The 288,358-nt window shown below is 35.5% G+C and overlaps 6 protein-coding genes and 1 long non-coding RNA gene across 21 annotated transcripts; 5 read left to right on the top strand and 2 right to left on the bottom strand.

Annotated features, from left to right (window-relative positions):
- Positions 1-71,577: 71,577 nt before the first annotated feature.
- Positions 71,578-148,481, top strand: LOC131802807 (ADAMTS-like protein 3). 2 transcript variants are annotated; one of them, XM_059123440.1, is made up of 17 exons: positions 71,578-71,680; positions 71,768-72,123; positions 75,566-75,731; positions 80,018-80,162; positions 88,351-88,480; positions 92,342-92,444; positions 93,100-93,195; positions 99,287-99,481; positions 99,664-99,899; positions 107,777-108,945; positions 109,011-109,080; positions 110,005-110,113; positions 116,120-116,245; positions 143,993-144,487; positions 144,619-145,038; positions 147,740-147,890; positions 148,030-148,481. In XM_059123440.1, exons 2-17 carry the CDS (start codon positions 71,918-71,920, stop codon positions 148,152-148,154), a joined length of 3,942 nt encoding a protein of 1,313 aa, XP_058979423.1. In that variant the 5' UTR covers positions 71,578-71,680; positions 71,768-71,917; the 3' UTR covers positions 148,155-148,481. The 2 variants fall into 2 exon arrangements, with proteins under 2 accessions (XP_058979423.1, XP_058979422.1); XM_059123439.1 differs by lacking the exons at positions 71,578-71,680; positions 116,120-116,245 and having other exon boundaries at positions 71,826-72,123.
- A 7,971-nt stretch (positions 148,482-156,452) lies between these two features.
- On the bottom strand, positions 156,453-209,426 carry LOC131802812 (uncharacterized). The gene is made up of 3 exons (XR_009342399.1): positions 208,856-209,426; positions 167,986-168,075; positions 156,453-156,633 (listed from the first exon to the last, which is right to left on the bottom strand). It is a non-coding gene; the product is annotated as an uncharacterized LOC131802812 (long non-coding RNA).
- LOC131802809 (sodium/potassium-transporting ATPase subunit beta-2) lies at positions 164,232-186,429 on the top strand. 4 transcript variants are annotated; one of them, XM_059123444.1, is made up of 7 exons: positions 171,198-171,383; positions 172,443-172,731; positions 182,826-182,966; positions 183,042-183,161; positions 183,760-184,052; positions 184,120-184,288; positions 186,157-186,429. In XM_059123444.1, the coding sequence occupies exons 2-7, from the start codon at positions 172,578-172,580 to the stop codon at positions 186,258-186,260; spliced, it is 981 nt and encodes a 326-aa protein (XP_058979427.1). In that variant the 5' UTR covers positions 171,198-171,383; positions 172,443-172,577; the 3' UTR covers positions 186,261-186,429. The 4 variants fall into 4 exon arrangements, with proteins under 4 accessions (XP_058979430.1, XP_058979427.1, XP_058979429.1 ...); XM_059123446.1 differs by lacking the exon at positions 171,198-171,383 and adding an exon at positions 172,061-172,319; XM_059123445.1 differs by lacking the exon at positions 171,198-171,383 and adding an exon at positions 172,061-172,356.
- A 138-nt stretch (positions 209,427-209,564) lies between the features above and the next one.
- LOC131802810 (sodium/potassium-transporting ATPase subunit beta-1-like) lies at positions 209,565-244,091 on the top strand. 10 transcript variants are annotated; one of them, XM_059123454.1, is made up of 5 exons: positions 209,565-209,705; positions 211,848-212,016; positions 240,126-240,383; positions 240,436-240,701; positions 242,416-244,091. In XM_059123454.1, exons 2-5 carry the CDS (start codon positions 211,878-211,880, stop codon positions 242,692-242,694), a joined length of 942 nt encoding a protein of 313 aa, XP_058979437.1. In that variant the 5' UTR covers positions 209,565-209,705; positions 211,848-211,877; the 3' UTR covers positions 242,695-244,091. The 10 variants fall into 10 exon arrangements, with proteins under 10 accessions (XP_058979437.1, XP_058979431.1, XP_058979434.1 ...); XM_059123448.1 differs by having other exon boundaries at positions 209,566-209,705; positions 211,481-212,016; XM_059123451.1 differs by having other exon boundaries at positions 209,567-209,705; positions 211,542-212,016.
- A 1,010-nt stretch (positions 244,092-245,101) lies between these two features.
- Positions 245,102-257,425, bottom strand: LOC131802808 (uncharacterized protein KIAA0513-like). The gene is made up of 6 exons (XM_059123441.1): positions 255,915-257,425; positions 252,329-252,395; positions 252,151-252,264; positions 251,157-252,086; positions 250,686-251,088; positions 245,102-250,618 (listed from the first exon to the last, which is right to left on the bottom strand). Exons 1-6 carry the CDS (start codon positions 256,083-256,085, stop codon positions 250,447-250,449), a joined length of 1,857 nt encoding a protein of 618 aa, XP_058979424.1. The 5' UTR covers positions 256,086-257,425; the 3' UTR covers positions 245,102-250,446.
- Positions 257,426-260,370: 2,945 nt separating this feature from the next.
- LOC101898452 (E3 ubiquitin-protein ligase lubel) lies at positions 260,371-269,593 on the top strand. Of its 2 annotated transcripts, XM_011296979.3 has the most exons (9): positions 260,371-260,720; positions 265,020-265,092; positions 265,157-265,370; positions 265,439-265,575; positions 266,397-266,528; positions 266,780-267,118; positions 267,473-267,760; positions 267,830-268,118; positions 268,184-269,593. In XM_011296979.3, exons 2-9 carry the CDS (start codon positions 265,027-265,029, stop codon positions 269,425-269,427), a joined length of 2,709 nt encoding a protein of 902 aa, XP_011295281.2. In that variant the 5' UTR covers positions 260,371-260,720; positions 265,020-265,026; the 3' UTR covers positions 269,428-269,593. The 2 variants fall into 2 exon arrangements, with proteins under 2 accessions (XP_011295281.2, XP_011295282.1); XM_011296980.3 differs by lacking the exons at positions 266,780-267,118; positions 267,473-267,760; positions 267,830-268,118; positions 268,184-269,593 and having other exon boundaries at positions 266,397-266,665.
- Positions 269,594-273,069: 3,476 nt separating this feature from the next.
- LOC131802806 (E3 ubiquitin-protein ligase lubel-like) lies at positions 273,070-282,538 on the top strand. The gene is made up of 7 exons (XM_059123438.1): positions 273,070-277,624; positions 277,701-277,967; positions 280,133-280,438; positions 280,508-280,659; positions 280,731-281,105; positions 282,038-282,206; positions 282,279-282,538. Exons 1-7 carry the CDS (start codon positions 273,221-273,223, stop codon positions 282,312-282,314), a joined length of 5,709 nt encoding a protein of 1,902 aa, XP_058979421.1. The 5' UTR covers positions 273,070-273,220; the 3' UTR covers positions 282,315-282,538.
- The last annotated feature ends 5,820 nt before the right edge of the window (positions 282,539-288,358 follow it).

Raw genomic sequence — 288,358 nt, 5'->3', positions numbered from 1 at the left:
TATTTTTGTTTTGTTACTAATTGAAATGTTGGTGTTGTTGACGTTGTTATTGTTTGATGGTAAAGTTTGAAATATATACATACATACATATGTAGTTGTATGCAAGTTCATAAATTTATGTTATGACATATGTATGCGGTTATGTGAAAGATTAAAGCTTTAATAATTTTTGATTGCAATTCTCAGAATTATATGTGTAACTGGATTCCGATAAGCTAATGAATCATGATCGAGCTTGGAAAACCAGTAAGGAAAGCCTAAAAGTCGGGCGAGCCGATTTTATGATACCCTTTGCATATTTAGTAGGTCTTCATATAACAAATAAAAAATATAACAAATCGGATGAACAATATATGTGGGAGTTATAGCTATATCTAAACCGATTTTCACAAAATTTGACATACTTATTTCTAAGCTCAATTTGGCCGTAAGTGCAAAATTCTGTCCCATTTGGGCTAATGGGAGCTAAATCCAAATCTGAACCGATCTCGATAAAATTTGGGAAATGAGCTTCTGTGCTGTATTAGATATATTTGCCCAAATATTGTTGTAACAGAGTGCATTTTACGGCTGTGGAGGACAAAAATATCAAATCGGATGAAAAATATATATGGGAGCAATAGCTATATCTGAACAAATTTCGATCAAATTTGGCATAAAATTCCATACTATTAGGGCTTATATTACACGTTTGGGGTACAATAAAAGGCAAATCGGACGAAGATATACAGGGTGAGATAAAAAAAAGTCAAACGCCATAATTTTTTTATTTTTTTTTAATTTTTTTGAATGAAAGCAAAATATGTCGGAAATAGTATCACATTTCAGAATAAGTTTAGATTTGTTGGAATTGGTCACCTTTGGCACGAATTATGGGATTCAAACGGCCAATGAAACCATCACAAACGCTGCTCAAATGTTGTTCTGCGGTATTTTGGTCCGTTCCAGGCGAAGCGCTTGCTTGAGGTGATCGACACTTTGGTATTTTTTAGTGCCAACCTAGCTTTTCAAAATACTCCAGACACAATAGTCCAACGGATTGGTATCGGGAAATTTTGGTGGCCATTGTGCGCTAGAAATGAAGCGAGGAACCTTATTGTGTAACCATTCTTGGATGGCGCGTGCTGAGTGCGATATTGTTGAGTCCTGTGGAATGTCCAATGTCTGCGGCCAAAATGTTTTGCGTGCCCAAGGCTTTAATACACCCTCCAGAATATTTTCGCGATAATATTCGGAATTTATTCTGAACGGTCGATTAATACGAGCGGAGAGCGACCATCGGCCGTTATGGCGGCCCACACCATCACCATGGCCGGCGCTTGAGTTAAGGTGGTCAACCGAAGGAACAAATTTTCAGCTGACCTCTTTGACAAATAAACACGATCATTTTGTTTGTTTACAAACTGCTGGACAACGGATGTTTTCTCATCGGAGAAAACAAAATTCGACAGTTCACCACTTTCGGCCAAGCGAAGCAACTTTATAGCTCTTTTGAGTCTAATTTCTTTCTGTTACGGTGTAAGTTCTTGCACTTTTTGGAATTTCAATGGTTTCACCCCGAGCTCATTTTTCAATATTTGCCAAATGGAATATTGCGATATGTTCATCTCACGAGCCATTTTTCGACCACTGCGACGCGGGTTTTGATCAAGTCGCTTCTTTACTTTTCGAACCAATTCTGTTGATGTTGCTGTTTTCCGCCGTCCACTTCCTTGACGTCGGGATGCGCTAGAAGTATCAAGGTAACGAGCGATGGTGCGAGACACAAAAGATTTATTCACATTTAAATGCTGGAGTGCTCTAACGATAGCCACTTTTGGTTTTCCAGCCAAATATAAAAAAATCGCACTATCATGCTTGAATTCCATCACGAATAACTTTTTTTTCTGGAAAATTCTCACCAAAATGCTTTTGTACGCTTGTAAACAATATAATGAGCTGTCACTGGAATAATTTTAACAGCTGTCGGACAAGTGGCTTAGAAATGACAATAGTCTGAAATTGGTTGCACTTTTTTCATCTCACTGTATAGATCTGGCAATAAATATGACCTGTACTTTTTTTTACAAAAATTTACAAAAGTACATGGACAGACGGACGGATGGACATGCATAAATCGACGTAGAATGTGATTCTAAGCAGATCATCAGAAGGAATTATGGGTCTATATCGTTTCCGTTTGCCTGTTACAAACAAGTGCACAAAGACATGATTCCCTGACCACCTTGTGGTGTAGGGTATAAAAATCGCAGTAGAAGGACTTGACTTTAAAGATGCCCTCGATGTATAATTTATGGAAATGGAATGGATCAACAGATCGACTAATAATTAAAGGCCTTAAAATATGTCCATATATTGGTAAAGTTACGTACAAAGAAATGATTTTCGAAACCATTTCAGAAGTCCCACCTAGGAAAATATTTACTTTATAATAAAATATGTACAAATAATGGCTAAAAATGGCAATTTCAGAGGTGGTCCAAGCCCCCAGGGAGCGTACGTACTGGTATGGGAAATATTAGGAAAATTATTTATGTCTGAAGCCTTAAAAAATCTTGAATACGTTTTGGGGAAAGGATCTTCTCTTATCCAGGTTATAATTTTTCGATTAACACGGGCATTAATGATAATAATTTTGCAAAAATCAATTTATCAGCTAGAGTCCATACTCAGAATTGTCCCAACTTTAAAGAGTACCTCATTGATATATGTCATGCCATCACTTATTTTAAGGTTATATATTCTGATGTTATCCCTTGGCCTTAATATAACCCCCATATTAATCTATAGACACAAATTTGCCCCTCTGATCTATTTATTAATCATCCTTTTTATTATCCTTCCAACGACCTCCTTTTTACGATGACTCCTAGTTAACTTGGTTTGCCAAGATTTATGTTAAACGTGATCTCAGACTATTTTCTTTCTTACCCTCCACAAATCAGTGAAAACAATAAGTTTGTGACCTTGTGAACCATTAATATACATATGTGTGCCTCTCCCACCCCCACACCACTCTCACACACACTTCTTTGTGCAACAAAGATTTGTGAACCTCTGCGGAGAAAAAAACAAAGTTCATTGATTTTATCTTTGAACCATTTTTTCTCAAAACATTTCAAATGTTAGAGTTGTCTGTGGCTTATGTCTTGTTATCAGGATGTAAAATAGCTAACATAGTGTTAATATGGATGCAGAAAGGGGGTAAAGTGGGGTGGACAACAACATCTACCACTAACCAAAAAACAAAGCTCCCCACAAAGAAAAAACTAACATTCAACGGTTCAACCTACGAGATTAAGTTCCCTGTTTTTTCTTCTTCCAAGAGAATGTTTTTTTTTGTTTTTTTTAGCTTCCATTTTTTGGATGTTTTCTATGTTCCTCATCTCCTGCTTCTGTTAGTCTTGTAATTCTTTGTAACCAACGAGAGAAAAAAATACAGCAATGGCAAATGGATAGGAAATCTGCCAACTTTTATCCATTGTCGGTAATCGTTTCAGTTCACAACTTTTACTTGAGTTAAAATGTTCAGATTTCATTCGAAGATTAAACAATTCTCAGGCAAACCACGAACACACACACACATACCCACTCACACATTGCTTTCTATTCCTCCTGCTTCGTAGTAGAAGAAGAATAGCAGACGACAAAACTAGAAAACAAACTTTGCCACTGAAGTAACCAAAAGCGTGAGAGACAGAAGAACGAAAATGCCAAAGAATAGCAGAAAATAATCATCCGATGGCTTTGTTTGGTAAAGTCCTTCTTTTCATTTGCTTTCTATGCTGAGATTTTCTTGTTCCACGTTTTTGTTGTTTTTGGTTTTGTCGCCTCCACTCTCTCTCTCTCATTTCTTTGTTGGCTTATAAAAATTTAATTTTTTCAATTTATTGCCGCCCTTGTGTCGCCAAGCTTAAGAAATGAAAAATGTATTTTTAGCGGGAAATTCAAACGGATGTACGTTTGACATTTTGCGGAAATTGTAGGAAATGAGAGCGAGAAAATGCTATTGTCGTGGTCGGTCGAGGTGAAACTTTTTGTACGCTATTCGTAGAAGAAAAAACGGCAGGCCTCTCAAGAAAAATTCCACAAGACTCGTGCCAGACATAGCATGCGGACTTTAAAGAAGTATTTTTAGAGGCTTTAAAAGAGAATTTTAAGAGGGTTTTAGGAGACCCCTTTGAACTTGCAACGAAGGATATCCGATCTGGACCTGTGAACAATATTTTTAATAGTAATTTGGGGACTAATGTCAGGACTTATATGTGGATTTTTGAGAATTTTGGGAGATTCATACCAGGCTGGAAACGTGTGAGGAATTTTGGGAGGGCCACGTCAGCATTGAATAGTTAGTTTTTGGAAGAATTTGGGGTACCCATCTTAGGATCGAAGTGTGGATTTTTAACAAAACTATGAGGAGCCCATTCCAGGTTTATAACATGAATTCTATAGAAGGAATTTTGAAAGATCCTTATATTGGAATCGTGGGAAATCCTTGACAGACTTGAAACGTAGATTTTAAAAGGAATTATAGGTGATATATGACAGGCTTGAGAAGTGGACTTTTAAACGAAATTTTTCGGTACTCTTGACTGGCTTGAAATGTAGACGTTTAAAATTAACTTTGGCTGATCTTGTGGCTTGAAATGTGGATTTTTAAAAGGATCTTAAGGTGATCCTTGCTCTGCAGGAACGTGGATTTTAAGAGGATATTTTGGTAGGTCCTTGTAAAGATAGAAACTTAGGTTTCAAAAGAAATTTTGGGAGGTCCTTGTAAAGATTGAAACTTAGGTTTTAAAAGATATTGTGGGAATACGGGCGTAATAGGCTTGAAACGACAATTTTTAGTAGTAATTTGAGGACATTCTTGCCAGACTTAAAACGTGAATTTTTGAAATGAATTTTAGCAGTTCCTTGCTAACCTTGAAACGGACTTTTAAAAGAAATTTTAGCAGATCCTTGTCAACCTTGAAATGTGGATCTTGAAAAGAAATTGTAGCAAATCCTTGTCAACCTTGAAATTTATATTTTTAAAAGATCCTTGCCAACCTAAAACGTGGATTTCTAAAAAAAATACCAGATCTTTGTCTAGCTTAAAACGTGGATTTCTAAAAAAAATTAGCAGATTCTTGTCAACCTTGAAATTAATATTTCTGAAAGAAATTTTATCAGATTCTTGCCAACCTTGAAACTTGTATTTCTGAAAGAAAGTTTAGCAGATCATTGAAGATTTGAACGAGGATCTTGAAACGAAATTTTAACAGCTCCTTGCCAACCTTAAAACGTGGATTTGTAAAAGAAATGTTAACAGATCCTTGCTAACCTTGAAACGTGGATTTCCAAAAGAAATTTTAGCAGATCCTTGCTAACCTTGAAAAGAGTGTTTCTAAAAGAAATTTTAGCAGATCATCGTCAACCTTAAAACGTGGATTTCTGAATGGAATTTTAGCAGATCCTTGCCATCCTTGAAACGTGGATTTATAAAAGAAATTTTAGCAGATCCTTGCCAACCTTTAAACTTGGATTTCTAAAAGAAATTTTAGCAGATCCTTACCAATCTTGAAACGTGGGCTTGTGAAAGAAATTTTAGCAGATCCTTGCCAACCTTGAAACGTGAATTTCGAAAAGAAATTTGAACAGTTTCTTGTAAGGCTCGGAATGTATTTTTTAAAATAAATTTTAGCAGATTCTTGTCAGGATTGGAACTTATTTTTAAGGAGCATTTTTGAAGATGCTTGTCAGGCTTGGAACGTATTTTAAAAAGGAAATTTCGGAGATCCTTTAAGGATTTGAACATGGATCTTGAAATCTTATTTTAGTAATTTCTCGTGAGGTTTGAAAGGAGTATTTTTAGAGGTCATTGTCAGGCTCGAAACGTGGATTTTTTAAAGGAAATTTTTGAGATCCTTCCCCAGATTAAAACGTGGATTTTCAAATAGAATTTGCAGATCCTTCCCCAGATTAAAACGTGGATTTTCAAATAGAATTTTGCAGATCCTTCTCCATATTGATTGGATTTTCAAGTGGAATTTTAGATGACCCTTGTCAGACTTGAAACGTGGATTTTCAAATGGAATTTTAGATGATCCTTAACAGACTTGAAACATGGATTTATAAAACTAATGAAATTTTAAGATACCGATTGGGACACCAATGCTTAAATTGTGGTTTATTCAATCAAATTCTAAGAATGTAAGGTTTGAAAAGTAAATTTTCATATCAAATTTCAGGCTTGTTTTTTTGGAGGAATTTTAGAAAGAGTTTTTAGGGAAATGCTTCTCAGGCTTTCATAGGAGGTTTCCAAAATGAACTTTCCACAGAAAAGAAGTTTCGATAGCCTAAAATTTCAAGAAAATGCATGTCTGTTCTGAAAAGCGGATGCCTAAAATGAAAGCTTGGAAAGAGGACTTCCTGAAAATTTTTAAAATATTTGTATCAAGTATGGAACTGGAATTGTGAAATACCAATACCAAGTTTAAAACATGGACTCCTAAAGAGTATTTAAGAGATTCATGGTTAGAAAGATAACTTTTAGAAGTGATTTTTGAGTAGTCGTGTCAGGCTGCAAACGTGGAATTTTAAAGAAGCTTTGGGACTCCAGTTTAAACTGATTTTTATGGGATTTAGACAATGATTTTTGGGGGGCTTATTAGGTGGTAGGTCTTTACTACAGATGTTTATATCACCAATATTCCATATTTAACAATCAATTTTACAAACCTTGCATTTCCATCATTCCTCGTTGTAGGGTATTCCTAGAAGGAAGTGTTGAAAGAAACTAAAATAACCGAGACAACATGCAATCTCGGGGAAAAAATGAAAAAAAGCTCATTTTCTATTAATAATTAAAATTTGAAAGACGCTTCTATTCTGTCCTAACAAAATAAAGCAAATGTCGAGGAATTTTTGCTTCCTTGAATTCCTTGGCTCTATTCACACGAGAAAATCCAAAAAAATCTAAAAAACGAATCCCGGCCAACAATGAAAACTGGCAAAAAGAAGATTGAGCCAAACACAAGCAATCTACACGCCAAGAACAACAAAAAAAATAGACAAAAACAAAATTGAAACCCACTAGAAAAGAGGACATGTTTCATACTTTGTTTACATTCAGACGCCATAAAAGAGAGTGAGAGAGAGAGGTACTCAAAGAAGGGACAAGAGGGGCCACACACAAGACATGACAGCATTGGCGGTTATTTTTATCCTCGCTGCTATTGTCGTTGTTTCTTTATTATTATCGCACTCGGCGCTACTGAAATGTAAACTTATTCAATCCAGAGTTACATGCAAGTCCTCCTTCTCCTCCTCCTCCCACACTCACAAACACACAATGGCCTACGATTGCCAGGACCAGGACCCTCAAAGGAATGCACCGTGGCAAGTGAATGCCACTTTGCTGCTCTTAAAATGTTGTTGCACACACTCGGGTGCGCTTTTCAAAACACTTAACACACATTTACTGGCTGCCAGACAGTTACAGTTACAGCCATCACCGCTTCTGTTCTCCGTCATCATTCAAACTTCATTCTATCATTCTCTGATGCACCCGTCCACCCACGCGTTTTAACACCAATGCTGCTGCTTTCTAAAAATAAACTTTTCTTTTGGATTATTTTACAGCTTTGCAGCTAACACGAAAAAAGGGCCGAGAGAAAGAAAGAAAGAAAAAAGAATAACTTCCTCGAGATATGTCTTCACAGCCCTAAAGGACATTATAAGGCGTTCAGTTTATGGGTTTTTAGCTTTGCATTGCTGCCTGAATCGATGCATAAATCGATTTTATTGCTGCTTCTTTTACAGATGTTAGGGGGAAGTTAAGACGTTGCATTTTCGCATTTCCAAGATTTATGCATTTTAAACGCCCGGATCAAATGCTAATCAATATATCAATGTAGTTGTGATGTTATCAACGGTTGTTGCCATTACTGTTTCTGTTTTTGTTCTTTTTTTTTGCTGGCAATGAGGAAGTAGGTGAATGGGAATGTGTTATAACAGAAGTTGCAATCGAAGGGACAAAAGTGAAAATCTAAAAAAAAAAGGAATAACTACATAAGTATAAGACTTTAAGCCAGAATTTTTAAAAGTAATTTTTAAAGGTAGGTTTTAACAAAATTAAGTCTCACTGTATGATTTGGCGATGGAATAAGAAGAAGCTCATACTATATTTAAATGTATGTTTGAAAAAAAATTTTGGAGGATAATTTTTAGACTTTAGTCGTGGATTTTTTTAAATAATTTTGTGGACTATTTAATTTTTTAAGAAAATTTAGAATAGAAAAAAAATTAGAAAGGAAGAAAATTGCCATTAAAATGAGAAATACAGAGAGAATTTGATGGGAAACTTGTCAAGCTTTAAAATTGGATTTTAGAATATACTCACATCAGGCATTAATGCATATTTTTCTGAAGGACTTTTGGGGGATTATATAAAAGAATTTCCTAAGCTACTTTTGAGACTAGATATCAGGGGACTTATACATTTGGAGATTCGTATAAAGTTTTATGCGAGGATTATAATTTTTAAATTAATTTTGGATAACTCGTTAAAGTTTTATAGGCAGTTTTTAAGCAGAGATTTTAGGAGATTCTTTTAAATAATTTTAAAAATAATTTTCGAGACTGATATTAGGATTTTAGTAGGAAATATGTATAAACATCGTTAGATGGCTCATATACAGGGTGAGATAAAAAATGCAACAAACGCCACGTTTTTTACATTTTTTTTTAAATTTTATTAAATGTCGGATATAGAATTTTAGAATAATTTTAGAATAAGTTTGCATTTGTTCGAATTGGTCACCTTTGGAACGAATTATGGCCTTCAAACGGCCAATGAAACCGTCACACACTACCCGAATGTTGCTCTGCTGTATTTTGGCCAATTCCCGACGAAGCGCTTGCTTGAGGTGATCGACACTTTGTTGTTGTTGTAGCAGTTTTACACGTTCTGTTGTTTTTTCCGACTAATCTGGTTCTTCCTCAATGTCCAGGTTTAGGAATTCTGCTACCTTTATGGGCTGTAGCCATAGATCCTCTGGACGGAGTTGGGTAGGTTTGGCAGGACAATTAAACAAGTGCAGCGTGTTGTGCGGGCCTGTATCGCACGCTTGGCAGGCGTTCCGCACATCCTCATCAATTCGTGCCCAATACGAATTGAGACGGCTGCACCATCCTTAACGTAGTTGGGCCAAAACTACCCTGGTTTGCCTAGGCAGCCGACGTTCTTCAGCTGCAATGGATGGGGGGTGGACTCCGAGTATGGCATTCATACTGTAATTATTAACTACCTCTGTGACTGCATCAGTATGAATGCTATTCAGACCCGCTTGATAGGCTTCATGATCTAGAGGCTCTCTCTTATATCGCTGGACCTCTCTCTCTAGATCGTGCAGGTCCTTCCTGACACGCCTGGGTGGAGGAGTTCTATCCACCATATGGTGGTTAGGGTGACTTCCGCGATAACACCCAAGCAGGTACTGCAACGAAAGCATATGATTATGCTGACGTAAGGGAAGAACCTTCGTCTCCTCATGTAAGTGGTCCACAGGTGTCATGAGGAGGCACCCTGTTGCAGTTCTCAGGGCGGCATTCTGGCAGGTCTGAATACATTTCCACTGCGTTGCACTTGTATTCGCCGACCACACTGGAGCCGCATAGCTAACCACAGACCGACCTATCGCTTTATAAGAGGTCAACAAGGTTTCCTTATCCGCACCCCAAGTGCTGCCGGCTAGCGCCTTGAGGACCTTGTTCCTACTTTTCATTTTATCGCAAATAGCTGTGGCTTGCGCGGAAGACTTGAACATGCTATCGAATGTGACCCCAAGGATTTTGGGGTAGTTGGTGGTCGGAATTATATGCCCCTCGACCTGCACATTCAGCTGTGTTCTCATCTCCGCAGTCCATGTGGTAAATAGTGTGGCCGTCGATTTAGTGGCGGATATTTTCATATTCCTCGCGTGGAAGAAGTCGGCAAGCTCCGCGAGATAGTTATTCACCCTGACACATATGTCATCAACTACAGGACCCGACGCCATGATCGTACAATCATCCGCATAAGTTACGATCTCGATGCCGTCTGGAGGGCGCGGAATTCTGGAAAGGTAGAGGTTAAACAGTTCCGGAGATATCACCCCACCTTGGGGAACTCCCTGTTTCACTCTACGAGGCTTGGACTTCTTATTCCGGAATTCCACGTACGACTGGCGTCCACACATATAGTTGACTATCCAACGTTTCAAACTTGGCCGGAGGGTAGTGTTCTCAACGTCCTCGAACAGCGTGGCATGGTTGACCGTATCAAAGGCCTTTGATAGGTCAAGAGCCACCACTACTGTTCTGTGGCACGGCCTGTTCTGGTTGAGTCCTCGACTGATATGTGTGGATATGGCGTGCAATGCTGTTGTAGTGCTATGTAGTGGACGGAAACCGTGTTGATGGTTAGCAACTGAATAGCTTCCTCTAATACTGGGGAGGAGTAAGGCCTCGAGAGTCTTTGCTACTGGCGACAAAAGCGAAATTGGCCTGTATGATTCGCCTTTGCTGGCATCCTTGCCAGGCTTCAGTAGCGGGACCACCCTGCCCATTTTCCAGGCTTCGGGAACTATGTGGGTGGCTAACGACAAGTTAAGGACTTTGGTTAAATACTCAACTCCCGGCGTATCCATTTGCTTCAACATTACCATTGATATTCCGTCCGGGCCCAACGCTTTAGATGACTTAGCGTTTCGGATGACATTCGCAACATCACCCATCGTAAACATCCTCGGCGGGAAGAGCTCTTATACGACGTAGTACTCTTCGCCTCGCCCTATCACTCTCGGGGTGCTCGACAAATTGGCGGTTAAAACAGCCAGCGCACCTCTTCGGATCAGTCACAGTTACGTCGTTAAATGTGACTGCTGTCCTATCATCCTTTCTTCCAGGGTTCGAGAGTGACTTTACCGTTACCCACAATTTACTCAAATCGGTTCCAATGTTGCAACACTTCAGATGGTCTAGCCACTTTTTCCGCTTATGCTCCTGTACCAACCGGTTGACTTCCACTGTCAGTTCACTGACTCTGGGATCAGTAGGGTTGGTACGTCGGAGCTCATCACGCTCATTCGCTAATCCCGCTGCCTCTGCTGGGAAATTTGGTCTTACTTCAGCTACCCGAACATCAGAAGGATTGGGCAGTTCTCTGAAGCGAAGGTTGGTGAACTCTCTGAACTCGGGCCAGTGGGCTTTCCCATGGTTAAGGAAAGTGCGGCGTTCAGAGGTTATGAAATCGGGCGATCTGCTGATGGAGACGATTATCGGGAGATGGTCTGAACCAAGAGAAATGACGGGTTGCCAAGTCACGTCATTTATCAGACCGGGTGACACGATGGTTAAATCTGGCGAACTGTGACACTCTCCTCTTATTCTCTTATTATCAGGAACGCTAATCCCCCACCTCCACTTCTGGTGCGATCTTTCCTCAATACGTTGTAACCATTGCAACGTTGTAAGCTACAATTTTCATTGAGCTTGGTTTCCTGCACCGCTGCGATCTTAATATTCCTCCGATTCATAAAATCCACTATCACGGCGATTAATACGAGCGAAGAGCGGCCATCGGCTGTTATGGCGGCCCACACCGTCACCATGGCCGGCGATTGAGATCTGGTGGCCAACCGATGGTGCACATTTTCAGCTGACCTCTTTGGCAAGTGAACACTATCATTTTGGTTGTTTACAAACTGCTGGATAACAAAGATTTTCTCATCGGAAAAAACCAAAATCGGTAGTTCACCACTTTCGGCCAAGCGAAGCAATTCTTTAACTCTTTTGAGTCGATTTTCTTTTTGTTGCGGTGTATGTTCTAGCACTTTTTGGAATTTCAATGGCTTTACCCCGAGCTTATTTTTTCAATATTTGCCGAATGGAATATTGCGATATGTTCAGCTCTTTTTTTCACCCACTGCCACGCGGATTCCGATCAAATCGCTTCTTTACTTTTCGAACCATTTCTGCTGATGTTGCTGTTCTGTTCTTCCGTCCACTTCCTCGACGTCGGGTTACGCTACCAGTGTCACGGTAACGAGCGATGGTACGAGACATAAAAGATTTATTCACATTTAAATGTTGGAGTGCTCTAACGATAGCCACTTGTGGTTTTCCAGCCAAATATAAAGAAATCACACTATCACGCTTGAATTCCATCACGAATAACTTTTTTTTCCGGAAAATTCTCACCAAAATGCTTTTGAACGCTTGTAAAAAATATAATGAGCTGTCACTGGAATAATTTTAACAGCTGTCGAACGTGTGGCTTAGAAATGCCAGCAGTCTGAAGTTGGATGCAGTTTTTCATCTCACCCTGTATAAGGCGCCTCTGTCTGTCTTTAATAGTTAATTTATATAAAGACTCCTACGAGAGTCCTATCAGACGCAGAATGAATCTTTGAGGACTGTAAACGTTAGTTTTAGCAGCAGTTCTAAAAGGCACATTTTATCCAAATGATAGGTTTCAGACTTCAAACATGATTTTTTTTATGTAATTATAAGGTACTCATTTCAGCCATTAACTGTAGATTTTTAGAAGGATTCCCAAGGGACACATTTCCGCTTTTAAACATGGGATTTTAAAAGAAATAATAAGCGACCTTTTGCAGCGTTGAAAATTAATTTTTTACAGGACTTCTAGGGGACTCCTAGCAGATGTGAAACGTGAGTTTCTGTAAGGAATTCTAGATGCTTATATTTGCCCTCAAAAGTAAACATCTAAAAGAATCCTATACGATATATGCCACAATAATTCCAGGGAGCTCCTTACATCCTGGGTAATGACTCTAGGAGACTCATATTATTATTAACATACTTCATTTATAGTCCCCGCAAATATGTTTCTCACTTTAAATTCTACAAATTTTGTAGTTTTTTCCTTCCTCCCATAAAAAATATGAAAAAATAACAGAACAAATGTAATATATTATCACCTCTTTAGAATAATAGAATAACTACTACTAAAAGATGTATGTGTATATTTAAAATTTCCTCCCCTCCATTGTAAAGCGATTTTATGCGACTAGGAAGTGGCAGGAAACTCATGGGAAACTCCTGCAGCAATAATAATAGAAAGTAATGCATTACAATTTTATTACAATCCTTGGCGTCTATATCATTGTTGAAATTGTGGTGGGTGGTGTTGGGGCTGAAACATAATGTTATATATATTCAATGCACATAACACTATATTCCTGTAATATTTGTCATGTGTGGCTGTGAGACAATTTTCCCGGAATCTTGAAAAGAATGCAATATATGTGCTTTTTGTGTGGTAATATAAATACATTTAATAAAATAGCATTTTAAAGGGTTAAGTTAAGAAAACCCATGGAATCGATGCGGCGAACGAGTATCCGAAAAAAATCTAAGTCCTCTATATTTTCCTTCACTTATTTGGTCAGTATTACCCATAACACGAATATGCTGCACTTGAAGCTCTATATAAATAGCTACATTTGTGTAGCTTTCCTAAGAGATAATAATTCCCAACACACTACTCCTTTTTGCGATACTTTTTGGAAATTAAATGTGCATTTGCAAATGTCAAGGCCATATCAATAAATTCATATTTGTGGGGCGTTCCTCTTTTAACACAATACTCTGAAAGACCAAAGCAAAATTTGTTGATAAAACCAAAAGTATTTCCAGAATATTTTCGCGATAATATGCGGCATTTATTCTGATGCCATTTATTCTAATTCGAGCGGAGAGCGACCATCGGCTGTTATGGCGACCTACACCATCACTATGGCCGGCGCTTGATTTCTGGTGGCCAACCAAAGAGGCATATTTTCAACTGACCTCTTTGACAAGTAAACACTATAATTTTGTTTATTTACAACTCCTGGACAACGAATGTTTTCTCATCGGAGAAAATCAAATTCGGTAGTTCACCATTTTCGGCCAAGCGAGTCTGTTTTCTTCCTGCTGCGGTGTAAGTTTTTGCACTTTTTGGAATATCAATGGCTTTACCCCGAGCTTATTTGCCGAATGGAGTATTGCGATATGTTCAACTCACAAGCAATTTTTCGACCACTGTGACGCGGTTTTCGATCAAGTCGTTTCTTTACTTTTTGAACCATTTCTGCTGATGTTGCTGTTTTTTTCGGCAACCTTCTTGCCGTCGGGCTTCGCTACCAGTATCACGGTAACGAGCGATGGTACGAGACACAAAAGATTTATTCACATTTAAATGCTGGATTGCTCTAACGGTAGCCACTTGTGGTTTTCCAGCCTATCACGCTTGAATTCCATCACGAATAATTCTTTTTCTGAAAAAATCTCACCAAAATGCTTTTTTACGCTGGTAAACAATATAATGAGCTGTCACTGGAATAATTGTGACAGCTTTCGGACGAGTGGCTTAGATATGGCAGCAGTCAGAAGTTGGTGACAGTTTTTTCATTTCACCCTGTATATTTTGAAGATTTTGAAATGGCATATTCGCTTTCAAAACATTCCATATAATTAGATTACAAAAAAGTAAAGTCTTGTTTACTCAATGAATTTGAGGGGCGTAGAAGCTTAAATTATTGATACTATCCATCCATTCTGATATCCCTTCCTCCCTGGAGTTTTCTCTATTATCTGTTTTTCATATTTTCATAATTAAGACCATATTTTTGAATTTGACTCCTTCCCATATATTTCAAAATCGTATTGACTTTTCCCACTTCCTGTATTCTATGACTTTGTGCCACATCGAAATCGAAACTGAAATCATATTTTCAATATTAAGATTGATGGATGGAGATACATGTAGAGCTCAGACATGTGTGTGTTCGATGTTGTAACTGCATATGCTAAGGTGCTTATTAACACATCATTAACAATGATTTGTCATGCCTGTGTTGTTGTCGTTGCTCTTGTTATGGGTGGAAGTATACTCTGCCCCAATGCATTGAATGTTTAGGGGACTCTGTTGCATGCCTCCATTGTTCATTTTGTTGTTGTATGTGTCTGTGATGTTGGATGTGCTTGGTCGTCTATTTTGCCTACCAACCACATGTATGTTTGTTTGTTTGTTTGTATGTAGGTGGTGGCATCATTATCTACTTTCTGGGGTCATATTTGTTGTCATCGCCGCTTGTTTATGTTTCTGTGTGGCAGTGGTACTCGCCTTCTGGATGTTGTTGTTGTTGTTGGGGCACACCTCTTTCATTATCTCGAACTCTGTGTGTGATCTTCTTGTTATTGTTTTGGATAGGCCCAACACTTTGTTTGGCCTTCAATGTTGTGTCCAAAAACAATTTCCATAATAAGGCTTAACCAGCCAGTGAGGCAGCCAGCCAGCCAGCAAACTAAGCTAACCATTTCTAATGATAATTAAACATTTGTAATTATTTGTCATGCCTTGTTGGCATTTGACATGTAAATGTTGTATAATTCTATCGAAAACAATGATCTGGGTGGGCCTCTGGTCATAAAAGCTACCGAAAATTTATTAATATTTGTGATTGAAATTGAAAAATAGTCAACATTTGCTGTGCTTCCGTGTGACGGGCGAAGTGATAAGGTGGGGAAAATTGTATGTGTGAAAACAAATTTAAAGATTTTTTGGAATCAAGGAAGTTATAGGCGGCGCTGAGTTGAAAAGAAAAAATATTTTTTACTTACATAAAATATTTTCGGAGACATGTAAACCGAATTTTTCGCATGATGAATGCGATTTCTTAAACGAAATAAGTAACCCAGACCCATTGATTCAAATTAAAAACAGCATCTTTTATGATTCCGTGTGGCGGCCGATGTCATAAGGCGTTGAAATTGTATGTGTGAAAAAAAATTTGAAGATTTTTGGCATCAACGAAGTCGCAGAGTTGAAAAGAAAAAATAATATTAAAAAAATATATATATTTCTAGGAATTAGAAAAATAAAGAAATAGGATTATTAGCCAGTGAGATCTGTAAACAGATTTTTTTCGCCTTATAGATGTGATATCTGAAAAGAAATAAGAAACCCGGGTTGTAAGGACCTCCATGGAGTTATTTTTATAACGCCACTTAAACACCCATACATGTCTTATAGGATTTTTTTAGCAATTCACTTTTGAGGGCAGACATGGACATCCAGAATTCCTTACAAAAACCTATGTTTTACATCTGCTAGGAGTCCTCTAGAATTCCTTTAAAATATGATTTTCAATGGCTGCAATAATTCGCTTATAATTTCTTTTTTTCCGTTAAAAGAATTAAAACGGGTTCCTTGGAAAAGTTTCTAAAAAGCAACATTTAATAGCTGATATACCTCATAAATCCATCAAAGAGTCCAAGTCTTACGGCTGAAACGTATCCTTTGGAAATCCAGCTAAAATCCAAGTTTAAGGTCAGAAAATAGTCTCTTTTGAGGCTGACAGGAGTCTCGTATAAATAGCTATTTAAAAGTATATTGAAAGACTGATAAGGGGGCTCTAACAGATCTTTTAAAAAGGTACGTATAAAAACTGATGTTAGTGATTAGTCCTTAAGAATTCCTTTCATTTAATAGCTGGTATGGGTGCCTTATAAATCCATCAAAAAATCTACATTTAAAGGCTGAAAGGTATTTTTTGGAACTCCTGCTGTAATCAACGTTTAAGGTTCGGAAAGAGTCAGCCTTGTGGTACATAGGAGTCTTTTAAACATATTTATGTTCATATATAATTTGATGAACCTTGCGCACCAGCCAGAAAGACAGACAGACGGACGGACTGACATCGCTAGATCGACTCCAAATGTCCTGAAACGGATTTCGTCCAAAAAGACTTAGGGTGCAAAACCATTATTTCGAAGAGACACATTTTGGCCGTATCAAATGATATATACCCTCTCTAGCCATATGGCTGAGGGGAATTTACTTCACATAGTCCATCGAAAAACAAACGGAGACTATGCCTCCGAAAGTACATAAAGAAAAAACCTCCAAAATCCTCGGAAAAATATCCTCAAAAATTCACAAATTGCTATTCTGGAAAAAATATTTTTTGAAACACCTCGATAGTCCTCGACAGCACTGATGGTCCTTAAAAAAATATTTAAAAAAATCCTGGATTTGGCTCTGACAGTCCTTTAAATAATTTGTGATAGTCCTTGGAAAACATATGTTTAAAGAAATTTAGGATTCTGCTCTAATGATATTGGAAGACATGGCTGAGAGTACATGAATTGTTTTAAAAATTCACTTTTGAAATCTGTTATTAGTCTCGATTTTTTTTTTAAATTCATTTATTGGGCTGGTGATAGAAATTCATGGTTTATAGGAGCCCCTGGGGTTCCCTGCATGCTGATATAAGTTCCCAAAACATTTACAATTATTTTTAAAAAACCCACGTTTAAAGGTTGTAGTCTTCAAAAAATAAATCAACATAAATATTTCAGAAATCCACGTTTAAAAATCGATTTAATACTTCTGAAGAATCCTCTTTAAATGAAATAATGTTGAGACTCCTTCAAAATTCCTTGTATAAATTCAAGTTTAGTGGTAAAAAAAAAATCAAAAAATGAACTTTTATAAGCTGATATTAGTTTCAAAAAATTCTGTTTAAAAATCCACGTTTAGGGGTTAGACGTTTTATTGGTCACCTTAAACTTATTTTCAAAAATCCAAGTTAAAAGACTATACTGGTCTCCAAAAATTGTTTCAAAAATTCGCTTTCAAGGGATGATATGAGTCCACTGGAATTTCTAAAAAGACCAAGTTCTGAATTTGATAGATGTCCCCAGGAATTTCTTCTAAAAAACTAACTGAAGAGGATAGTATGAGTCATTATAAATACTTTAAAGCCTAATATGATACTCCAATAATTATTTTTAAAAATCGATGTTTAGAGGCTTGTATAGGTCCTAAAAAATCTTTCGGAAAATTTATATTCGGAGATTGACAGGAGAGTTTTAATGAAGAAATAGGGGGAGGGGCATAAATTAGCTCTAAAACTTAGATTTTTAGAAGAAATTCCATCAGCCAAGGAAAGTGAATTTTTTGAAACAGTTATCTTAAATTTTTGAACCTAACTCAAATCAAACCTTTTATTTTTGGAATGAATTCAAACCCATTATCAAATTTATGATTTATTATATCGGCCTTTAAACTCAGTTTAAGGAAGGAATTACAGGGGACTCAAATCATCACTTAAACATGGGATTCATATTTGGTTTTATAGGTTGATTTTTTGCAAGGATTGTAGGGTACAAAATTGTAGGGTACAAATATAAGCCTTATATCGTGGATTATAAGAATATTTGTTATGAGTTTCATATCAGATTTCAAGTGTGTATTTTAGCAGCAATAATCAAATTTCTGATTAGTTTCCGGTTGACCTATGGTCTATTACAATTGTAGTTTTTTCTCGTCTGAAATCCATGCAAAATGAAAATTTTAAGTCTTTAAATACATATATTTTTTTTAAAATTCAATGCGATGGCAAACATAATTCAACATTAAAAAATATTTTAACTCCCACTGCATTTTCCTCCTCTCTCAAAAACTGAATCACAGCAGCAGTTTCCCGAGTTCCATTAACACCGTCATGCCACCTCAACAGCAAATAGTTTGTGTTTAATTAAATGCAATAACGTAAATTGTAACCAATCAATCTTAATTAAAAAAAGGACTGCAACTTTTCAGAAGCACTTTTTTCGGAAGCAACAAAACCTGCAAACAGGAACAAATTGAAATTTTCGGGTACACTTCAGTTTCAATAACTTTTAGTCCGAAATGTTGCGTTTTTTTATTTTCTGCTCCTAAGTAAGTTGTTTTTATTTTTTTCGGAAAGTTGAAGTTGTTTTTATTTTGTTTGGAAATGATATATGGAGAACAACGAGTGAGTGACTTGCTTTAAACATTCGTTTCCTTCAATACCCAATGGAAACGGCAAGTTGCAGGAGTTTCAAGTTTTGTTGCTTGCACCCCCCTCGGCACTTTTTGCAAATGAAAGGAGGGGGGGGGGGGGGGGGCACCAGAATCTCCTAAGAAGCCAAAGCAACAAAAATTTGGTAATCACTGGCCATGTACGAATTTGAAAACCAATTTCGATTTAAATGGCAATCGCCATGCCATTAAATGGGTGTATACATATGGAGTACGTATGTTGCGATTTTTGTTTGTGCTCTATTGTGTGGGACAAAAGCAATTTAATTTTCAAAAATTACCCTCCAAAAATCAATGACATTGTTAACTATTAGGGCAATCTCCAAACAGTACATTTTAAAGAAATTAAAGATTTTTTTTTTTTTTTTTTTTTGAGTAAAAGAAAATAAAAATGGGTAATGATTGGGATAATCTCTTCTCAAATACCAAAGTCATTTCAAGCCAATTTTAGGGATGTTAGAGGAATTTTAGCACGAATATATTACAAAAATGCCCTATAAGATCAGTAATAAGCAGAAAAGTCTTTAAGAAGAATTGGATTTAAATTCCTTGGGAGGGAAGTAGACTAATGGTATTCCTTTAAGGTGTAATACACTGTGCTACAAAATTCAATTTTTTATACCTTCAGCCAAAGGGCTAGAGACGGTATATACCATTTTATACAGCCAAAACGTGCCTCATCGAAATAACTGTTAGGTCTTATTATGCCAAATCCATTTCAGGACATTTGGAGTCGATCTAGCGATGTCCGTCCGACCGTCTGCCTGCCTGACCGGCTGTTACGCAGCATAACTCTCGAAGGGAGTATCCAATTTGTTCCAAACTTGTTACATCGTAATATTATTATCAAACTCCTTCCCTTCTCCACTCCTTCTGGCAACTCCCACACAAAAGGTCGACATTTATAAAACAAATATTTTACTGCACAGAAAGATAAAGGATAATCCTATTTTGCTCCAATTTTGCAAACCCTAATATTTGAATCAGTGCAAGGTTAGGTGCCAAAGTCCACTCCATTAAGTACCTTCTCCACAAATGGTCAAAATAAAAACGTGTAAAAATAAAATCAAATAAAATTAACCCAAGGTCTGGTGTGGAGATGGAATATATCGGTCCACTCCTTCTGGTGCCTCCCCCACAAAGGGTCAACATTTTGAATATCCATGAAACTTATAACACGCGAAATTAACATCAAACTCGATATTTCTATCAACACAAGATCTGTTATAAATATGGTAAAGATAGGACCATTCCTTCTGGTACCTCCCCCACAAAGGGCCAAAATTTTGAATAACCAAAACGATTATAAAATCCGAAATAAGCGTCCGTTTCCCTTCATATTTTCTACATTCCATTATTAATACTAACACAAGATCCGCTGTGAAGATGGGATGTATCGGTAAAAGCCTTTTGGTACCTCTCCCACAAAAAGTCGAAATTTTGAATCTCCAAGAAGCAATTAAAACGCGAAATTAACATCCGATTCAATTCAGACTTCGCAAATCTCAATATTTCCATCAACACCAGATCTGTTATAAAGATGGTAGAGATCGGACCATTTCTTCCGGTTTCTCCCACATTTGCTTCAAGATTTTGAAAATTAAAACGTTTAAAGAAAGCGAAATTAGCTTCCAACTCTCTTCTAATTTCACACATACAAACATTTTTATATCTGTTGAAATATAACTGGGAATACCTTCAGGGACAATATTCATCAAAATACTAAATGTAGGGAGCTATGTGGTGGATGCTATACGAAGAACTGGAGCTGCATATGCAATTATCTGTCGTAGTGCGTAGTACCCATTTTCCAATCGATTTGCCTGTGAAATAAGAAAATAGAATTAAACAAAGGGAAATGAAAGCAAAAAATGTCGGAAATAGCATCAAATTTTAGAATAAGTTAAGATATGTTCGAATCGGTCATCGGCACGAATTGTGGCTTTCAAACGGCCAATGAAACCGTCACACGCTGCCTGAATGTTGCTCTTCTGTATTTTGACCCATTCCCGGCGAAGCGTTTGCTTGAGGTGATCGCCACTTTGGTATTTTTTAGGGCCAACCTTGCTTTCCAAAATACTCCAGACACAATAGTCCAACGGATTGGTATCCGGAGATTTTGGTGGTCATTGAACGCAGGAAATGAGGCGAGAAACCTCATTTTGTAACCATTCTTGGATGGCGCGTGCTGAGTGCGATGGTGCTGAGTCCCGTTGGAGTGTCCAAGGTCTGCGGCCAAAATATTTGCGTGCCCAAGGCTTTAATACACCCTCCAGAATATTTTCGCGATAATATTCGGCATTTATTCTGATGCCACGGAGCGGAGACCGACCATCGACTGTTATGGCGACCACACCATAACCATGGCCGGCGCTTGAGCTCTGGTGGCCAACCGAAGGTTAACATTTTCAGCTGACCTCTGTGGCAAGTAAAACGATCATTTTATTTGTTTACACAAACTGCTGGACAACGAATGATTTCTCATCGGAGAAACCCAAATTCGGCAGTTTACCACTTTCGGCCAAGCGAAGCAACTCTTTAGCTCTTTTGAGTCTATTTCCTTTCTGTTGCGGTGTAAGTTTTTGCACATTTTGGAATTTCAATGGATTTATCCCTAGTTCATTTTTCAATATTTGCCGAAAGAAATATTGCGCTATGTTCAGCTCACGAGCCATTTTTCGACCACTGCGGTGCAGATTTTGATCATGTTACTTATTTTTTTCCGAACCATTTCTGCTGATATTGCTGTTTTCCTCCGTCCACTTCCTTGATGTCGGGCTACGCTACGAGTACTAGGGTAACGGGCGATGGTACGAGACACAAAAGATTTATTCACATTTAAATGCTGCAGTGCTCTAACGATAGCCACTTGTGGGTTTCCAACCAAATATAAAGAAATCACACTATCACGCTTGAATTCCATCACGAATAACTTTTTTTCTGAAAAATTCTCACCAAAATGCTTTTGTACGCTTGTAAACAATATAATGAGCTTTCACTGGAATAATTTTAACAGCTGTCGGACTAGTGACTTAGAAAAGACAGCAATCTGAAGTTGGTTGCAGTTTTTTTCATATCACCCTGTATGCTGTAAATTGGAGGGACTGCTTAAACTAAGGCGAAAGCCTGAGGAAATGTCTGTCCTCGTAAATTCACCATGATTAAACGAACTCGAAATAGAAATAAACCAATTAAAGCAAATCTGCAGGAAGGTCCAAATTTGGAAGCCTATAGCCGAAACGGATATTCTTAAGAAAATAGTTCAATTTCTGGCGCCTTCTATGTTTATTAATCGGATATTTATCTTTGTGGAATTTTTTATGTTTGTTTAACTAATTTTTTTATGTTTAATTTAACTAAATTTAAAAAAATCCACAAACTCCAAAAAAATCCGCAAAATTCAAATGCCACACACTAGCTGGCGCACCATTTTTGGTGTTCATTAAAACTAAACATGTCGTTGTTTTTGTTGACCCATATTAGCATTTTCCTTTTTTAGTTAATTTCTAAATGAAAAAGTTGTAAATGTTGTTGCTATTTTGTCGTGTCGCACATGTGTTTGTTTGTGTGCGTACGTGTGTTACAAACATCCAAAAAAACAAAAAAAAAACCAAAACGTATTTGCTCTCATTTCCTGGCTTCGTGTGTGTTCAGGGTTTGTTTTTGTTTTTTGAACATTTGGTCCAGTGTGTCATAAAATCACAACTTAATTAATTAATTAAGTGCCAGTCATGGCGTAACAGCAGCGGCAACAGTAATGGGTTATAATAAAACTATAACAATATGACTGCAAACAAACAAACACAAACACACACACGGATTCCCTTATGCAGATTTACACCCAACATAAATAGCAGAGGCTGGCAAGTGCACGTCTGGTTGTGTATGTGTGTGTGGAAATTAATTCCGCTTGTGTACATTTAATATGGGTATTGTTGTGTAACGAAAACATTGAGAGAGAGAGAGGAGGGCTCCAAGGAATCGGAATTCCAATACATATTCACCCAAAAGCATACACACACACATGCAAATGCTCACATTTACCATTCGACAACACCGGACAAAACAAACGCAGAATTTTTCAAAATAACCAGCCAAAAAAAAAAAAAAAAATAACCGCCAAACAAAATGAAGGCAACGGCGGCAAACAAGAAAACAAATAAAAAATAAAACAACGGCAGCAGCAACATTACGCCAAAACAGAAAACAAAAAGCAACAACAAACACAAAAAAAAAATAAACAAAATAACACAACAACCATGGAAATGTTGGCAGCATATGTGTGCTAAAAACAATTTCAAAGTTATACAAACATTGCCACCATACACACGAAATAACACATACTGCTTACATGTATGTGTGTACCAGTTCCAGTGTATGTGTGCGCTCATTTCGTGTGTTGTAACACTTGTGTTCCCAAAAAAAAAACTGGAATCTATCCTGCACAGTGATTCTCATAATGTAATCTAGGGTGCTCTTCCGTTCCTCTTCCTTTTTGTTGGAGGAGAATGTGGATGAAACGTGTTGTAAACAAAACATGATTATAATTTGTAATTGTGTGCGAGTGGTGTTGGTGAGCATGTGTGTGTGTGTGCTCTCAACTGAAACTAAAGCCTTGAACAAAATGTGTTATTAGTTATATTTAATGTTTCAAAGATAATAAGTTAAAAGTTTTCTTATTAAACCACTTTTAATTAAGTTTTGATCTTTGTTAGGTTTAGATTTATCCAACAAACCTTTTCAAGGAAATTTTTATTGAAAAATAATTTCCTGGGAAAATTTAATCAACTAAAGTATTTTTCAATTGTTTAGAACAGCATTCCCAATCCAATTATAATTATTCACATATCAAATGTTTTATGACCATATTAACCCTTCTGGGGAGTCAATCACTTCATTCCTACAGATAGAGGAAGAACGAAGTTTCTCCATCACCTCCGAAGCTCCTCCTTCAGCTCCTAAACCGTCAGTCAATCTGAAATCGTTGTCTGTTTGTTGATCCTCTATGGAAAAGGTTCTTAAGGAATGGACCAATATTGTCCATTTCGTATCGGACCTAGATAAATAGGTTATAAATATTGCAATGTGCCACGTTCGAACTATATCGACTACTACCTTCACTTTATATGATATTTGTGATAATTTTTAGGTACCCGATATAGTCGACCGAAGTATTCCATTTTAAATAAATATACAGATAAAAACATTGGTATGGGCAAAATTATAAGAAAATTGAAAATATATATTCTGGTTGAGAGAAATATTTTGACATAGGAAGTTGTAATGAATCGCTTACTTGTTTCGCAAGTTATGACAGATAAAAGTATTGACAATTGTGACCCATCTTTTTAACAGATCTTGTATTAATATATATATATTGAGATGTACCAAGTCACAATAGAATCGGATGTCAAATTTGCGCTTTATGAGCTACATGGATATTCCAAATTTTTAACCTTTGTGGGGAAGGTATCAGAAGGAGTGGACCGATATATCCCATCTTCACAGCAGATCTTTTCTTAGTAGAAATAATGAGATGTGTGAAATATTGAGAGAACTAGATACTTGTTTCGAACTTTATAATCGTTTTGGTTTATTCAAAACTTCTGTTGATGGAAAGATCTTCTGTTGATGGAAATATTGAAATGTACCAAGTCACAGTATAATCGGATGTCAAATTCGCGCTTTATAAGCTTCATAAATATTCAAAATGTTTAACCTTTGTCGGGAGGTATCAGAAGGAGTGGACCGATATATCCCATCTTCACAGCAGATATTTTGTTATCTGGGATGTGTGAAATATTGAGAGAACTAGATGTTTGATTCGAATTTTATAATCGTTTTGGTATACTTTGACCCTTTTGAATAACTTTAACCCTTTATAGCAGATTTTCTGTTGATGGAAATATTAAGATGTACCAAGTCTGAATAGAATCGGATGTTAAATTCAAAATTTTGGCCTTTTGTGGGTGAGATACCAGAAAGAGTGGACTTATACTTTGTTAGTGGAAGTAATGGGATGTGTGAAATAAGAGGAGAAACAGATGTTTATTTCAGTTTTTATGAACGTTTGGTAAGAGGGACATTGTTAGATCTACTCCAAATGTCGTGAAACGGATTTGTTTCAGAGAGATCTGGGGTCTAAAACCGTTCTTTCGATGAAGGTTTTTGGCCGTATCAAACACCAAATATACCCTCTCTAGCCATTTGGCTATGGATAAAACACTATTTTATTTCTGTTGAGTTGTGTGTGCGCTTGTGTGTACCGATATTCATGTCGCTGTGAACTGTGAGAGAGAGAGGGGACGTGTACAAAATCAAACAAGAAAATAACCGTGGAAGCAAGGATAGAATCTACTGGTGCTAGAACTAGTTTTGCTTTCATTCTAAAACGAGCAAAACATGCTGGCCTTTATTTGAGCGGAACCGTAAAAAAAGTTTAGTCGTTTCGTTATTCCTACCTCTATGAGTACTCCAGCTCAACTTCGCGCGAGTTTTACTCTTTACTCAAATCAAGCGAGTCTTGTAATCAGTGTGTACGTTCTGTTGTCTGTAACGGTAGATTTAATTCTCAACTGAATTTGTGTCAGTGTCGGAAGCATTTTTAAGTTTTCGATCATTTTTTCAGCAAATTATATGGAATTGTAGAAGATATCTTAAAAAAGAATTGCATTGTATTTTTTTCAGCTTGTCTTTACGTAAGGGCAACACTTAAATTTTGTCTGGAAAAAATGTCTTGCTCAGCCTTTTATTATTATTTATCATTATTGAAGGAAATATAAGTTAAATTTCTATTGGCAACGTTGCACAACCATTTTAGTTATTTCTCTCTGATTGGATTAAAATAGGCTGTTTCGGCCCAAGATTAGGTACAGCCCTATCTCCCTGCTTTCGGTATTTTTCTGTATATTTCATTGTTTCAGCTATATCCAACGAGTTGAAAATATTTTCCTCCCAATTTAAAGTATTTTAAAGTTACTGCGTTTTGGGTTATCTCCCTCCCTGCAGAGCATTTTCAATATAGGTCCTGTTTTTTGTATAATACGTCATAATATTCGGATTTCGAAGGTGTCAACCCCTTTTCCCAGCCGAATTCGTATTTGTAATTAGATTTCTCATTCACGAATTTAAGTTAGAGTTTGGTATTGTTTATACCTCCCGATTAAAGGTGTTTTGTAGGAACTGCTCGGTTTTTCTTTGAAGTATGAATGGTTAGAACTCATACTGCCCAAAATGGTCCACTTTTTTTGAATAGACCCACAGATTTTTTGTAATTTTTATATTTTTAAAGTGGTACCCCGATTTTCAAACTAGATGAACTATAATTGGCATTTGGTTTCGAAACGTGTAAAATACTATTTAATGAATATTATCAATATTTCAGAGTTTTTTTATGTTTTTGAGATCACAGCTTCTATTTCTGACACCTCCTTCCCACGAAAGGCATAATATTTTGAATGTTTCACCCAGATCCACTAAACTTCACATATTTTATTATTACACGCAGTATAATGTATCTAAAGGCTTTAAATCGCATGATTTAGGCGGCCATTTAACCGGTCCCGAACGTGAAATAAAATATCCAACAAACTCGCCTCTCAATCCGTCCATTGTGACCGTACTGTGTGTGGCACCTTCATGTTGAAACCACATGTCTGCAATTCAGACTCATTTGAGTAAAAAAAATGATATTAAGATTCACAGCATTTTTGAAAAAGAACAGTGCGATGATCTCTCCATTCCATAAACTGCATCAAACTGTGACTTCTTCTGGATTCATTGGTAGCTCAACAATGCTTCCGGTCAATCTTCATTCCAAGATCTACAATTGAGCCGATTAACTTTTTTTAACAGAGCACGTATTTTGATAATAACATTTAATAATTTGCAAGCGTTGCTCGAAACTTATAAACCAAAATGAAGAAGGTTGACCATAAAATTTTTCCAAAAAGATAATAGCTAAAACCCAGCCTTTATTATATCTCCAAATAGTGTAATTATGTCAAATTTCCTTCAAATTCCACACATTGCAATATTTTTGTTCATATTTATATTGTATAAAAATAGGAGAACTCTTTGTACTTCTTCCGGCACCGGTCTCACAAAAGTTTCAAATGTTTAAAATTATATTTTACTTTTATGAAATGCGAAGTGAATATATGATGTGGTACAAACCTCATATGTAGTGTTAATTATTCCAAAAAATCAAAATTTTAAATAATAAATTCAAAAATATGATATTACTTTAATAATTAATTAATTTATTAAAAAATCCTTCAAAAGGTCAACATTGATCTACATCAATATATATCTTTCGGTAAACCGACTTCATCTTTCTAACTTGTTCTACAAACATTTTGATTAGAAAATTTAAGAAGGGGTTGGTGTACCTGGCCTTTTTAACCTTATTTGCGTTCTTTGCGAATACACTGAAACACGGGACATCCCTAATTTTGGTAAATATAGTACATCGGGTTCTTCTTCGAATTCTGTTACCTCTTTCTTCTGTCCTCCTCCTTTTGATACCTCCTGCTACAATTTCCAGCCACATAAACGAAAACTTGATTGAGCATATTCTTAATTATACTAACTTTTTGAAAAGAAACTGAAATTATAACTTAGAGATTCTTTGAATGTTTTGTCTTCCATTGTGTTAACAGTAGTTGAGTCTATGACACTAACAATGTGTCACTGTTTTGGGTAATTACTCCACTGACCCACTTCTGTGCCTCTAATTTTGATTTCTTTGAAAACTAATATATTCAAATTTAGCTTTTTTGTCTAATCCAATTGACATATATTGAGATTTTCAAACCGTCCACATTTCCCCCCAAATTCCCAGAAATCTCCCCTCAATTTGCTCTCCCGCTAAATACTGTGTGTGAAAACCTATCTCCATATGTTTGCTGTTTGTTACAGACAATTTAATTAAATGATAATTTAGTGTGGCCCTTCCTCCCCCACCTCGACTCTGAAATGAGAAATAATTAAAGAATCACCAAAGCCGGTGGTTGGAGGTAAGCCGACCTGCATTACAAAAATAACCTTGGCTAATGTTTACACTTCCTGTAAACAGCCAAAAGAGAAGATTCCCGGCATTGTTTTTTTCGGTTTTTTTTTTTCTGTTTGATTTTATTTACTTTCGTTCATTAACAAAAATCCCAGAATATATTTTAGTGACTGTTGACACACACATGCATACACTCACATACTAAATTGGCATGTGGTAAGGTCTGTACTTTTGATTATTTGTTTTTGCTTCCACATAGCTCTGACCAGCACCACAAATCCATTGTCATTATTTACCGTTGTTTTCTGTTACATTCATTGTTGTGTCTTGTAATTGGCTTTGTTCTCATTTGGGTCCATTCTATCCATCCATCCCCCACCTCCTCCCTCCCCTTGTTTTCATTTTTTTTGCTCTGTTGTCAGATTAAATGCATCGCATTTATATGTATATTCTCTCATCAAGTGGGATTGTCAACTTAATAAATCACTTAATACCTTTATTTTCATCGAAAAATAAAAAAAAAAAAAAAAAAACGAAACAAAAACACTCAATAAATAAAGGAGGCTTTAGGCGCTCTGGGGGTTTTTGCATCTGTTTGAGCTTTTGCGGAATTGAATTGGTCTGATTGTATCAATTAATGTATGGTCCACCGTTATGATGATGGCAGTGGTCTTACACCATCCGTCCATCCAACCATAGAGCCCTGCCATCCAACTCATGGCGAGTGGTATTATTATGGCTTTTGTCGGAATTTTCAATGGCTTGATTAACATTCCACACATTTCGAATTTACAAAGCGGCATTTCCATAATAAATAGAAATACGATTTGATTGGATTATAGTTAAATGAACTTGTCACAGGTCAAATTGCTTTAGAAATGCCACAAATGAAATGGAAAATATGTAAATATATAGCAATTAGGGGAGTGGGGAGGTGTATGCATTGCAGAGTAGAGGCATGTAGTACCTTACAAAGTCGTGGGGATTATTGTTAGGTAATCGGTATCGCAAATTATCACTAACAGCTAAATCGTTTGGAAAATCTGTATTCAAATTCGGGATAACTAAAATGGGATAGTTAAAATGTTAGCCGACATTTCCCGGCACTAAGAACTCATTCTATTTAGGACCGTAATTTGCACCAAAACTTGGTCCACACATAAAGGGCGTCCCAACTAGAAGGCACTTTTTAAATTTTACGCCATTCGAGGTGTCATTGTTTGACATTTGAACAATTGTTATTATTTGCGAGCAAAAGTTACGAATTAGTAAAAATAGAGCATGAACAGCGAAGGGAGATCGTTAATTGGGTATTTGGGAGACAACATAAAAATGCTGATTTTGCCAATAAAATAATCTTCAGTGACCAGGCCCATATCCACCTGGCCTGTCATTTCTAAGCCACTCGTCCGACAGCTGTTAAAATTATTCCAGGGACACCTCATTACATGGTTTACAAGCGTACAAAAGCATTTTGGTGAGAATTTTCCAGAAAAAAAGTTATTCGTGATGTTGAATTCCATCGCGTGATGGTGTGATTTCCTTATATTTGGCTGGAAAACCACAAGTGGCTATCGTTAGAGCACTCCAGCATTTACATGTGAACAAATCTTTTGTGTTTCGTACCATCGCTCGTTACTGTGATAGTGGTTGCGTAGCCCGACTTCAAGGAAGTGGACAGAAGAAAACAGCAACATCAGCAGAAATGGTTCGAAAAGTAAAGAAGCGACTTCATCGAAACCCGCGTCGCAGTGGCCGAAAAATGGCTCGTGAGCTGAACATATCGCAATATTCCATTCGGCAAATATTGAAAAAAAAAATGAGATCGGGATAAAGCCATTGAAATGCAAAAAGTGCAAGAACTTACACCGCAACAGATAGAAAATAGACTCAAAAGAGCTATAGAGTTGCTTCGCTTGGCCGAAAGTGGTGAACAGCCGAATTTGCTTCTCCCCGATGGGAAGACATTCGTTGTCCAGCAGTTTGTAAACGAACAAAATGATCGAGTTTACTTGTCTAAGAGGTCAACTGAAAATGTGCACCTCCTGCACCTTCGGTTGGCCACCAAAACTCAAGCGCCGGCCATGGTGATGGTGTGAGCCGCCATAACAAGCGATGGTCGCTCTCCGCTCGTATTAATCCACCGTGGTATCAGAATAAATTGCGAATATTACCGCAAAAATATTCTGGAGGGTGTATTAAAGCCTTGGAGACCATCGCACTCAGCACGCTTCTCCCATCGCTCTCCGCTCGTATTAATCGACCGTGGTATCAGAATAAATTCCGAATATTATCGCAAAATTTCTGGAGGGTGTATTAAAGCCTTGGGCACCATTCTTGGGTGGCGCGTGCTGAGTGCGATGGTGTTGAGTCCTGCTGGAATGTCCCAGGTGTCTCCCCGATGGGAGAAGCGTGCTGATTGGTTACAAAATGAGGTTCCTCGCTTCATTTCAAGCGCTCAATGGCCACCAAAATCTCCGGATACCATTCCGTTGGACTATCGTGTCTGGAGTATTTTGGAAAGCAAAGTTGGCACTGAAAAATACCAAAGTGTCGAACACCTCAAGCAAGCGCTTAGCCGGGAATGGGCCAAAATACCGCAGAGCAATATTCGGAAGTGCGTGGTTTCATTGGCCGTTTGAAAGCAATAATTCGTGCCAAAGGTGACCAATTCGAAAAAATCTAAACCTATTCTAAAATTTGATGCTATTTCCGATATTTTATGCTTTCATTCAATCAGATTTTAAAAAATGTAAAAATTATGGCAGCTGAATTTGTTACAGTTTTTTATCTAACCCTGAATATCTGAAAAAGTCAAAAATGGAAAATGAGGATAAATAAATTTTGAAAAATTTGATTTCCTCTCATTTGGCCTTTTTGAGAAATTGTTATACTTTCACAAAAAAAAAAAAACAAGCCTTTATCCAATTCATTGTGGAACAACCCATATACCGTTATCAACAGAAGATATTTTCATATAATTTCAGCGCCAAACCAATTTAATCTCACTATTAATATAAATAAAGTATCAGCTTTACTTAAATTTATATCGTATTCATATTGAAGTCCATTAATTCATATTTTGGGGGTGAAATTCAATATGAATTTGAAATTTTATATTAATTAAAAGATGGAGGTGAAGCATGAGGAAACATGAATTCATAGTTTGGCAGACATACAACTCAGAGAAATACGCAATCTTCTAACGATAGGTAGAACTATTAATCAGCCTTTAAATTAGGTGGAGCGGTATTTTTAAAACCTGCACCATGTGAAAATTTAGATTATGACAAAGTCAGTTTTACAAAAAATTCTAAAATTGGGAATTCGGTGATACATCACAATTTAAACAAATCTCAATTATAGTCCAAATAGAGAACAATTGAAAAAAAGGTAGTAAGTGCCTTCAAATATATCCAAAAGTTGGAGGCTGCCATATTTAAATTACAGTCTCTTTGGATGGCCACTGTAATTGGAACTTAACTTAACCAACCTAGAACCAACCAGTATTCCAATATCAACTTCAAAATGTGGATCTTTTTTTAAAACATTTTAGTAAGGTAAATTTTTACCTAATAAGAACTACAAGAACCACAGCCATTTCCTTTGGAAATTGTGGAGTAAATCTTTAAACTACTGCAAATCAGGAGGTATCGTAAATGTCGCCTTTACCAAATTGTGGGAGCCATAGTAAGGTGATGTGGTGTTTTCAAAAATTTCAAATAGATGAAAAAAATAAAATTTGAAACTGAAAACTTTCATATACCATTGAAAACTTTCATATAACTTTTGAAATCAGGAGTTATCATTATATGTACAGAGATCTATGCCATATAGTACAACTATATTGACCTATTTTTCCAAAAACAATGTTAACCACTTAGAACCCCTAATGATTGAGTTTTTACACAGTTTAGTATGCTTTACTGGCAATTCTTTCGTATTTAAAATATTATAGACTACTTAATAAAAACTTAGGTCAGTTTTTATCCGCTATTTGAGCCATAGAACGCTACCTATAAATTTATGATTATACCCTACACCACAAGGTGGTCATTATACCCTACACCACAAGGTGGTCAGGGTATTATGTCTTTGTGCATTTGTTTGTAACAAACAAAAGGAAACGAGATAGACCCATAGTTCCTTTTGATGATCTGCATAGAATCACATTCTGAGTCGATTTATGCATGTCAGTCCGTCTGTCCGTCCGTCCGTCCATGTATTTTGTGAACAAAATGCAGGTCGCATTTATTATCTGATTGAGATGAAATTTGAACATTTGTTTGGCCCAAGGACGAACCCTATTGAAATTGGAGATAATCGGTAAAAATTTAGATATAGCTCCCATATATATCTTCGTCCGATTTGCCTTTTATTGTGCACCAACCGTGTAATATCAGCCCGAATAGTATGGAATTTTGCACATGCAACCAAATTAGGCCTAAAATAAGCATGGAAATCGGTTCAGATATAGCTATAGCTCCCATATATATTGTTCATCCGATTTGTTATTTTTGTCCTCTGCAGCCGTAATATGCACTCTGTAACAACAATATTTGGGGAAATATATCAATGCAGCTCAGAAATACCTTTGCTAAATTTTATCGAGATCGGTTCAGATTTGGATATAGCTCCCATATATAACTTCGTCCGATTTACCTTTTATTGTGCACCAAACGTCTTATATTTGCCCAAATGGGATGGAATTTGGCACATACGACCGAATTGAGTCTAGAAGGTAGTATGCAAAATTTGGTGAAGATCGGTTCAGATATATCTATAGCTCCCATATATATTGTTCATCCGATTTGTTGTATTTGTTACCCACAGCCGTAATATGCACTCCGTAACAACGATATTCAGGGAAATATATCAAATACAGCTCAGAAATATCTTGGCCAAATTTTATCAAGATCGGTTCAGATTTGGATATAGCTCCCATATATATCTTTATCTGATTTAGAATTAATTTTGCACCAAATGGGCAATACAAGTCCGAATTTAAAAGATACAAATGCTTCGGCGTATTTAGTCTTTTAAATTTTAAATTATAGTTATAATCATAGGGTGTATGATTGAATTCTCCCATAAAAACTTTTACTTGTTATGTGGAGCTCAACTAAATTAGCAAAGTGGTGTAGGGTATCATAAAATCGGCCCCGCCCGACTTTAGGACTTTCTTTACTGGTTTTTTTATTGCATTTTGCAGTAAATTTTATGTTTTTAGCTGCCGTGTCAGAATGAAACATATATATTTTCGGTGTACTGTGAGTTACCTCAGGAGGATATATTTTTTCTTTTTTATACCCTCCACCATAGTATGGAGGGTATATTAACCATGTCATTCCGTTTGCAACACCTCGAAATATACATTTCAGACCCCACTGTGTATATTTATTCTTGATCAGCATAAAATTCTATGTCGATTTATCGATGTACGTCTGTCTATTCGTCTGTCCGTCTGCCCGTCTGTCGAAATCACTCTAGCTTCCAGCCATAATGAAGTAGGTTGATAAAATTATACTCAAATGTATATTATGTCGGCAGGACTTTTGGTATTGAAAATGGGATTCCTAATGGGTACTACAGTCTATGACAGAAAAGTTCCCTATGCAGATCCAGGTCTTTGTATGGTCCCCATATAACGGTACCTCCCGATATTCGGTATTTTGAAGATTTTAGTTATATTTGTTTACGGATTTGTCAAAAAATTAGCATTTGTAGTTCGTAATGGGTTCTAACTCCGGTGGCAGAACATTGTATGTCTATTCAAGAGAATCCTAGAAGTATACATTTTTTTATAGAGTTTCATATACGAAAAACTTTCAGTGGTGGGAGCACCGTCTGTGGGTCTTCTATCTATGTACTTTCTTTGGACCTTCTTTTGCTTGGTGACTTATAACACTATTTCCAAGCTCCTACAATATTTAGAACATTTTATGTTCGAACTTTTTATGTAGCTACGTTTCAGGGACGTACGACATTGAAGATGAATTATTTAAGCAATTTTCTAACCCCAAAATCAATGCAAAATCAATTTCTCAGTTGTGCCTCACACCTTCTGAATGTTTCAATCTTTTGGATTGAAATAAATTTACACAAAAAGTCCTACACAAACATTCTGCGGAAAATCTTTAATTCATTAATTTTCAATAAATCAATAAAATGTGTTCAGTGTTTGATAAATCTCCCATTATTTATACAATCTTTATGGACATTTTCAAATCGAATTTTTATAATCCTTATTTAAACATCATCATCTTCTTCATATTTATGAATACGTATTTAAAATGTTTCAAATTATTATGCATGAATTTCGTTCGCCTAGTAAATAATGTGCCAGTTTTGAAAACAGTAACATGTTATGGCCCATAATTCGGAAAGAACGAAAAACCAAAAAAAAAAAAAAAAAAAAATAATGCCGACAAACATAACTGAAATTTAAATCTTAAGTGATAAAAGGTCCCACAGCCGGATGGTTTGAGTATCTCCCAATGGAAGCAGGCCACACGAGAAAAACGTTTTGCAGCTATGCCCCTGAGCGCCTAGACTTGGAACGTTTTAGAATAATTTTCCACGAAAATGAGGGGGGTTTGCTGGGGTTTTGTCTTTTTTCCGCCTTTGCTCTCTTATTTCATTTCTATGGCGGCGGCAGCATAATCCGCTTGTTATTATTTCCTTTGGCGGAGGGGAGGCAAAAGATGAATACATTTTCTCCGTTCATTTTCTTCGAACTATGCACACGTTTTCTTGACTTGTCAGTTGATAAATTATTTCTTGTTGTAGATTTTTCTAAATTATGTTTTCATAAAATTTAAATGAAAAACTTTCCAAGGGTTGTGAGTTCATTTCGGGGTTTTTGTTTGGCAGGACACGTTCCAAAGCAATTCATTTGTGAAAGTTAATTGTTAAGAATATAAGTTGAGAATTATGGGAATTTTCGGTTAACAAACTAATGAAGTTGTTAATGAAAACATGGGACTTAAATTATAAATTCTTTATAGACTTTTGGAATCAAAAGTGGAAACCTATTGTTTCATGGACTGTTATATGCGACGCCGGCATTTTTTGAGGATGTATTTTGAGGCATATTCTAGACCAAAGACGTAGATTGGTGTATCCTAAGTCCAAGGACTAAATTGAAGCAGCCAAATCTCAACGAAAAAGTTATTTTCACCACCATGTCTCTTTGGTTGAATTCCGCTGCAGGGCATTTAGAATCAATGCTGATGTTCACAATAACTTTCAAAGGGAGTATCTGATTTAATCGAAACGAAATCTGTTTTTACAATATACAATACCTGTCCACACTATTTTATACCCTCCACCATACTATGGAGGGTATACTGACTTTGTCATTCCGTTTGTAACTCCTCGAAATACTCATGTCAGACCCAACAAAGTATATATATTCTTGATCAGTGTAAAATTCTAAGTCGATTTAGCGATACCCATCCGTCTGTCTGTTCGTCTGTCTGTTGTAATCACGCTATCTTTCGAACGAATTGAGATAGAAGGCTAACATTTTGCACACATGTTTATTTTGCCAGTAGGCAGATTAAGTTCGTAAAAGGACCATGTAGGTCCACGTTTCATATAGCCCCCACGTTTCATATATCCACCGAAAATGTTTCAAATTTCGTATTTGAAGTTCAAAATGGATACTACAGCCTAAGATCGAAAATTGTCTGCGCAGGTCCACGTCTTCGTATAGCCCCCACATAACGGTTCCTCCCTATATTCGGTATATTGATGATTTTAGCGACATTATCCACTGAAATTGTCTCAAAATTGGAGTTTGAAGTTCGTAATGGATACTACAGCCTATGACAGAAATTTGTCTGTGCAGGTCCACGCCTTCATATAGCCCCCATATAACGGTACCTCCGGATATTCGGTATTTTGATGATTTTAGTGTCATTATTCACCAGAATAGTTTAAAATTAGGTATTTAGAGTTCGTAATGGGAACTACAGTCTGTGACAGAAAATTGTGTTTGTGCAGGTCCAGGTGTTCGCATAGGCCCCATATATCAATACCTATCTATATTCAGTATTTTTACGATTTTGGGTACAATACTCACCGAAATTGTTTGAGATGTCTTATTTGAAGTTCGTAATGGATGCTACAGCCTGTGACGGTAAATTGTCTATGCAGGTCCAGGTCTTTGTATAGCCGCCCTATAACGGTACCTACCAATATTCCGTATTTTGATGATTTTAGCTACATTATTCACCGTTTATTTCAAGTTTCGAATTTGAATATGGTAATGGCTTATGACAAACAAAGCCTATGTAGGTTCACGTCGTAGAGACCCCAATACAACGGCTATATTCGGTATTTTTAAGATTTTAACACAATTTTTAACGACTTCTATTTTTTGAAAATTTCAAAAATCCGTTCCAAATGGTAGAGGCCAGGCCGAACTTACTGTTTTTTTAAATTGTTTTGTATTGTCTCAACATTTTATTTTCAATTACTAGGCAAAGTCTATTAATTGTAATTTTTTTCTAAAGAACATCTATTGCTATGTGGATTTTCACAAAGCCAACCAACCTCCTTTATGTGCAGGATTTTATTACAAACTCATTTTAACTAAATTACAAATCCCAAAATTGCACGAGTTGTGTTTTATTTTATCGCCAATTTAAAATTTATGCAAATTACATCACTAACAATGTATTTGTTGCAAAAAACAGAAAACAGCAATGGCCAAATAATATAATCCACTAAGTACAACAAATACAAAAAATAAAAACAATAAAAATAAACACCATATAAATAATATGTTATCTAAATCAATTATGTATTTCATTATGAAATTAAACACATCATTTGAGCGGAAAACGAGGGATTATCCATGGCAAGGATGTTGTTCAAAGGGCCACAGAAATTATGTGAATCTAGCAAATTTTAATATTCATAAATTAATAAAAAAATGTAATCTCAATATTTTTAAAGAACAGAAGATCGAACAGATTTTCGTGAGTTCAAAATGCAACAATAATTAAAAAAAAAACATTTTTGATAGAAGAAATTTTAAAAATAATATTTAATTTAATAATTTATTATTTTTCATAAAAAGGCCCCCTTTAATCCCTGTATGACCTCTTTCTCCCACAAAATTGCAAATACAAATACCACACTACCGGACAATGTAAATAGATTTCGAGTTATTATCACATCTTTCAGCCTGTTGTTAACAATTGCCACAGCCAGTTTTGCATAATTTAGCCTATATTCATAAACAGATGAGTTTTTTCTTCTTTCAAAAATGTAACCTAATCTGCCAGCAGGATATAATTAGGTTATATAAAAACATTGTACGGATAGGACACAATGCCGCTTTAATGTAAAACAATTTATGTGAACATTATGTGGTGGCTTTTGTGTTTTACAATATTCATTAACTACCGAAAATTTGTGTAATTAAACCACAATTGAAATAGTTTAAATACAGGGTGAAATGACAAAACTGCAACCAACTGCTGTAATTTCTAAGCCATTCATTCGATAGCTGTTAAAATTATTCCAGTGAAAGCTTATTACATTGTTTACAAGTGTAAAAAAGCTTTTTGGTGGAAATTTTCCAGAAAAAAAGTTATTCGTGATGGAATTCAAGCGTGATAGTGTGATTTCTTGATATTTGGCTGGAAAACCACTAGTGGCTATTGTTAAGGCACTCCAGCATTTAAATGTGAATAAATCTTTTGTGTCTGTTACTATCGCTCGTTACCGTGATACTGGTAGCGTAGCCCGACGTCAAGGAAGTGGATGGAAGAAAACAGCAACATCAGCAGAAATGTATCGAAATGTAAAGAAGCGACTTGATCGAAACCCGCGTAGCAGTGGCCAAAAAGTGGCTTGTGAGCTGAACATATCGCAATATTCCATTCGGCAAATATTGAAAAATTAGCTCGGGGTAAAGGCTTTGAAATTTCAAAAAGTGCAAGAACTTACACCGCAACAGAAAAAAATAGACTCAAAAGAGCTTAAGAGTTGCTTCGCTTGGCCAAATTGCCGAATTTGGTTTTCTTCGATGAGAAAACAGTCGTTGCCCAGCTGTTTGTAAACAAACAAAATTATCGTGTTTACTTTCTAAAGAGGTCAGCGGAAAATGTGCACCTTCGGTTGGCCATCAGAACTCAAGCGCCGGCCATGGTGATGGTGTGTGGGCCGCCATAACAGCCGATGGTCGCTCTTCGCTCGTATTAATCGACCGTGGCATCAGAATAAATGGCGAATATTATCGCGAAAATATTCTGGAGGGTGTATTAAAGCCTTGTGCTCCCAAACATTTTGACCGCAGGTCTTGGACATTCCAACTGAGAATGGTTACAATATGAGGTTCCTCGGTTACAAGAGTGGTTACAATATGAGGTTCCTCGCTTCATTTCCAGCGCACAATGGCCACCAAAATCTCCGGATACCAATCCGTTGGACTATTGTATTTGGAGTATTTTGGGAAGCAAGGTTGGCACTAAAAAATACCAAAGTATCGATCACCCCAAGCAAGCACTTCGCCGGGAATGGGCCAAAATACCGCAGAGCAACATTCGGGCAGCGTGTGATGGTTTTATTGGCCGTTTGAAGGCCATAATTCGTGCCAAAGGTGATCAATTCGAAAAAAAATCTAAATTTATTCTAAAATTTGATGCTATTTCCGACAATTTTGCTTTCATTCAATAAAATTTAAAAAAAAAATGTAAAAATTATGGCGTTTGACTTTGTTGCAGTTTTTGATCTCACACTGTAGTTTCCTCTGAATTCAAACTATAACTGCTCTAAAGCCAAAGGTTGATAGGTGGTATGATCTACTTAAATTATTTTTTTTTTGTGTTACGGGAGCTCTACTAACCGCACGACTTTTTACTGTTCCTTACTTGTTTGTTATTGTATTTAGGGATAACCATTTTCATTGTAAAAAGCTGTTTTAGTAATTTGTAGGTGCAATTATTTAAAACAAGTAAATTTACTCTTTATGAACAAGTTGAAAATGCTGACGGTTTGTGTCTTTGCTACGACAACTTAAAATTTAAATTCACGGGCGATTAAATTATCTGCAGGCGAAACTAATATATATAGTACCTAATTTTCGATACTTAATAAATACCAGATGGAACAGCTGTCTCCAGCACCATTACTTTCTCTCTCTCTTTCCCTCTCTCTCTCTCTCCCTCTCTCTCTATTCATTCCCCCACAAATTCAAATAATATTATTAAAAATTAAATTCCCTATTTTGCCACTTTCAATTTATACAAATGCAACGCATAAACTAGTTTATATTTAAGCTAAAAAACGCCAGACATTTACCCCATCCCCTCCCCCCACCACCAATCAGATGCGGGACATTTAAAATGAAATACAACCTCATTACTATTATTAAAGCTATCCAATAACAAAGGAAATAAAAAAAGGGGAAATAATAAAGAATTATATAAAAAAGAAACTGTTGAATTATCTTTCGCAAGGTTTTACATCAACCCCACCCACCCTATCAGCTCTTTATCCCATTTTAAAAGGATAACGTTCCTGCACTTCTCTTGCTGATCTCTCTCTCTTTTCTCAGCATGAAATGACATCTTGTCTGATGTCTAACAACAAAAGGAATCATTTTGTAGAGTAAAGTTTCTAAAATGGCGACAAAGAAAGGAGAGTTAAAAAAAAAAGAAATTTAATAAAATAAACAATAAATTCCTGAAAGCTGTCAAACCAAAAGACGAACTGAAAAGAACACAGGGAGAGGGAGATGTGGCAAAAACAATGCCTTCGTTTGTAATTCCATCACATTTTGAAAATATGTCTGCCTACGGGGCAATAAACAAAAGCAGAAACTACCAATAAATAAAGGATCCTTAAAATCGTCCTTAAACAAAAGAAGCAGAGACTCAAGTTCAACAAATTATAAAAATAAAAATGGCAAACAAAAACCTTTGACGGCCTTTTTGTTATTTTAGTGAATAATAAGTCTAACAATAATCAATTAGTACAAAATTTGTGAACAAAGAAGAGCAAGACTTGATGTTTTTTTAAGTTGTGTAAATATTCCAAAAGGACAAGCAAGTGGGTTCGAATGGAAATGTAAAGATAGGATTTTTGGGATTAAATTTTTATGAGAAAAAAAAAATTGGTCAGGAAAGATTTTTTAAGATATTCAGATATTCTCATCAACCATGTCAGGTATTTCAAATAGCAAATTCTCAGAAAGCAGCATGTAACGACTTTCTAAAATATGCATAAAAAACACAATTACTCCCAACAATTTTTTAAGTTTTAAGCCCTGAGTGGGTCTTAGAAAATATCCACGAATATAAATCTGAATGATTTTTCGGCTTAGACAGCCTTGTGATCTTTAGGCAATGTTTCGTCTCCCCTAAAATTGGCAAATCTATGTGCTGGTTCCTGCATAAAGAGGACCCCCTAACGCCGGGGTGTTATGCGACCACGTGTAAGTGTTCTAATTTTGAAGTCAGGGTACTGACTGTATTCTAACGGATCTTTGTTGATACCTGGATGCCTCAACGAATATTAGGTTTAGTTACCGTGTCCTTATCATGGTACGGAGTCTCTTCGCAAGACAATGACTTATGGAAGTCGAAATTGTAAACCACCCCACATACCACCCCCCAAATACAACCAATCCTACTTGGACTGGTGATTGTGGACGGCAGCCTCAGTCTACTAGTTTACAATTGTGAAGCTTAGCTCTACCTCAAAAAAGAAAAAGACCTTAAGATCGGACTCGGACAGCAATTCAGAATTGTCTGCTACCACTAGCAGGACATAGCGTACGGAAAGCTTGGAATGAAACAATGATATGAAGTCGTTAAGCCTAATTCAGAACAGTACCCCTGTAGACTTTAGAGAAAGTTTACTGTCTGTCAAGGACTTGTATACCACGATAAATCAGCCAGCGGTTGACTCCTAAGAAAGTCGAGCTAAATAGTCCTAGCGGCCCAATATCAATCTGTGACAAACCTTTGAGCTCTCCCGAAAACAAATCCAAAGAGATGAGGCATAAAAAGGCCTATCGGCGAACAACAAACTCGATGGGGATACATCAAAGCTTACAAATAAAGAGCTACAGCTTATCAGGACGAACTTGACCAATACCAATCCGTTGCTAAATACCGTCAATCCCTAGTGGCCCAATATCAATATGTGGGTAAATAAATATCGTAAAACCCACACTCTCAAGGCAGGAAGCAATCGAATAGAAGGAGAAAAAAGGGAAGAACCGCTGAGTTTTCCCGACACCATGAGTGCTAAATCATGGTAGATGAGGGATAAAAAGGCATATCGACGAGCAGTAAACTACCGAAGTCAATATGTCGAGGAGGATTAATCAAAACTTACATATAAGCAGCTGCAGGTTACCAGGATGAAGTTAAGTTGAGTTTAGAGAACATATTCTTATGCACCACTAAGGAAACTAGTCGGGGCCTCAAAAACGGACGACGACTGCGATAAACCCCCTGCTGATCTGGAAAGGTGGTGAGGAAGCGGACTCGAGTAATGAATCCTTCAAAAAAGTCCTCTGAGGTGTCAGAGAGAGCGTCTAGGGAGCCGCAGGCCTCAAAAAAATCCCCGACGAAGAATAAATCGAAGCTTGTATACACCCTCCAGTTCATCAGTTTGATCAGATTTATCAACAAAAACCGCTATAACGGAGAACGTAGTGTAACAATAATTGGACAGAGCATAGACGACTACAACGACGGCAATAGCGAGCAGACATAAAGGTGTATAGTCATCTAAGTTGATATTTTAGCCCTCAATGTACTCCAAAATTGTGCCAAAACTTGAGGACTCCGTAAAAACTATTATTTAAAAATCCACGTTTTCAACTATATTCGTCCCACACAAATATTAAAAAAAAATTACCAATTTTAGCTTTCAATGTCTTTCAAAAAAAAAAAAAAAAAAATCGAAAAATATAAGAATATGAGCATTGAATTTCCCACATAGTATCCTTGAAAATCATCCATACCACCATGATTGCCCTCTACAAATATTTTTTAACAAAATTGCAATTGCTCATCCAACAGAAATATTCAACAAAAATATTCTCATTTTTGATGAATTATCCTCAAAATATATTTAAAAAAAAAACTAACACCATTTTCATTTCCATATTTTAGAATTGAATGTCCCTTAAAATCCTTCATTAAGGATCCATATCATTAAATCCTGTATTGGCTATTTTCTATGCTACCACTTTCCCAGTAAAAAACCAGTAAAGAAAGTCTTAAAGTCGGGCGGGGCCGACTTTATGATGCCCTACACCACTTTGCTAATTTAGTAGAGCTCCACATAACAATTAAAAGTTTTTATGGGAGAGTTCAATCAAACACGCTACGATTATAATTATAATTTAAAGTTCAAAAGACTCAATGTGCCGAAGCATTTTTATCTCTTAAATTCGGACTTGTATTGCCCATTTGGTGCACAATTAATTTGAAATCGGATAGAGATATATATGAGAGCTATATCCAAATCCGAACCGATCTCGATAAAATTTGGCTATATATATTTCTGAGCAGTATTTGATATATTTCCCTGAATATCGTTATATTACGGCTAACAAATATAACAAATCGGATGAACATTATATATTTGAGTTATAGCTATATCTGAACCGATCTTCACCAAATTTGGCATACTAGCTTCTAGTCTCAATTCGGTCGTAAGTGCCGAATTCCATCCCATTTGGACAAATATTAGACGTTTGGTGCACAAAAAAGGGTAAATCGGACGAAGTTATATATGGGAGCTATATCCAAATCTGAACCGATCCCGATAAAATTTAACAAAGGTATTTCTGAGCTGCATTTGATATATCGGAATGAACAATATATATGGGAGCTATAGCTATATCTGAACCGATTTCGTTTAAATTTGGCATACTTAATTTCAGGCCTAATTTGGTTGTATGTGCAAAATTCCATACTATTTGGGCAAATATTTGACGTTTGGAGCACAAAAAAGGGCAAATCTCCAATTTCAATGGGGTTCGTCCTTTGGCCAAACAAATGATGTGTGCAAAATTTCATCTGGATAGGGCGGAGACAGAAGCCATGCCACGAGCTATAGGACTTTCAAGCTAGACTTTCTCCATTTAACCTTGCAAGTAGAAATAAAAATATTCTAGGCCCGCTATTATATTCGATAAATTATTTCTCCATAAAATGTTAATTTTCGGTCTATTTTTGCAAAACAGAATAGAAAATACAGCATTTTCTATTTCAAAATTTTATAATTTTGAAATCTTTTTTAATTTCTGTCATATTTAAACTTGCAACATCACCAATATTCCCCTTTCTAATTTCGTATTAAATTCAAAAATAAATATTTCTTTAAAATTCTCCTACCCAAAATTATATTCAAAATTTTTTAAATATTATATTTTTAATTCCCTTTTGACATCGCCTAGTCATATAAGGCCCAAAGTACATACAGTGGCAGCAATAAAAATTCCACTTCGTCTCTTGCAAGTTAATTTGCATTTGACGTTATTCAGTCCCTTTTCAAAGGGACTTCGACTCTCCATTCTGCATCTCCAGCACTTCGTTGTGTCAATCAACATGGAATGCATACCTCCTTGCCACGCGAGGAACACACGAGCGACACACTTCATTTAGTGTCACATAAAAACGAGAAACATAGATTCTTGTTTTATTGGCCATAAATTGACAAGGTCTTGCAGCCGAAAAGAATGTTGCAGACTCCAATGACCCATATTTTTGTTGTTGTTTGCCACTACTTTACAGCACCCTCCATCCCTCGATTCTCACCCAAATACACGCATACACACAGTTTTCTTGAGGGAGTTGTTAAAGGGCTAATATATGATGATTGTGTCACATTAGTGGCTTTTTTTGTTGGCTGACTGGCTGGCGGCACAGCGTTCTATTGCCTGACATTTGGTTTGGAGCGTGTGTGTGTTTTTGTTTATTTACATGTTGCTGCTACTTGCTTCAGTTTTTCCTCTCTTTTATTCCTTTGTTTTCCATTTAGCCCTTTTTATGATTTGATAATGTTTCTTTCGGTTTTATCTTTGAATTTTGAAAGGGGAGAATCACAGCAGTATTGGAAAAAAACAAAACTCAACACACATCCATTATCTCAAATTACTCGATATTCAAATTGAAATGTATTTTTCCAAATAACAATGAAATTCAAATGCCTTGATGGGGTTCAATTGAAGTGCGTGTGTGTGAGTGTGCATTACTAACAAAGCTGGGATGGCGCCCTGTGTAGATGGAAAGAAAAATGTTGTTGAAAATGATGTTAATAAGGTCAGTTATGTTTTGGGTTTTTTTTTTTCTTTCTTTTTTGGTATTAAGAATTCTGAGAAAAATATGGAGCCATTCAATATTCTTTTTTTTTATTTTTAGTTATTAAATATAAAAAATTTCTAGGAAACCCCTGTTATTAAATATTTACATGTGCAATGGGATTTATTTTAATTGAAATATAATATTTAATGAATTTATGGAAAATATTAAATAATTGATTGACGTAATTTTGTAACATATATTTGAATGATTTACAACGATTGGTATTTTAAGGAAGAATATTTTTAATGAAATGATTTTACTATTGCAAATTCACTCCCTACAGTGCAGGGTGAGATAAAAAACTGCAACAAAGTCAAACGCCATAATTTTTACATATTTTTTTAATTTTATTGAATGACAGCCAAAAATGTCGGAAATAGCATCAAATTTTAGAATAAATTTAGATTTATTCGAATTGGTCACCTTTGCCGCGAATTATGGCCTTCAAACGGCCAATGATACCGTCACGTGCTGCCCAAATGTTGCTCTGCGGTATTTTGGCTCATTCCCGGCGAAGCACTTGGATAAGGTGATCGATACTTAGGTATTTTTAGTGCCAACCTTGCTTTCCCAAATACTCCAGACACAATAACCCAACGGATTGATATCCGGAGATTCTGGTAGCCATTGTGCGCTGAAAATGAAGCGAGGAGCCTCATTTTGTAACCATTCTTTGGTGGCGCGTGATGAGTGCGATGGTGCTGAGTCCTGTTGGAATGTCCAAGGTCTGCGGCCAAAATTTTGCGTGCCCAGAGCTTTAATTCACCCTCCAAAATATTTTCGCGATAATTTTCGGCATTTATTCTGATGCCACGGTCGATTAATACGAGCGGAGAGCGACCATCGGCCGTTATGGCGGCCGACCAACCATCACCATGACCGGCACTTAAGTTCTGGTGGCCAACCGAAGGTGCCCATTTTCAGCTGACCTCTTTGACAAGTAAACACGATCATTTTGTCTGTTTACAAACTGCTGGTCAACGAATATTTTCTCATCGGAGGAAACCAAACCAAATTCGGCAGTTCACCATTTTCTGCCAAGCGAAGCAACTCTTTAGCTCTTTTGAATCTATTTTCTTTCTGTTGCGGTTTAAGTTCTTGCACTTTTTGGAAGGCTTTACCCCGAGCTAATTTTTCAATATTTGCCGAATGGAATATTGCGATATGTTCAGCTCACGAGCCATTTATCGGTCACTCCGACGCGGATTTCGATCAAGTCGCTTCTTTACTGTTTGAACCATTTCTGCTGATGTTGCTGTTTTCTTTCGTCCACTTCCTTGAAGTCGGGCTACGCTATCGCGGTAACGAGCGATGGTACGAGACACAAAAGATTTATTCACATTTAAGTGCTGGAGAGCTCTAACGATAACAATTTGTGGTTTTCCAGCCAAATATAAAGAAATCACACTATCACGCTTGAATTCCATCACGAATAACTTTTTCTGGAAAATTTTCATCAAAATGCTTTAGTACGCTTGTAAACAATATAATGAGCTGTCACTGGAATAATTTTAACAGATGTTGGACGAGTGGCTTAGAAATTACAGCAGTCTGAAGTTGGTTGCAGTTTTTTCATCTCACCCTATTGACTTCACTTCGTGTTAGAAGTTATCATTCTCCCCCAATTTAGCCTTGGATTTTCTCATCTTTCTCCCTTTCCTCCTTATCACCCAAATTTCTCCGATGGTGTCATTAAACCATAAACTACATAAATAAAACTTACAATATAACAATTACAACATTTTATTACTCAGTCGTTAGTTTGGTGTCTTGGTTTATTTTTTCAAAGAACGTTATGTCAACCAACAACCTTCAGATTAAATATTTAACAGTCACGAGACATGGAGGAGGATATTTTATTGGCTTTTGGCATCCAATGCCGTCTGTTACCTAAAATAAACATAGTTTCTTATTTCAATTGGCCGATAGATGACATTGAACTTGGCTCGGAGAAGGGCCACGAATGTTCTCACAAATAAACTGACAAACATATGTATATATGGATGTACATTTATGTCATACATAGCTTCCATTCATGACGTTATAAAATCGTGAATTCCATTTACTACGTGACACATGATTATTGACGCAAACACACTCAAACTCACGCGCGCACTCACACACACGCACACTTTTATCACTAATTACATTCATTAACACTAGGCACCAGACAAGGACTATCAATACAGACACACACACATATCCTTATGAGAAGGTAAAGAACCCAGAAGTCATTCAGTCAGTCAGTCAGACATTAAAAGTCTCATTGAGAAGAAACAACTTTTATGACGACGATAACTTTGTTGTAATGACATGTCTTCGACACGATTCGTATTGGAAATAAGTTAAACTTTAAATGTGTGAAATTGCTACAAGTAAGAGATTGAGTGCCAAATATTGTCTGCGGATACATTGGGGGTACTAGGAAGATTTTGATTTAAGTTACATTAAATATTTAGTAATTTCGACTCTTTCTTCATATTTCTTTGATACTAATTTTAAGCCTAAGTATTTTAAGATAACATAATATATAATATTCTTTTTTTCCTTCCAGTTCAAGACATGTTACCAGGACAACAATGCTGCAAACAAATATGGCCCCAAAACATCAAATACCAGCCAGTTTTAATCACAGCTCAATGTCAGCGACAAAAATAAAACGTTTCAATATTTTCATTGGATTAATAGAATCAATCGCGTTTCAACAGCTTCCTTATGGACGATAGTTCTAGTGGTAAGTACAAAAAAAAAAATATCTTTTAACGTGGATGTTTTCCATGGACGGTCAAAACAATAATTTTATCTTCTGTAAGAGGCCATTAGAGACATAGTCGTGAATTAATAAAAGTATTTTTAAAAAAACTATTAAGGCAACAATCGCGGATATCTTAGAATATTTCTGGATACATTTCAAAGCAAAATTACTTAATTATTTTTAAGGATAGCTTTTGCCATATTTGTGGATTTTTTATAATATTTTTTCGAGGATTTTGGACGATTTTTCTTTATTTATACTCGGAATCATAGTCTTCGTTTGTTTTTCAAAGGACTATGTAGAGTGAATTCCACATTCCACAAAAGATTTTTTTTTGTTTTTCAAAGACTATTTTTACACCCTCAGCCATATGGCTAGAGAGGGTATATATCATTTTATAGGGCCAAAACGTGTCTCATCGAAATAATGGTTTTAGATCCTAGGTCTCTTTAAACCAAATCCATGCGATGTCCGTCCGTATGTCTGGCTGGCTGGTACGCACGATAACTTTCGAAGGGAATATCCAATTTGGTCCAAACTAGGTACATCGTAATATTATTATCAAGCTGATATGGTATTTATAATCGAGTTCGGAGATGGGCAATATCGGTCCACTACATTAAGTACCTCCCCCACGGAAGGTCGAAATTTTCAAAAAATATATTTTCTGCAGAGAAAGAGGAACGGTAATCCGATTTTTCTCCAACTTGACAAATCCTAATATTTACGTCAGTTATACGTCAGGTGCAAAAATGAATAATATCGATCGGCTTCAACAAGTACCTCCCCCACAAATGGTCAAAATGAATGAATAAATGAAATGAATAATTACAACTCTCATAAAATGAGGTGTAAGAGTACGATTGTCTTCAAATTTCGCACATCCCAATATTTCTATTAACCATAGGTCTGGTGTTAAGATGGAATATATCGGTCCACTCCTTATGGTACCTCCCCACAAACGGCTCAACATTTTCAATATCCATTAAGCTCATAAAACGCGAAATTAACATCAAATTCCATTCTGGCTTGGCACGTCTCAACATTTCTATCACTACAAGATCTGCTATGAAGATGGTACAGATCGGTCCACTCCTTCTGGTATCTCCCCCACAAATTTTCAAAGAAAATATTTTACTGCATAGAAAGAAAAAGGATCATCTGATTTGGCTCCAAATTTGCAAATCCCAATATTTGCATAAGTTATAGGTCAGGTGCGAAAATCGACAATATCTGTCCACTCCATCAAGTACCTCCCTCACAAAGGGTCAACATTTTGAATAATTACAAATTTTATAAAATGTGATGTAAGAGTCCGATTGTCTTCAGATTTCACATATTCCAATAATTTTATTAACCCAAGGTCTGGTGTTAAGATGGAATATATCGATCCACTCCTTTTGGTACCTCTCCCACAAAAGATCGAAATTTTCAAAAAAAAATTTTTTCTGCACAGAAAAAGAAGCGATTTGCTCCAACTGTGGAAATCCTAATATTTGCATCAGAGCTAGATCAAGTGCAAAAATGAATAATATCGTCAAGTTCATCAAGTACCTCCCGCACAAGATGTCGAAATTTTGAATATCCATGAAGCTCATAAGACGCAAAATTAACATCCGATTCCATTTAGACTTTTCACATCTGAATATTTCTATAAACACAAGATCTCTTGTAAAAACGGTAGAGATCGGACTATTCCTTCTGCTACCTCACCCACAAAGGTGCAAAGTTTTGAATCACCAAAACGTTAACAAAATCCGAAATAAGTTCTCTTTATATTTTACACATCCTATTATTTCTACTAACAAAAGATCTGTTGTCAATATAGTATGTATCGGTTCACACCATCTGATACATCCCCTGCAGAGGGCAAACATTCCATGAGTATCCATGAAAACACGAAAATAACGTCTGATTCCATTCAGACTTGATCCATCTCAATAATTCCGTCAACACAAGATCTATTATAATGATGGATGAGATCGCATCATTTATTTTGGTACTTCCCCCATATAGGGCTCAATATTTTGAAATACACAACGCTAAAAGAAAGCGAAATAAGCATCCAAATAAATTCATCTCCTCAAATTTCCTACATACAAACATTTTTGCTAACACAATATACATCTGACAACCCCTTCTGGTACCGTACCCACAAAGGTTCAGAATTTCCAATACTTATATTTGTCATAACTTGCAAAACAAGTCGGTATTTGATGTCTTTCAAATTTTTTCACATACTATATCTGTTACCTGACGCATATTTCCACATATTCCAAAAATTTGCACATAGCTCATATAAAGTACAGGAAATGGTCGATATAGTCCAAATCTGTCACGTTGTACTATTTATAAAAGTCTTAGGTCAGATACGAATTGGTCAATATTGGCCAACTGCTTTGGAACCTCCCCCATAAAAAGTCAAGAGTTTAATAATCATAAGTCAAGGCTGGAGGTATATATCTGTCACAGGGCCGGTCAGGGTAATTTTGAGAAATGTAGTCGTGAGTTTACAGTTGAGTTTTGTGGTATCAGTCTCTGGGAGCTCTGCCCTACAGTCCAGGTTTTTTAATAACATTTTTAGGGCCAATTCAATTTTTCAGAAAAATAGTGCATTTTTGGATTATATTAGACCCATAATTGTACATTTTCAATGTCATTTTACTATTGTCCCAATGGATTTAAATTTTTTGTTGAATATTTGCAGCTAACTTGCACTTATTTTTTATTTAAGAATTTTTGACTTTTAAACTTCTTCCCAAACATGTTTCCCACATTAACCCATTTGCCTATTCATGCACCTATGAACTCCAAAATTTTATCAGAATAAACGCTCTTTAAACTTGCATTACTTTCTGTGAATCACTTTGAATTTTCTGATTTTCATTGTTCAACCATCCAGCCCTCCTCCTCCTCCTCCTCCTCCTGTCATATATGACAATTGTAGATTTTTTTGGTACACCACACGATTGGGGTATTTGGTCAACATTATTTCCGCTCTAATTCATAAAGACTGCATCAATGGCATGACATGTCATGGCTGTAGGATGTCAACGTTATTTTCCTCTTTTTGTTCAACTCCTTTTGTCGATTTTGTCAGAGACAATGTTCCCCCGTTTTCATTGAACGAAACGAGGCAATTCTTCTTCCATTTGCAGGCCGGACAATAATTGGAAAGTGCGTTGCGTTTCGTTTCGTTGCTGGTGTTGGGGTTTTTCTGCATTGTGAATGAGTAAACGGACGAGCGAGTGAGTGAGACAGTGAGTGTGGTCAGGTTGTTTTTTCGGTACGATACCATGAAAAGAGTTTCTTGCCATTTGTTATGGCCGGCTATTGTTATGGCGAAAGTGGTATTAAAAATGAAACGGAAAACTTTTTCTGAAGGCCGGAAAATCGAACTGACTGACTGACAACAATAAATGGAACAGAGAAATATAAACGTCATCAGAATGAAGAGAACCCAGAATGGAACGTGTATGGGAAATTGCAGTGAAAGTTGCATCGGGAGATTGATGGGTTCAAAACTCGAAAGGTGAGGCTTTTTAATATGGGAAATATCCCGGTATTACGAGAGGAATTTTAGCCTATATTGAGCCATAGCAAAGCAAAGCGTTTTATTGGCATTTTATAATTTTTCCAAATAGTTTTGAGTCTTTGTGATTCCTGAAACAACTCCTTAGAAATAATCATATACTTGCCATGTCCTCCTAAAAATAGTTACTTTCAGTGAGGCATGCATTGTTGATCTCGGGAAATTCAGACCTGTTGAACGTTTTGTTTTTTGTGGTCAGGTCTTTCAATGGGTGAATAGTCTGTGTACTGCAGAAGTTTAGCCAGGGTTTTCTACTCAATTCAAACTTACTATTCTCGTTCCTAGGTACATAAGTTAAAAGCATTTAAATCGCATATCATAACAAATAAAAAGCAGCATCGGCCGGGTCGAATTTTTAATACCCCCTACCATTTTGAAGGAACCTGAAAATTTTCCAAAAAAAAAAAATTCAGTCGAATAATACAGCTCATATGAAAATCGTTATATGAGGACTATACGGAGACGAGGTTCTGCATAAGAAATTTTTTGTCATTAGCTGTAGGACCCATTACGAACTTTAATTACGAAATTTTAAATAATTCATTAAAATTTCGAAAAGTGCGGGTACCGTTGTATGGGGGCTATACGATATCGTGGGCCTATATAGACGTTTCTCTTTTCCAGGCGGAAAGTAGTCAGAAAGAACTCCTTGTGCTAAATTTTAGACAATTCCATTCAATAATGTGGCTAAAATCATCGAAATACCGAATATCGGCGGCTACCGTTATATGGGCGCTAAACGATATTGTGGGTCGATATAGCTCATCTTCGAACTTGACCAGCCCGCAGACCAAAGACTGATCTGTGCAAAATTTTGGCTTCCTATCTTAATTCGTTTTGGTAGTAGCGTGACTACAACAGACGGACAGACGCAGAATATCAGGGTGAGGTAAAAAAAACTTCAAAGTCAAACGCCATAATTTGTACATTTTTTTAAATTTATTGAATCAAAGCAAAAAATTTCGGAAATAGCATAACATTTTAGAATAAGTTTAGATTTGTTCGAATTGGTCATCATTGGCACGAATTATGGCCTTCAAACGGTCAATGAAATCGTCACACGCTGCCCGAATTTTGCTCTGCGTTATTTTGGTCCATTCCCGGCGAAGCGCTTGCTTTGGTATTTTTAATGCCAAAATACCCCAGCCACAATAGTCCAACGGATTGGTATCCGGGGATCTTGGTGGCAATTGTGCGCTGGAAATGAAGCGAGAAACCTCATTTTGTAATCATTCGTGGGTAGCGTGTGCTGAGTGCGATGGTTCTGAGTCCTGTTGGAATGTCCAAGGTCTGCGGACAAAATATTTGCGTGCCTAAGGCTCCAGAATATTTTCGCGATAATATTCGGCATTTATTCTGATGCCACGGTCGATAAAAACAAGCGGAGAGCCACCATCGGCTGTTATGGCGGCCCACACCATCACCATGGACGGCGCTTGAGTTCTGGTGGCCAACCGAAGGTGCACACTTTCAGCTGACCTCTTTGGCAAGTAAACACGATAATTTGATTGTTTACAAACTGCTGGACGACGACTGTTTTCTCATCGAAAAAAACCAAATTCGCCAGTTCACCACTTTCGGCCAAGCGAAGCAGCTCTTTAGTTCTTTTGAGTCTATTGTCTTTTGGTTGTGGTGTAAGTTCTTGCACTTTTTGGAATTTCAATGGCTTTACCCCGAACTCATTTTTTAATATTTGCCGAATGGAATATTGCGATATATTCAGCTCACGCGCAATTTTTCGGCCACTGCAACGCGGGTTTCGATCAAGTCGCTTCTTTGCTTTTCGAACCATTTCTGCTGATGTTGCTGTTTTCTTCCGTCCACTTCCTTGACATCGGGCTACGCTACCAGTATCACCGCAACGAGCGATGGTACGAGACGCAAACGATTTATTCACATTTAAATGCTGGAGTGCTCTAACGATAACAATTTGTGGTTTTCCAGCCAAATATAAAGAAATCACACCATCACGCTTGAATTCCATCACGAATTTTTTTTTTTCTGGAAAATTCTCACCAAAATGCTCTTGTTTGCTTGTAAATAATATAATTAGCTGTCACTGGAATAATTTTAACAGCTGTCGGACGAGGGGCTTAGAAATGACAGCAGTCTGAAGTTGGTTGCAGATTTTTCATCTCACCTTGTATGGTGGAGGGTATAAAAAACATCCATGTGGCTTTTGACCTTATACCGAATTGTCATTATAACAAAATGACACGAAAAGCCTCCAATGAACCCCATTTCCAGTGAAAGGGTTAAAGCACCCCTACCCCTTCCCGCTGTCAGCTCTTTGAGAAAACTTATTGAAATACAAATCAACAATGCTCAACATATTCTTTTTTTTTTTTAAAAAATCTTTGGAAGCAGTGGAGGATACAAATTCAAATTTTAAGCCTTTTTTCTTATTCTTCTCAAGGCTTGAAAACTTTTATTCCGGCTCATCTTTCTACTTATCCGTTTTTGTTGTCGTTGTTGTTGTTTTTTCATGTTTTCTTGGTTTCATGCTTGTGATTTGTGTTAACATTCAGATTTTCTTGGTATTACGTGTGTGTGTGTTAAAGATTGATGGGGCCGAGGTTAGACAATGCCGGTCGGTTGGGACTTTTGTTTGTGCTTGTGAGTGTGTGTATGTGTGTGTGAGTGACACTCGAGTCATTTTTATTAAGACCAACACTTGCACAAATTGATTTCCAGATTAAATCTTGCCAAACAACACCCCGAATCGGGTAAAGAGGCATAACTTTGTTTTCAAGATGTTGTTGCTGTTATTGTTTTATTTTATTTCATTTTTTTGCTCTTCTGTTTGCCATGCGTAAATAATAAATGTGTGCTTAGGGAGGTTTGCCTTTGCATTAACTTGAGTACTTTTGGGGTTTCAGGCTAACCAAACCAAAGCGAGCCGAATCGAATCGAAACCTTTCACAATTACAGCTTCATCAAACCAAGTAATTTCTAGGTAAGGCATAACTTTTCGGTTGTAAGCCTTTTTAACAAAGAAAACAGCAACAAAAATAACAATATTATTTCATTTGTTGTTGTCGTTGTCCTCCCTCTTCTGTTTGACATGAACAGGTATTAGATTTATTGATTTGCTTAAAAGTTTGCAAAAGGCAAAAAAAGGATAGCAAAATACAAAATATGTTTTTTACGGCCCACAAGACTGGATTTTATTTTATTTTTTGTTGACTTTTTGTGACAAAAGGTAACACCTGCACTTGACCCTTTTTGGCCGCTGACGGCGAAAAGGTGCCAAGAAAATAATCATAAATAATTATTGAACAAATTACTTTTGAAAGTTCAATCAAAATAATTAATGGTGTACTGTTTCGATGCAAAATGTCAAAGGACATTCTACAGAGAGAGAAAGAGAACAGAAAAAGGCATATTTTATGAGATTTTCTTTTCGACTGACACTTTGGGACATAGTTGTTGAAAAATAGAGGAAAATTAAAAAAAAAAAACAGATTTATATATTGTTGTTGTATTTTTAATTATTGCAACCAAAATAAAGAAATGAACAATTATTCAAATGTCCCTCAATTTCAGTTGAAGGAGTATTGAGAAATAAATTGGAAATCATTTGTCAACCTTATTATATTGAGAATATAATATGTCTTAGGTGAGAAGATGTGTCCTTTATTCCCATTTTCGATAATGCAAAGTATATTAATTATAAAAATTGGGACAAAGGGCGACCAGGCAACTGGGGGTCTAAAATTATAATAAAAATCGCAAGATTAGCAGTATGATAATAATGGATATTTATAGTTATTTTTTCAAAACTAGTCGTGTCGTGAATTTTTGAGGCTATCGGAGCTACAATAAGAAATTTTATTAAAGATTTTTTAAGAATTATCAGATCCATAATTGCGAATTGATTAGTTATCAGTGCTATTTTTCCCAAGACCCTCTTTATTACAAAAAATATGGAAGAACTATTGTAGATTTTTTAAAAATATTTTTTTTCAAGGGCTATCGAAGTAACAGTCTTGGATTTTTTAAAACAATTTTCCCAAGGACCTCCCCAAGTTTATTTTTTTAAATATTGGTTACATATATATTCTCTTGGATTAAAAAAAAAAATAAAAACTGTCGTGGATTTTTTAACAATCTTTTTTTTTCAAGGGCTAGCCAATCTAGCCATGTCTGTCCGTCCGTCTGTTGTAATCACGTTAGAGTCAAAACGAATAAGATGGGAAGCTAAAATTTTGCACAGATCAGGCTTTTGTCTGCAGGCAGGTCAAGTTTGAAGATGGGCTATATCGTATAGCACCCATATAATGATTGTTAATTGTAGCCAAATATTTCAATGAAATTGTCTGAAAATCCACAAAAGGAGTTCCTTCTGAGTACTTTACCCCCTGGAAGAGTATTGTCTATATAGGTCCACGATATAGTACAGCCCACATGCAACAACATATGTTTAAGATTTTAATAGAATTTTTGGCGAATGTTATTTTTTTATTATTATTATTTTTTTTTTTTAATTTTCAAATTCGTTCCGAATGGTGGAGGGTATTCAAAGTTCGGCCCGGCAAAAATTATAGCTGAAATTCCATTCCAATTCCAATATGAGCTTTTATCTTTTCCGCATTCAGAAATACGGATTGTTCGTGTTCAAAGACCCACGTCTTTGGCCGGGATTTGACATTCTTTCCCCTAGGTGTTTTCAACACCAGCTAAGCGAACCAAAATTTAACTAAATCTGATAATTTGTTTTAATTAGCCGACTTTCGGTCGGGGCTTGAGATTTTCTCCTCTTGTCTAACACCGGCTACGCGAGGTAAAGTTTTTCATACTTAAACCTCATTGCGATGCAATGAACAGAATCCGCTGACCGGGTTTAAAGACTCACATATCTGGATACAGGAAAGATAATAACATTTTGGAAAGTTTACAGTGTCAACCGTAATTTGACATACACTTCGTGGACTCTAAAAATTGGACCTTTTTAAACTTTTGAGAGATTTTTTAAAAAATTCTGTCCAAAATCGAAAAATTGTTCATAACCCAGACGACCACTTTTTCGATATTTATTTTCATTAGCTTTTAAGTGATCTCTATATAGTCCATATCGGTTTGAAGATCTGGATCTAAGCTGGCTCTTAGACTCAGCCCGTCACCCAAGAAGAAATACTTTCCCAGAATGAGGATAGAAATACCTACCTCCGGATTTTTTTTTTTTTTTTTTTTTTTTGTTTACGAAAACTAAGTGTTTTTTCGTAAGCTATAGTTAAGCTGTAGACTTTTTATTAGACGTATCCAAGGTGTAACGTCACGATTTCCGCCGTTTATAGGGTATGCTCGCGGTATCCAGGTTGCATCGCAGAAATTTCTTTGAGTTAATGACTTGAGTGAGAATAGGAACTTGGCGCACTAGCTTGGAAGAGATGCCTCGTTTTACTATTAAACTATAAGTTCTTCTATTGCAAATTTGATGTCTCGTCCTGTGACGAGTTCAGAAATTGCCCTGGGTGGAGGTGATGAATATTCGGTGATTTTGACTGCCTGTGGCTTGGGCAACTGGTTGGTTCAAATAATGCTGTCCTAAATCGTGTTCTGAAACCGTGGGTTACATGGTCTTCCGTGTCTGTAGGACTCGCGGTAGTGGACTACTCGGGTTGTCCTGGCCGTTTTACTATAAAAATCCAAATTATTCTATTGCAAATTTGAAGCTTTGTCTGCGACGAGTTCCGGAATAGTCCTGGGTGGAGGCGATAACTATTCGGTGGTTTTGCGTGGCTCTCCGACTCGCGGTAGTGGACTACACGGGTTGTCCTGGCTTTCCAGAGCGGTTTTCTAATGCTTACTCTTCACTCGTTGAAACTAGCGGCGAAGCACCTGGAGGACTTCTACGGATGTAAACCCTTTGGCTGAGTGGCTTACGAAAACACACTCTCGCTGGTCAGTTATCGTGTTGTTTTACCTGTCTTACCTATTGTGGTTATATGTGTTAGTTAGGTCTCGTACCACGGTCTTACTTCCGCGCTCAATCGATTGTGTTTTCGGTTTTCATTTCATTGATTCCCATTCAAGGCGCGACACCTTTTATAGGGATCAGTTTCAGAACGGTGTGCTTCAGTATACCTTCGCTCAAGTATGTTTTCACCTTGGTGGCGATTGAAGGTGCCTTTCCGACATATGTTGCTTCTATCTGTTTACTCGCAATCGCTATGTATAAACAAGTTATTTACTATTAAACATCCCTGGAGAATGTCTTACCCATGGAGGCGAAAAATATCCAACTTCTAGCGTTACAAGTGACTCTCAAGCCTAAAAATGTTTATTTTAACACCTTATACAGGATAGTATTTTGAACGTCGTATAGCTAGTTATGACATGAGAAGTGGGTGGATATATAAAAACAAATAATAGCTGCCGCTAAGAAAAATGATCAAAACTCTTGGTAGGAGGCCTGATATTGGGCGCCACCTATGGAAAAATATATCTATGGTCTCTACAGTGATTATGGGAATGGTGCATACATTCAGGCGAAACCCATATGGGAAGGGACATTCCATAATCATTCCTTCTTCAAAATGAAGCAAAGTAACGGCATCCTGGTATATGACCGATTGAGTTTTATTGAGACGGAAATATGAAAAATACTTTAATTTATTACAGCCTGCAAATAATTGGATTTTTATCTGCTTGGACATTATTGAAATGAAATAGTTGTCGTAAAAAATGAAAAATTGATTTCGCCAGTCTTAAATTCACTTACAAATTTATATATGTATGTGAATTTTAAATATATAAATGCTTTAATAACGAAATTCAATAGTTTTCTTAGAAAACAGTGGTGTAGAAATGGGAAACTGTCTTCAATTTAGTAAAAATTATGCCTAAATACCAAAATCCTGTCCCGCTCTTTTAACAGCCTTAAATATTTCCTGATCCTTTAGAAACCTGATCCTAGCCGAAATCTCAAAACGCAAATCGACAAATATCAATTTGCTTTGTCTAGTATTTCTGTCAACGCCATTCTTGTGCAACACCGTCACTGCTACTGATGTTGTATTCGTGGCGGTGTTGAAGATTTGTTTGTTTTATTCGTGTTGCTTCGACTTTGAAGTATGAATATTGAAATCAAACAAACAACAAAAAACGCAACACAAAATCCGTGCAATGAATTCTTGTCGTTTCTCATTTCAATTCTCGACTTAATGGCACTTCAACATGCAAAGGTCCTTAAAGCGGAGCACTTCTAACTTCAACACCACCAGTAGTCGGCAATTGCAATTCTCTGTTCGAACAAAACGCCAAGCAACTGTTTTCCCCTAATGTTGGAGAATTTTTTTTTTTTGCTTCTTGTTTTAAGTAGGACATTTGTAGTTTTTTCACAAATTTCTTTCACCTCCAAAACGCCAGAAGTGGCATCGTGGGAGAAGAGCGCAGCAAACAAAATAATAAAACAAACGATTTGTGAATCTTATTTCGTTACAAGTAAGCGTTTTTCTATTCGTTTTGCTTTTTTTGCAACGAAAATAATTTGATGTTGTTAAGGTAAAGTTGTTTTTTTTTTTCTTTTCGGGGAAACTTAAAGGGATGTAATACAGAAGAACATGGGACAAGTAAGGATACCTTTGAAAAACAATAAGATTTTCGTCCTCAACATGCCATCCATTCCCAGTTTTCTTTTATTATTTTCCTATTCTCGAAGACCATTTCGAAAATAAATGCAATTTAATTGAATCCTTTTTATTCTTTGCCTTCTTCTTGGGTGATATTTCGGTTGTAATTTATCAATTGTTCAATATAAGAACAATCCCATGTTTGCAAATAATTGGAAGAACAAAAAGGAGGTATCTTAAAAATTTTCAGGATTCCTTAATGGAATAAGATACGCGTGGTCTCTGTGTTGGTAATATGGGTTTTGGAAATATAGAAATTAATAAGCTAAAATATTATTTATAATATCTAAGTCAAAACTTTCTAGAGGACCACCATCATATATTCTCAATAGACACCAGGGACTCTATTCTCGTTCTATGAAAACTTGTGCAAAGGACAGAAATTTCTAACACCACTTTGCTAAATTCGTAGAGCTCCACATAACAATTAAAAGTTTTTATGGGAGATTTCAATCATACACGCTATGATCATAATTATAATTTAATGTTCAAAGGACTAAATATGCCGAAGCATTTGTATCTTTTAAATTGTATTGCCCATTTGGTGCAAAATTTATTTAAAATCAGATAAAGATACATATGGGAGCTATATCTGAAGCTGAACCGATCTCGATAAAATTTGGCAAAGATATTTCTGAGCTGTATTTGATATTTCCCTGAATATCGTTGTATCGGAGTGCATATTACGGCTGTGGGTAACAAATATAACAAATCGGATGGACAGTATATATGGGAGCAATAGCTATATCTGAACCGATCTTCACCAAATTTGGCATACTACCTGCTAGACTCAATTCGGTCGTATGTGCCATATTCCATCGCATTTGGGCAAATATTAGACGTTTGGTGCACAATCAAAGGTAAATCGGACGAAGTTATATATGGGAGCTATATCCAAATCGGAACCGATCTCGATAAAATTTAGCAAAGGTATTTCTGAGCTGCATTTGATATATTTCCCCAAATATTGTTGTTACAGAGTGCATATTACGGCTGCGGAGGACAAAAATAACAAATCGGATGAACAATATATATGGGAGCTATACCTATATCTGAACCGATTTCGATCAAATTTGGCACACTTATTTTCAGTCCTAATTTGGTTGTATGTGCAAAATTCCATACTATTCGGGCTGATATTACACGTTTGATGCACAATAAAGGGCAAATCGGACGAAGATATGTATGGGAGCTATATCTAAATTTTTACCGATTATCTCCAATTTCAATAGGGTTCGTCCTCGAGCCAAACTTATTTGTGCAAAATTTCATCTGGATAGGGCAATAAATGCGAACTGTACTTTGTTTACAAAAATACATGGACAGATCATCAAAAGGAACTATGGATTTATCTCGTTTCCTTTTGCCTGTTGCAAACAAATGCACAAATACATAATACCCTAACCACCTTGTGGTGTAGGGTATTAAAATTATAGAGGAACTATTTCATCAAAATTTTTTTATAGAATAAGAATCCAGCTGCAGACTTCGAAACATTGACAGACCAAATTGTTGCTAGAACAGTTATAAACAAGTTAATAGTTTTTTAAAAAAATTATAAATCTTTTGAACAAGATAATGCCAAATCCTATTTTAGAGCGTTTTTTACTGAGGAATTTTACCTTTCCTGAATTAGAAATTTGAAGTAGCTCTTTATTTAAAAAGTCTTGCCTCCAAATTTCTCAAGAATTAAAAAGAACTCCAACAACTAGATGTCTTACTTGTAAAAAGCCTCAAATTGCAAGTGATTTGATATTGCAAGCAATTGTCTGACTGTGACCCCAAAACAATATCCCCTGTGACCGCTGAGCTCAATTAAATATGCCAAAACAGTAGTGGCATGCGTCCTCTCCAAAATCACTTAACTTAGACCAAATATGACGACTGGCTCCCTGATGGGCGTCCAATGTACGTGGCATGGCATGGCAATTGAATTAAATATTCATGAAAATGTCCTGAATTTTATTAACAACCTATCGTCTGTTGGGATGGACGTCTGTTGCTTAGGATGTCTGCTATTTCAATTTGTTTGTTAGCAAAACAATGAGTAAACTATTATGAGGGAGATCTGTGAGAATGAAGACTATTCAGTAGTGTAGTGGGTGGTAAATATCGAAAATATGTAATTTAAGTTACGACTACCAGAGGAGATTCTGAATTTGGCAAATAGCGATAACAGAAATATTAGACTCGGATTACAAATCAGCTAAGAGTAGCTGATCTATAACCGTGAACTTGTAGAAAGATTTTGCCCAAAACTAGAAGAGCTTCCTGAAAGTGAATGTTTACTTAGAATTTTTCTGGACTTAAAAAAGCTTTAATTTCGGATTTTTTGGGATAATTTTTTTCAAAGACTAACCGAGCAATAATTTCGGATTTTTCAAACCATAATTTTCCGAAAACTTGCTGAGACCTAACCACAGGTTTTGCCAAAATATTTTTCGAGAACTAGTCAAATATTTACACGGTGAGATAAAAAACTGCAACAAAGTCAAACGCCATAATCTTTGTATTTTTTTAAATTGTATTGAATGAAAGCAAAAATTTCGGAAATAGCATAAAATTTTAGAATAAGTTAAGATTTGTTCAAATTGGTCATCTTTGGCACAAATTATGGCCTTCAAACAGCCAATGAAACCGTCACACGCTGCCCGAATGTTGCTCTGCGCTATTTTGGCACATTCCCGGCGAAGCGCTTGCTTGAGGTGATCGACACTTTGGTATTTTTTAGTGCCAACCTTGCTTTCCGAAATACTCCAGACATAATTGTCCAACGGATTGGTATCCGGAGATTTTGGTGTCCATTGTGCGCTGGAAATTAAGCGAGGAACCTCATTTTGTAACCTTTCTTGGGTGGCGCGTGCTGAGTGCGAAGGTGCTGAGTCCTGTTGGAATGTCCAAGGTCTGCGGCCAAAATGTTTGCGTACTCAAGGCTTTAATACACCCTCCAGAATATTTTAGCGATACTATTCGGCATTTATGCTAATGCCACGGTCGATTAATACGAGCAGAGAGCGACCGTCGCCAGTTATGGCGGCCCACACCATCACCACGCCAGGCGCTTGAGTTCTGGTGGCCAACTGAAGGCGCACATTTTCAGCTGACCCTCCATAGCAAGTAAACACGATCATTTTGTTTGTTTACAAACTGCTGGACAATGAATGTTTTCTCATCGGAGAAACCCAAACTAAATTCGGCAGTTCATCACTTTCGCCCAAGCAAAGCAACTCTTTAGCTCTTTTGAGTCTATTTTCTCTCTGTTGCGGTGTAAGTTCTTGTACTTTTTGGAATTTCAATGGCTTTATCCCGAGCTAATTTTTCAATGTTTGTCGAATGGAATATTGTGATATGTTCAGCTCACGAGCCATTTTTCGGCCACTGCGACGCGGGTTTCGATCAAGTCGCTTCTTTACTTAGAAATGACAGCAGTCTGAAGTTGGTTGCAGATTTTTCATCTCACCCTGTATGTTTCAAAGATTATTATATCAGAACCACCTCTTCAACCTGCACAAATAAAATCAGTTTCTAAATAGGCTAATATGGGTCAGGCATTTTGGAATAAGCCTAAGTTCATTTTTCAATATCTCTAAAACTTCTGCAAAAAAAAAAGAAATTATTCCCACTTCCTTAAAAACCAATTCTGTTGAACTACACCAAAACGTGTCTGTGTTTTATAAAATTCATACTAAACAAATATTGACTAACACTTCACCTCCATTTCCCACCATAAATAATAAGTGTATAGATTCTACGTATTCATGTCATAAAGTGACATTTGACCTTTGTATATTTATCCAACATACTCAACCTACTCTTTCCTCTCCCTCTCTCGATCTAATACCATTCGGCATACACAACACGCCTTCTAAATTATATGCTATTCACAACGAACACATCCTACCTTCCCATACTCAGTCATATCAACAAATTAATCCTGCAATATGTCAGAGAATCGTTGTCAATCAAGACAATTACCAAAGTATTGATTTTTTTGTTGTTCTTCTTCTCTGCCTTTGTTTCGTTTCTCTTCTGCCTTTTTTTTTTTGGACGTTGAATATATGATGAGTTCGATGTATGGAACTAATATACATTATACTGCAGGGAATGTGAATAGGTACGATAGAGAATTTTTACATGAGAATTATCTTGTTTAATGGATACGACATTTGTTAATACTGTATTTAAAGAGACAAATAGTGCCATCTACAATTCAATTTAGATGCTGAAAGAATCCTCTGCGGGAATAGTGCATACTTTTAGGCAATAACCATATGTGACCCCTTAACTACAGGTCAAGCACGAAGTAAGTAATCGAAAAGTGCTGGCACAAAATAAAAATTTAAAAAATGAGTATTACAAATTCATTTGAACATGCTCATTATATTTGTTCAATTACATGTCGCCTGTACCTGTATTCTGCTGTGTGTAATTGTAGAGTAATTTATTTTAGAAATGTAGGGTTTGCCACAGACAAAGCGACGAGAGTACAAAAACAATTTTTAATGACAAAATAATGTTCTTTTTTGTGTGATAGTCTGATATGAGTCGTAACTAGGAATTATAAAATAAATTTAAGGGAAATATCTGGATAATTTTACTTTATTTCAGTATTTATCCTGTATGACGTATTGGAGTGGTAAGGGAAAAAATCATTTTTATACCCTCCACCATAGTATAGGGGTATATTAAGTTTGTCAATCCGTTTGTAACACCTCGAAACATACATTTTAGATCCGCACAGGGCGAGATAAAAAACTTCATCAAAGTCAAACGCCATAATTTTTACAATTTTTTTTTTTTAAATTTTTTTGAATGAAAGCAAAAAATGGCGGAAATAGAATCACATTTTAGAATAAGTTTAGATTTGTTCGAATTGGTCACCTTTGACACGAATTATGACCTACATACGGCCAATGAAACCGTCACACGCTGCGTGAATGTTTGCCTGCGGTATTGTGGCCCATTCACAGGGAAGCGCTTGGTATTTTTTAGTGCCAACCTTGCTTTCCAAAATACTCCAGACACAATAGTCCAACGCATTGGTATCCGGATATTTTGGTAGCCATTGGGCGCTGGAAATGAAGCGAGGAACCTCATTTTTTAACCATTCTTGGTGCTGAATGCGATGGTGCTAAATCCTGTTGGAATGTCCAAGGTCTGCGAAAAAAAGGTTTGAGTGCCCAAGGCTTTATACACCCTCCAGAATATTTTCGCGATAATATTCGGCATTTATTCTGATGCCACGGTCAATTAATACGAGCAGAGAGCGACCAACGGCTGTTATGGCGGTCCATACCATCATCATGGCCGACGCTTGAGTTCTGGTGGCCAACCGAATGTGCACATTTTCAGCTGACCTCCTTGGCAAGTAATCACGATCATTTTGTTTGTTTACAAACAGCTGGACAACGAATGTTTCCTCATCTGGAAGGTCCACCACTTTCGGCCAAGCGAAGCAACTCTTTAGCTCTTTTGAGTCTATTTTCTTTCAGTTGCGGTGCAAGTTCTTGCACTTTTTGGAATTTCAATGGCCTTATCTCGAGCTCATTTTTCAATATTTGCAGAATGGAGTATTGCGATATGTTCAGATCACGAGCCATTTTTCGGACACTGCGACACGGGTTTCGATCAAGTCGCTTCTTTACTTTTCGAACCATTTCTGCTGATGTTGCTGTTTTCTTTTTTCCACTTCCTTGACGTCGGGCTACGGGCTACACTACCAGTATCACGGTAACGAGCGATGGTACGAGACGTAAAATATTTATTCACATTTAAATGCTGGTTGGCTCGAACGATAGCCACTTGTGGTTTTCCAGCCAAATATAAAGAAATCAGAACATCACGCTCGAATTCCATCACGAATAACTTTTTTTTCTGGAAAATTCTCACCAAAATACTTTTGCACGCTTGTAAACAAGATAATGAGCTATCACTGGAATAATTTTAACAGATGTCGGAAGAGTGGCTTAGAAATGACAGCAGTCTGAAGATGGTTGCAGTTTTTTCATCTCAACCTGTATGTCAATTAATCCATGTCTAGTTTGTTAATTGAAATGTAGGGTGATAGTGCTTAGAAAGATATGATCTCAGGATTCAGTTCAAAGTCAGAGAGAATTCCTGAAAGTCAAAATATGTTTCATACCTGAATATAGTAGTTTTGGTAATAATTGAATTTCATTAAATTGCATTCTTTCAAAATCATAGACATTACTGAATTGTGAAAGTTTAGGACAAAGTTCTTTAATTATCCTTATGGACCTCATAACCATCGCCGTGTGTGTGTTTTTAGCATCGTTTAAACTTTATCACTGGATTTTATTCACTAATGCCCTTTTTCCACACTTCGTTCTTTTATACCCACCACCCACCTTTTCTAACCCTCCAAACCTACCTAGTTTCTTGATCCCCTGTCAAGGCTGTACATTAAATCCTGTCAAATTGATGGAGATGATGTACGATTTGTTTTTGTCTGATGGTTGAGTGAACGGTAAGCTGTTGCAAAAAGTCCATCTTCCTATGAGTCTGCCTATCTCTAGTTGTGTGTCCTTTGTAACGTATGTTTGTGTGTCTGCCACGTACCAGCTTTTGTTTTCATATGCTAAAGTGTTTTCACTCACTCTCTCTCCCTCTCTCTCTCTTCGCCAAATACCGACGAGAGACAGCCTTTGAGTTCTTTTTTTTCAAAGGCATTGCTTGCTAATGGTAATGGTGGGGAAGGAAGTAGTGACAAAAAACACCGGATATTTTTCTATCTTTTCCTCATTAAAAGTTATGGCGGCAAAATAAGAAATGAAAATAACTTGGACAAGGTTTACACTTTTACATTATTTGTAAGGATGTGGTGTGTGTGTGGGTGTGTGCGGGAGGTGAGAGAATTGACGTTTTTGCTGTCATTTTTAATAGACAACTGACAAGCTACATGAAAAAGACACACTGCTCTTTTATTTTGCCATATTCCTGCCCGTACTTATAAAAGGAAACAAGGTAGCGTGTATTTTTAAACTTTATTAAAGATGTAAAGGAAATAGTCGGATGAGAGAGAGAGAGAGAGCGCAGAAGACTCTGCAGGATGCCGTGTTGCTATGTTGTATATTTTTTTCCTCTTTATTACAACCGGAATAGATGTTATATACATACATGTATATAATTGGTATTTACTATATATATACACAGACATACTATATATATACACAGACATATTATAAATATGAACTTACACATATGTATACTGTGTGGGCATATGTATGTATTTATTAATGTCTGTGTGTATGTATTTTTGCATCATACACATAATCAAAAAGTCTATTGCCATGGAAGTGATATGTAAATTTTAGCCATGGAATTGTAACGAGTATAACGCCTTCTCCTCTCTTCCCTCCTCTTCCCGCGCTCCAAAATTACAATTGGATTTACATGAGTAATTTTTCCGCAAAATGAACCATGTTTTTGATAATCTATTTAAAATTGTTAAATTTGTTTTTACGAGCATTAAAGTTAAAAAATAATGTTTCAAGAATTGTGGAGGAATGGGAAATATATACCAGAGAATTGAAACCAAATACAGTTTGATGAGAGGAATAATGGGGAATACAGCTAATGTTACTATGGGTGTCAAAAAGGCGATTACTTCGTGTCAATGGCAGAGGTCTTAATGATGATAAATTGAGAGGAAGATTTTAACTTTCAGAAAAGGACTTGAATTACTTTCTCTCATTTTTTAAAAACTTCGGTAAATAGATTAGGCTTTTAAGGGTTTATATCTGCCATTACATTATGGAGCTAATGTTTTTTGAGAATCTGAAGAATAACATGCCTTCACTAGAATCTCCGACTAGGTGTGAATATATATCAAAAGAATTTCTATGAGACTGAAAGTTTGACATTTGGAATTGTTTGACCATACCTCAAATTTGCTCACGAGGAGAAGTGCTCGAAGAGTAAGAGTTTTATAAGAAATTTTCTCTGCTCTTTTATTTTATGTGGAAAACCTCACGAGCACTTCTGTTTTAAAAAATAGAGTGGGAATCGAAATTTTCGAAATAGATTAAGAAATTACTCTAAGAATGAAACTCGAAATTGAGTAAGAAATTATTCTAAAAGTGAAACCAAGTGGAAAAATTAATTTATTTCGTGGTTTATTGTTGTTTGTTGTTGGCGAGGACGGAGAGGTGGTTTGTAGAGTCCAAAAGGGGCTCTTATTCGAGTGATATTAAAAACAGAGTACGCTCGATTTCGTTTTGAAACTTGCAGAAGTTCTCCCGCTCAAATTAGATTAGAGAGTGAAACTAGAGCTCCGTTCTTTATGGAGCAGATAACGTTACGAATAGATATTCTAGAATTTCGTGCGCTGCCACATTGCTCGGCGGTCGAACTTAGACGCAGCAGAAAACAAATTCTTTTCAAAATCGAAATGTTTATTATTATTTTTATTAATCGAAACACGAAAAGTATTAGTAAGATTTTGCCGATCTATGAATATGGATCGGGAGCGTATGAAATAATAATAATATAGATATCTGACATTAATGTTTGCAGAGTGTTCGAGGGTGAAAGTCTCCATTAAGACATGGTTATAATTAACCTTTTTTCTAATTTCCACTTCATAGATCGAAAAATTCGATCTACTACGACCATATGTCTAGAGAGGGTATATATCATTTGATACGTTCAAAACGTGCCTAGTCGAAATAACGGTTTTAGACCCTAGGTCTCTTTATACCACATCCGTTTCAGGACATTTGGCGTCGACTTAGCGATGACCGTTCGTCTGTCTGGCTGGTTGGTGCGCACGATAACTCTCGAAGGGAGTATCTGATTTCGTTTAAACTTGGAATCTCGTGTTATTATTATCAAAATTGGATCGAGTTCGGAGATTGGCAATATCGGTCCACTCCTTCTGGTACCTTCCACACAACAACAACATTTTCAAATAACATATTTTACTGCACAGAAAGGGGAAGGATAATCCGATATTGCTCAAACTTTGCAAATTCTAATCTTTCCATCAGTGCTATGTCTGGCGGTTCTCTCCGTCGAGTACCTCTACCACAAAAGGGTCAAAATTTTGAATAATTACAACTCTTATAAAATGTGATGTAAGGATCCAATCTTCTTAAAATTTCACACATCCCAATATTTTAATTAACCCAAGGTCTGGTGTTAATTTGGGATATATATTGGTTTACTCCTCCCCCACAAGTGCCAAAATTTTGAATATCCATTAAGCTCTTAAAAGGAAAAATTAAAATCCAATTCCATTCAGAATTGGTACAATCAATGTTTCTATTAACACAAAATCTGTTACAAGGATGATAGAGATCGGAACATTCCTTGTGGTACCCCCAAAAAGGTTAAAGTTTTGAATAACCAAATCCATCATAACATCCGAAATAAGCATCCAGTTCTCTTCATATTTCACACATCCTATTATTTCTACTAACACAAAATCTGCTATCAAGATGGGATGCATAGGTTTACTCCTTCTTGTACCTTCCCCATCAAGGGTAAACATTTTGAATATCCATGAAGCTCACAAAACGTAAAATTAAGATGCGATTCCTTTCAGACTTGCCACATCTTAATATTTCTATAAATACAAGATCTTATGGTACATATCGGACCATTTCTCCTGGTACCTGCTCAATATAGCGTTCACGATTTTTGAAAAAAAAATGCTCCAAAAATTGCACATATCTCACATAAGGTATAGGAAATAGTCGATATAGTCCAAATCTGGCACGTTGTAATATTTTTATCAGCCTTAGGTCAGATACGAATTGCTGAATATTGTCCAACTGCTTCGTAATAATCATAATTCAAGGCTGGGGGTATAAATCTGTTGGCAAAAACGACTGATACTTTTTAACTTGTTTTTCTCCATCTTTAATACTGCTATGTAGGTGAAAAGTGAACGTTTTCCGTACTATGAAGAAACAACTGGTGTCTAGATATGCAATAAGGCTGTAGATTTTTTGAATATGGACCTCCGAACTATTTCTTAGTACAGAATATTTTAGGATTAGTGTCACGTGGACAGCGTTCGATTAAGCATGAGAGTCACAATTTGTGCGTGGAAGAAAAAAAAAAGATTTTTAGCAATCTACGCCATATGGATACGGAAAGTACTAAATTATACAAAATAGTGTTGAATTTTTATTCGGAGAAAAGTGGAAGCAAAAATTGAGTCACATGAGAATTTAATGAGGGTTGGTTTTTAAAATGAGTACTATTAAGGTACGAAAAGTACGATATTGTAGTACATTTTTGTACCATAAGGATATAAACAAGTAAAAAGCTGTAAGTTCGGCCGGGCCGAACTTTGAACACCCTCCACCATTTGGTAAAAATTTTGCAATTTTCAAAAAAATAATATCCGTTAAAAATTCTGTTAAAATCTTAAAAATATCGAATGTAGCCGTATATTAGGGTCTATAACACGACGTGGACCTGCATAGGCAAATTTTTGTCACAAGCTATTACAATATTCTAATGCGAAACTTGAAAAAAAATCTGTTTATAATGTTGCTAAAATCATCATAATAACGGATATAGGGAGGTACCATGGGGGTTATAAAACGTGGACCTGCACAGACAATTTTCTGTCATAGGATGTAGTATCCATTACTAAATTAAAATACCAAATTTGAAACAATTCCGGTCAATAATGTCTCTAAAATCGTCAAAATAACCAATATCGGGATGTACCGTTATATGGGGGCTATACGAAGACGTAGGCATACATGTCTGTCTTAGGATGTAGTATCCATTACGAACTTCAAATACCAAATTTGAGACAACTCTGGTAAGTAATGTCGCTAAAATCATCAAAATACCGAATCTCGGGAGGTTCCGTTACATGGGGGCTATACGAAGACGTAGACCGACCTGGCCAATTTTAAATATCAAAAGTCCTGCAGACATAATACACATTTGAGTAAAATTTTATCAGCCTACTTCATTTCGTTTGGAAGTTAGAGTGATTTCCACAGACGGACGGACATTGCTAAATCGACATAGAATTTTATGCTAATCAAGAATATATATACTGTGTGGGGTCTAAAATGTATATTTCGAGGTATTACAAACGGAATGACAAACTTATTATACCCTCCATACTATAGTGGGGGGTATAAAAATACCAAATTGAAGGAAGTAATGTCTTCTATGATTTCTGATAAGGGCTGAAGTCAAGTCAGTATAAGGCATGTGTATCTAATAAGGCATGCCATTTCAAGTACGTACTACTAAAATACAAAAAGCCCAATATTGTATGAAATATCTCAAAGTGAAGTAATTTGCATCATTATTCCGCTCAATATACCAGGCCACATAGAATACAGGCGCTAAATATTTTGCCAACCAGTTTGTACTGCAACAAATAGTCTTCAATGTGAAATGGTTGCTATCTAAAAGTAGAACCTAGCTTTTGGGTTTTTTAAGCAACCCAATTTGACTTCTATTCAAATTGCCCCGTGGTGCAGATAATGAAACATGACAATCTTAATGCCGATGTAATTATTTTTTATTTTTTATTTCATAACAATTGTCGGGTTACTAATTTCTGCCGTTCCATTAAGAAAATCTCCTTTTTAATGTTTTCTGCCTGAAATATGCTCCACATAGAGAATTTTTAAATATCTTATATTTTGATATTTATACCCTACACCACAAGGTGGTCAGGGTATTATGTCTTTGTGCATTTGTTTGTAACAGGCAAAAGGAAACGAGATAGACCCATAGTTCCTTTTGATGATCTGCATAGAATCACATTCTGAGTCGATTTATGTCCGTCCGTCTGTCCGTCTGTCCGTCTGTCCATGTATTTTTGTAAACAAAGTACAGTTCGCATTTATTGCCCTATCCAGATGAAATTTTGCACAAATCATTTGTTTGGTGCAAGGACGAACCCTATTGAAATTGGAGATAATCAGTCAAAATTTAGATATAGCTCCCATATATATCTTCGCCCGAATTGCCTTTTATTGTGCACCAAACGTGTAATAAGAATTTTGCACGTACGATCAGATTGCACCTGAAAATAAGTATGTCAAATTTGATCGAAATCGGTTCAGATATAGCTATAGCTCCCATATATATTGTTCATCCGATTTGTTATTTTTGTCCTCCGCAGCCGTAATATGCACTCTGTAACAACAATATTTGGGGAAATATATCAAATACAGCTCAGAAATACATTTGCTAAATTTTATCGAGATCGGTCCATATTTGGATATAGCTCCCATATATAACTTCGTCCGATTTAACTTTGATTGTGCACCAAACGTCTAATATTTGGGATGACATTTAGCACCGAATTGAGTCTAGAAGCTAGTATGTCAAATTTGGTGAAGATCGGTTCAGATATAGCTATAGTTCCCATATATACTGTTCATGCGATTTGTTATATTTGTTACCCACAGCCGTAATATGCACTCCATAACAACGATCTTCAGGGAAATATATCAAATACAGCTCAGAAATATCTTTGCCAAATTTTATCGAGATCGGTTCCGATTTGGATATAGCTCCCATATATATTTTTATTCGATTTCAAATTAATTGTGCACCAAATGGCCAATACAAGTCTGAATTTAAAAGATAGAAATGCTTCGGCATATTTAGTCCTTTGAACTTTAAATTATAATTATAATCATAGCGTGTATGATTGAATTTTCCCATAGAAACTTTTAATTGTTATGCGGAGCTCTACTAAATAAGCAAAGTGATGTAGGGTATCATAAAGTTGGCCCCTCCCGACTTTAAGACTTTCTTTACTGGTTTTTCTTGAGTTTTAAAGGCATAACATTTCGGTCCTCCTGAATTTAACATCATTCTTACATGTAATCAATGCAATCTACACCGAAAAAATACCGAAACGTCTTACTCATATATATGCAAACGTCTTCCTTCACATCCTCCCTCAAATCAGTGCGAGTGTGTGCCTCCTTCAATTCCTTTGTTAAAGACTCGCATTGAAACGGAAGTAGCTTTGATTGCTAAGTAAATTAAGCCAAAATTGATGGCAATAGAATAACAAATCACCCAAAGAGTGGACGATAACAAAAAAACAATGGCGAAATAAATTATGGTAATTGAATGAAAGGCAAGCCATCACGCACATACTTGCAGACGCACACATACACCTCACACACACACACACCGACTGCCAAACACCCAATCAATTTGTCAATCCCTGCATAAGAAATCGCTTCCTCAAGTGGTCTCATTAAAATACATGACTTTCATTTAGTCGAGAGAATCGATAAATACGCCAGCAGATAATCATAATTAAGATGGTAATGAAACACTTTTTTTCTCTTTTCTTCTTTCCCCGTCCTCTTCTTTTCGTTTTCGTTTAGTTAATTGTCTGCCTTTCAACGACAGTTCAGGCAGCGAAAATACTCAATGCCAGTGAAGCCTTTGACAATACCTGGAGTACGGCCACCGATTTGGAAAATGAGCTGGAGGTAAGTTGTATTGCAAGCGGGAATTAATGTTTAAAAAATATAATTATTATAATTTGTGGTTTTGAACGACTCCGTGTTTTCGTGCAGTGTGTCTCGTCACAGCAGAAACGTTCGGTAAAAGGCAGCAGTTCCAGTAGTGGCGGCAGCAGTAGTGGTTCGGGAAATTCTGGCGGCTCTGGTGGTTGGACCACCTGGTCCGAATGGTCGACCTGCTCACGAACATGTGATGGCGGTGTTATGCAACAAATACGCCGCTGTCAAAACGCCAATGGTTGCAAGGGTGACAGTGTGCGTTATCGCATTTGCAATATGCAGCCGTGTCCAGAGAAAATTGATTTCAGGGCGCAACAATGTGCGGCCAATAATGATGTGCCCTATGATGGAACTCTGTATAAATGGACACCGCATTATGATTATGTGGAGCCGTGTGCCCTGACATGCAGGTGAGTTTGAGAAGATTAAAAATAAATAAAAATTAGAGTAAATAAAATAGAAAGCAAATTTGATAATAAAAAAAAGGAAAATGATAAAATCGGTATGATTTTAAAGTAACTAATTGAACACCATGTGGCGTATACGTTATTTAGCACTTATACGCCCTCTTACTGGCAACCTAATAATAACTCTTCTTCTGCACCCTTCGATTATGTCGAAAACTGAAATCGAAAATATGAAATATGTTCTGTGGTTTATGCATACGATGGCACTCTGCTTATGCAATTATTATTTGTTTTTCTCTTTCTGTTTTTTTATTCTGTTGGCTGTCAACATTGGAAAAAGATACATCTTCTGATAGTCCATAAATCCTTTATTGTCATACAACAACAAAACATATTTCATAACAATGTTCATATTTGGTTAAAGTATCAGCAATTTTTGCGAGGCAACAGATTTAAATATTCACAACTGAAATTGTTAATTATTTATTTCAATATATAGTTTTTTTTTTTTGCCTCCATCATACACAGTATGGAGGATATATAAAGTTCGTCATTCCGTTTGTAACTTACGAAATGGTAATTTTAGATATTACATATATATATTCTTGATCAGTGTAAAATTCTAAGACGATTTGGTCCTGTCCATCTGTCCGTCTGTCTTTTCTAATCACTCTAGAGTCAAAACGAATAAAGATAAGAAGCTAAAATTTGGAACACATCAGTCTATTGTCTGCAGGCAGGCCAAGTTCGAAGATGGGCTCTATTAGTTCACGATATCGTAAAGCCCCCCGATGTTAGGTATTTTGATGATTGCAGCCAATTTTTTCAAAGATTGACTGAAAATCCACGAAAGGAGTTTCTTCTGAGTACTTTACCCCCAGGAGGAATATTGTATGTATAGGTCGTATATCCTTAATATAACGGTAACCCCCCCACCCCCCACACTCGGTATTTTGATGATCTTAACTACATTTGTCAATTGAATCATCTAAAAATCCTTACTAGAAGTTCTTTCTAGGCGCTTTACCCCCTGGTCCACTATAACGTATAGCCCATGTACCACGGTGCCTCCCACTATTCGGTATTTTGATTATGTTAGCGACATTATTCACCAAAGTTGTTTCAAATGTCGTATTTATTGTTCGCAATGAGTATATATATCCAGTGTTTTGATGATTTTAACTACATTATTCCCCAATTTTTTTCCAAGTTTCGCATTTGCATATTGTAATGACTTATGACAAAAGTTGTGTATGCAGGCCCACCTCTTCGTATAGGCCCCGAATATAACGGTATTTTTAAGATTTTTTCATACCCTCCACCATACATAGTATGGAGGGTATATTCAACATTCCGTTTGTAACTCATCGAAATAATCATTTTAGACCCAACAAAGTATATATATTCTTGATCCGTCTGTTGTAATCACGCTGCAGTCTAAACGAATTAAGATAGGAAGCTAAAATTTTGCACAGATCTTTTTTTTTGTCTGCGGGCAGGTCAAGTTCGAAGATGGGCTATATCGGTCCACGATATCGTATAACGGTACCCTCCGATATTCGGTATTTTGATGATTTCACCCACATTTTTCAACGGAATTGTCTGAAAATCCACACAAGGAGTTCCATGTGGGCACTTCATTCCTCGGAAGAGAATTATTATACAGGTCCACGATATCGAATAGTCCTCATATAACGGTACCCCCGATATTCGGTATTTTGATGATTTTATCCACAGTTTTCAATTGAATTATCTGAAATTCCATACAAGGAGTCCCTTATGGGTATTTCACCCCCTGAAAAAGAATTGTCTATATAGGTCCACGATATCGTATATCCACCATATAACGGTACCCCCCGATATTCGGTATTTTGATGATTTTAGCCACATTTTTCAACTGAATTGTCTAATAATCCACACAAGGAGTTCCTTGTGGGTACTTTATCCCTTGGAAGAGAATTATCGATATAGGTCCACGATATCGTATAGCCTCAATATAACGGTATCCCTCGATATTTGGTATTTTGATGAAGTCAGCCACACTTTTCAATGGAATTGTCTGAAATTCCACACAAGGCGTTCTTTGTGAGCACTTTACCCACTGACAAAGAGTTCTCTATATAGGTTAACGATATCGTACAGACCCCATATAACGGTACCCCCCAGTATTCGGTATTTTGATAATTTTAGCTATATTTTCCAATGGTATTCTCTGAAAATCCACACAAGAAGTTCTTTGTAAGCACTTTAATCCCTGAAAGGGATTTGTCTATATAGGTCCACAATATCGTATACCCCCCATATAACGGTACTCCCGATATTCGGGATTTTGATGATTTTAGCCATATTTCCCAATGGAATTATCCACACAAGGAGTTCCTTGTGAGTACTTTATATTGTCTATATAGGTCCACAATAGCGTATATCCCCCCATATAACGGCACCATCCGATATTAGGTATTTTAAAGATTTTGAACAGAATTTTCAATGGATTTTATTTTCTTGAAAATTTTCTAATTCGTTCCAAATGGTGGAGGGTATTTAAAGTTCAGCCCGGCCTAACTTACTGCTTTTTTACTTGTTTTTTTTTTTTTTTTTTTAATTTCCAAATTCGTTCCAAATGGGTTAGGTACTTTTTAGTTTAGTTAGTATATTTTTTTTGCAGTACAGAATAGTTTTCATATTTTTTAAAAAATGTATGTCCTTTGAAGTCCTTTATTAGGCTTTGATACGAAAATGAAATTCTTTAAATTAGAAAGGTTCGTTGGTGGCAGCTTTATCGAATGGTGGACTTATACTGAAGTGTTTTGGTGAAGCGAGATTTTATCTATTGAAAACTGAAATAATTCTGTATTTGACTGATTCGTTAAAAAAATGCCAAAGTTCTCCTAAATTGGCGCTATATCAAAATAAGGACCCATGAAGACAGTTCTATTCAAAATAACGTTTCTATCCTTTTGGAACACAAAATGACAATTCGCAACAGATTCGGTGGAAAAATGTAGCTGAATAACCGAAAATAGCTTAAATAGGGAGGTACTGATATTTGAAATCTATACCACAACTTGGACCAATAATGTCCATTTGTAATACCCAAACCTCTAGGGACTCGTAATATATTTTAAATAAATAAATAAATTTCATAATTTTAAATAAAGTTTTTGTGTAAGTACTTCAAATTATTTAAAACCAAGATATATATCTACCTATGGACTGAAAGATCGATGGAAAAATAAAAAAATCCATTTTTATATTTTTGAAATCAAATGAATGATAAGGAAATTCGGTGCGGTTTCTAGTCATCAACGAGTATTAAAGATAATGACATCAATCCATATGTATCGCCCACATTCTAATTTTGTATCCTTTATTCAAATGCACACGTAAATATTATTTCTTTTAAATAATAATCATATATTTGTTATCTTTTTGTCTTTTTTAACAGGGGTCGACCTGCCCACTTGGCTGACGATGAATCGTCGGAACCCACCGCAGATGACAGTGAACACTATGATGAATTGAGTGTGGTGGTGCAATTAAGTCCACGTGTCCTGGATGGGACACGTTGTCGGTCGGGTAGCCTCGATATGTGTATACAGGGCAAATGTCAGGTAAGTGTAGCCGAAAACTAGTGGCAAGCACCCTGAGTTTTGCCATACTCGCTTGCGATGGTGAGAGTGTGGGGCATTTGTATTCGTGACATTTTAGACAAATCACCGACAGCAAACAAACAATTTGCCAATAATTTGCATTTTTTATTTTCCCAAAGGAGGGTAAGAAACACATTAGACGGGGTAGATTCGCTTCGTTTCAACTGTTTGTCCCAAATTATGAAAAAAGTAATTTTTATAAAGTTTTTTTTTTTTTGTATTACGGCAAGCATTTCAGTCGAGATGCCATTATTCATTTTATGTCATACTTTGATGTATTTTTTTGTTTTTGTTGTGGCTGTGATTTTATATTTTTCAAACAAATTCCGGATACAGATTGTCTTCATGTGGTTTCATCGTAGTCGTTGTTATTGTTGTATTAGCTAGGATTCCTTGTCTGTGTGTCAGTTGGGTAGGAGGCCGTTGTTTATTGCCTTATTTGTTTTATCACAAATCACTTCCGTTGCTGGTGTACGTCTGTGTTCATGGGTGTTTGTATTGGTGTGCTCCATTTCAGAGTAATAAATGCCAATATGTCGTTTTGTGGTTTTACTCGAATACTTCACCAGGATATTTCCTTTGCTCTGCTTTGTCTGTCTGTCTGCCTGGCAATGAGTTGCCGTGTTCGTTCGTTTACATTTGTTTTGATCATATTTCAAACTGTTGGGTTATGGGGTGTCGCGTTGAAGGGTCTCTACGCCATAGGTTTTTATGATCAATTGTTTTAGATTTTTTTGTTCTTTAGCAAAAAAACACAAACAGAAGACAATTAAATGGGGAAGGGTTTGTGGGGTTATTGGATTGATTACCGCTGCAGGGTTGATTGTGGTGGCGGTGACTATACGTTTTTTTTAACTAACAGCTATAATTATATGAATGCTTGAACACTAAACGGTGGCACCGATTTCCAGTGAATTTTATTTGAATAACATTATATAATTCATTTTGAAAGTTAATTCTCACTCATAAACATTTTTATATCCTCAGAGGGTATAGTGTACTGGATACGACCTCAATGTTTAAATAGCGGTTTCTTTGGACAAAATTCGTTGGTGACATTCAGAGCCGAACTAGCCATGTCTGTCTGTTAGTTCGTCCGTGTGTCTGTATGGCCAAAGGTGGGCAATATCGACTCTTTCCTTTTAACATTTCCCTCTAAAAAAAAATAATAAAAAAATTTAGTTGGTATTTAAGAATATTTTAAATAAAGTCTTCCCCTGCAAAAACAATGCATTTAGTAGAATAGTGTCTCAAGGACTTTAAACAAATCCCGTGATTTTATAAGAACATTTATCAAGGACTTCCTGCCAATGAAAAAACGCGGAAAATGTCACAGATTTTCTAGAATAAATTTAAGATTTCCTGTTTAGAATTCTAATTTTTCAAGGACCTCTTATAATTCGAGGACATAATTTAACAAGTAAAGAAGCAGCTAAGTTCGGCCGAGAAGAACTTTTAATACCCTCTACCATTTAAAAGGAACTTGAAAAAATAAAAAAACGCAAAATACCGTTAAAATTATGACCTTTATACGAGGGCTATACGAAGACGTACGCTACAAAAACCCTACAAAGTATATATAGAATCAGGATCAGCGTAAAATTCTAAGATGATCTAGCGATGTCCGTCTGTTTGTCCATCTGTTGTAATCACGTTATCTTTCAAACGAATTGAGATAAAAGGCTAAAATTTTGCATATATGTATAGTTTACCAGTAGGTAGGCTAAATTCGTAAATGGGCCATGTCGGTCCACATTTTCGTATAGCCCCCATATAACACTACCTCCCAATATTCGTTATTTTCATGATTTTAGCGTCATTATTTACCGGAATTATTTCACATTTAAAGTTCGTAATGGGAACTACAGTCTATGACAGAAAATTGTCTATGCAGGTCCAGGTTTTCGTATAGGCCACATATATCAGTACCTCCTTATATTCGGTATTTTGACGATTTAAGGTACAATACTTACCGAAATTGTTTGAGTTGTCGTATTTGAAGTTCGTAATGAATGCTACAGCCTGTGACAGAAAATTGTCTATGCAAGTCCAGGTCTTCGTATAGCTCCGATATAACGGTACCTCCTCATATACGGTATATTGGTGATTTTTGCAACATTATTCAACGTTTATTTTAAGTTTCAAATTTGAATATGGTAATGGCTTATGACAAACAATGCCTATGTAGGTTCACGTCGTATAGAATCAATATAACGGCTATATTCGGCATTTTTAAGAGTTTTACAGAATTTTTATCGGATTTTTGAAAATTTCCAAATGGTAGAGGGTATTCAAAGTTCGGCCCGGACGAACTTACTGCTTTTTAACTTTAACTTGTTTTTTTTTTTTTTTTTTTTTTTTTTTTTTGAAAGTCTACCTGCCAGAATTCGAAGGAAATTCCGGTCAAAAATCCGGCTGATATATATAAAAATATTTATAATGGGTTCATGGTCAAAAATTGTGAATTTTTTTTAATGATTTCATTAAGTTCATCCCGGTCAAAAATCTCTAGCAGGTCTTCTTAAGGTCTTTTTTAATGAAAGGAGGATATTTTATTTTTCTAGGTCTTACTAGCAAAAATCTTGGAAAAAATCATGTCTGTTTCACATACTTTCTGTAAATTAGTCATTTGAAAAATTAAAAAAAAAATTAAAATTAAAAATTAAATTAAAATTATTTTTTTTTTTTTTTTTTTTCAAGGGCATCGGTCAAAGAATTAAGAACATTTTTTTTAGAACTTCCAGGGAAAAACGTGATAAAATCATGGATCTTTTACAACATGTTTAAGATTTATGTGGCAAAATCGAGTTGTTGTAAGTTATTTCTTAAAAAATATAGATGCAAAAAAATGGACGATTTTGAAAAAAAAAAATCTTAGGGCTTCCTGGATAAAAATAAAGAATTTTTTTTTTTTTTTTTTTTGTGAAAAATACTTATTCAACTTCATCCTGGCAGATCGATCAAATTATAAAGGATAATCTGCAAAATTTTTAATTGCAATAATTTGAAAACCCACAGAGCCAGAAATACTAACAAGAGTTGTTTTATGATCCAAAAATTTTGACAATAACTTCAAAATCAAAGGGAAAAAATTGATAATGGCCATGTAACTCTATCTAGTTAAGAAATTCATTCACTAGTATTGGAGACTATAAGCAGTAGTTTATAAAAATATTTATTTCAAGGCCTTAAGAAACCAAAGCAATAAAAACGCATACTAAGTTCCCTTTATCGTCTAAAAATATCCACTGTAACTTCTAACTAAAAAGATTAAAGACCAGTAACTAAAGACAACACAACTCCATCTAGTTGTGAAACTTAGACACAAGTATTAGCAACGATTTGCACATACAACCTGTTCTTGGATTTACTCTGTCTATGACATATATTATAATCATAAGATCTGTAGAAATCTATGTTAAATTTCAAGTCTCTAGGTCCCAGGTTCATTATAAACCATCCACGAGTCGATATTATCAATTATTTTATATTTCAGTATGATATTCTCTACAAAACTTCAACCATAATATAATTTTCTGAAACACGTCTCCTAATATACCGCCCTAGGGCTATTTGGCCTACCATTTGTAAAGAACATAGCATATCCCTCCCCTGTAGCTCCAACATTGAAAAGTATAGCATATTCTTAGGCTTTTTTTATTTCGGCGTGTCACTAATACTGTGATTATCATTTTTGATTTATTGCACCAAAGATGTCACCATTTGCTAAGGAAATCGTTTTTATGGTTGCTTGTTTGTTCTTTCGTTGCTTCGTTCATTCGTTCGTACGTCCGTTTGTTTGTTTGTTCTGCTCTTCTTTGTCTGCCGTTGCTGCGACTTTTTGGCAGTAACAATCCAGATTATTTGTTTATTTGCGGTTTTCGCTTGTTTATCACATCAAGACGGAAACCAACACAACAACGGCAGCAGCAGAAAGGGAAGCTCACCACACAACACAAACAAGTCAAGCTGTCAGGTTCGTTTGTTTGTTTAGGTAAGGGGGCGGGGGAGTGTGGGGGTCTTAGCCGTCGCCACATTGTTTGACTTTGATTATAAGAAGACATAAATAAATTGTATACCTGTATTGTAATACTCGAAGCCTATTTACATATTTATGTTTTTATTTGCTTTATTTGTTATACCGCATGTGCCCCTCACCCACCTGCCTACCCGATGAAATTACATCAAGGTTACATGTGGCGGAACAGCTAAGTAATTCGCATTTTCTTTCGCTTTCATTCTTTCAGCGCGTTGGCTGTGATTTAAAAATTGGCTCAGCCAAGAAGGTTGACATTTGCGGGGTTTGCGGTGGCAATGGCAGCTCATGTTCCCAGTCGCTCTATCAGTGGGAAACGGTACCGATGTCCCTGTGTTCCGTGTCATGCGGCGGAGGTAAGTGGCTTATGTATATCATTTATATTGACTGGAGATGGATGTCTGCTCTGATTTGTTTCTCTTTGGAATTTCGAAAAGGAAATGAAACGAAAATGTTGTTTTTACTTAATTTGATACAAGGTGTTACAAAATTCTCGCCTGGTTTTACATAAATACACAACAATTTCAGATGATATGGCTGGAAAGCTTTAAAGAAAATTCAAGTGAATGAGAGATTATATACTTTAAACAGTGTTTTCTTTTTTTGCCTAACCTTAACCAACATATTTTCCCTCATTTCTTAAGTGTTTGCATTTATTTTTCTTCTCAAGATTGCTCTTCAAGTTTCTTTGAACACGAACACATTCTCAAAGGAACTTGAACACGCATTCGCACACCGACACAGACACATGTGTACAATCACACACTCACACACAATATTTATTTAATAATTGAGTGGAAATAAAGGAAAGATGCAACCAAGGAAAAAAACCTGAATTGCTCACATCCAAGTCTTTTACAAACACACACTCACTACCACACCTAAGGACACTTGAGACGGACAATTGTAAGAATAAATGAATGTGTAGTGGTGGTGGTGCGGGTCTTGAACAGGTGATTGATTTTCTAGGAATGGCATTCCGTATAGGATATGTTGGATAAATAAAGACACTTCCCCACAAACAGATACTTGTGTACGTGCGGAAGTAATTTTCTCACTGATTATGTGAATACGTTTAGGGTAAAAGGATTGCAGAGAATAATGGAGATCCTAGGAAGCAGAAAATATATTAAGCTTTATATTAAATGGAATGTTATTGCAATAAAAATACCTTAACCTGCATAAGAAAAGGCTTTAAAAAAACTCCTGGAAATCTTCTATACACAACTTGAGATTTTTTGTAGGCATTCTTTAGGTAGAATACATGTAGAGGGACGACACCTGGGTTGAAACTACTTTTTAGAGCAGACAATCGTAGGACTTCCTAAGGAGGTCTATTATAGAAAACTAAACAAGTAAAAAAGCAGTAAGTTCGGCTGGACCGAATTTTTGAATACCATCCACAATTTGGAAAAAATTTTGGAATTTTCCAAAAAATTAAATCCATTAAAAATTATGTTAAAATCCTAAAATTACCAAATATAGACGTTATATTGGGTTCTATACGAAGACGTGGACCTGCCTAGCTAACTTTTGTCATAGGCCATTTCAATTTTCAAAACGAAACTTGAAACAACTTCAGTGGATAATGTAGTTAAAATCATAAAAATTACCGCATAGACTGTAGTACTCATTAGGAACTTCAAATACGAAATTTGAAAAAAAAAAAAACCGGCGAATAATGTCCGAAAATCATTAAAATAAATAAATCATTAATATAGGGTGGTACCGTTAAATGGCGAATATACGATATAGGGGACCTATATAGACAATTCACTTCCAGGAGGTGAAATACTCTGAAGGAATTCCTGGTGCTGATTTTGAGATAATGCCTTTTAAAAATGTAGCTAAAATTTGAATACCGAATATCTGAAGGTACCGTCATATGGGTGCTATACGATATCATGGACCGATATAGCCCCAGGTGTTTTCTAGATACCAGACCACTTTCAAGACTTCTATATAAAGAAGATTGGGCTTCGTGCTAGCTTCAGACGTAGGACCTTCCATTCTAACTCCATGGATGCCTTCTATGTTCCTTTTATATATAGAAGACCATATAAGCTATGATTCTGAATATAAGAGAAATTGCCCGCTGCGCTAGAACACCTTCTACCTCAGCATTGTTATACATTTTCGTAGAAGAGAGCAGTGAATCTTCTATGATCCTGTCTCTTTTTATAAGAATAACATTGTCTTGAATTCTTTACCGAGAGAAGCGGGTCTGCTGGGATAATAGAATAATAGGTTCATCTAGGGATAATACCTCCTGTTTTTTAGAAAAGCCTACGTGGGTGGTCTTCTGAAAATTTATTATTGAATCTGTTATACGAAGTCCTTCTGGACTTTAATAATAAGACATTTAGTTTTTTGGTCTTCTATTGTAAAACTATTTTGTGTTCTCTAAAAGGTCCATTTGAACTTCAAGAACAATTCAATTTTGTTTTAATAACGGAGCCGAGCTGTATGGCTATAGAGGGTATATATCACTTGATACCGCCAAAACGTGCCTTATCGAAGTAACGGGTTTGGACCCCAGATCTCTTTGGACCAAATCTGTTTAAGAATATTTAGAGTCGATCTAAGTATATCCGTCCATACGTTCATCTCTCTGTCAAGCTGGCTGGTCTCTCGATGGGAGCATCCGATTCGGTCCAAACTCGGTACATCGTAATATTATTTTCAAAAATAGATACAATTCGGATGTGAGCAATATCAGTCCACTCCTTCTGGTTCCTCCCCCACAAAATATAAAAATTTGCCAAGAAAACAATTTACCTCATAGAGAGAGAGAAATGATCATTAGATTTTGTATAAATTTTACAAATCCCAATATTGTTGTCAGTGCCGCTTCAGGTGTAAAAATTGACAATATCGGCCCCTCTATCAATCTGGATATCTTTGATAAGATTTGTTTCAAGACTTTGGAATATCCTTGAGATCCTGTCCGTCCGATTATGTGTTTTACGTGTTTTGCTGATATATTTTATATCCTACGATTTTTCCCAAAGCCCCCAAATTCTATTCCTTTCTCCCATTCAAATAATTTTGAAGGTTGTAACCATTTCATTAACGTTTATTGACTTTCGTTATTGTTTTTTGAGGAGTTGACTTAATCCTCTTTCACAAAACAAACACTTCAGAAAACAAAACAGCAATGGCACGAAACACAACTACTTCCAGAACAACAACTCGAACAACAACAACAATAACAATGGAGTAAACAATAAAGTGTTTAATGATCGAGAATAATAAACTAGAAACGTTACCAAATAGTCTGCGACACTCACACTATCTGATTTCTTTTTTTTTTTTTTTTTTGGTAGTCACGTTTGTTGGCTGCTTTGTTTGTTTTTCTGTCGAACTCGAATCGATTTCCACTGACATTCAAATATTTTTGCATTTAATGTGAATGCGGAGGTAGTTTTTCTTTTGCATTCTCGGTAGATGGAAATTGAACTTTGACACGCAACATGGAATAAAAATAAACAAAATCTAAAAGAGAAAATTCGAATTTTTAAGCAAGTCTCGCTAGCTCAGCTATTGGCTGGTATAGAATCGACTATTGTTTGCTTGGCTTAATAAATAAAAAAAACGAATTCATACAATGAGCAATCATTGATTGACAAAGAGTAAAGCACAAGTAACCGAACTACCAATATTCAATAAACAAATATTTTATATTTTGGTAGTCGACTTTTTGGGCGAAAAAAAAACTAAAGCCAAGACGTACCACGACGCATTTACCTCCCCAAAAAAAACAAAAATGATAAACGGCATAGCGTGACAATTGATGTCAACAATTTACTTATCGAGTTATTACCACCTCCTTGTGAACGCCTTTTCCATCTCATTACAGTTGCTTAAATATACCCTTCTTTCCCTCAATGACCTATTTTCCTGCTATTGAATTTGGCTAGTAATTACCTGTGTTAACCTTTAATGACCAAAAATTGATGGTAAGAATTTGTAAATGTTAGAATTTTTTTTTTGAAATTATTACTTAATTACCTTTTCGAACGGGATACCTACCATCCACAATGATGGCTACATATATTTCAAATTCCGCTCCTTATTGACATTGCTCTATGAATGTGTCCATTTAATTATTTAAATCAATTTATTTCTCATTAAGGTCGAATGTCAATTGACTTTTCGTGCGCTCTCTCTCTCACACTCCATCTCTCTCTCGCATTTTTAACTAGCAATGCATTAATTGTGGAATCGTTAGAAATCCCTTAGCACAAATTAACAACTGCAAATGACCATTTGGAGCCAATATCCCAAAGGGAAGTAATTAAATTGCAGTCCCTGAAGAATACGGTTGTTAATTATTTAGTAATTGTGTCTTACACCAACAATAGAACATTAGTCCCCAGGCCAAAACGGTTTTATACCTTTAATCTTGTGGTTATAGAGGGTATATATCATTAAAAACAGCCAAAGTAAGTCTCATATAAAGAATGGAAGAAATGCGTTTCAGGACATTTAGAGTCCATCTTACGATGTCCGTACTCTTCCACATGTTTGGCTTGTGTGGTGACTACATAAATCCTCGAGGGGACATTCGATTTGGTTCAAACTTACAACATAAAAATTATTATTTCTAACCTTGTTCGGATACAAGCTATATCACTTTCTGATACCTCCCACACGAACGATGAAACATTTTAAAATTATTCATTTATCTCATTTAAAGTAGAGGAAGTCCACGATAAAGTCCACACTTCGCATATCAAATATTATTTGGTCAAGTGCCAAAATGGACATCATTGCTTCAGGTCAACCAACCTTTTAATGGCCAAAATTCTCAATAAGTCCCCATTTCCCAATTTTTGTAAAATTTCAACCCTTCGATTTTTTGCCAAAATTAGATTCAATGTAAAGATGGAATATATCGGTATACCTCTTCTTGTAGATACCCCACAAATTGTCTACATTTTCAACTAATCACATTTCTAATGGATAACGAAGGGAGTATCCGAATAAGTTAAACTTTTGGACATCGCAGTGTGTCATCTTGAAAATAACGTCACGTGTCTATTCAATACTCACAAGAAATATTGAAAATCCCTACATACAGGGTGAGATGAAAAAACTGCAACCAACTTCAGACTGCTGTCATCTCTAAGCCACTCGTCCAACAGCTGTTAAAATTATTCCAGTGACAGCTCATTATATTGTTTACAATCGTACAAAAGCATTTTGGTGAGCATTTTCCAGAAAAGAAGTTATTCGTGATGGTATTCAAGCGTGATAGTGTGATTTCTTTATATTTGGCCGGAAACCCACAAGCGGCTATCGTTAAAGCAATCCAGCATTTAAATGTGAATAAATCTATTGTGATACTGGTAGCGCAGCTCGACGTCAAGGAGGTGGACGGGAGAAAACAGCAACATCAGCAGAAATGGTTTGAAAAGTAAAGAAGCGACTTGATCGAAATCCGCGTCGCAGTGGCCGAAAAATGGCTCGTGAGCTGAACATATCGCAATATCCCATTCGGAAAATATTGAAAAATGAGCTCGGGGTAAAGCCATTGAGATTCCAAGAAGTGCAAGAGCTTTCACCGCAACAGAAAGAAAATAGACTCAAAAGAGCTAAAGAGTTGCTTCGCTTGGCCGAAAGTGGTGAACTGTCGAATTTGGTTTTCTCCGATGAGAAAACATTCGTTGTCCAGCTGTTTGTAAACAAACAAAAAGATTGCCAAAGAGGTCAGCTGAAAATTTCGCCAGAAGGTGCCACCAGAACTCAAGCGCCGGTCATGGTGGTGTAGTGGGCCGCCGTAACAGCCGATGTCCGCTCTCCGCTCGTATTAATCGACCGTGGCATCAGTGTATTAAAGCCTTGGGCACACAAACATTTTGGCCGCAGACCTAGCCATTTCAAAAGGACTCATCACCATCGCACTCAGTACGCGCCACCCAAGAATGGTTACAAAATGAGGTTCATCGCTTCATTTGCAGCGCACAATGGCCACCAAAATCTCCTGATACCAATCTGTTGGACTATTGTGTCTGGAGAATTTTGAAAAGCAAGGTTGGCACCAAAAAATTCCAAAGTGTCGATCAACTCAAGTAGGCGCTTCGCCGGGAATAGGCCAAAATACCACAGAGCAACATTCGGGCAGCGTGTGACGGTTTCATTGGCCGTTTGAAGGCCATAATTCGTGCCAAAAGTGACCAATTCGAACAAATCTAAACTTATTCTAAAATTTGATGCTATTTCCGACATTTTTCCTTTCATTCGCAACAATTAAAAAGAATGTAAAAATTATGGAGTACTGTACTGACATATCTCTTTTTTAGACCAGGTCTTTTTTGGTAAAATCATTGGTATGTGACAAGTTTTTAAAAAATCGCAATCGCTGTTATGAGCCTTGTGGTTATTCAAAATATTGATTCTTTGTGGGGGAGAAATCAGTAGTGCGATTCTCTAACTCATTTTTTGAGTTACCGACAAAAATCGGTAAAATTGAAATGCTTATAATTTCGCTAGTTAACGACAATTTTCATCAAGTTACCGACCAAGATGAAGTAGTCGTTAAGTCCTACCGATGGCAATAGTGTTGCCAACTTTAATTTGGACTTTTCATTCAAAATTTTGCGTTTTAATTTTACCGATATTTGTCGGTAACTCAAAAAATTCGTTAGAGAATCCCACTACAGATCTTGTGTTGGTAGGAGCATTGGGATATGTGGAATTTTAATGGAATTATTAAACCTTTCACAAGCGTTTTTGTAATTTATAATTGAAGAAGGAGGCCGATATTGTCCATTTTCGCATCAGACCAATCACTGATACAAATATTAAGATTTGCCAAGCTTTAGCAAAATCGGATGAGCCTTCCTTTTGACCTTTTGTGGGGGAGTTACCCAAAGAAATGGACCAATATTTCCTATCTCCGAACTCGGCGTAAATTTAATAAAAATATAATAATGTTACGATGCCCCCAGTTTGGACGGATTCGGATACTCCCTTCGAGAGTTATCGGGGGTACCTCCAAATGTCCTGAAACGTATTTCGTCCAAAGAAGCTTAGGGTCGAAAAATATGATATGGATGTTTTTGCCTATATTAAATGATATATATCCTCTGCAGCCATATGGCTGAGGGTATTATTAGACAAAGCCTAGACTCCAATGACCATGTTACAAAGGCCAACTCTCCTGTTAGGAACCCCCTGACAACTTATCCACTTAAGTTCAATATTCTAACCATCAAAATTTATTTTCCTTTATATTTTTAAACTATTTCCTCTACATCTGTGTGAATAAAGTTTACAATTTTAATTTACCAAAGTAAACTGGAGATATTGAAGGTATACATTTTTCCATTTTAAATTATTCACATTTCGAACTACAAAACTAGGTGCCCGTTTTCCTTCAATAGAAGTAATCAAATCAAACAAAATTTAAGTGTCTCTAAGTCTCCCCATTGAACTCCCTCAATTATTTGATAAAGAAGAAGTGCTCGCTCTGTGCCTCCAAACTTACTTTCATATTTTCCCCTCCAACAACCAGCAACAACAGTTCTAAATGCCTTTCAAATATTGTAAAGTTTTCGTTTTTTGTAACAAATTTCCTCGGGACATCAAACATTTCACTTTATTGCCCAAAAGCCAAAACATTTCATAATTTGCAACTAAAGTAGATATGGTAATTTTCCAAAAGAAGGAAAATGAAAACAAAATGGAAATGCCCTGGTCAAAGTTTATTGACATTGTCAATGATGTACAACTTGCTGTTGTTGCTGTTGTTCGGTGAAACTTTGTTAAGACTTGGACAGATGTTTGTAGTGACTGGGTGACTTGCAACGCTTCACGGTGACCATGAACACAGCCGGAGGGTCCACCAAAATCATTTGCCTCTCAAACAAGTTTTAAACGTTTATGTTTGTAATTTCATGGCAACATTAACAAAATCAATCTTTCGCTATGAACTTTCTTTTTTTTCTTTGTTGGAGATATAATATTCTGGCAATGCCATTGAATTTTTGAATTGTTTTTTATTTCGGGGACTTTAAACTGGCTTTAAGTTAAAGCAGATTATTTTACAAGTTACTTAAATATTATTTTAGAGGGGAAAAGAGACATATAAGCTATTTTATTAGAGGAAATTGAAGACTTGTGTTTTACATATTGGCAGTTTATTCAGAGTGACACATTAGAAAAAATTCAGGGTCGAGAAAAAAACAAATTATCACACATAGATGTCGCTGAGTTATAAAACTGTTCATAAAATTGAAGCCATTTGTCAGTAACGTTATCCCCATTATTTCAACACCTAGAATAGCTTATTACAGCGCCATCTAGATTTGTTAATTTTCACCATGACTTCATGTTTAATTTCCCTCCCAATTTTCAACATATGTAAAACCAAATCTTAAATTACCTTTTAAGAAACCTCCTTAGCAGCGACTTTCCCTTCGCTGCCAAATGAAATTCCAAGATTTACCATATCCCTGTGTCACTCACTAACTTATTTGCTTTCTTCTGTGAATTCTTGCTTTTCATGTTGCCGTTTTTTTTCTTGTGTTTTGCTTTCAGGCTATAAGATGTCTCGTGTTGTGTGTCGCAGTCGAGTCTCTGGCACCGAGGTGGAGGATGCCCTGTGCAATGCAGCTAATCGCCCTGAACCATCTGTGGAACTGTGTAACACCCATACCTGTCCGCCCAGGTAAGTGAAGTAGAGTTTTTGTCCCACTTGTTTAGCTGTGGCAGTTGTGGGTAGCTGTCGTAGAGAAACAAGATTTAGTAGAATTCGTATTTTCTTTTTTTTTGGAAAGGTAGGGCGGGAGGCTAAAATGTCAAGATATGCCAGTGATGGTTTCAATGGAACACATTTCATGGAGACATTTCCTCGTTGTTGGGTTTGTGTTCCACCACCCCGCGCTATTTGATTGAGAGCTGTGTTGTAGGGAAACTTGTCATTACTCCTCCAAACCTATATTCATTCATTGCATTTCACTTTTTCGCCTGCATTTGGTAGCTCGCTCACCCGCTCGCTCGCTCGCTGTTCCCATTGTAAATGTGGCACTTTTGTTGGTTAGCTACCGCAAAATGTAATTTAACGTTTCACAGGAGGTTTAAACTGTAATTGAAGTTTTTAACATTCGTTGCCAGCTAACAGCAGGCAAAACCCAAATGCTTAGCATAGGGAAATTAAATATTTCATGGCAATACTAATTGCGAAATTGTGCCACGCAACATTTGTGAGACATTTATTTCGAAAAAATGCAACATGCTTTGCAAAAAAGGAAAAAAATCAAATAATTGGTAAAGGTATAAATACAGTCTTCCACTATTGATATATGGGTGCCATGCTAAATAGTGAACCAAAATGGCAATCAGACTTAAAACACTTAGGGAAATTCTACAACCAAGTGGACTCCATACCAAAAACTATATACGAATGTAAACTTGTCCCAACAATAGCGAAAAACTTCCAGCATTTGTTCGATATATATCGACACACTACTGATTCCTACCCACATTCTTGTCAAGAATTGGAATTATCATGGCACTCATACAATGCGAAATGACTCCCCGATTTACTTCACACTTTGCACATTCCTATATTCCTATCTGCTTTAGATCTAGAGAGAGATGGAGCATTTCGGTCAGGCTTGCTCATAATATTAGCATTAGTAGTGGTGAGAGACTCTCTTGCCCTGCCAATTCACATGAAAATAGAAAGAGAATATGTGTGCTTTGTTTATACTTTTTCGTTCGAGGCTGCTCATAGCTGATTTCGGTCCACTCCTCCTGGTACCTCTCCCACAAACTAACAATTATGTAATAAAAGTCAGTCTATAGAGAATCCCTGCATATCGTCTATAGAAACTCTCTCTTCAGCTCTTCTATAAAGTCCCAATCTATCTCTCGTCGGCTCGTCCATGGAAACTTTCTCTCTCTCTCTCTATCTCCGGCTCGTCTATAGAAACTCTCTCTCATTTCAGCTCGTCAGGTCGTCTATAAACAATATCACTCTCTCTTTAGCTAGTCTATGGAGATCCCCACTCTCTTCTGCTTGTATATAGAGCAACTTCAGCAATTTTCTTTATAGAAACTCTCTCTATAAATACTCTTCTTTTAACTCGTCTATAAAGACTTACCCTTCAACTGTATCTTTAGCTCGTCTTTTATTCAATTCGCCTATAGAGACTCGTCCATAGGCACTTTTCTTCCAACATCTCTCTCTCGGTCTCTCTCTCTTCAGCCCATGTATATAAGCCCCTTCCTTTACCTACAGAGATTCTTTCTCTTCAGTCCATCTGTAGAATTTTTCTCTCTCTCTCTTCAGTTTGACTTAGCAACTCTATCATCAGCTCGTCCATACAACTCCTCCTTCTTTGTATATAAAAACTTCCTCCAGCCCGTTTATAGTAAATCCCTTCCGCCAATCTATGGAGACGCCCTTGAGCTCATTTATGTGACCAGCTTAAGCTCATAAAAAGTCGAAAAGATTGGCTTCAGTCGCTTTATAAATACTCCCCCAGCTCTTCAAAAATGATTTCCTGAACTCGTCGATAAAGACGACTTTCAGCTTTCATCGATAAAAACGACCTTCAACTCGACACTCAGTCGATTTATGGAGGCCTCCATCAGCTCATCTTTGTAACCCGCTTCAGCTCATGAAAAGTCGAAAAGATTGGCTTCAGTCGTTTTATAAAGACTCCTTCACTTCTTCTAAAAAGACTTCCTCAACTCGTCGATGAAGACGACTTTCAACTTTTATCGATAAAGTCGTCCTTCAACTCGTCTATGAAATCTTACTTCTCATCTATGAAGTCTCCTTTCATCTTGTTTATAATGACTCTCTTAGCTCGTCTATCAAAACTACCTCATCTCGTCTATGAAGCCTCCTTTCAACTCCCTCAGCTCGTCTATAAAGACTCCCTTCAGCTCGTCTATAAAGACTCCCTTCAGCTCGTCTATAAAGACTCCCTTCAGCTCGTCTATAAAGACTCCCTTCAGCTCGTCTATAAAGACTCCCTCAACTCGTCTATAAAGACTCCATCAGCTCGTCTATAAAGACTCCCGTAGCTCTAAGACTCGCTTAGCTCATTTGTAAAGACTTCCTCAGCTCGTCTATAAAGACTTTCTCAGCTTGTCTATAAAGACTTCCTCAGTAAACACCTTAAGCTCTATAAACACTCCCTCAGCTTGTCTTTAAGGCTCCCTCAGCTCGTCTATAAAGACTCCCTCAGCTCGTCTATAAAGACTCCCTCAGCTCGTCTATAAAGACTCCCTCAGCTCGTCTATAAAGACTCCCTCAGCTCGACTATAAAGACTCCCTCAGCTCGTCTATAAAGACTCCCTCAGCTTGTCTATAAAGACTCCCTCAACTCGTCTATAAAGACTCCCTCAGCTCGTCTATAAAGACTCCCTCAGCTCGTCTATAAAGACTCCCTCATCTGGTCTATAAAGACTCCATCAGCTCGTCTACAAAGACTCCCTCAGCACGTCTATAAAGACTCCCTCATCTGGTCTATAAAGACTCCCTCAGCTCGTCTATAAAGACTCCCTCAGCTCGTCTATGAAGACTAGCTCATTTCGTGTAAACTTCAGCTCGAAGTTTTTGATTCGGAATCCTTTCCTCAGACCTCAGATTTTCTCGTTTTTAATCGGGAGATAAACGTGATAGCCGGCGGGAAAGCTGAGATAGTTCGAATTTAATGTGAATTTTATTCTCCACTCTTTTGTTTTATGCTGAAACGCTCACATGTCAGTTCTGTTTGAATGGGAGTCGAAATGCTCGAAACAGAGTTGTCTTTATAAGTGAAATCGAGAGGAAAAATTATTTTTTTACTGATTTGAGTGTTCTTATGTGTGTGTTTAATAAGGAAAGAGGCTTTAATATTGCTTTGAGCTGGGGAGACTCGTATACAAAACCAAGAGGAGAAAAACAGTGGAACCAGTAACACTATCACCTGTATAAATTCTGGTCGACTTCGAGCGAATTTTACTCCCACTCGGAAATGAGAAAAGTATTTCCGTACTTATTCGTGTGACATCGAAAATAAAGTATTCTCATTTTTTTTTCTACTCCCAGGGGGAGTTTTACTCCCTATTCCAATTCAGACGAAGTCGTGTTCTTTTACTAGCAAAAGTGATGGAGCAATAGAGCCATTTTAGTAGCATCTTAAGCTTATGTTAGCTCTGAATTCCTAAAAAACTATGTTAGTGATTGTTGGAGCTTCAAGATCAAATTTCATTTAGAAGATTATTTTTACAATATCTCCGTAAAAGAAATGTTTGTTTTCCCTTTTTTCTTCGCAAAATCAAATGAATTAAAGTCAAAAATTTTCTGAATTATAATCTAATATTTTAAATTTTCTTCAAGTAGCCCTTTTCCACCAGCCAATTTGCGATTACCAACACAACATAGAAATTAACTTTATTTTGGCAATATTAACTGCCACTTAACCCTTCAAAATTTGATAATAATTTAATTTTTGCCAAATATTAACTTGTTAACTAATGGTACTGTGTTTGTGTGTGTGCGAGTGTATTTTCAACTCTCTGTTCTTTTCAGATGGATAGCGGACGATTGGAGTCCTTGTCACCGTCCCTGTGGTCCAGGAATACGCACCCGTATGGTTGTGTGTGCCGAGGAGAACAATGGCCTAAAGACAAGAGTAAGTTTTGAATGCAGTTTTTTTTTTTTTTTTTTGTTTTCCAGTTTTTTGTTATTACGACCAGCAAGTCTTTTGTGCTCCAGCACTAGAGGGAAAAAAACTAAACTGGGGAGAAGAATGAAAAACAAAGTTAAAATTAGACATTGTCCTGAATTTTCAAAGATGTCGAGCCAACGAACGAACAAGCGAACTCCACAGCACCATGGCAAGCCGCCCGACCAGCCAGCTCTGCAGCAACACTAATGTTTTTGGAAGTTTCCTTAAGGGCATTTAGCGCCCTAACTAGTTTTCGTTTTCAGCCAAACTCTTTGCTGCCACCGACTTTGGGGACAAAATTAAAATTAGAAACTTTTTGTGTGTGTCCTGAGTTTGGCCTAAAACTAAGTTGGGCTACTTTGCCATAAAACTGATGATGATGATGACATTTTCTAAATTGTCTTGTAAATGCTGTTGTAAAACAACCACTAAAATTAGCCAGCTAATTTTGCAGCACAAAATCCTTATTCATCTGCCTCTTTAGCATTTTTTTTTGTTTTGTTGCTGTTTAAGCCTAACACTTGATGTTGGCCATCATCAACTGCTTATAGTGTAAAAATGTGCAAAAAAATATTCTAACTAAGCTTTCATTTTCTCTATTTGTGTGTTTACTTTCCAGGTTGCCGACTCGCTGTGCCCTTTGCCCAAACCACCAACTCAAGAGCAGTGCATTATAGCCGAATGCCCAAAGTGGGAGGTTGAAAAGTGGTCTAGCGTAAGTATTTCTTGTGTTTCCTTTTTTTTTTTTTTGGTATTCCTTAACTCTTCATCCTCTCCATGGTTGGAGTGCCTATAATCCCCGTTATGGCCCGCAAGATGTATTCATGCGGGCATTTAAATTTAAAATTTTAGGATTTTTATTTTTAAACGTTGGTTTTCATGGCCTGTCTAGCAACTGGCCATAAGGTAAACCAACATGGAAGTAGGAAAATTATTATGGTACAACCAGGAGGTCTTTTTTGTGTTCCTTGGGTGTTTTTGAGAATTGCCTTTGGTTTGTGGCTAACTGGTCTTACATTATCTTAGCTAAGGATTGCTGCAGTGGGTAAACATAAATTTCCAAAAAAAGGTTAACCAAAAAGGGAAGGTGCAATATTTTTCTTACTTGTAAGCCTCAACATCAAACGTAGACATGTTAAATAACACAACTTTATAAATAAGAATTTTGTAAAGTAGTATTGAAAGATACAGGGTAAGATGAAAAAACTGCAACCAACTTCGGACTGTTGTCATTCCCAAGCCACTCGTGCGACAGCTGTAAAAATTATACCAGTGACAGCTCATTATATTGTTTACAAGCGTACAAAAGCATTTTGGTGAGAAATGGTGAGAAAAAAAGTTATTCGTGATGGAATTCAATATATTTGGCTGGAAAACCACAAGTGGCTATCGTTAGAGCATTCCAGCATTTAAATGTGAATAAATCTTTTGTGTCTGTTACTATCGCTCGTTACCGTGATACTGGTAGCGTAGCCCGACGTCAAGGAAGTGGATGGAAGAAAACAGAAACATCAGCAGAAATGGTTCGAAAAGTTAAGAAGCGACTTGATCGAAAACCGCTTCGCAGTGGCCGAAAAATGGCTCGTGAGCTGAACATGTCGCAATATTCCATTCCGCAAATATTGAAATTCCAAAAAGTGCAAGAAATTAAATCGCAACAGAAAAAAAAATAGACTCAAAAGAGCTAAAGAGTTGCTTCGCTTGGCCGATGAGTAAACCTTCCTGGTCCAGCAATTTGTAAACAAACAAACTGGTCGTGATTACTTGCCAAAGAGGTCAGCTGAAAATGTGCACCTTCGGTTAGCCACCAGAACTTAAGCGCCGGCCATGGCGATGGTGTGGGCCGCCATAATAGCCAATAGTCGATCTCCGCTCGTATTAATCGACCGTGGCATCAAAATAAATTCCGAATATAATCGCGAAAATATTCTGGAGGGTGTAATAAAGCCTTGGGTGCGCTCGATTAATTTCCAGCGCACAATTGAGACCAAATTCTCCGGATACCAATCTGGTGGACTATTGTGTCTGGAGTATTCTGGAAAGCAAGGTTGACACTAGAAAATACCAAAGTGTCGATCACCTCAAGCAAGCGCTTTACCGGGAATAGGCCAAAATACCGCAGAGTAACATTCGGGCAGCGTGTGATGGTTTCATTGGCAGTTTGAAGGCCATAATTCGTGTCAAAGGTGGCCAATTCGAATAAATCTAAATTTTATTTAAAATTTGATGCTATATCCGACATTTTTTGCTATCATTCAATTAAATTTAAAAAATGTAAAAATTATGGCGTTTGACTTTGTTGCATTTTTTTTTTTTATCAAAATGTGTTCGAATTCGAAGAGAATTTAAAAGAAATATGAATAAAACCCACATGTATTGGAAAATATGTATCGATTTGAAAATGATTTGACCTTGGGAACAAATAAGGAAGTTATTCCAAGTTTTAAGATTTTTTTTTCTTGTTTTTCAACAAATAAATTCAAATTGAAAATTTCGCCTCCTGTCGACTGATAATATCCCAAAAAGTCGTTATGTCATCTATAAACCTCCATATTTTCCAAATTTAATTATTCCCGTTCAAAATGTAAAAATGGTTCTTATTTAAATTGCCCAACAATATGAACCGCCATAATTTCGCTTCACTTTTATTCACTCACCAGTCATGTCCCCAAAACAAACAAACACACACTCATACCGAACAACAGAAACAACAATAACAAGAAAATGTATGTATATCTCAACCACATAACCACAAACCAAGGAAAATTTACATTAAGATCAACATTAACATTATTTTTTCAACACATTTCTTTTCCAATTTTCTCTGAAATCATAATAAAGTTGTCCTGCCACAGCAACATCATCGCACACACACTCACATGCACACGTGTACAAATAAACATTTCCGTTTGTATGTATGTATATGTAGGTTGATGCATTCATATCCATATATTTGTGATTAAGGATATATCATGTCTGACAGGTTCTGAAATGTTCCAAAAAGTGGAATAACATTGGAGAATATTAAAAAAACCCAAAAAAATGAAAAGCTGTAAGGTCGAGAGAACTGATATTTCCATATCCTCTCTCGTGGGAAAACTTTATCTGCGCCCAAATCGGTCGGTTTCAAAATTCTTAAAATTGGGGTTTTATACTCAATCCCCTTCAGTTGGAAAAGCTGATTAGCTCTTTGTAAGTCCCATTCCAAAACCTGGATGCAAATAACACATTATTTAGTAGAATGAGATCCATCTGTTGCGATTTCAAACCATAAAACCACATCTGTTTTTGTAGGGTACTGAAGTGGCCCATTAAGCTCCCAAAAACCGACTGATCCGATATAAAGGGACTTAATCAAAACTTTGGCCGATATAAAAGATTTTTCATTGTGCGAATTATCATAAATGGAGTATAAAAATTCTTTTTCATTTTAATTAATTGCGCAATTTTTGTAGGGTCAGTTCATATTTTCAAAGAACCTGAACCTGGTCGAAATCTTTCATCTTCACCCAGAGAAATGATTTGATGAGAATCGGATGCTTATTTCGCATCTTATCAATAATTTGTTATTCAAAATTTTGACCCTTTTATGGGGAAGGCACCGGAAGGAGTGTGCCGATATGTCCCATCTGCACTCCAGATGTTGAGTTAATGAAATTATTGAGATGTGCCGAGTTTGAATGAAATCGGATGTATATTTCACGTTTTATAAACCACACGGTTATTTAAATATTGATCAGTTGTGGGAGAGGCACCAGAAGGAGTGGTCCGATATTGTTTATCTTCACAACAGATCTTGTGTTGGTAGAATTGTTGGGATATACGAAATTTGAACGCAATCGGATGTTCATTAGGCGTTTTATGAGACTCATGGTTATTTCAAATTTTGTCCCCTTGTGGGGAAGGTATCACAAAGAGTGGTCCATTCTATCAGTTCTTTATATAATTTATTTATATAAAACCTTATATTGGTAGAAATGTTGGGGTGTGCCAAGCTTGAAGGCAATAGGACTTTAATTTCAGAATTTTATAAGAGTTATAATTATTTAAAATGTGTACTCTATGTGGGGGAGATACTAGATGGAGTGGCCTGAGACTGCCCATTTTCGCTCCTGACCTAGCACTGATAAAGATGTTGGGATCTGCAAAGTTCGCAAAAAATCTGTTTATCATTTTTTGTTCTATAAGGTAAATAGTTTTCTTTGAAAATGTTGACCTTTTGTGGCGGAGGTACCAAAAGGTGTGGTCCGATATTACCCATCTCCAAACTCAATCTAAGTTTGTTAATAATATTACAATGTACCAGATTTGAATCAAATCGGATACTCCCTTCGAGAGTTATCGTCCTTACCAGATAGAGAGACAAACGGACAGACATACCTAGATCCAAATGTCCCGAAACGGATTCGGTCCATAGAGACTTAGGGCCTAAAACCGTCATTTCGATGAGGCATGTTTTGGCCGTATCAAATAATACATACCCTCCGTAGCATAGAATTGAGGGTATACAAATAAAAAAAAAACGTTCGTGAATTCCGATAGCCTCTCTTATAAGAACAAGTAAAAGAACAGCTCGCCCGAACTTTTTTAACCATCAACCATTTTGAAAATTTTCAAAAAAAAAAAAAATCCGTCGAAAAATACCGTTCTCATGAAACCCTTTATATGGGGCTATACGAAGATGTGGTCCTGCGTAAGTAACTTGTGTCATAGGCTGTAGTAATGTTTCCGAACTTTATATACGAATTTTGAATAAATTCTGGTGAATAATGTCGCAAAAATCATAAAAACACCGGTACCTGGGGGTACCGTTATATGGGCGCTATACTAAAACGTAGAACTATTTAGACAACTCTCTTCTAAGAGGTAAAGTACTCTGAAGGAACCCCTTGTGTGGATTTTAAGACAATTCCATTAAAAAATTTGTCTGAAATATACTAAAACGTGGATCTGTATGTATACACAATTCTCTTCTAGGGGATAAAGTATTCACAAAGAACTCCTTGTGTAGATTTTGGGACAGTTCCGTAAATGTGGCTAAAATCACCTAAACACCGAATATCGGGGGGGGGGGGTACCGTTATATGGGGGCTATAAGATATCGTGGACTTATTTACCCCTTCCTCAAACTTGACCTGCCTACCGACAAAAGGGAGATCTGTGCAAATCGGACGGACGGACTTACAGGGCTAAATCGTTTTAGAATTTTACACTTATCAAGAATTTATACACTTTGTTGGGTCTAAATTTATTATTTCGATGAGTTACAAACGGAATGACGAACTTAATATACCTTACATACTATGTATGGAAAATGTATTCTTAACCAAATCGTTTGGTTTTAGAATCCTTAAAATTTAAAGGTAACTTTATTTTAGAAACAGCTCATTCAGTTGAAAAATGTGGCTAGGACTTTTAAACTATCATTTCAAAATCTCGGATAAAAACTTAAAATTCCGATAAATGTAAATCAAATAGTGGGTCCGTTCGAAAAGTGCTTTTGGGTTCGAATTTCCAAAAATGAATTATTCATGCCTAGGGAGATCAATTGAAAACCTCAAAAGTCTCTAATTCTGGTATGAGTTTACATCCTGTATTGATACGAAACTACGTATCTTTTAGTAGATTTTTAGTCACATTTCAGAACTACAGATTTTTGCCTTTATTTTTTTAAAACATAAACATGTACTAATAGTGACCCATATTCCAAATTACAGTTGTTCCAGGATCTTATCTAGAAATGTATTTCGAATCCATGTCAGATGTCTCCAAATGGTCCCGTTTTGTATTATATAATTATGTTTCCTATGTATGAATATAATGGGCCTATATATACCACTTTTAATAATTAAGATCCTCATAGGGTATTCAAAATTTGTATCAAATATATGTAATTTGAAATAAAGCGGGAAAAAATTAGCTATTTGTTCAACATTTTTAAACGATCTTCAATCCCGAATGGCATGAAATCTTGGCCCCAATGTTTCGATTCTGAAAATTTGCCGCTGTGTTTATATCATTTTTTGAATACAAACATCCTCCACATTAAGACACGACCTTTCAGACTTTTTTTTTTGTATACTTCCATTCCTGTATCACAAAGAAGACACGAAAACTACGCAAAAATGTTTAATGTTGTTCCTCCTTCCAGGACGTAGTAACATTAATATGTAATTTTTCAGAAAATTGTTGGCGGCGTGCTTTTGCCAATTCTTCTTAACAATTTACATATGTATGTCTTTATGCAGATTATCTGCTAAGACAGTCGTGGCAAACTGGTACGTGAACAACGTAGATTTGCCACAAATATTACAGGCAATCTAAAGCAGGAAGCCAAAAAACCCCCACACACACACTCACACAGCCAAACCGACACACAGTTAAATGCCTAACTCGATGACTGGCACCCTTCAGGCGTAACCATAATGTAGTTGCGGTAGCTGCAATGAATGAGAGAACAACGGCAACAACAAAAAAATAAAAAATTGATGCCGACAATGAATAAAGGCAAATGAAGATTGTTGGTTATCTGAGTGTTTGTCTACCGCACGCTCAAACACACACACGCACACACACTCACTCACTCGCTGTCAGGTTTTAAACGTCAGCCATAAACTAAGTCAGTTGCTCTTGGTTTTAGTTAATATCGCTAACATGTCTCACACTCCCCCATCGCGAGCAAAGTGCTCACGTAGACTATGTATGCATATGTGTATGTATGTATGTGTGTAGATGTGCTAACATTTTCCGTGCATTTTTCTCTTTTCTCATTTCTCATGCAAACGCCATACGAAACGTACCAAAAGTGTTCCGAGTCCTGCGGCCAAGGCATACAGATGCGTAATGTCGAATGTAAATCAGCCGATGGCGGTTTGAGCGCCAAATGTGATCCTCTGACAAAGCCCTCCAGCGTTCAGCAGTGTACCACGGGCATTTCGTGTGAGTCCGCGCCAGGGAATGTGGGTGGCGGCACAATAATTGTGGGTAGCAGTGGTCCTAGGGTGAGTATTAAACGCCGACACTCTGGCACATAAATAATGGAAACAAATGAGCGACAGGAAATGATTGAACCTGAATATACGCGCACACGTATTTCGATTAAAATATTAAAGTTGTCAAATATACCTATAAAGTATTTCAAAATTTATTTTTCCTTTTGTTTTCTATTTTCACTTTCATTTAGGATCCCTTAAATGTGGACGAGGAAGATGAAGACCTAGTCGACGAAGATGAGGATGAAGAAGATGACACCTCTGAAATTGAAGATGATGGCGATGATGCTTCCTACAATGATCAACCGGTCTATGCCCATCACACCATGAGTCGTCTGCATCAGGAGGAACCGGACGGGCCACGTATGATGCGTTTACAGTCATCGTCGCGTTATCGTTCCGCAGAGGCAAGACCATCAGAACCAACGTAAGTTTAAATAAATTCACTAAGTTACTCAAGCACCAAGCGAACTTTAGTATTTGCTCTAATCTAATGTCAAGTGAAACGATATCACATTTTTGTCTCTTCGGAAAAAAATAATCGATTTCGAAAATATATCTGAGTTTTTAGAGTGTAAATTTTTGAGTCCAATCTAAGTTAGTAGCAGTAAAAATTTTTTAACAATATATTTTAATATTTTTTTAACTTTTTTGAATTTTTCTCGTGAGAATAATTGCTAAAAACCCAACTATTTTTCAACACAATCTGTCACATGACTGGTAGAGATTGTGTTCGAAAATTTGACCCTCATGGTAAAATATTGAAAACAGTGAAGGCCACAAAAGTTCACAAGTAATCCACAAATTCTTTTGGAACCATATTATTATGAGAAAAATTGTTATTGTAGCAGCCAGAACTCCAAAATGCTTTGAGGTACACTCTCTTCTCGAATTAAAGTGGGAGATCTGCTGTCAATAGAAAAAATTGGGTATATTTTTTTTACTTTTTGGCAATTGAGTAACACTGCGGATGCTGTGCTCGATTCCGGAAGGGAGTAGATTCACTGCAAACCAAGCAGATTTTACTTGTTAAATAAGTGGTTTTGATGCAACATATTTGGCATATTTCCACAATCCACATAAATTTGAATTGAGGACCTAATACGAAGTCATATCTCACCAGTTTGTCAGGACAACATAATTTTTTCATCTCCAATGGATTGAGGGTGATCTTAGTTAATGATATTCCCCCTGTATTCTTAAATTGCTTTTCGAATCCGTCTTTGCGAGCTACTAGTTTTATTTTATACCGTTTTACATCTTCCCTTGATTGGAGGGTATATTAAGTTAGCCATTCCATCTGTAACTCATCGAAATAATAATTTTAGACAAAACAAGGTACAGGTTGAGATAAAAAAACTGCATCAAAGTCAACACCGTAATTTAATTTTTTTTTAATTTTATTGAATGAAAGCAAAAAATGTCGGAAATACCATCAAATTTTAGAATAAGTTTAGATTTCTTCGAATTGGTCACCTTTGGCACGAATTATGGCCTTTAAACGGCCAATGAAACCGTCACACGCTGCTCGAATGTTGCTCTGCGGTAATTTGGCCCATTCACGGCAAAGCGCTTGCTTGAAGTGATCGACAATTTGGTATTTTTTAGTGCCAACCTTGCTTTCCAAAATACTCCAACGGATTGGTATCCGCAGATTTTGATGGCCATTGTGCGCTGGAAATGAAGCGAAGAACCTCATTTTTTAACCATTCATGGGTGGCGCTGGTTGAGTGCGATGGTGCTGAGTCCTGTTGGAATGTCCAAGGTCTGCGGCCAAAATGTTTGCGTGCCCAAGGCTTTAATACACCCTTCAGAATATTTTCGCGATAATATTCGACATTTATTCTGATGCCATGGTCGATTAATACGAGCGGAGAGCGACCATCGGCTGTTATGGCGGCTCACACCATCACCATGACCGGCGCTTGAGTTCTAATGGCATACCGAAATTGCACATTTTCAGCTGACCTCTTTGGCAATTAAACACGATCATTTTGTGTGTTTACTGGTGATCAACGAATGTTTTCTCATCGGAGAAAACCAAATTCGAAAGTTCATCACTTTCGGCCAAGCGAAGTAACTCTTTAGCTCTTTTGAGTCTATTTTCTTTCTCTTGCGGTGTAAGTTCTTGCACTTTTTGGAATTTCAATGGCTTTATCCCGAGCTCATTTTTCAATATTTGGCGAATGAAATATTGTGATATGTTCAGCTCAATTTCGATCAAGTTGCTTCTTTACTTTTCGAACCATTATTGCTGATGTTGCTGTTTCTTCCCTCCACTTCCTTGACGTCGGGCTACGCTGCCAGTATCACGGCAACGAGCGATGGAACGGGACACAAAAGAATTATTGACATTTAAATGCTGGTGTGCTCTAACGATAGCCACCTGTGGCTTTCCAGCCAAATATAAAGAAATCACACTATCACTCTTGAATTCCATCACGAAGAGTTTTTTTGCAGTTTTTTCATCTCACCCTGTAGTCTGATCGAACGAACTAGTTCCGTGCACTTCGGTCGTTTTTATGGACAATCTGCCTATGAGTGATATTAAATTTTGGTATCATTCATACATTTAGGAACTACATTGACCTCTTTTAAAAATATATGTCCCTCCAGGAATCCCTTATGAATTTCGATTTTCTTAACAATTTCAGAGTAAGACATAGCTTTTTATGTATTCCGAAAGTCTTCCACGATTTTACTGAATTATTTGTAAACAAATCATATTCACTCATTTTATTCCATTTAAATTCTTTAATTATTGTTCGCCATAAATTTATTTAAGGCCAACAGCAATTAAATGAGAAATTAATTTTTGAGGTTTATTTACATCGGCCATAAATTCCCAGTTGTTGATTGATAATGTCGGTGTTATAATTAAAGAACCACAAAACTGCTTTTGTGGTTTTCGAACAAATGAGAGGACACGGAAAATGACAAATATATGCGAATTCGAATGGATAGATAATAAAAAAATTAAATTAACTTATTTAATGCACTGACATTTTGGTGTATTAACAAGGATGAGGATGCGGATTTTTATTCGATGACAAGTAGGAGTAGACATCAAAAAGAAAACGGTTTTTAAGTTAGGAAAAAGCTTATTGATTTTTTAAAAAAATATCAAAAGTTAGACATAGATACTTTCATCCGGAGGTTAAAGAATTCGACCTAAAATATACATAAATTGAAACGATGTTCAAATCAATAACTGATGAGTATTGTTGGTCTAGAAATCCGTTTTTAAGAATTAAATTATAGAATTGATTTTTTCAAGTGATTCCGCCATTGAGTATCATTTATTACTTCAATTATTTTGTTTTCCAATATAGTAATAAAAAAGATCTCCTTTAATTAAAATTCCCCATATGTCTTCAACTAACTGACCCACCAATTGCAAATCCATTAATGATCCTTTCCTCCACATATTCTCCGAAGCAAATCCCTAATATACATAGAAAATTAAATACAACCGAAAAAATTAACCAAAATTAATTTGAAGCCTGTATCCCAAACTAATTAAAAGATCCAAATAAAAAGGCATTAATATACAACAAGAATTAGGCTTATTACAAGAAACCACAAAAGGAAACACAAAATATACTTTAGCCAACAAAAAAGAAAAAAATTGGAAAGGAGCAACAAAAACTACCAACACGAACACACATTCAAAGAAAGTTATAAACATTTACCACTTAACTTACAACTGCTTAAATCCATTAACAGTCCTACTTTGTTTTCGAGAGACTTTCAATGATTTGTTGGTGTTATTGTTGCCACAGCTACTTTTGATACTCATTAAAGCCTTATGAAGTCATCAAGGACTCCTGTCATTTGGACTCCTGCTAGGAATAATTTGTAATCACCCATCAGCCTTCGCCCAGCAATAGCAACAACATCAAAACATTAGCCAAACCTCAAGTGGTCATTAGCCGTGGCAATAGTGAGCCACTGGGTGGGAGCTGAGTGCCTGGCTGGAGTGGAGTGGAGTGGAGTGGAGTGAAGTGGAGGAAATTGAAATCATACTAAAGTTGAGTCATTAAGACTGTCATTTGCCTTGAACAAGGTGACATTTAATTTGTTCGTAGTCTTTCTTTTTTTCCTCCTTTTTGGATAAATACCGCAAAAACATTTGATTATATGTTTCGTTCATTCCTGTTCTTGTTGTTGTCCTTGTTGTCGTTGTTGCTCTGTTTGATATTAATGATATCAATTTATTTGTCAAATGTTTCCTTTTTTATTGGCATAGTCATAAAATCAACATTTCTTCCCATCGGGGTGTTTGTGTAATGAAATCGATGGAGAGTTTTGAAAGAAGAACACTCGAAATAGATTACAAACTGGACTTTAGTATTGCATACTTTAAAGGGAAACTAAATGTGTTCAATGCTGCGTATACTTGTTGTAAGAAATAAAAAGTATACGCGCATATTTCCAATGCTAGAGATTGGTTGTCTGCAACATTGAAAACGTCGATGGAAATATAGAAAGTCGTACTATTAAAAAAAATAGTTTACTTAATTTGGGAATAGTTACATATTCAACTTTTTACAGGTGAATCTGTGTAAGAAAACAGTAAAGTTGGGCTGGGCCGACTTTATGATACCCTACGCCACTTTGCATATATAGTAGAGCTAAATAATTTTTAATGGGAAATTTATGAGAATTAAAGCATATCATCTATGGTCGTTAAACCAGTTATAATTTAAAGCCAAAAGGAACTAATGTTTGGCAGGCTTCTATCGTATTCTACTAAATTTGACGGAGGCATTTGTGTCAGATGATATTAAATTTTATCAATTTTTTAAACACAATAAACGTGAAATCGGATGAAGATATATATGGACGTATATCCAAATCTGAACCAATATCTATAAAACCTAGCAAAGGTATTTCTATTCTGTATCTGATAGTTTGTACCAAATATCATTGTTGTGAAGAGTATTTTACGGTTGTAAGGGAACTCGAGTAAAAATTTTATCACAAGTTCATATGTAATTAGTATTTTTTGCTGGCTTGCGCCCGCATCAATCAATTGGAGTGTTTTAACATATTTTACAGTGCAGTACTTTTCGTACCCTTAAAATGTGGTGTTCCAAGACCCAACATATTTAAACTCTTTACTAAGCTTTTATCGATCGCCTAACTCAACAACAGTCCTTTCAGTACGAATTTTAAAAATACAACCTTATATCCGCCTGTATTCAATATTGTAAAGTTGTAGCTCAGACTGAACGCTGTATCCGATAAGGCCGCACAATTTCGCCCTAATTTTGATTTTTAAAAATCTCACCAAAATTCAACAATCATTCTAACTTTTAAAAGTTCAATCTTCTATCGATCCCTTAAAAATTACTTTGCACATTTCGTAATTTTGTTACGATACGCACCATTAAGGAGAATTTAAAAAACCGTCCTTATCACATCCTCTCTAAATAAAATTTACTTCTTGCTAAATTTTAAAAATTCATTTCAATTACTCAATAACAATGTTGTACCTTTTAGTACCTTTTGTTCACTTGGAGTACGGATGTCCAAACAACTCGCATTATCCTAACTCACCAAACCAAGATTGATCCAGACGCAAATTCCAAATTTCAAAGTCCTAGCTGGTTTTGGTGACTTTATAACAATTTTGTACCGTTTCTTACCTTTTATATGTACTTTTCGTTCCATTTATGTATACATTTTCCAAAAATTTTGGCTTATTTTATATCTTTTCACAAAGAGTTTTTCTTTCTCGAACAAATTATCAAACATTCAGCTCTTAACAACAATGTACCCAAAAACCCCGCCTCATCTCAACCATTATCAACATTTTCAAAGTTTTAGCCTTCCTCAAACGCTTAGTGCCAATTTTGTAACTTTGAGTATTTTTCGTACCCATAATTGAAAAACTGATTTGAAAAATCTCCCTTTATATCAAACCCGGTTTATGAAGGGTAACCACTAAACAAATATATAACAAGTAAAAAGCAGTTATGCTCGGTCGGACTGAACTTTTTATACCTTCCACCATTTGGAAAAAACTTGAAAAATTTCCAAAAAAAAAAAAATCTGTCGAAAAATGGCGAACTTTATATACGAAATTGGAAATAATTCCGGTGAATAATGTCACAAGAACCATGGAAATACCGAATATGTGGAGGTACCGTTATATGGGCGCTATACTAAAACGTGGACCTATTTAGACAATTCTCTTCTAAGGGGTAAAGTACTCAGAAGAAACCCCTTGTCTGGATTTTAAGGCAATTCCATTGACTCACATCATAAAAATACCGAATATCAGGGGGTACCGTTATATGGGGACCATATCATATCGTGGACCTATATAGATAATTCTCTTCAGACAATTTCATTGACAGAAAATTTCACTGAAAAATGTGGCTAAAATCATAAAAATACCGAACATCGGGAAGTGCCGGTATATGGGGATAAACGATGTCGTGAACCTATATAACCAATTCTCTTTAAGGGGGTAAAGTAGTTACGAAGAACTCTTGTGTAGAATTTCAGATAATTTAATTGAAAAATGTGGCTAAAAACATCAAAATAACGAATATCGGGCGTGCCGTTATATGGGGGCTATACGATGTCATGGACCAATATAGCCCATCTTCGAACTTGACCTGCTTTAATTTATGTTTAGGTATAGTTTCGGAAAAATATAAATATAATAAAGAATTCTATTTTTTCAGATGAGATTTGTAACATTTCGTTCACATTTTTAAACCGAATTCCCGGGTTCTCATTTTCTTTATTTTTATTTCTTTTTATTTTTCCCCAATTTCGATTTTTTAATTTTAACACTAATTTGGGTAAATGTGGAAATTACTCATTCTTTAAAATTTCCCAAGAAAATTTCAATGAAATTCCCAGCCCATATTTCATTACATTTTGCGAATGGCTTTAAAATTGACAAAAGGAAGTTTAAAACAAATATGAAAACCATTTCAAATTTTGTAATAGATACCGTAGATCAATTTCATAAACATTCCAAATATCTGGTCGGTCACTTCATTACATTTCAGTAAATGCAACAAAAAATTGTCCTGTGATACAGGGAATGGGCCAATAACAATTGCACGCAATAATAGTTTATTGTTTTTCTCTATTTTCTCTCTAAACCTAAGTATAACGTCCTTGACTATAACTGCCCCAAAATGTCCATCATAGGTCATTTAAAGCTCATAGCCCACACAAACAGAAAACAACAACCACAACCACAACAACACAAATACCAATCTATTTTCTTTATTGTTTTGTCAATTTTGCCTTTGCCTTGAGGCAATACTTTGGTTCTTGTTCTACATTTTGATACGAATTGCAAATTGTCCTTTCTCCTTCTTTTGTGGGCTTTGCAGGCATGGCCTTTTTCTTGGCTCTTCTTTGGTTTATTGATTGTCGATAAGTGAGCTGGTTTGTCGTAGAGTATTGGAGTATTGCAAAATGATATTCTCGTTTGGTCACCTCTCCTTCTCCTCCTCCTCCTCGAGTGACTAGTTTGATTTTTGCCTAAAATCAAATAGAAACGAAATTATGTCCTTTTTCTCCTCCTCCTTGGATTTTGGTAGAATCAAAGTTTTATGTACAAATCATTTTTCATAATAACTTTATGTTATTCTGCTTTTGGTGTTCTTCTTTTATGGTCCCGGCGCAAAGAGGATTGGAAATGGTTTGAATAGATTTATTTTGATTTTATTAGAGAAACGCGTTGTGGAGGCCAATGGCTCAGCCAGCCAACCAACCAACCAGCCAACCAACCAACCAGCCATCTTAACAATGGCACTTGCCAACTATTGGCAGCAGCACTCTCATGCTCTACCTCCCTACCCTGGTATGGCATGGCCTTAAGCCCCTGGCTGAGAGGGAGTTTTCGTGTTTTTTTTTTTTTTCTTTTCTTCTTTTTGGCTAGAACATTTTTATAGCCCTATGCCAAGCGGCGGACATAAAATGCTGCCATGGAGACGCGTCTGCTTGGCGTCTCCCTGAGATAAGGCCTTTTATTTGATGCCAGCATTCATTGTTTGTAACCAACGCAAAAGACACGAGACATTTAAACAAATAAATTGTAATTGTATGAGTGTGAGTGTGCTCGTGTATGTGCTGGGCCAAAAGTAATGACAATAACCTCCACAACTCACCAAGAAATGGAATTTAAGAACTTGCAAATTGGCCCAAACATTGTAAAACAAATATTGATTTTTATGGATAGTTTACAGAAACTCTTCCTTCGCCGATTCCTTCAATATTTTATTAATTTTATTTGCCAATCTTCTTTGCTCTTCGCTGCTCTTTACACAGTTACATCAAGGACATCGAATGGTCGCCATGCAGCGTCACATGCGGTGAGGGCATCAGGCGACGCTCGTATAGATGTAAGATTTTCTTGGAGTTTTCACGCACATTGGCCACCATAAATGATACCATGTGCGAGGGAGTCAAGCCACACGATGAGGTGGAACGTTGTGTGGAGGAGCCGTGTATGCTGCCATCGCATGGCTACGACGATCAGTATCCAAGAGATTCAATAAAAGTTGGCGTCTCCGAGCCAGGCAAAACATATGTGTGGCGTGAACAGGGTTACACCTCGTGTAGTGCCAGTTGCTTGGGTGGTGTGGAGGAGCTGATAATAAATTGTGTGCGAGAAGATAATGGACGAGTTGTTTCGCCATTCCTGTGCGCTCCCGAGACGAAACCAGAAGCCAGGGTAAGGACATGCAATGATAGGCCGTGTCCTCCGCGATGGAATTACTCAGACTACACACCCTGTTCCAAATCTTGTGGTATTGGCATCAAAACGCGTGAAGTCCAGTGCATTCATGAGGTGACAAGGGGTGGTGAAAATACCATGGTGGTGCCGAACAGTATGTGTCCTCAACCACCACCAGCAGACCGGCAGTATTGCAATGTGTTGGATTGTCCAGTGCGCTGGGAGGTGGGTGAGTGGTCGAAATGTTCCCACACCTGCGGTTATGGCTACAAGGAACGCAAAGTGGAGTGTAAACAGATTATGGCCCAGGAACATAAAATCGAAAGACCCGAGTCCATGTGTCCCAGTGCCAAGCCACCAGATAAGAAACCCTGCAATATAAAACCATGCCCACCGGAAGATCCCAAGCCAATAATACAAATCAGCAATACCACCCACATACAACATGATCCGAAGAAATCAAAAATCACCCTCAAGGTGGGAGGAGCAGGTGTGGTCTTCTTTGGTACCCAGGTTAAAATTAAATGCCCTGTTAAGAGGTACAATCGCACGAAAATAAAGTGGAACAAGGATCACAAACCTTTGGTGAAATCAAGGAAATTCAAAGTCTCCAAAAAGGGGGCTTTGCGTATACTGGATATAACATTCCGTGATGCGGGGGTGTATTCCTGTCATGCTGGTCTTAGTAGTGCAGAAATAACAATTGATGTCAAGGCCAAGCCAGGCCAAAGGCCGGAGGATTTGGAGAGGCATGAATCAGGTGAGAGAGAAAATTATTGAAGGTGTACTTCAAATTAATTCACATTTAATTTTATTTGTTTTTAGATCGCCTGGTGCGTGAGAAGAGTGGTACGGAGCCTTTGACGGCGGCCGATATGACGGCTGCGGAAAATAAGTAAGTATACATTTGATTTGTTATTGGTGGTGATTCAATTTGTTAATTGCTTAGGTTTGGAGTATTCTCCCATTGGCTTAATCTTATTCTCTTTATTACAGAGAGTAATACTTTTCGTTTTAAACAAATACTCTCTTTAATATGGTGTTAGCCTATATAAGCTTGGTTTTTAATTTAAAATATATACTTTTTGACTAAGTATGGAGAATTCTCCCATTGGCTAACACCATATTAAAGAGAGTATATATATACTCCATATTAAAGAGCTTATATATCTAACTTCTAACCCAACTCCTTTTGGCCAACTGTTCATAAAAAATCTCTTTAAAGCTCAACAGCTTAGATTTCCATTTACCAGATCAACTGAGAGTATCTGTGTTTGTTTTCCCATTGCTTACACAGAATAATTTAATCTTCTTAGCCACTTTCATAAATAGGTCATTCCTTTTAGCCACATTAAAACACTACTTCAAGAAATTCTTTAAAGCCAATAAAGCAATGAGTTAATAGCTCACCACTTGGCCATATGCATTTCATTGTTGGTCGAAAGCATTCTAAGGACACCACACCATACTCATCTACCGACACATACACATTTCTTACATCCCCAACTACTTACGTGTTGTCGGTGAAATCCTGGCAGAATCCAATCTCATCATACATCATGTATTAGCTGTATTTTTCTCCGTCTGCTTTCTATGTGTGCGATGGCAAGATCTAGTCAAGCTTTTCATTTAATTGCAAACACAGAAATATACATGCATACATACACACATACGTATGAATACATGTGTGTGTTGGTCCATGAGATTATAGTTATGGCATTCGTATTGGTGTAAACTACATTTTTAACGTTACATTTCATTTGATTTTATATTTTCATACGGTTTGTGATTTTCATTTCCTTTCACTCTTCTCTTCCAGCACCCAGACCACACGTCGCAAACAGCAACAGAATGCCAGAGAACGCAATCGTCGTCCCAAATCGGATGGCATACAACAGCATGCGGACAGCAGTATTATGGGCGATGAGGTGAGTCAATTGGTTTTATTTTCAACAGATTTTTTTTTCGATTTTCTCTTTTGAAAACTTCTCTTCACAGCCAAAGAAATTTAATTCTATGGGAAAATATATGCATTTATCCCACGATGTGGATAATGACTTTTTTTCAGCCAGTAACATGGAAAATGTTACTTACCAATCTATGATAATCACAGAATGTTTTGTCCTCCATTGGGGATAATTTTAAATGCAATTTTAATTTTACTCACTAACATTGCTGGATAAATTAATGAAGCAATGTGAAAAATTTAATTCACCAATGTGGATAATTTTATTCACCAACGTGGATAATTTTATTTACCAACGTGGATAATTTTTGTCAACAAACAGGGATCATTTTATCCTCTAATGTGGATAATTTTATCAAATAGCACCTAAAATTTTATTCACTGTCCATAATTTGATTTTTGTCCCAAGTGGATAATTTTATCCACCAACGTGGAAAATTTCATTCACTAACGTTGATAATTTTGTACACCAACGAGGACCATTTTATGTACCACCGTGAATAAAATTTACCACCCACTTGGATAATTTTCTCCACTAATTTAGAACATTTTATCCATGAGCGTGCATCGTTTATCCATTATTGTGGATAATTTATCCGCCACTGAGGATAGTTTTATCCACCACCTTGGGTAGTTTTAATCGTAAGCGTGGATATTTCTACCTACCAAGGTGAATAATTTTATTCTCCACTGAGGATAATTTTATCCATTTACGTGGATAATTTTATTCATCAACATGGATAATGTTATCCACCACAATAGGTAGTTTTATTCTTCAAAATGGATATTTTTATCTACCAACGTGGTTAGTTGTATTCGCCATTGAGGATATTTGTTCCACCACTGTGGATAGTTTTATCCAATAATGTGGATAATTTTATGTGGAAAATTGTATTCAATAACATCTGTAATTATAAATTAATCCACCAACGTGGATAATTTTGTTTTCTAACGTGGATAATTTTAATTTATCAAAAAAATGTGGCTAATTTTATCCACCAATGTGGATTTTTATCCAGTAACCTCTATAATTTTATTCACCGTGGATAATTTTATCCAAAGTGGATAATTTTATCCACCACTGTGGATAGTTTTATTCCTAAGCATAGATATTTCTATCTACCACCGTCGATAATTTTATTCACCGCTGAGGATAATTTTATCCAATAACGTGGATAATTTTTTTCACCATCATGGATAATGTTATCTACCACTGTAGATAGTTTTATCCGTCAAAATGAATATTTTTATCTACCAACGTGGAAATAGTTTTTGCCATCAAGGATAATTTTTTCTACCACTGCGGATAGTTTATTCACCAACGTCGATAATTTTATCCACCAACGTAGATAATTTTATCCACCAACTTGAATAGATTTATCCGCCAATGTGTTCATTAACGTGGATAATTTGAATTGTATCCAATAATGTGGGTAATTTTAATTAATACGTCCAAAGCAGATAATTTAATCCCCCAACGTGGATAATTTTTTTCCAATAACAACATTTTATAACATTTATTTACAGAATTTAAATTTTATCTAAAGTGGATAATATTATTCAACGACATGGATAATTTATCTACCAACGTGGATAATTTTATCCATTAACGTGGATAATTTTATCTACCAACGTGAATAATTTTATCCACCAACGTAGATAATTGTATCCACTAACGTGAATAGATTTATCCGCCAACGTGGATAATTTTATACACCAATATCGAAAATTTTATCCATAACTTCTATAATTTTATTCGCCGTGGATAATTTTAATTTTATCCAAAGTAGATAATTTCATCCACCACTGAGGTTAGTCTTATCCGTCAACATGGATAATTTTATCAACAACTGGGGTTTTATATCTACCACTATAGATAATTTTATCCACCAACGTCGAAAAATAATTGTATCCGCCAACTTCGATAAATTTATCCACCAACGTGGATAAATTAATACATTTACGTAGATAATTCCATCGATCAAGGAGTATATTTTTTACCCAGTAACTTAAAACATTTTATCCACCAACGTCGACAGTTTTATCCACCATCGTGTATAGTTTAATCTATAAAAGTGGCTGATATTTTCCATCACAATGATTTCATCCTCAGTTTTAATTTCACACGGATCTGCTCACATCTACATCTCTTCAAATTTTGTTTCTCTTTCCAATTAACGATGCTGGTTCATTACAATATTCTAATGTCGGAAGTTAATTTTAAGAATATATTTCCAACAACAACAAAGAAAAATTTTGTAATAGTCCTTAAAAATATAACTCTCAACATCATTTCATACCTTATGACATAAGTCAACAAATCCTTCGCAATGAAATGCTATACTTTATCAAATGTTTCAATGTCATATTCTTGGCTGTCTACTACATCTTTTATGTTGTCTATATATACCATCATATGTCTGTCGTCGCATACGTACAACTATGAACTTAGATCTGTTATATTGGAATTGCGAAAAAAAAGAATCTTATACGAATTTCCATGGCATTGAAGCTGGCCAAAGATATTTGTATGCCACCCTTATTGTTGTTCTTCTTATTTGTCAAGTAAAGGTTTCTCTCTTCCTCTTCATTTTGAGTATTTCCTCGTATGTTATTTAGTTTTATTTTCAAACCTTTCAAAAAGGATAAAAATAAGGCAATATCCCCCCGCAAGAGAACGTGGAGTTTCCGTGTTTTGGTATTTTCTTGATATTGCATTTCATGCCCTCAAAAAAAACTCTCCATTTTCGGGTTGCACGTAATGCACACAAAGTTCGTTTTATCGCACAACAACGAAAGCGAAATATGACAACAATATTTCTCTCTCTCACTCTCTCTCTCTCTCTTTTCTTTGGAGATGATGTGGGTGGTGACGATAATCCTCTTATTGCTCCATATAAATATAAGTTGATGTGTTGGGATTTTGTTGCACTCATATACATTTGCGAGTTGAGTTGTCTGACCAACAACGACCTCGTGGAAAATCGCTGTCCTCAATTTGTTAGTTATTTCACATTGCAATTTGCCATATCCTTTTGTCCACTCTTTTTGGTCATTTAAGCATTTAAACATATCTCTGAGAAACTCATTTTTATTAGAGTTTTCCACAAAATTAACGTGGTTATCTCGATTATATTTTCCCTCGAAAAAAAGTTTTTCCACAACGTTTTGCTCCCCAGTTTGTTCTTGTGCATTTTTCCATTTTTTTTTTTTTTTTTTTTTTTTGTTAGCATAGCACAAATTTGAACAAACATACTCAGCCCTAATATGGCTTGTTAAATATAATTGTATTAAACAAGTTTTTAATAAAGAGGGAGAGAAAAATGATAGGAGTTTAGATGTGTTGAGCTTGAAAAGAAATAAAATGCATAGAAATTGAAAATAAAAATGGACAAAATTCAAATGTACATTGACCTTGTCAATGAAATTCTAGAGCAAATATAGTGCGATTAGTTCTTGTTCCTTAGATTTTACAGTATATACATTTTTCTGGAAATAGAAAAAATATACTTATATTGGCGCAGTATTGTACCTTTTTGGGTCCAAACAGATTTTCTATTTGAGTTCTCCCAGTCAATTCTCCGTTCGGTACTTTCTGTATTATTTTGGGTACGTCTCGGTCTCATGATCCCATAGCGCTCGAGATATATTCCCTATTTTTTGGTTCCTATATCTAGTTGTTCTTTTCAAAAATGTTTGGCCATAATCGAAATGCACCTCATCATTAAATAAAGCGGAGGGCTGACTGAAAGATCGCCAGCGATATTGAAGTTACGCCATTTGTACTTCACTATCATTCGCATTTGAACACTACAATCTTCCAGTTGGCTCTCCGGGTGAGATAAAAAAAAAAACTGTAACAAAGTCTAACGCCATAATTTTTACATTTTTATTTTAATTTTATTGAATAAAAGCAAAAAATATCGGAATTACCATCTAATTTTAGAATAAGTTTAGATTTGTTCGAATTGGTCACCTTTGGTACGAATTATGGCCTTCAAACGGCCAATGAAATTGTCACACGCTGCTCTGCAGTATTTTGGCCCCTCCCTGGCAAATCGATTGCTTGAGGCGATCGACATTTTGGTATTTTTTAGTGCCGACCTTGCTTTCGAAACTACTACAGACACAATAATCCAACGGATTGGTATCCGGAGATTTTGGTGGCCATTGTGCGCTGGAAATGATGCGAGGAACCTAATTTTGTACCATTCTTGGGTGGCGCGTGCTGTGTGCGATGGCGCTGAGTCCTGTTGGAATGTCCAAGGTCTGCGGCCAAAATGTTTCCGTGCCCAAGGCTTTAATACACCTCCAGAATACTTTCGCGATAATATACGGCATTTATTGTGATGCCACAACTATCGGCTGTTATGGCGGCCCACGCCATCACCATGGCCGGCGCTTGAGTTCTGGTGGCCAACCGAAGCTGTACATTTTCAGCTGACCTCTTTGGCAAGTAAACACGATCATTTGCTTGTTTACAAACTGCTGGACAACGAATGTTTTCTCATCGGAGAAAACCGAATTCGGCAGTTCATCATTTTCGGCCACTTCGACGCGGGTTTCGATCAAGTCGCTTCTTTGCTTTTCGAACCATTTATGCTGATGTTGCTGTTTTCTTCCGTACGCTTCCTTGACGTCGGGCTACGCTACAGCATCACGGTAACAAGGGATGGTACGAGACACAAAAGATTGATTCACATTTAAATGCTGGAGTGCTCTAACGATAGCCACTCGTGGTTTTCCAGCCAAATATAAAGAAATCACACTATCACGCTTGAATTCCATCACGAATAACTTTTTTCTGGAAAATTCTCACCAAAATGCTTTTGTACGCTTGTAAACAATATAATCACTGGAATAATTTTAACAGCTGTCGGGCTACTGGCTTAGGTGTCTGAAGTTGGTTGCAGTTTTTTCATCTCACCCTGTAATCATTTCGAACCATGGCCTAGAAACTCCTAACATTTTTGAGAGGGACAGCTAGACTTCTGTAAGCCTCTAGAATATTCAGAAGCACCTAATGATCACAGTGATATCATTCTTATGATATTGCAGTATAGATGGCATTCTGACATCCATATACAGATGGCAATAATTTTTATAAGCTCCAAAATTTTTAAGAGTTTTCAGATCACGATATTTTTTTGTAAACACGATAACCAATTTTAACTGTTTTGAATGTTTAAAATACTAACTACATCTTATTACGAAGAAACAATTAGCTGAATATCCCAGTGATCACATGTTTAAATTTAAGTATAGATGGCGTCCGTTTCATAAACTTCGTTTATATTTTTCTTTTTATTCTCTTAATAACCATCGTATGTTACACCCTTATCTGGATGTCGAACAGAATTTCCACATCTTCTCAAATCTAGGTTTATATGAATTCGAAATCCAATTAAACGGATGTCGAACAGAATTTCCACTTCTTCTCAAACCTAAAAGGTGTAACCTCTATTAATGTACTCTTCTTAATTCAACAATTGAGTGTCCTTCTTCGACACCCAAAACAAGCAACAAGTGTTCGTTCAATAGGCTGAAACAGGAATATTTAAGTCAATTAACATTTTAAGTGGCCAAACAGTGTTGTTGGCCATTAATGGTTGGCTTGGACCTCAATGGATATAGCATTTCAAGTGGACTCTCTAAAAATCAAGTTTAGCGAACAGAGAAAAAAAACAAAACAACGAGGCCTATAAAAGGCCAACATGACATTTTAATTTATATTCTAGCTGTTATTTTGAAATAAACCTGGCCAAAGCTAAGCGCCAACAGTTGGCAAACAATTACAATATAAATATTCAAAAAGATACTCATGTTTTGTTTTTGTTCTTTTTCTTCTCTTTCTCTTTCCATTGCTGCCTTTTCTTATTCTTTACTCCGTGTGTTTTTTGGTGGCTTTTGACAATTTACCTTACTGCGGGCGCCAATCTTTTTATGTTTTTTCCTGTTTTTACTCTAGCATTCACATTTAGTCCAACAGGCCCAGGATGGTTTGCCTCAACCGAGTGCCAGCAGTGGTAGCAGTCGTCGCACCAATGCCTTGTTGGCCATGCCATATTTCCAGGCTTTACTAAGTAATCTACAGGTGAGGTATTCCGCAATGCTGTAATACAAAGTACACAACAACAACAACATGCCATACCCAACCCGACCCAACCAGGCCAGACCAGATCCGGCCAGGGCACAGGACATGGATCCTGTGTTAAATAGTCATGTGTTTTTTGTGTCTTGTTTCCCTTTTGTTTGTTTATTTAGAACATTGTGTTGTTGGTTATTTTTTCTTGGTATTTATGTTTTTTTCAGTTTCCTTTTTTTTCTGCGCCAACTATCAGCCAGCCTTTTGCCGTTTGGTCTCGAGGCTTTTTTATTTGAATTCCTTAATCCTGTGGCTCTGATGATAATGTTAATGTTATATTATGGCTGCTTTTGTTAGTTTGTAACTTATTCATTTGTGTTGTTTTTGTTCTCATTCCCTCATCCCGTTTCATCCTTTTGTGTGCATATGAATAGCGTAAAATAGTGAATCCTATTTCTGAATGGATGTTTTTACGCTTCTTTGTCTTGTGGGTGTAAAATTTCAGTTTCCTTTTCTTTTCAACTATTCTGTTGTGTGTGTGTGTGTGTTTTTTTGTTGTTTTTGTATGAATGCCTCAGAGTGTACTTTTTGTTGTCATATTTGTTGCACTTTTCTTTTTTTGTTAATGTCGCTTCCTTTATTCGGCTACTGAAGTATCCTTTTGTATCCTGGCAAACCCCAACAACGTTTGTTCTAGCCTCGATATTGTCTTTTATGTCATTCATATCATTTGTCATGATAGCTTCCCTTTTTTTTTGTTCGTTTTTTGATTTTGTCATTCGTGCAGTGCTGCAAACGACGATGACACGACACATCATTATGATTTCCTTGCTTGTCCTCACTTTAGATTAGTTATTTCCTAAGATCCTACACCATATGCATGTTACTTCTGGAGAATGGAGTTACTCCTTAGGAGTTTGGGAAAGAATGTATTTAAAATTAAAAACATATTTGGTAGAGACTCGTCGATTGTTATATGCCCTCCAGCTAGAGCCGCCGACAACAAAATATGATGAAACCGTGATATAAGTCTTCAAAAAAGGGGGACCGGACATAACCTCCAACGACAGCTCCAAAATTATTTTCTGGCGCCCAAACCGGTCATTTGGCCAAAAATGAAACTTCTCTTTGTAAACGCCTAAACTTTGATCAAAAAGCCCATTGGGCACTTATTACTTATAGATGACGCTCGAAAAAAGCCATGTTAAACATTAAATATCTTTTCGGAATTTTTATAAATTAAAAAAAAATATAAACCTTTGCACTTCCAATTTATTTAAGAATATAACGACCGGAGTAACGTATTTTAAAGGCTTAAAAGGCTTTTCATTATTTATTAGAACGAAGCTCCAACTGATATATATTATGTCCAAATTCAAATTATATTCAAGTAAAAATTGTGTTCAAATTCGTAATCCGTTTTACATATTTTTTTGTAATTACGGCGACCAGCTACTAGTTTTACAAACGTTTAAAACTACAACTTTTTACTGCGAAAAAATAATTAAAGATCTCAAAAATAACGTACAACTTACATTGAAATACAGATGGTGTCGGCTTCCTAAGCTTCGTATATGAAGAATTTCTATGAAGAATTTTTCCAAACAACCGCCTTATGTCTATTTTTAGAAATTGCGAAAATATTAATTAGAGATTTCAGTGATCATATTCTAAATATATGGAAGTATGGAGGACATTTTGACATTGAAGTATAGATGGCGTCAATTTCTTTAACCCCCCAAAATTTAAGAGTATTCAGGTCACAGTTCCTCCCAAAAAAACTTACGAGGAATCAATTTTAAGATATCTCATCCAAACAGTATTGAAGTATACATGGCGTTCATTTCGAATGCTTCATATACATCTATGCAGAATCAAACAGCCGCCGTATGTTCATCTTGGAAACTATGCTTACCCAGATTTTAAGCTTCTACCGGACAGATAACGTTGTACAGTTCGCAATTTAAGAGAGATGAATTTTAATGTCCCGCTAACTTAGCTTAATAGAAAAAACCGAGAACATTTAGGAGTTTTCAAGTACCGATTTTTATGAATTTAAAAACTATATTGAGTTGTAAACACAACCCACATTTTATATGAACAAAGGGCTTAATGGGAGATCTCAGTGATAATATTATTTTTATATTTTATATTGAGAGAAGCTGTCCATTTCCCCAAACGTCAAGAATTTTATGATTTAAGGTGTGGGTACATAAGCATCATGGCTAGGAATATTAATGTCAAATTATAAAATAAAATAAAACGACTTCAGGACTCGATTGTGGCTCCTGTATCATGATATGTCACAAAATATGCCTTGCAGACTTCAAGCTGCTTATGTGCCCACAATTTTAAGCTGTTTTGATTTGTTTAAAAATAAAATATATTGACCCTTCGCGGAGTCTAGTTTTTAAGTTTCTCCTGGGAGGACAATGTTTTAGTAATCAGATCGCAGAAGAAGGCTAACAATTTTTGGAATTTTCAGGCACATATTTTTATGAATATACTATTATATGGGAGATCTCAAACTTATGATATGAAATATAGATGGCGTTCTTTTCTGTGACGAATTTTCAAAGCATCTGCGCCTTGGAATATATTAACCCTCATAAACACAAATAAACTCGCCTACGAAAGCCAGAGAATAATTAGCCTTGCTATAAAATCTTCCAAACTTTCAAGGGAATCCGTTTGGTTTTTTTTTTATATATGACGCCAAATTTGAGGTGTTAGGAAGGTTTGATTAATACTTAAACAGATATTTTAAGGAAGCCCACGTGTCCTACAGCAGAAAAAATAAGTAAAAAGCAGTAAGTTCGAATACCCTCCACCATTTGGAACCAATTTGGAAATTTCAAAAAAATTAAATCTGTTAAAAATTCGGTTAAAATCTTAAAAATACCGTATATAGCCGTTAGTCATTGAAAATTTGGTCCATACGAAGACGTGGACCTGAATAGGCAATAAGTCATTACAATATTCAAATACGAAAATTGAAAAAAATAGGTGAATAATGTAGCTAAAATCATCAAAATACCGAATATAGGGAGGTACCGTTATATCGGCCCGAAGACCAGGACCAGCATGGGCAATTTTCTGTCACAGACAATTTCGGTGAATATTGTACCTAAAATCGTCAAAATACCGAATATAGAGAGGTGCTGATATATGGGACCTATACGAAGACCTGGACCTGCATAGACAAATTTCTGTCACAGGCTGTAGTATCTGTTAGGAACTTCAAATACGAAATTTTAAGCAATTTCGGTAAATGTTGTAAATAAAATCGTCAAAATACTGAATATAGGGAGGTGCTTATATATGGGGCCTATACGAAGACCTGGACCTGCATACACAATTTTCTGTCATAGACTGTACTTCCCATTAAGAACTCTAAATACGAGATTTTAGACAACTCCGGTTAATAATGACGCTAAAATCATCGAAATACCGAATATAGGCTGTAGTACCCATTACGAATTCTAAATACGAAATTTGAAAAAACTTCAGTGAATAATGACCCTAAAATCGTGAAAATATCGAATATCGTGAATATGGGCAATTCGATATCGTGGACATAAATAGACATTTCTCTTCCAGGGTCTAAAGTACTCATAAGGTACTCCTTTTGTGGATTTTCAGACAATTTCATTGAAAAATTTGGCTACAATCATCTAAATACCGAATAAAGGGGGGGGGGTATTCGGGGGCTATACGATATCGTGGACCGATATAGTCCATCTTCAAAGTTGACCTGCCTGCAGGCAAAAGACTGATATATGCACAACTTTAGCTTCATATCTTTATTCGTTTTGACTCTAGCGTGAATACAACAGACGGAGAGACGGACAGAGTTAAACTGTCTTAGAATTTTACCCTGATCAAGAATATTTTTACTTTGTTATGTCCAAAATTATTATTTCGATGAGTTACAATCAGAATGACGAACTTATTATACCCTCCATACTATGCATGGTGTAGGGTATAAAAATTATTAAAATAATAGGTCAAATTTAGATCTTTTTTTCTATGAATTCAAATTTTGAGATCAAATGTTGCTTCATCGTATAAATAACCCCAAGGACCCAAGTGTATTTTGCCAGGAATGGAAAGTCTTTACCGAAAACATCATGATTTAGAGTTTAAGTATTTGTTTTATAACTCACAAGTATCTCCACATGCAATGGTGTAGCGATTTGTTAACTTCGCAGGATATCACCTAACAACCATATATCCTCGTCCGTGTCGGTCGTCGTGTTGTCGGTACACAATCATTTCTCATTTATTATCGCCATTGTTCTCGTCTGTCATCAGTTTTAGTTTAACACTTCCTCATTTTTGTAGCCTTTTGTCACGACGATTTGTTGCTTCCCTCTTTTTCTTCTTCTTCTTCTTCTATATACATATATATTTTTTTTAAATGTTCATTTTTTTTGGTTTGTTTGTAATACTCATGCAATGTTGTTGCTTTTGTTCCTTTTCCACTTAGGTTGGCTTATAACAATAGCATTACACCTGCAACATCCCCTCGCCGCCATGATATGACTTATCTTTGTCTCCCTCCATGTATTTTTGCTTTTGTCTTTTTGCAAACCCCAAAACGTTTTGTATGCTATTCGGCACTAATATGAAATGCAGCACTTTAAGACACCTTCACTTCCGTACGTTGTTATTGTTCTTGTTGTTACTACACCTTTTGTGCGAGGTGAGCTTTTTTCTCAATGTTATTTTTTGTTATTTTTTACTGCAATTGTATGACTTTGTGAAATCATTGTTTCCATTTAGAGTAATTGCAAATCGCCATTCATTCGTTTGCCTAGATTAATTATAAACATTTTTTGGATTTTGTAAAATTGCCTCGATTCATTTTTTTTTTTTTTTTGCATAATGAATGACTCATTCTTTTAATTCATTTAATTTGTTTTCATATTTTATTTATCATTGAACAAACATACATACATTGATTCGAACACCACCACAACATCATTCAATTCCATAAATCTCCAATTGTTTTGTTTCCATTTATTGTTCGTGGCATTATTTTAATAACCATTTTCATTGAATTCATTTATTACCTTGAACCAAGCCAAAAAAAAAACAAAAATTCGAGAAAAAATTCAACTCTAAATATTATTCGTAAAACGCTGTATGGGTATTATCCTAGATTTACACTGTGTTCTATAAATTATATTAAAGTGGATTATATTGGGGAAAAATTAAGGTGTTAGAGGGAATTACAATAAAATAAAAGTAAATGTTGTCATTTCCGTTTTATTGGTTATTGCAATGTAAATGCAAAAAGTCCGCTGAAATTAAATGGAGGAAATAAATTTGGTGTGGTATGGCTTAGGGGAAGTATATGGATACCTCAAGCACATAAAACGGACATATAAACTTAAACTGATTTATTATTTAAACAAAAAATATGGTATATACCAAAAATTATTGCTTAAATAAATCTATATATAAACAATTTAAAAAGCAATAAGTTCAACCGAAACTTTGAATATCATCCAACATTTGAAACGAATTTGTTAATTAAGAAAAAATAAAACGTAGAATCCGTTATCTGTTCCGTGTTCTGTTAAGATCTTAAAAATACCGAATATAAGGAGTTACCGTTATTTTGGGGTCTATACGAAGTCGTGGACCTGCAAAAGCAATTTTTTGTCACATTCTGTGGTACCCATTACAAAGTTACAATGCGAAATATGAAACAATTCCAATGAGTAATGTCGCTAAAATCAGCAAAATACCGAATAAAGGGAGTTACCGATATTTAGGGGGGTTAAAATCAGCAGAATTCCGAATAAAGACAGTTACCGATATTTACAGGCTATACGAAGACCTGGACCTGCATAGACAATCCTCTGTCATAGGCTGAAGTACCCACTAGGAACTTCAAATACGAAATATGAAACAATTCCGATGAATAATGTGGCTGATATCAACTAAATACCGAATATAGGGAGTGGTGACGATGTATGGGGGCTATACGAAGACCTGGACCTGTATATACAATGCTTTGCCATAGATTGTAGTACCCATTAAAAACTTCAAATTCAAAATTTGAAACAATTCCGATGAACAATGTCGCTGAAATCACCAAAATACCCAATATTGGGAGGTACAGCTGTACAGGGTGAGCTAAAAAACTGTAACAAAGACAAACCCCATAATTTTGACATTTTTTATGTCGGAAATACCATCAAATTTTATAATAAGTTTAGATTCGCTCAGCCAATGAAACCGTCACACGCTGCCCGAATGTTGCTCTGCCGTTTTTTGGCCATACCCGGCGAAGCGCTTGCTTGACGTGATCGACATTTTGGTATTTTTTAGTGCCAACCATGCTTTCCAAAATACTCCAGACATAATAGTCCAACGGATTGGTATCCGGAGATTTTGGTGGCCATTGTGCGCTGGAAATGAAGCGAGGAATCTCATTTTGTAACTATTCTTGGGTGGCGCGTGCTGAGTGCGATGATGCTGAGTCCTGTTGGAATGTCCAAGGTCTGCGGCCAAAATGTTTGAGTGCCCAAATCTTTCATACACCCTCCAGAATATTTTTTTTTTGCGATAATATTCGGCATTAGTTCTTATGCCACGGTCGATTAATACAAGCGGAAAGCGACCACCACACCATCACCATGGCCGGCGCTTGATTTCTGGTGGCCAACCGAAGGTGCAAATTTTCAGCTGACCTCTTTGGCACGTAAACACGATCATTTTGTTTGCATCGGAGAAAACCAAATTCTGCAGTTCACCACTATCGGCAAAGCGAAGCACCTCTTTAGCTCTTTTGAGTCTATTTTCTTTCTGTTGTGGTGTAAGTTCTTGAACTGTTTGGAATTTCAATGGCTTTAACCCGAACTCATTTTTCAATATTTGCCGAATGGAATATTGCGATATGTTCAGCTCACGAGGCATTTTTCGGCCACTGCGACGCAGGTTTCGATCAAGTCGCTACTTTACTTTTTGAACCATTTCTGCTGATGTTGCTGTTTTCTCCCAACCACTTTCTTGACGTCGGGTTACCCTACAAGTATCACGCGTACGAGACACAAAAAATTTATTCACATTTAAATGCCGGAGTGCTCTTACGATAGCCACCTGTGGTTTTCCAGTCAAATATAAAGAAATCACACTATCACGCTTGAATTCCATCACGAATAACTGTTTTTCAGGAAATTCTCACCAAAATGCTTTTGTACGCTTCTAAACAATATAATGAGCTACCACTGGAATATTTTTATTCTATTTTATTATATTGGCTTAGAAATTACAGCATCTGAAGTTGGTTGCAGTTTTTTCATATCACCCTGTATATACTTTGTTGGGTCTGACATGAGTATTTCGAGGATTTTCAAACGGAATGACAAAGTTATTCAAGATAACTAATAAATGGTCAGTTAGAAAACTAATTTAAGTCATAATTTGTTACGCTATATTTGAACGGGCTGGACATTGCCTTTCGAAATTTTCCATACTCTCCTCAAATGGCTTTATCGTTTGGCAAAATATCCATTCTTCACCGAATATAGAGCCATAAGGTCGGCAATTGTTACATACAGTATATGTTCTCCTTTGACTATTATAAAAAAATAAATCTTTCTTTTCTAGACTTATTTGTAACTACTTCGAGCGAAATACCCTTGTTTAAAGGATGGATTCACAATCCTCTTTGAAAAAAAAAATATTTTACTGGGCATTCTCATTATCCTTTAAACTGCATTCATGGGAAAAATTGCCCAAAAATCTTTTAATTTTATCTCTTCTTAACAACGTGGGAAACTTCCTAATTCTACAAAAAAAATGAGTCAACAGTGTCCTGAACTGACCCCTATGCAAAATCATTTAATTCACTTTATTGATACTATACAACACAAGGCGCATCATGTTCAATTATGTCTTTATGCCTAGGGTTCGAAGATAAATAGCTGGTAAGCCTTTTTCGAGATGTTCATAGCTTAAGTCTAGAAGAAAACAATTGAAAGACACCGATATGACATAACAGGGGATTGAGCTTAACACAAATGTAGACAACTTTAATATTTTCAATACGTTATAAGGGTTATATATTTATAACAAGAAAATCTGAGCAGTACAAATTCGTGACCTAGTTTCCCCACCTATATTTTGAAATATTTTTTGAGGCGAAAGTAATAAAACTTCATAAGCAAAATGAAACCTCTGCAAACATAATAAACATTTGCTAGAATAGGTGGCGTATGAGTTACGTACGAATGTTATGCATACGCCTATGGGTCTTGTTGCTATTGAAATCAATTTGCTAAATTATTTGAAGTTATGAAATCCGTATAATTTGTTTATGAAACTGTGCTTTATAATTTTAAAAATTTAACTAATTTCAATTCTTAACTCTATTGATTTAAATTCGCCAAATGCCCTTCGAAATTCAACAATTTTCTGTTCTGACACGTATTTTTTTCCAAATTTGAAATTGTTTAATTACTACCATTATTACAAAATTGCATTCATAATTTGTGTCATTTGTGAAATGATTAATTTTCATTGATATCACAGAAATATATATTGTTTTCTTTTTTCACCAATTATTTTAATTTCGACATATGGCATGACCTGCTCTCACACATACCTCAACATAGTTGAGAAATTATTGCAAACAATTTATTTATGTGTGAATTTTTTTACTCTGATTTTATTTATTTGTTATTTTTGTCCGGGTTTTTTGTTTCTATGTGGTTTCTGTTGGAAATTTTTATTTGCACCAATACTTCCCGCCCGTCGCCAGCAGCACCAGCAAGCTCTAGTGGTGACGAGGGTGGTCAGTCATAAAATTTATTGCCTGGTTTTTTATTTGATTTGACAATAGCTGTGACGCGTGGCTTCTACAAAACTTCGCTTGAGGTCAGCCATAGCCGCCCACCAAATGCCATGGCGAATGATCAATGTTTGCATATGTTTTAAAGCGGAAATAGTTTTTGTGCTTCTCCTAGCATGGTTGGTCACGATTTTTAAATATACAAGGAAAATGGGAAAGTTTAATAAACTAGGCAGTGCAGTATATGTTATATGCTACATCGGGAAAATTTGTTTTTCCATTTCCATGTGAACAATATTGAATGTGGGAAGATACCTTAAAATTGGTATGAAGTTATTTTAACGGATAAATTTAAATTATTTTACCTTGAAAAATAGTTTGAAGGTGTAAAAATTTAATCTTTGAAACATGACAACATGAGACTCAGGAAATGTTAAAAAATTTTGAATACTTTTTGTTTAAAATTATTTTTATATTTAACATAATATTTAAAGTTGCTAAATACGTCCTGATTTTCATCCCATTTTTCATTAATTTTGAATAATAAAAGCTTTGACATTTTTGCTTATCCCTATGAAATATCTGAACTTTTCCCCCCATTTAGTTCATCCATAATGTGAAAAATGTAGTTCACTTCACCCAGCTAGTCTAGCTGTAATAGTGTTTTGTGCATTTTTTTACCTTTGCCTTTCGTGTTTGACCTTTTTTATTTCAATATAGATTTTAATATTACAATTTGTTATTGTTATCTACAACAAGAGTTACAACAACAACAACATTTACTAGAATTACTTTTTCTTCATACTCTACTCTACTCTTTTTTTATTCATTCCAATGCAATTGTTGTCCATCTTTTTTCGTCCTTTCGTTCTTATTTATTTTTATTTTTCTCTATTTTCATTTTGGTATTTTAATGGAATCAACCAACCAACCAACAACTCTACTCAACCAACCAACACAAATACATTACAACACAAACAAATCAACTGCAACCAACGAACCAAACCAAACCAAAAAAAACTCTATCAACAATCCCTACCAAAAAAACTGCAATCAATGGAACATTCTGCAAAATGTTTATATTTCTTTTTTTTTGCCGTCGTTGTTGTTGTTGGTTTCCTTCCTACAACAACAAATTTCTTGTTAATTTGTTCGTTCGTATGTTCGTTCCCCCTTGCTCCTGCCAAACTTAAATGTACACACACACTCATATAAAAAAAATGCCGGGCAAATCGTGTACAACACCAAATACAAACAACTGCAACAACATCACATACATAAAATCCTCTTTGAAAACCAACCCCCCCGAAACCCGATTTGAACAAAAACCAAATAAACAACATTTCAACAACAATTTTCACTAGGTAACAATCAAACCAAGTATTATTTTTTAAAACAAATCTCGTTTGTTTTCTTTTACTTTCGTCCATGTATGAACCCCCGCCGCACCTACTAGACATTAGTTCTTCATGGAAATGTGGCTTACTCAACTCTTTAGCTGGGTTTTGTTCACAGGAAAAAATTTAAAAAAAATCCAAATTGTTTTCTTGGTCACATTGGCATTGGCGGAACAGAACTACAACTAAAGTCAATTTATGCTTCAGTGTAGCTACAAAAATCCCCCCTCAAACACAAATTGGCAAATGCATGTCAGCGAAACAACTCTACACAAATCTTTAAATATTTAAATTTCTTCTCCGCAAAGTATGCTTTAAATTTTCATTTCAACTTGTTTCTTTTGTCATAGATTATCATTATAAAATGGCTCTCATATTTATAATCACCTACTTGTAATAACCAAACCTTTCCCCCCGGCACTCCATTCATCGCCTGCATCTATGAATAGCCTTCCATTTCTTCTTCCTTTCTTTTCTTTGCCCGTTTTTACAATATAATAGTGTGTGGAAAGACCACAGTAGTTGGCTATGAATAGCAAGAAAGAAAAAAAAACGCCCGTCATTGCTCCGCTGTCTATAAAACTATACACATGACGCTGATGATGTTGACAAGTTTCCTCATTATTAACAAACCAGTCTCTAGAGGCACTTAAGTGCGACCTCCTTTTCCTTGTTGGTGTTTTTTTTTCTTCCTCTTGTTGCTGCTGTTCAAGATGTAGTACACGCCAGTTGATATGCAACACGATAAAAAAGAGTGTATGTAGCATAACAAACAAGTGACATTTGAACTACAACAAAAACAACAACATCCAAGTGGAGTTAACTGATATTGGGGCCTTTATTTGTATAAGTCTTGCACATACATGTATTTGTAGGATTTCAAACATATACACACATTTAAAGAAAGCCATATAAATTTGGTATATTAGAACTAAAACTATAGAACAAGAGTGAGAGGACACTAGACCACAAAATTTTTTTTTTTTCATAGAAAATTAGGTAAGAAATCATCTGCTAGACGAACATCTTCCTCTGAACAGAATCGTCTATTTTGTCTTATATATTTTTTACAACTTTACGCATGCCCATAATCGTGGACGCAGAAATATCCCCTGAAATACCATAATGCATTTTTATGACCATTTGGGGAACTTTCCCCTAGTTTAAGGCCGTAACCAATAACTTTTAAGGAAGGTGGAGGACTTACTTCTAGCTATAATCGTAGATTTTTGAAGAAGATTAAGAGCGCTTCCTTTGGCTTTAATCGTGGAATTTTTAAGAATATTTCGAGAGCCGACCTCTGGTCTTTAATTGTGACTGTTTTGGAAAATGTTAAGGAATAGCGTCTTGTCTATATTTCAAGAACCACCCCCTTGTTTTAAAAGTGGATTTTGTAGAAAATATAATCGTGGTTTTGAAGAAAAATGTATGAACCTGCCTCTGGCTTATAATCGTTAATTATTAAGTAAAAATTTAGAACCTCCTTCTGCCTTATAATCGTGAATTTTTGAGGATATTTTGATAATTAGAATCTTGTACATAATCTTATTTCTTTATGTAATTGTAAGGAGATTACCTCCGTTTTGAAAACATTTTTTACGATTTTTTTATAAAAAGACCATCTGACCGGTTTTTGTAAATTTTTTAAAAGAATTTCGAATTCTGCCATATTATGTTTAATCGTTGAAAATATTTTTACTGACACAATCTGAGGTTCAATAGGGTCTGGTCTACAATCGTAGATTTTTAACATATTTTTTTAAAATTGTATCATCTTTAAGAAAATTTTGGGCAATTGCCTTTCATCTTTAATAGAGTACTTTTTGAGGATCTTTAATCGTGGATTTTTATGAAAATTTCAAATTTGGCCTCTAATAGTGTATTTTTAAGAAAAAATGTAGAGGGAAGGCCAAAAATCTTGAATTTTTTATAGAAATTTCGAGATCTACCCTTTAATCTTGGATTTGATAAGAAAATTGGAAAAGCATTTCCTCCAAAATTCTGGATTTTTTATGAAATTGTATAGACAAAAATTCTGTAGTATCTCCCCGGGCTTTAATTGTAGATTTCTAAAAAATATAAAGCCATCATTTGGTTTTTGATCGTGGAGGTTTAAGATTTTTTTTAAAATGCAAACCCGGCACGTAGTCGCGGATCTAAAAGATATTATGTATAAGTAATTTGAGTTCTTAAGAAAATTTCGTGGATCAAAATCTGTATTAGAATCGGGAATTTAACAACAATTAGAGAGCTAGTCATTCTATTAAAATCGGGGATTTCCCTACAAAACCTCGTTCCATCTGGCTTAAAATTAGAGGTAGACTCTCCTATCTTATAGAAAAGAGATTCTTTCTCGAATACGTCTTGGTAATGGTTTTTCCCATGGAAATCTTAATAAGATCCCTAACCGAGTTTACCAAAACCCCAACTATCTTTGGAAAGAGAGGCATTTGTTCTGCTGAGATTCTCATCTTGCCTCCTTCCTTTCCTCAAATCACTCATCTTTAGTTCAATGCATTGCTATAGAAGCAATGATTTTGAGTGGGATGCTTCGTAAGACCTTGTTTTAATACTTGATTCAAGTGTATCTTTTAGTTTTTTATATGGAAAACCATACCAAGGAGGTATTAGAAAGTAGTTTTCCTCAAATTATAGTTCAGGTCATGCACAGAACATTTAAAGCTTCTTCTCTAGAAAGCATTTCCTGGTGTCCTTCTAGACTTAAAAGATCTTTTGGGATTTTTTTTTTATTTAAATTCCTCTATTTTGATATTTTCTAAATAGCGAATTGCAAGAAGTCTTTACCTATTTGACTTCCAAGCATCCTATTTTAATAGATGGACCGTGATTAGCCTTCAAGGTTTATTAAATCTAATATGGTCATATTGCGTACAGACTTTGGTAGAAGACCTAAAGACCTTTCGTAAACAATTTACGGACAGGTGTTCATTTTAGAGAAGATTTTCCACGATTTACATATATGGCAGGCCTCTTAGAGGCCAATGTAAAGTAATAAACAAAGTAGATGTTTTTAATCTTGGTGTCTCATAGAAAAGACCTCCTAGGAGTATCTTATTCATAGAAGACTTGCCAGTACTTTTCGTGGTAATATCCTCCTATATGTTTTCAACCTCATATGTCTCTTGGAATTTTCTTCTCTTTTGACAAATTCTGATTCTATGGGGCACCCACAAATATATTTTATACATGAGTGCCTTTCAATGCATATTTTTCATATTTTTGCTTTTATTAAAATATCTTTAGGGCTCCTTCCACATAAAAACTTATTCTACATATTGAAGTTTCTTGCACATTTTATTGTAGATATGCTACCTGTTAGGCCCTTTAAAATATCCTGTTTACAAAGGCCTATTAATTATATTCAATTGATAGAGCACCTTATAAATGAGAGATGTCTTCAAGGTCTTCCACAATATATTTTTTATACAGTCTTTTCTTAAATTATCTTATTTAGACCATCATCCTGCAAAGGCCCCATCTCCTACAAGGCCTTCAATCTGTGCCTAAACAAAAAGTAGACATTGAAAAATTTTAATAATATGTACTAGATTTTTCGTGTAATGCATACTTTTAGGCTGGCACCTGCATATCGTTGTGAATGTGTGTTTGGGGGTGTAATCCCACGCATTGGTGAAATTGCAGGACAATTATTATGCACTTGCTTTCACCTGAGTGGAAGTATTATGCTCTTCTTATTTTTTTTTTTTCGTGATGTATGCCACACAAAAATTTAATCATAATTTTGGTTTTTTTTTGTGGTGAAGATAATGAATCAGAAAATTGCATAGATTTTTGCTATATACAAGATAAGGATGAGAGTGTAATGAGGGTGCTTGAAAAAAAGCAAATAAATATTAATTCCAACTGATTGCAATGCGAACAAAAAAATGATTAAATAAAGTTTGCATTATATATCTTTAAACCTCTTGGTGGTTAAATTAGCATATTATTCGTTGGTGAATAAAGGAAGTCAATAAAAACTATAGAGCTCAAGTTGTCTTTTAAATAAGCAGTCAATTTGTTGTTGTTCCGCCCCAAACGTTTACCATTTCTAAACTCCCACTTTCATTCCTCAAATATATCCTCCTTACCATTCTTCCATTTAATAATAAAAATCCGAAAGTGATATGTAAATTGACTTCATATTTTGCTAAATGGAAATATAATAAAAAATGCCAACAAGAAGAGATATGCACCCCTTCATTTTTATGCATAGAGGTACTGGTACCAGCAGCAGTAAATCCCCCTTTAAAGTATATTTCTGTGTGAAATATGAATCATGAAAACGAGACAGTGAACTGCTGCACTTGGACAACCTGCAGATTAGTTGCAAAATTTATTGATGTTGTTGCTGCTGCCGTTGCCGCTGCAACAAACAGAACAAGCAGCTTGTTATTCATAGTGGTGATGCCACATTAGTTCACACGCTTGCACAGACACACACACGCATAGAAGTACACCTAAACAGAGACCATTTAAAATATGGAGAAAGTGGCACACACACTTACATATGGAAATGGCTATGCAAATTCTCAAATGGTTGTAAACAATTGCTATTTTTTGTGGGTACAAAAAACGCTGTTACAAACAAACAAACAAAACAAAAATAAACATGGTTGTGTGCAAACTCTCATAAAGCCATAAATTTATTACCTCCAACCACACGAGATACAAACCTACATGCAAATCCTGGTACAATTATTAAAGTGCGGAATTAATAGGGAGCGTAAGGGGCCAAGCTAGAGGGAGGCCTTATGAATGGAAGAGCATTAAATTTATAATTGCATTTATATTTTTAACAAGTAAACAAGCTGTAATTTCGCCCGGGCCGAACTTTGAATACCCTCCACCATATGAAACGAATTTGGCAATTTTCAAAAGAGATAAAAAATGTAAACCTTATATTAGCGTATATACGACGACGTGGACTTGAATAGGCAACTTTTGTCAGGCATACAGGCTGTAGTATGCATTACGAACTTCAAATACCAAATGTGAAACAATTCCGGTGAATAATGTCGCTAAATTCATCAAAATGCAGAATATCGGGAGGTACCGATATATGGGGGCTATACGAAGACAATGTTCGGTCTTAGGCTGCAGTATGCATTACGAACTCAAATACCAAATTTGAAACAATTCCGGTGAATGATGTTGCTAAAATCATCAACATATAGGGAGGTGTCGTTATAAGGGGGCTATATTAAAACGTGGACCTACATGGCCCATTTTCAATACCAAAAGTCCTGCAGACATAATATTAATTCGGTTAAAATTTATCAACCTACTTCATTTCGATCGGAAGCTAGAGTGATTTCTACAGACGGACGGACATCGCTAAATCGGCATAGAATTTTATGTTGATCAAGAATGTGTACAGGGTTAGATAAAAAAACTGCAACAAAGTCAAACGCCTTAATTTTTACATTTTTTTATTTTTATTTATTTTTTTTCTTTTTTTTTTTTTTTGAATGAAAGCAAAAAATGTCGGAAATAGCATCAAATTTTAGAATAAGTTTAGATTTGTTCGAATTGGTCACCTTTGGCACGAATTTTGGCCTTCAAACGGCCAATGAAACCGTCACATGCTGCCCGAATGTTGCTCTGCGGTATTTTGACTCATTTCCGGCGAAGCGCTTGCTTGAGGTGATCCACACTTTGGTATTTTTTAGTGGCAACCTTGCTTTCCAAAATACTCCAGTCACAATAGTCCAACGGATTGGTATTCGGAGATTTTGGTGGCCATTGTGCGCTGGAAATGAAGTGAGGAACCTCATTTTGTAACCATTCTTGGGTGGAGCTTGCTGAGTGCGATGGTGCTGAGTCCTTTTGGAATGTTCAAGATCTGCGACCAAAATATTTGCGTGCCCAAAGCTTTAATACACCCTCCAGAATATTTTCGCGATAATATTCGGAATTTATTTTGATGCCATGGTCGATTAATACGAGCGGAGAGCGACCATCGGTTGTTATGGCGGGCCACAGCATCACCATGGCCGGCACTTGAGTTTTGGTGGCCAACCGCAGATGCACATTTTCAGCTGACATCTTTGACAAGTAAACACGATCATTTTGTTTGTTTACAAACTGCTGGACAACGTATGTTTTCTCATCGAAGAAAACCAAATTCACCACTTCAAAGTTCACCACTTTCGGCCAAGCGAAGCAACTCTTTAGCTCTTTTGAGTCTAATTTATTTCTGTTGCCGTGTAAGTTCTTGCACTTTTTGGAATTTCAATGGCTTTACCCCGAGTTCATTTTTCTATATTTGCCGAATGGAATATTGCGATAAGTTTAGCTCACTAGCCATTTTTCGGCCACTGTCGCTTGTTCGACCAAGTCGCTTCTTTACTTTTCGGACCATTTCTGCTGATGTTGCTGTTTTCTTCCATCCACCTCCTTGTCGTCGGGCTAGGCTACCAGTATCACGGTAACGAGCGATGGTACGTGACACAAAAGATTTATTCACATTAACATACTGGAGTGCTTTAACGATAGCCACTTATGGTTTTCCAGTCAAATATAAAGAAATCACACTATAGCGCTTGAATTCCATCACGAATAACTTTTTTTCTGAAAAATTCTCACCAAAATGCTTTTGTACGCTTGTAAACAATATAATGAGCTGTCACTGGAATAATTTTAACAGCTGTCGGACGAGTGGTTTAGAAATGACAGCAGTCTGAATTTGGTTGTAGTTTTTTCAACTCACCCTGTATACTGACTTTTTGAACAAATTCGAATCTGTAGATCTAACTCAGTTATTTTAATACAGTCCCGTCAAGTCAACTCCTGCCATTTTTTCTCAGTTTTCTCCCAGTGTATTTGTTTTGAGGCAAAATAACATTTTCATTGCAACTGACTCTAACTGCGGTTATCTACGTCTGTCTTTAAATAGCGTCACAGGTGAAATTATTATGTTGCTTCTAGGTAACTGTGATAGTGGGATATATGCGCGCGTGTGTGTGTGTATTTGTGCAGCACCAATTTTAGCCATGTTTACAATCAGATCTTTCACAAATACACACGAGCACGCACACACACACAAAACACCAACCAACCAACATATATTTTTAGACATTCATTGGAACAAAAATACCAGAGCCGCTGCGGGTTTATAACAGCTGTGCAAGGCAAAGCTTTGCTTCCATGAATATGTTTACATTGTTGTTTTTGGTGTAGAAATACGTGCACACCTACATAAATGCAGGAACATAAATATACTTATTAAGCGGCCAGCGCATTGTATACAAACATATATCATATATATGTTTGACATATAATTTACTGTCTGGGTTTTTTTATTTTTAGTTGGGTTTTCTGTTGTGGTCACAAATTTATGCATTTATACAGGTTGGGTAAATAAATGTTGACAATGGAGTGGGTAGAGAAATTAAGTGGAATATTAAAACAACATAGACTGAGAATTTGATATTCTTGGAAGAATGTGTCAAAAGAAAATATATCTGCAATTACAAGGGTTTGCTAGTGGGTGGACAGGAGCAATTTGGCCACATTCCTTGAGAGGATAATTTATAGAATTTTTTGCCAACGTAAACTCCAAACAGTAAAACTGTTGGACTTAAATTCATTATTTGTCCTGTCCATTAATTAAAATTACTCTCAGAAGAAACTGCCATGGATACTCAGGTATTTTGGAAAGATACCAAGGGCCTATCAATATAGGCCCACCTTTTGGTACAACAGTTATATCATCATTATCAAGGTGTCCTTACCCTCTGATTTTAGTTATTGCAAAGGTCTTGGGCATACTTTCCAACGGACTGAAAATAACAATTTTAGGGCATTGCTTTTCTAGCAACTCCACTAAAAATTTGTCCAACCAAATCGGTGGTATAATATTAAATAGCATCCTTAAAAAGTTTTTTTTTTTCAAAGAAAATATGCAGGGTGAGATAAAAAACTGCAACAAATCAAAATCTATACTTTTAGATTTTTCTTTTTTTAATTTTATTGTATGAAACCAAAAAAAGCTGGAAATAGCATCAAATTTTAAAATAAGTTTAGATTTGGTCACCTTTGGTACGAATCATGGCCTTCAAACGGCCAATGAAACCGTCACATGCTGCCAGAATGTTGCTCTGCGGTATTTTGGCCCATTCCCAGCGAAGCGCTTGCTTGGGTTGATCGACACTTTGGTATTTTTTAGTGCCAACCTTGCTTTCCAAAATACTCCAGTCACAATAGTCCAACGGATTGGTATCCGGAGATTTCGGTGGCCATATTGCGTTGGAAATGAAGCGAGAAACTTCATTTTGTAACCATTCTTGGGTGGCGCGTGCTGAGTGCGAGGGTGCTGAGTCCTATTGGAATGTCCAAGGTCTGCGGCCAAAATATTTGTGTGCCCAAATCTTAAATACACTCCATAACATTTTCGCGATAATAATCGGCATTTATTCTGATGCCACGATCGATTAATACGAGCAGAGAGCGACCATCGACTGTTATGGCGGCCCACACCATCACCATGACCGGCGCTTGAGTTTTGATGGCCAACCGAAGGTGGACATTTTCAGCTGACCTCTTCGGCAAGTAAATGTGATCATTTTGTTTGTTTACAAACTGCTGGGCAACGATAACGAACGTTTTCTCATCGGAGAAAACCAAACTCGGCAGTTCACCACTTTCGGCCAAGCGAAGCAACTCTTTAGCTCTTTTGAGTCTATTTTCTTTCTGTTGCGTTGTAAGTTCTTGCACTTTTTGGAATTTCAATGGCATTAGCCCGAGCTAATTTTTTAATATTTGCTGTTCAGCTTTCGGACGAGTGTCTTAGAAATGACAGCAGTCTGAAGTTGGTTGCAGTTTTTCCATCTCACCCTGTATATGTTCAAGTTATTAGCTTATTCTTTAAGCGAGTAGGCTTCAGCTTCTAATTTAAGAGTCATCGCCAACGGAAAACTGCCAACATATTATTCCCATTAAGGATTTAAAGACAACCGATTCCGGCATTTGCAGGATTTATAAGTCGAATTCTGTCAACAAAGGATCTCTAATTTCTGTCTTTTTATAGAAAACACTAAGATTTCAAACTTATCAAATTAAGATATCTATCCATTTGAAATAAGTTTTTCCTCTGGCTATCATAATTGACAATTCATGGATTTGAAAAGAATCTCATGTTCAGAGAAAACTAGCAGATGTTCATCCAGAATGCGTTCCTTCCTTAAAATATGAAAATACATCATATCATAACTAAATGTTTTTAATACAATCAAATCAAAAAAAATCTATTTTTAGTCTACAATCTTTACCAATAATATTTACAATGTTTAAACAAATTCAGAAAAAATATGTATTTTTATATTTAACAATAATTTGACAATCTATTTGTCCGATGGAGGTATTGTTGTGCACTTCCGTTTCCTCAATGTTTACACAACAAATGTAATGTGCATTGTTGAGACCATCATAACAACGCACTCTATCTCTCTCTCTCCCTCTTACTCTGTGTTAGTGTCAGTTCAAACTATACACAACTACACGAACATAGCACATGTTGCCTCCAATTTATTATTAACACCATTATCAATGAATTTTGCACTAATGGCTGGCTTTGATGATGTCCGACTATCTGTCTGACATTTGATTGCGACGGCAGTTCAATGGTGTTTTCAATATTTCAATATTTGCCAGACTGTTGCTCAAATTCTCTAACGAAGTACCACTCATCATCATCAACATCCACATCCTCAATGCATCAGTCATTCGTCCGTTCATTCATTCATTCATCAATATCTGGAATTATATTGTGGATGTGGATCTGCATGCATATTCATATTGTTAAATAAAAATGCGGACAACAGGATACGAAAATACATACACAAATGTGTAATAATAATCACACAGATACATCATAATGTGTTTCCATGTGTGACTGTGTGTGTTTTATATGATTTCTGATTGTTGTCAATGATTTTTACATTTTAAACGCATCAATGATTTAAATGATGCATTTTCAGTAGATGTATTGTGATGACTTTCATGTGGAGGGAAACAGAGAGAGAGAAAACAAGTAAAAAAAACATTAAGTTCGACCGGGCCAATCTTTTAATACCCTCCACCTTAGGGTAAAAGAAACATTAGAAGAAATGTGGCAAAAACCATTAAAATGTCGAATATCGGGAGGTACCGTTATATGGGGGCTATACCAAAACGTGGACCTATAATTACAATGTTTCGCTACACGAACTAGGACCCATTATGACCCACAAATACCAATTTTTAGACAAATCAGTGAAAAACTGTTGCAAAAACCTTAAAAATACCGAATATCGGGAGGTACTGTTATATGGGGGCTATACCAAAACATGGACCCTTACATGCAATGTTTCGCCACCGGAGCTGGAACCCATTATGACCCACAAATACCAATTTTTAGACAAATCCGTGAAAAAATGTGGCAAAAAAAACTAAAATACCGAATATCGGGAGGTACCTTTATATGGGGGCTATAACACAACGTGGACCTATACATGCAATGTTTTGCCACACGCTCAGGGACCCGTTATGACCTACAAATACCAATTTCCAGACAAATCCGTGAAAAAATGTGGCATAAATCATCAAAATACCGAACATCGGGAGGTAACGTTATATGGGGACTATACCAGAACGTGGACCGATATATCTCATTTTCAATACCAACCATATTAGACACAATGCAAATAGCTCTGCTAAATTTGACGCTCTACGTCAAATAATGTGGGCTGTATCGTGATTTCAACAGACAGACAGACGGACAGACAGACAGACAGACGGACATCGTTAAATCGACTTAGAATTTTATGCTGATTATGAATATATATACTTTATGGGGTCTACGACGAATATTTAAGGATGTTACAAACGGAATGACAAAGTTAATATACCCTCCTTTCCAAGGTGGAGGGTATAAAAATATGCACACACCCACACATATTCATTTTCAATTTATGCATCGCTGATTTTTATGTAACGAAACAGCTTCAGTGCTTCGACATGAACATATTTAATTAGTTCGATTTTCATATGACTACCAACTACCGGACCAACAAACAACAACATAGAAAGCGCATGAGAGTCTGGTTGGCAGTTTCCACAATTCCAACCGGATTCGAACAGCTGCCGTCGCCGCAATAACAACATGAAGAATGACTGTTGTTAAATTTATTGGAAATCTGCTGTCATCGCATATAAATGAGCGTAATTTAATTTGTAACAAATGATTTCTGGATATTCTCAAAAGTGTGAGAATAAAAAAAACATTATTTAATGTAAAAAAGGCAATTGTGTTCTTGTTGAAGGAGAATGACATTTTTTTTAATTTTTAATGTTTGAAAAATATTTAAAAATCCTTAAAATTATTTTTATTATAAATTTCATCAACCAAATAGCAAAAGATGTGCCTTGGAACAACCAACAAAGAGTACCTTTAAAACACACGAAATACTCAAACCAATATTGAGATGAAAGGGTTTGTATTTCCTCCCCTTACTTGACATCAAGGACAAACTACAAAACAATGGACTTTTCCAAAAATTTACAACACATTAAATTCCCATTTTATCAGTTGCCAAATAATGACCCATTGGATTCTGAATATGTTCGCGTAAATTCGCTTGGCAATTACAAATGGGGGCTGCTGCAACTAATCTGCGGATTGGCGTGAGTTGATGAGTAGCAGTGAATCCGTGAGTGTTGTGATAAAAGTCATTTGGCAACACAATCAAAAGCTTTGGCACATCATACAACAATAACAATATACAAATGCACCGCCGACATCCATTTGTATCTAAAGCCCCCGCCACCCCCCTCTTTTTTGTCGATTGTGGCAGTGGCAACGCTACATTGCCGATGCAATGTCGGAGGCATGCAATGCCGAAAAAAACAAGTGACTATGCTAATGTTTATCTACCCACAGATTTCAATCAGGAAAAGCTAAATGCAATGCACATGCACAAATGGATGTAAGTGTTTTAGTATTCGTGTGTGTTGATTTGTTTGGGGGAGGGAGGGTTTTCATTTGTAGTTTTTTTTCTTGTGGTTTTCATTACAAATATATAGAGTTTTGTCTGTGTTGAAAGAAACATACAAATGTACCGCCACATAGAGCTACATTTAATTTTCAATATTTTTAAGGTGTTTTTGGAATAAATTCTCCCAAATCGATTTCTCATCATTCATTTTATGACGCTCACTAAAAAGTTCGATACAGGTTCACGATTCGGTATATGAAGGTTATACCTTATATATTATAAGGGTAAATCTTGATAACTTCTGCACAGGTTCAGTATTTCAAGTATTTTTTTTTTTTCAATACGGAGCAAAACTTTCTCGCGTGTAGGATTTCTCGAAGAGACGGAGTTTAATATGGATTTAACTCTTCACTCTTTTGTTTTGTATGAGATCGGGAGCACTCCTATTTCAAAAATTAGAGCGAGAGACGAATGACTCAAAATTAAATCGGGTGTAAAAAATAATTTATTTTTTTCAGCAAACCGGGTTTGAGGTTGCTTTGAACTGTGAGAGAGGAAGGTGAACGTGTACACAATGAAAGAAGAAAATAAGTAAAAAAGCAGCTAAGTTCGGTCGGGCCGAACTTTTAATACCCTCCGCCTTTTGGAAGGAACTAGAAATGAAAACCATTATGTGGGGACTATTCGTAGATGTGGACCTACTTACGAAAATTTTTGTCATAGGCTGTAGTACCCATTACGAACTTTAAATTCGAACAGTTCCAGTGAATAATGTCGCTAAAATCTTTAAAATATCGGAAGGTACCGTTATATGGGAGATATACGAAAATGTGAACCTGCACACAGGATATGTTTTGTCATAGGCTGTAGTACCCATTACGAACTTCAAATTCCGATAAATAATGTCGCAAAAATCATCAAAATACCGAATATTTTGACATATTTAGGTTCTGCAACAAATTTACCATTTTGTCCATTTTGTACTGCAAATTTTACCATTTTGTCGAGCAAAACTAATTTTAGTGCAAAGATGTTTCTGTCTCAATTTTCACCGTAAATACGAAATTTGGGACAAACTTTTCGTAAAATGCTACCAAAAATTAAAAAAACCAAAAATTTGCAAAGATGTTTCTGTCTTAATTTTTACCATAAATATCAAATTTGGGATAAACCAAACCAATTTACCACTAAAAATTACGGAACCAAAAATTTTCTTTTCACCATCTTCACAACAGATATCAATATTGGTTACACCCATTTAACCAAATATCTCCCAAGACCCCTCGACAAACATTAGAGTGATGCAAATTTGTACTTAAATGCAAACCATAGTGGCATGGTGGCTGTTGGGTCATACATTATTCAATATTGACAGACCAAATAGATGCAAAACACCGTTATTCTATGGCCGCCAGAATGCAACTACAACACCGTCGATCTACAGCCAACCCATTAATGTTGGGGAAACTCGGTGGCACAACAACAACAACATCTATCCGAATCTGATACCCGGCAATAACATTCAGGTCCTTATTGTTATTGTTACTATTGCACTCAGTCGTCGCTCGTTCCTCATTCAGATGCAATGCAATCCTCATGAATATGGAACGCATTCAAGGGACACTTACACACTCCAACACTGGCGTCATGTGGCTGGTGAAGTGAGTGGCACACAGCCACACTTAAATTCATCTGCTGTGAATGTTTCAAATTTTTGCAACAATACAACAGCCAAATAAAAGACAAACGGAAACGGAAAGAGAACGAGAACGAGAGTGGTCATGTACTACATATATGCATACATATATAGCATGTGTGTGTATGGGAGAATCGTATAGGTTTTTTGTTTTTCCTCCCAAAGTTAGGGGATTTTAAGTGGCACTTGGGAAATCAATGTTCCACTGTTTTTCTGTTCACCGGTGTTGCCTCATCTCCGAAAGCCGGCTGGCTGAATTGAAATGCACTGCATTTTTAGGATTCTGTTATATTTTTGGAAATTTGTTTCGTTTTCAATGGCCATGGTCGTCGTCAATGTTTTGCGCCAAGGCATTTCTAAACTTCCATCCATACACACATACACATACGTATTTAAGAGGTACCCATGCGTGTGTGCTCTTTAAGGTGTATATGCATATGTCTGTATGTGTGTCTGACGTGGCGTGCAACATTAGCATAAAATGAAAGCGAAATGTGTTAAGCATGCCACAACAACGTTGAGGCTTTTATGCAAAGTGTGTTCAGACACGGCTACATTTGAACTCGACTCTCATACTTTTCTTGGCCATTCGCATTTGCAGCAAATTTTCATTGCCGTACCATTTCATGGCGAGACTGTAAAGTGTCCTTTTGCAAAAACAAAAAAAAAATGCACTCTTTGATTACAATGTGTGTTCATGAGCCAGCAAAGAGCTGCAAAAATTAAAGCGACATAAATTACGTGTTTCCTCCAATTCTTCTAATTTAAGATAGCCATATAGGGACAGTGAAATGTAATTAAATTCAAAGAATTCAAGAGGACAAATTAGTTTTGGTTTTGTAGATGAACATTTCTTAAATTGTAGCTTTTTCTAAAAGAGTTAGACATTCGTTGGTTGCCTAATGATGGATAACAGTATGGACTAACAAGAAAACTAATTTAATTTCAAAGAAAATAGGTAAAATACAACGCGGTAGTAGAGTCTTATATAGCAAATCAAATTTGAGTCTTAAAATATAGTCTTATAAAGCAAATACAATTTTATGACATGCACCAAAACAGTCATATTTTGTGTTTTTACCATTTTTTAGAACAAGCACACACATATACAAACCTTTTATATACTTTTACAGAATAACTGCCCCAAAAGGAAGAAAATATTTTTAAGGCGTAGTTTTTTCTACCTCTTTTTTTTTGTACTTTGGATCCTATACATGTCTTTTATCAATACCTTCAATATATAAAATAAATAATATAGAAAATATATATATATATATACTAGCACACATTCTATTTACCAAAGCGAATGTATAGAATGTAAAATATAATGTATATCTCAAATATTGCCATTTACAGGCCTTCAAAATATATTAAATAAATGGAAAACCTTCTGTAGTTAAAATTAAGTATTTGAAATTACAGAAAAGCTTTGGTAGATTATGAAAGTGAAGATAACACTCGTATTGGCGTTTTGAAAGTTTACTTCACAAAGTTTTATAAATAGAAGGGGGCAAGAAAAACAGGGATATTATTTAGGTGGAAAGTTTTAATCTTGAAAATCGGTTCAGATATAGCTATAACTCCAATACATACAATCCATCTAATTTTTTATTATTTTAAGTACCTCACATAATAGTAATATGCATAATAGTAATATGCACAACAAGGATATTTGATATCGGACATCAGATACAGCTCAAAATTAAGTTCCTAAAATTATTTCAGGATCGGTTCAGATTTGTATATAGCTCAGGTTTATTGTGCACCAAATGGCCAATATCAATCCAAATGACCTGAATTTTGGAACATCCAACCGAATTCAGTCTATAAGCAAGTACATCAAATTTGGTGAAAATCGGTTTAGATATAGCTCCCATATATATGTTCCATCCGATTTGGGGGTTTAAGTCAATAACATGCGTATTAAGCACATCACAACAAGGATATTTCATACTGGACATCAGATACAGTTCGAATATACCTCTGGCAAATTTTTTTTTGAGATCGGTTCAGATTTTTATATACCTTCGATGTACATGTTCATACGTTTTTACGGTTATTGTCTATTATATATGTAATATCAGCCCAAATTGGGTAGATTTTTATACATTCAACCGAATTTTTCCATTTAGTAAAGGTTGGTCCCGTATATCTATTGCTGAAAAAAAATTGTTTTTATATAATTCTTATAGAAGCCATATCATGCACCATACAGCAATGTTATTTGGTACTAGAGGTAAAAAGCCTGAGTCAAATTTGTTGAAAATCGATTCAGAGTTGGATATAATTCCCAAATTGTGCCATGATATGCATTCAAATAAGGTTCATACTTATTTGTTGTTAGGGGAGCTCTACTAAATACACATAGTGGTGTGGGGGATCATATAGTCGGCCACGCCCGACTTTTGACCTTTCCTTACTGGTTTTAGACTTAAAGCCGTACTTTATGAGAGTTTATGTAAAAATCTCATTCAAAACATCATTTTACAAGGATGACTTCAAGAACAAAAATATTTCTCATCAAATTTCACCATAAGTCACGAGAGAACAAAAATCTCTATTTTCACTGGATATCAAAAATATATTTGCATCGATGTTCCCGAAAATATTCCTACATTTCTTTCATCAATATTTTTTGGTCTTTTTTCGAGTTGACGCCTGAAAGTAACATAAAACTTCAAGGCAGAAGGCATTAAAGGAAGAAATATTTTACACAGAGTTTAATTGTAAAATTCATTTTAAACTTTATATCTAAATACAGTAGTTTTTAAGAAAATTACATTCGAAATTTATGTACTTCGAGTGAAAATTATGAGTTTGCTTTTCCTGTTAATTTAACGCGTTTCCAGTCTAAGCCAAAATCTCCCTTTACACTTCATTTTTTGGGGAAAGTGTTCAAGGGAGAATTGTTCTACATCAAATTTCATTGAGAGTCTCTGAACAAAAGAAATTTGTATATTCAACATGTACCATGAAAAAATATCACCAGTTTTTGCTAATAAAAAACCTTGTTCATTTTTGAAAAATTGAAAATTTTTTCTTAATTGGCTGCAAATTTTCTGTTTCGCACTGGTTAATTGCCAGTCTGGATTATGGAGAATCACAAATGGATGTGATACCTCTCAGTTTGAAGATCAAAACTCCAACATAGTTTCGAGGTCTTAGGTTAAATGGTTTAAAACATATAAATAACCTTGACCATATACAAAGGTAGCTTCATATTTTAAGATATATTTGACAACATTTAATGTAGTTCTCTGAAAAGTGGTTTGGACTACTTTAAGAATCATTGGATTTAAAAAAAAATATTACACCATTATAGACAGTGTCAAATTATAAAAGGTTGTTTTTTTTAATATGTGTATCTATGGATGGAATCAATCGCGGAAGGAAGTACTATTGATGTAATCCTTTATTTTAATATTCCAAAAAACAAAAAAAAAGTAATATCTCATTTGATAATTATGCCATACACAAAGCAGAATGCATGGAGAGCCATTTTATTTTGTAAACAGCATGATTTCCATATTTTCATTTCAAAAACCACATTTTTGTTAAAAAAAACATCAGCATGTAGTGGACATACACACATTCTTAGAACAATTCGACATATATTTGTTTTAGTTTTTTTTTTTTATTACAGAAAAAATAGTTTTCTTTTAAATATTACAAATATACATACATATACACATTACATAAAGCATTTAATTGTCATTTTAAGTTTCCATCTCGCATATGTTATGCAAAATTGCTCGAAATCTACCATTTCAGCGTTTACTAATTTTCCTCTATTTTCTCCAACTGTGTGGGTTTTTTTTCTGCCGGTCTATGCTGTATCCTTGTTTTTTGGGCTGTGTGCAGTATTTTTGGTCATCATTCCAGAAATTTGGCAATTCTCGTGGCCATCACATGCTGTCGGATAGAGGCCTGCAATATGGCTTGGATGTCGATCAGGAGGATGAGCCATTGAAAATGGTATCGCACATTACAACCAAAGACTTGCAAACTCCGCTAAACGCTAACAAGGCTTACACAAAACCAGGCAACCGAAACAATGGCAACGAAGTTGGGGCGCACGTTGATGGGGATGGCGATGATGATGACGACGACGATGCCAGTGTTGATGGTGTTGACAATGTTGATGATATGGTTGACCAGACGGCGGATACAGCGACAAATGCCACCGATAACGAGAGACAATCAACTTTACATTTACCCCATGCCAGATGGCCGAATCATTGGTCAGATCTACCACCGTCACACATGACTTCCGCCAATACAGTCACGTACAAATGGCTAACAAGCCCATGGACGCCATGTTCACAGAAATGTGGAGCTGCTGGTTCCGGATTGAGAGTAAGTTTAACCCCCCATTAAGGGGGAGGAATGTTGGGGTGAATGGGAGCTCCATTAAAACTCCCATACACAATTTATTTAATGTAATTGTCCTCTTTATTTAAAACATTTTTTATTTGTCCATTCATTAGCGACGCACCATTACCTGTATACGTATCCATTTAACCAACCTCCCCAACCTCCACAATGGCGAAGAGGACAACGAAAATCTGCTCGGTATGGAGGCAACCACGGAAGAGACCAACGAACCACTGGAACAAGAAGAAGTTGTGGACAATGCATTCTGTGAAGATTATGGCCTGGACATACCCGATACCTTTGAGACATGCGGTAGCGAAGAGTGCCCCCGTTGGATCAAGGGAGAATGGTCGTTGTGTCATCAGTCACGTTGCTTTGGCCGCAACACAGCTATCCAGCGACGTGAAGTCTCGTGTCGTTTTGCCAATGATACCGTATCTCGTCTATGTCCGGAATACGAAAAGCCCATCAGTCGCCAGGAGTGCTACAATGAGCGTTGCAAGGGTGTGTGGCGTGTGGAGCCTTGGTCGGAGGTAAGTCAAAATCATTTTTTTCGATTGTTTTTTTTCTGTAAAATATATTAAAATTGATATGGTCTATAGAAATGAGAATTTTAATCCTATTTAAAAAAAGAATCCAAGCCAAAATCGCCATGCTTACCTTTTTTTTTTTTGGAATATTTTTTGAAATGGTCTGATATGCTATTTATAGGTATTTTGATTAAATTTCGAAAGAAAATTTTGCCACCAATGTGATGCTTCCTTGAGTTGTATAAAAAGAAAACGAGAACCAGATTTCAACATTGCAATCCAAAGATATTATTTGGGGCCAGTTAATACACCATTGTTTATACCCTCAGTCATATGGCCTAAAACAGATATTTCGATTATATATACCTTATCATCGAAATATCTGTTTTAGACCCTAGGTCTGTTTGGAGTCAATCTAGCAATGTTCTTCCGTCCGTCTATCTTGTGTGTACGATAACTCTCGAAGGGAGTATCCAATTTCACTCAAACTTGGTGCATCGTAATATTAATATCAAACTATAATCAAGTTCGGAGATGAGCAATCTGGTCCTTGTGGTAACTCTGCAACAAGAGTTCGAAATTTTCAACAAAAAATATTTTACTGCACAGAACGACAGGGAATGTTTGATTTTGCTGCAACTTTGCAAATCCTAATTTTTAAATCAGTGCTAGGTCAGGTGCAATAAATGGACAATATCGGTCCACTCCATCAAATATCTCCCCCCTCAAAATTTTGAATAATTATAACTCTAATACAATGTGATGTAAGAGTACTATTTTTATTTACCCAAGGTATGGAATATGGAATATATCGGTCCACTCCTTCTGGTACTTTCCCCACAAAGAGTCAAAATTTTTAATATCCATGAAGTTCATAAAACACGAAAGTAACATCCGATTCCATTCAGACTTGGTGCATCTCAATATTTCCGTCAACACAGGATTTGTTAAAAATATGGTACATCGGATCGTTTCTATTTGGTACCTCCCCCGCATAGGGTTTAAGATTTAAAAAAAAAATAAAACAAAGCTTAAATCACCAAAAACCGAATATATGGAGGTACTATTATATGGGGGCTATACGGAGACTTGGACCTGCACAGAAAATTTTCTGTCATAAGCTGTAGTAGCCATTACGAACTTCAAAACCCAAATTTGAAACAATTACGGGGAATAATGTCGCTAAAATCATCAAAATACCCAATATCGGGAGGTACAGCTATATGGGGGATATACGAAGACGTGGACCTGCACAGACAATTTTTTGTCCTAGGCTGTAGTATCCATTATGAACTTCAAATATCAAATTTGAAACATTTCCGGTGCATAATGTCCCTAAAATCATCAAAATACCAAAGTGCCGTTATATGGGGGCTATACGAAGGCGTGAACCTGCACGGAGAATTTTCTGTCATAGGCTGTAGTATCCATTACGAACTTCAAATACCAAATTTGAAACATATCCGGTGAATAATGTCGCTTAAATCACCATTTTCAATACCAAAAGTCCTGCAGATATACTATACATTTGAGTAAAATTTTATCAACCTACTTCATCAGTCAATTTTACATATGACTCTAACATTATATGTATTCTGGCCGTGAACTTGGAAGGCGCCATTATATGCGGAATAGACCAATGCTTATATTGGGACATTTTTACAAAAAGATTTCCTATCCCCAAAAACCATAAACAAACGTTGAAAAATGTCGCTATGTGAGGCCTCGACATTGGGAACCCCGGTTATAACGAAAAATTCTGACATAGAAGTGTTCTATCCCCCCAAAAAAAAACACAAAAACGCCAATCACACCTTCGAATATTCTAACACCAGGAGATATATGATGGATTCACCTTATTCACAATTATTTTTTTACAGAGAACCGAAAATGCCAACAATTTGACAAAATCCGATTGAACATTTTGCTAAGTCGAAAAATATACTTGAAATCAGGGATTACCTTACATGGGGGCTATATAAAAAGTGCCTAATCCCTAATCTATATTGGAATGGCCAACCCAAGGCCAGACCATAACCCAAAAATTGTTGTACACCATTGGCAATGCCCTAAAAATTGGGAGTAAACAATTTTGAAGATGGAAATTCCATCAAATCAGCAGATCATTAGGGACTTGATTTAGTGGAATATCCAGCCTTCAAAAATATTTACTCCCAACTCTAGCCAAACGAGGGTATATATCACATCCTATGTTTTGAAAATATATCCCACTAAAATATTGGATTTTTGCCCGCAATACTTTCAGGAAATTTGGAGTTGATTCTAAAGGGGGTATCTGATTTGGTCCCTGTGTTACCAAAAGTAATATTTTTTTTATAAAACTCAGGGAATGTACGATGATGAATTTCAGTATTTTAAAAATCTGCCAATTTCATACATACTTTGGTCAAAAATATCCACATCGAAATATTTGTACCATGCTTAAAATATAACGTATAAAATTATGTATGCCTTTAATCCCAATTTTTCTATAAAATTAAGCTCTTATTGTCCCATCGCTGTAGGATATTTTATGGTCGACTCATTCCATTTTTCCCCATTTCTTTCCAACTCGTTTGGCATATTTTTGCCGGTTTTGTCAATATTTTTTCTCCACTCGTAAATTGTTGAGTTCGTTTGTTTTTATTTTCTTATTCTGCTTCTGCTTCTTCTTCAACTTATTCCTATTTGATGATATTTACAGTGCAATGCTCCTTGTGGCCGCCAGGGCATCAAATATCGCATACTGCAGTGTGTTTGGTATGGCACACGGAGACCAGCGGGCAATGCTTGCAAACATCAAAACCGACCTGCAGTAATGAAAGTCTGCAAAAGTCCACCCTGCTATGCAAAAGGTAAATAAAGCACAATACTCGATGTCCGACCCCCAATGGGACGGTGAAGTTAAAGACAGAACAAAATAAAAGAAAGAAGAAAAAACACATCTAATTGGTATTGTTGTAATGTTTTTTTTTTTTTTTTTTTCTTTCACAGCCATTGAGCGATGTAAAGATACTTCACGCTATTGCCGCAATGTACGCTCCATGGGATTGTGTCGCCTGCAACGCTACCAGGAGAAATGCTGCAAGTCCTGCAAATACAATAGCATTCCAAATTAGCATTTACTGTTTAACAATAATCTACACCTGCCATATAATTTGTATTTCCACCACCATCTGCAGCAGCATCGGCATCGGCAGCTTCCTATACTTCGTTATCATGGTCATCAATCTCCACCTTCGGAACTCACAGATTCAGGCACAATTTATGGTGAACCAAGGTATGTAACAACTACGTTATGGTCCGACCAAGTCATCACATAACCAACACTTCTTGGCTAAAACGCTGGAGGACGACATGTGAGTCCAGATGCAGGAAATGTCTGTCACTCGCACACACAAAACAAGCAATTATAGTTAATGAAATAAGAAAAACCAAAAAACAAATGTTTAAATTATACAACAGTTTATTATAATTTTTGATAATATTTTTAAAACAAAAAAAAAATAACAACAAACTTATAACAAATTAAGCAAAATTAAAAAAAAAACAATTAAATAGAAAAAAAAAAGACGGAACAAATTTCCTACAAAACAAAGCAGAGAAAACTCAATATTTAAGATGATAACATTAATTGTTACAAATTAAGGCTTAATATACATACGAGAAATGCAAAAACAAAACAAAATCGAGCATACATACATATAATTAACCTCTATCACTATACTAAGATTTCAAAAATCGCCGCCCTTTCGTTTCGTCAAGAAGAAAAAAAACACACACACAAATTAATTAGGTGTCTCCTAACCCCGAAAAAAACAAATGATTGCCTTTGGCTTCTGCAGTAAAAAAACAACAACAAGAAATGAACAAAAGAAACACAACAAAGACAAAATTACGAGAAAATCATAATGTCAAATTATTAAGCTTTATGTTTATATATACACAAATATTATCCTAATAATGTATTCGTTTTATACAAACAAAACATTAATCCTCGATTATTATTTTTAATTTTAGATCTTAAATTAATATTATTTTTTGGGGCGCAGATGTTGTTTGTTGAATGATATTCAAATTTACGATAAAAAAATGTTTACAAAAATTATTGGCATATGGGAAGCATTGGAACCTATTTCTCTAAAAAATGTATTTAAAAAAATTATTTTTAAAAATATGTAATTTCAATGTAAATTTCAGTAATATTATTAATTTTACAATTTATTAAATTCTGTAAAAATTGTACTGACAAATATTTTTAGATCCAACAATTCGAAAAACGGTGACCCAATATATATAAAATTATTTTTTCCATAGGTAATAACCCGACAATTTTCCAAACCTAACGATAATTTCTTGATGTAGACCTTAAATTTGTATTCTTTGGATAGAAGGCCTTCAATGTAGAAAGAAAATTTTATAAAGATAGAATTTTTTCTAAAAATTTATGCATGCTTTCGAATATTCTTTATACAGGCTTGCCCATACTGAGAACGGCGTTTTTGGGATGTTCTTGGGGACTGGCTCGTACGGCAGCGATATTCTCGGCCGATCGCCTTGGTCGACTTTTATATGGGCTCTTCGGATTAGAAAGAGCCTTACCAGTCGAAAATTTTTCGTATAAATGCTTAATGGTGTTCTTAGAAGGCCACTTCTCACATTTTTTAATGTTTTAAAAGCACGATAAGTTTTTGTAAATTTCAACTATTTCAGAGCGCTTGCGTGTCGTGTATTGGTTCATGATAAAAATCTGCTTGAACTGACGCTTCAAACGCGGTATGTCATTAAGCGATGTGACATCTCTGTCAAAAGTTATGGCGTTGCCAGATGGGTCCGTCGAATATGGGCAACCCTGTAATTCTACAATTTTCCCAAAATTACTTTCAATTTTACAACTTTCGATATATTTTCTTTCCTGTTATTCCTTCAAATATATTCCATACAATCCATGATTAACTCTCTTAAAAAAGAATCCCTAAAATCTGTAAACAAATCCTCGAAAAATATTCATAAATCCTATGTTTAAAGCATTGATGGGGTTTCCACAAAAATGGTAGCTCTGGCACATCTGTATTCTTAAAAACTCAAAACTTATCCCAGTCTTACAATCAGACCTCCAAAAAGTAGTTATGGGTGTATAAACAAGTGGAAAATCCATTTTACGAATTCGCTCGAATAGGGGCGAGCCTACTTTGTCATTTTAGAGTGAGAGCAAAATTCCTCTAAAAACGACCAGATTCAACTCTAGCCGAGCATTTTTTTTAGTTTTTGTCATACTGTTGCTGTATTTTCTCATATCATAGCTGTAAACGAAACAAAATGAAATATTTTCAAAATCCTTGTGGCTAATTTATACCAACAAAGCTTATGATGGCATTATTGCTTTCTTAAAAAAATCAACCGGTACCTTGCTTCTACTGTTCTACGATTTTGTACACAATCTCTCCCACAGTTCACAGCCACATCAAATAAGCAAACAAACTATTTTCCACTCGATTTCACACTTAGAGCAATCTTTCACTCAATTTCGAGCGATTCTGCTCCCTTTCAAACTGGAGTGACTCGAGAGCTGTCCCACACAAAACAAAAGGGTGAATAATAAACTCCGTATAAATCTCCCATTCATCGAGCAATCCCGTTCACGAGCAGGTCTCCGGAGTAAAAACCGGAGAACTTGTGATCTGCTTACAATAAAATTAGATTTTTCACAGACAACCGTCAGATATCGTTAATAAAAATATTCATTGACCTTTCGAAAAAAAATCTAATAAACCCAGCTTTGATAAGTCCTTATATTTTTTAGAAATCCTAAATTATACTGTGCGACTATTTCAGGTTATGGTCTGGGGGGATGGGAAATTCCAAGTGGAGGTGATAGTATTAGGTTAGTACATCAAAATCCCAAAAGGGTTTTGGATTCCCAGACCAAAACCTTTTTTTTTTTTTTTTTGGGCTCATTATATGTTGCCTTAACCATACACGAAGGGCCTCACATATATTTTGCTCTATACTTCGCAAATTGAAGATAGAGCAGGCCTTTGAGTCAAATGTAGAATAATTTGTACAAAATTTGGGTCATGTCGGTTTACATTTTAATTTAGCCCCCTATATAACGATATATCCAGATTTCAGGTACTTTTTTTTTACAAATTTTGTTAATTTTAGTTCTTAGAAAGAAACAATTCTTGGAAAAAAATTATCAAGATAGGCTCAACTAGTGGTTTAACTCTCATATAAAAGTATCTTCTGATTTCAGGTATTTGCGGGGACTTGGCTACATGAATTTGGATCCTATTTTGCCTCTTGGTTTTGGTTTGGGGTTACAAACGTCCTTCGCAGAAAATGTACAATGTACCAAGGGTCCGAACACATTTTCCATTTGATTTGGCTAAAAAATTGTGTATTTAGGCAGCTATATGGGTAAATAACAATCTTAAAGAAAAATGTCAACATATTATATATAGACCCACATAACAGTACCTCCTAGATCAATTTATTCCCAAAACTGTATTTTTTAAAAACTTACAACTAGAGTATAGACAAATTCTTGAACAACAAAAACTTTAATTTTTTTCTGGAGAAATTATATGTCGACTCTCATTTTTGTAAGTTCACGACTTGAGATATATTCATTAAAATAGTTATTGTGTCCTTGCTGGTTAAAAAAATGCTGGAAAATCTTCAAATTTACGAAAAAATCTTATTTAAGGCCCATTTAACAACCATAATTCAAATCTCCTAAAACTGTGGATTTTAAGGTAATATTTTTTGCAGAATAAGAATTCCATAAATTTTACATTTCTTGAAAGTATACTTTTTAAAAGTCCTAAATTTCCACTAAAAAATAGGTTTATAGCTGTTTTAGTTTTTCTATAAATATTCTGAAATCCATGATTATATGTTTACAAATCTTCAAACATTATATTCATAACTCAATAAATGTAAATTCGGTCATTCTATAATTCAAGTGAGAAATTCAAGAATTCTATACCTTACCATTTTTTTTTTCAACAATATTTTCAAATATCAGGCGGTAATCAGTATGTTTTTTAAGAAAAAATTCAGTGTTCGCAAGAGCACTTCAATCTGATAAATAAATTAGGTCATATTGAACCCAACTTTTCGTCACTTAAGTGCTCGCAAGAGCACTTCAAATCTGAATAAATTCGGTATTATTGCACCTAACTAAAAAAAAAAAAAAAACTTTTGACTTTTAAAATAAATTTCGAAAAAAGCCAACACAGTTTTTGTCACTTCCTTTAAATTCATTCGTTTAATGGCTTTCATTGTAAATATACGAGTCCTTGCGGCCAAAGTTCATGTTATTTTAATTGCCTTAAATTATTCATAGACTTTGTTCTTTAGAAATTTTAATGAATGCAAAATTTCACCAAATTTGGCATTTTTAAAAAACCTAATGTCATTCAACAAAAAACATCTTTCCTCCACAAAATATATAATAATAGAAAAATTAAATATTAAAAAAAAAACATATTGAATAATGTTATATAAATAATTTGTAGTTAAATGCCTATAAGCACTGTTAACATAATAACAAAAAAAAAATAAACAAAAACTAATAATTTGTAAATACAATGAAATTCATACGTACATAAGTTAAATAAACACATAAATGATATAAGAAAAAAATATTATAAATTAATAACAAGAAAAAAAAAACAAGCAACAAATGAAACGATTAAAGTAAATGCAATGCCAAAACAATTCATACCAAATGAATAACTACGAAAACAAACGATTACCGAATACTCGTATATTAATGCCACCAAAAGCAGCTAAAAAGAAATGAAATAAAAAAATATTATAAATAAAATAAAAAAAAAATATTCAACAGAAAACAAAACACAATAATAATAACAACAATAAAGACTAAACACAACTTTCTTTTTCAATTATTCAGCTGCCATTTGTGAAACGAAAATAAAATTGCTTTTGTCCTAAAACAAAATAAAATAAATTTAAATACTTCCCTTTGCTCTTCTTTTTGTTTGAAATATGTACCTGTTTAATCATTGATATATAAAAAAGAAAAGAACAAAAACACAACAACAACAAACACAATCCCTTGGAAAAACATTTGTACTTTACTCGTTTCATATAAACTAACCAAATGCTTAAATATTATTTTTATTTTATAAAGAAAACTATTTCTTTTCTCTTTCCCAACTATTTCCAGAATTTATTTTTAATAATATTTAAAAAAAATAATAAATAAATTTGTTTGTAAATATACTTATCTACTCCTATGAATCTCTTTACCTTTTCAAATTCTTTGTTCCCCTCAAAAAGAAAACGAAAATAATATTAACCCCTAAAATTAGTTAAAAACAAAACAAAGTTTTACTTTAAACATAAACGAATATAGCAAAGATAATTTATGATAATATAAAAGTAATTAATTTAAACGAAATGTATAACTAAGTGTTTTATAAGGAAATAAAATATTTTTTAGTTAAATAAATGAAATAAATAATACACAAAACAACACACTATCCTTTGAAAAGACAGAAAAGTATTTCATAAATAAAATTGGAAAGCATGTTTTGAAAAGTTTTTTTTTTTTTTCGAAAAAAAATATACAAATTTGGGTGCTTTCATGAAAACGTCGATTCGAAATTTATTTATGAAATATCTTATGAAATATTTGTAAAAACTGCATTACATATATTAAACTTTTTTATTTTCTTTATTTCGCTCCCAAAAATGCTCATAGTATTGTAAAGATAAAATACATAAAATGACATTTTTTTTATTTAAATATTTTGTTTTAAATTCCTGTTTTTATTTAAAATACACATTTCATTATGATTTATGTATTGAGAAAAGGTCATAGAAAATAAAGGAAAATAAAACAAAACAAGTTGTAACACCATGTTGTTTAATCATAATTACAGGGTGTGTGTGTTTTCATTGCTGTGGATTGTGTCTTTACTACATACTAAAGCATTGGATTCAGTCTAGGATGCATGCAACTTGGCAGCATTGTTTAGTAAAACATTTGTATAGTGGAAACTATGTGTGCTCCTTAAAGTAGACTCTGGATTTAGCTTTAACAGTGTTGTCAGGCCAAAAAAGTGTTATTGTTTTATAATGAAATCTGCTGCTGCCTAATTCTGGTTGCCTGGTATTTTGAGAAATAGCAGAAAGTGTGCTTTTCAGTTTCTTGTGACGTCACAAGGAAAAAATTACATGATGCGACCTTTTTCTTTTCATTTATCCTTTTCTTATATGGTAGCCATGCCGATTTTGTTATAAAAACGATTAAACGCGATATTAAGGACCACTTTCAGAGATATTAGATATTTTTTTCCTTAAACCGTAACGAAAATGGACTTAATTTTACATTGAGTACGAATGTTTTCTTATATAGACATAAATAATTAAATTTTAATACACATATTTCAAAAAATATGAAATATATGAATAAAAGTCATGAGATGACTGACATATGGATGGGTTCCAAATGAAGGATAGCCTCTGGCAAATACAGGGTGAGAGGAAAAAACTGCAACCAACTTCAGACTGCTGTCATTTCCAAGCCACTCGTCCGACAGCTGTTAAAATTATTCCAGTGACAGTTCATTATATTGTTTACAAGCGTACAAAAGCATTTTTGTGAGAATTTTCCAGAAAAAGTTATTTGTGATTGTATTCAAGCGCGATAGTGTGATTTCTTTATATTTGGCTGGAAAACCACAAGTGGCTATCGTTAGAGCACTCCAGCATTTAAATATGAATAAATCTTTTGTGTCTCCTACCATCCCTCCTTACTGTGACTTCAAGAAGTGGACTGAAGAAAACAGCAACATCAGCAGAAATGGTTCGAAAAGTAAAGAAGCGACTTGATCGAAGCCCGCGTCGCAGTGGCCGAAACATGGCTCGTGAGCAGAACATATCTTCCAATCTTCAATTCGGCAAATATTGAAAAATGAGCTCGGGGTAAAGCCATTGAATTCCAAAAAGTGCAAGAACTTACACCGCAACAGTAATAAACTAGACTCAAAAGAGCTAAAGAGTTGCTTCGCTTGGCTGAAAGTGGTCTACTGCTGAATTTGGTTTGATTTTCTCCGATGAGAAAACATTCGTTGTCCAGCAGTTTGGAAAAAAAACAAAATAGTGGTGTTTACTTGTCAAAGAGATCAGCTGACAATATACTTGGACACCAAGTGGTGGGGCCGCCATAACAGCATATGGTCGCTCTCCGCCCGTGTTAATCGACATCTGAATAAATCCAGAATATTATCGCGAAAATATTCTGGAGGGTGTATTAAAGCCTTGGGCACGCAAACATTTTGGCCGCAGACCTTGGACATTCCAAAAGGACTCAGCACGCGCCAACCAAGAATGGTTACAACATGAGGCTCCTCGCTTCATTTCCAGCGCACAATATTTTACTCGATGTACATTTGCGTTCCAGTTCCTAGTAGTAGACCTAGGCTTTTGGAATATTTCCTGATGACTGCTAATTTAAACGTTAAACGAAGTTAAAAATAAATAGTTAATAAATCTATGGGCATATTTCTTATTTAGAACTCATAATTGATTTTTTCCGCAATTTTTTTTCAAAATAGTCAAATTTAATTCCATTTTTGTTTCATAAAAAGAATGAATTAGAGGAAAATTTGGATGGGGAGAGGCCAGAAAACTCTGGGCGAGAAATGGGGCTTCTTTCCGAAACCATGGTTGTTCCCTAGTAATATATACATAATATGATTAATATTATGATAATTTAATTGTTATCCACCAATAAATAAATAAAATTATGGTAAAATATTATTTTTCTCTTACATTATGCAAATAAATGAAGGAAATTGGGAGGAAATGAGTAGGAAAAAATAATATTTTGTTTGTTCACCAAGGTAAAAAAAGTAAGTGGTAACAAAACATGAATTTTTGAAAAATACCAGGCGCCCAGAATTTGTTAGTAGGTATCTAATATGAAAAAAAAAAACAAAAATTGGGGCGCCTGAAAGTATGCTCTGGATTTTGGCGAACCAGCATTGCCAGATCAAAATAATTTTCTCATAATTTTTGGTACGGCATTGCCAGATCAAATTTTACAGCATTGCCATATCCAAATATTAATACGCGCCTGAAAGTATGCTCTGGATTTTGGCTAACAGGCATTGCCAGATTGAAAATAATTGCAACTTTTTACGGCGTTGCCAAACTCAAATTTTTTACTTTTTTAATTTTAAGTATGCTGCTGCTCAATTCTGGGCGCCTGGTATTTTGGGGAATTGCAGAAAAATGTGTTTTCGGTTTTAACGTGACGTCATAAGGCAAAATGACGTGACCTTTTTTTAGACATATACTTACGATGTTAACTTCCATTTAGTGGTAAATAAAAACACATTTGTAGATTTTGATTTTATTATTTATTTTTTTTTATTTAAAAATGTTATGTAACAAATTGTAATTATTTAAAGTATTTTAGAATATAATATAATAAAGAGGCGTGATTGTGGAGGATGATTGGCTTCCATTAAGCTCCAATTTGCCAACTTTCCATGTGGAATTTTATTTCGCTGTCATCTGCTTTGAAATCCTTGGGGACCAGGAATTTTCTGCAAATTTCTGGTAAATTGAAAATGGAAAAAGATTAACAATTTATGTGAGACCTATTTAAATTTTGAATTCATATTTCTTAAGTCTAGAGTATATTGGCGCTTTTTCAAAGAGTAATGCTTTTCAAAACGAGGCTGATCTTTACCAATATCATGATTTCATCCCGGCGAATGGTCATTTGGTCACATATGAAGTTAAGCCAATGAGGGAATACTCCAGACCTAAGCAATCAACTGGTTCTAAAATAATCATATAAATTTCGAAAATTTTATTTTCATATATAAATCTGTAATAAATCCAACTGAATGAATAAAATAAAGAAAATATAAATAAAATGAACAACTGAAGTTTTGAAATTAGCAATCTAAGTAGCTGTTAATTGGCGGGGGAATGGTATAATAAAAAGGTGAGGTAGAGCTACCAGCTGATTACATTTTTTTTCTAAGTGTGTCCGACTTTTGTCATTTTTTGTGCATGTATTTATTGTTTTGAAAAATATAAACCGAATATTTTCGAAATCAATGATTGGAAGACGCGTAAATTGCGAGACGCGCATTAGAGTTATTCGCCAGTTTAACTATAGAATTGAAAGATAGAACTGTCTAGACCGCATTTTTGAAAGGAAATCCAGGCATTAATTTTTCCCGATGATCAACTGATTTTAAAAATGAGGAAACATATTGAATGAATAAAAACAACTTGTTGCATACAAATTTGACAGGAAGCGGGCTATTAGCCTCGGGGCTATTATTACACATTCTACCATACTATCGAGGGTATATTAAGGTTGTCATTCATTTCTTAGACCCCACAATGTATATATATTCTTGATCAGCAAACATTTCTCTGTCAATTTAGAAAACCATTTTAAACTCCGAACGGGAACAGGACCATAGAAATGCATTTTATGACAGTAAAATGTTTGATAAAAAGCCGTATAGGTCCACGTTTTGGTATAGCCCTATATATCAGTTCCTCCAGATTTAAGGTTTTTTGGTATTTTATTCATAATTTTAGGCCAAATTTGCTGTAAATTGAATTGCAAAGAACTTTCCATATGGGACTAAGTTTTGGTATAGTATATTACTTTACTTTCCGATATTCGGTAATTTGATGAATTGTGTGACTCAATTTCAACGAAATTATTTTCATACGGTATTTGTAGTTTGTAATGGCTACTACCACCTATACCGGAAAATTGCTTATACTGATCCCTTTACCTATATATCCATATAACTTTAGCACCCGATATTCATATATTTTGATGGTTTTACCAGTATTTTCGTCGAATCTTTTGATTTTGCCAATTTCTAATATTTTAAGTCCAGACCGGTCAGAGTTTATCTATTTTTACTTGTTTTTATATCCATAAGTTTGATTGGGCCTAAGAGTTTGTAACACCTGGAAATATTGGTCCGAGATCCACCATGTTATATATCGATTTTTCTTTGTCGCCAAGCTGAGCTGATCGGCCCTCCGTCCATCGGCCCATATTAATTTGTAGTCAATCTGCAAGTCACTATTACAGACCGATCTTCACGAAATTTGGCTTTGGGTTAGGTTTAAGGTCAGGATAAAGACTTTTGTTCTTTGGAGATGTTCGCAAAATATTTTGCATTCGCTCTACAGGTCACAATTATAATCCGATAGGACTCTAATTTTATTTGGGGTAGGGTTTTAGACAGGGTAGGTGTTAATCATTTTGGATTGATATTTAGCGGGTGAAATTGGCCAATTATTTTTTGTGAGACATTTAAAAATGAAATGAGCTGAAATTTGGAATGAGAGTCACTAATCGCGTGCAGTATAGATGTATGTGATAGGTTTGAGCTAAAAACTTGAAACTTGGTATGAGACTGAAGGTTGGAAAGTAAGTTTGATATATGAAGACGGTTTTAGAATGTTAGTACACATTTGAATTGTTCTAAATTTGTGAACTGTACAAAACCTGAAACACTTTGATTTAGGGAGAACGGGTGGCTGAAGCAAGAATTTTGAAATTTTGTATTGGTATCCTTTTTGGTGGAAGGTTTGTGATAAAGAGGTGACTTTAGAAATATGTACTTCAAGTCCACCAAAAGTACTAAATATTACTATATTTGATACAACTTGGTATTGATTGACCCGAGAGTGCTTGAAATTTCATACTAGGGTCGCTGTTCATGGATGTGGTCTGAAAATATGTACAATAATTGTACGAAAAGTATCAAATAGTACCAAATTTGGTTTGGTTTGTTAGAACTTGAAAGTTTGACATGCTTCTGATTTGTACTTGAAATGGGCAAAGCAAAGGTTTACAGCTCAACAACCTCTCTTTTATCAAAAAAATAAATAAAAAATGAAGAAGAGGTTACTTTGTGTTACAGTAAATTTGAGCCATGAAGAGAGACGATTTGGAGTAAGAACTACGTATTTTTAAAGACTGGAAATTATTTCCTTTCCTAAAATTTTTATGAAATCTGCGAAACCACAACTAAATGCCGTTTTTCAAAACAATTTTTAATATTTTACACGTGATGACATTTCCGAAATCATTTTTAAACAATTGTTCAATTTGTTTAACGTAAATTCAATATACTAGCAGCTAATTGTATTCTGCCCACCCTAAAAAGATGAGAGGAATAAAAAATGATACGATGACGCCATATAATGGGAATTTCAAATTTGGTTCAGCCCTGAGAACTAGACCAGGAAACGAACAAAAACAACCATGGCTGGGATTATTTTTTGTATCACTCACACACCGCCAATCGAAATTATAATCACCGCCTTCTTTTTTTTCTGCTCAACAAATGGATGTTATTACAAACACTTAGATGTCTAAAACTAAATTTGCTTCATCAAACGATGCAATAAAATAAAATGGAATAAAATATGAAATGAAATGATATCGCCAACCTTTAGCAGCAGCGGCTGCCAGTGTTGGATAAGTGTGATGGTTTTGAATAATTTTGGTTACTGGGTCGCAACGATGTCGGTTCCACTTCCAACAGAAAAAAATAGAACAGAACTCAACGATGGCAACAGAGCTGCCAGCCGAACGTTCAAATCAAAGTCATCATTGGTGGGATGGACGGATTATCACAGTCGTGGTCGTGTCGCCTCGCCGTGTGGAGATAAATTCTATGAGGAGAAGAAGAAGCAGGCGGGATGAGGATGCCTGTCGCACATGAATGTCGTGGACATCCATGGGGTTGGGGTTAGTTCCAAATGAACATTAAATCTAAATTCAGTGTCAACGGAAGTAATATTTCTTACAAACAATTACCGCTAAAGACGTGAAAAGACGACATGCAAACTGTTTGTTAGGTCAGCCAGCCAGCCATCCAACTGGCAGCCGCAGCAGCAGAAGTCGCCTTAAAAATGTCTAAATGTAGGATGCTGATGAGGTCTAGTTCAGATGCATATGAATTAAATGGAGATAAAATGCTAGCAACAGAACCACATTTCTCCGACAATGCCAACTAACTAATTAATGCGGACAAAGAAAAACATGAAGTTCGGCCAATGCCGCCTCAAATGTCTAGTCGTATCCAGCATAAACTTGAATCAATTTGAATTTGAAACCCCAGCTAGAGGAGGGGGAGGAGACATAACACAACATTATTACCATCTAGTGCCCTGTAAATGATGTGTCTATTTTCTTCAATCTCACGAACGCCCACGCACTCCGTATCCAATTTGTGAGAGAAATTAATGGAAGATTACTTGAGCCAAATGCCAAACAAAATAATGCCACATATGAAGTTCATCAGAATCATAATCATTATCAGCATTGGAAAACCTCCAAAATTATACAGCAATTTATGTTTGTTGTTGTGGCTGTTTTGTGTTTTTCGATTTCTGTACCAGTTGCAGATTCTAATATGAATTGCAGGGGTGAATCGGAGTAATTGATTAAATATTGTGAGGCCTTAATTTGCAAGGAAGTACAGGGAGCAGTGATTTCTCATTCTTTTTTATGACCACAAGGTGGTCAGGGTATTATGTCTTTGTGCATTTGTTCGTAACATGAAGAAGGAAACGAGATAGACCCATAGTTCCTTTTGATGATCTGCATAGAATCACTTTCTGAGTTGATTTATGCATGTCCGTCCGTCCGTCCGTCTGTCCATGTATTCTTGTGAACAAAATGCACGTCGCATTTATTATCCGATTGAGATGAAATTTTGCAAACAACATTTGCTTGGCCCAAGGACGAACCCTATTGAAATTGGAGATAATCGGTCAAAATTTAGATATAGCTCCATATATATCTTCGTCCGATTTGCCTTTTATTGTGCACCAAACGTGTAATATCAGCCCGAATATTATAGAATTTTGCACATACAACCAAATTAGGCCTGAAAATAAGTATGCCAAATTTTATCGAAATCGGTTCCGATATAGCTATAGCTCCCATATATATTGTTCATCCGATTTGTTATTTTTGTCCTCCGCAGCCGTAATATGCACTCTGTAACAACAATATTTGGGGAAATATATCAAATTCAGCTCAGAAATACCTTTGCTAAATTTTATCGAGATCGGTTCAGATTTGGATATAGCTCCCATTTATAACTTCGTCCGATTTACCATTTATTGTGCACCAAACGTCTAATATTTCTCCAAATGGGATGGAATTTGGCACATACGACCGAATTTAGTCTAGAAGGTAGTATGCCAAATTTGGTGAAGATCAGTTCAGATATAGTTATAGCTCCCATATATACTGTTCATGCGATTTGTTGTATTTGTTACCCACAGCCGTAATATGCACTCCGTAATAACGATATTCATGGGCAATACAAGTCCGAATTTAAAAGATACAAATGCTTCGGCATATTTAGTCCTATAACAGACGGATCGATTTTCGGGATGTTGAAGGGCTCCCCTTTAGTACTTCTCTTGACAGTTGTTCGAATTGATCTTCTATAAACAGGGTGAGATGAAAAATCTGCCACCAACTTCAGCCTACTGTCATTTCTATGTCAAACGTCCAACAGCTGTTTGGTAAGAATTTTCCAAAAAAAAAAAAATTATTCGTGATGGAATTCAAGCGTGACAATGTGATTTCTTTATATTTGGCTGGAAAACCTCAAGTGGCTAGCGTTAGAGCACTCCAGCATTTAAATGTGAATAAATCTTTTGTGTCTCGTACCATCGCTCGTTACCGTGATACTGGTAGCGTAGCCCGACTTCAAGGAAGTGGACGAAAGAAAACAGCAACATCAGAAGAAATGCTTCGAAAAGTAATGAAGCGACTTGATCGAAACCCGCGTCGCAGTGGCCGAAAATGACTCGTGAGCTGAAAATATCGCAATATTCCATTTGGCAAATATTGAAAAAATGAGCTCGGGGTAAAGCCATTGAAATTCCAAAAAGTGCAAGAACTTACACCGCAACAGAAAGACAACAGATTCAAAAGAGCTAAAGAGTTGCTTCGCTTGGCCGAAAGTGGTGAACTGCCGAATTTGGTTTTTTCCGATGAGAAAACATTCGTTGTCCAACAGTTTGTAAACAAACAAAATGATCGTGTTTACTTGCCAAAGAGGTCAGCTGAAAATGTGCACCTTCGGTTAGCCAATAAAACTTAAGCGCCGGGCATGGTTATGGTTTTGGGCCGCCATAACAGCAGATGGTCGCTCGCTGCTGATATTAATCGACCGTGGCATCAGAATAAATACCGAATTTTATCGCGAAAATTTAGCGGCAAACCTTGGACATTTCAACATTCCAACATTCAGCACCATCGCACTCAGCACGCCCCATCCAAGAATGGTTACAAAATGAGGTTCCTCGCTTCATTTGCCACAATGGCCACCAAAATCTCCGGAAACCAATTCGTTGGACTAAAGTCTGGGGTATTTTGGAAATCAAGGTTGGCACTAAAAAATACCAAAGTGTCGATCACCTCAAGCAAGCGCTTCGCCGGGAATGGGCCAAAATACCGCAGAGCAACATTCGGGCAGCGTGCGACGGTTTCATTGGCCGTTTGAAGTCCATAATTCGTGCCAAAGGTGACCAATTCGAACAAATCTAAACTAGTTCCAAAAATTATGCTATATCCGACATTTTTTGCTTTTATTCAATAAAGTTTTAAAAAAATAAAAATTGTGGCGTTTGACTTTGTTGCAGTTTTTTATCACACCCTGTATCAGTACACCATATTTACACCCCGCACCATACTATGGCGGATATATTAAGTTTATCATTCCGTTTGGAACTCCTCGAAAAAAACGTTATATACCCTACCGAACATACGTAAAAATCATTTCAGTCGCCGTCCGATGTAAATTATGCGGATCACATTTTGTTCAGATGTATTTTAGGTCCGTGGGATTTTTGGTATTAAACATGGGCTATATAGGTCCACATTTTGACGTAACCCTCAATATAATTGTACCGCCAGATTTAAGGTGTTTATGAGGTTTACGTCAGATTTTTATAGAAAATTTGCACTAAATTGGCAGTAATTGTTGCTTTCAGATAACCGTTCATACAGATCTAGGTTTAGATATAGTTGATGATTGTGCAACATGTTTCATCTGAATTTTATCAAATTTGGTATCTGAAGTTTTTAATGGATACCAATTCCACTGACAGAAAATTGCTTATACAGGTCCACACCTTGAAACAACCCCCATACAACGGTACCTCCCTATATACGGCTGATTTTATCTTCAGTTTTCATCGGAATAATTTCAAATTCGGAATTTGGAGTTCAATATGAGCACTAGTTCGTATAACAGAAACTTTTCCTTGCAGATCCACGTCTTTGTATAGTCCCTATGTAACGGTACCTCCCTATATTCGACATTTTTATGACGTTAGCTACATTTTCTGCAGAATGTTTGACCCGACCGACCGACTGGTTTTTTATTTCTTTATTTTTCAAGATTTAGCCACACTCACAAATTTGGACCTGTGAAGTTTCTGAATCTGTAAGAACAGGAGGGCCTAAAGCACCGAATTTGGTACCACTTACTCCGTCCATGTGTGATCCGAAAATTTGTATAGGGACAACGGTGATGATGGTGATAGTGTGATAATAGAAATTTACACTTGTGGCACATGAAGTACAAAGTAACAGACATACGGATGGACACACTCACACACAGACAGACAGCGAAACAGCAGCCAGCAACACAAAATATCATTGCGACAATTGAACGATATTTGAGCGTTGACGCCATCTAAACAATCACCACACACCGTTGCTTAAACGGCAGGAATTATCTTTGATTAAGAACGACGCATGGTTGCAGATCAGTGGCAGCGGTACGAAGCTTCAGCTCTGGTCTGGTCATTCAAAATTGTACTTGTGGCTGCGGGCAGATCTTTTTTTCGTTAGTTTTTTTGTTTAATACAAAATGTATTTATTAAACTTTAGAGAGAAAAAGATGACAAAAAAAGAATGTCCGATTGTTGTGTGTGCGAATCTCCTAAACACGGCTTTGGGGCTAGCGCGCTGCGTCGTCAACCACTGCAAGTGCTTTTATGTTACAGCGACTGCCCAACTCTGTGCCAAGCCACAACGTCAAATGATCCAATCCAATCCCGCAGCAACAGCAGCAACAAATCTTGAATTAGAAGCGCAACGACAACGAACAGCATTCATAGATTCGAAATCGGGAAGTGTTGGTCATTCGTTTGTGTGTGGAGTCCTGAGTAGCACACGGGTCTCGGTTTCTTCTCTGGTCACAAAAAGACGGATAGCTCTCGGATTAAATAAAGAAAACTATTCTTTAAATTAGTTACTTAAAGGCGCTTGAGCTAGAAACCCGCCAACAAAAACAACAACCGAACGAAATCAAGAAAAAAGCTAATTTAACATTTTAGAATCTGTTTAAATATTACATAACCGTTGGCCATCGAATCGAATTCATTGTGCGGTTGGATCTAAAACACGCGTCATAAATCCCCGAAACCTTTTACGTTTGACGGATTTTCGTCCTCAACGGGTTAGCCATCACAATCGTTCACGTGTAAGGGATCTATTCCTGAATTTCGTCATGCCGACCGTTGCCGAAGAGTCCATTGACGCCTTCCAGAACTACTATGCCCGTCCACCAGAGAGGCCAAAGAAGAAGTCGCTGAAACAAATGATCTACGATGACGAGACCCAGCAGTATTTCGGTCGGACTGTTGAAAGTTGGGGTAAGTTTTGGGTGAAAGGGAAAGGAGGGAAGGATAATGGTGGTTGGGGGGTAGGGGGTTTAGGAGATGGAAAAACAAAACTTAAAGGACAAGCCTAAGAGGAGAGCTGCAAAACTTCACGGCAATAATATATGAAAAGATTCTAAGAACAAATACTCCATATGTAAATCAAGGATCACGGATAATTTTATAAACCCTAACACTAAATTAAATATAAATAAATATAAATTAAAATATATTATATATAAAAACTTAGAATTCCTTCAAAGAATCTTTGAATTTCCGCCGATCATCTATTCAAATTTAAATTTGCGCTCGCATCTTTGTTCGCCAAGACTACAAAAATTTACAATCTTTATTTGCTCTGTCGTTCGCCGACTGATGCTGCGACAGATGAAGATTCCTAAAGCCTGACAGCTGTCAGACTGGCTTTATTTGAGTATATATGTGTGTGTGTCTGTGTACATTTAGATTTGTAGAACGATATCAATTAGATAATTGCCTCTATGCTGAGATTTGAGTGTGATTTCCATTATGTCTGACACTGTGACCTCTGCATTTGAAAATTGTGTGATTGATATCAAAGTGTGTGTAAATATTGTATATGTATGGGGATTAAAGCTATCAATGCGAGGTTCTTAAAGGTGTAAAGAATTGTATCTGAGTCTACGGTTTTTATGATATGATTATATAATTGCAGTTATTTAAGGATTTGTAAAATGCACATTTCGCCACAAAATACATCCTTAGAAGGAAAAAATGTGAGCCTGACGGATTTAGGCCTCTGATTAGGAGGTCAATTAAGCCGAAGTCTTTCTTATTAACGGGTCAGACTTGGGACTACCGACAAAGGAATCCAAAAAGAAGTTTTGAGTCTGGATTGGACAATTTGGGTTTTATCGGTGTACAAGGCGACAAAATAACACACACTACGTATTTATTATTTTTATCAGTTTCTCCAATGTATTTTATTATATCCTCAGCCATATTGCTAGAGGGGGTATGTATCATTTGACACGACTAAAACTTGCTTTATCGAAATTACGGTTTTAGACCCTAAGTTTCTTTGAACCAAATCCGTTTCAGGACATTTAGAGTCGATCTAGCGATGTTCGTCCGTCTGTCTGGCTGGTGCACTCGATAACTCTCGAAGGGAGTATCCGATTTGGTACAAACTTGGTACATCACAATATTAATATCAAACTTAGATCGATTTCGGAGATGGCAATATCGGTTCAATCCTTCTGGTACCTCCTCACAAAAGATCGACATTTTCAAAAATAAAATATTTTACTGCACAGAAAGAAAAGGGGTTATACGATTTTGTTTCAACTCTGCAAATCCCAATATTTCCATTAGTGCTACGTTAGGTTTGAAAATGAACAATATTGGTCCACTCCACCTCCCCCACAAAGGGTCAACATTTTGAATAATTATAATTTTTATAAAATATGGGGTAAAAGTCTGATGGTCTTTATGTTACATACATCACATTATTTTATTAACCTAAGGTCAGGTGTGAAGAGGGAAAATATCGGTGCACTCCTTCCGGTACCTCCCCCAAAAGGGTTTACATTTTTAATATATGTGAAGCTCATAAAACGCAAAATTAACATCCCATTCCATTCAAACCTGGCTTATCTCAATATTTCCATCAACACAAGATCTGTTATAAAGATAGTAGAGATCGCACCATTTCTTTTTGATACCTCCTCCACAAACGGTCAAAGTTTTGAATATCCAAAACTATTATAAAATCCGAACTAAGCACCCGATTCTTTTCATATTTCACACATCACAATATTGTAGCGACCCCAGGCCTGCTGTAAAGATGGGGTATATCGGTCCACTCCTTCTGGAAGCTCCTATTTGCTAGAACAAGGTCTGCGAACCCTTTCTGCTGCCTCGGCTTACAAATTACAATTTTCAATATTTATATCTGTCCTAACTTGCGAAAGAAAGCTGCGATTCTGTACTGTGATTCTTGCTATATCTAAATATTTCTCTCAATCAGAAACCTGAGATAAAAGTGGAATTTATGATTTTGCATAAAATTGGATATAAATGTTCGATTTACTTGTAATTTTGCCCATACCAATATTTGTATCTGTATTAGATGAAATATGAAAGTGGAATATTTCGGTCGACTATACCTGGTACCTAACACACATTTTAACATTTTTTAAAAATTATCACACATCTCATATAAAATTGAAGGAAGTATCCAATATAGTTCAAACCTGGCACGTTGAAATGTTAATATCATATTTATTTAGGTCCGATATATTGCAATATTGGCCCATTCCTTCGGAACTTACTCCATAGAGGATCAACAATTTGAATAATCATAAGAAAAGTCAAAATATATTTAAATAATCGAACATTGACTAAAGGTATACATCTGTCGTCTGCTACAAACCGACTGATATTTTTTAAATTTTTAATTTAGAATATTAGTTGGTATTACACGAAAACTTCCTCCGTGGAGATCGCCATTATATTCAAAATCTAAGTTAACACTTAACAAAAGTAATTTTATCTGATCCTGTCCAGCTCCTGCTTCGATTCAATTTTGTCTTTTGTCTTCCCTTTTACAGGTACTGACTTTTAATCATTTTGTACACACACTTTTCGCAGCTATTGTAACTGATTGCTATGCAAATATCTACACTGTTTGCTAACATTCATAACGCCTTTTTGCCTTTTCTTTCTTGTTACCTGTGAACTATGCTTTGTGTCGCATTTGGAGGGAAAATACCTCAGCTACCTGTTCCGTTAATGAAACCGAGTTTTTTTGTTGCAACCCTTATTTTGTATATAACACATTTGCACTGGCAGATTAATGTAGCCAGTGCAAATGTGTTATACAACATTGGCATAAAAACTAGAACTAGTTAAAAGAAGATAATTTGAGTGTTTTAAAAAGTAATGACATTTTAGCGTTTTTTCTTCGAACTACTAAAAACTTGTAGTAGATAAATTTGTCGTTAAGGTTTCACATTTTTATAATATCGATTTATGATATATATATATATATATATATATATATATATATATATATATATATATATATATATATATATATATATATATATATATATATATATATATATATATATATATATATATATATATATATATATATATATATATATATATATATATATATATATTGCGAACTATGAAACAAACCAACAAGATACGAATGATAATTTTACTTACTGTTTGGATTTGATCTGGTTTCAATTCAAGTTTTTGTACACATCCCGATTTAAGATATTTTAAGCCGTCATCCGTAGTTGGAAAAGTTCCCTGAAAAATGAAGTTATTTATTGATTAATATATGTTGTTAAATGGGTCAAATATAATGCAAGTGGAACCTATGCTAACCGGGCCTTATAATTTTATATCCACAAAAGGTTTGAGTAATTTTGACAATATCATTGCAACGCCTCGAAATACGCTACCTCCTTTTGCATTACTTTGAAGGTAGTATTTATAATTTCCACCCGAATCAGCTGTTATTTGGCATTTTGTTCGAAAGAAATGTCCTATACAGATTTAATTTCAATTTGCAATTGAATCAGATGCAATTCCACATTTTTGAACTATGAGTAGGTAGACTCATTTTTTATACGCTCCACCATGTATAGTATGGAGGGTATATTAAGTTCGTTATTCCGTTTGTAACTCATCGAAAAAATAATTTTAGACATAACAAAGTATATATATTCTTGGTTAGCGTAAAATTTTAAGCCGATTCAGCACTGCCCGTCCGTGCGTCTGTTGTTATCAGACTAGAGTCAAAATGAATGAAGATAGGAAGCTAAAATTTTGGACAGATCAGTCTCTTGTTTGCAGGCAGGTCATGTTCGAAGATGGATATATCGGTCCACGATATTCGGTATTTTGATGATTTTAGCCTCATTTTCCAACGGAATTGTTTGAAATTCCACATAAGGAGTTCTTTCTGAGTACTTTACACCCCGGAAGAAGAATTGTTTATGTAGATTCACGATATCGTATAGCCCCCATGCAACGGTACCCCCTGTATTCGGTATTTTGATGATTTTAGCCTCATTTTCCAACGGAATTGTTTGAAATTCCACATAAGGAGTTCTTTCTGAGTACTTTACACCCTGAAAGAGAATTGTTTATGTAGGTTCACGATATCGTATAGCCCCAATACAACGGTACCCCCTGTATTCGATATTTTGATAATTTTAGTCACATTTTTCAATGAAATTATCTGAAAATAAACACAAGAAGTTCCTTTTGAGTACTTTACCCCCTGGAAGAGAATTGTCTGTAGAAGTCCACGATATCGTTTAGCCACCATATAAATGTACCTCCCGATATTCGGTATTTTGATGATTTTAGCCACATTTTACAATGGAATTGTCTTAAATTCTACACAAGCACTCTAAGCACTTTACACCCTGGAAGAGAATTGTTCATGTAGGTGCATGATATCGTATAGACCACATGCAACGGTACTCCTCCGATATTCGATATTGTGACGATTTTAGGTACTAATTTCGTCGAAATTGTTTGAAATGTCGTAGTTGAAGTTGCTAACAGGTACTACATCCTGTGACAGAAATTTGTCTGTACAGGTCCAGGTCTTCGTATAGACCACATATATCAGAACCCCCACTATATTCGGTATTTTGACGATTTTAGGTACTATATTCATCGACATTTTTTAAAATTTCGTGGATGAAGTCCCTAATAGGCACTAGATTCTGTGACATAAAATTGTCTATGCAGGTCCAGGTCTTCATATAGCCTCGATATAATTGTACTTCTCCATATACAGCAATTCTATGATTTTAGCTACATTATTTACCAGATTTTTTCGTATTTGAATATTTGTATATGGCTTATGACAAAAGTTGCCTATGTATGTCCACGTCTTCGTATAGATCCCAATATAACGCCTATATTCGGTATTTTTGAAATTTTACTGGCATTTTTAACGGATTATATTTATTTATTATTATTATTATTATTATTATTATTATTATTATTATTATTATTATTATTATTATTATTATTATTATATATATTTTTTTTTTTTGAAAATGTTGTTCCAAATTGTGGAGGGTATTTAAACTTACTGCTTTTTATTTATTCCAAATAGGTCCTATATTTGTTATAGTCCCTTTATAATGGTAATTCCCGATAATAAATATATCGAAGGATTCAAATGAACTTTCTAATTAAATTTGCTACACACAAATCTGGTTTAAAAATTTCATATATAGCCTTCCTGCAAAAAAACAAAAAACTATCCATAAAAGTGCACTGTTTGGTATTATCCTCTTGAAACAGAATTTAAAGGTATTTTGAAGGTTTCAGGTTTCCCAAAAGAATTGGTATTATTTGCAATTATCTGGTACAAAATCACTCTACCAAAAAGATTCAACATTGGACCTACATATGACTTAATTATATCCGATTTCACTTGTTTTTGCGGACCATAAACTTAAAATATAAGTGGGTAATGATATTTCTCTAAATGCCAGGTGTTTAGAATATACCTCCTTTTTTATAAAAATATCAGTTGGGTTTTTTCCTTTAGATTTTAAATATTTTTTAACCCACAGACTTGCATATAATTTAAGTTCTTCCCAATTTTTTCTCAAAAATTAGACCTAGTCGATCTTTGCGTCATTCTTACTCGGTTATGTTTTAAAGTACAAAACTATTTTGCGATATCCGTTAACGAAAATATAAAATTTGAAAATCAAATATGACAACAAACGAGTTTGTAAATCGATACGTTTCATTGTTAACTTTCCCATCCCTGCCATATAACTGGAAAACTAGTTGAGTGTATAGTTTAGACGGAAAGTGTTATAACAACGTGGTTAAAAACAACAAAAACAACAAACACACTACAAATGTATCTTATGGATGGTGGATGAATGAATGTATACACAAAGAAATCGGAGATCTCTACGCTAGACGAGAGAAGAGAGTTGGGTTGAGTTGAGTGTGCCCTCAGCCACGAGAAGTGACAACAAAAGGGTGCGGCGGTAAGGCATTTGTGTTAATCGATTCAAGCTTGAAAATTTTCTTGTTTTGAGTTGTTTAACAATTTTCCGAAACTAAAATGAGTTGAATTTCGTTTACAATCGAAATCTTGTTCTCTCTCTGCTCTTTCTCTGGCATCCAATTAACTCATCATTGTTAAAATGCCAAACTGTCGATCATGGCTTCACTTGGACAGACGGGTTTGTTTACGAGCTGAGCACCCAACCAACAACCACAACAGACCAGATACATTTTTTGGAGGTTCTCCCGCTCTTTAACTCTTCTTGTTTGAGTCGTTTTCAGTTGGTTCGAAAATAGCTGCCATTGCCGTTGCTGGTTTATTGGTGGCGGTTTTTGAGACTATTTGGCCGATATTCAAGCCATGTCTCAGCAACTTAGATACTGGTTTTCAGTATGATACGAGTGTTTGTTTTGAAATGCGCTAACTAAGCAGTCCGAAAACGAAAAAAGAAGAAGAAAAAACAGACCGTCTCCTGGTTGAGTCAGCAAAAAAATAAAACAAATTGTGTTGTGTTGTGCAGTGGCTTCGTTTCAGAAAGCCTTGTGAATTGAATAGATTTGTAAACATAGATTTCTTAATTCAAAAATAATAACAAATTAAGCAAATATTTATCAAAAGAATCGGCCGAAAAGTTTCCAAACTAGTTCAAACAAATAATTACTGTTCAATACACGTTGTTCGCTGGAGGTACACTTGAGTCTGTCTCAATCTCACCTTAGAAGAGTTGTTAATCAAACTCTCTTTGAACAAGGTGTGGCTGTCTCAGCACAAAAGAAAAAAATGTGTTTTTTGTTAACAATTTCTTTTAAAACGGTGTTAAAATAACAATGCACTTTTCATAATGAAATAATTGAAAAATTTTGACTTTATGTGGCCTTTGAGAAATCGAAATTACACCAACAGATAAATGAATATTTGCCAATGACGCTATTCGCTTTTATGCGTGTTCTAAATGTTTTCAGACCCCCCAAAAATAAAATAATGTGCGGTTAATGAAGATTGTCTCGACGCTGCTGCAAATGATGATGATCAACATCATCATCATCTCCTTCATCGTCATTTCGTGATGATCCACATTTGCAAGATTTATTTATTTGTTTAGTACATTGACTTGACTCTGTGTATGGCCAAAATATTGCCATAGAAGAGATAAAAAAAGATAAACAAAATGCCCAAAAAGAAATGAAATCACAGGCTTCTTTACATTTGGCCATGACAGCAATACATTTTTCCGTAGAAATTTTTTCAAAGAAAATTATGGCTAAGAGTAGTTGCAAATGTACGGGCGATCGCGAGTGATCGTAGAATTCTTGTAATATCGGAAATCGGTTTCAATATATTTTTTTTTGGTTTGGTTTGGTTGTTTCATTTTGGGCATTTAGTTTCATTTTGTTTTTAATCTGCTTCTTGCGGTGGTGAATCAAGCTAAGCCTTAATGGTGTCTTTGTAAACAAAGAGAGAAACTTAAAAACACCGACTCCCGCTCTCACGAAAAGTACAGTGTCTGGCAAATAAAAAAGAAAATAAACGAGGTGCTGAAGTGTTATTGTGAAGAAGAAAAATAAATTATTCGATTACATAATAGTTGATATATTATTTATTTTTAATTTTTCTAAAGATCTAATCAGCAAGAAAACAAGAAAAAAGTTACAAATATTTAATCGCAAATAAAAAAAAATATTTATCACAAAAAAGGACTTTTATTGTCCTGGAAAACTTATTATTATTTAATTAACTTCAAATAAGCCACAACATGTCAAAGCCACGACCAATGCAGCACCACCAGCCCCACCATGCAAGCCTCGACCAGGAATTCCAAATACGACGCAAGGAATCCTTTCACTGGGGCACATTTTTATATAACACCGAAAAGGGCACCGTTATGGGCAGAGACAAAGTCTCATGGGGTAAGTTGTCTTAAGGAAAATAAATTGAAGAAAAAATAGGATATGACACTTTTCCTTTGAAAAATGCTCATGAGTGTGAGTCCTTTTTGGTTACCATAAAAATTCAAAGTGGATTGTTGATGGATTAAAGCAGTTTTATTTTTAATTCCACATAATGGAAAAAGCTAAGCTAAGAATATAAGATAATAGGTCCGTAGATGTAACAAAAATAAAAAAACCATAATGTCCTGCAGATATACAGGATTTCATCAAAGTCAATTCATGTTAAAAAATCATTGAAATTTTTTTAACAAGAAATACAGAGACGAAGTTTCATGGGGTAAGTTTTCTTACGGAAAAATTGCAACCAAAAAATAGGTTATGAAACTTTTCTTTTGAAAAATTGCCATGAGTGTGAGTCCTTTTTGGTTACCGTAAAAAGTCAAAGATGAATTGATAATGGATTAAACAAGTTTTTTTTTAATTCCACATAATGGAAGAAGCTAAGCTTACAATATAGGATAATAGATCCGTAGAGGTAACAAAAATAACAAATAATGTCCTGCAGATATGCAGATATACAGGATTGTATCAAAGTCAGTTCATGTTAAAAAATCATTGACATTTTTTAACAACAAATACAGAAACAAATTCTCTCGGGGTAAGTTTTCTTACGGAAAATAAATTGCAGCAAAATATAGGTTATGACACTTTTCTTTTGAAATGCAAATAATTGGCAGGTCTTTTGAATTCCAAGGATTAATGTTCGGTTACCATGATAAGTCGAAAAATTAAAAGAGTTTTTTTTTTTTCAATTTCACATAATGGAATTAGATTCTTTCAAGAATTCTAAGAACTTCTAAGAATTGAAGATAATAGATTATCGGGACGTAAAAAAAGAGGTGTCCTCCAGATATACACGATTTTTTTTTAAGAAAGTCAATTCGTGTTAATAGACATTTGACATTTTTTGTTTATGAAGATTTTTTTAAGAATATGAAGGAAACCCCTTTTGTAGTACAAATTTGCCTCCAAAATAATTTAATTTGAAAATATCAACAATCATTGTAGGTAACAAAATCGAAATATATAAACAGAATCCAAATTCTTAGCTGGAGAATCAAATATTTCGTTCCCAACCTGTTCATTTGAAACTCTATAGGAGACCGTATTTCTTAGAAATCAAACCCATTCTTAGAAATTTAAACCATTTCTGTCCAGTCAACTAAGCATGCCCAGGAATAAAATAAATCTAAAAGTTCCGTGAACGTTTTTTATCCAGATTGGATCACAAAAAAATATATTCTCCTGGGTTTTAATAAAGTCCCATATATGCCATACATACAGCAGCGATGTATGCAAATGCGTCCCAAGGTCCTAGGCCTATGTTTTATTTTCCGATCTTCTTAATCGTACTCACCCGAAAAGGATTTCGAAATTCATTTTTGGGCTCACAGTATCTGTAAGCTGGTCAGGTATTAAACAGAACACGGTTCATAACCCCTGGACTTTCAAATGTATGCAATGGCAAAAAAACTTTCCACGATATCTTACAAAAATCTTAAAAAATCTCAGGTCTTTACAAGATACGTCATAGAAATTTCCTTTATTTTTTGATATTATCGTCTTCCATGTCGATGACTTTATAAATGCCCGGATTTAGTCCTTTATGAGAAGACCTCATGGCTTTCTATTTGAAATATTTTTTTTTTTTTACAGTAATTTTTTTATCAGGAAAAACTTTTAACCTGAAAAGATGGTAATTAGTTTTTAGACACAGAATATTGAAATGCCTATATTTAACCTTGACATAAGAACTGCTTTCCAGACTTGTTGCTGATAATTTCCGATAATTAGTTATGAATTATGCCTCAAAAATTGTTGAAGCAAATGGCTCAAACTAAAACAAAGAGCTGAATAGTCGCCTGATGATATTGTTGTAGAGATCATCGTTGTAGTAGTCAGAACGAAGTTTCTTGAAAGGAAAACGGAAACCAATTATATTACTAAGTCGATATTTGGCATGAAAAAGTCCCTACTTCCATGGAATTGGAAATTAAGAGATGATAATTAAAGTCTGGGGAAAGAAAAAAATATTATTCGGCTATGAATTAAACAAAACTTGCCCTTTTCCCAGAAAATAATCACTTCTCAGGTTCAAGAAATCCGAAAGTTCACGAAATTGGGGTATGCTGGTAACACTAAAAACAGATTCGTAACCAATTGGAAAATTCATAATTTTCGCGTAATTTACAGCCATTATTTAACTATCTAACGACATATTTCCAACAATTTTTTTCCTAAGCATATCATTTTCAAAATTCATACTTATCATTGTCTATTTCAGAACTGCAAGAATCTAAAAGTTTTTGGTACGATAAACGATTTTCCCTTTATAATATCGAAGGAAATTACAAAAGTAGTAGATTCCTATAGGTTCTGGAACATACCAATATTTGATCGACAAGTATTTTGTTATTACATTACCTAATATATATTAGCTTTATTCCAAAACCTGCAAGAATCAACTGGTTTTGCATATTTTTCGTCATCATAAGGGAATAATCGATTATTGATACATTCTTGCAGGTTTTAGAATGGGAGAGAATATACGTCGACAACTTTTTTTTCTAAGGCCCAATTAATGACCTTTGAAAATTTGAAGGGAAGAAAATCTAAATAAAAATTAACAAGAAAATATTTTTCAATTCATATTTTATGGAACTAGAATTCAGCCCCTAGATACAGCTTACAATTATATCTTCTGTGAAAAAATTAATGGACATTTTTAAGGCTATTTAAAGATATTTGATTTTATATGACCTAATATCTAATACGTTCAAAATAGGATATTGATAATGCCATATTTCACAGAAGGAGGTTCCTTAACACATGCCTATTAAGGTAATTTTTTTTAGTTCAATTTTTATTGAATATTAATATTTTGTTCCTTTTCATTGTTGCTATTCTTCATAAATCTCAATACATTTTCATCGATTACGAAAGCATCGTCGCCATGATCACCTTTCGGCATTTACACAAAATTTGTTTGCATAACAAAGATGTCGAGGACCGACCGACCGACTGAAAATAAATAATTATATTTTGTTGTCATTTCTATTTCATGAACAGAAAAAAACATATTTAGAATAAATTTATGTGCATACCCACACACACAGACACTCACACGTATTTGCCGACAAAAGGGTACATAAATGCGAGCACTTGAAAATATGTATTGAGATATTAGGGTGGAATGAGTGCACAAGAATTTTTTTAAAATGCTGACACAATTTTGCATTCTTTTTCACATAATATATCATTTTATGATAATTAGATACAGTTAAAATAAAATAATTGAAAAAAATAACTGGATAAAAAATCAAAAATTGTATCGCAATCTTCCATGCACCAAATATTGAAAAATGACCTCGGGGTAAAGCCATTGCAATTCCAAAAAGTGCAAGAACTTAGACCGCTGCAGAAAAAAAAGACTCAGAGGGCGAAAGAGTTGCTTCGCTTGGTCGAAAGTGGAGAACTGCGCAATTTGGTTTTCTTCGATGAGAAAACATTTGTTGTGCAGCAGTTTGATCGTGTTTACTTGCCAAAAAGGTCAACTGAAAATATGAACCTTCGGTTGGCCACCAAAACTCAAGCGCCAGCCATGGTGATGGAGTGGGCAGCCATAACAACCGATGGTTGCTCTTGGTTCCATCAAAATAAATGCCGAATATTACCGCGAAAATATTCTGGAGTGTGTATAACACCCTTGAGCACGCAAACATTTTGGCCGCAGACCTCGGACATTCCAACAGGACTCAGCACCATCGCACTCAACACGCGCCACCCAATAATGGTTACAAAATGAGGTTCTTCCCTTCATTTCCAGCGCGCAATGGCCACCAAAATCTCCGGATATCAATCCGTTGGACTATTGTGTCTGGAGTATTTTGGAAAGCAAGGTTGGCACTAAAAAATACCAAAGTGTCGATCACCTCAAGCAAGCGCTTCACCGGGAATGGGCAAAAATACAGCAGAGCAACATTAGGGCAGCGTGTAACTGTTTTATTGGCCGTTTGAAGGCCATAATTCGTGCCAATGGTGACCAATTCAAACTAATCTAAACTTATTCTAAAACTTGATGCTATTTCCGACATTTTTTGCCTAAAAATTAAAAAAAAAAATGTAAAAATAATGGCGTTTGACTTTGTTGCAGTTTTTTTATCTCACCCTGTAATTGCGTTTAAAAAACTAAAATTTTCAGGAATAAGAATATGTGTGTTCCAGTTCGAAGAAACCCTTCACTACCTTTTGCCATTAATAAGTGAAACAGTAAAAAAATGAAACAGAGCAAATATAAATTAATTGTTCAATAATTTCAAACCACCAAACAACATTATATGGGCAACATAGTTCGGCACACCTTTGGCATTTGATAACATTGTCGTCATTCATTTGAAGAACACCCACGCTCTGCAAATTGTTGGGCTCGTTGTACCCTATTATACATAATTAGTTGTTGGGTTCCTCCCATTTAAGAGGGAGGAAATCGTTAATGCCGTACACCGTACACAAAATAAAACTTAACCTTGCTCTGTGACTGCGATCAGCCGAAATCAGAACGGCAACAAAAGCATTAGCATCATTTCGCTGCACATATGAAAATGTCAAATAATTGGCCATAAATTGGGACATTTTTTGTGCATTCACAAAGCCAAACACACACACATATACACACATACAAATGAGAAAAACCCCTGTTGCATTTAGATTTCGGTGCATTTGGACTCTCCCCTTTTCTTTTGCACCCCATAGCCATTGGGCGTTTGATGTAAAAATCCATTTTTTTTTTTTTTTTTTGTTTTTCAAATAGAAAAGTTTGTCAAATGGCGATGGTTGCTTTCTCACAGCCAATGCTAATTGTGGCAATTATGGCAAATATCTATCCATCCCCTATTCAAATGACGTCTATTTTTCCTCTTTGTTGATATTTACTTGGGCATTACGAAGAGCTGATCCGCCAAAAAATAAAAAAAGACGGACACACCAAATGAGTTCTATCAAATCGGTACACCATGACATTCAGAAATCTAAATTAATGGAATTTGTTAATGCATTTGCGGTGCCTATAAACGGAAAATGTTGTATTTAGCGTTGAAAAAAAATGATGCAAAAAATGAAAACAATTAATGAATTATTTTATTCGAAAACAAAAAAAATAACGATTTCCAAATCTTGACAATCATCGTATTGTTTGTGGTGAATGTAATTAACAATCGATTATTTTTGTTTTGTTTTATTAACAACTGGAAGTAGGCATTTCCTTTGTATTGATTTGATTTCCAATGAATTTATTTAGAAATTTCGAACATATATGTAAGTGGCTTCAAGATTCCAGGTAGTCAACAATATTGAGCAAATTTCATAGTGACATCTCCTCACTGACAGATATAGGGGGTTTTCTCCAAGAAATATAAGTACTAAAAATTTTGGGCAGATGTAGGAGACAAATTCTGAAAAATTTTCCTTATTTCGCAAACTTAGCAGAAGCTATTCTCAATTTTTTGACAATTCACTGGCAGCAGGCTTTAGCTTGAGTACCTACACGTACAATTTTAACAAGTAAAAAAACATTAAGTTAGGCCATACCGAACTTTTAATACCCTTCACCATTGGGTTAAGACAACATTTTTATATAAAAGTATCTGAATTGAAGCGTGTTCGACTTTAAACTAAATATACCAGTAAGACCGTTTGGATAATGCAGTTAAACTTATCAAAAACCTATAAAGTTGGTGAGGCCGTTGTATGGGGGCCGTACCAAAACGGGAACCTCCATCAACAATTTTATGCTTCAAGGATTGTGATCTGCCAAAATGGCGAAAATTATCAAAATACCGAATATCGGAAGTTACCATTACATGGGCCTAAATAAAAAAGTGGACCTATAGATACAATTTTCCGCCACCGGAGCTGGAACCAATTATTACCTACATATTCCAAATTTTAGACAAATCCGTGGAAAAAATGTGGGAAAAATCATGAAAATACAGAATATTGGGAGGTACCATTATATGAGGGCTATATGCGAACATGGATTTATTCATACAATGTACCGTCACTGGAGCTAGAACCCATTACTACCTACATATTCCAATTTTTAGACAAATCCGTTGGGAAATGTGGCAAAAATTATGAAAATACCGAATATCAGGATATACTGCTATACGAAAACATGGACCTCTACATACAATGTTCTGCCACCGAAGCTAAATATAGCAATCTTTAGACGAATCCATGGAAAAATGTGGCAAAAATAATCAAAATACCGAATAACGGGAGGTAACATTATATGGGAGCTATACGAAAGCGTGGACCTATACATACAATGTTACGCCACCGAAGCTAAAAGCTGTTATGACCTACATATACCAAGTTTTAGACAAATCCGTGGAAAAATGTGGCGAAAATCATCAAAATACCGAATATTGGGAGGTACCGTTATATGGCGGCTATACCAAAACGAGGACCGATATATCTTATTTTCAATACCAACCATCTTAGACACAATACAAATTTTCTGTCAAAAGTTTGAGGCTGTATCGTGATTTTAACAGACAGACAGATGGACATCGTTAAAACGACTTAGAATTCTATGCTGATTAGGAATATATACACTTTTATGGGGTCTACCTAACATACTCTCCTTTTCAAGGTGGAGGGTACAAATAGGACAAACTAGTCCTTTAGGTTTGATGATTCCTACACATAGCAGATTTAGCGACATGCCCAAGCACTTAATCTTTTCAGTGCACATAACACTTACACGCTCTGTGTAGTTCACCTGTTTTAAGAAATTCCCCACTCGGTGTTTGTTTGCAATTCCAAGAAAATGCAGTACTTAATAAGTTATTGTTAAAGAGAAGAATGAAGAGCTTCGTTCATTAGTCTACTACAATTTTCTCTGTTATAAATAAAACTTCACTCACAACAAAATTTACTCATACCATAATCTGGCAATACAGATGCAGCCAGATTATGGCTGAATACAGCTTATTCTTTTTAAACCTGACTCAAACTCACTCACGTAGCAGCTACAAACCGCATTTATTTAAACCTGCTAACTCATTAGAATTTCTTTCCTGGGATGCTCTGAGAGCGTTGAGAGCATTCGACAATGTGAGTTGCTTCAATTACTCACAGAACACATTAAACGTCTTTTTTGTTGTTGTTGTTCTCGTAATTAATTTATCTTTAACCTCCATAAATTAAACTGGCACAAGAAGTCAGACAAACAACAACCTCATGGTGTCTTCCTCCTCTGTCCAGTGGGGTTGGCTTCCCGGCAGAGTTTTCCATTTGTCTGGTTTTCTCAGTTCATGACGTGCCTTTTCGATTCATCATCATCGTTTAAATGATGTCAATTAAATTACGCATCACCACTGACCATCCCGCCACGACCTCCTCCCATCTGTCATCAAAAAAAACGAAGATTTTCTGGAAGTCAACAACAAGAACAACAGCAACATGGCAATTTCAAAACAATGTTAATGTTCTGTTATTGCCGCTTTTTTAAAAGACTTCATTTAATTTGTGGCGATAATTTAATAATTCTATTGTCTTCATTCTGGTTTTTTATTGTGTGAATGATTTTTTTGGTGTGTGTGTGTGTTATAATTAATAATAATGAACAAGTCGGAAGATTAATTTAGGATTTATTGGGGATTTTTAAATACGGGTTAATTTATTAATTTTAGGCAGGAAATTATTCAAAATCACTGAGAAAAGGAAATGTGCAACGACAAGTTCTACAAAACATACTAGGATCTACAAACGCACAAAAAATATACAACACGGTTATGTGAACTGAGACGAAATCTAGCCGAATATTTCATAATTTCTTCCGAATAGACATATTGCCCAATACGAACCAAAAATGCTCTGAAAATTAATATATATGAAGTATCAAAATGTATATAAGGTAATTCGCCCGATATTTGTCGGCAATGGCAAAAAGGCTAGAGAATCCCAATAATTATTTGATTTACCAAGTTTGGACTATATCGGGTACTCTATTCATGTAGTTTGAAATATATAGATTTTTATTTTTTTTTTATTTTTTTTTTTTTTTTTTTTTTTTTTTTTTTTTTTTTGAAAGGTGCCAGGAAAAGTGAGGTTATATATTGAAATTTCACAATTGTTCTATTAATCAAAAAAAAAAAAAAATAATAATAATAATAATAAAAAATAAATAAATAAAAAAAAAAATAAAAAAGACTGGGCAAAATTTGAAAAAAAAACTGACAAAGATTTCCCATTTAAGAAAGTTATCATCAAAATTTTGACATATTTTTGGGGTGTTACTAGAGGAATCGACCAGTATTGTCCATTATCTCACATCTCCTTAGTGTGATGTTAATATTACCATATGTCAAGTTTGGACTTTATAGAACATTCCCATCGGCTTTTATGAAAAATATGTAAATTTAGAACTTTTAGGGGGGAGGTACCAGAAACAGTGAGCCGATATATCCCTTTTTCGCTCTTGCACTAATATAGACAAAAATATAGGGACCAAAATCGAATACTTATTTCAGACTTCACTAAATCGACTCTAAAAGCCTGCTTTTTATACCTATATGTAGGCTTTGTAAGATCGCTTTTTCACTACCCATCATTCCATGCCAAATTTAAAAGTTCTTCGAACAGAAGTTAAGTCGATTTTGGATTTTAGGCTGATCAAGAAGATATGTATGTCCTTGGTGGGGACCCCTGATGAATCATTCATTTGTTTGGCCCAAGGACGAACCCTATTGAAATTGGAGAAAATCGGTCAATTTTTTTTTTTTTTTGGATATAGCTCCAACATATTCCTTCGTCCGATTTGGGTTTTACTGTGCACCAAACGTGTAATATTAAGACAAATCGGATAGAATTTGGCACTTACAAATTTGGTAAAAATCGGTTCAGATATAGCTATAGCTCCCATATATATTGGTCATTCTTTTTGTTATGTTTGTCCTCCACAGCCATAAAATGTCCTCCGTAACAACGATATTCGAGCAAATACATCGAATAAAACTTAGAAATACATTTGCCAAATTTTATCAAGATCGGTTCAGACTTGGTTATAGCTCCCATATATATCTTTATCCGATTTCAAGTTAATTGTTTCCATCTCCGTATTCTCTTAGATCAAATATTAAAAAAAGTTCAAAAAATTCAATTTTCATATTGCAAATTCTAAACGAATTCGTTACGAAGCGAATGTTCCCTCGACTTTTTCTGAAAAAACTGTTTGAATGATGTCGATTTTTCTGAAATATCTAAAGAAATCGTTAACTTAGATCTGAGTCTACAAGACATACGTAGGTTATGTAGTTTTTCGGGATGAGATATGCACACGAAAAGCACAACAAAAAGTGAATAGTATTTTTTTTTTTTTTTTTTTTTTTGATTATTATATTCAGGCTTGTCTGTTTGGTAAAATCTGCTTTTAAACTTAGATTAGAATAATATTATTTTTGGGAGTTTTTCTATGCAAAGATCACTACTAAAGTTCATAAAGTCCTCTAAGAATGTTAATGTAGAGCTACCCTTCCTTATCAAATATTTCTGAGATCTACATTGGAATAAACTCTAAGACTTCTTTCTGGAATAAAAATAAAGTTGATTTAAATTAAAAAAAAAAACTCGAAAATAATTTCAAATATTTCTATGGTTTTAAGTGAACATCTAGCTGTGGTTTATTTTTAAAAATAAATCAAAAAAAAAAAAAAAAAAACATTCAGCTCAGCACAATCTTATCACATTGCCTTGCAAAAATGTCACGATATCATCACTTTTTTCTAATCTCAAATGCTACAACTGTTCGATATGCCACATTAAACCCTATTATAAATTTATATAATCTATTCTCAAGTGAAGAGCATTTGTATGAACACATACAAATATCTCTGAATTTGAAACGAAAAAGAAATGACGTAGATATTTTCGTCAATGACGTTCCTGTTAACGCAATGGGCAGAAAATACGTCACATTTCACCAAAATTAAAAATAATATTGAACAATTTTTAAATACTAATTATGACATATTTTTTCTAATTTTCTTTAGCAAAAATTGGCGTTTTCTACACAGCATTTTATGGAGTCTTAGCGGCGCTGGTAGCCATTTGTATGTGGGCATTTTTCCAGACATTGGATCCGCGCATACCGAAATGGACACTCGATGGATCGTTGATAGGAACAAATCCAGGTGAGTTAAGGATTGATTTTTCATTGCTTTCAATATTTGAACATTCTTTTTTTTTTTTTTTTGGTTTTCGAATAGGTCTCGGCTTCCGACCCCTACCAGAATCGGAAAATGTTGAAAGCACCCTGATTTGGTACAAGGGTACCCATTATGAAAACTACAAACAATGGACAGATTCATTGGATGAATTTTTAGCTGGTAAGTAAAGCGAACATCAATTAGGTGTGGTTGACAATTTCATGGGGGCCATGGTCGTTTGGTTATCTTGTCTGGAGTGCCAGTCAGCATTGACACTTAATGCGCCAATAATTTTTTTTTTTGTAATTAAAATCTTATCAAATGCAAGTTGTGACATACGAAGAAACTATGTCTTCTATCAAAAAAATTCCATGGTCAAGTGGCCGTGGTAAGTGGTAATGGATTTCAATTTTTTTTTTTTTTTTGTTTTTTAAATTTTTTGAAACAGAGGGGAGTATTGGAAAAATTAAATTCGAAATTTTTATTATTTATTTGAAGATCCTCATTGACTTCTTACATGGCACTCAGTTTCAAATTTCTTCAACAATTCTCAATTTTCCTCCAGAAATTAAAATAATGTTATGGTAAAAATCAAAAAATTGAATATCCAATGATTAAACATTTGTTATTTCTTTCCCAGGTTAGCAAATTGCTGCATTCAGGCCAAATTTTTAAGACCAACACCCTGAAAGCGTTACATTAGGTCCCCTATACATATCAACATTTAAAATACCATAATTTTCATACATTTATTAATTGAAAATTTATTTTATTTTAGTTTACAAAGTACCTGGTTTGACTCCCGGCCGTGGTCAAAATATCTACAATTGTGACTACAATCAGCCACCACCAAAGGGTCAAGTTTGCGATGTCGACATTAAGACCTGGTCACCCTGTACCAAGGAAAACAATTACAGCTATCACAAGAGCTCACCATGTGTATTCTTGAAATTGAATAAAATCTATGGTTGGATACCGGAATTCTATAACAGCTCAGCTGATTTGCCCGAAAAGATGCCAAAAAGTTTAAAAACCTACATTACAGATATTGAAAAGACACAGCCCCATAAGGTGAGCGAGATATTTTCCTCTCTTTGAATTTCGAGACAATAGTTTTAATTTTGTTTTTTGTTTTCAGATGAACACTGTTTGGGTGTCCTGTGAGGGTGAAAATCCTGCCGATCAAGAAAATATTGGTCCAGTCGATTATTTGCCCATACGAGGTTTCCCTGGCTATTTCTATCCCTACCAAAATTCGGAGGGTTATTTAAGTCCTTTGGTTGCTGTACATTTCCAAAGACCAAAAAGTAAGTGTTTTTATATCCGAGATCAGGGATTTACCAAACAGTTCACGTAGAGACGAAGTTCTTCGGTTATTGATACCGGTACGGTCCGTATGTATACGCCAAACATATTAAAGGGAACAAATGCTTTGATTTCATCTCACATATTATCATGAAAACTTTATTTTCCCCACGCCCATGGATTTTCGTCTGGTCTCATTTTGATCGACTTTGATGAAGGCCGTATTAATTTTGTTAGCGAAAAAATCGTTCGGTTTATCACAATTGAGATTTCAACATTTAAGATAGAGCTCTAATATTTTGCCCAGAATTTTTTTGATGATGGGCATCGGGAAGCCTATACATATACCTAAATATAGATATTATTCAAGCTCATATTTTTTCGGAATATAAGATGTTCCAGCTGCCATTTCCAACAAAATTAGTTTGACATTTCGGATTCTCAGAATATCTATAAACTAATTTTCAAAAAAAAAAAAAAAAACGTTCTGTATTTGGTATACGCCTGATCGGGCTATACCTCTCTTATTGATTCTTCTTGAACAAAAAAAAAACAGTAAAGAAACGTCGGGCGGGGCCGACTATATGATACCCTATGCATATTTAGTAGAACTCCCGTAACAAAAGAATTTATTTGAAGTAGATGATACCACAATTTTCACTAAATTTCAGGGAGATATTTTAATCTTTTATACCGAATAACATTGCTATAGAATGCATGATATCACTTCGAGAAATCGGATTAAGGATATATATATGGGAGCTATATCCAAATCTTAGCCGATCTCGATAAAATTTTGCAAAGGTATTTCCGAGCTCTATAAGACATCTGGTATCAAATATCATTGTTGTCGAATGCATATTACGAATGTGAGGGACCTAAACACCTATAGCTATATCTGAACCGATTTCCACCAACTTACTTATTCCTAGACGGATATGCCAAAATTCAGGTCATTTGGACTGATATTGGCTATTTGGTGCAAAATTAACCCGAAATCGGTTGAAGGCATATATGGGAGCTATATCCAAATCTGAACCGATCATGACAAAATTTGATACACTTATATCAGAGCTGTATCTGGTTCCAAAGATCATTGTTGTGGAATGCATATTACGCTTGTGAGGGACTTTAAACCCCAAATCGGATTAAACATATATATGGGAGCTATAGCTATATCTGAACCGATTTTGATGTACTTGCTTCTAGACTGAATTCGGTGGGATGTACCAAAATTCAGGTCATTTGGACTTATTTGGCCTTTTGTTGCACAATTAACCCGACATCGGTTAGAAATATATGGGACCTATATCTAAATCTGCTCCGATTATCTCAATTTTCAATAGGGTTAGTCCTTGGGATAAACAAATATTGTTTGGAAAATTTCATCTCAAGCGGATAATAAATGCGACCTGCATTTTGTTCACAAGAATACATGGACAGATGGACGGATAGACAGACGGACGGACAGAAATGCATAAATCTACTCAGAAAGTGTTTCTATGAAGATCCTCAAAAGTAACTATGGGTCTATCTCGCTTCCTTTTCCACGTTACAAAAAAATGTACATAATGTAGGGTATATAATACCCTACAAATATGTGGTGTAGGGTATAAAAGGGCGTGCGGAAATTCATATAGCACTATCTGTTCTAGATTTTTTTTATATTTTTCTGTATTAAAAGGTGGAAATTGCTCTCAACAAAATTTAATATATATTTCGATTTTGTAATTGGACCTAATAATTGGATTTTGGATTGGAGTTCGGCCAGAAGGAACTTTGTTTTTTCTTTAATAAATATTTTTGTATTTTCCCACAGTTCTCCCTTTAATATTAATCATTTTCCCTTTTTCTTTCTTTCCTTTTCCAGATGGTATCATCATCAATATTGAATGTAAAGCCTGGGCCAGAAATATCTTCCATGATCGCAAGGAGAGATTAGGCTCCGTGCACTTTGAACTTTTAATAGATTAAAACAAAATATATATTTTTCGACAAAAACAACAACACCAACAACAAAAGAACTTCCTTACCACAAACACACACACAACAAAACACAAAAACAGATATTTAGTTAAAATGTAATTTATCAACAATTATCGTATGATTTTTAAATAACTTTCTGACAAAAAAAAACAAATAACGGGAAATATACTTTTCAAATATTTCCACAAATCATTAAATCTCCAACTTGTCGTATTTTTGCTTTAATTAAGATTTTTTTTTTGTTTGAAGTAAACTGCCATTTCACCAAAAAGAAAAAACAACACCAAACAACTCGAATACCACAACAAATCCACAATAAAGGGAGAGAGGAAGAAATCCTTTTCCCCTTCTATTTTTCTATTTCTTTGGGCATGTAATTTTATTGTATTAGAATTAAAAAAAAGAAAACAAAACAAACTAGAACTGTTTATTGTAAAGTTTAGTTATTGTATATTTAATACAACTATAACAACACCTACAAATAAAGAAGAAGAAATCCTGCAACAACACCATCAAAGGATCTACAGCTGAAGGAAGAAAGGAAGACGAAGAGAAAACATCTCTTCTAAAAAGTATTTTGTGAGTGTCATTTTTTAGTTTCTAGCAATTGTACAAGTTAGTTTAATAACTCCAACAAACAAACAAATAAAACCAAAATGACCCCAATAACTAACCGTCAACCAAACGCCTCTTTTAAAAAAACACCCCCCTTTAGCCTACGCCCATATTTTACATAGAAATGTATTTTATTGTAACGATTTTCAATTAATTTGCAACAAACAGAAAGTTGTACTTTTTAATTGACATAAATTAAAAAAAAATGTTTTTTTTTAAGTTTTAAATTAATAAAAATCTACCAAAAACAACCAAAATAACAAATATATTGAATTTATTGTATCATTTTCCGAAGACTGATATTTAACACTAAACATTAAGCATGAGAGTGATACACAGAACATAACAAAAGGCAACTTTTAGACCTTTAACAAAAATTATATTTCCAGTGCCTCGGTTTTGTCCGATTAGCTTATATTCGATATTCGATTTTTGCTTCCCAACACAAAGTCGATTTAGATTTTTGATTTTTTATACCCTCCACCATAGTCACACATCGAAATATACATTTTAGACCCCACATATACATACTTATATTCTTGATCAGCATAAAATTCTATTTTGATTTATCAATGTCCGTCCGTCTGTCCGTCTATCCGTCTGTGGAAATCACTCTAGTTTCCGAACGAAATGAAGTAGGTTGATAAAATTTTACTCAAATGTGTACTATATCTGCAGGACTTTTTGTATTGAAAATGGGCCATGTAGGTCCACGTCTTCGTATAGCCCCCACATAACGGTACCTCCCGATATGCGGTATTTTGATGATTCTAGCGACATTTTTTATCAGAATTGTTTCAAAATTAATATTCAAAAGTTCGTAATAGATACTACGGCTTAAGACAGAAAATGGGTCATGTAGGTCCACTTCTTCGTATAGCCCCCATGTAACGGAACCCCCGATATTCGGAATTTTGATGATTTTAGCGACATTATTTACCGGAACTATTTAAAATTTGGTATTTGAAGTTCGTAATGAATACTACAGCCTATGACAGAAAATTGTATGTGCAGGTCCACGTCATATAACGGAACCCCCCTATATTCGGTATTTTAATAATTTTAGCGACATTATTTACCGGAATTGTTTTAAATTTGGCATTTGAAGTTCGTAATGGATATTACAACCTATGACAGAAAATTGTCTGTGCAGATCCACATTTTATAACCACCACGGTACCAAATTTTTTTCTTTCAAGTTTCGCATTTGAATATTGTAATAGCTTGTGACAAAAGTTGCCTATGCAGGTCCACGTCGTCGTATAGACTCTAATATACGGCTACATTAGGTATTTTCAAGATATTAACAGAATTTTTAACGGATTTTATTTTTTTGAAAATTGTTAAATTTGTACCAAATGGTGTAGGGTATTCAAAGTTCGGCCCGGCCCCTCAATATTCTCTCTTTCTCTCTCTCTGAATATTTTAAATACACCTTGGAAACTTTGCACAGATATTAACATGACTCAAAGGATGATTATAAAAATTTATATATAAAAATCGATTTGCGTTTAGGTATATGCAAATCTCTATACAACGTTAACTCCCGATTCTGAACAATTTGAGTATTTCTAACCATATGGGTTTCGATTTATAAATCTGGACACTCAATATTCCTATAAAATGTGTTCAAAAGAGTAAATATTGGTATGGCTCCCATTTTAAATTTCAGTATTTTGACTATTTTAGAATTATTTTCAAACTAGATTTAATCGAATATTAATTTGACGTTAAGGGTTCTCAGTGGCACTTTTTGAATTCATTTATTCTTCGTCTTTTATCATAAGTTCAGGCGAATGATTCATAACTCGACATCGGATTTATAGTCTTTTAATATTTTCATTTTTCCAAATTGGAATCGACATTAAAACGCCACAAAAACGATTTTGCAGCCGCGTAGTTTGGTCGATTGATTTTCATCTTAACCTTAAAGAATGCGACGTTTAAAATTTGTGTGGATATATATGGGAGCTATATCCAAATCTGAACCGATCTTTGTAATATTTGTAATATTTAGCATAGGCATTTATTTGCTCTATCTGATGGCTGGGGCCAAAAATCGTTGTTGTGATTTTACGGCTGTGAGGGGCTTCAACACAAAATCGAATGAAACATATATATGGTACCTATACCTATAAAAATTTGATGTACTTGCTTCTAGACTGAATTCGGTGGGATGAACCAATATTCAGGTCATTTGGACTTATATTGGCCCATTGGTGCACAATTAACCCGAAATCGGTTGAAGATATATATATGGGAGCTACATCCAAATCTGAACCGATTACGGCAAAAATTTGACAAAGGCATTTCTGAGCTGAATTTGACTTTATAGTGCAGTTTATATTGCGGATATGGAGGACAAAAATAACAAATTGGATTAAAAATATTTATGAGAGCTATAGCTATATCGGAACCGATTTACACCAAATTTGACACACTCGTTTCATTTTGGTCGTATGTGGCAAATTCCATCCTATTTAGGCTAATATTACACATTTGTTGCACAATAAAATATAAATCGGACGGATATATATATGGGACCTATATCTAAATGTTCACCGATTATCACCAATTTCAATAGGTTTCCTCCTTAGGCCAAACAAAAGATTTGCGCAAAAATTTCATTTTGATCGGGCAATAAATAAGACCCATACTTTGTTTAAAAAAATACATGGATATACGGACGGACATGCATATATCGACTCTTAATGTGATTCTATGCGGACCATCAAAAGGACATATGGGTATATCTCGCTTCCTTCTTTATGTTGCAAACAAATGCAAAGACATAAGACCACAGCGTGGTGTAGGGAATAAATAGAAGAATCGTGTTATATCTTAAATATAATTCAATATATTGGGTTCCCACAGGCTAAATATAGGGTCCGCAAATATATCTTTTTTGTTTAGTGAATGGTTACACTTAGCTCATGTCTGATTTGAAAGATAACTAGAGATTTATCTTTCCACTCATGGTCATATTGCAGAATGGGTGCGAAAATTGGGAACGGATTTCAGAAACAAGTAAAGTTGTCGCATTTAAGGCACAGAATACCCGCACGCTTACATTAAAACGCCGCTGCACCAAAACGAGTCACTGTTTAGTGGGAATTTAGGTTCACAGAGATAATTATACCAATTTTCTTTTTTTATTTTTCTTCTTGTTATTCACATTTAAGTGGAGAATATTGGTAACCTTTGCTTTCAAGAGGGCGGCGCTACGTTCCATAAGACCGAAGCTACACTTGGCTCTTTAAAAACATCCCTAAAATAAGTTTGAGCTGAGAATATAACAGCATCTACTGACTCGTTTCATTAAGAATATCAAAATATTATTTATTTTTAAATTTAAAAGCCAGAAAGTCGATCTGAAATCTGAATTGATTGATCAAGTGAAATTTTCCAATAATAGCTTGTCATATGTCACATTATATTTTTCTCTTCAAATAATTACCGCTTGGCTAAAAACAAAGTTACGCAATGCTTGCCGTAATCAGTTAACCACTAACACCAAGTAATTTGCACTGATTTCGCCTAGTCGTCCTCCCACTCCTCCTCCTCCTCCCACCCAATATAGAATAGTTAAAGAACAATGATAAGATATTGAAGCGACAACCTGAACAGAATACATTTTTATGTTCCACCCAGCTATTAACTACAGGAAAAATACCTGCTACGTATGGAGACAGAGATAAAAATCTATTGAAATGGAATTTACGTAAATCTAACGGGTTCCCACTTTTATGGTCTTATCTGTTGTGGCCTCTAAACACAGATATCTTGGTTAATATTCCTAATGGTCACCTGTAGCGATATTGTATTTTTGGTAAAAAAAGAAACATTTGTTAAAGGCTATTTTCTTTAGTTTATTAAAAAAATAACAAAATATTTTATTGCCCATAACTTGGTTTGATTTGACGTTGCTGTTACGTCATTGACGAAATGTCGAAATAAATTCTTGGGCAGACATAAGGCCAACAAAAGATAAGCAAGAAAAACGTTCTTTTTTTCGGGGTTTGCAATGACATCAGCAGGAGTGTTCAACGACTATATGGTCATGAATGGAAATTTTATTTTAAACTTTAACATGTCTCCAGAGATTTTGAATACAAAAATTAAAATTCAAAACTAGGCCTACATGTTTGGGTGGTTTCACATTAGATCTCCCATGTCCATCATTAAGAAGAAGAAAAAAAAAACAATGACCCGTTTTTTTTATTTCCATACATTTGGCCTCTCCTTATCTGTACCCATACATGCGCCAACTGTTTATTTACATTCTCATTTACATACCAACAATTGCACCTACTTCCACCTGTCATATCCAAAGCAATTAAAGCGATATGACTAACAAACCAAGCGATGACATTCAGCAGAGCACCCAGAAACACCTTGACTTATTTTCCTCCGTTTTTCCCTAATTATTTGCATTTGGCCGCCAAATCCAAATACAAAATAACAATTGAAATCGTTTTGAGTTGAGGGGATGTTGCATAAATATTTATTATTCAAATATCTATATATTTCAAAAAACAAAAAAAAAAAATATATTTAAATTGCATTCTTTAGTTTAGATATGCTGACTGGGAAGTGAGAGAAAGTGCCCGAGAATCCGAATGAGTGTGTTCAGCGCAAAATGAATAAGCAACAGTGGGAGGGAAGGAATGAAGAAGATTTTGAGTTTTGATGCTCACTAGGAGTTCCCAAATAGAATTACTTATACTCGTACTTTTTATATAATATATAAGGTATATAAGGTTGGTCATTCCGTTCACAGCTCTTGTAATCACGCTAGAGTAAAAAACGAATAAAGATAGGAAAGTAACATTTTGCACACAGGTCAAGTTCGAAGATGGGCTATATTGGTCCACGATATTATGTAGCCCCCATATAACGGTACCCCCCATATTCGTAATTTTGATTTTGTTGCCAAAATTTTTAACTAAATTGTCTGAAAATCCACAAAAGAAGTTCCTTCGAAGTACTTTACCCCATGGAAGAGTATTGTCTATATAGACCCACGTATCGTATAGCCCCCATTTAACGGAACCTCCCACTATTCGATATTTTGATGATTTTAGAGACATTATTCACAGGAGTTGCTTCAAATTTCGTAGTTAGAGTTCGTAATGGGAACTATGTGGCCTTTGTATAGGCCCCATATATCAGTACCTCCCTATATTGTGTATTTTATGTTCAATATTCACCGACATTGTTTGAAATTTCTTATTTAAAGGTTATTTCAGGTACTACAGCCTGTCACAGAAACTTGTCTGTGCAGGTCCAGGTCTTCGTATAGCCCCCATATAAGGGTACCACCCGATATTCGGTATTTTGATGATTTTAGTGACATTATTCACCGAAATTGTTTCAAATTTGGTATTTGAAGTTCATAATAGATTATACAGCCTATGACAGGAAATTGTCCGTGCAGGTCCATGTCTTCGTATAGGCTCCATATATCAGTACCTCCCTATATTTGGTATTTTGGCGATTTTAGGTACAACATTCACCGAAATTGTTTGAAACTTCGTATTTGAAGTTCATAATGGTTACTACAGCCTATGACAGGAAATTTTCCGTGCATGTCCACGTCTTCGTATAGGCTCCGTATATCAGTACCTCCCTATATTCGGTATTTTGGCGATTTTAAGTACAATATTCACCGAAATTGTTTGAAATTTCGTATTTGAAGTTCTTTATAGGTACTACAGCCTGTGACAGAAAATTGTCTGTGCTGGTCCAGGTTTTCGTATAGCCCCGATATAACGGTACCTACCTATATTCGATATTTTGATGATTTTAGTTACATTATTCACCGGATTTTTTCAAGTTCCGTATTTGAATATTGTAATGGCTTATGACAAAAGTTGCCCATGCGGGTTCACGTCTTCGAATAGGCCCCAAAAAGAATGGCTATATTCGGCATTTTTAAGATTTTAATAGAATTTCTAACGGATTTTATTATTATTATTTTTTTTTTAATTTCCAAATTCGTTCCAAATGGTGGAGGGCATTTAAAAATCGGCCCGGTCGAACTTACTGCTTTTTTAGTTGTTATACCATCAGCTATCATGCGCCTCGTCGAAATAACGAATTTCGACTCCATATCTCAATCGACGAATTAGGTTTCCATCTATCTGGTTAGTGCGCACCACAACTCTCAAAGAAAGTATCTGATTCAGTCCAACCTATGTAAATTGTAAAACTCTCATAAAATGCGAGAAAAAGTCAATGATTTTCCTCAAACACCAACATTCCTGCCAACAATAGATCTAAAAAGTCAGTTGAAAAATATCTTCAAAACTGACAAAATATGTGTAATTTGCCTTTTCCACCTAATCATACAGAATTTACCCTCCACATTAAATTTAAAAATTTTTTGAATTAATTTTTGTTAGTTGCCCACTGTTTATCTCAAAGTCTTAATGTAAACAATAGCCCACAAATAGATAAAGATTTGCTAGACACATCCATGCGCACACGAACGAATCGAAAGGTAAGTGTAAAATATTCTAAAAAATAATGAGGAAAAGAACATTCATTTCATTCATAGCCAAACGAATTGAATAACTGAAAAATATATTTTATGCAAAATAATGAGTCAAAACAAAATCGCAAAAAAAAAAAAACATCATCAAGGGCATCATAATCAAAAAAGCAAACAAAAAATCGACGGTAAACAAGGGATACAAATAATGCATTACAAAATACGAACTGATTTTTGCGTTCAGCATTTTTATGCTACCATAGCTAAGCTTTTGTAGGATATTGACTGACGTCAATCCAAAGGAAAAAGTTTTCACACAAAATTCGGCTAATAACTTATGAAAATCATAAAATTAGTAATTATAGTCATCAAAAGTAATAACAAACAGAGCTCGTGCGCCACTAACTCGCTCATAATGACAAGAGTCCACATATTCCTAAGTAATGCAAATAAAAAACAGGAGAAATTATCGTCTAGGTGATGATGCCACGCGTCCATTTTAGAATTCATAAAAAAATATGCAAACATTGTGGAGAAGACGAAAATAAATCGACCATAGTGATAAAACGTTAAATATTGCTTTGTTTTAAATGGGAGACCCGGATCGAACCGTTTATGCCTTACACTTTTACTATAGCCCTGAAATGCCATATCGCTAACTTACTCAGAGAGTAGAATGACTTAAAATAATGTGTCTAACTTTATGTTTCTAAGAATTTTTTCTGTTGATGTCTTAAGAACTCAGCTGTAGTTACAGGTAGTTTACTTGGAGTTCAATATAATTTAATAACACAATATATTGAGTTTAAAAAACATTATAGTACTTAAAAATATGCATGATCTTGCATAGATCTGTGAAGACTTTGCCAATAATTTTCTATTTAGAAAAAAATAAGATATAAAAAAATATTTTTGATCCGAAGTTTCAAGTTTCAATCGATAATTTACAATAGGGTTTTCAATGAATTTGCGGACCGAAAAATTTAGCTTCTTGAAGGGGATAAAACAATCTAAACTTCCTAGAAAATGTCGAATCTTCTTCGTAATTTTACAAGAACCATGATTTTTGAAAATTTAAAGGCTTTGTGGACGGATACCAATTAATTTTTCAATTTTACCTTAATTTAATAAAAACATGTTAAAAAGTATCAGTCGATTTTGCCGACAGATGTATACCCTCAGCCAATGTTCGATTATTGAAATATATTTCGCTGCTGTTACGATTATTTAAATGATTGACCATCCATTTAGTAGGTTCCAAAGAAATTGACCAATATTGTCCATTTCGTATCGGACCTAAATACAGGGTGAGATGAAAAAACTGCAACCAACTTCAGACTGCTGTCATTTCTAAGCCACTCGTCCGACAGCTGTTAAAATTATTCCAGTGACAGCTCATTACATTGTTTACAAGCGTACAGAAGCATTTTGGTGAGAATTTTCCAGAAAAAAAGTTATTCGTGATGGAATTCACGCGTGATAGTGCGATTTCATTATAAAACTGGAAACTGGAAAACCACAAGTGACTATCGTTAGAGCACTCCAGCATTTAAATGTGAATAAATCTTTCGTGTCTCGTACCATCGCTCGTTACCGTGATACTGGTAGCGTAGCCCGACGTCAAGGAAGTGGAAGAAAACGGCAACATTAACAGAAATGGTTCGAAAAGTAAAGAAGCGACTTGAACGAAAGCCGCGACGCAGTGGCCGAAAAATGGCTCGTGAGCTGAACATATCGCAATATTCCATTCGGGAAATATTAAAAAATGAGCTCAGGGTAAAGCCAATGAAATTCCATAAAGTGCAGGAACTTATACCGCAACAGAAAGAAATTAGAAGCAAAAGAGTTAAAGCGTTGCTTCGCTTGGCCGAAGGTGGTGAACTGCCGAATTTGGTTTTCTCGGATGAGAAAACATTCGTTGTCCAGCAGTTTGTAAACAAACAAAATGATCGTGTTTACTTGCCAAAGAGGTCAGCTGAAAATGAGCACCTTCGGTTGGCCACCAGAACTCAAGCGCCGACCATGGTGATGGTGTGGGTCGCCATAACAGCCGATGGTCGCTCTGCGCTCGTATTAATCGACCGTGGCATCAGAATAAATGCCGAATATTATCGCGAAAATATTCTGGAGGATGTATTAAAGCCTTGGGCGTATTAATCAACCGTGGCATCAGAATAAATGCCGAATTTTATCGCGAAAATATTCTTGAGGATGTATTAAAGCCTTGGGCACACAAACATTTTGGCCGCAGACCTTGGACATTCCAACAGGACTCAACACCATCGCACTCAGCACGCGCCACACAAGAATGGTTACAAAATGAGGATCCTCCCTTCATTTCCAGCCACAAAAATCTCCAGATACCAATCCGTTGGACTATTGTGTCTGGAGTACTTTGGAAAGCAAGGTTGACACTAAAAAATACCAAAGTGTCGATCACCTCAAGCAAGCGCTTCACCGGGAATGGGCCAAATAACCGGAGAGCCACATTCGGGCTGCATTTGACGGTTTCATTGGCCGTTTGAAGGCCATAATTCGTGCCAAAGGTGCCCAATTCGAACAAATATAAACTTATTCTAAAATTTTATGCTATTTCCGACATTTTTTTATTCTATAAAATTTAGAAAAAGGATGTAAAAATTATGGCGTTTGACTTGTTGCTGGTTTTTATCTTACCCTGTATATGTGGACTTTAATTTATTTCAATAAAGTTACCATGTCCAAAAATTTGTCCAAATCAAATATTTCTTCTGAGCACCAGACTTAGGAGGGGACTTGGCTAAATGGGGTACAAATATAAGAGGAAGAATTTATCCCGACTGGACATGAGGTCTAAATGGCTATTTTAACGAAGCACATTTTTGAGCTCGAACTGACGATACATCAGGGAGTGGCTTGACAAGGATATGCTAAATCCTTCAAAAATATTGATTTTTTTATGAGACAGTAATGTAATGATATCGATTCGCTCTTTTATATTTTCTCCGAAAACACTACTTATCTACAGAAAAATTAAATTTTGAATATGACTAGTTTAAAACACCTCCAATAACAATAAATGCAAGAAACACCGAAAAACTGGGGAGCCGGCATCATTAGTATATATGGTATGTTTGCCAGAAGAATGATCCGAAGAACTGACTTTAGGGTCTGACATGTTTCCAAAAACTCAAAATCATATTTTCGAAATTTGACAGTCTTTTTGAGGAACTGCGCGATAGGGAGAGATATTAAAGGTTTAAATACAAAGTTAAGGAAAGACTCAAATAAATTACAAACTCACCGAAACCATATTTTTGGTCATAGTTCAGCTAGGAAATCCCTTCATGGCTTCTTCATCAAACCCCGGTTTCAAACACACAATTTCCCTTAGACATGTTCCAACCTCTAAAAATCTAAAAATTTAAGCGTTCTTCAACACTCTTAGCATCATGAAATATGTTCCGCTTATACAGTTTTTAAGAGAATTTTTAATAAGTCTCCAGCTATATTTATATGGGAACTATACCAAATCAATCATGGGAGCTAAACCATATCAAGTAATTATCGAATAAAAATTTGTTTTTCCTCCCAAAAATATTCTGGCCTTTTTAATTAAATCGTTAATCAGAATTTATGCCCTTCAAAAATACATCAGTTTAATCCCTTCAACCATATAGATGATGTAGGGTACAACATCCCAAAAAAGCAACTGTAGATTTTAACTCTACAAAAAATAGAATCCGCGTAATAAATTCCAAGAGTATGGAAATACGAATATCATCAATGTTTACGTTTCTTATCAATTTTGTTTACAATACTCTGCTGCTTTGTTGTTTTGTTGCCCGTTTTTCTCAGAGCGACTGCGGCTGCTGCCTGCCTGGCCTGCCTGCCATCTTTGTCTGGCAGCATTGTTTGTTTTCTGTTTTCTTTTCTTCTTAACAGTCAGCAACAGATGTTTTTCGCACAGCAACAACAGACAGTAACGAAGAGTATTTGTGAAATGGGAGATAAAAGTTTGCCCCCCTTTTAGCTTGAGTTCTCTTCAATGTTAAGAGATTTCAAAACACCTGATTCAAGGATTCAATTAAGAGTTGAAGCATTTTCATCTGCTACTTTGCTCAGCTGTTTTTCTCTGCTGGCCGGCAAGGAGGAAAGTGAGTGTGTGTGTGCGTGTTTTAAGCCGTTGCTCCAAACTAGTTTCAACTATTTAAAACAAGATTTATCCGAAGTGTTGGGTATTTTTATTACTTCTTTTTAAGCGATAAATCACGACTTCGACTTCGTTTTGTTGGATGTTGTTGTTGCTGTGGCGGCTGAGAGATTGACGGCGAAATTTATTTACTCCCGCATTTACGGCACACCAGACAAATAAACACCCTCCGGCAGAACTCATTTGTTAATAGTTTTAATTTGCTGCCACTGCTGTTATTGTTGTTTTTATTGTTTATTTTAATTTTCTATTGATTAGTGCTAAACGAACGAACGACGAAGATCACCTCCAGGCACTAATTATCTGTTAGTTTTAAATCGAAGCGAAATTAATTTGAATTTTTTGTTTTTTCTTTTTTCAATTTTTGAAGATGACGATGTGGAGGTTGCTAATGAAGGGAAGGCTGTAAAGCAGGTTTTTTTTTTGTGTGTAAACGCTTTTGAGTTTTAGAATTTATGAGACAATGTATTCTTAAGGTGCAATGAAATGGTGTTTTGTGTACAATTGGAAGGTAAGGTATATGGATTGGATTTAAGAAGATCACCAATTTATAGAGAATTGTATTAAAAGTATTTTATATGTGCATATAACTGTCCTCCACATTGAGGGTGAGATAAAAAAACTGCAACAAAGTCAAACGCCATAATTTTTATACATATTTTTTTTTAATTCTTTTTGAATGAAAGCAAAAAATGTCGGAAATAGCTTCAAGTTTTAGAATAAGTTTAGATTTGTTCGAATTGGTCATCTTTGGCACGAATTATGGCCTTCAAACACTTCCCGAATGTTGCTCTGCGATATTTTGGTCCATTCCGGGCGAAACGTTTGCTTGAGGTGATCGACACTTTGGTATTTTTTAGTGCCAACCTTGCTTTCCAAAATACTCCAGACACAATAGTCCAACGGATTGGTATTAGCAGATTTTGGTGGCCATTGTGCGCTGGAAATGAAGCGCGGAACCTCATTTTGTAACCATTCTTGGATGACGCCTGCTGAGTGCGATGGTGCTGAATCCTGTTGGAATATCCAAGGTTTGCGGCCAAAATGTTTGCGTGCCCAAGGCTTTAATACACCCTCCATAATATTTTCGCGATAATATTCGTCATTTATTCTGATGCCACGGTCGATTAATACGAGCTGAGAACGGCCATCGGCTGTTATGGCGGCCCACAGCATCACCATGGCCGGTGCTTGAGTTCTGGTGGCCAGCCGAAGGTGCACATTTTCAGCTGACCTCTTTGGCAGGTAAACGCGATCATTTTGTTTGTTTACAAACTGCTGGAGAACGAATGTTTTCTCATCGGAGAAAACCAAATTCGGCAGTTCGCCACTTTCGGCCAAGCGAAGCAACTCTTAAGCTCTTTTGAGTCTATTTTCTTTCCGTTGCGGTATAAGTTCTTGCACTTTTTGGAATTGCAATGGCTTTACCCCGAGCTCATTTTTCGATATTTTCCGAATGGAATATTGCGATATGTTCAGCTCACAAGACATGTTTCGGCAACTGCGACGCGGGTTTCGATCAAGACGCTTCTTTACTTTTCGAACCATTTCATGTTGCTGTTTTCTTCCGTCCACTTCCTTGACGTGACACAAAAGATTTATTCACATTTAAATGCCGGAGTGCTCTAAGGATAGCCACTTGTGGGTTTCCAGCCAAATATAAAAAAATCACACTATCACGCATGAATTCCGTCACGAATAACTTTTTTCTTGAAAATTCTCACCAAAATTCTTTTGTACGCTTGTAAACAATATAATGAGCTGTCAAAGGAATAATTTTAACAGCTGTCGGACGAGTGGCTTAGAAATGACAGCAGTCTGAAGTTGGTTGCCGTTTTTTTCATCTCACCCTGTATGCATCAGATTTTCGTTAAGTTTCGCATATCCCAATATTTAAAACATTACAAGGTGGAAAAATGAGATATACCGGCCCACGCGATATATCCACCCACTTAAGATACCTCCCCCACAATGGGTCAAACTTTTGCACAATAATAACTATTACAAAATTTAAAATAAGAGTCCTATTGTCTTCAAATTTTGCACAAGATCAGGTATGAGGAACGGATGCAACGAACTTTTCCTTCTGATACCTCCCGTACAACGGATCAATATTTTGAATAAACAAACATGAGGGAACTTGACACAACCTAATAATACCCAAGATCTACTATGGAGATATAATATATCGGTCCTCTCTTTCTGGTATATCCCCCACAAAAGGTCAATTTTTTGAATAATTAATTATGATTCCCATAACATAAGAAATGTCTCAAGGATTTTCTTCAAATCTTTTATATTACAATACCAGCAATCTGATCTGAATATAAAATTTATGGACCCACTTCCCTACTTTTTAACATTATGAATAATTTTAATCCTTATGCATGCGAAAAAAAATCAGCGATTTTCAAAGTCGTATATATAGGGTATGTTGACTTACACTTTCTGGTGACTTCTCAAAACACGTTGAGCATTTTTAAAAAAAAATATATCCAAAGCTGTCACCTCCAATGATTATATCAGACTAAAGTCATACTCCATGGGTAGATCTCCTATAGAGGGTCAAAATTTTGAATAATAATACTACATGTCCAAATATATTTGGAAAAAGGCCGAGAGTCAGTAAACCCGGCTGATACCTTTTAACGTATTAGAGATAGACAATTAATACTTCTATCGAATTCTGATCATATTCAAATAAGCTGTTGTGGATAGGTTTACTCAAAATTTCTGTAATCTGTCTATTCAGGGTAGACTTTTCCTTTCAGATTGATATAAAGGTGTGTTCTTCACAGTATTCCTTCTTTGAAATCATAATGTCCTTAGCTACCCACACAAAATGACTCTTTTTGAACCTTTGAAAATATAATCCTTTTTTCGCTCCCTCACCGATCATTATTACAAGCTCAGTTGCAAGATATGTACATATCTGCTCAGTTATATGTCAAGACATCAAACAAACTTAATTAAAGAAAATTGCAGGCTCCGACAATGTCTATGAATCCATCCATGCAGCCGCTGGAGAGGATACAAATGAAATATAGCCGGAATATAATTGAATTATATCACAGACAGGCGGCATAGAGAAATAACTTCATTATAAAAAAATAAATAAATTATATAGTCAGCAGCTGCAGCAACAGCAAGTAAGTCATAGTTATTTTATGAAGATAAATGTAATGGATTTATGGAAAGAAGTGCTTGGCGGATGAATGCCAAGCATATGAATGCATATTTATCCACTACGCAGTCAGATTCACAGTCATCCAATTAGCCATACAATTGTCCGGACAAAAGACAAACTTCTGCAAAGTTCTTTCTTTGTGTTATGCAATGGACTGTCTCACTCACTTGTAGTTCAAGTCAAATGTCATTGGCCGGTTTTTTTTAAAGGAGGAATGATCTTTGGATTATGACGACAGATTGGAAAATATTCATGTTCTAGAAAAGTTATGTATGAGGATTTACCCCAAAATTACCTTGATGCCTGATCTTGAATTGTGGTAGTCCTTTGTAGATCCCCAATTTGACCTACCATTAATTCATACAATTAATTCGCTACAAATTAAACAGTTCCGCCTTCAAAAGTTTAACCATTGAAATCTGTCAATGTCGCATAATTTAAGCCACAATTGTGGGGGAAAATTAACAACAACGACGGCAATTTCTGGCCCCAGTATCGAAATGCAAAAAAACGACTAGTCTCCATGAATGCATTTTAATTTATTTTGAAATTTGAGCAATTGCAAAAAAAAGCATTTTCCAAACTGACAATGGCTATGGCCCAGCAACAGCAAATGCTTTGGATGTAACAAATCCCACATCTGTTACTTAATGATTGTGGTAATGATGAATGCTGATGATGCTGGTGATAAACCAACCAAAAAACAGAATTAGTTATTGCGATGATAAAGTGAAAACGATTTTTAGTAGAAGAAGAACAAGAAGCTTTCTCCACAATCTTATGGAACTTTCCATTAATAATTTACAACTATTGCCCTTAGACAAATAAACAGAACTTGAATGAATCATTTGATGATATACAACAGACAATCAACGGCAATGTTTCCGGATAGACAATGAAGAGACAGTCACATTTTTTTTTTTTTTTTTTGACAAAATTGTAACGTCCGGTCATTTGGTTACCAAACATAATCTCAGCACACTCTGTACCGCCATTTGCGCCATAGAAAGCAGCTGATGAAAAATATTCTGGAATTCTATTAATTTGAATAAAATATTCATAGATGTACAGCATGGATTTAGTATTGTGTTGTATTCACACTCAGGAAAGGGAAAAATCTGCATAATACTAGTATATTTTAAAAATGACAAATGAATGTGTGGAGAAATATTTTTTAATAAAATAGAATATGACATTCTAAATTTTAATTATTTTTAAGAGTTGCTAATCTCTTCCATGATGGAAGTTTTTTGGTTATATTTAAGATCTCAATGAAGCAGTTCAATAACATTTTAAACCACAGTATTTTAGGTCTGCAAAATCTTCTCCTCCTTCGACTGTACCGGTGTTTTTTTTTTTTTTTTTTTTTGGTTTTATAATTTTTTTTTAATGGAATTTACTGTAAGTCGGCACTTTTACCAACAAGATGGTGAGAGGTGCCATCTGATACGCCAGAAAATTATACAAACAGATTCCCGTTTTCGTATGGCCTCGCCTAAGGGCCTACCCGAAATTCCGTCTTTTGACAATTTTAGCCACGTTTTTCAATAGATTTTTTTGAAATTTGGAAGCTGCCAATATTCGGTATTTTAGACACATTTTCCAAAGGATTTTTTTTTTTTTTGAAATTAGGTGTTGAAAGCTCGGCAATTAAAGACATATTTTCAAAAGGACTTCCTTTTTATACCCTACACCACATAGTGGTAACGGTATTATGTCTTTGTGAATTTGTTTATAACATGGAGAAGGAAGCGAGATAGACCCATAGTTACTTTTGAGGATCTTCATAGAATCACTTTCTGAGTCGGTTTATACATGTCAGTCCGTCTGTCCATGTATTTTTGAGAACAAAATACTGGTCGAATGTTTTATCCAAATAAGATGAGATTTTCCAAACAATATTTGTTTAGCCCAGGACGAACCCTATTGAAATTGTTGAGAATCGGTTGAAATTTAGATATAGCTCCCATATACAACCGATTTCGGGTTAATTGTGCACTGAATGACCAATATCAGTCCATATAGAAGCAAATACATCAAAAAAATGAAAAACGGTTCAGATATAGCTATAGCTCCCATATATATGCTTCATTCAATTAGAAGTTTATGTCCCTCACATTCTTAATATGCACCCCACAAGAATAATATTTGGTACCTGATATCAGATACAGCCCAGAAATTGCTTCAAGATCGGTTCAGATTTAAATATAGCTCCAATATATATGTTCAACCGACTTCGGGTTAATTATCCACCAAATGGCCAATATCAGTTCAAATGTCCTGAAATTTGGCACTTCCGACGGAGTTCCATCTAGAAGTAAGTACATCTAATTTGGTGAAAATCGGTTGAGATATAGCTTCAGCTCCCATGTATGTGTTTCACCCGATTTGTTGCTTAAGTCCCTCACATTCGAAATATGCATTTGACAACAATGATATTTGGTACCAAATTTTATCGCGATTGGCTAAGATTTGGATATAGCTCCATTATATATTCTTAATCCGATTTCAGGTTAATTGTGCAAATAATGACTAATATCAGCCCAACTGGAGTGAGTTTCGGGACGTACGTTTTCATTTAATGGAACTCGGCTCCAATATATGTTTTTTAATATAATCCTTCTCGAAGTGATATTATGCACCCCATTGCAATGTTATTTGATAGAAAGATAGAAATATGTGCGTCAAATTTAGTGAAAATCGATTCAGATTTGGATATGCCTCCCATATATTAGTTCTCTCTGAAACCAAACTATAACTGCTCTAAAGCCAAATGTTGATAGGTGGTATGATATATTTCAAATAAATCATTTTGTTACGAGTGCTCTACTAAATATGCATTTTGGTGTAGGGTATCATATAGTCGGCCCCCTTTTCCTTGCTGGTTGATATTTAAATGGGTATGCCGGACAAATTTATGTCTTTCTAGATTATCTCTTTGGGCTATGGGCTTAAATATGATATTCTTTAAGGAGTCCATCAGATGGTGGAGAAGTTTCGGTGGGCATGGGATTCACTTCTTAAATCTCTCTTCTGACCAGCTATAAAACCTCTTCTTTGATCACTCCTTCTTGTTGCCTATAAACAGCTTAAACCGTCCGTATATTAAGGTTTTGGAATTTACTCTTGGGGTTTCCTTATACTCATCAAATAGAGGTTCCCATCCTCTGGCATTATGTAAGGACTCTGATCTCTTATAAAGATTTTATTCTGCTAGTTCATAGAATTCCACTGGTATGATATTATTTCCCCCTTCAGTTCGTCTAAAAACGTCGTCCTATTTATGTATATCAAAAATATAGGGCTATATTCTGGTAAATATAGGCCTATCTTGTGGTAAATATATGGCTTCCTTCAGGTCTCCATAGGTCTTAGGTCTTCATGTGTCCATATGAAGACAGGATGTATACCTTTCATAAAAAACACCTTCTGATATTTACAAAGTAACTTTTTCATAGTTTATTTTCTATAGTTAAAAAATCTCTTGCAGATTTAATCGTCTATAAGGATTCTTAGGGACGAAAATATACACTATTTGATAAATTATGAATACCCTATTTTAGTAATGCTTGAGAAGTAGTCCAAACGACTGTATTGTGGCGCCCAACACATACTTGCATACCAACGAGAGAGAGAAAAAAAATTAAAGATAATGTCACCCTTAAGCCTGTCTAAAAATTTTTCCGTCTTATAGCCTTTGATGCCTAAAACGCATTCCCTTGTAGACGGTCGAACTATCGAATTATGGATCCATCCTCTTTGTTACCCCTCCTTAAATCATGAAAAATTCATATATGAATGTGACGTGTGAAAATGTTTGTTTGATAAATATCTGGAGAGAAAATTTAAAGAAATTTTCCCACTCAATACTTCGTCTTAACTTCGAAAATCAAATATATAGCGCTATGGAAATAATCTGATTATTTTGGGAACAAAACGAAAGTATTGGGGTACCAATTCATATTTGCAGTACCAAAAATATTAATCGTAATAAATATCGTATCACAATTTGGAACCAAAAATTTAGAATTGTATAAGGCCTGGGAATAATAGAAATAGTGCATTATCATCTGTATGGAGGTATGGTACAACACGCCACAAAATTGCATATAAAAGTAGGGATAATAATGCTTTTTTGTTGGTGAAATAATCTAATATTTCTTCGTTAAAACAATACCTGTTCCTCGAAAATTTTCTCGTCTAAAATTCAGCTATAGTGTTGGTCTAATATCTGTCAATATATCTGATTTGCACTCAGTGGAAATATCCCATTTTAATTTCAACCCTAGTGTTGGTCGAATATCTGTCAATATATCTGATTTCCACTTAGTGGAAATATGCCATTTTCATTTCACCAGACTCTCGCATACCACTAGTTATGCATTTGCAATTTACCGTGTAGCTATGTGTGTCGGTATGTATGAATCGAGATATTGCCACGTGTAATTATTTGCGTTCATCTGGAGGCTTGCAGTACCGAAGGCGACAAAAGTGGCTGCAGAAAAGGGGGATTTTTTTGTTGTTGCTGTATTGGAGAACCTGTTTTCTCACGTCTTGGCGTTGTGTGGTTTGATTTTTGTGTAAACGAGTGTGTGTCTTTGCCGTTCGCTTCTTCTGTAACGCAAAGAATATTAATTCATCTAAGCATAAACGAAAGCCAATTGTTAATTACAAAATTTTATTTAGATTTTTTTGTTGTATTTTTGGTTTCCAGCATTAATTAATCGTGCTATTCACGAATTGGCCTCTAGTTGATATTTTGGTGGGGTGTATTTTTACAGTTCGATGTTGTTATTGTTAATTTGGCATACATATTTTTTTTCTTGTTTGTAGTGGAGTCTGAAATGAATACCTACTCTTCTGAAATGTAGCATGAAATGAATTTTCAAGCAAAAAAAAACTAAAATAAAAACAAAAAAGTAATAACAACAAACAGAAACACACTTGAATACAAACTTACATATATACATATGTATATATTTGTATTTATACAAACAGACATGGTGTTGCGTATAGTTTGCGTAAAGAGTAATAACACGTATTCTGTGCATGCCTCTGTTAATAACAAAAGAATGCCAGCTGTATAACAGACACAGCAGTAACCCCACCGAATGGTTCTGCTTTTTTACTCCCCCATTTGAAGGTATCACATACATATAAGTGTATTTTACAACCCCCCTCTCTCCCGCTCCCAACAGCTCCAGGGAGAATATCAACAAAATTTCTGTTGTGAGCAACAGTTTATAAAGTTTTATGGAGATTACCATCACAGGGGTGCTCAAAACCGTGTTCTAGAACATGAAGAGAAAAAAGAGATAATTTAAGAGAAAATTAAAATTCTGTTTTTCTTTATATTTTACTGTTCTATTTAATTGTTTTTAAACACGAATGTTTGCCAAAATAGTTTATAAAGCAAATGGATAAAAAATATTTGTATAAATAATGAATTAACACTGTTTTGTTCTTGATTTAAATAAGCAAAGAGAAATTTGACTGAAAACAGATATTTCTTCTTGAGCACCCCTGCATCACCACCCCACATATATTACTTTCAAAGAGCATTGCATTGAAGAGAAGAGAAAAGAAGAGAATCGACATTACTAACGGAAAACAGAAATAATTGAGTTTCGTTTCGTGACTCATTTTGAATTAAAGAGAATCGATCGATTGTTGTTATTTTTAATTATAAACAAAGAAATATCACTTTGTTATTTTTGAATTAAATAAAATACATGTTTTTTTTAAAATAGAAATGCAGTTATAATAGAAAACTGGTAGGATTTTTTGAATTCCTGTAAAATATTGTTCTTTACAAAAATTTTGTAGGAAAAAAAGACGAAGTATTTTTTATAATCATGCGTTTGCAAAAGACAAGACAAATGAGCTCAAGTTTCTTTTTCAATAGAACATATTTTGACTACTCAGACATTTGTAAAAAAAATAAAAAAAAAATTCTGATTTTTATTTTATGTAATTCGACATTTATTTTAAATAATTTAAGTTTAATAAAATTGAGCTCGAGCTTTTTGTTGGTTTTTTATTGTTTATTTTCGATATTTCGTCCTATGACGGAAGATATCATCATGAACAATGATATTTAAACACATAACCAAAAAATACAAAATCATTAAGTACCGACGTCGACTTTGAATTGCTGTCATCTGTTTTGTCAAAAAACAAAGACCTCGAGCTCAATTTTATTAAACTTACATTTGAAAAAATATTAAAAAAATGTAGATATTTTATTCGTTTTCCTCTAGTATTGTTCCTAAGAAAATCAATTGTTTTGCTTCAAAATGTGTTTGCAATGACAAAAATTTTTAGAATTCACTGTGTAAACATGAGGCACAAAAATTCAAAAATTTTATGGAGAATAATTTACCTTATAGAACAATAAAGGATCAACCTATTTTGCTCAAACTTTACAGATCCTAATATTTTTTATCGATGCTAGGTGAGGTGGGAAAAAGGAGTAACTCGGGTCACTCTATTTTGAATAACCATAACTCTTATAAAATATGAAATACGACTCTCATTGCCTTCAAATTTTCCACATCTCAATACTTTTGCCAGCAGAATATCTGGCATGAGGAACAGTCCACTTCTTCTGGAACCTCCCCAAAAACGGGTCTACATATTGAATAACCATGAAGCTCCTAGAATTCGAAATAACACAGGATCTGGTGTGAAGATGGTAGATATTGGTGGACTCCATCTGGTACCTCCCCCACCAGGGGTCAAAATTGTGAATAACTAAAATTCTCATAAAATGTGAAATAACCATCTGATTCTATTCATATTTCACATATCCCAATATCGAACTCTTATCCACATTTTCGTATAGCCCCCACACAACGGTACCACCCGATATTCGATATTTTCATGATTTCAGCGACATTATTTACCGTAATTATTTCAAATTTCGTATTTGAAGTTCGTAATGGGTATTACAGCCTATGACAAACATTTTTGTATGTAGGTCCACGTCTTCGTATAGCCTCCATATAACGGTTGCTCCCATTACTCGGTATTTTTATGACTTTAGCAACATTATTCACCGGAATTGAAACAAATTTCGTATTTAAAGGTTGTAAAGGGTACTACAGCCTGTGAAAAACAAATTGGTATGTAGGTTCACGTTTTCGTATATCCCCCCATTAACGGTACATCCCGATATTTGGTATTTTGATGATGACATTATTCACCAAAATTGTAACAAGTTTCGTATTTAAAGGTCGTAATGGGTACTGCAGCCTATGACCAACAATTTCGTAAGCTGGTCCACGTCTTCGTATAGTCTCCATATAACAGTTTTCATTTAAGTGGTAGTTTCCAAAAATTTTTTGAAATTGTTAAGTTCCTTCCAAATGCCTCTTTTTTACTTGTTTTTTTTTTTTTTTTTTTTTTTTTTTTGTTGAAGATCCAAAATTTCAAACCAGGGTCTTAGTTGGAAATGAAGCCAAGACCTTTGAAATACCGTACAAAATTTCAAACCTCTTTCCAATTTTTTTTTCTATCTTCATCATCCTAATTTTAAAACTAGATCCCTATGATCCCGTTTTATTAAGATAAAAAATAAGAAGAATAATTTAAATATCAAATAAGATCAAAGTTAAACAGTAATGATATAAAATGTTATAAGGACGTTTCCTTCGGTATGTTCTTGTGGTTTTAATAAAATTTTTATTTTTGTTTTATGTTCGGAAATTTTTTGTTTTGTTTTTTTATAAAAGGTTTTAGATTTACTACCAATGTTACGAAAGGTTTTTCTTTTCGATCTCCAAAATGATCCTGCGTATTTGAAGTACTTATCCCTCATAAAGGTATATTTAAATAAATCTGGCAACACTTGACAGAGTGTGGTTTTGCATATTCCCTAATTCATATAAACCTACCAAATATGTTAATAACAGTCCCTCAAAACAATCACGACTGAAAAATTTACAGCGTTTATTAAGATATTCCTACCATATACACAACTTCTTATTTGCTAATTGTTGAAAATATTATGTTATCTAAGAAAATCTTTGGTTGGATTATTTCTAGGATTAACGTATCTAAATAGTATAAACTACATATGTATATAAATGACTTACCTTAAATTTTGTAGAATAGGTATTGCATTTGATTCGAAATATTGCACTTTTTTATAAACAAAATCACACAACCGCCACAAAATTTATTTTATAAACAATCTGTCACGTCCTCCCGTGTAGTTAGTTACCAACTCAGAGTGTTGGTGATGTTGCGATTCAATATTTTTGTGGATTGAGAAAGAAATCATTTTTTGGCTACAAAACCACATTTTAAGAGCTTTGTGATGATACTTTACTTCCTCTCACTCTCTTCGTGGCTTTCGCTCTGTCACGGCAAATTGTTTCAAGTGTCGATGGCAACAGTGTCGTCGGCCTGCTTTGTTCTCTTCATTACTAAGAGAATCAATTTCAAAATATGGAAATGTTAGTGTCAATGCAAGGCACAAGACAATGCCAGTAGAGCCGCGGCGCGCCAACCGCAGCAGGCAACAAACATTTCTTGGTTCTTATCACCAACACCGACAACACCACCACCAACACTGCCGCCAGCCCCACATCCACGAGCGCCAACATGTGTTTCCACTTGCTGTAATCTCATATCAAACGCTTTAACTTGGACGGTGGGGAGATTATCGAAAGAGTATTACTTAACAGTGAGCAGAGACGCACAGGCACACACACACACATACACACCGACAAACACCCCCCAACATTTTGTAAACGTTGGGGATAAGAGACGTCTGTCTCTGTGAGAGAGAGTTTGACTCTGGCGACGAGTTAAGTGTTGCTGCTACTTCTGGGACACACGGACGATTTGCGCCCAATAATAGCCCAAGTGCCTGCTTCTACAAGAGTTTAGTCAGTGATCTTTAGCCGTGGACGTAACAACGCGTACTTGGGCCTAACGGAAGTCAGTTCATTTTCCAATATTCTTTGTTTTTTTTTAAGACCATTTTTTGTACTCTTTTTTGTGAAACTGAAACAAAAGTAAATACAATTTTATTTTGAGGCAAAAAAAAAACAAAAAATAAGAAATTTAAAATATTTCGAACGAATTCTGAGGTGAATTAATTCAGTTCTCAAGAAAAACAATTTTATGGTGCCTGTTTCGTTTGCTCTTTTGCATTGAAAGGAAAATAAAAAGAATTATAAAATAAAGTAAATAACCTCAAAATATTGCAAAAAAAATAATGAAATAAAAGAACAAGTAAAACAAAACAAACTGCAATTACAAAAAAAAAAAAAAGAGAGAAAATATCACACGCAAAAAAGAAACAAGAACGTAATTTAATGCTCGAAACAAAAGAAGAAAAAACACCACAACAAATTGAAAAAAGTTATATTTTTGATTCCGTAAAATATTGAATGTTTTCAAGTGTTGAAAAGTATTTTTAAATATCAAAAAAGGAAAAGAATTCGGGTCGCTTCTAAGAATCTGAAAATTTCCAATTAAGATTCATCAAAACAGATTTAGGGTGGTATTTGTAGCTCCACATTTCATGTTTCAAACTCCGACGGCAGAACCTCAGAGTAGGCAGAATAGGATTTAAAAAAATATATATTACATGAAATAAAATTCCATTAGGGCAGTCATTCTTTATACCCTACACCAAGACTAAAAACTCTTCATGCCGCTAAGATATCCAAACTCCGATTTCACTTCCTCGGAGATACACGAATTCAACAGAGCCTGATATGATATTCTGGAAGTATTATTTATATTCATAGTGTTTTAAATACAATTTTGAAAAATTTTCAAACAGACTGAAACGAACTTTGCCGGATTTTTATAGGAGACCTTTGATTTTTTATAGGATTCTTAGGATATTGACACTTCTTTATATTTGTATCTTTTGGTCTCATAAATTTGAACCATTTTTTATAAAAATATCATTTAGATTCCAAAATTGTCGTATTCTTATATTCAGAATTGAATGAAAAAATGTACAGAGGAAAACATACAAGGGGATCTCGAAGTTAAAGATATTAAATCCAATTTGCACAGCAAAAATTATAAAAATAATATTGAAACCAAATTCAGTCTCTGATAAAAGTTCCTGAAATAATACAGATCTTATGATTTCATCTCGAAGTTAAAGATTTTAAATCCAATTTCCACAGCAAAAATTATAAAAATGGTTTTGGAACCAAATTCAGTCTCTGATAAAAACTCGCGAAATAATACAGATCTTAAGATCTCATTTTTGTAATAAAAACTAAACATTCAATTTGCCAATCGCGTAAAATCGTAAAATTCGCCAATTTTTAAAAATTGGTTTTCACTTGAATATCGCTTGTTACCATTAGAACCCTGGACCCAGAAATCCCAAAAATCTCGTACTTTTTATTACGAAAATATTAATTTCTGTTTCAATACGAATCTCTTCATAACTCCTTGGCACGATTTGCCCCCCTTTTTACCCCTTTCGAATTTTATTTTAGACTTGAAGTACATTTGGTGTAGGGTATAACATCGTTCGGCCCCGCCGATCACAGCCCTTTCAAAAGTAATAATTTAATCAAATTATTGTTTCATTTTAAGAGATAACACTTTTTTTTCGCTATTTGTTGTTTTAACAATAATTATTGTAATTCATGCTATTTTTTTCTTAATTTTTGTTGTTGTTTTCAATTTCCATTAGTTTCTAATCTGTCTTCTCTTCTCTCACTATTCTATTTTTATAGGATCGTGCTCTTTTGTGTCTTCTTTTTCTTATCTAGTCCAATTCTTGCTGTTTTTTTATAGCCAAGAAACAAAAACAACAACAACAACAGCATTACAAACAAACAAACGCACACATAGCCCACGCACGCATAAAACAAAAACACGCTCCACAGCTCCTTGTTGCCCAAAAATCACCACCCACAAAACTAAACTAAACTAAAAAAAAAAACAGAGAGCGCATCGATCTTTTCATCATCAAACGCTTCTTCTTCTTGCCTTCACTGCAAAAAAATTAAATTTGAAATTTTTTGAAGCCAAAACCAAAAAAAGAAAGAAAAACAAATAAATACAACCAATCAAACTAAACGCCACATTTTTCGCCAGCAGAAGTAACCGAAACAAACGAATTAGTACAAAATGTCCAAAAAGAACGGTGAAACCAAATACGTCCCCACAGAATTCCAATTCTATGCGCCCAAGGAGAAGCAGTCGATCGGCCAATTTCTGCACAACTCAAAAGATGGCACCTATTTGGGTCGTACACCCAAAAGTTGGGGTAAGTTTTTATCGAAATTTTACTTAAATTTTAATCTAGATTTGAAAGTCCAAATGAGAAAGAAAAATATTATGCCAAAAATGTTTTTCAAATATTTTAATTTAGGTCAAAAATTTAAAAAATATAAAAAATAAATTTGAAATTGAGGTTTTCTTTTGGATTCTCTTAAGACTTAAAACTCTATATATTCATTGATATATATATATCTACACTATTTATATGAAAATATATATTGAAGAAAGTCAAATTTATATAAAAATATCATAGATCTGAAAAAGGCCTTTGTCTCCTTAATTTTCAACTTTCCATTACAAGAAATGATCAGATTACAAAACTTATCTGAGCAACTTGTTTATCAGTTTTCGTCTTCGTTTAATCGCTATCCTTCATTCGGTATCTGGAAAAAGATTTGCAAATAAAGATAAAGCTTGTATATTCTTGGGATAGTCATGACTTGCCATATTCTGTAAGGAAAATTTACACACCCACACCCCACAATCTTAATCGCATTTATTTATGACATCCTTCTGAGGAAAGAAATATTTACTCCCATTCTTTGTAAGCATTGGTCGGAGCAATATTAATCTGCTGTCTTTTTGAATTTCGCAAATTTATAACGATTTGAAGGTAGTCTGTCTGTATTTACTTGGGAATTCCTTGGGTTTAAAAAAGAATTGACCTAAAACTATTTAGTAAAAACTTATTTTAATACTTTATTATGAGAATTCTAAGAGAATTCTTATGCTTGAAAATTTAGGATTTTACTATTCAATTTGAACATTTTTATACCAAAATTGTTTTCAATTAAAATTCAAAAATAAAATTTATTCAAAATTTAAAAAAAAAATTGAATATTCCGGTACATACCCCTCTCTGCAGGCTTGCAATTTCAATTTCGAGGGGGAGATATTGTGAGAGTATTTTCCTATCCTAATGTTCAAAGGTTCTATGTTTTCGATCCTAAATGCTAGCATGTAGCCCATTCACATGAAAAATGTGTCTAGGACCTTCAAAATAAAAATAATTGATGATATGTCTCTCATTCCAAAAGCTGGATATAAATTTAAATTTCGACTGAAAAATATGATCGTTACCTTCAAAATTTTGCTGTTACCGTTACACGGAGCTTATGTCACAATGTGAACCGAAATTGAAAAATTATTGGGTCGGGGACCGAATTCTCTTTCCAAATTGCGGCATTACAGCATATTACGTTGGAAATTAGAGTTGCATTATCCGAAATATTAAATAATTGGGGTTACCATTACCAGGGGGGGGTGTGGTTGGTATACCAAATAATGGTCATATGCTGAAGATTTTTGCCATGAAGAGTTTATGTCTTCTTAGAATACTCCAAATACACAACTAATTTCGGTTTTTCCTTTTTTCAAAAAGTCCTATATTTACTGGAAGTTCTTCTCACAGAGGACTGAAAAGTCCTATCATAGAAGACTGGAAGATATTCTTATAAAAGGCGGGAAAATCTTCTCATAGAAGAGAGGAAGGTCTTCTCATAAAAGACTGAAAAGCCTTTTCATAGAGGACTGGAAAGTCTTCTCATAGAAGCCGGGAAGATCTTCTCATAGAAGAAGGGAAGGTCTTCTCATAAAAGACTGAAAAGCCTTCTCACAGAAGACTGGAAGGTCTTCTCAAAAAAGACTGGAAAATCTTCTCATAGAAGACTGGAAGGTCTTCTCATAGAAGGCTGAAAAGCCTTCTCATAGAGGACTGGAAAGTCTTCTCATAGAAGACGGGAAGATCTTCTCATAGAAGACGGGAAGATCTTCTCATAGAAGAATGGAAGGTCTTCTCATAGAAGAATGGAAGGTATTCTCATAGAAGACTGGAAGGTATTCTCATAGAAAACGAGAAGTTCTCCTAATAGAAGACGGAAAGATCTTCTTATAGAAGTCTGGAAAGTTCTCTCATAGGAGACTGGAAGGTATGCTCATAGAAAACGGAGAGCAGGGATGGAAAGTTCTTCTCATACAAACAAAGAGTATACGTAAACTGAACTTCTTCTGCCGGAAGGGTTTATATCCTCATGACCAATATGGATCAATTTTATTATTGCGTGGCTTTAATACGCCCTCCAGAATATATTCGCGATAATATTCGGAATTTATTTTGATGACACGGTCGATTAATACGAACGGAGAGCGACTATTGGCTGTTATGGCGGCCCACACCATCATCATGGTCGGCACTTGAGTTCTGGTGGCCAACCGAAGGTGCACATTTTCAGCTGACCTCTGGCCAAAAATGAAATCGTTGAGAAATATTCCACACAAAAAATATTCCAATCCTTTATCTTTTCAAGCACCGTCATAATTTTCAAGTCGTCTGTTTGCCAACAGATTGCACTGGAAATTGCCACTTTGTCTAAGAATATTTCAAATAGCCAACCCAACCCGTTCGTTTTGGTTTTTAGCCAACCTTTAATTTGACGAATAATATTTGTTTCCAGCCAGCTTTTATTTTATTGTTAAATTATATGACTGGCAATCGTAAAAGTATTTTATTTTACTATAAAAAAAAAACAAAACAAAACAAAATATTTTTCTGCTTATCAGTTGTTCCGTTTGTTTGCATTTCATTAACTGTCTCTCTAGAAAAAAAATAAAAATCCAAAAGGGATGGTTGGTGATGATGATGACACTAATGTGAGATACTCACATTATTTTCTAGACTTTGTGGGTTTGAACCAAATCAAACACTTGTCAAAATATGGGAAAATTTTCCCATGTGAATTTTATTATTAGATGCGAATTGCGTTAGAGGTGGAGTTTATTGTCAAAATAATAATAAAATATGGCGTAAATATTTTGCCAAAAAAAAAACAATGCAATTGTCGAAGGAATTTATTTGAGGCAAACCTTTGTTTGATTTTCAATGAAAAATAAACACTTGATATTTATTTCATAACCCTTTTGTATTCAAACAAAATAGTACATACGTTTGACAAGTGTTTCTTTTTGAAAAGTTGTGGGCAAAATAAACATTGTTTAAAAATGTTTCTTTTTTCTTGTTTGAATAGGAATTTGAAAAAACAAAAACATTTCTTTTTTTATACGTCAATATTGAATATAATTTTTATATGAAAGAAAGACATATGTCTGGGCGATAAACGTAATAATAGAATATTAAGTTGATATTAAAATACATTATTTCAAATATATTATAATTTTATTATTTGCAAGCAGTAACAGGTGTCGTTTTGTAAATTTTATGTAATAAAAATATTACAACACAGGAGCTGTCACTGGAATAATTTGAACAGCTGTCGGACGAGTTGGTTGCAGTTTTTTCATCTCACCCTGTATAGCCTATATTAAAGAGTGGTCTGAAACTCCATTGAATAAATCTAAAGCCTGTTAATTTTAATTTTTCTCTTAAAAAAGCATTTTTTAACCCAATTTCCATTCAGTCAAAAAGACAAATTCCAAATAATGTCACACAATTTCTAAAAAAAAGAAATGCAGACGGAAAAATACTATACGTTTTCAAACTCGTGTTTTTTTTTTAATTTTTTCGTAGACAGATTTTTTTTTTTTTTTTTTTGTTTTTTGGCTCGCTCTTTGTTGAATATACATATATATTTAATTTGTATCGTTCAAGTTAAAACCGAATGTAAAACAATTCACAAAGAAAAAGGAAAACAAAAAAAAACGAATCAACGCTCACACACAAAAAATGCTAAAAATATTTTTTATTATTCAATGTCATATTCTATAGATTCAGTCAGTCACTCACTCAGTCACCCGTTCACATTCAGTTAATTTTTCCTTGTTGCGGCTTTTCGCTTTCGCTGTTCACCAAACAAGGGTAAATTTCAATCATTGTTGTTAATTTGCAATTATTCAACCGACTTAAAGATTTATTAACTGTTTTTTTTTTTTTCATTGGAAATTAAGTTAATAAATTCAAGCAGACACTAGCTTACAAAAAAAAAAAAAAAAAAAGATTGGAAATATTATCACTGCATACTTGAAAATTTTAGAATTGCGAATTTAAAAAGAAATCGATGAGATTTCGGTTAGTTATCGAAAGGGATAGAAATTTTAATTAAATACCATATTAACATTTTTCAGTTTCGGACTTTTCGGTTGGAGAACTGGTCAACCCTCCTATAAGGTTTTGGTTCAAAGTCTGTCAGATTTTTAAATTGAAATCAGGTGATTTTTGTACACTCTTGAATTGAGCTACTAATTTTTGTTTTAAAAACTAAGTTGATTTTTATGACCTTTACCACAAGATTGGGCAGTTCGAAAAATTATATCATTCCGTTTCCAACACTTCAATATATATATAATGATGCACCCCATATGCCACTGGACCCCCATATCAACATAAAATTCTGAGTTGATTCAGCTAAGCCCATATTTCTGTAGATTTTCATGTAGCTTTTTGAAAATGAGCAAAAAAATAGCTTTATGTGTAGAATTTTTATTAGAAGTGGTTTTTAACAGTCTATGTTGGAGGATAGCCCCTCTGATCTTGAATTCATTCGGAATTGCAAAAATTCAGTCCATTTTGGGCTGATATTAGCCATTTGTTGCACGATACGCATGTAAGGGACTTAAAACCCCAAATCGGATGAAACATATATAAGAGAAGTATAGCTATATCTGAAATAGCTAAATAGCAAAAATACATGGACAACGGACTGACAGGCATAAATTGTCTCAGAAAGTGATTCTATGAAGATCCTCAAAAGTAAATGTGGGTCCATCTCGCTTCCTTCTCCATGTTGCAAAGAAATGCACAAAGATATAATACCCTTACCACTATATGGTGTAGGTTATAAAAATTGGTGCTTGGCATATAAACCCTCCCAGCCGAAAATTTCGGTCTATTTGTTCATTTGTATAGCCACACATAAGCGGAACCTCCTGATATTCGGTATTTCGGGAGTTTCATATCCCAATTGGGGTTTACATTAAATGAAAATTTGATCCACTAAAATGTTTCAATGTCGATTCTTATTTTTACATAACCCTCTATCGGTTTGTTTTCGCTCTCTATCGCTTTCATTTTGAGTTTTTAGTTCTGTACGAAATCCATTTCAGGACATTTGGAATTGATCCGTCCGTCCGGATGGTCACGATAACTTCCGAAGGGACTATCCGATTTAATCCAAACTTAATACTTCGAAATATCATTATCAAACTTATATCAAGTTCGGAGATGACTAATACCGACCCCACTCTTGGCACTCCCCCCATAAAAGTCAGGACTTTCAGAGAAAATAATTAACTTATAGAACAAAAATGGTCATCCAATTTAATGCAAACTTTGGAAATATAAATATTTTTTTCAGAAACAGGCCAGGTGGAAAAATTAACAATATCCTCCCTATTTTGCTATTTCTTTCCCCACAAAAGGTCAAGAAAAGTCGATTATCTTCATATTTTGCATGTCCCAATGTTTTTACCAACTCTAGATCTGGTATGAAGATGGGATATATCGGACCACTCCTTCTAGTACCTACCACAGAAATGGTCAACATTTTTAATTGCCATAAAACGCCAAATGAACATCCAATTCTTTTCAGACTCGGTACATCGAAAGTTTCTAACAGCGCAAGATTTGATGTGAAAATTATACATATCTGTCAACCCCTTCTGGTACCTCCCACCATAAAGGATCGATATTTTCCTCACCTATATATCCCATAAATTGCGAAACAAATCTACGATTCTTCTCAAACTTGGTATGTCTAAATATTTCTCTCATTCAAAGATCTGACGTGAATAATGAATTTATCGACCCACACATTTTTGTATCTCCCCCACTAAAGTTAAACATTTTGATTAACAATTATATTATTTATTAATTATAAAATTAGAAATTTCAATATTTTCAAGAGTGTTAGATGAAGTAGAATACTTTGATCCACTATCGGGTACATCACGCACATTTCATCATTTTCCAAAAATTATCACATATACAGTAAAGGAAGTAGTCGAAATGTTATAAATGTTATATACATTATATATATCGGACTCATGTCAGATACGAAATGGAAAATATTGACCCTCTCCTTGGGAACCTTTCCCATAAATGGCAGTGAGTTTGAATAATGATAACCCAACTCAGAATATATTTAAATAAATGGATAATAGGAGGATATACATCTACCGGCAAAACCGACTGATACTTTTTAAATTGTTTTAATCTAATTTAATTTTGGCTAATCTCCACGATTCACCAAATTTTATGATAACCCATCAGCAATAAATTACATCAGATTTCTTTCAACAAATTTTCTAGAACCTTCCGCAACACATGCTGTAAAATAGTGCTTCATAAAAAAAAAAACTCGTTACAGTAGTTTTATTTGATTACGTTTTAATTTGAAATCAATGTGCTTGCTTTTAGGTGATGATATTGTTGTTGTTGTCGTAGTTTTTGTTGCTATTAAATAAATACTTGTTGCATTTGTTAGTGATTAGAATGTTTATTATTGAATTTCCAATCGAATCGTCCATCGACAAGCAAATATGACAAATCACAACAACAACAGAAACACCATGAATTACAGACATAACTAAAACGCAATGTACATATGTATGTGTGCATGTATGTGGCTTTGTAATTCATGGAACACCACTATTGACACATATTACATTTACACCACAAACATATTTCAGCCTTATTAACATGCCATAAATACATGTTTAAACATTGTGGAAATAAATTATTTTCAATTTAGTATTAATCGAATTAGTTGGACAAATAATAGAAAATTTCCATCTAATTTTTAACGCCCACCCAACGGATGTTAGTTAGGAACCGGTTAGGTCGGATCACTCTTTAATTTTGCTTAGAATTTCTAATTCTTTTTTTATGGTTTTGTAATGAAATTTCTGTAATTTCCAATTGATGTTGAAAACCATCAGGTGACATGATATTGAAATGTGGATTTGATGTCACAGACATTGGCATTTGTTTTAATGGAATTTTAATCTTCCTTTATTTTTTGGGAGAGGTGACAGTGGTGGGGGTTGTAAACTGAATATTTGTATCACTTTTTTCGAATTACATGTGATTGGAAGCAACAGGGTGGGGAATTACTTAAAAGTTGGTATTAGGCGGACATGAAAAGAGCAAAACTGAAAAATTTTCAGGGCACTCCCATGGTACGTTGTAGAAGGCAATTCGGATTTTATGATCGTTCTGGTTATTCAAAACTTTGACCCTTTGTAGGGGAGGTACCAGAAGGAATGGTCCGATCTCCACCATCTTTATAACAGATCTTGGATTGATGGAAATATTGAGATGTACCAAATCTGAATGGAATCGGATGTTAATTTCACGTTTTATGAGCTTCATGGATATTCAAAATTTTGAGCCTTTGTGGAGAAGGTATCAGAAGGAGTAGACCGATATATTCCATATTCACAACACATATCTTGAGTTAATGAAAATATTGTAATATGTGAAATTTGAAGGCAATAGGGAACTTGAATCACATTTTGTAAGAGTAAAATTTATTCAAAATTTTGACCCTTTGTGGGCGATGTATTTGATAGAGTGGATCGATATTGTCCATTTTAGCACCTGACCTTTCACTGATGTAAATATTAGGTTTCGAAAAGTTGGAGCAAAATCGGATTATCCTTTCTCTTTCGGTGCAGAAAATTATTTTATTTGAAAACGTTGACATTTTGTGGAGGAGGTACCGGAAGGAGTGAGACGATATTGCCCATTTCCGAACTCGATCTAAATTTCACAAGAATATTACGACGTACCAAGTTTGAATCAAATCAGATACTCCCTTCGAGAGTTATCGTCCAAAGAGACCCAATCAAATGATATATACCCTCTCTAGCCATATGGCTAAGGGTATAAAAATTTGAAAAATTACATGATATTACCTTCTTAATTGTACCATGAGCACTATTAAAATATGCCTTTTTAATTTGATAAATTATGTATTCAATACTAAAATATTATAATTCCCAAATCTTATAATTTTTGTTTTCGTTACACCCCAATATTGTTGATTTTCAAATTTAAATATAAGTAAACATCCATACGGCCATACTAACCCCTTTTATTCGTGGGAGGTTCCATTAAAACCCAGGCAGCATAGACTGTTTAGACGTTCCTTTTTTTCCTTTCTGTTTTTTTTATCTTGTCATTTTGATGGTGTCGATGTTGTTGTTGTTATTTTGTAATTTCGTTTTTTTTTTAATACCGCATCGAAGGTTAATAACTTTTGTTGTGGCGATGGCAGTGATAGGTGTGTTCTGTCTTCCTTTCAGTCAACCAGTCTGTCAGTCTGTCCGTCTGTCTATTATTGATGATCATTCATTATTTATTTCGTTCAATACAATGAATGAAACTGAAAGAATTGTAATTTAACTAATTGAAATTGAAAAAAAGGAACAAAAACAAAAAAACATAAAATGAAGGTGAAAATAGGGGAAAATGTATCTGACATACATATTTTTTACTACAGCGAGCTAATTACAATACAAATACAATTGTTTGTTCATGTTTAAGGGAGTTGGCCAAATTGTTGTCCTACAAAATTCCTAAGATTTTTTCATGAATTACAATAGCAGAATTCCAAAATTGTAATGTCAGTATGTATTTAATTTGAATTATTTGCTTATCTATGCTTCGGCAGATAAGCCATAAAAACTACACCCAAAAATTGACAGAATGTGACATTGCTCTAATTTGATAGTTTGAGGCCTGATAATGGTGTTTAATTAGTTTCATTGACATAATTGTTTATGATAAAGTATCATCTACTAATATAATATTCTAGAATATCATTACTAGCCAAAAGCAAAACAATTAAAAAATACGACTCATATAAGTAAGTGGTTCAAATAAATAAAAAAAAATAAAAAAATATATGCAACGAATATTGCAAAATATATCTAAAATCCTTTCCTTTTTATTCACCTCAAAGTATGCAACATAATTTCTCGTATGACTTTCAAAGGCAGAATCACATTTCTCGAGGATTGTTTGAAATTTTTTTTTTAATTTTATTCAATCTGAAAATGCCAGTTTTATTATTGTTTAGGTCATCGTGAGGAGCCGATTTCTAAAGGATAAACTTAGGCGAATACAACGCTGATTGTATTTGCACGGTGTATGTTTTTGGGCGCCGATAAATTATTAGTCATGGAACAAAGGTTTTTATCTCACGTTAAAACCTCAATGCCTGATTTGTCTTTAAACACTATGATAAGGGGGCCGCGACGAACATCATTCGAAGCCTTTTTTGGCAACATGTTAAAGGGTTCAAATGTTCAGAAATGACTGCAAAATAACAAAAGTTGTAACAACTTTTAAACGATGACCCCTCGTTGGGCGCCAGTTTGGCTATGAAAAATTATAAACTAATCACACATAGTACCTTGAAATCCAGCACCACGTTTACCTCAATGTCAAAAGATTTACGTTTCGAAAACGACATCTATATCTGAAATGGCCATAACAATGGCGTCAGACAACAAAGTATCCCAGCAAAAACTTTCATTGCCAAGATATGAGTTTCATAACCATTTGGAAGTTGAAGCCATCAACCCCAATAAGAGTCAATTTTTTGCCATGAAAAGCGTACAAAGGAATACAGGAAAATAATTTTTTCAATCCGCTGTTTTGCGTTTTCTTGTAGTTAAACGTGTTACCGACAGTGCCACTGGTCGAACAGTAAAAAAATGTTGAGGAAACTTTGAAATCCAGCATGGCGGTTACATAAATGCCAAAAAAACGTAAAATTCGAGAACGACATCTATATGTGAAATTGCTATATTTATAGCCATATTATAGCTATTTTAGATATAGATGTCGTTCTCGAAATTTACGTTTTTTGGCATTTATGTAACTGTCATGCTTTACTTCAAAGTTTTCGATCCCGCAATTTAGGTATAGTCCCAATTTTCTATATTTTAAATACTTCAGACACAATATCCAAGTAATTGGCGAAAGTGTCCCTTGTTGGGCGCCAATTTGGATATGAATAACATAAACTAATCATAAACAGAATCTTGATTCGATTTTTTAAAACCTCAATGACCGAGACGAACATCGAAGCCTCTTTTAGCAACATTTTAAAGAGTTCAAGTGTTCAGAAATGACTGGTTAATAACACAATTTGTAACAATTTTTCCACGATGACCCCTCGTTGGGCGCCACTTTGGCTATAAAAAATTAAAAACTAATCACACATAGTACCACGGTGTTTACCTGTATGCCAAAAGATGAAAATTTCGAAAACACCATCTTTATCTGAAATGGCTGTAACAATAGCAACCGACCTCGAAGTATCCCAGCTAAAATATCCAGTAACAAATAACTAATGAGTTTCCTCACCACTTTTTTCTCGAGTGTAAGTAGTTACAAAGCAAATTATTTTCCATTATTTCAACAAGGGTATGTCACACTTATGTGAATCTTCACTGATTCTATTCTAACCATTTTACTACGATAGCCCCATGTTGGGTGCCAATTTCTCCATAAAAAATGTTGATGAAAGTTCATCTTTCGAGAGCGACATCTATAACTGAAATAGCTATATCATTGGCATTGAACCCAAAATATACTGTGTTTCCGTACTTCACAATAAGATGGGGTAGACCAAATTTATTTATGCAGATCTCTAAATTTTTGCATTACTACTTGGAAGATTCGTATTGAAAGCTCCTATATTCTATCCTAGCCACTATATTCGATATTCTAGATACTTCTGCCAAAAATTTCCAAACAAATGACGTATAATTGGACATGTTCTCTCACTATGTAGTCTCATTTTGCCTTTAACTGGACACCAATGATCTTGTGAGTGCGAGCGACATCTATATCTGAAAAAGGATATCGGGCCACAAAGAATGGGGTATATCTGCTGTTTTATATCTTCACAATAACATGGATGTAAAGTATGTAGAGCTGGAGGTAAATGTATGCGTGTAGAGCTTTAAATTCAGCATCCAATTTTTGTATTACGACCAGGAAAAAGGTAATTGAAAATAGGTTATAGCGGTCCACGTTTAGCTACGCCTCTTCCCTCCCTTCCTTTCGTTATTTGTTTTCTTTCAGTTACAATTTCTAAACGAACTATCTGTAAGGATCTATTTCTCATGTAGAACATATTTCTGCCAAAAATATTAGGTTTACTTCTACGGGATATCAATTAATTGGATATCAATGGAGAGTTTAGTCTCCCATTTCTCGGCCTCATTGTTTAAAATTAAAATATTTTTTGTTAAATTTTTTCAACGAAGTGATGACAATGCCTGCTTTCTCCAGTACTTGTGGTTTATTTATCATCCTCGAATTTATTTGTCAAATAATTGCAACTACGTCAGTAATGATGTGGTCTTTTTTTAAACAGAACTCAACGTCATTGAATCTAGATATTTTATCTAAATACAAAATTTTATTCATAAAATATTGCTACTTCTTAGAATACACTTGATGGTCGAGCAAAGACGTCATAAATGTCGTCAAACTGCTTGAACGAACTTCAAGTGTGATCGGCAGAGATTAATATTTTGTTTTTAATTTATTAATAAAATAAAAACAAAACAGAAACTGATTTCTCCCCCTAATAACAAAAAAATATCAATCACACTGGCCGTCCAGCATTGAGTGGGCCAATCAATAAAAAAACTACGTAACATCTATGATTTTTCAAACCCAAACAAAAGTGGTGGGGTTTGGGTAAAGATAACTTATCTTGCCAAAAAAAAACAGAGTAAAGTAAATTATAATCGACTTATTTTGCAGGGCCAAAATGAAAACAATCTCGTTACTATCAACGACACGATCGTGGCAACTGGGTTCTTGATGGTCGAAAATTGATAAGACAAACACTACTTGAGCATTTCATATATATACTCGTACATGTGTGTGTGTGTCCATTGTATATTTTCGTATTCGCCCTCAAGAGCATTGTGCCCCGGGGTAACTGCGTGCGTGTGAAGAATATGGCCTTAAGACAGGCGTCAAAAAAATATTTATAGACAAAAAAAAATCAAAATAAAAAATAATATTTGAAAGTGTGTATCTATGGCCCCGCATGCCATAAATTTCTGTGTAAAATGAAATTCACCGATATTTAAACTTAAATGAACTCTTCTCTGCAAAATGGTTTTCTAATCGCAATGCACCACACTTGAAGAATATTTAAGGCGGGCGAGCAACCATAATTGCTTAAGAATTTCCCTATTTCTGTATAAACTGCGGCGGCAGTATTTTCTCCACTGTGTGGTCTTGACAAGTCATAATTTGAGGTTTAACTTGAGTTGGAAATTAGCAACAATAATGATTTTTTCTTTCATTACATGCTATATATATCCCTAGCTAAGGTGTAAATAAAGAACGGATAAACCACAATTTAATAAATATAAAAATAGGTAAATAAACGATTCAACGATTCTAGTAGGTTAACACCTCATAAAGTACACACATTTCTAGAGCCCTAATTAATTCGATAAATGTTGATTTTTATATCTACTTTTTTTTCAATGTCTACTTCCATAGATAGAATAGGACAACAATTTGACTACAATAATATTTACAAATATTTTGGGAAAAACATTTTTAATGCTTATTTAGATGTTAATAACCTCTATTTTTGGCTATGAATAATAAATGCCGATAATTACTGACACACGTTGTAGGATTCGAGCAATGAAGAAGGTGTAATCGAATTTGAAAACAATGATATTTTGATGAGGGAAAAAATAAAAAAAAAAGAATAAAATTTTAATTAAAAAAAGAAACAAGTAAAAAAGCTGTATGTTCGACCGTGCCGAACTTTGAATACCTTCCACTATTTGGAACGAAACTGGCAATTTTCAAAAAATAAAATCCATTAAAAATTCTTTAAAATCTTAAAAATAAGCCATTACAATATCCAAATGCGAGACTTGAAAAAAATCAGTGAATAATGTAGCTAAAATCATCAATATAGGGAAGTTCTATTATATGGCGCTATACCAAAATGTGGACCTGTGCAGACAATTTTCTGCCTTAGACTGCAGTATCCATTACGAATTTCAAATCCTAAATTTGAAACAATTCCGGTGAATAATGTCGCTAAAATCATCAAAATACGAAGACCTGATCCCACACAGACATTTTTTGTCATAGGCTGTAGTATCCATTATGAACCTCAAATACAAAATTTGAAACAATTTTGGTGAATAATGTCGCTAAAATCATCAAAATACCGAATATAGGGAGGGCCTGCACAGACCATTTTTTGTCATAGGCTGTAATATCCATTACGAACTTCAAATACCAAATTTGAAACATTCCCGGTGAATAATGTCGCTTAAATCATTAAAATACCGAAAATAAGGAGACATCATTTTATGGGGGCTATACCAAAACATGGACCTACATGGCCCATTTTCAATACCAAAAGTCCTGCAGACATAACATACATTTGAGTAAAATTTTATAAACTTACTTCATTTCGTTCGGAAACTAGAGTGGTCGGACGGACATCACTAACTCGACATAGCATTTTATGCTGATCAAGAATATATACAGGGTGAGATAAAAAAAACTGCAACAAAGTCAACGCCATAATTTTTACATTTTTTTTTTTTTTAAATTTTATTGAATGAAAGCAAAAAATGTCGGAAACAGCATCAACTTTTAGAATATGTTTAGATTTGTTCGAATTGGTCACCTGTGGCACGAATTATGGCCTTCAAACGGCCAATGAAACCATCACACGCTGCCCGAATGTTGCTCTGCGGTATTTTGGCTCATTCCCGGCTTTGCCTTCCAAAATACTCCAAAAATAGTCCAACGGATTGGTATCCGGAGTTTTTGGTGGCCATTGTGCGCTGGAAATGAAGCAAGGAACCTCATTTTGTAACCATTCTTAGGTGGCTCGTGCAGAGTGCGACGGTGCTGAGTCCTGTTAGAATGTCCATTGTCTGCGGCCAAAATGTTTGCGTGCCAACCTTGCTTTAATACACCCTCCAGAATATTTTCGCGATAATTTTCGGCATTTATTCTGATGCAAAGCAACACTTAGCTCTTTTGAGTCCATTTTCTTTCTGTTGCGGGTTAAATTCTTGCACTTTTTGGAATTTCAATGGCTTTACCCCGATCTCATTTTTCAACATTTGCCGAATGGAATATTGCGATATGCTCAGCTCACGAGCCATTTTTTGGCCACCACGACGCGGGTTTCGATCAAGTCGCTTCTATACTTTTCGAACCATTTCTGCTTATGTTGCCGTTTTCTTCCGTCCACATCCTTGACGTCGGGTTACGCTACCAGTATCAAGGTTACGAGCGATGGTACGAGACACAAAAGATTTATTCACATTTAAATGCTGGAGTGCCCTTACGATGGCCACTTGTTGTTTTCCAGCCAAATATAAAGAAATCACACAATCACGCTTGAATTCCATCACGAATAACTTTTTTTCTGGAAAATTCTCACCCAAATGCTGTTGTACATTTATAAACAATATAATGAGCTGTCACTGGAATAATTTTAACAGCTGTCGGACGAGTGGCCTAGAACTGACATCACTCGAAGTTGTTTGCAGTATTTTCATCTCACCCTGTATAAGCTCTCTAGCCATATGGCTGAGGGTATAAAAATGTATTGAAATGAAGCAAACTTATGGACCCCTAAAACTATGCCACAAAAAATAATAAAATATCTAACAAAGGACCTAATTGCAGGCAAAAAATCTCTCTTTGTCATTATTTGTACGACATTTAAGAAGGCAAAAATTACTAAAAAAAATTTGAATCTTTGGTAAAAAAAACATTTCTATTTGCCTTTAGAGCAAAAGAAGTAATATTCAATCAGTATTTCTAGTGTTGAAATTGGAGGATAATGTCCTTTTCCCAAATTGACTTCCTACCATGTTTTCTTAGACATGCAATCAATCCATCATTTAAAATCACAGCAAGGTGATTTATCCCCGATTTCCTTCCCCTGATGTTTAACTTCCTGTTTACTTCCGCGAAAATCAATTCATCATCATCAATTTTAAACTGGCGCTAATATAAATCTCGCCTCCGCCAAGCCACAGCATAAAAAAACCGAAGCATTTAAAAACTAATAAAACATTAGACCATGAAAAACAATAATAAAAAGTTCAACCAAAGGTTGTTTACAAAAATAGCAACAAAACCCAATAACATCACAGGTGTCATCCACAATGTCCCCAAAGGCCATGATGGCGGTGGTGGATGTGTCATAAAACCTCCTGACCAAAGGTAAACATAACCAACCCAACCAAAGGATGACGTTAAAAAAGGCGTTGTCATTTCGCTTCTTTTTTTTGGCGGCGACGACGACTGTTAAAGAGCCCCCCAGGGATATGGATACGTTTCCAAGGGCATTATGTCTTCCCAAACTCCGGTGTTGATTTAATGGGCAAGCATAAAACTACTCATTCCCAATATTTTGAGAATTTAGATAGTGGCTTTGTGGGTCAAATGAACGGCCAAAGCAATTAAACAAAACTGACCAAAAAATGATGTCATATTTCAACATTATGAGCATATGCAGGATAACACGCCATGGCAGTGGGTTAGGCTGGCTGGCTGGCAGGTTGGCTGCTTGCCTGGATGGCTAAGTGACTGCTTAGATGGATGTGATAATTTCAGCCATGTCCATGATAGCATAAATTTAATTATTTTTTCATTAAATCGGGTTTTCTTATTATCTGCATCACATGTCTAAGGGATATTGAAAGGCAAGGGATTTCAGGATTTTGGCGATATTGATTGTTTATGCTTTCAAAGATATATGAAGAACTTTAATGGCGATTGATTGAGTGACTCATCATTAACGCCTCCATCCCCAGCAAAACTAAGCAGAAGCTAGGTCCCCTTTATTTTCCTGAGAATATTGATAAACCTAAATGTAAATCAATGTAGCTCCCCTTGGCACTGCGAACTTTTTTCGATCATTAATCCCAAGTCAATAAAGATTAATAACCCATGCTGGATTTCATTTTTAACAAATCTCTCTTTTTTTAGACCCTGCTTTCCTAATAAATCTTGTCTTTTTTTCTTAAACATTCTAATTGGATATTAATGACCGACGAGGTTATTTAACATATTAAGGCGAACAAAAAAATAAAACGAGTTAATGATGTTGACAAAAAAATAAACCTCTAATCGGCGCTCGAAACAAAAAATTAGAACATCCATAATTAAATGCCAGTTACTCATTGAATAAATTTTAAGCCCAAACTAAAACTTTAGACGAAACAAAAAAAATCGTTTAATTCTCAACCGGTAGCAAAGGCCAAACGAAAACAATGGAGAATCGAGACACAAACAATTAACCGCCAATAAAAGCCAGTTCAAACAACACCCAAGCTCAGCGATCACTCGTCGGGCCGATGGCGATCAGATTAAATGTGGGAAATTTGCACAGCCATGTGAATACGAGCTTTGTATGGCAGTTTATCACCGAAATCGAACTAAAATGTTTAGCAGATTAGAATGCCAAAATCAAAAATTGTTTATTTCCTCTGAAGAGGAGATAGCTATTTAGGTGGGAATTTAAATTTATATTTTGTGTTTTTTTTTTATTTGGGAGAAATTATTTTTCCCCTAAGCCCTTTTGATGCCTCGCTCCCAGCAGGGCTACGGCCTCTTGTCTTTGATTGAAATTGAAATATTCGAACATTTTTTTGTTTTGTTTCAAACCAGTTTTCCTGAAATTTGAATATGTAAACGAACCCTAAGCGATTAACGATCAATAATCTCCAGGCAGCTTGATTTGCTTTGCAACTAATGATGTCGAAGTATTTTTGTTTGATTGTTTTTTTTTTATTATTTTTCTTTATCTTGACTTTTGTCGCCGTTTCTAATCTGACAAGCCGACAGACACATGACATTCAAATCAAATGATATAAAATAAAACATACAAAATCGTAAAGAAGGGGGATTTTTGGAAAACAAATACTCGAAAATCAAATACTCCATAAAACATATTTCATGTCAATTCATTTCGAGTTAAGTTTTATAATTTTTTTTTTTTGCGCAGATAAATGTTGTTATTGAGGGGGTTTTATGGTTTTGGGTTACTGCAGCCAGCGAGAGCACATCATGGGTTTTTTACCTGCGTTAATGAGAACAGTGGTTTAAATCTAAAAATAAGTTTTTTAACTGGATTCAAAAAATTGAAGCTTCAATTTCAAAAAAATGTATAAAAAATCAAAAAAAAAATTGTTTTAAATAGACAGTGAATTACGATTATTTTTCTCTCAAAAAAAAAAATATATATATATATATATATTTCCCTGAAGATTACTGTAGATGGCAAAATAAATATAAAATTTAAAAAAAACACCGAATTGTCCACAAGCCAAAATGATGTTATTAAGAATTGAGAAAATTAAAAGATCTTCAACGTTTATTAAAGCAAATGGGAATGACAATTTTATTAAAAATTGCCTGGTGACGTCAGCTGCCTTCGAAACATCAAATTTAAGTTTTATCCATCAACAACCTATTCTTTGGGGTAATTTTTAAGATGTTCATAAAACAAGTTCACCAGGAAGCATCCAATCCGTTTTTGAAGGAAGTACGCATGATGATAGCGCTAACCTGCCGGAAATTTAAAGTTCCGAAATATCATAACAGAAAAGCACCCGTAAAATAGGCTAACCTTCATCACAAAATCTTCCTTGTGATACCATCCTATTTGAAGGTTGATGGCTCATCCAGCCGTCCCCGTCCCCGTATAAAAAATGAATGGTGAATTCAGCTGCCTTCGAAGCACAAATTTAAGTTTTACCTATCAACAACCTATTGTTTGAGTTAATTTTTAAGATGTTCATAAAAAAGTTCACAAGAAGGATCTAATCCATTTCTAAAGAAGGCAGACATGTTTATAGTTCAGGAAATTTGAATGGTGACGTCAACTGCCTTCGAAGCATCAAATTTAAGTTTTACCTATCACCTAGGCTCATCCAGCCGTCCCTGTCTCTGATTTGACTGCCTTCTCTTTTTGCAGATTTTATAACCTCCACCTTAGAATTTGTTTATTCCGCTTGCAACATATTTTTCGGAGACCCTAGATCTAGATAGAGATTGAGTTATTACAAATATAGCTTCAAAATTTGGATTTTCAATATTTTAAAGGGTTCAGTCCTAAATATATACAAATTAGCCATTATTTGTCTTTTCGGGTTCTCAGTGAACAGTTTAGACTACTTTTCGGTATAGTTCACATAAAATCGTAACTCGATATTTCGAATGTTCTGATGCCGATTTTCAACCAAATCAGTTATGATTCAATGTTTCGCGTTCTCAGTGGCCAGATTAACTCCTGCCAAAAAACGTAATGCAGGTCCACTTTTTGGCCAAAGTCCCATACATGGGGCAACTCCTGATTTTAGGTATTCGCCCCCCGATTTCTAAAAAAAATCAGCTATAATTTCACATTTAGGGTTCTCAGTCTGAAGTTTGACTTCTCTCAAAAAATAGTCTAGCCTACATACAACGGATTTTCCACATTTTAGGGATTTAGAGGATAGTTGAATTGGCCATAATATAAGTTTTCACGTTATGGGGGGACAAAAAGTTCGGACCAGCAGAACTTAATCTCGTTTTAAATTGTTCAAAAGAGTGAAAATTGCTCAGAGACCTCGCCAGGAACACCCCCATCTAAATATATAATTTTAAATAGTTACGTCTGTGGGGGATAGACTCCCCGTTTGCACTGATAATTCCATTGACCTCTTTTGTTTTTGTACTTTTTCCATCTGTGAGGCTATTTTAGATAGTACCTCTTCCACACAAATACAAGTACTGTCCCACCATTGTTTTATTTCATTATATGTGTATTCTACTGTACAAAATCAGACCTTACAAAACAAAAGAGCGAAGAGTAGACTGCATAAAAGCACCCACTCTTCGAGCAATCCTACTCGCGAGCAAGTTTCGCTCCCGAATGCAAATGATTAAATCTGTGCTCTGTGCTTTGATAACTGGCAAACATGTTTGTTGCAGTTGCTAACATCTCTTCTGTTAAAGTTTTATGCTTCCTCTCTTGATCCTTAATGTTTGTTCACTTATCCACCAAAGCAATCTGCTTCGAAAGAGGTGACTCATCGGCTTTTGCGGAATTTTAAACTTCGAGTGGTGTTGAAATTTGGCAGCTCTGAAGTGAGTACTAAAACTTCTTGGTGGGAGGGTTAAATTTCCTATTCGAGTAACGTGGAATGGGTCTTAGCTTATAAATACATTTGCTTGGGCAAATTCCTGAACTTTTGTGATTTTTTGCGGAAACCCCAAAAAATTATTTGGAAATATTAAATTTGAGGGCTTACTATTTGGATAAACTATTAATTTAAGGTGAAATATAATAGCAATACCCGATACCCGTAAACAAAGTTAGGCAAATTTGGTATCTAATTTTAAATACGGAGCCACTGTAAGTATCTTTGATTTGTCTGGCCGCCCTGTTGTTTAGTATTCTGTTGATTCAACATTTTTTGTTAATATTCTGTAGCTACTTTGTCTTCATATTAGCTGTTACTACCTTAACTAACCTGGAGTGTAGAGCACACGACTTAAACATATTGACTATTGGCGTCGTAGCAGACACAAGTCGTTGAGTGACGTGGTGGACTTGCCGGCTTCATATGAACAAAATATTACTAACCCGGTGTGGTTATATCCAGATATGACTACCCCAATGCAGTTTAATACTCGTTTTAAATACAGACAGATGATAATTTGTTTTTTTTTTTTTCGTTGTTGTTTCGTGGTGTGGCTGAAGAGACCGATGGCAGCACGGTTGATCGTTTACAAAGCAGCGAGTCAAGAACACACCTGTATGACCATGGCAACGGCAGCAGCAGTAGCGGCACCAGACATTAAGGGCCATTTAGATTCCTCATAAAATCAATATTATTTTCATTTTTAGTTGTTGTTGCTATAAATTTGCATTGTAATGCGAAAAAGCGTCTAGTCTTTCATCTTGTTTCCCTTTTTTTTTTAAATTAATAACAAAAATATTTAATTAGACTGGACACCCCCATGCACGCTTTGCATTTTACACATTTATGCTAACTTATTTCTACCGGACCACTGATAATTGTTTAGGTGCTCCAGCGCTAATTTAAATCAAATAACTATGATAAATGAAACAGACCTTAGCCGCAGAGGGAGATATTGATTTTTTTCTGTCTCTAAAACTCAGATATTGAATTTTTGTAAATTCTTCACTTTTTTTGAACAAGGCAAATGATTTTTTTTGTATTTTATTTTTTTGGGGGTTGTTTGAATTTATATGTTGTATTTAAAATTAAATATACAGCTACCAAGAATTTAAAAAAAAATCATACATAAATTAATAGATATATTTATATTAGAGTGGGTACACGTTATAAGGAGCATTGTCTTAAAACAAAATTTGTCAAAATTGCCAAGGCCTTACAAATAATCTTAGATAATTGTTTTTAAAATAATTAACAATATTCTTAGAAGTGACACACATTACGAGTTCTGATACCGGAAATTTGCTATCTACTTTTTTTCTGGTGGATAAAAACAAATATGCAGTCTATGATAAAAATTATGGCAAATGTGTAAACGTTTTGAACGGGTGAATCATTCGTATTTTCTTTGTTTGACTATTTTCTGACGCGGAGATTTCAAGCAGCAACATTAGCTTTTGTAATCGGACGTGGTGCTACCTCTTGACCGCCGTTACTACAATTACAATTTTATATGAATAGTTCATTAATTTATAGTTTACAAATAATGTATTTATCATTATTTTTGGAATATTGGTAATGCATGGGGTAGGTAGTTTCTCATTACTCGTAATGCTTAAGGTGGCACATATGCCCACCAAATTTTGGCTGAACATGGGTTTTAAATATACGTCTTCTTCCACCTTTTTATAGCCTAGTTCGTCATTCCGTTTGTAACTCAACTCATAATAATTTTTGACATAAAAAGGTATGCAAATTCTTTATCAGCGTTAAGTTATAAATCGATTTAGACCTGTCTGCCCATCAGTCTGTTCGTCTGTTGTAATCACGATAGACTCAAAACGATTAAAGATAGGAAGCTAAAATTTTGCACAGATCAGTCTTTTGTCTGCAGGCAGGTCAAGTTCGAAGATGGGCTATATCGGTCCACGATATCGTATAGCCCCCATACAACGATACCCCCCGACATTCGGTGTTTTAATAATTGTAGCTAAATTCAATGAAATTGTCTAAAAATCCACAAAAGTAGTTCCTTCTGAGTAATTTACCCCCTAGGAGAGTATTGGTCCACGATACCGTATATCCCCCATGTAACCCCTCCCTCTATTCGGTATTTTGATGATTTAAGCCAAATTTTTCAATGGAATTGTCTAGAAATCCATGCTAGACGTTCTTTCTTTAGCACTTTACACCCTGAAAGAAAAATGTCTATATAGGTCCACAATATCGTATAGCCTCCATATAACTGTACTTCCCAATATTCGGCATTTTGATGTTATTGTTATTCACCGTAGTTGTTTCAAATTTCGTATTTAGAATTCATAACGGGTACTACAGCCTATGGCAAAAAATTGCGTATGCGAGCTCACGTCTTCGTATAGCCTCCATATATGGGTACCTCCCAATATTCGGTATTTTCATGATTTTAGCGACTTTTTTTACCGGAGTTGTTTCAAATTTCGTATTTAGAGTTCATAATGAGAACTACAGTCTATGACAAAAAATTGTCTATGCAGGTCCAGATCTTCCTATTGGCCCCATATGTCAGTACCTCCCGATATTCTATATTCGGGCGATTTTAGGTACAATATTCACTGAAATTGTTTGAAATGTCGTATTTGAACTTCCTAATAGGTACTACAGCCTGTAGGTCCAGCTCTTCGTATTGCCCCGATATAACGGTACCTCCCTATATTCGGTATTTTGATGATTTTAGGTGCATTATTCACCGATTTTTTTTTTCAAATTTCGTATTTGAATATTAATAAGGGCTTATGACAAAAGTTGCCTATGCAGGTCCACGTCTCCGTATAGACCCCAATATAACGGCCATATTCGGTATTTTTAAGGTTTTAACAGAATTTTTAAAGGATTTTTTTGTTTTTTTGAAAATTTTCAAATTCGTTCCCATTGCTGGTGGGTATTCAAAGTGTGGCCCGACCGAACTTAATGACTTTTTGTCTCTATTCCTTTATATTTTAGAAATTATTCCTCATATTTTTTCAATCTACTCAAAATTTCTACAAAATCGGATATATTCATTTTAAGGCTATTATATAGACCTTCCTTTGAAAAACTTGATCTAGCATTCCTCCCCTACCCCCTCTATTATATTCACATTAGATATTCATGCACCTGCTTTGTCTGTATCTGTATGTATGGCTAAATTTGTAAGTGGACTGTGTATTTCTATACATATACACATATATATATTGTTTAAAGAATATAGAACAAATGGTTTGTGTTCTTTCGACATCTTTCACTCTGTGACGTCATACGTTTATACTATCCATTTGTTTGTCTGTCTAGCTGGCTGGCTGGTTGGTTGGTTGGCAATGGGATCGTAACCATGTCGATCAACAATACAATTTTATTTTCAGTTTTGAAAATTTGAAATGTGTGAGAGAGATGTGAAACAAAACAAAAAAAAAGAATTCAGAAAGGAAAAACATTTTCATATGGCCAAAGTTTTTCATTTGTATTTTGAGTTTTTATGAAGCGATATTAACTACAATTTGTCTATAATTAAAAATGTTGTTAAATACACACAAAAAATTGACAATAACCGTACACACATTTTTTAGATACTTTTTTGTTTTTGCAAAGTTAGCCATTAATTAAACAAAAATATTTGGTATGATTTGTTATGTCAGAGGAGAATTGCGGGATGGTCTATTTAAGAGCCTAAATGACGTATATACCTTAAAATGTATGGCATATAAAAAAATCTTATAAAAAATTGTAAAAAATGGAATATTTTTCTGGGATTTAAAAAGAAAATTCATTAGAAGAAATTTGTCCACTACAGAAAGCAATGCAATCTAAGAGAATGAGTTTGAAAACATAAACAAAACCCCAATCAAATCATCACAAAATGTTGTCGTTATCATGTCAGCTCCCTCTTTTCTTCCCCTCAGACAATTGTCAATGGTGTGGCCAACCAACCCTCTTCAATTTGAACTGGGTGGATTCCCATTTCATGACCTCATATCAAATGTAACAAGTTCACATTGGACAAATGCAGGAAATGGGTCAGCTATGAGGAAATAGGTCAGACACGCAAGCACACACACACATGGGTGCTACCCTCCTCCCCCTCCTCCGCCTTCTCAAACTTCCCCAACATATGAGGGTGGATTATACAAATTAGACAGAAAAGTTTATAACTCTACTAAAAATTGTTAGACAATTGAGATGAGATGGCATTTGTTTTTCGTTTTTATTAACAGCGCCCCCATGAACATGATTTTGCCAACAAAAACACTTTTTCCCCCGGAAAGTTTTGTTTTTGTAAATAAATTGCCAACATAAAAATCACATATTCATCCAGAGAAAGAAACAAAAATAAATAAAGAAAACAAAACTAATGATGCTTGAGAAGGGAGGATAACATTGGGGGGAGGTTAAAATGGAGTTTGTTTGGCAAAGAAAAACCTATATCTTTATTAAAAAAAAAGTTAAGCAAACATCTTTAAATGCTCTAAAGATTTCCAACTTTTCTTTTTTTTTTCATATTTTTGAAAAAAGGAAAATATCCCCCCCATACTTTCGTTACACAGTCCTATAAACTATTATGTTTTTTATGCAAATGCCTAGAATTTCCATAGAAATTCCTCGAAGAAAATTTATGCTGGCGAGTTGGTTTCAAGTCCTTTGGTTTTGGTTTGCATTCGATTCCATTGTTTTGTTTACATTCGAATGCCAACAAGTCTCTGTGTTTATTTGGCGCCAAAGAAACCATTAACCAACAACCACTCCTTGCATACGTCATATTTTTGGTGTGCAGAAAAGCCATTATCACCATCTATCCCCTCGCCCCCTCCCACAACATGCCACCATTCCCAAGCCCTGCCATGGAAAAACCATTAACAACAAAAATAAAAAAACACAAAACTTATATTTAAGGATACTTGCAGCATGTGAATGTCGTCACCTAGTCTCCATATCGTAGACGGGGAAGGAACAGCAGGTTGGCCATTCGTGAGACATAAAGAAAATTTAAAAAAAAATACACAGATGTACAAACAAGACTAAATCCTGTAGGACATGAGAGAAACCAATGATTAAATATAGCAAAACTATGAATAAAACAAATATTATAAAACTAATTTGAATAAAATGCAAATTTTTAAAGGCTCTCTCTGGGGAAGTTTTTTAAAGGAATTCGATATGTGAGATACGTTTCAATTTTTAATAATGCAATAAAAATAATGCATAAAAATTGGAAAGTTTTTAAATATATGGAGATAGTTTGTGGAAGAGAAAAGTGAGTTTTATGGCAAAGAAGGGAGTAGAATGAGATAAACTTGACTTTCCTTCGGTCCAAAAACTTAGCATTCTTTCCACAAACTTTATACGATTTCATTGGAAGGAAAGTTGATTACAAAAGTCATTCACTTTTGGTAAATTTCGTGAAAAAATAGTTAGTAATGGGGGATGAGTATATACACCCTGTAAAGCATATATCGAAGCCAAAGCATATATAGATAGCCTTCGAAAGGCCGGAATATTGACCTTAGAATATATATTTTTCTTATAACACTTTTGGGATACATAAAATTTTCCAATTATGCTAAAAATTGCACTTAAAGTAATCAGATTATTTTTCTCTCAAAGAGAAAATGTTCACCATTTATTTGTACTTATGGTAGGGACAAGAAAACCACGGTCGAGTGTCCGCTCGAATTCAGTCCGTTCATATTTGAAACTATTTGCATATTTGGTACTTTGGTACCATCATTATCAAAATACAAAAAGCAGATCTTGCATATTACGACCTTTTATGATTCTATCAATTTCATTATTTAAGATAATATTTAAAATATATTTCAAAATTTTGACTCTTTGACTCAATAATACTAAAAATGTCCGGACTTATATAATCCCTTTGCAACATAAATTATCCTCGTGAAAAAAGTCAAACGACTAGCTCCTACAGATCGATATTGTACCTTTAGGTACTTTATGTACCTTTCAGGTACGAATTTCAAGAATCCTCATCTAACTTCTTCTAGAAAATAGTGTCTCTCATGCGAAACTCATCCTTTTTCCAAACACTCAACATCAATGTCGAACCCTGACGTACATTTCATAACCTCTGAAGTACTAATTCCCCCCAAAAAAAATACTCCTTAAATCACCAATCCGCACGAAAAGTGATCCTTACGTAAAATTTCAAAGCTCTAACTTAAAAAGGCGTTTTTTTGCCCTTTTTCATACCCCAAAATCACGACTTTCCAAAAGTCCCGCTTTATCAAAACTTTTCCCATCATCAGTTATTTTAGAATTCTAGCTGAAGTACTTCGAATTTAGTATTGGTACTAGTTTAGTACCCAAAATGCACAATTTTTTAAAAATAACGCTGTCAGACAAAACTAAATTTCAAAATTCCGAATTTAAGCCCTAACAGTACAATATTTGGTACTTTTGTACTAAAATTCCAACCAACTGAACCTTTTCATATTTTTTGGGCCATTTAAGCAAAATGGCATTTTGGCTCCAAAACCACATTTTTGTGCTAAGTACTATTTAGTACTCATTTTTTGTATATAGAACTTTCTGGTACAAATTTTCACACATATTGCACGCACATCACACTCAAAGTGACTCCATTAAAAAATTCAAGAATTCTAACTGCTCTTCTTCATATTTATTACATATTGGAACTGTTTTCGAACTAAAAAAGTACGATTTTGGAAAGTGATCCCCGCAAAAGGTTTTTCATTGTTAGACAAATTTAAATATTATATTTCGGAATTATTGGTCTTGAAGTACAATATTTTGTTCTTTCAGTTCCCTTCACTACCGAAAATTTCCACAAACGTCACCACATCCATAGTGACCTAAATACACATTTTGAATATTCCAGACTCCAAAAAACGTACTTATTAGTTCTCTGCTATCAATAGTAACCTACATATACATTTTTAAAATTCTGGTCTTAAAAGAAGTAACCCAAATGTCCATTTTCAAAATTCTGACCTTACAATTATATAAATTTAAACCCCAGTTTCCAGTAGTTGGCAGCACGAATTACCAAGAACCTTAAGCTAAAAAATTGAAAATTCTAGCCTTTCTATTCTATCCTAGAATTATAGAATTTTAACTACCAGTTGTCAGTACTTTTTAGTACCTTTTAGCACGAATTTCCAAAAAGCCGCCTTGAGTTAAAAAAGTACAATTTTTAGTACAAATTTCAAAAAGCACCACCTTATCTTCTATCAATAGTGACGTTTATTTTAATTTGTAAGACTCTACCCCTAGAAATGTAAAATCACATTTTAGTACTTTTTTGTACCTTTTAGCAAGTATTTGTTTTTTTCCAAAAACGCCGACCCACTACTAATTACTTTTATGCGAAATTTAAAAAGGGCATTGGTGAAGCGATCTGTTTCCAATCTTTTACAATTCTTTGTATAGATAGACCCTGAGGCGAACATGTCAAGTGGTTCTAATTCACGTTCACAGATCCATACATTTTACTGTATTATTTTTTTTATTTATTTATTTATTTATTTTTTTTTTTTTTGAATTTCAATCAATTGCTGGAATACTGTCATGGAAATCGTCATGCATGTGAGGCGGCTTAATGTCCCTTTTTGCAATTTCAAAGCAATTTATAACACACGCTTCCACCCTTATCGTTTCGGTGTTTTTTATTTTTTTCTTTGCATTTTAAACATTACATGTGACATTTGATTTAATGGCAATTCAGGCAGCCGAAACCACCTATCCCAATTCAAAGCCTAGAATCTTAATGTTACTGTTGTTGTTGTTGTTGTTTTTGTCGTCTACATCATCGCCAGCATCCGTAAACTATCACTTGTCACTGGTGACAACACATGGCTGCTTTAAACAAAAGTAGCAACAACACAAACAAAAGGAAAAGTGTGCCCAGTTGGAATAGAGAGCTTAACAAAAAAAAAGTACAACAGCAAAAAAAAAACCTAGCAGACGATACGTAACATCTACGTAAATACAAAATAGAAATTTATGTATGTCTACGAAACTAATTTATACAATATTATTTTTTCCACTTTTTTAAGTTTTTTGTTTGTTTTATTTTTTTTTATGTAACACATACAATTGCAATTACATTTTATTTGTATGCTTGTAATAAATAATGGCGAAAACCTTGGCATTGGATTTTTTTCGTACCCAGCAACCGCAAAAATAATGCAAAAAAAACAAAAAAAAAACAAAACTAACAGCTCTACAACTAACCGATCAGACTGGTTTTATTTCACTTTAATTCAGCCCCTACAATAAAACAGCAAAAAAAACTCTCGATCATGTACCCGACTTTCGAGCCGCCAAACCACAAAAAATGGGCCACTTACATACCCCTATTTACATACATATTTACATAAATAATTGAAATGAGGCGGATATTTTATTTACATTTATAATAAATCTTTTGCATGATTAGATGGAGGGGGAGGAGGAGAGAGCGACAAAAACCGCACTTATTTAAATCCACAAATATAAAATACTTATGGTCTGTATGGCACAAAATTCATTTGTCAATGTTTAAAGTGAAATGTCACCGAAATGTTGTCATTTCCTTATTTGTCGATACAATTCTCAGATGAACATGGCAAACGTGTTAATTTTTTGCATTTTTTCAAATTACAAAATAATCGAAAACTTTCCGTAAACATTAACTTTTGAGAAATTAAGTTGGAATGCTAAAGGAAATAACGAATAAAGGAGACTAAAAATGACCAATAATTTTATCAAGCTAAAGGGTCAATTCAGCCTTTAGGCTGAAATATAGCCTTTTTAAAAGACAATTCATACAAAGGACACTCACACACATATATCTTGCATTTAGAACAAGATATTTATAAAATAAAATATTAAAATTTATTATTAATTTTTTAATAAAAAAATTTATTTTTTCTTTCTTTCCAGCACAATTGTTGACATTTTATGCAATTTTCTATGTGGTCTTAGCTGGTCTATTCACAATTTGCATGCAAGGCTTGTTCTCGACACTCGATGAAAAAGAGCCCAGATGGAAATTGGACAAATCACTGATTGGCACAAATCCCGGCTTGGGCTTCCGTCCCATTAGCGATGACACACAACGCGGCTCTGTCATACAGTTCGACACCAAAGTCGATGGCGAGAAAAACTATTGGATTAAATTGTTGAACGATTTCATGAAGAGTGAGTTAATGATTTTTTAAACAAAAAATATTACAATAAATTTCTTCTTCAGGTTACAATGACAGCCAACACACCGGCAAAGTGTGCTCCTTCAATCAGACCCACAACCCTGAAGATGTCTGCACTGTGGATATTGAACAATTCGGCAGCTGTTCGCCCAAAAATGCCTACGGCTATAACAACTCACGTCCCTGTGTTTTCTTGAAATTGAACAAAATCTACGATTGGGTACCTCAATACTATGACAATCCCGCCGACTTGCCCGAAGATATGCCAGCCCAATTGAAAGAACACATTAAGGCTGTTCCAGAACATGAGGTAAATACGAAGAAGGCTAAGGACGTTATGGAGTGAAAAGGGCAGGCAACTAAGATCCATTAATAATTCAAATTTCATAATATCAAGCAACAGCTTAGGAAATGTTTTAGATATGACCCGGAAACTCTTCATAGCTTTAAGACTTTGCCTCCAGATTTCTGGACTTTTGGAGAATTTTGGCAAGCCAAGAAGGGCGAGCCTCTAATATGTAAATATTAAGAGCATTTTGCTTGAAAATCTCATGTTTGGCGGATGGCCCCCCAAAATGGTTTCGAAAGAAATTCTGGCTACCTTGGCGGTCCTTGGAGATCTTTTTCACTATTTTTTTGGTTTTTTATCTGCATTTGGCATTCATATCGCTTCACAGAAATATATATCCCCATATTTGTCTAATTTGAACTATACGGAAATCCTCTTTGGAGAAAATTGCCAATATTAATTTTTTATATCCTCAGATTATATATAGATTATAACCTAAGCCATATGGTTACAGATAGTATATATCATTTGATACGGCCAAAACGTGCCTCATAGAAATAATAATTTTAGATCTTAGGTCTCTTTGGACCAAATCCGTTTCAGGACTTTTGGAGTCAATATAACGATGCGTGTCCGTCCGTCTGTCTGGCTGGCTGGTGCGCACGATAACTCTCGAAGGGAGTATCCGATTTGGTCCAAACTTGGTATATCGTAATATTGTTGTCAAACTTAAATCGAGTTCGGAGATTGGTAATATCGGTACACTCCTTCTGGTACGTCTCATACAAAATGCCAACATTTTCAAAGAAAATAATTTACAGCACAGAAAGAGAAATGATAATCCAATTTTGCTCCAACTTTAGGAATCCTAATCTTTGCATCGGAGCTAGGTCAGGTGCGAAAATAGACAATATCGATCCACTCCGATCTACTTCCCCCACGAAGGGCCAACATTTTGAATAATTATAACTCTTATAAAATGTGATCTAAGTGTCCGATTGTCTTCAAATTACACACATCGCACTATTTTTATGAGCCTAAGGTCTGGTGTGAGGATGGAATATATCGGTCCACTACTTCTGCTACCTCCCTCACAATGGGTCAACATTTTGAATATTAATGTGGCTCATAAAACACTAAAGTAACATCCGATTTCATTCAGACTTGGCACATCTTAATACTTCCGTCAACACAAAATCTGTTATAAAGATAGTAGAGATCGGACCATTCCTTGTGGTACCTCCCCCACAAAGGGCCAAAGTTTTGAATAACCAAAACGATCATAAAATCAGAAATTTGCATACGGTTCTCTTCATATACGTCCCATTTTTTCTACAAACTCAAGGTCTAGTATGAAGATGGGATACATCGGTCCACTCCTTCTGGTACCTCCCCCACAAAGGTCCAATATTTTGAGTATCCATGAAGCTCATAAAAAGCGACATTAATATCCGATTCCATTTGTCGACAAAACCGGCTGATACTATCGACTATTTTACTTGTTTAATTTTATTTATTTATTTATTTTATTTATTTATTTTTTTTTTTTTGTTTTAGTCAAAGCTTCTAGTAGATAATTATAAAGATAGATGTGTTTTCAGTATAGGACCTATACAAGACCCTTCGAATCTCATTTGTTTGGCCCGGCAATTTTTACTTGTTACATCTCGAATAATTTTGCTTTTCAATTACCCAATGAAATATATATTAATATTCTTCTTCTTCTTTTTTTTAGCGTCAACAAGTTTGGGTATCGTGCAACGGCAACAACGCCCAGGATCAAGAAGAATTCGGCACTGTCAAATACTATCCCGCTCAGGGTTTCCCCGCCTACTACTATCCATATCTGAATCAACAGAACTATTTGAGTCCTTTGATTGCCGTACAATTCGAACAATTGCCAGTCAATAAAATGATCAACATTGAATGCCGTGCCTGGGCCAAGAACATCATCTACAATGGCAGCATTCGCGATCGTCAGGGTTCGGTTACCTTCCAAATCTTCATCGATTAGAGATTGCGGTAATGGTAGCAGTTATTGGCGTCCACCACCATCAACCCCAATAAATGTTAAGGTGTTAACAATGCATCCGCGGCAGCAGAAGCAGCAGTAATAGCAATAACAACAACAACAACACCGATTAGAATCAACAATTTTAAAATTTTATTAAAAAACACACACACAAACACAACAACATATTGCCATTAACACCTCTTAGCTCTGACATTTTATTTCTCCAGCGAATTGTATCTAAACAAACAACAAAAACACAAACACTTCGGGCGTCGTTGTATTAAGTTCAAGATTATTTTTTCTTCTAATTGAACCGTGTCGGTTCCGGTAGTTATACATTACTATACATACATACACACATACATACATGTAATCTGAAAGTATGCTATTCTATGTAAAAAGATATGAAACTAAAACAAAGAAATGTAAATTTTAGTTTAAAAAAAAGTGTTAACCACCGCCACTAGGAATTTTTTGTCAAAGCATTACAACAACAAATCGAGCCTAATGTCAAAATGTGATTTATTTCTTATGTAAATGCAAAATGCAAACCAATCCCCCATTGCCATTCACGTGTTAATATTTCTGTTTTTCTGGTACCCCGCCCTCTGTCCCCTACATCCACCCGCCCACCACCTGTTATTTTCCTTAAATCATTTTTCAAATCAAATTCATAGTTTATGAAATGTTATTTGTTATTTTATTTAATAGATCATGTAAAAGTTTTAAGTGTTGAATGCAAAAGAAAGAAAAAAACTAAGCAAAACAAAACTATTTCACTTGTATGTACAATTTAAGAAAACTTGGAAAAATTATTAGAAAAAGAACGGATTTTTCATTTTATGCCAATCATCCAATCACCCCCTCTCAAGATAATGAATTGTAGCAAGAGCCCACACAAACTGGCCAAGTCACAGCCATGAGGCAACGCAAAAACAGGGTTTATACAAAAAAAGAAAATAGCTCCCAAAGACAAGACAAAGCTTGTGCCTGTGACTAGCCTCTTTGGGTTTTTGAAATAATGTATTTACTTATTTGCAAGTACTTTTTTGTTCATTGTTTGTTATTATTATGATTGTATAGTCTTTATTTTAAAAAAAGCAAAAATATCAACAACAAAAACAAATTATTGTAATATTTCATTTCCTTCTTCTATCTTATGTTTTCTACACCTTGTTCTCTTATCTACCTGAAGTTCTTCAAGGAACTTTAATTTAAAATGAAACAAAACAAAAACAAGAGAAAACCCCCATTTGCTATGAAACAACAGTGAACAAACAGCTTGTTGCTGTTGTTTACTTCTTTTATTTTAAATATTTAAAACAATTTAATAATAATAAATTAATATGTAATAATTATAATTTTAATAAAATAAAGAATTCAATTCTATAAAAAAAACACACAAAAATGATTTGCCTTTCGATTTTGAAAAGGGAAAGAAAAAGTTCTGGCGTCAACCAATTATGCATATAAAATAGAGTTAAAAGGTCAAAAAAAATTCCATTTTATTCTGAACAAGTTAAAACCCTGTAAGTACGGCCGGGCCGAACTTGGAATAACCTTTGGCAATTCTCAAAAACAATAAAATCCGTTAAAAATTCTTTAAAATTCTTAAAAATGCCGAATGTAGCCGTTATATTAGGGTCTATACGATGACGTGGACCTGCATAGGCAACTTTTGTCATAAGCCATTGCAATATTCAAATACGAAACTTGAAAAAAGATAATGTAGCTTAAATTATCAAAATACCGAATATAGGGAGGTACTATTATATCGGGGCTATACCAAAACTTGGACCTGCATATGTAATTTTTTTTCATAGGCTGTAGAATCCATTACGAATTTCAAATGCCAAAATTGAAACAATTCCGGTGAAAAATGTAGCTAAAATCATTAAAATACCGAATGTCGGGAGTTACTATTATATGGGGGCTATACCAAAACGTGGACCTGATAGACAATTTTCTGTCAGCGGCTGTAGTATCCATTACGAACTATAACTACCAAATTTGAAACTTTTCCGGTAAATAATGTCGATAAATTAATCAAACTACCGAATACTGGGAGGTAACGATATATGGAGAATATACGAAGACGTGGACCTGTACGCACAGTTTTCTGTCATAGACTGTAGTATCCATTCCGAGCTTCAAATGGTGAATAATGTTTCTTAAATCACCAAAATACGGAAAATAGGGAGGTATCATTATATGGGGCTATACAAAAACGTGGACCTTCATGATCCATTTTAAATACCAAAAGTCCTGCGACATAATATACATTTTAGTAAAATTTTATTAATCTACTTAATTTCGTTCGGAATCTAGAGTGATTTCCACAGACGGACAAACAGATACATGGACATACGAACGGACATCGCTAAATCGACATAGAATCTTATGCTGATAAAGAATATATATACTTTGTGAGGTCTAAAATGTATATTTAGTGGTCTTACAAACTAAATGACAAACTTAATATACCCTCCGTACTATGGTGGAGGGTATAAAAAGAAGGTGGATGATAATATGCCCGGAAACTATGATCGCTACCAATTTCATGATTCATTGAACTGAAAAAGTCTAGTGATCATTCCCTTTGTCGAGATGAAATCATGAAATTTTTAGCGATCAGCAAATATTTCAAATCTGTCAGCTTCGTATTGAAAAACATTACTCTCTATAATAAAGGGTAATATGAAGTGAATCCAATGGGGGAACACTTCAGACTTAAACAATCAATTAAAAGAATGTCCAGACAAAATTATTACATCACGCATGTGAGTAAAAAACAAAAATTATGTTATATATGACTTTTGGGAAAACAATTGTTTTTAAAATAATGAAACTATTCATTCTGCTATTAAAATTATGTACTTATCAAAAAATTCACTAGATATGAACCTCTCAACTCAGTCCTGGAAAAACAGGAAAACAAGTTTCTATACAAAACCTTTTAATAAAAATCAAAATATCCTCTAAAGAAATTAACATTATTAACATATAATGTTAAATAAAACATTTTGCTTTTATTCACTGGTCTTAAGGGGTATTTTTGGTTTTATTATTCATTAGGTCATAGGTAATGTATTTTGTTTTTATTATTTTTCTTTATATTTTTATTGGTAAATAGTGTTGTGTTTTTATTCAAAATTTTTATTTTGTTATTAGGATGAGAATTTAAAAAATAAACAGTGCACATTAGTTGCTTGTATTTGTTTTGTTTTTTAATAAGAGGGGTGTTCATTTAAATCCTTAATATTTTTCAGGAATACTTAAGAAATTAATTAATACTTTTCATTTGGGAAAAGAAACCTTTGGATTTTTGGGTTATTAATAAATATATATATATATTTTTTTCTTTATTAGAATGGAGGGTAGAAGATAATGTTTTCGAGAAAAAAAATTGAATTCTTATTCACCTTGGGGAATGGAAATGATTTTTTTAAGAATTATTTTTAAAGGATATATTTTACTATGACATTTGAAGATATTTGGTTTCCTCCTAAAACATTTTCTTCTTCTTTTTTATTTCATTTATTTGCCGTTATTCTTTATTCAGTACTTATCTTTATTTTATCATTTACATTGCTGACATTCACATACTCCTATTGAACAATTCCAGAACATTCAGAAAACAAGTAAGACAGTTCCTTGGGGTCAGGAGTTCCGGTTTTTAGGTTAATTAAAATATTTCAGACATTTTTGAAAAAAGTGTCTTAGAAAAAAATATTTTAGATGATTGTTCTTGTCAAGGTTTTGACCCACGTGAATTATATAAAAAAATCCAAGTTTTATCTATTTATTAAAAAAGATAAAAGAATTCATTAATTAGTAGTCCTTCGATTCTTCAATATTCATCTGCGGTACAAATTAAACCCACATGTGCACATTTGTATTTCTCTTTATACCCTAAGCCATAACGCTTTCTTTGGCGTTTGGTTTTTCAATATCTTGAACTCTGTTTAGGGGAGGTACCAGAAGAAATAATCCGATCTCTACCATTTGGTATATCTTAATAGATTTAAATATTAAGATATACCAAGTCTGAATCTTAATCGGATGCTGATTTCGCTTCATGAATATTCCAAATTTTGACCCTCTGTGGGTGAGGTACCAGAAGGAGTGGACCGATGTATTCCATCTTCACAGCAGATTTTTTGCTAGTAGAAATAATGGGATGTGTGAAATATGAAGAGGCTCGGATGCTTATTTCAGATTTTATTATCGTTTTGGTTATTCAAAACCTTGACCCCTTATGGGGGAGGTATCAGAAAAAATGGTGCGATCTCTACCATCTTTATAACAAATCTGGTGTTGATGGAAAAATTGGGATGTGCCAAGTGTGAATGGAATCGGATGTTATTTTCGTTTTTTTTTTTTTTTTTTTTTGAGCGTTATGAATATTCAAAACTTTGACCCTTTGCGGGGGAGGTACCAGAAGGAGTAGACCGATATCGTCCATCTTCACACCAGACTTTGGGTTAATGAAAATATTGTGCTATGTGTAATTTGAAATAATCGGATTTTTACATTACATTTTATAAGAGTCATAATCATCCAAAATGTTGACCCTTTGTGGGGGAGGTATTTGATGGAGTGGACCGATATTATCCAAATTTCTACTTTTTGTGGGAAAACTAATAAAAAATGTATATTAAATTTTCGACTCAAAACTTTTAAACGATTCGTATCAGATCAAGAATGTTAAAAATACATTAAAATAGTATTTTAACAAAATCTTAATGTCAAGTAAGGAGCTTATGGCAAAATTTCCCCACATGTCATTTACTTGTTCTCTGTTATGTTCTTTGTTTTTCCTCATCTTTCCTGTCCTGTTTTACAATGAAAATCTTTAATAAATATAATTTTCCAAAAATAATGCATACCAGTAGAGAAGTGGTAAACTATTTTCTTCGGTATTTTTGCTCTTTTGTTACTGCTTTGTTTGATAGACAGAATTTTGTTGTTAACTCTTGGTTTGAATGTTTCCTTCTTTGGTTTTAGTTTTAAAATTTACTTTTTTTGTTATAAAATAATGATAGTAGATTTGTTGTATTGCATTTTTAAACAGTTTTTTTTTTTTTTTTTTTTTTTTTTTTTTTTGTTCTTAAGTTGACGGATTGTTAATGAGGCATTATTTATTGAGTTAGATAAAAGAAATGAAATGAGACATTATAAATGTCTTTTCAATGTATGGCTGTAAGTATATTTTGTAAAGATGTGTTTAGTTTAATGTAGATTTAAATATTAATTATTTTTCCATTTTTTTCTATTACTAAAGATACTGAAGATTCTTAGGGTAATAGAGCATAGATATTTGTTTCATTTGTTTTGTTTTTATTATTTAATTTTTCTTTTTTTAAATTGAATTAAAACTATTTTTCATAAGTGGTTCTCTCTTCTTTCCTTTGTCTTTAATAATAATATAATAATTTTTTATTTATATAAAATTAGCTAACATTTTTTTCATTATTAAATTTGTTTTGTAATTCTAATTGTAATATCCTTTTGTATTGTGGTATTGTTGTTTTTTTGGTTTTAGTTTCAATGAAATCACAAAGTAATTTATCACAAGTTTAAAAAACATACATTTAAAATTTGGTTTATTTCATATTTTCTTTTATTATTAACTATTCTATGAGTTTCATTTATTGTTAACCAGATTTTTTAACTACGAAAATTTTGTTGCAACTTTTGATTTTCGATTTTATTTGTTAAAGAAACACTGTGCCACCAAACAAATACTCAAGGGTTTCGGGTGGAAATACCCTGAATTTAACGACTTCGCATTGAAATTATACCTGCAGCCGATTTCCAGGGTTAATATTTTTCAGACTTTTTAAGAGACTAGAGTGTGATGGGTAAACAAATTTAAGACAAAACTAACAAAGAAAGTTCTAAAGACGAGCGGGGCCGACTTTATGGTACCCTACACCACTTTGCATATTTAGTAGAGCTTCACATAACAGATAACAATTTTTATGGGGAATTTGTGAGAATTAAATCATACCAACTATGATTATAGATATAAATTATTTATAAGGGAAAGGAACTAATATATGAGAGGAACATCCTCCTCTGAATCGATTTCTACTAAATTTGCCAAGGCATTTGTGCCTTTTCCATCCGGCCTTGTATTACCCATTTGGTGCAAAATAACTTGAAATCGGATAAAGATGTATATGGGAGCTATATCCAAATCTGAACCGATCTCGACAAAAATTTAGCAAAGGTATTTCTGAGCTGTATTTGGTATATTTCCCCTAATATCGTTACTACCGAGTGCATATTAAGGCTGTGCAGGACAAATTCAACAAATCGGATGAACAATATATGTCTGAGCTATAGCTATATCTGAACCGATTTTCTCAAACTTTGACATACTTGTTGCTAGACTCAATTTGGTCGTAAATGCCAAATTCCACCCCCAACAGAAAGGAAATAGACTCAAAAGAGCTAAAGAGTTGCTTCGCTGGGCCGAAAGTGGTGAACTGCCGAATTTGGTTTTCTCCGATGAGAAAACATTGGTTGTCCAGCAGTTTGCAACCAAATAAAATGATCGTGTTTACTTGCCAAAGAGAACACCTTCGGTTGGCCACCAGAACTTAAGCGCCGGCCATGGTAATGGTGTGGGCCGCCATAACGGCCGATGGTCGCTCTCCGCTCGTATTAATCCACCGCGGCATCAGAATAATTGCCGAATATTGCCGCGAAAATATTCTGGAGGGTGTATTAAAGCCTTGGACACGCAAACATTTTGGCCGCAGACCTTGGACATTCCAAAAGGACTCAGCACGCGCCATCCAAGAATGGTTAGAAAATGAGGTTCCTCGCTGCATTTCCAGCGCACAATGGCCACCAAAATATCCGGATACCAATTCGTTGGACTATTGTGTCTGGAGTATTTTGGAAAGCAAGGTTGGCACTAAAAATACCGATCACCGATCACCGAAAATACCGCGTGTGACGGTTTCATTGGCCGTTTAAAGTTCATAATTCGTGCCAAAGGTGACCAATTCGAACAAATCTAAACTTATTCTAAAATTTGATCCTATTTCCGACATTTTTTGCTTTCATTCAATAAAATTTAAGAAAAAAAAATAAAAATTATGGCGTTTGACTTTGTTGCAGTTTTTTTTATCCCACTCTGTATATATCTAAATTTTAACCGATTATCTCAAAATTGAATAGGATTCGTCCTTGGGTCAAACAAATAATTTGGACAGATGGGCGGACGGACAGGCATAAATCGACTCAGAATGTGATTCTATGCAGATCATCAAAAGGAACTATGGGTTTATATTGTTTCCTTTTGCCTGTTACAAACAAATGCACAATTACCTTGTGGTGTAGGGTATAAAAACTAAAGTTAATTGAAGACAATTTTCAAACATACTATTATAAACATTTATTTTATGTTAGACCTTCCGGATTGGTTTCAAAATACATCTCGGAATAGGTCTCCAACAAGAATATGATGTAAGTACCAATAATTAATACCCAATAATCTAATTTAAAATTAAACAATAATTTCTAGACCCCAATTTCCCCATTCAATTTAAAGCTTATGGCCTTTCCCAAATCTCCCCCTCGTGGCACTGTCTGTAATTAAATTACATATTAACTACTCTTACAAAAATATAACAAATAAGTATAACAATAGATTTATCGTTGATTTGAAATGTCGTTTTTACCAGTTGCCACTACCAAAGGAAACAGTGTTGATATCCTAGAGATCAAATAAATATTTCAGGATTGCTTTGAACCCCATAGCTCGGTTTCATAGTAGATACGATGTACATTATCACGTATAAGTTTTGATTTTTCTTTGCTGAGGGCCACGGCCGTGTGTTGTTTTTTGAAAAATTCCAAACACAACTCCTGTGGGGCGCCCAGGGCATGGATATTGCTGGTAAAGGTCCTACAAATGGAAATGAAAAACAATTAATCTTTGCAATTCTTCAATAAAACTTTTCACAAAAATTTACGCCAATTGTCGAAACGCAATATTTTCCATTTCTTTGTCGAAATCCAATGCAGGATCATTTGCCGGTTTTGCAGATTTTTCCTTTTTCCCATGATTTCCTTTGCCATGCGAAGAACTAGACTCTGAGACATCCTGCTGCTTGGCCATAACATTCTCCTCATTTTCTTTACTTTCTACATTCTGGGACTTGAGTTTACCCATTTCCTCCTTAGCCTTCTCTTTGTCCTTCTCCCTGGCCTTGCGTCTCTCCTGCTTCTTTTGCCGCGATTTAAGGCGATTGTTTCTTTCCGTTTCCATGCACTCCACAAAGGCAGCATTCCAAAATTTCAAAGACATCCAAATGGGTTGTTCCCTTATAAACGTACACAGATACTCTCGATATGGATCACAACCGGGCACCTCAACTACAAACAGAAATTTTGCATTAATACATTCATTCGCTCAACGCTACAAACATTGCTCAATCTCTTACTCTCTCGGTAAAATAGAAAACTCAAATTCATCATTATCATGGCCGGTCCGAAATCGGAACATTCACCACATTCAAACAACACTATGGCAAAGTGTTGGATCAACGAGTGGAATGTCGGCTCTTCGACACGTTTCGATTTGTTCTTCTGCTGCAGCAGGAAACGCACAAACCATTGTCGGCCGATTTCAAGGCGGGCCATGGCACCAAACTCCGATTTCAGTTCCAGATCGATGGCATTGGCATTCGTGAATATGGTGTCGGTAAAACGCTTCATAAACTCTTTGATGGGCTCCTCACCGGTGCGACAGTCCAAGCTTATCGAAGAGGCCCACGAAGGCACAGAATTCTGCGATTCGGAACGTATAAAATGGCGCCAATCCGTGGACTCACCACTTGGGCTAACCTGATAATCCAAATCATCCCGTAAACTAGTTAAAGTACTGCTGTTGGAATTTTTACGTCTAACCGGAGGCACGCGTATGGAATGGCTCGAAACAGTTCCTGCCATATTGGCCATGGAAGATTTGCTAGGATCTCGATCGTGTGGCGGTTGGACCTCAATATGAGGTGCAGCCGTGGGTGGCAGTGCAACCTCTCCACCAACACCCCCACCACCACCGCCAACATTGGCTGCTGATACAGCAGCCGCATTGCTTGCCTTTGCCATTTCATTAAGTCTCATAAGATCTCTTTGTACATCCAGTTCACTTCGTCGGGCGCCAGCTATGGCTCGTTTCCTTTCATAGCCACCCGAGTGTCGCGACTCAATGGAATCCGATCGGGTGGTACTACTCACATGTGAACGATCTTGAGCCTGGGCATTGTTAAATGACCTGGATGATGTTGATGTCGATGACGATGATGAGGAGGAGGATGAAGATGATCGGGATTTATCGGGTTTACGGCTACGTAAGGCATCTAAGCGAGGTCCTATAAGGGAAATAATTCGCAACTCCTTAATATTATATTCTCTAACTGAGAAGTAGTGACTCACTTGGTGCTAAATTTGGTTGTCTATAACGTCCTGATATGATCTCTTCATGGGCTCTCCGGGCTTTAACACGTCTGGATTCATAATCGATTTTCGTATAATCAATGGATTCGTCGTCTAAAAGGAGATTTAAAGTTTTTCAAGGAATTCCCATTGTGAGTAGTAATGAAGGTACACTTACATTTGGGCACTTCTTCCTCGTCATCGTCACAGTAATCTGAATCACTGGAACTTATATTCAAAGTCAACTGAAAATAATCGTGTGTTTTTCGTATATTTTGGTAAATTATTAAAAATAACAATAAATGGATTTTTGGCATATATAATAGATGAAGGTAGGCATTATGTTATATATTGCAATTCCTGGATTGAACAACTATATTAACTTTCCAAAAGAAAGGTGGACAACAATTTCTCCCTTAGAGTGGACTAAATGCAGCAAAAAAAGTGGGCCAAAGATGGACTCATATTTTGTCAAAACGTGTGGTACATCCTCTCCAAAAAAAAGAACCATCCACTGTTCAAAATTTGTCATAAAAGTGGCACTTAATATTACTGAAAACATACTTCAGAACATATACTATGCACCGCCCATCATTAATCTTTGAAAGTGGATTAGCCACTGAGCGGAATTTAAACCAAAACCATTTATATTGTTTAAATTCCCGAATTGTTGAATATATCCAGTCAATATTTTATCGTAAGGGTGCACTTTATGATCTTCGAATACAACTTAATGCATATCGAAGGGACCTGGGCCGGACGACCAGAATTCCGTAGCTGGACTCAAGCAAAAATAAAATTAGTTGATGAATTTGCATCTGGCAGAAAAGCACAAATTAATCCAGCGCCTAAAAGAAGGCTTTGGATTTTACTTTATTACAGCATTGCCGTTATTTATAATGTAATCTGTTCTAATCAACAAAAATTGCCTAAATAAGATCTCAAGGTATTCCGGACTACCAATTTCGTTGGTTTTTGAAAGAATATTGAACTGATTGTCCCGTGGACCCAAAATGAGATATTTTTATGATATTTTATTTAACCAAAAATCGTGAATTTTCTTTTCATGGTAAAATGATGTATTAATCAAAAATCGCGCCTGTTTTAAATAATTGTTTTCAGATTTCAAGTCCAAAAAACATGGATTTTATATTATTTTTTAAAGAATATTTCGAAAAATGCTCCAACCAGAAACTGTGATTTTTTTTAAGAATATTTTAGGATCGTCCTACCAAAATATAAATTTCTTATGGAATACATATATTTAGAGTTTTCTGCCATAAATGGACGTGGGATTTTGAAGAAGTTCCATTTGTAAAAAATAATACAATTTGGAAAAAATCTAGTAGCAAACATTTTTCAAGAGATAGGTATTTTTACCCTGATTCCGGATACCCTGGATTCGGGTCTAACCCGGACTTTCGCCTCAAAGATCTGAGGTACCGGGTCCGTCCCCCAAGAAAAAATAGAGTTTTCCGAAATCAGGGTAAAAGTAACTACCCCTGGAAAAGGTTTCGAAAAATCGAAGAGTCTTTAGTAAACTAATGTTAAGACTTCAATTTTAAATAGGATTTTCAAAGACCAGCAAAATATTGAGAATTTTTCAAGGAATAATTTGAAGAGTCATCTAATGCTTGTAAAGAATTCTTTTAGGACTTCTTGGCCAAAATTTATTGGTTTTATTAAGAAAATGTTTAACGGATGGTCCGACCAAAAATTGAGGATCTTATATATATTTTTAGCAGAAATAATTACCCTTGAAGAATATTTTTTTACAGGGTTTTCTAGCGAACAATCAAGGAATAAAAGGATTTTTTTAGTAAGGATCATGTCACCAAAAATTGGGGATAAGTTAGGGAAAATTTCAAAGGTCATCTGGACAAAAACAAATTTAGAACCATCCGACCCAAATTGTGAACAATAATGAAGAAGACGAATAATGAAAAATGTGTTGAGGACCGCCCGACTAAAAATTGTAGATTTATAAGGATAATTTTGAAGATTTCCCGGGATCAAACAGAGGGTTTGAAGATATATAAAAAATTCCTGATAAAACTTCCGGCTTTTTAAGAATATAGTTTCATAATCTTAGAATTCCTGTCCTGTCACGGTTCGTACAACTAAAAATTAATGACTATATTTAAGATTCACGGGCCGAAAAACATGGATTTTTTAAAAAATATTTTGAAGAATATTTCATAGGACCGTCTAACCAAAAATATTAATTCTTGTAAAAGATTTTTTAGGATATTTGGCCAAAACACGTGGATCATATTAAGGATACACTTAATAAAAAGGCCGCAGAATTATTTTAATAATATTTAATATTTTCAGGGATTTTCCAGCCGAAAATATTTTTTTTCAAAGGATTTATTCCTGAAATTTTGGCTTTTTAAGAATATTTCTTAAGGTGATTTCCCAGATTTTTTAAGACATTATTTCCGAAGATTTTTGCCCTAAGATTTTGTACAAGCATTTTCGGGACTCCCACCTTTAAAGCAATCTTGATGCTTTTCAGAAACTTTTTCCCTAAAATCGTGGATTTCTTTTGTAAAATATTTTACCAAGGACTTTTTGCTGAAATATAGGTTTTCGTTTTGGTGGATATTTACTTCGTATTATTAATCGACGCAATATTTTGCTTTTTCCCACTTTCCACAATTATTTCCAATTTTTGTTAGGCAAGTTAATATTTTATAGTGTCACATAGCTGTACCGCCAAATTTTAGGTAGCGTGAAAACATTACTTCAATTTCTTTATGGATAAAGTCAATTATATACGACACCTGTAACAACTTGCAGTCCTCTAGGTCATTCCTCTAATTTTCCACAATTCAATTCAACAATTAATTAAACCCCTCTCTGGCAATTGTTCGAGTTTTTCATTGAACAAACATTTCCCTCCCCTTTTCGAATGTGACACGCAACACCTATGGCTTAGATAAACGAGTCAAGATTAGACCAAATTAAATAAGAAAAACCTTCCGGTTAAAATATCCTTCAACTGACGGTAACAACAAAAACAGCAATATCCGCAGCCATGTGATTATCAAAGAATGGAAATGTTGAAACAATCTCAATTTTCCCTACAAACACACTCACTCACACACACACATACCCAAACAATGTGTGTTTCATTTCTGTTTCCTTTTCAAATTCAGAAAAAAAAATTGCATTCCCAAGGTTCCATGACAGGCAGTCCGTCCGTCAGTCAGCCGCAAAGAAAACACATGCTTAGTTATGGAGGCACGTTTGTTTTTGTTGCTGTCTTTGTTTTTTCAATTAATTACTGCCACTACTGTCGCTCTCACTGCCGCTACCACTGCCACTGCTGCTGCTGGAGGCACCCGACTCACATATCCTTGCCATTCGTGCTAACACACATTTCTTTTCCAATTTTGTTATGATTTGAGCAAAGCGTGTTGGCCGAATGGAACCTTGAAACATATGCTAACATCGTTGATTTGCTTTGTAGTTGATGTTGGTGGGCCTGGCCCTTGGCTATGGCAGAACTCTTCAACTTTTATTTGCAAGCTTTGCATTAATGGTAGGCAGGCTAAGTGTGTGTGTGTGAGTGTGAGTCTTCTTCTTCCAAACAATATTCAAGGTTAATGACGGCAGTAACTCAGCCCTACACAAAAAAGCCTGTTCATTCAGATTTGAAATAACAACGCATAAACAAATGCTTCCTGTTCTTCTTTGAGGCGGGATGAGGTTATGGGAAAAAAGGAAAAGCATTATTCTGCTTGGATGCAACTACTTACCTTTGATGAAATGCCGTTCAATAATTCGTTACTGTTTCCCAGCACGGTGAGGAATTTCGATTTCAAAATGCCGATGGCTGGTGTACGGCCCATAAAGCTTTTGATGCGAGAGGTTTCTCCCGTTGCTGCTGCCGTTGACTCAGCTGTCGGGGGTGGTGATGAGGGGAACATTTTGTCATTTGTTTACCCACTTTGTTGGTGTTGTTGTTGTCGGGAACAAATTAATAGCAATTAACCACAAAATCCTCTCAAAATTAAGTATACGCACAGGTGGTGGTGGGAGAGAGAGAAAGAGAGTGGCTGAGAAAGAAATGTGGTAGTAACACGGTCAACTGTTACATTGACGAGAGCGTGCGTGTGTGTGTGTTTATTTGCCTTTATTACTTGGCAAATACTGTTTTACTGGTCCACATGTTAGGTTCAACGTAACTATTGAACCCCTCTTTTGGGTTGCGTTGTTGTTGTGGCACTCAACTTAGCCCTGCACATGGCGAACTACGGCAATGCCAAGAACATGTGTCATAATGCCACTTGACTGGTCACATATGGCTGGCAGTTACCATTACCACCAGCCGCTGCAGAAGCTCAAAACGCGTATATGCAACCGAACACTTGTCTGCAGCGAACACCAGCAGCCAGCCCCACAATGTTGCAGGCCAGTGGAATCAGCTGCGCCGCTGTTGCAGCCCCAGCAAAACCCGCAATTTAACCGATTATAGTATATTACACTCTATTGTTTATCAATGTTTTCTGTTTTTGTTTTTGTTGCTGTTGTTTTGTTTTTGCTTTCCTTTCTTTATGTTTTCCTGTTGTTGGCTTTGTGTTTTTTGTTCATCAACTCACATTTCCTGACAAACCCATCATATGGTTGGTCGTACGCCACCACCACCACCACCTTGCAAAGTGACAGACACACACACAACAACCGCCTGAGGCAGCGAACAGTAAGGTAGTTGAAGAGAAGGGCTAGGTGGTGCTTGAATGATTATTGATTTTTACACACCACCGTTGTCGTACGTCGCCGCCGCCACCGCCGACATCGTCTTGTGCAATGGGATTTTGAAAAATAATTCCTTGAACTTCACACGGCCATCAACGGCAAACGGCAATAGCCAGAGCTGCAGCGCCGTCAATATTCGTTAATATTTGTTTCTTTTTCTGTTTTTAATCTTTTTTTCTTCGTTGTTATGCTAACACCTTGTTTTCTTCTTTCTTTCACTTCAACTCTATTTAAACAGACTAGCTAAAAAAACTAAGAAGTTAAAAAAATAACTCCTTCCGACCAACCAACTTTTGTTTTAGACAAAGAAAGGCACTTTTTTCAACAGGAGTATCCTTGGATTCCACACATTCTTTCGGGAAAATTTATTGCTTAAATTATTGTATTATTTGTTTGGTGTGTTTTCACATTTTCTGCTTCAACAATCACAAGTTATGTTTCACTTTTTTTCTATTTTTTTTTCTATTTCCTTGACTTGACTGTTCACCACAGTTCACTCCTATTTGCCCGTATAATTTCTAACTACTGAACCATCGTTTTGGCCAGAAGCAGCAAAGGAACGTAGCAATCATACGCAGGGTGGAGCTTTCTCTCTGTTATTGTCAGCTACACACAAAACAGAGGATTTGTTTACATAGACGGGTGACAGTGTGTGTCTGTGTATGTGTGTAGTAAATGTTAAAGAAAAGAGCTTTTCGTGTAAAATGTTAATTTCATGTTATGGTACATTGGATGGCTGTATAACCGTTACAGAATCCTAATCTTTAAATATATAAAAACAAGAAAAATAGTATCAGCCGGTTTTGCCGACAGATGTATACCAGCCTTGAGTTATGTTTATTCAAACAGCTGATGATTATTCAAACAGAGGAGGTTCCAAAGTTGGCCAATACTGACCAATTCGCATCAGACCTAAGACTAATAAAAGAATTACAACGTGCTAGATTTGGACTGTATCGATTCATTTTCATACTTCGTATATGCAGATAAAAATATTGTGCAAAATTTTAAGGAAATCGAACATTTATATCCAGTTTTATGCGAAATCATAAATTTCGATAAATCACATATTCATATCAGATTTCTGGTTAAGAGGGAAATATTTACATACAGAAAGCTGTTAAGTATCACCGATTTGTTTCGCAAGTTATGATCTTATATTATTAGAAATAATGGGATGTGTGAAATATGAAGAGGACAGGATTTTATGATCGGTTTGGTTATTCGAAACCAGAAGGAATGGTCCGGTCTCTAACATCTTTATTACAGATCTTGTGTTGATAGAAATATTGAGCTGTGCTAAGTCTGAATGGAATCGGATGTTAATTTCGCGTTTGTGGGGGAGGCACAAGAAGGGGAAAACAGATACATTCCATTTTCAAACCAGACCTTTGGTCCCTAAAAAAAATGTGCGTAAATTAGACTCTTACTTCACATTTTATAAGAGTTCTTATTATTCAAAATTTTGACCCTTTTGTGGGGGAGGTACTTGATGGAGAACTCAGGCAAATATTAAGATGTTCAAAGGTTGAGAAAAATCGGAATATCCTTTCTCTCTCTGCGCAGTAAAATATTTTCTTTTAAAATTTTGATCTTTCGTGGGGGAGATACCATTCCCAAACGCGATCAAAGTTTGATAATAATATTACGATGTACCAAGTTTAATTAAAATCGGATACCCCCTTCGAGAGTTATCGTGCGCACCAGCCAGACAGACGGACGTACGGACAACGTTAGAGCGACTCCAAATGCCCTGAAACGGATTTGGTCCAAAGAGACCTAGGGTCTTAAACCGTTATTTCGATGAGGCATGTTTTGGCCGTACCAAATGATGTATATATGATATATATGGAAGGGTTTTGGAAATATGTACCAAAAGTGTACGAAAAGCAGTAAATAGTACCATATTTGGTACTATCTAGTGTTAGGTGAAAAGATAGTTCTTAAAATCGGAAATTTGGTATTAGGGCCGATGTTCAAGTGTAGCCTGGGCATAAGGAGGTTATGTCAGAAGTGTGTCTTATATTTGTACAAAAACTACAACATGGTACTAAATTTGGTATTCAGTAAAGGGATAAACATACAATTCTAAAATTTTGTACTTAAATTACTGAGGGTATCTCTGAGATTTTGCGAGTAATTCAAAATATTCTGGAGGAAGTACAGGAAAGGACCAATATTGTCCATTTTCGAACCGAACATATGTCTTATCAATACATCAGGTTTTAATTACATCGGATATTCCTCTGGCACAATATGAAATTTTGATGTTATTTATTGGATATTTTTGTACTTTTTGGGAGAGGTACCAGAGTGACGTGAGCGATATATGTGGAGAGAGGTGCAGGAAGTGAGCCAATATGACCCATTTCCACACCGGATCTAAGTCTTGCAAAAATATTATGATGATCCAAGTTAAACTATACCGAGTAAACTCATCACTCCATAAAATGATTTTGACCTTGGGTCTAAACCTTTGGATCATTGCGAAGGCGCATTACAACTGTATTAAAATTTAATACGGTTTAAAACTTAAAATTTCGGATTTTAAATTGTCGTTATTCTTTACCATTCAATACCCCTTAAAACTCCTCAATATTTTCCAAACATCGACAGAATTATTTGTATTTCCTAATTATTTCCTTATAATATATTTTTCCAATATTTCCTTTCTGACCACAGATCGAACTTTTTTACTCTTATTTCTGTTAATACAAAAAACATAAAATCGAAATCATTTATCTAAAATCCCAAACAAATAAAATCAAATACTAAAAATAAAATCGAAATGATCTAAATTTAATTTTGCGGGACTTTAAAATGTCGTCATTCCGGCATTGATAAATGTTTTCAACAATTAAATGGAGATGAAGAGAGGGGGTCTGCGCCTAATTGAGACTACACACATTTTTTTCTTGATGTTTTCTATTTTGGTATAGAAGAAGCAAAAAAAAAAACAAAATTGCATTGTATTGTCTGCGTTCCGTTTTCATTTCAATTTATCATCGTCATCAAGTAACACCCTTCCGCACAGTTTTCATTTTTTTTTTCTTTTTCGCTGTCGTTGTCGCTCTTTACAAGATCAATAGGAAATGCATTGGATTTTCATGTTTTCTTTCAATTTTTTTCAACGACAACTTGTCATTCTCCTCTAGGAAAATGTCAACAATGTTTGCCTGACATTATGAGTGTAGGGAGTGAGAGAAAGAGTTCTCAGTTGTTGTCTCCCATGCAAGAGTGCGTCACCAAGGTTCGATGATGATCTACCACAGCCTTCGTTGTTTGGTTACACTCTTGTGGCCAAAATTGCGTTTGACAAGTGGACCAAAAGAAATGTGGTCTGCATGGTCGTCGTCGTCGTAGTCGTCTTCTGCTTGGGGCCCAGAGAATGAGAATAAGATTTCAACACTTCTGCCGTACGCGGCGACAGTTCAAAATTTTAGTTTGTGAGCAGAAGTTAAACGATCTAGACGACGAAAAACATATCGACGGTGCGATTCGCAAGAGAAACAAATTGTCTAAAGTCGGACGACAATTCATTTATTTGTGAACGGCACGCGAGTTATGTAAGAAACGCTATTTAGGCCGAAACATTAAAAATAAAATGTACACAGTTTAATGGAAGTAAAGGAATACATTTTTGTTACAACTAAAAATTTGTTCAAAATCTAAATTAAATCGATGATAACGAATCCAAAAAACGGCGAACAAGATACGATAAAATATACATATATATAAAATTATAAAATTTAATATTTAAATAAGAACAAAAAAAAATCAAAGTGCAAAGAACGGAAACAGGAAGTGTAAGCAATATAGTATTTAAAAAATTTCAAAAGCAATAAAAAAGGCATAAAAGAAATTAAAGAATAATTTCAAATTAAAACAAAAAAAAAAAACTAGAAAAGAATTCTTCTAAAAATAAATTGTGAAAATTTTTGCCTATAAAAGTCTCAAAATTTGCTTTGTGCGGCATTTAAAAATAGTTGTCGATATTTCAAAAATAACACAACAACGTCTCCCTGGGCTTACTTACACTGCCACTAGCAGCAGCAGCAAACCACATCGTCATTTATCTTCACGTCACCACCACCAGCGGCAGCAACATCACCGGCAGCCGACTAGATTGCCAGCCAGCCAGCCTGCCTTCTTGTCTGCTGCCTTTCTTCCTACCTCACCAACATCGGTTCTTTCACACACGCCATACATTTGCATTTTGTTTTCCTCACCGCCGATGCTGATGCTGCTGACAAAATTTATTTTTGGCCATTGAAAATAGAACAATATTTGCAATATGGGTCTTTGGATTATTTTGGCCTGACTTAAGAATAGACTCCGAAGATCTGTTAGTTTGGAACTATGAAAATCTAGCGATGCATATTTTTTCTCCCAAGATGTAGACTTCCTGTGGAGAGTGCATTTCGCTCATTACGGAAGTGTGGAAGTGAGAGCCAGAGAGAAAAAGAGTGATGCATGCAAACACGTTTCCGTTGTTTTTCTCAAAATTTCTCTCTAATTCTACTATTTTATCGCTCTCCCTCTCTCCATGTTAATCTTACTCATTCTCTTGGAAAACAATAATTCATTTATTTTTGTAATATCCATCTTAGAAAAATAAACAATAAAAGAGATACATATACGGAAAAGTGTTTCCAACTCTGCGAGAATATAAATTGCGAAATTTAAAATATATAAAATATATCGATAGAGAACACAATTTTGAAAGAAATATTTTGAAAATAAAGAAGAAAAAGGAAGACCAATTACCTATAATGCAGTAGTATTTAAAATAAAAATACGAACAAAACAACTTATGGTTTTAGGTAAATGAAACAGGAGTTCTTATCGTCAAATCTGACCAGCTTGACTGTTATACTTCAACATCACATATAGAAAAAGTAGATAGAAAGAAGCCCTAAAAACTCTGAACCATCGTCAACACTCCGAGTTGTTCAGTTGAACAAAAAATTATTCCAGGCTACAAGCACATGCCCGTCTATGTTTAATTTGCAGTTCAATGGAACCAAAACTGTGATCGATAATGAATACAAGTTGTTGCTTTATTGTAGCACAAAATACATTTTAGCCGGTTTGGATCAAATTTCGCAGAATTAAATCAATTCTTAGACCGAACTTTGGTTGTGCATGAAAAGTTTTATAATTTCACAGAGATCGCTCTTCATTTCTATAAAAGTAGATGAATAGCTTAAATGCGGAAAGAGAATTTTAAAAGAGTAAGGTTCTTTCAGAAGAGAAGGTTCAGAAGGCATTCTTATACCAAAAGGCAGAACCTTAAAGAAAAGACCAGAAAATGTTTTTACATAAAAGGTGATCAAACACAGCAGAACCAAAAATTATGGCTGTTATATTCTTATAATACAAGACAAATTGTTAATATAGAAGACCAAAGCACCTTCTTAAACAAGGCCTTCTCACATAAGGAACACAGATAATTTAAAGGTCTTCTAATGGAAAATAACTGATTATGTTTTGAAAAAATTCTGAACTTTTGCTAGGGAAGCACCATATAGCGTGGACTGATACATTCGATGTTCCCACTGCTATAATATTGGTCAAAATTTTGAGATGTGCACTGATATCAGAGGTGTAATTGTTCAACAAGTAAAAAACAGCCAAGTTCGGCTGTTTTCACAACTTGTTTCCACAACTTGGAAAGAACTTGAAAATTAAAAAAATAACTCTGAAAAATGCCGCATAAATGAAAAAGGTTATATAGAGGGCTATACGAAGACCTGATCTTACATGTAATTTTTTGTCATAGGCTGTAGTCCCCATTAAGATCTTCAAATATGAAATGTGAAACAATTCCGTTGAATAATGTCGCTAATACCATCAAAATACCGAATAAAGGGAGATACCGTTATATGGGGACTATAAGAAGACATGGAACTTAATACGAAATTTTTTTGTCATGGGCTGTAGTATTCCATTACAATCTTCGAGTACGAAATTTGAAAAATTATGTCGCTAAAATTATCAAAATATCGACTATCAGGAGGAACCATTATATGGGACAATACGAAAACGTGTGTGCAAAATTTGGTTTGAGCGCACACGTACTTGTTTGTTAGGTGAACAATTGGTCAGAAGTTCGCCTCATAAAGAAGACCAGAAACTTGTTTCACCTGCAAGGCTAGTGATCTGTAGGATACAAGAACATCTACTAAAAAAATAAATATAAGACAAGATTGGTGGCCCTTTTTATGATCGAAGTGTAGAAGAGAATCCGCTCCAACAGGTCAAAAAGTTACTGTCTGAAATGGAGACGATATGTTTTCAATATTTTCCATTTTTAAACCTGATCTAAGTCTTATGTAAGTTTCACGAAATGCCAAGTTTAAACTGATTCGGGAACTCCATTCGCTTAACATGAGATTTTGAGGTTTTTTATAGCAAAATGTTGACCTGTTGTAGGGGAGGAACCAGACACATTCGATTTTCCCACTTCCTCAATACAGGGGAAAATATTAAGATGTGATAATATTGAAGGAAAGAGGACGCTGATGTAAGATATTAAAAGAGGTATAATTATTCAAAAATGTTCACCACTTATGGATGAGGGGCTAAAAAGGTGGGTCAGTATTGTCCAATAGGCTGGGAATCCTCTGAAATATTCACATATTGCAAAATAGTGTTATAATATATTTTTCTAAGGTTTTCCGGAAATTTTATAGGCTTCAATAGGCTTCAATTTAAAGGGAGCTTTAGAATGTTTCTCCAAAAATGTGCTTTTCTTTCCTCATAACATTTGTGTGCATGTGTGTGTGCAACAGCAAACGGGGTGATGATGTACAAAATCAGAGAAGCAAAAAAAGCAACAATATGCTTGGTTGGTACATATAAGCGATAATGTTTTTGAGCGTGTTTGATTTGCTGTTGTCGCTTGAAATACGACAACGCTATAAAAAATTAAAGGAGTGCCCGGAAAGAGAAAAATCTGCTCGTTTTCGAACGAACCAGAAAAAACTCCAGAAGTGCTCCCACTGTGCTTTTTGCGAGTTTCACTCCTTACACGAATTTTCGGAAGTCTAATGTAGCATTCTGCCTCCGCTCAATACGATGTTTATATTGTTCGTCTGGAATAGGACGAAATAGCTTCAAGCCTGCTGCTCCTTGAAAATAAAAGTTGGCTACCAACACAATAAAGACATTCGTAAAAGAACAAAAAAAATAGATCTACCAGAACCTGGAAGTATTCTGCTTATATGGAAGACACATTCTGCATTGGCCTTTAAATCACTTTTTCTTTCCTTTTTGTTTGTTTTTCAAACTCTGTATTATTTCACTTCAAATTTTTTGTTCAATTTTTACCAGAAATGCGAAGCAGTAACCCAAAATGGGGACTCCCTTCTACTTCAGTGACAAATTATTAATGAATATTGAATAAGACAAAGTCGAACAGTTGTCAGCGTTTAAAACTGGGCAATAATCGCCAAATTTGCATTACTGATTTGAAACTCAATTGTACTCACGAATGCCACACACCAGCATGCGTTCAGAGATCACTGGTGTCGGATGGTAGATTGCGTTACTCATACCCCATATGGCACACACAATGTCAAATGAAAACTTTTATATATTTTTTTCGAATTTTATTATATCTCAAAACTAATTTCAATAACATATTCAACATTTATAGAAATATTTGAGTTTCTTTTAATTTATTTTTCGCTCTCATAGTTTCTTGTATTTTCTATTTTCTATATTCGAGAGTATTTTGTGGCTTCCCAAAGCCAAAGGAGCGTTTGTCATCGCCTTTAATGATGTGTTTTTGTTTTCAAAAGAAAATATTTTTCAAAGTTTTCTTTTTCGTTTGGCCTCAGCCGTTAGCAGTCCCTCTTTCCCGCCATCTGAATCTCGATTTTTTGTTTTTTTTTTCCATTTCCCACAAAAGCTGAAAAAATTCATATGCTTGAGGAAAATATTTTTATAACATTTGCCTCATTCGTCGCATACACACGCCAATTTTCTTGTAAAGAACGATCGGCTGTTTTTGCCAAAAAAAATTAAATAAAATATTTAGCCTTAAGCCCTCGAAACAAATATGAAATAAAATTTTTGGTGTAAATCTAATTTTCATTTAGCACGGAAATGGCCTTACAAGCAAATAATAGAAATTTATTAATGCGCAATGAACGCACCATGCCAGCCTGGGTGGTAAGTTGGAATATGGGAAAAATATGAGAAAATATAATTTTGACAAAATATTCACAAATTCTAGACGGAGCAAAGTGATCGCGTGGGACCCAAACCGCCGCCACCTCCCCTGGCCACAGAAAATGGCCATGTAACAGCACCAGCAAAACAGCCAGCATTGCCACCCAAAACTTCTGCCCAACCCGAGCCGGACTATGAAGTTATTGAGTTTTCAAATCAGCAATATTCGAACACGCCAATGCGACCCTCTTCGGCCAGCTCTGGTTCCAAGACACCAGGTATGTATGAGTTTGGGTTAAGTGTAAAAAGGAGAATGAGTTGCTAAAGAAAATTGTCACCATTACAGATACCAAATTGAAATGCACCCTTTGTGGTTCATCGAATCCCTGGGTCATGTGTGAAGAGTGCTCCAAACAAATATTTTGCGCCTCGTGCGATGATATGTTCCACAAGCACCCCAAGCGTAAAAATCACCAAAGGAAGGTAAGGAAATAAAAATTTGGAAGAGATTTTATTATAAGAAGCGTTAGAGTTTTTTTATGTATAAAATTTGCGTTTAATAGTAGAGGGGGGGGGGGGGGGGGGGGGGGGGAGTAAAACAGAATTCCTACTAAAAATGGATAAATATGAGTCATGACGAATTTGTAGATTTAGAGGGAATTTTTTGGAGAACTTAGCTCTTCATTCCCATATTTTCTTAATCAAAGTGGATCTTTCAGAGTTAAACGGGAATTAAAAAATTTGGTCTAAAATCAATATTTGGAGACTTTACAGCCCTTGAAAAAAAAAAACAAGGTGTATATCCTCAAATAGTCCTTCCATTTTTTTAAATATTTTATTGAGAAAAAGGAAATCTGAAATCTCGATATATGGATATTTAATAGATAGATGGGTTATAGATGGGAAAATCTAAATGAAAGGGGTGCCTGGAAGACTTTTTCTTTATAGAGGATATTTCAAAATATTAATTTGCTAAGAGTGTCCAATTACAGACTCTATTTCTATAGAAGAGTCATAAAATTCAACCTTCAAAACCTATGAAGGTATTTCAATACTTCTTTTTTCAACAAAAAAAAAACTAAGGGTCTGTAAAAAACCTATGGTAAAATCTGAAGTATTAGGCTTTTCTTTTTCTCATACAATCAAATAGTCCCGTTTTCCCACTTTTCCAAAATATTCCAAAAATAATTCAGCATTACTCCTGTCTGTTTTCAACACTCTTAAATTCAATTTATATAAAATTTCATTTTAAAATTTTTCAAAATTATAAAATACTTTTTTATTTTCTACCAACTTTTTTACAGACTCTAGAACAAAGCAATCCACCACTACCACCCAAACTTCTGCCCGGTCAACCTGGACCCGCACCGCCAGTGGCCCCACCAAGACGCAACAAACGTGGGCTTATGACACCTCTCATGCAACGCAAGGATCAGGTACGCTTCTGCACGATTTTCTAAACGCGAAACATTGCGTATTTCTCGGCTCGTTGACAAAACATACCTTCGTTCGTTTTAAACAAAGATTTGCTTGCTACCCCCTGGCCGAAACAAATTTTGTAACAGCTTCAAACCAGACAAACAAACATCCAACAACTTTTTTGAAATTGAAATAAAAACAGCATTTGAAAAAAAAACCAACTAAAACTCATTGGTCATTGACTCTGTATTTTGAATTTTTCAAATAGGTCAACTCGGCAGCATTGCCCATACCGCCCTCCCCAACGCCCTCCATGAAAAATGCCTCCTGGCATGAGCGTGTAGGCTCTCTGAAACGTGGCTTGAGCATTTTGAATCGACCACTACCGGAAACACCCAAAACACCCACCACTCCCAGTGAGTCGTCACGCTGTACTACCCCCAAATCGGTATTTGACAATATACAACGGCCGCCCTCGGTGGTCTTGGAGAAGATAAAGAACAAAGCGAATGCCACACTAGATCGCATGCAGATGTTGCAGCAACGCTACCGTCAACAGAAAGAGCAAATGGAAAGAGATCGCAACGGCTATAGCAGTGAGCAACAGGTAAACAATCAAGAGGAGAGCTAAATTCTCCCATCTCTCTCCATCTCTGTCACTCTCATAATCTGTGTGAGAGCAGAACTATCTTGTTTTTATTTTTCACATTGAGAAATATTTTCCCCCAACATTTCCTCTCATTCGAAAATTCACAACAATTGTCTTTTTCCCATTGTGTTTTCTCCCACACACCCCGACCTCACCCACACAAACAATTGTTGTTCACGATGACGTCTCTGTGGTGTATCTGGCATCCTTTGAAATGTGTGTGTGTACGTGTACGTGTATGTCTCTGTCCATTGTCATGTTGGTGTTGGGTAATGGAATGGATCCGCCATCGTCTCGAATCGCCTCTCTCAGAATCACAATGCATTTGATCAGTGGTCTAGCATTTCACCATCGCCATCACATTTTCCTTCTGGCAGCATGTCATCCGGTATCAACTCATCTCATCTTGATCTAACGGACGATTCAAGTTTCAATTTGTTCCACCAGCGCCAGCTGGCCCTGCAGCATCACAAGTTGGCGGCCCAAAGGGCAAATCAGCTGGGTCAGCGTGGCATGTCATCATCGGTGTTTAATTTGAATCAAGCCAGTCGCAAGCCGCCGTCCATGAACAATGGCTGGTCCAACAATCCAATGCATCAGGTGGGTCTGCAACGAATTCCAAAGAGAGGAGCCACATTTTAATATAATTTTCTTATTTTTGTCTCCCAGGCCCAATCCATGGCGCAGCTGAACTGTGCCAATTGCAGTCACCCACAGCAAGGTAGCTGGGGACACCAGCATCACATGCCCATGAATCACCATGACCCATGGAGCAATCAATTGAGTTCTCAGCAACATTTAAATCGCTCCAACCTGTCCTTGAATGTATCAGCCGGTTACATAATGCCTCCCCAGCACAGTGGCATGTATCCACCGCCAGTTTTTATGAATCAACGGGGCATGATGGGTCAGATGTTTGCCCAACCGTATATGCCGGGAATGCCGGTCATGAATCCAGGTGGGTCCCATATGGGAGGAAATAAATTATGTTTTGATATTAAATTTTGTCTTCTTCATTTTCAGGTCTGGTTGGCATGCCTCCCTCTGCTTCTAGGGCTGCCTCGCGAGCAGGCTCACGCATGGCCTCTCCGGCCTTGAGTCGCAAATCGGTTACTCTCCGACGAAAACAACGCGCCAGCTATCATAATGATGAGGCCACCGATGATGAGGATTCCGATGAAGATGATCGCCGTTCGATGGTCTCAAATCGTTCAGCCATGTCGAGGACAAGACAGCGACGTATGTCCAGCGCATCACAAATCCAACTGGAAGAAGATTTGGATTCGGGTCAGCAGCGGTCACGTGTTCGCAGTCAACGCAGAGATTCTGTGGCGAAGTCGGTACACAACGATTGGGCGCCGGGTAGAAAAATCTCCAGCAGCAATAATCGCTCCGGTGACTCTGGCTTTAATAGTCCCCGGCAAAAGCCGGCAGCAGCAAATCGTATATATTCCGATTTAGATTCTGAGGGTTCGGGTACCAGGGCCTTGGTCCAAGCCAAAATCGAACAAAAACTCAAAGAGGAATCCCTGAAGCAGCAGAAACAAGGCAAATCCAAGCGTCGAAGTGAGTCACCGCCCAAACAAAAGCAATCAATGGCAGTTCAAACTCTTGCCAAGAAAAAGGAGGAGAAGCCACCAGAGAAACCGGCTAGCGAAAGTGAATCGGAAGAAGAGGTGGAGGAAGAGGAGGAGGAAGAAGAGCAGGAAGAAGACCAAGTTGAGGAGCAGCAACAAACAAATGACTCAAAAACAACAACAACAGATGAATCCCAAAAACCACAACAAAATGGCGAAGTTAATGGCGTCGAACCTGATCCAGTCTTGGAAGATGAAGACGCCGAATCCTTGGGACCACCACCCTCTACACCAGACCAGGAATGGGAATGTGAATTTTGCACCTTTGTTAATGAGCCCAACATAAAAATCTGTACCATTTGCTGTAAAACGCCCAGCAAGCCGCCCAAGCTGGTGGCCAAGTCCATATCACCACCCAAACAAGTTCCAGCTGTGAAAACAACAAAGGATTCAAAAAGTGGTACGATCAAAAGAGTAACAGCTACAACAACGGATAAGGGAAAATCCATACTCGCCAAGAATACAACAACAACAACACCATCAGTCACAACTACGTCATCATCATCCACCACAGCAACCAATAACGATGCCATAACAGAATCATCCTCCTCTCAGAACTCCACTAACACACTAAAAAAGAAAGGTAGGCCAAGGAGAATCTCATTTCTGGAAGGAACCAAATTTAGCTAAGACACCAACCCGCCCATGCACATATCCCAAGTTCCTCCTCTCCTTCGGCTATCTAACTGACTCATTAATAATTAATAATGATCTTCATTAGTTTAAGTAACAACAATTTTGTAAGACAACAAAATACAACAACATTGACATTTTTTACTAACCATAACAACAGCAACAACAAATACACCTTACCCTTGAAACACAATATTTGTGGTTGTTTTATTAATCTTCTGTGTTTGATTGAATTTTATAGAATCGGTAGAAGATATTTGGGCGGCATTGGATGAAAATATACAGGCCACGGCCAATGAAGTGACACGCAAAGCCGAAACTGCCTCCTCAACGTCCGTCTCAGCCACATCGGCCAAGAAAGCTACCACCAAGGTGTCGACCGGCTGTGGCACCACCACGACACGTGACAAATCGGCCAGTATTGAGCGACAAGTAGAAGAGACGCGCAAATCTCAGGCCAGGGAAATAGGCACTTCGCCACCACCTCAGACCATTTCCACTCAAGTAGGTTTTTATGAATTTACGAAGATAGATTTCTCCAAAAAAAAATTAAAATCCCACTTTTTCTTCTCTTAGACCTATGAAACTTTGCCTTTACGAAAAATTGCCGACAAAGAAGAGTCTCCCTCGGTTAAACCTTTGCAAACCAATGGCATTCAGGAACCGATACAGGTGAGTTGTTGTTTTCACTGGACGTTCGCTCATATTTCATGAGTATGTGAAATTTTTGCATAACTTTGAATCTCAGGTGGTCTTTAAAATAGGGAGATTTTGGCGATATAAGAAAGGGCTTTATCGATTGAACTGCTACATATTTAGGCTCCTGAAGAGAACTTTATAAAAATGTAAATTTGTGCATAGGCGGGATTTTTGGAAATTGGTACTAAAAGTGTATGAAAAATTTATTTTGTATTGAACAAACGGAATGAGCTAGAAATCTGAAATTTGGAATGAGAATTACTGATGGATTGCAGGATAGATCAATTAGATACTGAAGGGTTTTTGGAAATTCCAACTTTAAGGTAACGTAGAGTTCCAAAATGGTACCATTAGTATTTGAACGGATAGAGCTAAAAAGTTGAAATTTGGTTGGAAAATAAGTTTGATATATAAAGGTAGTTTTGGAAATATGTACTAAGTGCGCGAACTGTACTAAATGGTACTTAATTTGAAACTGTTTGATTTAGGGTGAACAGATGAAGCTGGAATTTAGAAAATTTGTATTGAGGTTCCTTTTGGTGGTAGGTTTGTAATAATGAGACGGTTTTGGCAATGTGTACTACAAGTTCACGAAAAGTAGTAAATAGTACTAACTTTGGTATTGGATGAATGGATAGGGCTGGAATCCTCAAATTTGATATTGAGATCTCTGTTGACATCTGCGAGTGAGATATTTAGGTGATTTTGGAAATGTGTATTATAATTGTACAAAAAGTACTAGATAGTACTAAATTGGGAATTGGCTTAAGGGTTAGAGCTGGAATCCTGAAATTTGTTTTGGATAGAAATATTGGATAATTCCTCCTCGATAAAATTCACAATGAACGATTCTGAAGACTTGTTGGTATAAAGGATACCATTTTCCCAATATTCTTTCCGAAAAAGACAATTTGTGTCGGGCCGAACTTCCGGAAACTACAACTTAAATGAAAACTGTTATATGGAGACTATTTTTTGACATAGGCTGTAGTACCCATACGAACTTTAAATACGAAATTTGTTACAATTCCGATGAATAATGTCGCACAAATCATAAAAATACCGAGTATTGAGAGGTATCGTCACATGGGGGTTATACGAAGACGTAGACCTGGATGCAAAAATTTTTGTCATAGGCTTTAGCACCCATTATGAACTTCAAATACGAAATTTGAAATAATTCCGGTAAATAATGTCGCTAATTTAATGAAAATACCGAATATCGGTAGGTACCGTTATATAGGGGCTATAGGAAGACTTGGACCTGCATACGAAATTGTTTTCCATAGGTTGTAGTAACCATTAAGATCTCCCAATACGAAATTTGAAACGATTCCGGTGAATAATGTTGCTGAAATTATCAAAATACCGAATATCGGGAGCTACGGTTATGGGGGCTATACGAAGACGTGGGCCGACTACAAAAGTATTAAAAACTATGTTTTTGGGCAAAAATTCTATTTTTCTTCGGCTATATTCTTCAAATTTCCTTCAAAGTCAACTAATTATGCGAGACATTAGATAAGGTTATTCTGAAAATTCGTACTAAAATAGTACTCAAAACTGTGTTTTGGAACTGAATTCCTGAAATTTGATATTTGGCTTTACCTAAAGGGGGTTAAAATTGGGTCAAAAATAATTTTTAAAAATCGTACATTTTTTGTACGAAACTCGTACCAAAAAACCTTTAAATTAATATGGGAGGCCGCTTCTGGTGCAAGGAGTCGTTAATGTTATCAAATCAAAAAATTTTTAAATACTAAATAGTTCTTGAGCCTTATACATTCAGAGTTAGAACCTTGTCAACGTTAGATAATTCCAATTATTGAAAATAAGTACTAAATTTTTTACTGTTAGAGCTACAAACTCTCTTAAATTCCATTTTTATCACCATCTCCATTTCATTTCTTTGTTCCCTTTTGAACAGACGACTTTTCCCACTACGAATAAAATTCATGACCTGAAATCATTCGAGAATGAAGTTCTTCACAACATACACAACATCTCCCACATTGCCTCCAATCCGTATCAACAATTCCAAAACAGTCACCACCAGCAATCCTATTATCCCAATCACGAGCGTTATCAGAGGTATCGCAGTAACAATGACTTACGTATGGATGACTCGATGTCCATGGACTTTGAGGCATATCATGGCGGGGGAGGTGGCATGGGAAGGCGTCACCCCTCGATAAGTGAACTGCTGCTATTGCAAAGAGTAAATATTTCCAAATGTCATTTAACCCTTCCTTTCATTTCCTCTAATCATTCTCATTTACTCCAACACAGGCATCATCACAAATGCATTCCCCTCTGACCGGCAGTAGCTATGACTTGTCATCATATCGTCACAGTGGCATGGATCATCACAAAGTATAGCCTTATAAAGTTTACTTTTTTCCAGTACTAATTTACTCTCCTCTTTTCTCAAATTCTCATAGGAATCCGATTTGTTGAAATACACCTCGGAGGAACTTAATGCCGCCCTGAAATATTGTGGACCCGATATGCATCCCTTGATTTGGTTAAGAGACAACTGGCCGAAGTTGATACAGACGGTCCAGAGTTTGGCCACCAAATATGGCCAAGAACGGGCGGAGAATACCATTGGCACCATTTCCCAAATGGAGGCCCGTGAAGCTTTACGCCTGCACACCGGCAATATTTGGCAAGCTGTTTCAGAATGCATTGAACAACGTCAACGCAAGTATCGTGAGATATCCAGCAAGGGCAATTTCTCTCGCGAAGATGTGGTCACGGCACTGACCACTCACCAGGGCAATGTTGAAATGGCTCTCATGGATTTGGGTCGTAATCAGCTGAAACCCTTTCTCATGCGCATTTGGGGCTCACCCGGTGGGGTAGAGAATGAAAGTGGATCCATGATCATACCCCCCTCATCGCACTCGAACGACTCCTACAGCATGGACAAAGGTTAGCTAAGCCTACGGCAAAGGCCATAGCTCTCTTTTCTCTTCTCTCTCGATTGTATCTCGCCCATCATCAATTGCTCATAACGGTTTTTCGTTCTCTTCCTTTTTCTCATTTTTTAGACATTCATAACTTTCTCAGTGCCAATGCTTCTGACTGCATGCAAATCCCCAATGCGAATGGAGCTTTTCCATCACCCAACACCAGTCAAGCACCACCCTCCCCATTCGATCTGCCCGAATCAGTAATGAATGCCTATGACTCACACCACCATCTGCCAGACAACACATCCACCTACAGCAGTAATGCCAGCAGCATTAAAGACTTTGCCGCCAGTCCTCAACCTCCACCACCACTGCCACCTCCCATCGATGATGCCATCCTCAATAACAAAAGTATGCTAAAAGATTTGGAATCCCTAATCGGCAGCATGGAACAGAATCAGCAAAAACAAAACGAACAGGTGCTCAGATCCATAAAAGACATGATTGACAATATGAAAAAGGACAAAACGGACATGGCGGACTATGATGATCCCGAGGACATGCGCATACTAACCAAGAGTCCCATTAACACATCCAAATTCAAGCAGCAGCAGCAACAATCCTCCGCGGAAAATGCGGCAGATGTCAAGAATTTTGTGTGGCAGCATATCCAGGAAATTGTTCCGAATTTGGTTCAACAAGTCGAAATGGAGCTGTTGGAAGATAGTGAGGCCACCACCAAATTGGAAATTCCACCTGAGAACCACGAACCTACTGAGGAGGAGCAAGGCGAAGAAGAAGAGGAAGAAGAAATTACAGCACCACTTCCACCCCCTCCACCACCCATAGACCAAGATGAGTTCCTCATGGAGGAGGTTATAAAACCCAATTTAAGAAATGCTTCCATTAGAGAGGAGCTTCCTCCTGAATATGTCTACACAGCTGAGATAGCCACCTTCCAAATGGCCTTCGACAAGGCTTTGCAGAGGGAGCACCAGCAACAGTTTAAATATGATTCGTTGAGGAATGCCTACAGAGAGGTTTACAAAATGTACTTGGCACCTGCAGTTCAGGAGAGTGTGGGCCAAACTATTCCCGCCACTATTCATGACTTCGCTGGGGGATCTCCAGAGCTGGGAATTCCAACGACAATAGAAGACTTGCCATTACCTCCAGTGGGAGGACAGGTTGTGCCTGCGCCGGAAGTGCCAAAGGAGGAGGTTAAAGTTGAGGAGTCGCATGGTGAAAATAAGGATCAACTAAATGAAGTCTCCGAAGCTTCGACAACTCAGTCCGTTGTCACAGAAGGAGTCTCTAGGAAGGAAATGAGAACTGAAGGAACCTTCAAGAACGTTTCCAGAGAGGAAGAAGCCTCAAAGGAAGAAGTATCAGAATCATCTAGGGAAATGGAACAGCCAAGTAGTTCCTCGGCATTGAGAGAAATGGAAGACCAATCTGTTACCCAACCCAGTACATCAACGGAAGTCCTTGAAGAAACAAAAGTAATTGAAAAATCGCAAGAAAATGGCGTGGAAAATACTTCAACTGCATTCGAGGAAATTCCACAAACTGCAACGACTCAACTAAAAAATAATGACGTTTCTCCAATAATTTCTCAACCTCCATCTGCTGAAGAATCACCAAAGGAGACAGACTCAAGTTCACAAGAAAATCAGCAGGGATTGCCTGAAGAAACTTTAAGCTCCCCTGTTCCAGATGAAAGTAGTTCAAATGTAATATCGAAGGAAACCCCAAGTCCTGCCACAAATATACCAGAAGAATCCACCGAATCCGATGCCAATAGTCCCAGCTCTGCACAAACCTCGAATGAAACCACTACACCTCCCCTGAGTGAGGCCACGATGTCTGTGACGCCGACCGATGACAATTTAAGTTATAAATCGACCAGAAGTTCTGTGGAACCTGTGGATATTGCCGCAGACACATCCTCCTCCCCAATAGGAGATCCAGAAGAAGCCAAAACAGAGCCACAATTAATTGAAGCCTCAGACACTACTGAGGCTATTAATGATAATTCAACCCAGGCTCCCAATGAAGAACCGGTTCAGATTCCAACCTCTAGGGATGCCCTCTCTAACAATTTAGCCCAGGCTCCCAATGAAGAACCGGTTCAGATTTCAACAACTAAGGATACCCCCTCAATACAATCTCAAGCCAATAGTGCCAAAGAGGAGCATCCATTACTGGAGACAAATAAATCAGAGGACATTGTAAGCTCACCCAAAGACACGCCCTCAACAGAATATCCTCAGGCAACAACCTCCCAGCAGGATGCTACTGTTTCCGCAATGGTTGGCACTCAATTAAGCATTTCATCGGAAAATCAAGCCTCTGGCCCTGGAACTGAAAAGAAACCACCAGCCACTGAAAAAACTGCCAAAAGAATATCCAAAATTCCAGTGCGGAGAACCGCAAGTAATACCAGCTTAATTTTGACAACAACACCGGCGTCTAAAGCACCCCAACCAAGCCCACAACAAATTGAACCACCCCAGACACATGTTCCCGCAGAAACGAAAGAATCTAAAGTACAAACACCTCAGGCGAACAATAATGAAACCCCCTCCGCCAATATTCCAAATGAAGCCGAAGATGATTCCGAGGACGAGCTTTACAGTCTGGCAAGTGATTCATCTCTCGACGAAATCGACACCCGTACCTACGTCCAATCACCCACCGATACGGAGTCGCGATTCGATGATGTCCAATCCCCCACGAGTACCAATGAAATGTTCCTCATGATTCAACATGACACGGGGGAGACCTCAATGGAAGAGAGTACTGTAGTGCCATCGACCAGCAGCTCTACCGTCCATTCGGCGATCAGCTTTTCATCGGGCCTTAAGTCACCGCCCAGTGAATTTATTCCCTCCGGAGATCCTAGTAAACAAAATCTCTCAGAATTGGTAAAGGATACTCAACGGCTAATCAAACAAATGAAAGAAGAAATCAACATGGATGATTTTGAGTCCTCCACCGATGAGGATGACTACACGGATGATTACAGTGATGAATACGATGAGGAGGAAGAATACGAAGAGGAGGAGGAATATGAAGAAGAGGAAGATGAAAATGATGATCTCGAGGATTTGAGTGAAGAAGACGAAGCAGAAGGCGTCGATGATGAAGAGGGTCAATGGGAAGATCAACCCGAAGAATTTAATGAAGTTATTGGAGATAGAAGTCACGATGATGATGAAGAGGAGGAGCAACCCAACATCGCAAGTAAAGATCAAGTTACACCTGAAACAGTTCACAATGAATCAGATCACACTCATGCCAATGCCTCACACTCGCCCGAGCATCATCTGGCATCATCTTCTTTCCCATCCTCATCTGAACATTTAATTCAAACTTCCACTGAATCTAATCAAACTCTCACTAATGACGAAACAATGGCTTATTTGGAAACAGAAAATCAAATTCCGGAAATATCAGCAGAAACGGTTTTGGCATCCAGTCTCAAGGAGGAAAGTTCAGCAGCTGAAGAATCCACTCAATCTGAAACCTTGACAACAATAAAAACCGAATCTATGCCGATGGCAATTGCTAATACTTTGGAAAGTGAAAATTCTTTGCCGGAACTTCCAACGGAAATTGTTCTAGCTCCAGTTACGGAAATGTTGCCGCCACAAACTGAAAATTCTATACCGGAATTACCAGCTGAGGCAGTTCTACCCCAAGAGCAAACTCTCACCAACACCTCCTCATCCACGGAAGTTATTAACACAGCTACTAACGATTCATCTCTGGCATCAGTCTCAGCATCATCCCCATCTCCATCATCATTGAGTAAAGATCATGAATTACCATCTACATCGGGTTCTACGACATCTCAAAAAGTATCCAAACAGGATTCTGTGGAAGTAGATGATACCAAACCCTCAACTAGCAAAGCCTCAACTGCCAAACCCAAAGCAACTGCAAACAAAAAGAAAGAGGATGCAAAGACAAATACCAAGAAACCGGCCACGGCCAGTAAAATACCTAAGCCCAGTAACAGTCAAAGGGATCCAAAAGCCAAAGCCAATACTGAGGCCACCAAGGAAACCACTAACAAATCCAAGGATCTTCCCAAAGATCCACCAAAGACCACAACTGGAACTCTCAAAAGCAAAACCGAACCTAAAATGATCCTACCCACACGCTCGAAATCATTTTCTGGACCGCCTACACCCATTGTCTTGACATCCGTCAAGACTATAACGCAACGTTTCCAAACGGTACAAAAGTCCCAGAACACCAAGCCACAACTGCAGAAGGCACCCACCACCATTGCCAGAAAACCATCCATTACCGAGGCCATAAATCGTCTCACAAAGCCCACCTCCACAAACAACAGCTCCGAATTACCCAGCACAAGTTCTTTGTTCAGAGCAAGAACCACTCCCCGGATACCGAAGAAGAAATATCATGAGACCTGTTTTTCGGATGACGATTATGAAAGTACCTCTACCGAGGAGGAACCCGAACCCATTGAAATAAGACAGCGTAAAATGAGTGTACCTGTATTTCGAGCTTATCCCAGTGTCCAGGAGCCCGAGGAGGTGAATACAGAGGTAAGAATGAATTTTATTCTCTCCCTTCGTTTTTTTAATCGTTTGCTTTTATATAAATGAAAATCCTCCTTTTCAGGAACTGGTAGATAAATTTGTGAAGGAGGAACTAGTTAATACCATTGCCGAAGCTCAAATTGCAGCTGCTTTAATCAGCATGAAATTCCAGCAGGATGTCTCCCTGTGGGCGGCCAAAGAATGCAGTGATTTGGAACATGCCATAGCTCTGCTCAAACAAGACTGTGAACTATGCAGCGGAACCTATGCCCTCAACGAAATTGTCTCAATGCTCAAATGTACGCACAAATGCTGCAAGCAATGTGCCAAAACCTATTTCACCGTACAGGTGAGTATTGGAGCAGTAAACCTTCCCAAGATCTTTCAGCTGGAGAAGGTTGATGTAAAGACAATTTCAAAAATATTTCAGTTCTTATCTAAACAGAAGATTTTCTTAGGGTAAAAAATAAACAAGAAAAAAAATCAGCTAAGTTCGGCTGGGCCGAACTTTGGAGGGTACTGAAACATTGTGAAGAAACTTCAAAAATGTAAAAAAAATCCTTCGAAAAATACCGCTTAAGAGGAAACAGTTATACGGGGGCTATACGAAGACGAAGTCCTGCATAAACAATTCTTGTCATGGGCTGTAGTACTCATGGCGAACTTTAAATACAAAATTTGAAACAACTCCGGTAAAAATGTCTCTAATAACATCAAACAGGAAACAATTCCGGCGAATAATGCGGCTAATATCTTCAAAATACCAAATATAGGGAGGGCCGTTATATGTAAGCTATAAAAAAAGTGGACCTACATAGACAATTTTCCATCATAGCTTCCGATTCGAGCTTCAAATACGAAATTTTATTCTGGTTAATAAAAAAAGTTCTCAAAATCATCAAACTACCGAATATCGGGATGTATCCTTATACAAGAGCTATACGAATATATGAACCTACATACGCAAAAAAATCCGTCAAAAATACCACTTGATTTAGTCCTACATAGACAATTTTCCGTCATATGCTATAGCACCCATTACGAAATTGAAATACGAAATTTGAAATAATTTCGGTAAAAAATGTCGCTAAAATTATGAAAATATCGAATATCAGGGTACCGTTTATGGGGCCTATTCGACATTGTGGACCTATATAGACAATTCTCTTCCAGCGGGCACAGAACTCAGAAGGAATTCCTTGTGTGGATTTTCAGAAAATTCCATTAAAAAATGTGGCTACAATCTTCAAAATACCGAATATTGGAAGATACCGTTATATGGAGGATATACGATATAGTGAACCTACAGAAACAATTCTCTTACAGGGGATAAAGTAGTCAGAAAGAAGTCCTTGTGTGGATTTTGAGACAATTCCACTCAAAATGTGGCTAAAATCATGAAAATACCGAACATCAGCATTTCAGACAATTCTATGTAAAAATGTGGCTAAAATCATCAATATACCGAATATCGGGAGGTACCGTTATACGGAGGCTCTACGATATCGTGGACCGATATAGCTCATCTTCGAACCTGAACTGACTGTACACAAAAGACTGATATATGCAACATTTTAGGTTCCTATCTTAATTCGTTTTTACTCTAGCGTGATTGCAACAGACGGACGGACAGGGCTAAATCGTCTGAGAATTTTTCGCTGATCAAGAATATTTATAATTTGGTAGGTCTAAAATTATTTCGATAAGTTGCAAACGGAGTGATGAACGTAATATATCCACCATAATACCACCACAGGGTATAAAAAAGGGGGTTCTATAGACAGAATAATTTTTAAGGGCCTTCTTCGAATACCTGCCATACCTCTTATAAAATGAATGGATCCCACAGTTCGTCAATAGGAAACCGTCTAAATGCCTTCATATGAGAAAAGACCTCCCTCAAATAAGAAAACTTCTATAAGTTTTTCTTAGAAATATGATCTTCAAATAATTTTAGGCCTTCCATTTATAGAAGACTTTCTAAAGATATTTCATTGTAAAAAATCTTCTTAAGATCTTTCTTAAATCGGACTTCTTAAAATATCCAAAAACTTATTTTTGTTTTTTAGCCAACTAGACGTCGTATTTATATAAAAGAACTGCTCCAGGTCTTTTAAAGCAAAAATACAATTTTTAGCTCTTAGATTAACGAATCTCTACACCTCATCTACAGGCAGAAAACCATCGAAAATTCTTCTGTAATTAAAATTACTTCTATAGCTTGCCTATAACTTATAAAATTCTTTTATAAATAAAAGGGCCACTTAAGCTATTTTAAAAACAGGATGCATTCTTAAAGCCTTATAGAGAGAGAATACAGTTTTAGTTCTTCTCAGAACTTAAATGATTCTCTTTTCATATGAGAGGATACAACTCTCTCTCAAAATGTTATGACATCTATAGCATATAATATCGTTAATATATAAACATTATCTACAAATAATAACTTCTTTATATCTCTCCCTCTCTGTCTCTCTATCCCTCTCTTTCATCTTTCACATATTTGCCCTATAGATAACCGAACGCAGTATTAACGATTGCAATTGTCCCTTCTGCAAAATACCCGAATTGCACAATCAAAGCGAACACGAAGATGACAATTTGGAATATTTTTCAAATTTGGATATTTTCCTCAAGAATATTGTCGAACCCGAGGTGCATGAACTTTTCCAACGTAAGCTAAGAGATCGCACCTTGCTCAAAGATCCAAATTTCAAATGGTGTGTTCAGTGTTCGTCGGGATTCTTTGCAAGACCGAAACAAAAGAGATTGATTTGTCCCGATTGTGGTTCGGTGACATGTGCTTCGTGCCGGAAAACGGTGAGTAAGATGAAAGTAGAAGGAGTAATACCAAAAAATAATATTTGTTGCTTGTTTTTTTCTCCACAGTGGCAAAAACAACACGAGGGCATTTCTTGTGAGAAATTCTTGGAATGGGAAATGGCCAATGATCCGGCTGCCCAGGCCCTGGGCGTAAAGGAGCATTTAGATCAAAATGGCATTGATTGTCCCAAGTGTAAATTTAGATATTCTCTTGCCAGGTGGGTTTCTCTTTGAGAGAGAAAAACGACGTTATTACCAATATTATTTATGATTTCCATAATTATTACAGAGGAGGTTGCATGCATTTCACCTGCACCCAATGCAAATACGAATTTTGCTATGGCTGTGCCAAACCCTTTATGATGGGTGCCAAATGCACCATATCACCGTATTGTGCCAAACTTGGTCTACACGCCCATCACCCCCGTAATTGTCTATTCTATTTAAGAGATAAATTGCCCGTGCAATTGCAAATTCTGTTGAAGAATAATGGCGTGTCCTTCGAAGTGGATCCCATCGAAACACAGGATGATGGCAACGTTCCCGGCTCGTCACAAAAACAGGCTCCCCTCTGTCCCATTCCCATACAAAAGGAGACACCGAATGGTTTGGTGGACACAAAATGTAATAGTGATGTGCCCGATAAACATGCGGGAATGTGTCGGTGAGTAGATGTAGCCATTAAGGGTAGTTAGGCAAGTCTGAGGAAAGATAGGCGTGTCCATTCCAAGATTTGAGTTTTGAATCAGAAATCATAATCAAAAATCAGAATCAGAAATCATAATCACGTTACGCATTTTACTATAAGGCAAGGAAGGGGTAATGTGGGAAAAATCAAACAATGCAACCCTGTGGTGGAACCTAGTTCTGTCACTTACACGAATGAATCCAGGAACAAAATGAGTTTAGAAATTATTTTAAAATAAAAAAAAAATTGGAAACAAGTAAAAAAGTAGCTTAGTTTGGCCGGGCCGAACTTTTAATACCCTTCACCATTTGGAAAAAACTTGAAAATTTTCAAAAAAAAAATTCCGAAAACTACCACTTAAATGTGTTATATGGGGTCTATACGAAGACGTGGACCTGCATACGAAATTGTTTGTCATAGGTTGTAGTACCCATTAAGATCTACGAATATGAAATTTGAAACGATTGAGGTATGACAAGCTAATATACCCTCCATATAATGGCGGAGGGTATATTTAAAAACGTCGATTGTTCATAAAATATTGTTAATTTCCAAACCTATGACATTTCTTCACCGCGAACGTTCTAAATTTAAATTTTAAATGCAAATAAATTTGATAATATTTACTTGCAATATATTATATATGCTGACAAAAATTGGAGGTAAAAAAAATAACAATTAAAGAGTTTTTATAGCCTACCTTATATAGTTCTGCCATGGAAAGGTTCATTACCTAAAAATATATAAAAATAAAAATTCATTAACACAAATTACTTAAAATTAAAAATTATAATAGATTTATGGTTATTGCCTTCCTTTTATTATTGTAACATGGGTGGTACAATAAGACAAGGTAGTTCAAATTACCACAGAAAAATTAAATTTAAATTTCAATAACTCCTTGACAGGACCCACTATGTGGAATATTTAACAGCCAAAGTGGCCAAGGCCAAAATTGATCCCTTGCCCATTTTCGATTTGACTGATTGTGTTCAGGAGCTGCGTCGCCGTGGTATACCCCTGCCCGAGCGGGGTCCCTGGGATACAGATGAAATCTACAAAAATATGTGTGCTGAGGTAAGGTGGAATTTTGTTTGAATATCGAAAGTTATAATTAATGGTATTTTCCCTCCCCTTTCTTATTTACAGGTCATACAGAAGAACATACCGCTGGAAACGAATTAATTGTTCGAAAAACGCAAGGACTGTTTCATTATCACACACGCACTCATGTGCACACATAATCGTATATAATTTTTTTACACATTATTCATGCATTCATATATTAAATTATTTATAGTCGCATTCATCAATTTCATGTTTTATTATTATTTGTTTGTGTCTAATTATTTATTAATTGAAACACAATTTGCATTAACTTATATACAATTCGACAAAATAAAAATAAAGTAACGAAAAGTGGTTTTCGGTCTTAAGAGAATTTTTTGAATACAACATGGTAAGTTGGAGTGGAGTGTGTTAAGGGGGGTTTTGAGCACCTTCTGTCGGTAAAAAATTGTGTAATATCTTTTATCTACAAAAGTTATATGCAAGATATTATATCTGAAGAAGGTCTATAGAAAGTTATTTATTTACCGAAGACAAATATAAGGTACTCTGATAATAGAGGGGCCATGGAAGGTTTTCTATTTTTATAAAGACTATAATTAGTTTAAATAGTTTTTTTCCAGAAGAGAGAAAATTACACTTTCCTGGATGGTAAAATGCGGAAAAACTACTATAATACTGTACTTGTATGGCCTCTCCATAAAGTATATATTTCTCGGTTGCGAATGTAAATGTTAGATTTAAGTTAATTTAGATAGAATTTATTGCGAACAAGTATTCTACGGCCCAAGAAAACAAAGTAAAAGTCAAATCGATTGGAAAATATGGACTTGCAATAACTAAAATAAGGGATAATATATAACTGATGTACCAAAAGGTGTACATAAACTAAAGAACTAAGAACTAAAAATGCCTACATTTGGCTGAATTAAATGGAAAATATGGCTAAAACCTAAAAAAAACGCTTGAAATCGGAGTTATTCTTACAAAGGCCTATTCTAAATCACCCATTCTCTTTACTAATGATTCCGTATGTAATCCAAAAATCTCTATCAAATCTCATAGCTCGTTCCTAAATGACGCGAATTATATCTAAAACTATAGATGTCACTTTGTATACGATAAAAACTATGTTAGGGCCTTAACAACATTTGACCTATAACCCAGATCTCCTTGGGGGATTTGATCTTAAAACAAATACTATCAGGTACAATTGATATTTTCCAAAACCCTAAATGGCTATTGCACAGTGAAATTATAAGCAGCAGAGATAATTTGCAGTTTCAGAGAAAAACAAGTATTTTTTATCAACCAAAATGATTCTATTTTTATACCCTCCAACTTCAAAATGTTTGTAACATCCCCAAATATTCGTCGTAGACCCCATAAAGTATTCAGCATTCAGGTCTGTCTGTCCGTCTGTTGAAATCGCGATACAGGCCACATTATTTGACGTAGAGTTTCAAAATTTGACAGAACAGTTTGTATTGTGTATTGAAAATGTGATATATCGGTCCACGTTTTGGAATAGTCGCTATATAACGGTACCTGCCGATAATCGGTATTTTAATGATTTTCGACCCATTTTTATACCCTACACCACAAGGTGGCCAGGGTATTATGTCTTTGTGCATTTGTTTGTAACAGGCAAAAGGAAACGAGTTAGACCCATAGTTTCTTTTGATGATCTGCATAGAATCACATTCTGAGTTGATATATGCATGTCCGTCCGTCTGTCCGTCCGTCTGTCCATGTATTTTTGTAAACAAAGTGCAGTTCGCATTTATTGCCCTATCCAGATGAAATTTTGCACATATCATTTGTTTGGCCCAAGGACGAACCCTATTGAAATTGGAGATAATCGTTCAAAATTTAGATATAGCTCCTATATATATATTCGTCCGATTTGCCTTTTTTTGTGCCCAAATAGTATGGAATTTTGCACATACAAACAAATTAGGCCTGAAAATAAGTATGCCAAATTTGAACGAAATCGGTTCAGATATAGCTATAGCTCCCATATATATTGTTCATCTGATTTGTTATTTTTGTCCTCCGCAGTCGTAATATGCATTTTGTAACAACAATATTTGGGGAAATATATTAAATGCAGCTCAGAAATACCTTTGTTAAATTTTATCGAGATCGGTTCAGATTTGAATATAGCTCCCATATATAATTTCGTCTGATTTACCCTTTTTTGTGCACCAAACGTCTAATATTTGTCCAAATGGGATGGAATTTGGCACTTACGACCGAAGCTAGAAGCTAGTATACCAAATTTGGTGAAGATCGGTTCAGATATAGCTATAGCTCCCATATATAATGTTCATCCGATTTGTTATATTTGTTATCCACAGCCGTAATATGCACTCCGTAACAACGATATTCAGGGAAATATATCAAATACCTCTCAGAAATATATTTGCCAAATTTTATCGAGATCGGTGCCGATTTGGATATAGCTCCCATATATATCTTTATCCGATTTCTAATTAATTGTGCACCAAATGGGCAATACAAGTCCGAATTTAAATTATAATTATAATCGTAGCGTGTATGATCCCATTAAAACTTTTAATTGTTATGTGGAGCTCTACTAAATTAGCAAAGTGGTGTAGGGTATCATAAAGTCGGCCCCGCCCGACTTTTAGACTTTTTTTTACTGGTTTTCATTGTTTCTAGCTCCGGTGGTGAAACATTGTCTGTATAGTTCACCATTTTTGTATAGCCCCCGGTACTTCCCGATATTCGGTGTTTTGGGGAATTTTGCCACATTATGTCACGGATTTAAGAAGATTTTGATGACAATCCTTGAAGTATAAAATTGTCTACGGAGGTTTCCGTTTTGATATGGCCCCATACAACAGCCTTTATGGTTTTTTTGTAACGCCGGTATTCCGCTTTGTGGAACACGTTTAAATGCAGATACTTTTATAAAAAAGTTTCTTTTCTTTCTTTGCCCAAATGTGGAGGGTTTTAAGAAGAGGGTTCGGATTTAATGTTTTTTTTTACTTTTTTCAGAGACCCACAACGAAATTTGAAATACAATAATCCTCCCTTGGCACTTCTCTTCAAAAATAAAGTATAAAGGAGGATTTTGACTCGGATTGGATACGTATTAATTAACAGTAAAAAAAGCAAACACACAATTTTTCATTTTGAATTTTTGAATGACATTTTCATAAAAACTATAGAAGCTAGATATACGATTTATTCTGAGATTTATAGTGAAAATTTGTGTGGGATATTTCACCTTTTGACACCTTACGACTAAAACGAAATGTTATGTTAATTTCAGGTGTCAACTCAAAAATAATCCGAGGAAGATTTTATCAAAAAAATTACGGAATTTTTAGTTTTTTTTTTTTTTTTTTTTTTTGGAACATTGATGCACATTTTTCTGATATACAAAGGAAATAGAGAATTCTTTTCTTTACTGACTTATGGTCAAATTTTAAAATGATGTTTTGTTGGAGATTTTCGCACAAACTCACGAAAAGTACGGCTTTAAACCCTAAAATTTCTCCAAAATATATTAACATTCTAGTCGTTTAGGTAAGATTTAGACCCTTGTGGTGTACTTTATATTGCTACGAGCCCGTCAAATATTCCTATCATTTTAATATGCACTACACTTTATGCTGACACTACAGAGACTCCGAGGATTCTTAATCCGAAATTTTCCAAAGTATGGAGGTATATTAAGTGTGTCATTCCGTTTATAACATTTCGAAATATAAATTTCGTACCTCCTCCAGTTATCCTTTTTTATTTATTTATTTTTTATTTATTTATTTTTATTTTTTTTTTTTTTTGAGTATTTGTATCACACTTTTCACTGGAAATGTTTTCATTTTGGAATTTGAAGTTCCTAATGTGTACTACATCCTATGATAGATAATTGCTCAAGTAGGTCTTCGGATAGCCCCCGTAAAACAGTACCTCCATGTATTATGTATTTTGAAAATTTGCAAATTCCTTCCAAATGGTAATGGTTATTCAATGTTTGGCCTAGCCGAACTTTTTTAAACTGCTACATTATTTCCATCATTTAATATGTGACACATCATTTAATCATTTAGTACATTGATATTTAAAATAGTTAAGAGAAAACGTCTTCAAAAAAACAATGTTAAAGATATCTTCTATGTTTTGCGGATAAGATCAAGTTTCCGGCCTTTTGAATAGGATTTCCCCAGATTTCGTTCATTTTCTTTAACTTTAAAGAAACTGGAAAAGTACAGATTAATTTACTTTCAGTTTTCAAATCCAAATGGCCATCCCTACCGCTAGGTATGTCAGATTTTCTATTGTTTACCCAAGTCTAAACGTCTGTCGATCTAAGCATCACAATATTGTTTTCTTTTGTTTTCACTACTCAAAGCTATTTTTAATTTTTTTTTTTTTTTTTGTTAGGTATCAACAAATAGAGCCAATAATCATAATCAAGGTATACCCCCAAATACACAGTTGGTCAGCACGAGGCGCCTTTAAAAAAATCGATCTTATGTTTCATTTCAATTGATGTGTGAAAGAAATGTCGATGATTGTACTTTCTGTGATTGAATAATACTAGGTGTGTTTTTTATTTTTCATTTATATAATTTTTGTTATTTTTAGAAATAGATAATTGCTGATTATAAAATATGATTTTGGACTATGTACACCATTGAGATCATATTGTGCCCACAATTTTTGGGATAAGATGAGGTGGTGGGAAGAAGATCTTGGAATAAATTATGCGATTAAAAAATAACTCTACGACAGTTTATTAAATTTAAAAACTTAAATAAAAAAAAATTTGGGTTATACAGTGTGAGATGCACTGCAGCTGCAACTGCAACCAACTTCAGATTGTTGTCATTTCTAAACCACTCATCCGACAAATTATTCCAGTGACAGCTCATTATATTGCTTACAAGCGTACAAAAGCATTTTGGTGAGAATTTTCCAGAAAAAAAGTTATTCGTGATGGAATTCAAGCGTGATAGTGTGATTTCATTATATTTGGCTGGAAAACTAAAAGCGGCTACGTTAGAGCACTCCAGCATTTAAATGTGAATAAATCGTTTGTGTCTCGTATCATCGCTCGTTACCGTGATACTGGTAGCATAGCCCGACCTCAAGGAAGTGGACGGAAGAAAACAGCAACATCAGCAGAAATGGTTCAAAAATTAAAGAAGCGACTTCATCGAAATCCGCGTCGTCGTGGCCGAAAAATGACTAGTGTGCTGAACATGTCGCAATATTCAATTCGGTAAATATTGCAAAATGAGCTCGGGTAAAGCCATGGAAATTCCAAAAAGTGCAACAACTTACACCGCAACATAAAGAAAATAGACTCAAAAGAGCTAAAGAGTTGCTTTGCTTGGCCGAAGGTGGTGAACTGCCGAATTTGGTTTTCTCCGATGAGAAAACATTCGTTGTCCAGCAGTTCGTAAACAAACAAAGTGATCGACTTGCCAAAGAGGTCAGCTGAAAATGTGCACCTTCTTTTGGCCACCAGAGCTCAAGCACCGGCCATGGTGATGGTGTGGGCCGCCATAACAGCCGAGGGTCGCTCTCCGCTCATATTAATCGACCGGGGCATCAGAATAAATGCCGAATATTATCACGAAAATATTCTGGAGGACATTAAAGCCTTGGGCATGCAAACATTTTGGCCGCAGACCTTAGACATTCCAACAGAACTCAGCACCATCGCACTCCGCACGCGCCACCCATGAATGGTTACAAAATGAGGATCCTCGCCTCATTTTCAGCGCACAATGGCCACCAAAATCTCCGGATACCAATCCGTTGGACTACTGTGTTGGGAGTATTTTGGAAAGCAAAATTGGCACTAAAAAATACCAAAGTGTCGATCACCTCAAGCAGGCGCTTCACCTAGAATGGCCCAAAATACCGCAGAGCAACATTCGGGTATCGTGTGTGAGGGTTTCATTGGCCGTTTGAAGGCCATAGTTCGTGCCAAAGGTGACCGATTCGAACAAAGCTAAACTTATTCTAAAATTTGATGCAATTTCCGACATTTTTTGCTTTCATTCAAAAAATTTAAAAAAATATTTAATATTTTCGTAGTCTCCAAATAGTTGATAAAAAAGTAACGAACTTCGACAAAATTGGAATTTATATTTTTTGCCGAGGGTAAGAAGGCT

This window comes from Musca domestica, unplaced genomic scaffold (genome assembly GCF_030504385.1).
Source record: "Musca domestica strain aabys unplaced genomic scaffold, Musca_domestica.polishedcontigs.V.1.1 246, whole genome shotgun sequence".
Classification (NCBI taxonomy): Eukaryota; Metazoa; Arthropoda; class Insecta; order Diptera; family Muscidae; genus Musca; species Musca domestica.
This window is presented reverse-complemented; position numbering and strand designations above follow the sequence as displayed.

Bases quoted from the DNA above. Each gene is read 5' to 3' on its own strand.
- LOC131802807 (XM_059123440.1), top strand. From the start codon at position 71,918: ATGCAACAAATACGCCGCTGTCAAAACGCCAATGGTTGCAAGGGTGAC. The intron at 72,124-75,565 runs GTGAGTTTGAGA...CTTTTTTAACAG, and splicing joins CCGTGTGCCCTGACATGCAG to GGGTCGACCTGCCCACTTGG. The intron at 108,946-109,010 runs GTGAGAGAGAAA...ATTTGTTTTTAG, and splicing joins TTTGGAGAGGCATGAATCAG to ATCGCCTGGTGCGTGAGAAG.
- LOC131802809 (XM_059123444.1), top strand. From the start codon at position 172,578: ATGTCAAAGCCACGACCAATGCAGCACCACCAGCCCCACCATGCAAGC. The intron at 172,732-182,825 runs GTAAGTTGTCTT...AATTTTCTTTAG, and splicing joins CAGAGACAAAGTCTCATGGG to CAAAAATTGGCGTTTTCTAC. The intron at 182,967-183,041 runs GTGAGTTAAGGA...GTTTTCGAATAG, and splicing joins GTTGATAGGAACAAATCCAG to GTCTCGGCTTCCGACCCCTA.
- LOC131802810 (XM_059123454.1), top strand. From the start codon at position 211,878: ATGTCCAAAAAGAACGGTGAAACCAAATACGTCCCCACAGAATTCCAA. The intron at 212,017-240,125 runs GTAAGTTTTTAT...CTTTCTTTCCAG, and splicing joins TCGTACACCCAAAAGTTGGG to CACAATTGTTGACATTTTAT. The intron at 240,384-240,435 runs GTGAGTTAATGA...TTTCTTCTTCAG, and splicing joins GTTGAACGATTTCATGAAGA to GTTACAATGACAGCCAACAC.
- LOC131802808 (XM_059123441.1), bottom strand. From the start codon at position 256,085: ATGTTCCCCTCATCACCACCCCCGACAGCTGAGTCAACGGCAGCAGCA. The intron at 252,396-255,914 runs GTAAGTAGTTGC...GATTATTTTCAG, and splicing joins TGAACGGCATTTCATCAAAG to TTGACTTTGAATATAAGTTC. The intron at 251,089-251,156 runs GTAAGAGATTGA...TTCTGTTTGTAG, and splicing joins TTTTCTATTTTACCGAGAGA to TTGAGGTGCCCGGTTGTGAT.
- LOC101898452 (XM_011296979.3), top strand. From the start codon at position 265,027: ATGGCCTTACAAGCAAATAATAGAAATTTATTAATGCGCAATGAACGC. The intron at 266,529-266,779 runs GTACGCTTCTGC...TTTTTCAAATAG, and splicing joins TCATGCAACGCAAGGATCAG to GTCAACTCGGCAGCATTGCC. The intron at 268,119-268,183 runs GTGGGTCCCATA...CTTCATTTTCAG, and splicing joins AATGCCGGTCATGAATCCAG to GTCTGGTTGGCATGCCTCCC.
- LOC131802806 (XM_059123438.1), top strand. From the start codon at position 273,221: ATGCAAATCCCCAATGCGAATGGAGCTTTTCCATCACCCAACACCAGT. The intron at 280,439-280,507 runs GTGAGTAAGATG...TTTTCTCCACAG, and splicing joins GTGCTTCGTGCCGGAAAACG to TGGCAAAAACAACACGAGGG. The intron at 280,660-280,730 runs GTGGGTTTCTCT...TAATTATTACAG, and splicing joins TTTAGATATTCTCTTGCCAG to AGGAGGTTGCATGCATTTCA.